This window comes from Idiotropiscis lumnitzeri, chromosome 13 (genome assembly GCF_059441095.1).
Source record: "Idiotropiscis lumnitzeri isolate Australia: NSW breed Sydney's pygmy pipehorse chromosome 13, RoL_Ilum_1.0, whole genome shotgun sequence".
NCBI lineage: Eukaryota > Metazoa > Chordata > Actinopteri > Syngnathiformes > Syngnathidae > Idiotropiscis > Idiotropiscis lumnitzeri.
Window position 1 is genome coordinate 8,111,843 of NC_142403.1, and position 288,358 is coordinate 8,400,200.

Consider the following 288,358-nt stretch of genomic DNA (forward strand, 5'->3'; position numbering starts at 1 on the left):
TACTTGAGACCATATTCTGCTTAAAAAATAATGAATCTGTCGAGACATTTTAACAGCTATTAATTATTGTGGTTGTAGTTTTCAGTTAAGTATCAGCTGGAGTGTAATGAACATCGTATGTGTGAGGATGAGGGTACAATGATATAAAAATATGCAAAGAACAACGGGAAGGACTCAAAACGTTTTTTTTGTTTGTTTTTTTTTAACCATTTTCAACTTCCTTTTGAACATGTAAACTGTGCTTAATAATGACAATTTACAGCGTATACTTTCTATACGTTTAATTAATTATTACTTCCTATGGCAGTATTTTCTGTTACTTATGTGGTCAATAAACAATAATCGGTACTTTTTTATTCGGAGTAGTTTAGTGTCTAATAGTTTGGCTCATGTAGATACTGTGTCCGAAATTGCTTTCAATATGATGATGCAGGGCAGTTCTCTGAAATCTACAATATGTCATTAATGTCGACTAAAAAATCCACTGAAACATCCCCACTATCACAATGTCCTAATTTCGACTTTAAGTCAAAGTCATCTCCTTTTAGATTCTTCTTTCCCAGCATGTCACAGTTTGAGGAAAACCATGTATGTTTTTATCAACTATTTCACAGAAAAGTATTTCTTAAAAACACATATTTCACTGATCAACAGCAAATTCTAATCAGAAATGGCTTCATGTGTCCCTAAATGTATTTTTAATGCTGATGTAAAATATGTCTTTCCTTTTTGTGACTCCCACATCAGGCTATTTTTTAGATTGTTGCTTTTTTTTTATTTGAATTTTTTTAAATGTTTGACCTATAAAAGCTTGCGCACCACGGAGTTGAACATGCATTGTAATTTCCAGTATAGCTACAACGTTCCAGAAAAAAAACTACTCTTTAACCATTAATTCATGAAGATTTCTCAATATATTACGATACTACATCGATTAATTAATAATAATATTTAATCCTATTTAATAATAATAATAACAACAATTACCATTAATAATAATAATAATAATTACCATTATTATTATGATTGTTATCATTATGAAAACTGATGTGCTAGAGAAAAGATGCAGGCAGATTTGAAATCAGCTCAAAAATATCTAGAAAAAGTTATCGGTATGTTTGATTAACAACATTTGTATAAATGTGTTGATTTGTCATTGCCTACTTAAAAAAAAAAAAAGACAAAGAAGACAAATACATTTAATTTGTAGCTATTTTATTCTAAATGGCATTATAGAACAAGTTTTTATTGGTTTACAAATTGGTACTGTGGACAAAAAAACAGAAGTTGCTCTGGGACGAGGACAAATGAGAATTTAATCCCTGTGGAAGAGTTTGTAATCTTCTTTTTAGCAAATTGTATCCTTTAAAAAGAAAGTCAAGGAATTAGGAAGAACTCTGGTAAAGTTGTTTTACTAAAACAAGAAGTCATATAAAATGTGCAGGGTGGCAGCAGGAGTTAAGTCAACAAAGAGCTTTTTTTCCAAGTAATCTTGTGTCTCTCACAGACCCGCCTTTTTAGATAAAACAGTCGCCACTATGTCATTTCCAGTAATTCTGCCAAATCATCTTTCGCTCTGATGGGAGAAATTGGGGTGACTTGGGGTTGGCGTTTGTTTGCTTGCTGTTGGCAAGATTAAAAAACTGAATTAAGACGCTTGTTTAATTCTGGCCGTTGTTCATTCCTTTTTCTGCACGGCAGAGAAAGTCACCATAATATTTGTGTGGCTCTTTGAGATCGAAGGAACTCAAGGCCATGTGTTTCTGATAAGCTTGCTAAGGTGTTTATATACGTGTAATTGTGCACACGTATGTGGTTACCCGACTACAAGTCAACGTCACTGGAGAAGAAACAAGCCCACCACAAATGGGCAAAAGATTAGAAGAAAATGAGGTGAGTGGGTGGGCGATGCTGATATCTCCTTTGTGAATCATTGGAAGGGTTTGAGGGTGTTTGCGTGACCCTCCCACATCTTCTATCACCTAACCTCATAGGCCGAAATCCCTATGAGATACATCATCGACCTCATTCACTTTCTTTCGAGCCAACACATGCTCCCGAGGCTCTCCCGCAAACTGAATCCAGATCAGTCAACCTTGTCTTCGTGACACGCTTTATCATCTGTCCGAAGCTTTACTATTTGTTTGTGTATTTTGATGTTTTCTTTCCCCCAATTTGGCAAAAATGAAAACATGTGGAGTAAGCTCAGTCGTGAACATTTTGGTCATGGTTTCTAAGTGTAGACAGAGTAGAGGAAAACATAGAAGAATATTGAAATCCCTGAGGTGAGAAAATTTGGCATACGCTAGCACGTCGTGAATGCTGTCATGCATGACCTTATAGCATTGCTCACAAAAGTACAGTTTAGGGTGGAACATTAGGAATTTGATTGCTTCGGTAGTATCAGACACATAGGTGATCTCCGCTGCATGTGAAATTATAGGATGTTGCTTTAATGCTACACTATTGACAGTACTTAACACTAACAATTTTCAAGTTGAGAAGATGCATCTTGGTTGAAAGGTATTGTGATCGTGATAGTTGGACCCTTTCTAATGAGGAAATAGTTGAAAAATCTGAAAATATCAGAGGTGAAATATCACAATTGTAGTGTGCTGTAAACTTGTTCAGCTGTAAATACAAACTAAAACAAACAAAAGCACTGAACACCGCTGCCGTTGTGTGGCCAAGAATACTTTACTCTATTCCCATTGTGTCCAGCAGGTGGCAGTAATGCCAAACAAGACAAGAAGATATGTCATTAAGAGTAAAAAAAAAAAAAACACACTCCTTTATTTGCCAAAGTATCAAAAAGGTTTCCTATGTTGCTCCCTCCTCATATTTCAGTGTCATTTGCTTTGTTTGTCTTTTAATTAAGCAGGAAACACATTCTGCCTCACGGTTCATGGATGTTGGTTTCCGGATGAGGGAGAGGAGGGGCGGGGGGGGGGGGGGGGCTGATATATATGTATGCCTCCCACTTTAAAATAAGGGGCACTACAAAAGATTTTTGACCTAACTGGACAGAGGGGGAGAAAACTATGGAGAAAGAGGTCAAAGGCGTTTTTGGGCTACATGCTGAGCTCATGAATCAGAGGCTGTAGAGCGCAATTGAGAACATGACACAGAGGCGTCGGTCAGCCTGTGGGAATCACAAGCAGGCAAACAAACTACTTAAATATATGAGTATGTTTAAAGATGTTTGTACGTTTGCGTAAGTGTGCTAAATCTTCCCTCGGGGAAAAATTAAAATCTCAGCTTGGTTTATCTTTTACATGTGTAAGGAACCCTTATTTTTGTTGTGCATGTCTGCAGACGTGCACATGTTTTATGGGTCTGTTTGTTTGAGCACATCTGGTTGGTTCAAGGGGTGTGGATTTGGATTTTTGACTTTGACGAAATTATGCAAATCTTTTTAAGCTACTACTTGCTGAGATTTAGGAGTAGACTCATACCAGTAGTCTTAGACCGGACAAAGAACAAACAGAATGATGTAATACCACATCATAGAGTCCAAAACATTTTTAGGGAAGGAAATTAAAAATGTGCTAAATGTGTGTTTGTCCATGTAATCCCTGCAGTTAGCTCAGATGACTCACAACGAGACTCATGGCTCTTTGTGCTTACATGTTCTCCTTTAACGTTGCAAATTTTTCAGGGTACTCCATCTTCCCCCATATTCTAAAAATATGTTTTCCTCTGTTGCGTCACTGCAGACAAACAGAGAGGTCATCCACTTCAATTCACTTCCACGTCTGTCGTTCCTTTAGCAAGACACCACAACTGCTACTGGTGCTCCTTGCACCCCACTTTTTGGGATAACAGCAATAAAGTTGCATGCTAATGTTAGCTTACCTCGTTGCTGTACCTTAGGTGCAGGTTCTGCAGTATTATACGTCAAATTATGGCCCCTTTGCTGCAATTTTCCGTCATTTGAACAAAATGCATTTCTTAACAATTGCCAACAGGCACATGCAGAGAACTAAATACACTAGTCTACCCTCTTTCATTGCCGTTGTCCGTGTCTCTCCTTCTATGATTCGTTCAATGTGCTTTGGATTGTGCACTTTTCCGGCGGGTTATTTTACTTGAGCCGGGACCAGAATCAATGAACTATACTGTACGTTATGCTCTATTAAGGTTTAAAGGCGCTTGCCAGTTAAGCCACTGATTCATTGCGAAATGGAGAAAAAACATTTTCTTTTGCAGACAGCACTTGTACTCGGCAGGTAAGCAGAAAGAATGCAGGTGAAAAGCTGTTATGGCTTCACTTTTGTGGTCGATCACCGTTCCGTTATACTTTACGCTTCTTGTGAAGACAACGAAACAAAAGCAAAGAATCACATCCGATGATACCAACGCGCCACTTGTGTTGGATTCTCAAGAGTGTGTTATTGTTATTCCACACTAACTTAAATTTACTTTGCGCATGACCCTGGGCCATCCGTTTGATCTTTCAGCTCCTTTAGCATGTGCTTTCAATTATGGCGAAAATAATTAAAGTGTAGAAATGTCACCATGACCACAGTCATGTCCCAGAAGGGCATGGCAAAAGATGTGACCTCAGTACAAGGGCTTTGTTGACCTCGTTCATGTTAAAGTAAGGAAATTGTAGTAGGTGTTACTTTAGAACTTAAATCAATGACTTCCAACCAAGGAGAAGCTAAATAAACGTAATTTAAGAGACAGGGAGAAAAGCGCAAATTCCTTCCAACCCCCATCATTCACATTTGACTCGTTAGAGACACTTTTTGAAATAGTACACACCATTGTACATATATGTGAACTGCAGTTGTTCAAGAAGTTGATGTTTTTGTTAGTAAAATAAGTTTGTTGTATTGCTTTTTTGTGCCGTGTTTTATTGTTTCAAATGAAAATGCTCTAAATCGACTTATCCTGGATTTGAGGCAAGTCAGGGAAAAAATTGATTCAATTTCATGTTCCACCTCAGCGGGCATCCATTTATTGTGCTAATTGTTGAAAGCTAATTGTTGAATTCTATCAATCCGCTCGCCGCGAGCACTTGGAGGGTAACAAAGTATCATGAGCTTGTTTGGTTGAAAGGCTGTTATTAACTTTTTTGTAATTATAAACTGTACATGAATTGCGTGTGCGTGTGTGTGTGGGGGTGGAGGTGTGCGTGTGTGTGTGTGTAAAAGTGATTAATGGATCAAACTTACTTCCTTGTCATTCACTTAAAGCACCCCTCGTTGTTTTCCAGTTTGAATTATTTTAAATTCTAAATAAGCATGAAATTGCTTTTTCTCGCTTATATTCCAATTATTTGTGAGATGTCTGAACGTCAAATTGATCTGTCCTTCTGCAGTGCAGAGAAAAAAGAATTTACCCTCTAAATGAAATTCTTCAATTCAATGTAAATATCAGGCAAAGATATTCCGAGTAAACATAAAAATGCAATTTAAAAAAATTATATATTGTTGTTGCACAAGTGTGCACACCCTCTTATAACTGGGGATGTCCCATTGTGTGTTTTTTTTTAACCGATTACAATCTATTTATGTTAAACGGGTACCAGCACGCATTTGCCACCATATAAAGTGCCTTGCTCCGATTAAGCCCAAATAAAATTCAGCTGTTCAAGTAGACATTTTTCCTGACATCTTTTTGCTTTCTCACAGTCGCCTGAAGGTTTTGTGCAAACATCAAGCACTATTTGGCACTGCTCATGATTCTCTCCAACTTGACTAAGGATCACATTCAAGCTGAAGAAATAACAGCAGCAGAGCATGATGCTGCAACTCTGGTACTTCAGTGTGGGGGTGGTGTTCTTTTCTTGATGAGGAGGGTTTTGTTTCTGGCAACCTTGTGGACTGAATACCATCGAGTTCAACCTCCCAGAAATGTGAAAACGATAGAAGCAGTCAGATAATAAACAGACTGTACTTGACAGAAATTCCTGCAGGTACTCCAGTGTGGATGCCTCGTCTTGTCGTTTCATCAATTTTGGAGAAAGGTCCACTTCTTGATAATGTCACTTGTTGTGCCATATTTTCTCCATGAGATGATAACTGTTTTCTGACCTTCTGACCTTTTCCTGATTGATATATTTGATCAATGAGAGTGGAACTTCTCAGTGAACCATTTTATGGTCGTGGGTATTAATCAAATTTTATTGCTGCATTTCCTTTTTTTTATGTGATTTAAACAATTTGGTCATAAAGTCTTACTTTCATAGTCAATGTTGAACAGAAAAGTAACCTCTAAGTAACAGGTGAGAGGATATATTTGTATTTCAAACATCGAGGGGAAAAGGCGATGAAAATGTTACGAGCGACATAACCCCACTAAAACACTCCACACTCCATGGATGAAAAACTTGAAACTCAAGCCTTCCTCTGAAAGCGCTTCTATCCATCTTGCATCTCTTTACCCTTCATAAATCTTCCCGTTATGACTGCCAACATTGTTGCTTGCTCAGTAAGAAACAATTTCTAACCTCCAGTTGACTAATTAGTGTCAAGTCTTGTGAGCATTTCTTGTGGGATGGGGGCGTTTCCAGTGACATTACAATCAAAAGCATTTGCCAAAAAAGAGTAGTTTTTATGAAGCTGTTGGAGTAGGATGAGGCAGGGTGTGTGTTTAGATTTGACGTGGTTTGGTTAGTGAAATGGTGGGTGGGCAAGAGAATGGGAGTGACCATGTAATGTCTCAGCAAAGGCACTGATAGTTCCAGTTTCCAGCCTCCCACGAGCACATTCGGGAACCCTCAAAGGCAGGAAGCATTGGACAAGCTTGCTTGGAGCTAACTGAAGTATGTAAATGTGCCCTTGCTGTCCAAATGCAATCCCTCTCCCACGTATGACAAGCAGTGAGGTCCAGAAGTACTTGCAGTAAAATTGATGATTCCTTCTTTTTTTGCCTTTTAAACCAGAAGAAGAGATTTCATGCAAAGCAATCAAGATGTTATTCAAGAGGTTTCACAAATAGACTGTAATATGCAGCCATTTTATGCGGCTTATTTTGATTGTTAGGGGCTCGATATTATTTAGACAACTGACCTAATTGTAAATGTAACCATCAATTTTGAAACATGAGGGAACATTTGTGGTCTGGAACCCGTGGACACAAGAGCAACTGAATTTTCTGCTGCAAAAATGCCTGAAGACACTGTAATTTGCATAATGTTCCCATAATGTGTTTATCCCCACCGTATCCAGAAGTGTATTTTTAAAGGAAGGTTTCATTAATTATACATGTGAGGCTGGATTGGTAGTAATGAATTAGTTTAGCGCGGAAAAACACATAAGAGCAGATAAATACACCTCTGTGTTGACATATTTCAATTTAATGGCATTTAAAAAAATATATATATATATATAATTATTTAATATTTAATTTTTTTAATTATTAAATACATATGTAAAATCAGGAAGTAATTAAATTAAATACAGACAAGATATTAACTTTTTATTGCTGTGAATGGTGTACATATGTGAAGTTTCCCTTTGAGACTCCCGGTTGTTTTAATTCACTTGGCGAGGTCACAGAAAACGTGTCAACTTTGTTTGTGAACCATTATGAGGCTCATCATCTCACACGCAAAGCCAGCCCCATGTTCTTCCGTTCGTGAATATATCGCATGCAGTCTTCATGAGAAACTTTCAAAAAAGCAAGACTTTTTTTTCCCCTCTCATGACATGTTTTCATCATGGTTTTATTGAAGAATTGCCTCGCGTAAACAAGTTCATCTCGGAAGATGTTTTGCCTAACCTTCACTGCAATGTCAGTTTCGGCTTGTTTGTGAATCTTACTGCTTTCAATTTGGTCTTTACTCACTGGGAATCGGGGCACTGAATCGGCCATTGAAAAATATAACATTTATTTGCCTTAAAAATGCTTTTGCATTTTTTCAATGTAAAATGTTAAAAAAAAAAACTCCTTAACTTTGTTTTCAAGTAACAACATTAATGGTGTTTAGGGTGATATTTTTATATTTTTTTTTGGAGCATGAGCGCTGCAAAAGTGTTTTTAACTTTAATGGCTTCACTGGATTTTCCCACACAATGTCATTGGTACAAATATGTAACATAATCGTTTCACCGTAAGCTCCCAAAGTATTTCTTCACTGCAAACCCTCTCGCATATGGGACGGTTGTCTGACTAAGATTCGATGGTGGTCCTCGGAAGGCCTCCAAAATTTCGACATTTCCTCCAACAGGACATTCAAGTGGAGCCTGAGTAACATAAATTTTTTTTTTACTAATGCACATCACATTGCGATTGCACACCTCGATTACTTTGGCCAAACCGTCCCCACTGATCTGGTGATGGAGAAATACTGTATCTGTGATGGATGAGATTTTAGGAATTGACAATGTTTTATGATGTGTCAACATTGCACCTTACGTCCAAGGTCTGAGTTTGGCAATAGAAACCCACTTGACTGTTGCTTGCTTGAAAAGATAACAATTTTTACATTTGCTAACATGAATGCTATGATTGCAAATGAGAATCTGGTGTTGGTTTGGAACATCAACCCCTCACACCCATCCGCCTCACTTGAAAGTTGTGAATACACAAAGGCACCAAAATCTGTTTTAGTCATTTTCTGTGCTCATTGCGGCATGTACTGCATGCAAGCAACATTTGACTTTGGCAGATGCACTGTGCACAATTGGAAAGCGTTAAGTCGGTTTATTGGCATGCACACTGAAGAGACAGAACTGTCTGGCCACCACATGGAGACGCTAACTCCAGTATTACCTTTTCTTGCAGCTGGAACATTCCCTGATGTGAACAGTATGACTCAATGACAAGTGATACTAAACAAAAAAAAAAAACAACAAAAAAAACCAAAACAATCAAACAATAAGAAAATTATCCCCGATCATCATCTTATATTCTTCTTAGTCATCGCCTTGCTGTCTCGACGTGATCATTTTAACAGCTGTACGTAGTCACTTAACAAAACAGCAAGCTAAACATAAATGTTGTGTTAACCCTGCACTTAAAAACAACTTTAGTGTTAGCATCTCACTACGTGTTATGTTGAACTACTCTGACTGCTCTGTGAATTTTCAACCTCAAACTCTGGACTCCGCTACATTCTAAACCCCTCGCCAGTATTTGAATACCCAGAATATAAACTCGTACTCCCGACATCCCTTCACTAACTCCTGAGGTTAGAATTTATTTGAAAAGTAGAGTTGACGCCTCTTGATTTATGGCTTTTAGAGAGGAAGGTTTATAGTATCCACGCCAGTTGAAGGTTTTGCAGCTTGCAGTCTCTTTACCTTGGAGGTAGTCGTCTCTCAGACAAGACCATTACTTGTAATATTTTGACATTCGGTTTCCCAGGCCGGTACTCTACCACGCGGAATATGCAACTATTTCCTCCTTTCTCAGAGACCAATGAGCAAAACATTGTTTATTTGAAATTTCCCTCAAAAGTATTCCCTCTGCTTCAATCCGAGCTGGGGTTTTCTCCAAGTCTTCTGAGATTTTACAGCAGTTTACATATCAGCGTATTTTACCTGTGATCCAAAGTATGCTTTCAAACTACACATTGAGAATCATACCGTGGCCAAAAAAAGCACTCGAGCATTCTTATTCTGACTGTCTCTTCCGCTGGCCCATACACGCCGTACATTCATACCACCTTACATACTTACTGCCCATGGCTATAATTCTTCAGGGCCAATCTTCCTCCTCCCAGCTGCAGTTAGAGCAGAATGTACCAGTAGTGTATCGCCTGTTAAAGAGCTGTGCTGGCGAGAGGAGCTCATAAATAATGCAGCTGGGAGTAGCTGAAGCCTGGGAATGGTGAAGAGGAACATCTGCCCTCAGGGCGTAGGTCTAGTCAGGCCTCAGAGGCAGAATGATTGGTTGGCGCCCTCGGGGAAGCGGGCCACTAACACCAGCATCGCTTGAGGAAGCCAAGTGAGAGGTCCTGCTGCTTGGATTAGTCCCGCTAGACTCTAGTTAACTTGGTATGTTTGCGTGTGTGTGTGTGTGTCAATGATCATGGTGCTTAAAGAAATTACAGTGGATATAAAAATTGTACACTCCCTGGTTCAAATGCCAGATTTTTATAAAATAAAAAAGACACAAGAGCGAGTTAAATCTTTTCCAAGCTTTTTTCACCAGTAACCACTATGACTCCAAAATAAATATTTTAAAAATAAACAACTGTGATGATATGGTTAGACAAGTGACACACCCTCTTTTATCTTAGCTGTGGCGGTGTTGAGTTTCAACCAATCACATTCAAATGCATGTTAAATGGGAGACAACTCACAACTGTCATCATTTCAATTGCGATTGTGAATTAGAAATAAAGTTTAGATATTCTCGTAGGCTTTTTCCATTTTTTTTTTCATTTCTTGCGGAAGCTTGAAATGTTTGGGCTAACACGGAACCAGTTCAAGATAAGAAAAAAAGCACCAAAGAATGATGCTGGTACCACCATGCTTCACTGTACGTATGGTATTTTTGGGTGATCAACTTTGTTGCCAAATGTATCTTTTGGAATTACACTTGTTGACATTTTTTTTGCAATTTTTCTTGATTAATTGACTGAATCTTCCCTATTTTTTTATCGAGTACATACCATTTCAATAATAAAAATGACAAAATAATAATACAATATAAAATTTTGTATTAATACATTTAGTCATATTTTTTAATTAAAGGTTAGGTTCAGCAGCAGGTGGAATTTTTTTCTGAAATGTCAGAGCTAAAATTACAACAGAGAGTCTGCATGTGCAAGCTTTAATAACGCAAATGTGAAATGGAAAAATTTAAATATATAAACAAATCTGATGTACTTGAAAAAAAGTACAGACATTCCATCTGTGAATAAGTGACCAGTGTTATGGCCCAAAAGTTCAACCTTGGTTTCATCAGATTATGACAAATCTTGCACATGCATTTGGAAGATTTTTGTGTTTTTTTCCCTTTGTAAGATAAGGTTCACCACACTACCCTACAGTCCAGACATGGAAATGTGATATCGTTATCACATGTACTAAACACTCAGTACTCGCCAGAAACTCCTGCAGCTCCTTCAATGTTGCATTCAGCCTCTTGCAGCCTCCCAGACCATATTTTTGCCATGTGTTGAAGACTGCCTTCACTGTGTTCCACGGGATGTTTACTGCCTTGTATGTTTTTGAACCCTTCCCGTTATTGATACCTTTGAAGAATAACACCCTTCTAATTCGTGGTAGCAGTCTGAGGACGATGACTTGTGCGGAAAGATGTGAATCGCAAAAATTTGACATTTAAACAAGAGTGGGTAGACTTTACATCCATATTACATGTATTGGCAATAGTTACATGTTCACATTAATTTTGCACATCTACGAGCCAATATTCCCTTCCATGCTCAATACCACATACTGTCAGATCCAATCTAAATATTTGATTTTTTTTAATGATCCACATCCTCTAATACATTACAACCTATTGGCTGAGCAATGTTGCACAGCTGTAATGCAGCCGTAAATGACATTGAATGATGACTCAAATGTTTTCTGCATATACTGCTCAGCTCATGAACCATCCCGACAAACAGAAACCTGATATACACTTGACATTCCCAGAATGAAAACTCCAATTGTCTTATTGCTGCAACAATGCCAGGTTATCTTCCTCAGGTTCCTCGCTAAGTGTGATTGCTGCTAGCTGTAATTATGACCAACACTAACCAGACTAGGGCTGTCCAAAAGACGGAAGAGCAACACTTATGCGGTTTGGAACCGTATTCCTCTGGTGAAGCCTTTCCGAGGAAGTAAACCCAGCAATAGTCCTTGTCTCCCCACCATGTATCCCCAAATTAGAGGAAAGCTTCAATGAAAATGATGGCATACGGAGTTTGACCCCACGACTTTCACATTCAATTCTTTCTATAACAATATTCTTTTGCACAAATTGGAGGAGTTTGTCTCAAACCTGCGGGTGGTCACAGTGGATTGTCTGTGGAACACATCACTGCTTGGGCGATCCTGTTTCAGGAACCTCAACTTTGTCCACTTCCCACCAGGGTCCTGTGCTGTGGTTTGTGACCGTGAAAACCACAGTTGCTTTTGAATGCACATTTCACCCTTCTTGTCTCAGTCGGTGGAGAACATGTGTCTGGAAAGGCCAAAAAGGGAACACAGTGCAGATTACCAACAAACTGGGTTTTTATAAATATGTGCACAAAACAAGGATCCTCCTTTTATATCTTTGTGATGTATTAATTCAAACATATTTTTGCACCATTTATTATTAAAACAGATGTATTACAATAGAGATAACATAACCCAATCATCCATTTTGTATTGCACTTGTCTGCTTTAGGATCACAAGTGAGCTGCAATTAAGGTGAACAATTACATAGATAACAGGGAAAAATCCGCTAATATTATTTTTTTTTTTTACATTTGATGAAATTGATTTGTTGTACTTTTAAATTCAACCTTATGATGAAGAAGAAGAATCACTGTACAGTTCTAACAAGAGTGCAATAGTTATGTTGGTAATCATTATTCAATTACTGTTTTGACATTGGATTTGGCCAACTTTGCTGCTTCCAGCAATTCAATACGAGGCTCCAATGCTTCTCCAGCCAGAGAGAAATAATAACCGTGAAGAAGGGACAGTCTGATGCTATCATGTCAATACAGACCAAAAGCATTCGTTTTCAACAGGAAGTTGATGCCGTGAAGCATAGCTACAGTTCAGAAGGCAAAAGACTACTGTTAACGGGGAAGGTGATATTGCTTCCAATTTAACTCATTTATGGACAATTAATAGTGCATTTAGGGGTTCCTCCGACAAAGAAATGGCCTTTAAATGAGTAAATGGTAATGAATTTTAGAGTTTGTTGTTTGAGAAAAACTGTGGATTTTATGACTGCTATAAACCAAATAAGATAATATAACGGGTATTTGAGTTCAGGGAAGGCAGGCAATTCAAAGAATGTAAGTCATGGTGAGTCTGCTGCGGTGAGTGCTTGTCATAGTTTCAATTTACCTGCGAGACTTCACACATAATTCACAGATGGTTTAATAGTTTGCCCGCCTGACTTTCGTTGAGGCAGTGTGAGCGCAGTTTCCACTCAGTGCTTGTCTGTTTTTATATATGCCTTGTGATTGACTGGCTACCAGTCCGGTGTGTCATATGCCTTTTAGTCCAAAATCAGCTGGAAGAGGCTCCAGTGACCCTGAACAGGATCGGCAGTAAAGAAAACGATTGGATGGACTTAACACCTATGAAATTCCAGATGGTTACTGATATTGAAGAGGAATGTGTGCAGGTGGTGCATTAGATGGTTGGCTTTCATTCATATTTAAGGATGTACTTCTTAAAAACAAAAACTGTGACCACACTGCCGTACATTACTTCCATAACACCCTACCAGTCACATACAAAAATTATTTTCAAATAAAAGCACACACAAACATACCAAGCGCTCCATATTCAACACCCGCACAGGACTGATAATGTCCAAAAGTGCTCCTTATTCATTTGCAAGTATTTATCTTATACTGTTTATAGTTTTCTGTGTCTAAATCATCATCAGGGAAAGTGTTCTCCAACATGTTGATATAAGAGAACATTTACATAGCTGCTCTCCTTCGTTTAACCGCTTTGTCTGGATGCTTCCCCTCCCTAACCAGAACCACATTGACCTTGCCTTTGAACACGGCGGCATTGGGAGAGATCACCATGTAGAAATGAATCAAGTGGCTCCATGAAGCCAGACAAATAATTGTACTGTACGAACAGGTCATGGAAAAGCCATGTTTTCATACGGTTAGCTAAATGCAAATAAGTCTACTTTAGCATTGCGTTTCCCTGTTAAAAGCTTCTGGGAAGTGGATTAAGTCAGCTGTTGTTTAAGATATGGAAAGCCATGTTTGGGGTTCGCGTCCTAATTTTATGTTTATTGTACAATCCTTTCAATTGCATGAGTGTCCGTGGTTTATCACAAAACGAGTTCACATGAACCAAATACAGTGGGCCCTCGCGTATTTTTAAATTTGGTAGCGACGTTACGCCTCACTTCCGTGTCCGCCAGCACAGCGCATCTCGTGATTTGGTGACAATAAGTAGACAAAATTTGAGGTCACGATCGAGAGGTGCAAGGCGGTCTCCAATTGCCCAGGTCACACAAAATAATCCAAAGGGGGAGCTTTTGAAGTACTTGCCGTGCACGAACACCTGCGAGTCTAATTTCTGTTTCCGCATGTCATGCACAGCATACTCTGGCATGCCTTCCATACCACACAGATTTTGATGCAAATTAAAGGGGTACTCACTCCGAAATCTACTTTATTTATTTATATTTGCTGATAAGCTCCATAGATGGGCGTCTTTTAATGCTCTTTTCATGTCCAGGTCATTATTTGGACATGTTAGTGCACGTTTGTTGAAATACTGAATTTGGGGCTTCAGGTTGTATGCACTCAGGTGGGTGGTCAAGGCCTTCTCTAATAGCCTAACATCATCAAGAAATCATGATCATATTCTTCACATTGATGTCATATTATATCCTAGTGTTGTGTTTTTAGGTGAGAGATTTTATCCAATCAGAATTCAGCTAGCTCGTGTTGCCAGGCAGATTTCATCATACCAGTAGCACACAGTATTCGTCTTTTAATTGATTTGCTGGTTATTTATTTATTAGCATAGCATTCGGTTCGTTTATTTAGCATAGCTAATCGTAAAATAGAAAATCGTCACCGCTGCCCAGAATGAAAACAGGGACACAAATGTTGGACACATTATGCAGTGTCAACTGAATAAAGTTCATTGTCGCTTACTTATGATTTCATTTGTTGCTTAATTTAGCTCAGACATTTTTTTTTTTTTGGGAGGAGTTAATTAGCTGTAATTTCGTCTCACAATGGTGTGTGACTCATCTTTATCAGCTGTTGTTCAATGAAAGCACAAATGGAACGGCCATCAACAATCACTGCAAAAGTGAAAAGCACATTATGGACTGGGAAAAGGCAAAAGTCATCCGCACCGAAGAAAAACATCAGGGAGGAACAGGGAGGCTATTGAGATCAGGAAACGGGTCCCGAGGACATTCACCAGGGACGATGGAGCAAACATGCTCTTAGGATCCTGGAGTGGGCGAACGCACAGCAGAGGGCGTCACTCGCCAACTGATAGAGATGAGTCACACACCATCATGTGACACTACGAAAAAGGCAAAAGACTTCCACCGATGCATGTTAGGTAAATAACAACCTAAAAAAAATGTCGGAGATAAATGAACTGACTGGCCACTTGCATATGTAATTTGGTAGCATTGCACACCATAATTGGACCCAAAACAACACCAAAAAATATTTTCCAAACAATATGTACAGTCTGCATGGTTGTAGTTGGCAATGACGTAAAAATGCCTTTTTTTTCCTGAGATGTGTTTTCTTTTTTTTTATATTTTGGTTTTTAACTCCAATGGGGCAAGCATGAGACTCATCATGAAACAATTTACTGCACCAGTGTAAAAAGATGAACTAATACAGCTGAGTGTAAATAATTTTTTTTTTTTGAATGGCTGAATGTTGTTGTGAAGCTGTATCTTAGTTTGTTGTTGTCAAAACATTTTTTCTGACGAGCTGCAGCCCTAACTTCAATTATGAATAACACAACCATGGAATAGCATACTTTGTACACCCATCTTTTGACTTAGTATGCAAAATAACCACTGGACAGAGAACGGGCCAACTCACCACTGACCCTTTAAGTTAATTTATTTCCGTTTCTAAAGACAACATGGACAGATTGGGATGTCCTTGACTGTGACCTCGGCCACATTTGTACTGCTTAAATGTGTTGAGTGATTGAAACTCAAGCATCCTCAGTGCTTCCTGAGTGCAAACACAGACCCGCACAGAGCTTTCTACTCATGTTAGGAAGTAAAGTCAACACCAGGTTGCATATTAAGAGACTGTGTGAGCCTATAATAGTGATTTCCAATTGTAGCACTAGAACATATTAACCACTAAGTAGTGCTACAGAATAAGCAACTGTAAAAAAAAAAAAAAAAAAAAAAAAATGTTTTCATGGTTAGAGCGGCTGGTCACCACTATGTTTTTGTTAAGCCATTGCAACATTTAATTATCCTTTCGGGGATTTATGGTGTTGTGTCTGCCACAATACTTCAACAGAGGTCCTTATTTGGACCAAGAATAACCAGCCTACTGGAAAATCCAGTTCACTTTTAGAGTGAATATTTGTGCAATACGTGTACATTTAATTCAAATCGTCACAACTCACTGACCTAAAACATAGTTTGTGGATTCATATTTTTGCTCATCGTGAGCAATTTTAAGAGATAGACACTTCATTAGGAACATGTGAAAATTGTAAGCTCTTTCAAAATGTTCAGCCTTTTTTAAGACAACGTTACGTGGAACCTCATGCGTCAAACCTGATTTGTGTCGCGTGTCGTATCGACCACAATCCATAGTAGTATGTGTCATCCTAAAGGTAAATACAGACATCTTGACATTTCATTGAGGCTCAAAATCTGTTAGAACAGAGGCCGCTAATTCAGGGAATATGGCAATACTCAATTTTTAGCCACAGTGTCAGCACCGATTAATTTTACAATATCTTTATGATTATAGTTGTAATAAGCGGTGGTGTAGAACTGTCTTTTCTCATACAAAATGTGCTTCTAATATATTCTCCCTTTAATATAACCCAAGTGGGCAAACAATGATGGACCGCATAATGGCACAGCATTTTGACTTCCTGATTCTTGATACGAATCCTGCAATTCTTTGATAAAACTCAAACCAGAGTCGTGCACTTGCAGGATGATTACGTATACAGTCTGCATGTATTTCATCAGCAGCTTTGCTTTTTTTTTTTTCACCCTAAAAGCAATCAATGTCAATGCATGTGTATTGCCACCTTTGACATACTGCAATCAACAGTGTGACAAAAGATTCAATGCATGTGAGCATTCCTTGTGTACAGACTTTATAGTTCCTTGGGTTCCAGCTATTTCTCGTACAAGAACTTTTTAATGAGATGGCGCACACGCATGCACAAACAATAGCTTATTGATGCCAGTGCCCTGTCACTCCTGGCCTCGCACTCCCTCTGTGCCTGTAGGTGCTGACAGACTGATAGGCAACGATTGTTCCACAGCTGAATCGGAGGAAGGCAAGCTGTGGCCTCTCCCTTGCTCTCCTGCTTCCCTTTTTTTTTTTTTTTTTTTTAGATTTGTGCTGGCTCTCCTTGTCTTCCTCTCTTAAATCTTACTCAGTCTCGCTGTCTTTCCTAAATTTTGATTTCCCTGATTTCCCTCTTTAACTCACTCGTTTATCGCTGACTTATTTCCTCTTCACGCCACTCTCACTTCCTCTCTCTTTCTCATCTCGCTAGCTCTTCCCCACGATACATCTGTCGCAGCCAGCCTCAATGCTCTTTTTATCTCGCGACTGTACATATCCGTCTATCCAGGCGGGTGGTGCCTCGAGCAACTTGGCAGGTCACATTCTTTCGCTCCTCCATCTGCTGCCTCCTTGATCTCCAATTTCACTTTATCGACAACGTCCTCTGCTTTTACTGCATTGTTCCCCCGCTGTGTCGGTCCCACTTGCTTGGCTTGTCTGTGTCATCACCTTCAATTGTTCACCAATCCAACCGCTCTTATAATCCTTTTCCAGCCAAAGGGCCCAAGGACCAGTCTGGGGTGACTTCACAGCAAAAAGCTTGCTCAAAGTTCAAAAGCAAACTATTTTCCTCAGTGTCAATTCAAATTAAGACACACACCATCTGAATGTGCTGCAATTAACGCTTCTAATTATTACCGCAGAACTTCTGAGAGCGATAATTAGGGTGTTGTGATTCGGCCACATTTTCTTTGTCTTCATCTTTAAGCTCCAGATGCTTCTTTTTTGGTGTTGTTGATTTTAGTCCATCCATCTATTTTCGATGTACTGTCACTGTTGCTGGAGCGTATTTCAGTTGACTTGGGACGAAAGCCAAACGACACCCTGGACTGGTCATCATTTGATTACGGGATACATAAAAAGGCAGAAAACCTTCCACATGCAGCTCAGCCTTTGGCTAGCGACAGACACAGCGAGCAATATGCTTTCGGTTTTTACTGTCATGCATGCATCCATTTTTTGCATTCCATCTGTCCTCTTTAACGTCCATCAATCTGTCACTGACACATGCCCATTTTGCTGGTGACTAACGAATGACGAGATACTTCACTGGCGGAAACACGCACCTGTGTCTTGCGTTTGTTCGCGAAGGTTCAATACACACCGGGGTTGCTTCGAGTAGCCTGCATTAACTGTGGGCTCGCCTCATTCCTCTCTTGCCCGTTCCTAGGTCATCGCTCCTCGCTCCCCTGTTTACATGTTTGCACCTCCCACCAGAAATTCCATCAAGGAGATGAAAAGGCGCAGAGGGGGGAGGAGGTAGAAATGTTTTGGGGTAATTTAAGTGATAAGACAATGTGAACGGTCACGTCGGCGTGGGTGGTTGTAGCTGGATGCAGCCATCGATATGTAGAAGTCTGCACCTCAAACACCAACATTATATCCCTTGACATGAAATGGAGAGCTTTGCAATTCGTTATATTTTTTATTTTGTTACTAGGGTAAGATAAAATAACCAGCAACGCAACAATAATAGTCTTTGATTGCGACATCTATTAAAGTCACTGATGCGTATCACAATTGCACCGTTTGTGTGTCAGCAATATTCATATCACCACAAATGCCCACTTTAGACAAATAACAACTGTAAGGATTCATAATTTAATTTGCAGATCTTCTGGCACTATAACACTAGATCACATTTGGTTGGTTTCCATCACTACAGATATCTACACTCTTTGGGTAATTCTAGAATTTTGCCCATGTGCATTTATTTGCATATGAACATATTATTTATGGTTATGCTTTTTTGTTAAGTCTTGGTGAAATGATTTATTCCGAGAATATTTTCTAAACTTCCAGTTTACAGTAGGTCATGAAAGCTGGAGGAAGAGACACACGACGTGACACTGCTGAAGAAGAAATACAACGGTCCCTAAAATAGTGGTGACCAACTGTAATTTAGTGAGAAAAAAAAACGATGACGGACTGACGATCACAGATTTGGTGGGCTTGAGATAAATACTGACTGACGATGATAGACGGGTGGCCCAGCCACTAGCGAGTGACGAATGATGGTACAGTAAGATTTACTGCCTTGCCCACTACTGACATTTTCTATTTTGCTCATTTTGTTGAGAGTAATCTGAAAACGGACTTTGTAGTCATGCTGTGGACAAAATGTAAAAAATATCAACTCGCTGTACATATTCAGAATATTTATAGAGAGATGCTAGGTTGCTTCCTGGATACTGCTGAGGTGGCCTTTAGCAAGGCAGTATCTCCACCCTCCACCTCACGACGTGGAGCAATGTGCAGCACCAAAGCATTGTGGAGTGCTGAAACACAACACATATGCAGTGGAGTGTAAATTAAAATCACCCTTATGAGCAATTGCCATGGGATGCATTCTGATGGTTGTCCACTAAGCGGCAGTGTTACATCATTGTTGAGGTTTAGGCACATGTCGCCCTTGGTCACATCAACGAGCACAAGTTACACAGTTCTGAACGCCCGACAAAGCAGGAAAGGAAAGAATGTTGGACAGACACACACATATGCATACACACACAATATGATTTCATATGTTAGTTGACTTAGTAAGCATGTTCCATGACACACGGCGTGTATACATTGAGTCCAGTCAGACTCCTAAAAGGCCCTGCTTGTAAATACTTTGCTGTGTTGAAGCCCAGCTGCTGTCTGTTTACAAAGTGATTCATTGCATCGATGACATTGCATTTGGTGAAAGTTTTTGTCTGAGATCTGCATACAAGGTCTTGCACAACCTGTCAGGTATGTGATGAATTTGAAAATAGCAATTGCAGCAAACAGCACTTGTCTTGACTTTCGTTTAAAATATCAGTCTGTTTCTTGTTTTTTTTTCTTTCCTTCCAATATGTATTGTATCTTTAAGTTTTTGTTTCAATTGCAAATGTAGTTTTTTTTTGATGGGTTAAGCACATTTTATTGTAACCATTGTATATTTTTGCAAAAACATCATTCACCAGAATGGCAAAATATTGTAGTTTTTAGAAATAGAAATAGAAATAGAAATCCCTTTATTGTCATTGTACTCAAGTGTGCAACGAGATTAGAGATTTTGCAATAGCAAATATGTCTTGCTTTATTTCCGAATGCTTAAAATGTAATAGTGATTCTTGTAACACAATTTCTAATATAATTACTATAAATCGCAAAACCACGGACATAGTTTGCAAAACTTGAACCACAAACCAAGCTTACTACTGCGTTTGTACATTTGTAACACACAACTAACCACTTTACACTCAATTTCCAAATGATCAACACACTCTATGCGAAACATTTCAGGATATCATTTACAATATTCTGCCAACCGACTGACCACACTGCCGCAGGATAAAACTGTTTTAAATAATTAGTTCACTTAGCAATCAGCAATCGGCTCAGAAATAATAAAGAAAATGCACGCTAACTATACTACTACTACTGCTACTTTGGCTTAGGCGTAAACGCTTTTGTACAGTAATAAGTGCTGACCTACGGATCTTAACTATTTAAAAATGTTGGCAAAGACTATATTATTTTCCAGTGATGCTCATTTTGTTGGGAAATTGCCCAGTCCGAGCAGAACTCAGCGCTTGTATTTTGTGCTATTTCCTGCTAAATTATTGCATATGGTGATGATATATAACCTGATGCTTCCATTTAATTTCTTTCCTCTGTTAAACCGGACAGTAACCTGCAAAATTTAGTGTTTGGTGACAGCCCCACAAAGCTTCGTTCATAAGCAAATGCCAGTTAAAACACATTCATTGTAGACAGATTTATTGTCGCATGAATTTAAAAAAAAGAGAGCACACTGGTAAAAGAAGTCAAAAAGGTAATTGCAGAGAAATCACTGAACAATTAAAACCTGAATACGTAGGTTAGAGAATTCAGAACAAGGCTGTGGCAAAACTGCAGAAGACAAATGATGTGGTGTGTGTGTTGGGGGGAACAGTCTTAGTTTCGCACAAGTGTGAGAGAATGTGTGTGTATATATATTTGTGCACGTGTGTGCTTGTGTGAGCGCTTATGTGCAAGCGTGCGTGTGTTCTCGTGTGTGTGCGCCCGAGTGTGTTTGTCTGGAGATGGCCGACAGGGCTAACGCTTCCAGATGTGGAATGGGCAACCTGCCTGTCGGGACCCAAACACAGGAACTTCCCCCCTTGACGGCGGAGATTAATCAAAACCAGGGGAATCTGTACAGCAAGATGGAGGCATTGGATGTGTGTCCCTTTGTGTGCATTTTTGTGTGCGTGCGTGTGTGGGCGGCCACGTGGGATGATGGGAATGGTTTTATCTCAACTGTATGCTCCCATTGCTTTATATAGCGCGATCTTAGCCTTTTCCAGGTCATTGATGGCGCTCCGTAGGATGAATGTATATGAACATAATGGAAAAACAGAGTGTCATGCTGGCATGTACACATTATTTACAATACACCCAACCTCAGAAAAGTACGATAAAGTCTCCCAAAAAGAATCTGGGTGATGATAAATCATGACATATGTATACAGTAATCATGCAATCAATACACATGTACCGCACCCCTAATGATGGTTTTTAAATTCAACATCTAGCCGTTGGAATGTCAAGAGTCCCTGTCAGAAGCGATCATAATTGCTTTTTTAAATCGTCATGGACGACTTGCAGACTTTGCCCTAAGCTCAAGGGCTAAAACTCTCTAGATTGCCCTCTACTATCAGTTGAGGGCTTTTCTAGGTTAATGGTCTTTCACTAACTTTCGCTTAATTCATATTTCTGACTTTGATTCACGCCCCAGTGCACTCTTTTGCAGCACTTCAATATTATCTGACAGGACATCACGTCCTGGCGTTTATCAATTAATTGCATTTGACTCTTGAGTGCCATTGTGAGCCAGGGAGATTTTCTTTTTCCTCCTCAGTAAATGTACATGACTCTTGTACGCTTTCTTAAATAAGTTGAGTCAGATCCAGGCAATATCTTTGGGTCATTCACCAATATGCTTTGACATCAATGCTATTGTGTCCATTATGTTATCCATGACACCCGCAAATACAGAATGCTAACAGTGTGTCGACATTATGCAATTGGCATGCCACTGTCTTCTCACTGTGCTGATAAATTATTCATCCATTCTCTATACCACTTGTCCTCATTAGGGTTGCGCGTGAGTTTATGCCTATCTGCTACATTATTTGAAAAGTGTATTTTGGTGCTTGACTAAATATTGTCCTTAAAGTAAGAAGTAATCTCTATGGTTGCTCGCATTGAGTGGAGGTGATCAAATTTTAACAAGGTGCAACTTTTGGGGTTCACAGATTAGCAACACAACAATGCTTTCATTTTCTTGGGTTTTCCAGGAGTGGACCTTTGCTTTTGCTTGTAGAAGCAAGCAGCTCGTCATTCTGGGTGTTGCTGAAGAGGAGACGCCGATTCGCCATACAGTTGAATTGTCTGATGTCTGATGAGGACTGGCTCACTGCATGACACAACCCTGGAACAACCCTTGGCACAAAATATGTTGAATTAATTCATAAATAAATAAAAATAAATAAATGATTCTTGGGATATTTTGATGACAGCAGGCCAATGACATGTTAAGTTGCTTTAAATTGATTAAAAGCATGTAAGATGTTACTCACATTTTTTTTAATCACTTGCATCACAGTATAGAATATTGAAATAATTGTAAAATGCCTGCATCGTTTAAAATGAGACAAATGGACCCCTGATTATTTTTGTTTTGCTTATTTGCCATGAGAAACAATTTATTGTAAATCCGAACAAATTGGCGGTGGACCAGTCGTCCGGAACAGATTGTGTTCAACCTCAAACATTCCACAGTAAAGCTGCTTTAAAATGCCTTTACGGTTCTGTTATGATGGTGGTCACCAGCCTTTCCAAATACCAAAGTGATTATTTGGTGCCTGATTTGAAGCTATGTTCTCCTCTCAGTCTGCAAACTGCTTGCGGCCATTAGCCATATGCTCACTGAGATCTTGCATTGGACTTGTTTGTGCCGTGGTGTAAATTCTTGGGAGGTTGTGTGGTCGCATTAAAAGTTTAATGATGCAACAATGCCGATCTGATTGCAATCACAAACTTGATCCGAAATGAATGGCCAACACAGAAAAAAACAAAAAACAAACAAAATCCAACTTGTAGAACATGTGCTTTCTGTCTGCGCTGTCTCTGTAAGTCCCCTCCTTGCTGCTTTTCTCCATGACCGATGGCATGACGCAACATCTCCATCCAACCTTGGGATGCACAAGATTATTGTAATTACACGGATGTTGCTCTCCCACAAAAATTAGGGGCATTACATTAACGGCCACTAAACTCGGAGGGTAACTATCTCCTAGCGACCAAAGACAACAATTTCAAACTCTTATTTCTGCCCACGCTATTTGCATTTTGATTTGCTGCTGGAAAGTACTTTCAGTGAAGACATCGGGCAGATGAACTATTCTGCGATTGAAGTAGATGGAAAGTTGGAAGAGGCAGAAAAAGATGGCCTTTGCCAAAGCTTTTCTGCTTCTGGCATGTTTACAAAAGAAAGGTGAAGCCATGCGTTCAGTGTATGTGAATGCAGGCTTGATTATAATAATATTAAAATCAGGATGCTCGGTACATTTCGCAATGTTTTTCAGTTTTTTTTCCAATAAATGTATGCATTTGTGTGGTTATTTGGATTTGATAAAAATAAGGCAACAGGCTAACTCTTCTTTAACGCCTAACCTTCCAATATGGTTATTCCTTTAATGCTTTTCATGTTCAAAACCAAGCACACCTCCCAGGTTCGTGAATGCCCTCAGGGATTAACTGTATACGTCTGTTTGTTAACATTTTCAGGCCCCAAACGCTGAGGCCAGGGAGTTCAAACATGTCCCAGAACCCGAGTTAGCTCCCTGAAGGATGCCTCGAGACTCTTTGGTTCTGCATTTGCTCAGCTTCCTTCACCGTGTTGGCACCCGTGACAAGCATGTCATATCGATGAAGCTCGTTCTGAGGCGAGGAGAAACAGGAGCGCAGCATCATCACAGGAGAATTGGTGCAGAGTTGGAGATGGCGTGTCTGGGATTAGTTTTGTTTTGTTGGGCTGAGGTGTTGTTTAAATGTTTGGGATCTTACAGAAACAACTCACACATTTCTTCGGCCACTTCACATGAGCATGAGGCATTTGTTTTCTCACAACAACCTGATGTGGATTATTGCTTTTGTATCTTTTGTAACACAGATGCTGGCAAGAGATAAAGACACATAAAGGAGACTCAAGTGCTAAGCTTAATTTATTTGTCAGTCGGAGATTTCACTTCTCATTCATAATCGGAACTTGAAGGATGAAGCAAAGTCCCTCGGGTCATGCATGATGTGGAAGACTCAAAAGTCTTGAACTCAACCCTGTCTAAACTTTACTGCCAAAGGGACACTCACACCATATTCTCATTCTCCCAATTTTTATTCACCATAGATGTAGGGGAACACTTCTTCTGCCTCATATATGTTGGAGGCTTTGGTGAGTGAAACAGACCTGAGAATGTAGATATTTCATTCCTTGGCTGTGTGGTTCAGCTGCCGCATATTGTTTGACCTCTTCTCACCTTATCAAATATTATGAGAAGGTTAAATGGGGTCACTTAATCAGAAAGATAACAAAGGCCCGGGTTCACAGACTGAGAGCTCGATTTTATGATGTTGTTTGTTCTCCTGAGGCTCAGGCGATCATCATTACCCAGACTTGGCCCCATTCACTCTACGGTCTTCCTTCTCCTAGCGTCTCATCCACCTTCTTTCAAACAATATAAACATATACACAATAAAAGTGAGAAATGATGAAGATGCTTTTTCGTGCTTTGGGATTAGACGAATCTGATTCATGTTTAAAAGCGATTTTATCTGCTACATTCTGAACTTCTCTCTCTTCATCTTCCTCGCTCACATTCTCATGCGTACCTCATTTAATGTCGACGTGCCTTTAAGTTTTAGTTCATCTCCCTGCTTGTTTTAGCAAATAGCTCCCCTGATGATGAGTGCCTCTTGAAACTTGAACTCAAAGATGCACGTTTTTTTTCTTTTTCACTACGTGTCAACTCTTCTTGTTCATTTTACAAGGCTTGTATTGAAGTATTAGCGAGCACCAGTGCTGTATTCCAATTACTACACATGTGTCAGTAATAAGTTCAACGTGCTTGTCCTGCCTCTGCTAGGCAGATGATCTCCTCTTATTCAGAATTCCTGTTTATAGTCTGGTACTCTCTCTAACTTTACTTATTTGGTTCTGTAAAGTATGCTGACGCCTTTAAGAGCAACGTAGTCAGTCACATGGTTAAAAATCCCGGAAGTCGTGCCGTCGTGCGAACGTTGCCTCGTTTCTTTCCGCCAGTTCTGTGGGTCATTCCAAACAACTTGCTACATCTTGTGCAGCCGTGGCATCGTCGGTATGTCTTCTTCTTTTCCTTTAAGTTTAGCAGTTTCATTATATCTCAATTTAGTAGTGAAACGTGCGTGTTATAAGACGTGAGTCGATCTGCTTAAAGTGCGCAATAGGCGTCATACTGTCTAGCAGTTAGGTTGCTTGCTTGCAGTTCATTTGTTGTTTAACATCGCCCTCTAGTGGCCATTCTGTGTCATGATTCTTGCCGTGTAAAATATAACGGTGTGTCAAGTTCAAGGATGTTTATTGTTTACAATAAATATACACTAATTTGAAGCGCAGAAATTTAGACTGATTTAGATTTCACATTTGATAACAAATGCTATAATTGTCTTTTAATTAAGTTATCCATTTGTTTCATATTGCTGATTACACAATGTATTTTGTGATTGTCAGTTTCACCCTTTCAATTGTCAATAAACCTGGAGTCGACTGGTCAAGCTGGTGTCCAGAGTCTTGATGAGCGGAAGGTGTTGAGCTTACTGCATTCGTGTTCAGGGAACTTAAGGAAGGCAGGATAGTGCTTTAAAGCAACTTGGAATCGCACCCACATATTTTCGGATGTAAATTGTAAACAACTAAACAACTGCTGAGAGGATATTGAATCGACATCGTAAATGTTCTCTATTTACAACTGTAGTGACGCACTGTACGAGGTTTCAACGTTACAAACGATGCGCAATGAACTGGTTTGGGCAGTAAGAACAGGCGCACATCCCTTGTAATTATTGTTTTTGTTTTTTCATGTTAAACATATCATATTTCCTGTAATTATGACTTTACTATTGCATTAATGGACTCTTAAGTCCAAATCAAATACAAATTTACATCACTGCTGGCAGAACAAATCTGATGTGAATCAAAGTCCACCAAGTACTCAGTCGATTGTATGCGTAATTGTGGACTATTTATTATATCCTACTAATTCGCCTGCAACATGTCATGTCTTGATTAAATTCGTTTTGATCGGTGGCATTACTTAAGTTACCTCTTTAGCCTTCCCATGCCAATAATCATGATGGATTGATGCATATTTAAATGCATTTCCTTGAACTTCCTTTTAGCAGATATTATGTGACATCGGCAGGGTGGTCAAGAACGATCGTGTCCATCTGCTAGCATCTGCTATTTGACGTAAATATTGACACTTATTTGGAGATAAAGTCGTTGATGCGGGCCTGTCTGATGGTGTGCCGTTGCACACAGTGTCTCTCACTCTGTGGGAGTCTCACTACCTCCCCACTTTTTGTGGATTAGGTTACCGGGTAACCCGAGTCGCATTGGTGTGTGACGTTCCACTTTCCCCTTGGGAACATCAGCAGCGTGGTTTGGTTTTCATCAGATTCATTTGTGCTTAGTTGGCATGAATGTGAGTGAATGTCTCTTCAGAGTGGAAGTATATACTGGACAAGGAAAGCCCATTACTTTTAAAGCCTCAGTCCTTGTGATTGACTGGTGATCTATTAGGTGGGACGCCACCTTTTGCTCAGTGTCAGCCCCGCCCTCATCACCGCACGGGACAAGTGGTTTAGCACCTGGACGGATGGCTGCATGTATAATTTGAGAAGGCAATGTTGTAAGTCAAATGCTCCGTATAAACACAGCCGCATTGTATATTCAAAACACTTAATATATGACTTCATCATTTTTATATTATCCTGCACTAACCACTAACCTTCAGTATATCACTTTCCCTCTTTTAGAATTTGGCTCGGGTTTTTGTTCGATTTAACCCATCCTCTTCTCATTATTTGATACTGTTGATGTAAAGAAAAAAAGTAAGATTGGGATCAGATCTACCCTTCACGTATAATGTCACACTGTGGAAGTTGAAGTCACTGCTAATAGAACATGAGTCGGTGATGAAACAATAAACAGAACGGCACTTTAGCCTTCGCTTTCATCTTCCTGCAAATTGAAATGGTGAGCGATTCGCATATGGGAATATTACCACTTCACCATTTATCATGCAGCTTTCACCGTGACAGTACTTCCTGTTTCATGTTTTGTCCAAACCTCAAACTGTATATCCCTCCTACAGAAGCAGCCAAATTTCATTTTTCCACATCTGTATTTAAAACACAAGGTCTTACTTATGGAATGTGAGGGGATTAAGTATAATTTGATCTGTTGGATGAAACAGCAAACGTTCCCTCACTTGGTCAGTTTGTCACCTCCGCCTGTCACACACATTGTGATAAACCAACTGCCAAACACCAGGAAGAACGTATTACCCACCACAAAGAGATAAATATGCAATAAAATGCCAATCTTTCCCTCTCTTAGTTCCCACCTTTAGACTTTTTTGTCAATGACAAAACTTTCCACCACTCTTCCTCAAATCGGATAAATTTTTAAAGCCATCAGCGCTGTCATAAAAATTTAGAAACCAAAAAAAATAAAATAAACCAGAGATGGACCAATTAGATGATAAAGGGTTCAGATAATCTTTGATGTGTTGATTGTGCTGTACAAGCTGTTGCAAATATATATCAAAACGTATAGTTCATACTCTCCGAGCAAGTGTTTGCTGTCCAAGATTGTTTTTTGCCCAAAAATTCGAAGATTGAAAAAAAAAATACATTTATTTATTTTCCGGTTTTGCTTATTTAAAGAAATTAACCTAAACACAATGCTGGCAACCTTTTCCACAAAAAAGAAATACATTTGTGCCTTAATATTGTTGACATTATTAAAAGAGCAGTTTGAGTCAGAGACATTAAAGAATATGTGCGGAAGGCCACCAACATAATTATGTGTAACATAATATTACCACTTTCATGTAATCTAGTGTTGAGTGGTTGACAATGAAACGTCTGGCAAATGTTGCTGATAAGAATCCGAGTTTTGATACCTATTTCATTATCTTAACGTATAACCATCCATGATAAAAGATAAGCATGTAGCTAAAAGTGCTGCATTTGATTTCTAATCTTTCTGAATCTTATCCCAGTAGTCGCACCTAATTGTGTAGTTGATGTTAAAATCCCAAGTCCCTGTGATCAGAGTGTCATCGGACTCACTCGGCATGTGAAAGATGACGGCAACAGCCCCTGTGGTCGTCTTTGTTGTGGTCATCGTTGACTAATCAAAGTTTCCCTGCTAAGTCGATGGTTTTTGCAAGTTCAAGGGCTTTTTCTCTCATACGTCCCGCATAATTGGTCAAAAGGGATGACGTGCTAATCCCCCCCCCCCACTGTGATCTTGTGACCATAGTTGGTGAGTTGAACAAGTTGCGGGATCCGGAATTGCTGTTGGTTAAAAGATGTTCCACCTTCCGGTCTCTTGTGCAAACCACTCCTGCCACATATGAAATGCTTTTCCTTTTTGTGGATTGTGCAACTGAGTCTTCATTAATCAGTGGTACCAGTCTAAAGCTTCACATATGCTTATGCACGTTGCAGATCAATACATCATATGTGATATATAATGTTGCAGCACAATGAGTGGTTACGTCTGGCTCAAAGTCAAGATGATCTGTTTTCCAATCTTGGTTTAGACCTTCCTGTGTGGAGTTCTGCATATTTTTTCTTGTGCTTGCTTTGGTTTTCTGCAGGTATTCCGACTTCCTCCCACATCAATATTATTTGAAATACTCGCATGTTAGGTTGATCAAAGGTTCTAAATCATGATTCATGTCAAAGCAAAAATCGCCTGGTCACTCGAATCTCATGCCACCACTGTACGGGAAGTCTCCAAGGTAAAATCAAAACGGGTACCAAAAGGCTGTTCGCAAGCTGAATTGTTTGGAAATCGGAATTTAAAAATATAGTTTTACTCAAGGTCATAAAAAATGCGGCAGCATGGTGCTAGAGAAAAGTTCACATTATAGGTATCAAAAAATGAACATCGTAAGTGACAGAGGTGGGCATTCCATCATTAATGATGGGAAATCTTTTTTACCCATCATGGATGGACGCCCGGTTTACGGGCAAATGACAAATTACAGGAAACTTCAAAAACAGACCAATTAAGCACCAATGGAATTGTGTTTTTGTCCGTCTCTGGCATTTTCATTTTCACTCTGTGTCTTGCATGTTTGTACGCGGGGGTGATGACTCAGCCAGTTTGATGCCATCCACATGATGTAAACGGGTTCCCTGACGACCACCTTATTCCTGTGTAAGAGAAGAAAATTACAGTCAGTTTGGATGAGTGCGGTGGTAATCTCATCAGGAACTGTCAGATCCTCAGGCCACGTTGAGGCAGCCGTGAATTGTCCCGCGACAACTCAGCCCGCTTCTGATTGCCTTCGTCTGGCCCACATTGAAGGGATAAATGTGTAGTTTGAGTTGAATACCTAACACATGTCAAAAAATCCAGCGCTTGTCAAATTTAAAATACTTCCTTTGACAAGAATTGCATGATTGATTTGTTCATACTTTGCATTGGTGACTAAATGTATTGCGTTCTCCTGAGTGCTGTTTCTGATATTATGATTATTTTGCTACAAGAAAGGGCGTAGATGCATCTTATTGCGAGTATAATGCACCTACTGATGTAGATGTATTGAGTGCATCAGCATGCTGCCTTTTATGGACCACTACTCTGTCTGTGCTGTTCCAAGTAGCTAAGCAGAGAGCGAAAAGGCAAGACCTCCATAAAGTGGCCGACATGTTAGTGACAATCAGTGCGAGTTGACTTATGTGCCATCTGTATACAGTACATGACTGGGAGGCAGCATACAAGCGGTGCCAGTGGAGGTCTGCGCCGATTGCATCGTCTATTGTTATATTGTCATAATTTATGAGTGACAGCTGAGATGTGATAGGAGATGTGGCGGTGGAAATCAGATGCCCAGAGGTCACTTGCAAGGTCCTGGGGAGGAGGAGTTCATTATAGTAGACTTTATCGATGTCCTTCAATTATATATATTGTGTGTGTGTGTTTGTGGAGACAGCCCCGACTGTGGGTGAGCTCGGAGGGAGGACCAGAGGAATAAAGATGAAGACTGCGATAAATGTGAGCAGTGAAGGGCCCGAGTGGTTTGTCTTTGCTGCGGCTGTTAGGATGTTTCATTGGTGGCTAAAAAACATCCACACTCGATTGTGTGCCTTTGCGTGTTCAGTTGTTGGCTCATTTATCTCCTCTTTTGCTCCTCGCGCAAGGCAAACGGCCACAACTGTGTGGTTGCGCATATTATTGTGTGTGTGTTTGCGGACTATTTTGTGTTGCGTGCAAGATGGAAAAAGGGAAGGATGTGGAACACTGATGGAGGGCAGTCTAATTCCTCTGCTGTCTCCTGGCCTTGATCCCCTTCACTCACAAGTGTGACTGCAATTTGCGCGCTGTCTTCAGGTTCATATTTATGACCTCGCCGGGCCTCGCTGAACAAAAGAGTGGATTGAAGGCAGAAGGCTCCATAGGGCCCCATCAAGACCCGTTCTTGTGAGCGCCACTTAATTGGTGCCAGATCTTCTCGGGGGCCAACCGTAAATGAAGGAGGTGGATTACTACAGAGGAACAAACTGCATGTGTTCATGATGCATTTATTTAACCATTGGCATGATAATCCTATTGCCCATCCTCTGAGGTTGCACACTGTGGGTCTGCCGCATGGAGGCAATCACAGTGGTAATGCATTATGTGTCTGTCTGTCCGTGCATGTGTGCGCGTGCGTGTGTGCCTGTATAAGGGCTTTCTCACAAGTGTCAGTGCCTCGCTGTGGCGTGAGTAAGTAGGGTGTTGACCCCATCTATCCCGGGAGACCATATGGATGCAATCATGCTCTGTGAGGGAGAGGGAGAGAAAAATTATAAGCACCAGAGTAAAGGGAAAGAAAGCAAAACAAAAGGAACACATGAAAAAAGAGCAATAATTTGGCTTGGGGAGTGTGTACTTGGAAGACAGAAAATCTTCCTAATTCCTCGTTCTTCCGTCCCTTTAAGGCTTTGCCAGGAGTCGGGATTTGGTTCTGTCGAGTCGTGATGCTTTCTTCACCCACTCCGATTATGGTCACTTTGGTCACCTTGATTCCAGGGTTAAGATATGTTCACCAGATAATTAAGAAACAAATAGCCCCATCCAAAATGTATTCCAAGATATATGTGACAAATGCCAAGTGTGGATGAATTTAGCTGTAGTCGGGCCACAACCTTGTAGCTCCAAAGTAGTCACTTTTCAGGAGACCCCAAAAACGGCATATTCATTCACCCATTTGCATTGCTTTGTAAAATGGAGATTGAGCAATAATAATAAACTTGGCTGCTTATAGTTGTAGAATGTTAAGTTGAACTTGTGTAATAATCAGAAAAAAATGTGTTGAATTTAATCAATTTGATTTCATCAAGTGGTTTCACAAAATTAAATCTGGATCCAGATTTTTTTTAAAAGATAATAAAATAATAATAAAAAACACATCTCCATTTAGATTATTTTATTTCATTGAATTCCTTGATGAAATAAAATTAAGTAAATTCAACAGTTTTTTCTCTACAGTAAATTTTTCATGCAGCATGGTGAGTGGGTGTCTGCTTGGCAGTTTTGAGGTTCAGGGTTTGACTCTTGGCTTTGGCCCTCAGGTGTGCAGTTTGCATGTTCTAAACATGCCTGTGTGGGATTTCTTTACAGAGTCCAGCTTCCTCCCACATTTTGATAACATGTTACTTTAATTGAAAACCCCAATTTGTGAATGGTTGCTCTTTGTTGCCTAATTCCTGAGGGCTCTCATGGAGAAACGATTGTGGTAGCGATTCCCTTTAGGACACGGGAAGTAGCCCGATGACAGCCAGAGCGGTTTATTTGAACGTTCTTTTGATTTATTTTCTTAATTGTCATACGACCCCGTAGCATTTGAAAATGTCTCACACAGCCTGGGAACTTGTTGGTAGTCGTATTAAAAAAAAAAAAACAGAAGGAGTTCATTCCGTGGCTTCAAGAGCTGTTTATTTTACAAGCACCCCGATGAGGAGAGAAGTTGTTGTGATAATTGTTACAGTTCCCATATCATTGGGATTGAAAATCACAATTGAAAAGACCACCTAAATATTGTATGTGCGCTTCTTTCAATTTGTGGACAAAAAGCGAAAATGCAACTTCGTGTTTGCATTACAACAAACCAGCGAAGATTCTCCAGGTGCCACTTAAAGTTTGAGAGAAGAATCACACAGAATAAGAATCAGAACCAGAATGCCCGTTATTGTCATTGTACTCACTGTACAACGAGATTGGAGAGCTCCTCTCTGCAGTGCAATATAACAAATAATTTACTTTAACATCAATTAATGTAATTAAATATCAAATAAAGAAAAATAAATATGATCAGATATGATTTGCATGTGAATAGTTGACATAATCAGTCAGGCAACAACATATATTTTTTTGTCTCTTAATAGTTGTGACGCACGGATGGACGGCTGATTTGTCATAATTATAATTTCAGCACATAAATAATAAATTGTTAAAGGATTCAATATTTTAATCTTAATCTGCATTATTATTGTTGCTTCTCTTATGTATCAGGTTTTTTTTTTTGGACCAAGGAGGTTGATATAAAATTAATGGGTTTAGCTGGTTCCTATGTCTGTTTTAAGATAAATTACTGTGCAGATACTGATGCACGTCCGAGCTTTTGAGTTTGTTCATTGCCTCACCGTCTGAATTGACAGAGTTCAGAGAGCATCAAAATTTGTCGCTGGCCACATTTTGATCTCATCTTCCGATCCTGCTACGTTAGTAGAAACAGGATTGAAATGTTATTGCTTTTAAACTGCTAGAACTAGCATTCTTACATTAAGTGCGTAACTGTCACAGAAAGTAGGCTCACACAACCAAATAGCACGTAAACAAAACACTGTTTCCAATTAGAAACTAGAAGTCGCTCCTCCAATTCGTGCAAAGGCTCATGAGGCGTAGCAATAAGATAAAAAAGTGACCCGTGATTGAAAGTCCATCCAAATTAGGCTAAACGGATAGATGGATTTTGATCGTTATAGTTTCATCAATTAGTGTTTAACCTATCTTGCTGATTGCAATTGTATCGTAAGAAAGTTTTTAAAAAATTACATTTCTTAAAATTACTCTCCACTAATAAAGGTTTCAATTTTAAACCGGGGAGCAGAGTATTTCAATGTACAATATTTTCCATGGGGAAATTAGATTGTAGGTTTCCCCGCATTTTGACTGATATCATTCCAGAGCACTTCATGGAACATTTTCTAGTATTAACCTGACATTCTGACCGATAAATTGAAATGAATTCACATGCAATTTGGTTTTGACCCAGCATGTGATGATCTTTATTAAAGTGAATGATGCAATTACGCACTAGCTGTAGCCGTTGTACTTAATAATAATAAAATCAAAACTGAAAGATTAGAGGGCTAAAATAATTAGGGTCGCAGTGTCAACATAATGTTCTTTCAGCCCGTTCTACTTTGCTATAATTTGGGCTTTAATGGCTGACTCGCATATTGATGTTTTTGATGTTTGAATGCCTTTTCAATTAATTCTATTTTATATGGTTTACGACAGTTCTTTTGATGATTACAAATCAACACCGTATGCCTCATACCAACTCTCATATTGTCACAGTTAAATATCACCACCAAATTATCAGATCATGCATGGGCAGGGACACTAACAAATATTGTATAATACTTGTCATGTTCCATTGAAAAAGTTACTTTGTTTTGAGGCTATTTGCTGTCGGAGTCTGAGGACTAAAAAAAAAAAATCATTGATGCTAATTAATGTTTCAAAGGCAGTCTTTCCTGTGCGCTGATTACTGTGAGCCAAGTGCCAAGGGATTACGGTGTATTTGCCACACACACTCAGAAGGCAGAGGAGTTATTAATTAGAGCGTATGTGTTTAATTCTCCGCACGAAAGTGTTCATGCTTGCACATGTGTGAGACTGTATTGGAGCATGTCAGCTTTTTTTTTTTTTTTTTTTAACAGACAAGTAACAATAAACAACAGTTGTGTTGGAGCAGTCTGACTCGCATTTTGCCTTTTATGCGGTGTATACTGTGACTGTGAGGATGTGTATACATTATGTATATATGTCAGCCACCAAAAAAATGTATACAAACATCAGTAAAGGAAAAATATACATAAATATAATTACATTGATAAAAAAAAAATGTTCAGACCATGAGATTAATCCAAGTGACCTTTGGCCTTTACATTTACAAGAAGGGCTCAATTTGGTAGCCATTAGTTTCCAGACAGTAAGAGTATGTGTATGGCAAACTACTGCTTAGGTAATGTTGGCCAAAGTGTCCAATGGGATTGCTGCACAGGCATTTGCAATTTCTTGTCTCAGTGCCACCAGTGCAGACAGTTTCGCATGATATACAAGTGCTCTTGAAAATCTATATTTTCTTACATGTCTTGCATTCAAATTCCAAATATCAGGGATTGTCGGAGTTGATAATATATAACTCCACACTACCGATTTGGTTGACAGTTGGACACCAGTATTGTTAAAAAAAAAATATATAGATATATATACATATTTAATGTATACTGCAGGAATGTCCGGATATCTTGTTGCAAATAATGTTGATGTAGTCTCTGTGTACGCATAGCTAACATTTTCCTGCCAGAAACATATAGGTCAAGCAGCAGGACTTCAAAAGTGCTGCTTAAGAGAGTTGTGTTTATGCACGTGATTATCGCTTTGACCTCTCACCCCGAATAGGGCCATTTGTTGCGCAAACAAAAAATAAGGCACCCCGTAGATGCCGCGCTCTTTCCTGAGACGTCTCGCTAAGTAAAGTGAGAAGTGGTTTTGAAAGCACCTTGCCATTTTGCAGGTCACCTGTTTCCCATTGAGAACAGTTTACTTGCATCAAGACATACTTCTGTTTTGATCAAAGCAGAGACAAAAGACCAACCCACATGATATGTGCACGCTCACATTTTTTGTACTCCATTGCAATGGCAGATCATTTTCGTCAAGTCGCATGAAAAAAATGATTCTTCTTTAATACTAATCGAGCCAGAAAGTATCTAGGACAAAGTAAAACAGGCATGTGTGGAGCTCGGCTTTGGTGGATGTAGGTTATTCTCGCTTGCTCAGCACTTGATTGCTTTAGAAACATGATGGGGCAATTAGCCAAGCATTGGCCCATTTTTTTGATTGCCCCAAGCACTGCAAAGTTTGACAAATTGCAACATAACTTTACATTTATAATGATGGTATAGGAGTATTCATTCAAATTCAAAACACTGAGTGGCTAAATAAACTTGGGCTGATTTCAGTGTAAAAATATCAATGTAATGATTGAATGACAGGGTGGGCTTTTGTGAAAATGTCTTTTTCATGCCCACAGTATGTCGTTTGGAGTCTGACATTTCGGTGAATACTGCATAGTTTCAAAATCTTCCTCCTAACTCATGAAGTCGTCCGTAAACTGTACCCACCTACCTGGTGAGGTCCCCTATTGGCACATATGTCACCGTCCATCTCTGTTCCCACCATTTGGAACTCATCCCCCTCAAGCCCGCACAATGGGATTCTCTATTCATTCCATTCATTTCTGATAGATATTTTCTCAAAGGCAGCAAACTCGCTATCAGCTACAAGACTTTCATTTTCTATTTAGATCAATTCATGTGTGACTTAAAAGCATTGCATGTCATCTTCTGCTTTGTTTGTTGTTTCAATGTTTAGAAGGAAACCATAAAATGATCATAGTTGTGTATGTAGAGATATTTTGGTCTTTACATTTTTCCTCCTTCTCTCATTTCATCACACTTATGACTTCAAAACCTTGTTTTCCTTTGGTTCAAAAGTATAAATTTAGACTATCAATTAGTTGGCCAACTGTTTGCACAAGGATGAGAAAAACATCCGAAATCTGGTTTTAGTAAAGTTGAAACTGTGATGCGTATGCTTGCACGCCTACACAAATAAATCAAATGAATGGAAACTGTGGCTGAGCCAAAATCTTTTAGTGTTTCTTATCTTCATGTTTTCATATTTGGATTATGGAAGGATATCAGGATTTTCTTGGATATTTTTCCAACAATTGGGAATGTAACTCCCCCAGCTTTATTTTCAAAATATGTGGATAAAAGCATTTCTTTCAGCCTTTGGTTATTTGAAATGTTCCTCATTGCAAATGTGTGTCTCAAAAAAGTGCAACTGTATGATCGAATTGATTGCAAAGAAAGTAATTTATTTCCAATATATTACTGTGATGACCAAGTGTTTGGTGTGCATTGCCTCACAGCGGTCTCCCTGTCTGGAGTTTGCACTCTCTGCTCACTTGGGCTTCATCCCATGTTCCCAAAAAAATGCATGTGAGGTTAACTAAAGACTCCAAATGTGAACATGAGTGTGAATGGTTGTTTATCCGTATGCGTCCTGTGATTGGCTGGAAACCAGTCCAGGGTGTACCCCTGTGTCATCTGGGCTACGCTTCAGCTCGCCAGCGACCCTAAGGTGGATAGTTGGATCGAAAATGGCTGGAGATAACTGTGATGAATATGCCTCCTTTACAGTTAAAAGGAGGTGCAGCACTCTTGCGAAACTCTCTCAATCTCCCTGCATACCTGGATGTGCGTCATTTGGTTCTACATGTGGTGTGCAAAACAAACTACAATAGAATGTGAGTTGAACGACAATGACGTCGTCGTGAGGGTCGCTGATCATGTCATAGCTGAAATCCAAAATAGTATGAATAGAAACAAATGGCCTTATTTGGTGAATATCTATTATTCCATTAGTAATATCCAGCCATTTTGCCAATCCCAGCTGATTTGGGGTTTGACGCGGGGAACAATAGCAGCCATTAAAAACAGTCTTGTCCAAATGGCCCCTTAGTTTCCGCACCATAAATCAACATTGTGTTGGCAAATGTCAAGTTAAACAAGTTGAGGTTCACTATTCCGTCGTGTTTGCTAATTGCTGTGAACTAAATTTGTCAAACATATTTACGACACATGTTGATTGAGCAATTTTGACATGTGATCTCAACTAACATACGCCCCCAAAAAAATGATGGACACTATTGTTTCAACTCTAAATACTATTGCTATTTCTTTTAATTGTCAAGCCAGAATGTGCAGTACTTGTATTGTATGCCATTATCTTGTACTTATGCAGGGGTGGGCAAACTTGTGGATTGGCGGGCCACAATGGGTTCTAAAATTTGACAGAGGGGCCGGACCTGAAGCAGATGGATGGAGTGTTTTGGTAACTTCACCTCATCGGAGAAAAAAAAATACATTTAATTTTAAATGAAATTGAACAAAAGCATTACAACAATATATATGTATTTGAAACGCCAAAGTATATGGAAAAAACATTAACAAGGTTTATTCATGTAATTTTTTTCAAGTTTGGCGGGCCGGATTAAAACATTTAAACGCATGTGGCCCCCGGGCCGTAGTTTGCCCACGCCTGCAGTTAGTGATCTGATCTTACAGGTGGGCACGCTTAATGTGTTGAAGATGCATCAATGGAAAATAGACCCAACAATACAATACTAGTAATGAAATATCTTTGAGGAAGAGACACACAGTTGCACGTGTAGCATCACAAAATGTATAAATATACCACTGTCACGAGTCCGCACTTACTGTCTATTACTGTACTGTTTTTATGTTTATATTATACCACAGAGCTCAATTGTGTATGGCCAAGAATGTTTGAGTTGGTCTTTGGCAGCAAGCTTGTGGTTTTGAGCCTTTCAGAAGGCGAGCTGAAGTAACAGGGAAAACTCCAGTGACTCCCACTGAGAGGGAAAGTTCCAGTGAACGCATCTGTGCCACACCAAGGCAGGGGGGTGGGAAAAAACAATAAATAGAGGTTGACTGTTTTGAAATACAATACTTCAAATTGTAATCAAGTACATCTGAACACGTCTGAAGAGTGAATAATAACATAGCCCGTCATGTGATACACAATCAAGCAGATAATCCACTGTGATTGCATTGATCGTTGTTATTTCTCTTTCGGGATAAAACATTTGGACAGCCCTTTGCACCTAGGAGTTTATATCCAATAGTACACCCATCAGTGGGAAGGAATTGGACAGAAGATTTGGGGGAGGTTTGGCGCATATTACCCATAATCAAATTACTCCTGCAATCCCTTCAGGCGTCCGCACCATTTAACCATCAGGCACGACTACTTGTGTCACTTATATGGGCCCACCTCCAGCGGACAGAGGGACGCTTATTCAATAAAAAGCTGCATTGAAGACACAGAGCTCACACACTCCTAATTGTTTTCACCCTGCTTTAATAAAATCTGTTATTAAAGAGGAAAAACTGGACTTGGCGGGTTCTCAGGAGAGGCTTGACTATGTTTGGATTTTGTCAAGATGGTGAAGATTATGTCTGAGGGTCCTTTTAAACTGAAAGCCTTGAGACAATGTTCCAATTATGGAAAACACACAGATGGAAAGACCGCCGGGGCCAAAATGTGACCATTTAGAAAGGCCAACATTACTAGGGCCACCTTGTGGCTATATGTAATTTCTTATACGACACGCTTGAATAGCAGGACTGCAAGGTCGTTCAAGATGCTTGTGGGCAAGCACAGTTCATATGAGTGGACTCAAATAAGTCCGGTGGAATTTCAAAACTTGTACATATGTCAACGCCATTTTTTTCTCCTTTCAAATATACACGTTCCCTTTGGAAATAATGTAAATTAATTTTCTCTTGGTTCAAACTTCCCCTATGGATAAACTCTTCCAATAATTCTGATCAATTAATTACAAAAGAATCAATGCATGCGCGTGTGCGTGTGCACGCATACGTGTGGCGGGGTTTTGGTTTGGCGGAGGTCATGATCGGCTTCCCACCAGGTGATGGCATGTCTCCAGTAAGAGGATGGAGGAAGGAAAAACAGGGACGCATAAAAGGAGGAGGGTAACCCGGCACACATTGGTGGAAAAATGGAGCAATAATAGTATTTTTGGATGTTTTTTTGAATGTCGCACAAAGAAGAGGAAATCTCACAAGGCTTTGGAGATGTGGTCTAATAAAATCAAGATGTAGTCAAAGCACCCCTGCTGAGTGAGGTCAGTTTACCTCAGTACCACCCGAGAACAGAAATTAGGGGATCATATTTACGTTTAGCGTTTGTGCAGTAGCTTTAATTTATGGAATAAATTGTTTGATATTAGTTCGCATTTATTATTAGTTGATATTTGGCAGTGAACTTTACAAGCAGAATACAAACCACAATTGGAAAAAAATCTAACCCAATATTACCTCTTAGTGCTTGTTTTACCCCTTAGGCCTGAGTCGTGCCTGCTCACAAGAACAAAGGACTGTCCCAATTCTCAGAGGGCTTCCTCTCACATAAGGACACTGCGAGATCTCCAAGATGGAAGCGTGAAGTGCAGCGTTATGTGGGACCAAGCCCTCTCTGATGATGTCACAATAACTAAGAGGGAAAAAGTCCCGGATATGGGCCTGTCATCTCCGGTGTTTACCGACTGTGTCAGAAAATGATCACTAAAGGTTTATTTTTGGTATCTCCTGCATGAAGCTCATGCACAGATCAGCTCAATAAATGACAAGTGCTTGAAGTGTAACATTTGAAGGGTTGCCTCCACAAGTCTTTTTACTTTCTTTACAAATGTTTCGGGGGCTCTGCTTCAGCCAGTCAATTCCACTCACGGTTGTTGTGGTAACCAAAACAGTACTGGATATTGGTCTACAATGTGGGTGCGGGTAGAGTGTGGACAGTTGCTCATTTTCATGAGATATGAATGACTCGTCTAAACAGGCCACATTTTGTGAAGCTGGATGAATGGTGTGAATTTTTTTTTTTTTTGATCAAACCATGTCAAAGGCATGGGCACCTGCGAACTGCTTATGATTCTTCTGAGGCAACTCAGTGCAATTTGGGGTAATTTATTGCAATTTCTTTTTACACTGCAAGTAGATTATCAATCTTGAAAAAAATCATATTAACAACAAAGATACTCAAATTACTATATGCTCAGCAACAAATCCACAAATTACTTTTAAGTATACTCATGCAAGCATTTAAATATGGTGGAACTGTCCTTCACAAAATGAGTCCCAACAGAGAAACATGTGAGAGGAAAAGTACCCAGTCACTTGAAATCCCACATAAGTCTGAACTGAAACACAATCTTTAAACATGTTTAATATTTTTATTTTCACAAAGTAGAACATTGGATTCGATTGTTGCCTCCGACTTTCCTATGTGGTGTTCGCATTTTCTCACTGTGTTTATGTGGATTTCCTCCAGTATCCTCCAGTATTATGCTGAGCGCACAGGTGCCTGTTCATGAAAATAAGGCCCTCTAACTTGTCTTCATGAGTGAATTTAAGTGTGAATAGTTGTCAGTTTGTCTAAATCTGTCGACCAGTCCAGTGTCTACTACCTCTCGTCCAACAACTGTTGAGATAGGATCTAGCTCACTTGTGATCCGAATTAGGTCAGAAAATGGACGGATGCCATGTTTTAACAGAGAAAAGTAATCTTGCTATGTTATGCTTTGATTCTGATTTCTTGCTTCTTATGTCTCATCAACCGCATTTTTCATTGGCAGTGGTATGAAATGCCCCTTGTGGCAAGAGCAGAAAGTACGACCTCATTAGAAAACACTTAGTAGCATTAAAAAGTTTTCTAGTTGGAGAGGTGGTCCGCGAGACGCCTGTGAAGCTAGCTTGCTGTCTCGCCACTCCTCTTTCCTCTCTCTGCAGATCATTAGCAGTTCTGCTGCTGCCTTTTGAAGTCGGCAAGGTCTGCTGTGTGTGTCATAGCTAATGCAAATCCAGGGGACTAGCCCAGCCACCTGTTCTCCCAAACATCTGTCCACAGAGCCCGGGCATGGCCCCGTTCAGCTGCCTCCTTTAACTATGATCCTCCAAGAGCTGGAGGATGGCAAAGAGGCTATTTTTAGGTGCTCCGTTGATATGCAAGTAAAGACCTTATGCTCTCTAATGAACATACCTTTCCCCAGTACTGTGGAGAACAGAAAAAAGTGTGCAGTTTTCAGACAGTCTGCTTTAAAAGAAAATGCTTTCATTCGTTTTCAAATGGCCAATTTATCTAATCTTATATACGAAGGACCTTTTGATCGATGCCACATAGTATGTCACTTCAAAGCATAGTCATTCAGCACCCATATACTTTATTGCTTTAATGAAGTCCTTTATCTGGAAGACTTCTTTTCGAATTACAGGGCTGCTGAAGACTTGTGTGTCTCGGTGGGTTGGATCAAAGTAGCCAAAGTTTCTTTGGGAGCTGCAGCAGGAGAATGATGACCACATTCATTAGGCAGAGTTGCTACCTAACCTGACACTGTGTGATATCATTGTAACTATGATCCACTTACGTGCATTATGTTCTTTGGAATTTTCTGTCTTAATCCCCAACAGATTGTTGCATGTGCCACTGTTCATACATTCAACAGCAAAATCATTATGATGTCGAGCATGTATCTCTTTCAGAGCAGCTGTTACATTTTTCAAGAAGTCAGTGCGTACCCCAGAGCATACTGCGAGGGATGCAGGAAGAGAGTTGCTTTTTGATAAGCTGCCAACAACGTTGCACGTTAGAATTCAGTCGCAATAGGTCACTTGGGAGGTTGACGAAGGGGCAGAGATATGACTGTCTTCCAGGATGAACTAAAGCAAATATGCTACAAACTGAGGTAAAATAGTGCAACATTGTGATTATTTATGGCAGGGATCACTTAAGTGTACACCGTGGACCAGATCTTTAGTAGGCCAACATCAGGAATACATTAGTGAACTAAGGCCCATGTAGGAACACAAACACCTCAATGGTAATTCCCCACATCTTTTTTTTTTTGTAGTGTATTTTCTAACATATTACTGGCAAAATTAACAAAGCCATTCCTCAGGGGTTTTCATTACGGACTCTGCAACAAGACACCTTGCATCTGTCAACAACCTACGCACAGAAATAGGATCGCCCCGAAACAACGTTCATGCTGTCACTGTACATTATACAACATGAAACGTAATGTAAAACAATACAAGGCGGATATAACACAACTCTAGACTAAAGAACCGGATCAGGGATTGCTGAAAGTGGTGAAACATGACTGGAGCTCGGTTACAGTAGCTCAGCACCGCATGATAGTATATGCAACGTCTTGGGAAAGTTAGCAGCTGGGTGGACTCCTGCCTGTGTAAGAGGACGGAGATCAGTGGGGTGTGTAAGAGTAGCTGTGCGACCTGTTGATCCAGGTGCTGAATACTGCCTGGCACTCTTACAGCTGAAGGGACCATGAGCTTTGATGCACATACATATTGTGTGGGTGCGTGCTCATGTTTCGTACTTTGAGCAGCCCGCAGAAAGGTACACATGTGAGACCCAGATACACATGAACAGTGTTGGGTCCACCGGCTGCTTCCTGACAAACATTCCTTTAGAACTAAATGAGATCTACGTTCTCGTTGGTCGCCCTGTCATGTTTTATGATTTGACAGTGAACAACTTTACTCTAAATTCTCTGAGCCACAATGATGAGCTAAATCAAAGCTCAGGCAACATGTAAGTGATCCAAACATCTTGGGAGCAGCCGACCGACACTCACATCCAATTCCAAAATTTGACTGCCCACGCTGTTCTCTGTCTGCTCTCTGTCAACTCAAAACAAAAAGTAATAAGTCTTCTGGCCCCGAGTTAGTTTGTTTGTGCCTCTGTCGCTTAAATCATTCCAGAATGTTTCTGAAAACAATATATTCAATAAATTCATTGTTTAAATACGTGTATAGGAACTTTACAATTTCACGTCAACAATAATCCTTTTTACCAACAACTCAACATAATAAACATTAATTTCTGTCAAAAAATATTAGTTATCTAGAGCGTTATTGACAATTTTTACTAAGCAAGTTGCTCTTCATTTTGGCTCATTTTCTTAAAACGATTAATCAACAACTGATTACACTGCATCAAGAAATTTCTTGATGATAAAATCAATTAATTAATTTGTTGGATTAGAAAAACAAAGAAAACTTTTCTCTGTAATTTATGTGACCCATTTTTCAACTCACGCCCAAGTCAGTGAATATGGTCCCATGCTGGATGAAGGACTGCCTGCAAAAAGCACACCAATGCTATCTTTTGTTTAAGGCCATTTTGTTAAATCAATCTCCCTCTTTTGATTTAAGTCACTAGGAATCAATGGCCATCTACTGTTTGGTGTAAACCATGCTTAAGGTTCCACTAGTGGCCAAAATGCAAACGCAGGTAAGATGTCGACAATACATGAAAAGAAATCTCTTTTACGTCATTTCCCTAATAATATTGTAACTTTTTTGCACACCACCAAAATGTACCGCATTGCGTCACCAAATAATCTCGACCAAACACATGTGAGTTCATAAACAGAACATTTCTTAGGCAATGACTCAGTTTTGCCTGATTGTGTGATGTTCCTTTCTGGCCTTGTTTGCCAGCTTTGATGAAATACAGTCCATAGAGGACCATAAATGCATTGTTCTGTTTACTAGAACATTTCACTTCCAATTAAACTCCAAGTCGCATTATGGTGCCTTCCACTTCAAGTTAGTTTCGGACTACATTTTTTTTTAACGCTGTAATGTCTCCACAGTATGACCTTAAACTCATTACAGTTTGCCTCGCTGTACATTATGAGCACACTGCAAATCAGCCTCATCAGCTAAATTTCTGCATAATACTGCCCTAAACTTAAGAGGTGGTTAAAGATTCAGTACTGATGTTGTCCTTAATAACAGAGGTTATTCTTGCAAGCAGTGTGATAAAAATTCATCCCAGACAAGGCCAACTGCAGTTTCTTGGGGACTAATTGCAGACGAACGAAAACATTTTATTTTTGAATTCTTACACATGCCTCTGCTATGCGTTTTGAAAAGCAATCAGAGGTGTGTATGCTGCTGGTAACAGTTAAGAGAAACATCAGCATTTTTCCAATCAATCCCTTAAGAAAGGGCAACAACGATTTGTCTGCAGCTATTTTACCTGTCACAGATGTTTAACTTCCTTGTGCATAATGGCTCTTGTACTCTGGGTAAACAGCCATCACTAGTCTGTTTATTTGGAAGTAGGGGCTCGCCGTGGATCTGACCCAGTTTTCACATAACAACACATACGACGGATGAGAGGAAGATGAAGTGCAAAGCCTGGAAATATCATGGAAGGTCCAATTTATTTTGAGTAATTGGCTCCACTTGAGCAAATACCTTTTTCTTGCCCAGTGGTCATCTCAATATTTGTCTGTGCCACCAGTAAAAAAATAAAACTTTTCATGTTTTCAACTACATACTATAGATTAAAGAACAAGGTATTTTGTCTGGATGGATCGCCTCCAATAAACCTATTTAGCGTGTTCAAAAATGTTTTTTGTCTATTGTGGGATACTGATTGATTAAATATGTCTGAAGGATTTGGCTCAACTAGTTTGCAGCGTGAGAATTTGAGTTATTGCCTCACGGATTACTTCACATTCAGTATCCCATTTTCATTTACCGCTCGAGCTATGTGCCTACCCTCACCTATGGTCACGAGCTGTGGGTCGTGACAGAAAGAAAAAGATCCCTGAAATGAGTTTCCTCCGCAGGGTGTCCGGACTCTCCCTTAGAGATAAGGTGAGATGCTCGGTCATCGGGGAGGGGCTCAGAGTCGAGCCGTTGGTCATCCGCATTGAGAGGAGCCAGATGAGGTGGCTCGGGCATCTTGTCACAACGCCACCTGGACGTCTCCCTGCTGAGGTGTTCCGGGGATGTCCCACTGAGAGGAGACTATGTCTCCCAGCAAGCTTGGGATCGACACGGGATCCCCCAGGAGGAGCTGCATGATGTAACTGGGGAGAGGGAAGTCTGGGCTTCCTGTCTTAAGCTGTTGCCCCCGCGACCCGACCTCGGATAAGCGGAAGAGAATGGATGGATGGATGGACTTCCATTTAAGCAAAGCCAGCAGTGTAGCGGTACATACTGTTGCCTTTCATGCAGATTTGAGTTTGATTGCTGGTCAGTGTACCCATCCCCAGCCACTGTTGGTCTGTGTGGAAATTTCTAAAAACACTTAGGATTGGTCAAACTAGCTCTCCTACTCAAAAATACTGTGAGCTTTAAAAAAAACTGGAGAGTATGTAAAGTTAGGCAACATGATTATTGCAAGCTTTTTAAAAACTTTAAAAACTGTTAATGTGACCTATAACCTATGCTTTTTATACAGAGCTTGATGATAAGATAAGATAAGATAAGATGTCGTTTATTAGTCCCACAATGGGGAAATTTGAGGTGTTACAGCAGCAAAGATATAGATCACACAGAGTCGGCGGCGTAATGTAGCCGTTAATGTATAACATTAGCAGCAGACATTCAGAAAAAGCATGCAAATATACGCAGTATAAACGTATCTAAGTGTAAGGAAACACTCCTAATGTTTGTCCATTATACGGAGGGGGAAACGCTGTAATGATAAAAACTACTGAATGATTGAAAATACTGCAATCATAAAAATATTGCAATGATAAAAGTACTGTAATGGTAAGAGTACTGAAATGATAGAAAAGTACTGCATGATAGAAAATACTGCAATGGTAAAAGTACTGTAATAGTAAAAGTACTGCAACGATAGAAAAATACTGCAATGATGAAAGTACTGCAATGGTAAAAGTACTGCAATGGTAAAAGTACTGTAATAGTAAAAGTACCGCAATGATAGAAAAATACTGCAATGATAAAAGTACTGCAATGATAAAAGTACTGTAATAGTGAACATCCTGCAGTGGTAGAAATACTACAGTGATAGAAGTATTGTAATAAGAATACTGTAATGGTAAACAAAATACATCATTGGTCAATATTTAAGTACACCCTTGGCTGAAAGTACAGTAGTAGTTAATATTGCATCCTAGGACTGCACAATTGCACTAATGCCCTCCCGTTTGTAGGCCTGACCCAATGTTCTTGTTAAAAAGTCTGACAGCAGTTGGCAGGAAGGAGCGGCGAAATCTCTCTTTGGTGATGATATATTACTTATTAAATTCACTTAAAATCACTTAACAATCCGGGATATGGTGCTTGTATGAAGATACAGGTTATTTTTTTGTCCTCATAAAGATTAAGAAATGACCCCAGATAATGCCACTGCAGCATTTTCTGCATTTGAGCGGAAAAACACGATCATTTGGAAACACTTCAGTCTGTCAAATACAATGCTTACATACCACCAAAGTGTACCTCTTTCATTCAACTTTCATTGTCCATGTGGCCCCAGGAAGTTTGGCGACCCCCAGCAGGACTGTCCTATCCAGGAAAGAGGAAACCCCCTGAAATAATAAGCCTTGCCTATTGATAAGTGAGACATCTACCTATCGTGACTGATTGCACAGGGATGGGCAGAAGTGGCCGATTGGCTATGGGATGATATTGGACATGCACTATAACACTGGAAACAAAAGTGATGAATTTACGCAATTTTATTTGGTCAAGTGGTTGCGCAAAATAAAATCAGCTGAATCAAGATATAGATTTTTTAGTAGGCACTCCATCTACTTAGATGGTTTCATTTTGTGCAATCACTTGAGAAATAAAACCAAAAACATCCAACCAACATTTCTTTTAGTGTATTGTCACTTGGGCATCTCTTTCATTTAAGTGACAATGTCTTTTGACCTCATTCTGTTTAAATAAAACCTGTTACTTCTGTAAAAGCCTCAGGTTTTCCACTATGAAATCAAGCAAGCATCAAATACAGGTTTCACTCTGTAAACAACATACAAAAGACATAATCGCCCAACAAAACATTTACAGTCTCTGCCACAATGCAGCATAATCATTGATCAAAGCAGATGTCTGCTAAAACATAGACGCATATACTGTAACTATAAATCTTGGCCATCTATTTTGTCCTTGTTGCCGATCAAAGTCAAGTCTTTAGTGGACAAAACTCCAGATTTTACTAGCCCCCTCTACACCTATTACATATATTTTGCGCTTCTCCTTTGGTCTGTTACATTAAAGTTAATAGACCCATTGCAACGTTGACTGGAGATTTTTGAAAATAGCCAATTGGAGAAAAAACATGAACAACCGGCCTCACTCTGTTATTCTTGGATGTGGACATAAATGTCAAATTTTTAGCCCGTGTAAAAAGTAGGTTTGGTAAACACATCGAACATTTGGACAATCCCTACAGGGAGTACGACTCATCAGAGTAGGTCTTATTAAATCAGGTAGAAATTGAACAAAAAGGATATAGAAGCGAAGTCATACATGATAGACATACAGCCCACACACTGCTGGTGTGGTCTAACCTGTTTATTCGTGTTGGATACTTTCCAGTTCATTTTCATGGCTTGGATTTGTTTGTGCTGCTTCTCCTTGAAACAATTAAGTCATTTACAATATGACTGAGAAGCTATTGAAAGTATTTTGGTTGGAATATAAATTATACATTATATACTGTAATAAAACCTTACCATAGATATTCTATTGTTGTTCAAGTAAAAGTAAAGTAATATTACAACTTATACATTTATGACTGTTTTGTTGCAGTTTACTGCTGGATTTACTGTCAAGAAAATCATAGAAAATGTAGTTTTGTAAAATGGCTGCCAATCTATTTATCATAAAACCTTACTGTGTATGTGTGTGAATAAACGACTTATAGTCTTTGGGCCTCATGGGCTGTAAAACACATTTGTCCAGTGACATCATGGTATTCAGGGTCCACGGCTCGCAGTTTTGTGTTTACCTTGGCTTAGTGCCAGAATACTATCAGACTTTGAAGGCACCTTATTTTCTCTTTCCTTGAGTACATCTTTTCCTTTGGCCGAAAAGATAGTGTCGCCCTTTGGACCGAACATGCCAAAAGAAATAAGGACACAAGGGAATCCTTTGTGAGACCTCTCGTACGATGGGTTCTTTTGGTACATATGAACAAGCGCCACAATTGGGTGCTTCCAATAAAAAAAAATAAATACATAGAAAAAATTTATAAAGCTTCACGTTATGGATTTTCTCCATGCTTTAAATCCAATTTGATGGTGTCGACTGAGATTTTAACCATGGAATGTTTATAGTTTTAATATTAACAATAGCTAGAGTCTTGCAGCCAAACATTTTAAAACTGTATTTGTTTTTAACCTAAAAAGTCTGAATGTTTGTAGATTTGTATCACCGTCCCTCTTGAATTCTTTTAACTATCTACTACTTCTTATGTACCATATGTGAGAAATCAGCTTTGCCTCACGCTTTTGTATGTGGCCCGTGAGACCCGATGCGGCTCAGGTCATGCCTCTTGCCTTGTCTCCGGGCTTCCTTCACAGGCAGTCTTGCAGAACTTCCTGACTTCAGATCAAAGTGGGACATAGAAATCCCACAGCTTAGGCATGCTTGTTTTTGGAGTTGCACCACCAACCTCCAGCCCCGGCTGTGATCTAATCAGGCTAACACACACAGCGCAGTCCACACTCCATCTTCTTGCTGAAATGTCTTTGCACAAGGTGTGACTCACTGGAGGAAAGGACAAGGGATTTTTGGCACCCTGTCAGGTTTTCTTTGAGGGTAAAGATACAAGTCAAGTTGTCTGGGTCTATTTTTGTTTGTCTGTGGGATGCAAGGGGAACGTGTTGGAAATATACATAACTAAGCATTCTAGAGTACACAGAGAAGTAAGAAGTATTTAAATAGAACCAGGCGGCATCAAAATCTTGCTTCAGGATGTCAGATCGGGTGAAAGGAAAAAGGGGAGGGATGGTTACAGACCGTTAGAGTTTAACCTGAGGAAAAGAAGACTTGGCAGATCGCAGAGTCAGCTACGTTTCTTAGGTATCCTCTTGTTTAAGAAATGAGTCAGCAAATTCCATAAGGTAAGGTTGGGGTCCAGCCCAAAAAGGCCTGGTTGATCCTGTTTATTCCTGGCTATAGATGAGTACTCCTGCAGGATTCTTTCTCGCCTATTCAAATCCCTTTTGATTTTGCCTTTTTGACTTTCAAGTGAAATACATTTGGCTAACCTTGAGCCTAAACAAACAGACAAAAAAAATCAGACAGCAGCAGACAAATAATTTACATTTTATGTTAAATGCTGCAGTCAATTTGAGAATAAAACCTGCCCCAAGTACTTTGACACCCCCCAATAAAACTTATGAAATACTCCATCTGGATCCAGTTGCGGTAGACGTGTCACTTTTTATTTTTATTTTCCCACCCTGATATTTGGGTCTGGTCAAAGATGAAGGAAGGTCATGCAGCATACCTTGCGCACTCATCTGTAATTATGGCGCCACTTGTTGAAGATCATCTACTATGACTTCACAGGGCATAGCATCACCTTGCTGGGCAAGTAGCTCTTATTGTGACAAATAAGCCTTTTACCAAGAGGCAACACATTCAAGGTGGAAAGATTAGAACCATTGAATACTGGTGGGTTGGGAAAACCTTTGGTTCTGTAGACACGAACCAACTTATCAACCAGGGGTTTGGCATGGAATCTGTAATTTGCCCCAAATTTTAAATCTTCACTTTACCAAGGCAGTTTGGAGACTTTGTATGAACAGTTTGGGGAATACCCTTTTCTGCCCCAGCATAGAAACAAGAGCACTTCAGAAATGGTAGAATGATATTAGTGAGGTATAACTAGATTGTGCAAGAATATGCTAACAACTTTGTTCATTAAGTGCAAGTTATACCGGCAATCACAATTGAGTACGTAAAATTGAATTGAATTGTCAAGTTTTTGTTTATAGTGTAGGAGGACCCAAACGCAGAGAAGCGAGTCAGGGGTAATTTAAATTGCATTTAATTGGAGATAAAAAGGCAAACAAGGCACTGGGAAAATCAAAAACACAAAATAACAGCGATAAAAAAACAAGGACTTGACTTCATTTTCAAAAACGACACTTGCATGGAAAACAGACATGAACAATGACAATGGACCGACAAGAACAAGGACCTAATTACAAAAGTAACGAGACAATGAGGAACACCTGGACAAGACACAAAAGTTGGATGGAGCTGATTGGTTCACACTCGGGAGTGAGACAACAAGCACAGGTGAACACGATCAGGTTTAAAATGAGACGCACACCAAACATAAGGAAAAACATGAAACTAAATACTAAACCAAAAACGATAAACACTGACCATGACAGTAATAAGTCACATGACCATTGGATTAAAGTGCTGTCATCTATGCTTTGTGATTGACTGACCTTGGACAAGATACTGTAAATAGTAAAAGGAAAAAGATGTATTCCAATCTTAGTTAATACTGTAATTATTTGCAGATGGCTTGATCAGTGTTCCGCATTGCTTATGACTGACTTGAGCAAAGTTAATTTCAGGTGAGAATATATACTGCCGGTAAAATGTAATTTTTATGACAATGGGCAAGAAGAGGACATTTTAACTCGTGGGTATTTGCAGTTTGAGGAATATTTTTAAGGAATTATTTTTGCCAGTATCAACATCGGCAACAAGCCATGTCATTATCACAATACACAGAAATAATTGCTTGAAAAGGTGGAGAAAATTCATCATGCAAAAGATGTCACACTTGTAAAAGAAACATCTTGTAGTGCCCCGGGAACAAACAGAAAATGCAGATTGGGATATTTTAAGTCAACTACCTGATTAAACAAAGCAAAAAAAAACAAACACTCATTCATGGGTGCAATATGCTTTGTATAGACTATCGTTTGTTTTATTTTGAATGTGTCATTAAATAAATACAACACTGAACTCCGAGGTCTATTATAGGTTAAAGAGCAACTTGACCAAAAAAATCATCCCGTAAAAATATTCAATAAATCTTCAGAATGTGTTCATTCATTGCAATTATAATTTAATTAATTTTATTTCGAGTAGCAAATCAGTAGCAGAGGTGTGCTCCAGTGACAAGGTTGCCTGCCAGCCTGCTAAGTCCATGATTGTTTCCAGACAAATGTAGTTGCCCTTTGGACAGCATTTCTAAGTTCTAGAGTAATAGCCAATTACCAGGAGGCAGTTTGTTGAAAGGATGCAGCCAGAAACTACATCTGCCTTCAAACAACCCTGGTGTCTAAACACACTGTAGATTCTGCCGCAAACGTCCCTTCACTCTGAAATATCTCCCTGGCTTGCCATGTCCATGTGTGATTTGGTTCTGTGTGTGATTAATTCCTGCAACATCAAAAAGAACAGCAGCACAGAGAGACTTTCCGCTCGCTGGATTAAAAAGTATAATGGAAATATTTGGAGTCGGTTTTGTGAACAATCTTAAGAGAAATGCCAGGGCCATGAAGGCCATGGGAACTTAGATGCTAATATTTTCTATAAATGTATATATTATTGTAGTGCATATCTGAAGAAAGGTTCGATGTAATCGTGTGGTGAGAAATTCCATGGGCTGAGTTGTCATCAGTTCCTCATAGTTTACTCCAGCATATCGAGGGTTAATGACACTGTAGCTGAGCAAACTTTAAGTTTCCTCTCAGAATGACACATTCGGGAGGCAGGAATGAAAGCTTTTATCGCTTTTCACTCAGCCACTGGTCGGCAACTTTGTATGAAGCCGATGTAAAAATTCCCATTGAAGTCAGTTGTCACATGATTCTCATGTGCACTGAATGGGTCCGCGCAGTCCAAAAGAAAATCTTCCAGAGACCAATTATCTTTGTTTTGTTATTGCATCAACTGTTCAAACCCACGTACACCAAATGTATTGGAAGGTGACGTCTGCAAAGGAAATAACCTTCACCTCTACATAAGTGGTCACTATTGAACGTGTCTTTCCAACTACTTGGAAAAATTATGTGGAACGTGAACAATGATTTCCAAAGATGCATTATTCCCAATCGCAACTTGTTGTGGTTTTTTTTCTTGAGTAAATGTCAGTTTAAAATGTTTTGCAAGGTGAAACAATTTTGCTCTAACGAATAATTAATCGGAATAAAACTTATAAAAGCTGTTTTTGTTGTTCATAGGAGATGCCCTCAAAATCAAATAGACAGACAGGAGCCTCCAATCATCTTTTGGTGGGGAGGCAAAGAGAATACCATAAAAATCATTTTGACTCAAACAAAAAGAAGAGAAAACAGATCCCTCAATCTGGATTCACATCAACATTCTGCTCTGACACATGGGCCACCAGTCCCCAAAGTATCAAATGGACATTAGTTATGTAGTTTGCTCAGTTCTCCCTTGCTGTGTGTCTGTCCCCACTCAAACTTTGATCTGTCAAGCAGCATTTCCAAAAATCCCCAAACAAACAGCAACAGAGGGAGAATATCAAATGCTCCTGCTGTATGGCAAAACCGTTCCAACCTGATCATGCATACAGATTCACTTTGTACAACAGGACAACGCTGACAAACAGGACGAGTGTCAGGTGCATTATTTCTCTCATTTAAAGGACTTATATGAATCATAATTAGGTGTCAGAATTTCAGAGTAACAAATGACACCAAATGAGATGTCATGTAATTATTTTTTTTTTTAGTTCATCGCCTGTTTTGTCACGGCCGAACACATCTCAATAAGTCCACTTTATCTGCCAATGCCTATCAAATGTTTTTTTTTTCAATTCAAACACTCAATAAGACCCAGAACAAAAGAAACGTATCAACCTCAAACATGTCGGCCGCTGACATGTCCAGAGATGCATGACGTCGCGGGAAAACTATCTCTATACCATAGGTCACTTTACATTGGCAAGCAAGAGACAATGCAGACCTTATTTTGTGACAGCTTTATCCTCACCATGCATCTTTTTACGTTGTCCAACTGAACAATGGCTCTTTGACCAAAAGCCTGGTTATTATCAACCTGTGTGTTAGGAAGAGGACTTGAGATGTTGCCACGTGTCTGCTCAGCCCAATGTCGTCACCACAGCTGTTTCCTCTTTTTATGCTCATACAAAGCAGGTGGAGACGTGACTGCGATCAGCTGGCGTCCACATATTGATCAGTCGATCTGCTGTATGTCTAACGGTGAAAAAGCTTTACAATTGCATGAATTGCACGACTTGTCTACGGTAATTCCCACGTTATAGACCGTTATTTACTACTTTCATAACTGCTCCAGTATCGCGTGGCATACATTTTCGAGTTTCTTTTTACGGCTGGAAATAGTGTAATTTGGCCTTTTTTTCAAATTCAATTACTTTAAAAATAATCTGATATTATTGGCACAAGTGTTTTGTAAAAGCCAATTCTAGCGAGACCATTACATCCATCTGGTGGCTGTGGTAAACCTAAAAAAAAAAAAAAAAGCCTCTCTATTACAAATGGAACTTTTCCACATTCATATTATCTGCAATTTCCTTCTAAGGCAGCCTTAGTGTCCTGTTCCCCTTTTCCACAGCGGATTGGGACGAATTAGACCTTTACTTTAATCTTATGATGAGGTGCTGTTGTGATAGTGGATATCCGTAGAGGATGAAGATTAATCGACTCCTCCTATGCACTTGTGAGAATACAAACAGTCCCATTTCCACTGGTTTTGTCCCAACCAGGAATCCAGGTGCAGGGGCCACTGAGTGCATCAGAGAGGCCCACCATAACTCAACGTGCATTTTACAGCTCGTCAACATGGCTTAGACCCGAGCCGCCAAGTACAACTCTGATCATTTTGTGTTTCTTTGCGGCATTAAGTTAAATTCCTTGAGATCATGTGTTTTGAATTCAGACAGCTCCCATTTCCATCTTCTAATTGCGCCTGCACCTTTCACCGAGGATTTTAGTTCCTCTTTTCCTAAAAATAATGAGCTATCAAGTGCTCAACATTTTTTGAAAAAGGGCAATGAATGGGGCCCGAGGCGGAACTTTAATTTCCTTGACATGCACATGTTGCCATGGCTCTTTGATGATTTTCATCACTACATCCGACAGGAAAGACCAAAACAAAAACACACAATGCCATCAATCTATCCTGATTTCTGTCCCATTGCGTCTTCTCCCCCAGAAAGTTTCAAATTTCAACAAGTCCGGATACTCCAAAACAAACTTAAAAAAAAAAAAAAAAACAAATAAAAGAAAAAATCCTTGCAAAGAAACAGAAGCAAAACAAGCCAACTATAGACTATAAATGCAACCTCAGAAAAAAATACTTTATATTTGTAATCGACAATTTATTATCTTTTAGCAAAAGTTGTCCTTAAGTAGCTATGAAATTTAATTAAGATGTTACTTCATCTTAACAGTCTTTCTGTCCCAAACCATAAATAAACTGAATTTGTTAACCTCACAGTTGGTTCAAAATTGATCTAATTGGCTCCTCTATATATGTCATAAGCTTTAGGGGGGCTTTATTACACACATTTGGACTCCCACCTTCTAATTGTAATGTCCAACTTCAATGATATATTACATTATTGTAAATTATTATAGTACTTTATTAACATTTTTTGCAGCAATGGCAGTAGTCCGTACACAGATGAAAGAGGTGGCCTTTTACCAATTTGCAGTCCTGCTTTCTACCAAACATCATTTACAGCCTGCAATCTGGTCCATGTTTCCATTTCTTACTTTATCCCTGTTCATTGTTGTCAGGGGACCTGTTTACCTGTGCCGCAGTGTAGATAGGTCTAGACATTATAAGGCTGTGCAGTGCAGAATTAAAGATGTGGGAGCAGTAGTCTTGCAAGGCTGCAGCATGTAACTATATACAACCCCGCTAGCCTGGCTCTATCAATCAAACCTCACAATGGTTGACGCTTTGATGGGATAAACGATTCGAAATCTGACTAAAGACGTTTCATGGCATTGGAGTATAAATCTCTGCCTTTAATTTAATAATGCAGCCTCGGTGGAGTCAGACACCCGCATAGCCATTGGTCGGGGCAAAGGACTCACAGAGGGGAGTCCTTGGTTACACATTTTTCATAAGCAGCCTGGGGTACTGATCCTTTCTGCTTTTGCTACTCACCCTCGTCACTCTTGGTGATAGCCATAATGAACAGTGTTTCAGTTTTCAAACAAGCCCTGCCTACGTTTTCTAACCCCATTCTGATTCCACTATTCCTCTTCTTATTCTGTTTACCACTGAAGGTTCAAGGGGTTATTTCTGTTTTACAGGGCCCTGATTCATCGCCTTTTTAATGTGTATTGTTAGTTGGGGGGAGGCAGGGCCCAATCTGGAGTATTGGCGAGAGGCCTGGTTCAGGGCTTTATTTGATTAAATCACCATAGTGGCTTCTTGCTGGCTCTGTAGGTTTCAATGTAATCATACCTAAGCAGTTTGACTGACGTTGATTGTGTGTGAAATATATTGGTAGAGAGGTAAAAGTATTGGGTTTTAGTTGCTTGGGTAAGCTTCTGCTGGTTAGTGGGATAGTGTAGGGAAGCCGTTCCACTGCACAGTGCCTCTACTCACCTTAGATTGAGGAGGTTAGTTTTCCACTTGAAAAAAAATATTGCAGTGCAGCAAAATGTTTGCCATTTCATGCAGGGAATCCGCTAATGTTACAATGTTGCAACAACGAAAATTTGGCTCGACACATGCAGTTAGTGACCAACTATGCTTTCGTAAAATTCTTTGCCCATTCATACAGCAGTGCATATGAGAGGTCAGAGGTCCATTCTCATTCACCCCAAAAGTTTATAGCGTCTTTCTCTTCAAAATGACCTCAACAAGTGGGAAAGCTTGTCCAAAGTGGCGTGGTAAAAATGGCAAATTTTCCATCTGATCTATTATTTATCTATTTGGAAATGTGTCCAAATATTTTAGCCAACATAATATACTTTCACAAGCATCCTTCCCGGTGCGGAAAAAAAAAATGCTTCAATATGTTGGTTTGCGGTAATGCTTTGGATTCGCATCTGTAACGGAAACGCATAGTTTTCTGGTAATGGTCATTTGTAGGGCAGCTGTATTTTATTCTGTAGTGTTTTACATGGATAGAAGCCTCAAATTCAAACGCAATCTAATTTTTGTGTTATCCTAGGATTTTTGCTGCACTTGTGTTATTTTAAAGAAAACCATGACAAAAACTCCTCCACTACTTTTGCATTTTGATCCTTACTCCATGTGTCCAAAAAGAACAAATGTCACTCAACCTTTTGCATTTTTTATGAGTTCGAGTCAGTGGTTTTAATATTGCAATACCTGCTTTTGGAGTGATTTTATTATTGTTTTCTGAAATGTCTCTTAGACCCATATAACCTCAGGTGGCCTTTTTTTTGGGCAGATGAAGAGACCGTTCATTTGTAAAAATAGTGAACAATGAAAACTGTCCTGTGATCACCAGTCACTTACATGTCATTTAAAAAGACTCAATCAAACAGCATGTCATCGCTCTTTCGGAAATTAACCGACCATCAAGACACACACTGGTCTTTGTGACCATGTGTGTCCTCATGTGCAGCAGACGCATCAGGGGCTGGATGAGAGGGAGTTAATGGATCATTGCTCAGCTGTTGTCCTTTGTTTAATTTGGAACTTTGGCAAGGGTGACCTCATCTCCAATGCCTTCCTCCTGGTCATGAGGCAGGAGCCCTTTCCTCTCATTTGTTTCCAATGTGCATTATTCTGAACGTTTGCAAGCGTTCAAATGCCTGCACGGTGACCCTTAACTAGTGGCCAATTAAGATGTCACACAAGACTGTTAATTTCACTGAACAAAATCATCCTTGCAAGGGATTATTATCCCTGTGGTCCCAAGTGTTCTATCAAAGATTAGGAAATAAAATGGGGACAGAGACAAACTGAAATACACCAACACAATTTATTGTACAATGTGGTTGGATTTATTTTTATTTTTTATTTTTTTGCATGACGAACACTAACTGCCCTATTTTCTCTAAGTATAGCACAGATTGGAGTCAATTGTGCCTATGGGTGGAGATTTCTCTCTTTTGGCATTTTTGAAGATGGGAGCAATTAAAAATGGGTTATTTGCGCCATTGTGGGAGTGGACACAGCTGACTTGATTCCATGCTAATCGAAGCCTACTCCTCTCATTCCCTTTAAATTCAGTGCAGTAGAGGCGCACGGTGTACAGAATGGAAGCATATACGTATACTAACAAAACCAAACAGCACATCCAGTACATCTAAGCCATGGTTATCTCTCATGCATGTTTAGTGCATGCAAAAAAACAGGACACTTGATTCCTAACAGCATAGTGCTCAAAAAGGCAGTTGAGAAATAATGACCAACTCATGTTCATATCACAATACCATCTGAACAGCTATGGAAAAAGAAAAGATATTTCAAGCTGGAAATGCAATCAATCCTTTGAGTGTAAGCAAAATAAAAAAATATTAAGGTTTTTTGCACACTCTGTGGCAGTGTTAGCTATCTTCAATAACATGCTTCAAATCATGATAATAATAATTCAAAACGTATGCATCGCAGCACTATTTGCTTTTAAACTTAAATAGAAAGCCCCACTGGATTGTGTTAATGCAGGAGGTCTGCAAATTAAATTGTTAAATTTCAAAACAATGTTACAAATATTCAACAAAACGTGAATAGTTAAATATGTCAAGTAAAAAAAAAAGATTACATTGATTTTATGTTTGACTAAATCTATAATATTTTAAAAACACCCATTTCAGTTTTGAGGGTCATAACAAAGATCTACTACTTCATCAATATAACTTTTCTTATCTGACTTTCTTGGGGAAAGTACAAGTGATCATTGTCAAGGGACGTACGTCTGAATGTTTTGTACACTAATTGAAAATAAAGAAAAAATTGTTTATGAGGGTTCGGCACCGTAAATAATGAAAAGAAAAAAAAAAACACCCAAGTTAGAGTGTTGTCTTTGAAATTGACTATTTCTCATACGATCTGGTAACTGTATTAACACGTGCTATCTAAACATTTTAGCCTCTATTTTGTTTAAAATAAAAGGCCTTCAACAAAAGTAAACAAGTGTAGGTCATGTCTGTGCCCAATGAAATAACATCAAGCATATCATGATGCTCATACAACATATTTTCATGGTATTTCAACAGAGATGAGACAACGACTCTTTAATTTTGAGCGGACTGCTATTTCTCTCCATTTTATTTCCAGTTTGACTTTATTATCTGAGGGGAGCTTAAACTAGGAAAACCAGAAGAGCTTTACATACGTATAACTAATTCTGAAATCTTTATTTGCTCTGGGCCTTGTTCATCCTCCTAAAGAAGCTTAAGAGCCGTTGTAATCCCGAAGATACATTCAATCTGACAGTCAGTACAGTCATCAAAAAAAAAACTGCATCTGTGGTCTTCTCCTCTCACATTTTTCACTGTGCAACGTTGTTGAGGGGATTTTGTCAAGCCACCTTTTCCATGTGCTATTCTACTATGACACGCCAAAAAATGTTCAACTATTCCATGCTGCATTCTCTACCATCTGTTTCAACATTATATTATTACCACACTGTACCACCTCAGGCCTTTTTATCCTTGGCTGCCCTCAAAGTTTGCAAAGCGTGACACAAGCTTGTCTTTCATTGTGATTGGGACCAGAAGCATAACGCTGGAGGTAAAAGTTAATATGTCAGCCAGCTGTAGAACAACATCCATGAAAAAATCTCTGAGTAAAAGGAATCAAATCGGCGTTGGGCTGACAAGGCGATTGAGTAGTCCAATAAATGCTTTAGGGCCACTGATAGTTTTGATTAAATTAAAGGAATGAATGATGGAAGTGTCTCTTGCTGTAATATTTTCTTACCTATAAAAGTTGTAACATTAGTAAAAATCTCTTTATAGGCCATTAAAATGATATTATATAAACAGAAAGGTGTGAGAAACACATACCCAGCTCAAAGAGTCACGCTGGGACCAGAACAAGTGTCTTGTTACCCTGATACTCATCAATCTACAGACTTGCATTTTTAAATAAAATGACATTCAGAATATGTTTAAATTATCACAGTAAGTCCTGCTGCGTTTTTAGATTGATCGAGGTCATTTATCTGTGTGCTAATCTCTCCTCGGAAACCCCAATGTATAAGCAGCAATGAGTGACAGATTAGGTAGACGTCGACATCTTAGTGAAAAAGACTCACTGCAGGCTCAGTGGGTTAATATTGAAGGATTGCACCACTGCGTTTTCTCCATGTCAGTGGCTGGAAAAGGCTGGATGTCTTTATGATATTTTTCCTGGCGACCTTGGCTGGCGACCAGTCCAAAGTGCACCACCACTCTCACGCTAAGTCAGCAAGGATAAGCTTCAGCTCACCCAGGACCCTAATGAAGACAGAAAACGGCTCGATGGATTTTTTCCAAATGTATTCATTGAAATAGTATTACATCAATATTCTTTTATTAGTCTTACTGAACATGCTAAATGCAATCATACAGACTTTGACCTGCAGTTCGGCGTAAAAAAATCGCAAATCTTGTTTTTCATGCATGCGTGTTTGGAAAATTGGCAGACTGCGTTGCACCGGGCTCGGTGTCCTGCTGGACCAAAGGCGTTTTCTTTTACACGCCAGGTCTGCCTGACGATTTAGTGAGAGGAAGGAGACTAATCTTGAGACCAAGTAAAAACAGGTTTTAGTTGCAGCGTGTGTGGTGTAATGCTATTTTGGGGGGTTTAATCGAGCTGCATGTAGACAGATTCTGAGTGCTGCAAATTTGTGTTGTGGATGTTGTCGCTTTTCATTCATAAATATGAAAACGGCATGAATGGAACCATCTGACGGATAATAAAAACCAATCAATTAATAATAATAATAATAGTTGTAATGTATTATTATCATATTTATTATATATATATATATATATATATATATATATATATATATATTTAAAAAAACTTCACAGCTCAGGTTGGGGAGGATCGTAGACGGACACAAGGGAAGATCTTTTACCTCATACCTCATAAACATTTTGCACGCATTATCTCCTGAATGAACTCCAGTGAGTATGCTTTATGCTTCAGAGATGTGCTCCTCTGCTGCGCTGAATAAAAAGGCAGTGAGATGAGCCGCTTCGACTAGCCAGAAAACAATTCGCCCGTGTTCACACCCACAACGGCGCAAATGTCAATTTCTAACTGCACGTGTCTATGAAAATATCAAAAGAAAGAAAACTCCACAAAAAAAATGTGCACAAAATAGGGCCTTGCAAGTCAATCATAATCTAAACAGTCATACAAGGCAATCTGGACGCTCAAGAATGCTTGACACCTAAAGTCAAGATTGTTTTACGAGTTTAAACACTCCATGCAACGCCAAAGGATTGCCCACTTCCTGTGGGAATGGGTGGACTTTGGTACACATGGTACACTTGTTCATGCGAGTGGCAGTTATTAATGAGGGTATGCATTAGGCCACACTAAAAAAAAGGAAAGCAGCTGCAGGTGTCTGGTTGTTGTGTTTACATTCGTGTGGAAAGTTATGACATTCACAGAAAGTATTCTTAAAAAAAAAAAAAAAAAATCTAAATCACAATATTATGACTACGTTACGAACTGAAGTCCAATCCAAACGGATTTATATAGCACTTAAAAAAACAGGGTTTTGCAAAGTGCTAAAAGGTAATAATTGGGTAATAGGCAAAAATTAAAACATAATATAATATAAACCCAATCATAAATAAAAGCAAAGCTCACAGGTCTTTATGCTTGATCAGGGAACACCTAGGCAAAAAATAGACAATAAATGAACTGTTCACTTTGCTTGACTCTTAGAGCTAATACATAATCAGTCTACGATTCATCAGTTAAGTATTTTTTTCCACAAACCTGTACTAATGTACAAATTTCTTTTTTTTTTTTTTTTTTTTACAAATTATGGACTGTGTGTTGAAAATGGCGTGCTCTCTCTTTTCCTGCGCGTGTGCGAGTGTCGTGTGTGTGTGCTTGTGTGCACGAGAAAGAGACTGTGACTTTGCCCGGAGTCAGATAATAGAATATGACTTTAAAGGTTAAAGGAGCGTTCTTAACTATTTTCCAAGTTTAATCATGCACACTAACCATTTGATGGAGTTCTCCCTTCAACTGGAAAGCTTTCCTGTTCATTACCTAAAATGGAACAGCCCACAAATCAAGTCTGGCAGATCATTTCTCCCTTCTACCAAGGGGAAGGTGCATGTGTATTAGATTGTATTTATTTAGCTGGAACCCTTTTAATTCTACAGGTGGAAATGAAAACCTTGTGGAGGAAGTTTAAGGGACACGGCAGAAGATTACAAGGTGGCTTTCTCTTTTGTTCATCTCATAGAGCTCATATCCGATGTGGTCAGGCTCCTGTGTAAAGCTGGCAAGGTGCAAATTCTACAGTATGTGTGTGTCTGTTAAATGTCTCGAGTCTGGTCCCCTCCACAACCCGTAACTGAAATATTTATTTGAATTTTTAACTCTAGGGGTCATGAACCTTTTTGAAACTGAGAGCTACATTTTTGATACGCACTCAGAAATACCAATTTGTTTTATATAATAAAATCTATAAGATGAAATTGATAATAATTTCTCACAAAACTGAACAACTATGATTTACCAAGATGCAACAATTATTTCCTATAAAAAGCTGCAAGTATTGACATTTTCAAATGATAACCTCTACAATCGCAACGTACAATCACCAGTGAGCTATTTTTAGAACAGGCCCGAAGGCTCTTCATGAGGTCATTTGGGGTCACACTAGTGACCCTTGTTGAAGAGTCAACTTAAGGAATTTGTGGCCAAATTACAAAAAGCAGGAACAAAGAATGTGCTGTTCATTGATTTGAACGGCTCTAGTGAGTCGTCACATGAAGGCCAACAACAGAAATCTCTTCCCCTTACCACTCAAATCTCTTCATGAAGTGGCTAACAAAGTGATGATAAGTCTGAATGAGACGGCTGCTCTCAGGAGAAGTATTTCTTTGCAGTCCATCACTCTTCCAGCGTACCAGGACTTAAAAGTTTTGGTCGCAAGGGAGCAACATTTAATCATATTTCAGCTTGGAGCACATTGCCAGGCATGAACAAAGTGCAGGGAGGTTAACAAATGTGATCATTATACCTAATGCTTTCACATTTCCCTTTAAACAACTAATTTCATGTGTAGAATGTAACAAGTGGTGTGTCTGAAAATGTTAACTTTGGTTTTTGGTTTCAGAATTGTCTCATGGTGAAAGATTTATATTTTAGATTCAGGTTTTAACTAAGAGCAGGTGTAGGGTGGTGTGTTTTTCTTCTCATGACCAAACACATTCTTGAGCGTAATTCATCTAGGAATTCAAAAGTATTTTTCACCAAGAACTTACAGATGTGTTTTGTGAGCATTTATCTTTGCTATATCATGTTGTACCAACAAAGGATGCTCGAGTGCATCTACTTGGGTGTTACAGTCATAACCATTTAAAATCTTCTTCAACACCAGTCAATTATCTTATGGAACTGTTTTGTCAGTGGGATGATTCTGAAATAAATTAATGAATAAATAGATAATAAATAAATCGATAGATAATTAATAAATAAATAAAATGATATAAATAAATAAATAAATACAATTATCTGTAGATCAGGGGTGCCGAAAATTTTTTTTTTACTTTTGATCTCTCTCAGAGTGCCGTTGAAAAAGTGTTGAAACACCAAAATATACCATTACATATGAACAACAAATCGATATATAACTTGTTTTGAAATCCAAAGGATAATAGTTTGTTCACCCGGTGTTCAAGTTACGACAAAAATGGGGCTGGTAACTTTTGTAACATATAACAATTTTAAATTTGGTACAGACTCATTGAAGTTGATGAACATGATTTGGATTTCCGAGGCGAGAAAAAAAAAAAAAAACAATCATGTATCGTGCGAGATCTGATTCCCGGGCGGGCCTTGAGTTTGACACCTGTGTTGTAGATGGCGTGCATGGATGCCTGAAGGATATCTTCCCCTTTGAAAAACAAACTTTGTTGAAAGTTCAACACTAGAGTGTGCATTATAAATGCCAAACCAGTTACCTAAAAACATTCTGGGCTATATTCAGTAGTGTACGATTTCTGAGAGCATCTTTAACAAGTGCCAACAAGAGGAAAAAGCTTTGATTTTTTTTATATTATTTGTAATGGGACCATCTTTAATATCATTTTATATTATTTGCCATTTGATCACTTTTATGGACATAGTACGTAAATAGTAAATTGCAGCTGGGTGCGGCATGGCTCAGTAGCAGAGTAACTCAGAGGTTTTGGGTTCGATTCCTGGCCATTGTGACCATGTCCATGCGTCCCCGAGTAAAGTGCTGAACCCCCTGTTCCTCCTGATGCTGTGTCTTCAGTAGATGAATGCAAAGTCAGTGTCAAGTGCTTTGAGTGCCTTTATACGTGGAAAGTTTCAATACAAGTGAAAGACAATTTAATGTAATGTGCATATAAGTCGTTTTAATATGACTTCTCATGAATTTGTTGAACATTATTTACAAATTATCACAACATAATTGATTCCATACGTCTACACAAGTAGCAGTTAAAAAAACAATAAAATTTATTGCTTTCTATTAAGACACTATATTGATATTGAACACATCTGAGGATGTCATATGTGGCGTCTTTAGAAAATTAATTGGCTGGCACTGGTGAACTCCATATAAAATACTTTTGAGAGTATCTAATTATTGATTTAATCAGGTTATGAAAATATTAATATCCTTGTTAAACAAACTTTATTTTCTTGAATAAATCTACCAAATAGAAGATCTGATTTAATGAAATGTTGTGTGATGTCAATTCAACAAGAAATGTTGAACAAACCAACAATGTTGCTCTTCTTTTCTCATTTTTATTCTGAATTCTCATCTAATAAAATTGAATGGAATAAAGAGAGAGAGTGCCCTGACAAAACTAAGGGTAGGACAAGGAAGGTTTTAAAGTCATCTGTGACGACTCACACCACTTGTTGGTGAATTATGACAGGTGTGTAGGAAGGTCACCCAAACTCACTCTACTGATTTATCGATTTCCATTGAGTGTCTCTTTCGCCCCTTGTTGACCTCACTTTGTCTTAAATAAGCACATACTCCAGATGCCAGACATCTTACACATTCTCTCTTTCGTTGTTGTTTCATCTCAGTCTCATGCCGCATTGTTTGTGGTGACTTCAAATATAACATTAGTTTGGCCACATTTCAAATATAGCATACAAAAATCCGCAGTCTGTCAAAGAAATAAGATGTTTCTGACATCTACGCACGGTGCTGAGTGCTGCTTTCCGGATTTTCAAATTTTGCGACACTCCCTTGAAAGCATTCAGTGAATATTTGGACAGACAGAGACTCTACTAAACTGATTATTTTTCAGTATTGCAGTAAAGGGGTACTGTATAAAAAAAAAAAAACACCAGCGAGCAAGCACCTGGTATCCATTTCAGCAACATTTTATCGTGTGTGTGTGCAATGCAGCCTAAATGACAGGTAGTGTCCATGGCCTATTGAGCAAATTGTAAGATTGAAGGAACACGGTCCTAAAGCAAAACAGTCATACCATGAGATAAATGAAATGTCTAAAAGTTAATAGAAACATGCATGTTTTTTAATTCTTCATTGCCCCTAAACTGCAAACATCACATCCGTCCTTGAATAATAAAATTGAGGCCACATCTTCTGTGAAGCTGTCTCGCTACAAATGTATCTATCTACTCGCCCTTTGTATCCAAGAAATTAGTTAATCTGATGATGACCTGCTGTGATCGTGCCTGTAAGCAGACCTGAGGCCCATAACTATGTCTAAACATCCGCACCACTGGGCGAATACTAAAAGAAAGATGATTTGCTGCAAAAATGAAGAAGACAGGAACACATTAGTTGGGTGTAGTTCAGAAAATATGAAAATGTATTCAATTAAAACAGGCCAAAAAAGTGGGAAACGTGCCAATGAACAGGTAGGGCCCGATTTATGTCACTGACGCACTCACATTCATTATTACCAAAGCCAAGGCAGAAAGCAGATGACTCCCATATATAGTAGCAAGACCACTGTTCGTTTCCTGTTTCCAACCACAAGTTTCACATTTCCAACTGTGAGTGAAGACCGTGTCTTAAAAACCGCATCCCCAAACGTCTCCTAACCGTAACCACGTGGTCATTATTGCAACCATGACGACCAACGTCACTTAAACTATGGTAAAAGTGATGCTTAAGCACTATAATCTTCCCCAAAGCCTAGGCAAGTCCTTTTTGTGCTTTAACATAACCCAACGTAACCTGACACGCCAGATGGGGTATTTCACAATAACACGGATTGTTTCACGCTTGAACATTTAGATCAGATCAAGCCGCCAGTGTCGCTTGCTGTAGCCATTTGGGGCAAGACCACAAACATCCTTCCCAACAACAAATGTGTTCAGCATCTTCTTTGCTCTTCTTTTACTGCATTGATGCAGTCCAGTTCTGATCAAACTATTGGTATGGCTGCACTTATGAAAATGTCTCTGGGGTCCATCTGGCTGTTTACAAGCTTGCTTTTCCAACACCTGCAGTCTCATGAATTCAGTCCAGAATCCAAGTTGAATTAACATCATGAATGTCACTCTTTCACATATTCGTTTTACCGACTTAAACCCTAGTCTGTTCACTAAAATCTCCCTTTATCTTTAGTTCCAATTTCCTCTCGGAATTCCCACTATAATGATGTAACATTGTGATTTTTATATAATCCATCCAATCATTGCAACCAAGTCCATTCCATTTCCTTTTACCGTAAATACGTTTGCACGAACCAATCTCCCGCAAGTCCTTCCACCTAGTCGATTGCGGGCCTCTAAATTTAAAGGGAATAAGCCGGGAGCCACTTCGATTAGCTGTGAGTTGGTTGCATTCCGTCCCACAGCAACGCACAATGGCGCAAACGCCCCTTTTCTATATGCATTAGTTTAGCAAAATACCAATGGAAAGAAAACTCCCATGCACACAGTTCAACTGCTCAACTTTGAGCTAAACTTGCGCTGGGCAAAAAAATTGGGCCCTAAAGGTCACAAAGTGCAGTTCCAATTTTCTGAATTTAAATCATTCACCAAAGATTGATTTCAAACGTGTTCTTGAAAAGCTCCACATTATCTATTATGGAGCCCATTTGGACTAAATGTGTTGAAATATATTAATCACACCTTGATATATGCATGAAATTGACTCAATCACCTTACTTGAACTCAAGAGTACCTCAGCCTTCCACCTGGACATATTTGTGATTCAATGCATACCACAGCTATTACTACCAAGAATAAACACATACTTTACTGAACAAAATGTCAGGAAATATTCCAACAGACATATACAGTATAACCACTTTAATCATGGTGGAACATCGGATGGCCAGTTGATTTCAGCATATGTGTTCATTTCCTGACCATCAATCGCACAGTTCTTCTGCCTCAGAACACATCAACGGTGCTAATCATGTAATTGGAGGAAACCAAGCATCATCTTTTTTGTGACCCAACTACCAATCAGGAGGGAATTATAAACAAAAAAGGCAGTGAGAAATATAGTTCCCGCCATTGCTAATCCCCAGAAAAAAATAATTAAACATAAATTATAATGTTATTTTGTTAAATGCAGATTTTAATGCCTTTAGTTCAAACCCCACACCAAAGAAATCCCAGTACTGGCCAATGCGATAAACATTTTAATTAACAATCAGTTAGACTACACGCTTTTGTTGTTTTGTTACATGTTATGCTCAGCTGTCATTATCAGACTTGTTAAGAGCTGCGTGCCAAATATTGAAAGAACTGTCTTTGAAGTGGTTGGTTTCATGCAGTTGCAACAGCATCCCATTTTAATGCAAATTAATTTCATTAAGATTTTCTTTAGTTTTTTTTCTGGAAACGAGAGAAAACAAAGAATCTGCATAATAACAAAAAAAACAAATGACTTAATGACACATTTTCAGAACCATTTTACCCATGAAGAAGTCCACAGTGTTCAAAGGTTTCCTCGGGGGGGAATATGACGAGAGCGACACATCAATTACTGCTTATTCGGTGCATTCATTCCGCACCCTTGAAGTGTAAATTAACGGGAAATTTGGAAGAGCGGCGCGACACATCACTTGGTGAAATCATCCATTGAGACTCACACCGGTGAGTCTCAATGGATGATTTTTGTCCATTGGTGGGACTGCACCAAACTGGGTGTGTCAATAGTTTTAAGACAAAGTCTGCATTAGTTTTAGATTAGCAATATCCATCCACAGCACGGGGGAAGACTGGTAAGCACGTCCGCCTCACATTTCAGAGATTTGATTCTGACTCCGGCCTACCTGTGTGGAATTTGCATATTATATCTCTGTGTCTATGAGGGATTTCCTCCCACATTCCAAAGACATGCATGGCAGGTTGATTGGTCACTCTAAATTGTCCCTCGCTGTGATTGTGAGCGCAGATGGTTGTTTCTCTTTGTGTGCCCTGTGATTGGCTGGCAACCAATCCAGGGTGGACCCCACCTACTGCTTGAAGTTGGCTGGGATAGGCGCCAGCACGTCCGCGACCCTTGTGAAGAAAAGCGGCTCAGATAATGGGTGGATGGCTGGATGAAATTACTATATTTACGTTGTTTTAACCTGAAGGTAAACATGATAGTACTGTCAAACGTGTGCCAATTGTGTACTTGTTTCCCTTTTCCCCCTCAATTGTCACATACAATGAATGTTGAAATCAAAGGTCAAGACCAGTCATATTTTGCCACTAAATAATGGATTTTCCCTCCTGTCCCACAAGCTCCAAATGTACCCTTGTTGCAACCCTGTGCTCTGATTATGCAGCTCCTGGCAGCAACAGCTTTGGCCTCCAGATGCTATCACCACTATGATTTCAAGGGAAGAAATGAACTAATATAATGATAAGGGCGCGTAGCTCAGAGGAAGTCAAAAAGGTGCTGAATAAAATTACCATAAGCGCTTAAATCGGCACCCTTTCAGCAGTTTGGTACACCTCTAGCAACATATTGCCAACAACTCCATGCAGTCTGTCACCTTTTCGCAAGTCTGCAGAACGTTATGTACAGACCTCCCAAAAGAATAGGAACAGCAAGGTAAATTCTTCTTTTTTTCCTGTAGAATGAAAACATTTGGGTTTTGCCACCCAAAGATGAGAATGTCCTACGAACAACTGTTCAAGTATTTTTATCTGCATGTGACGCTTCACTGAGAAGATGGCTTTTTTTTTTTTAATCCACCCTTCGTTCACGTGAGCAGTACTATTGTAACATGATTGCGATCTTATGTTTTTTGTTTTTTTTTGTCTAGGGATTTCTTAACGTTAAAATGATTATCGGAACAATAAATATTTCATGTATGGCTGCGCTCAGTTTCAGATTTGCATTTGTGCAGGTTTGAGGTAACGCAAACATGAAAAGCAGAAAGCTATATCTAGATGAATAACAAGCAATTCCGAAGTTAAGCATAAGCAAGACAACCAACTAAAACCATTGCACAAACATTGGCCAGAGCCACAATAACCAATTGGAATGTCCCGAAGAAAGAAACCGCTCATGTACTAAGCAACGGACCTCAAACTGCGAGACCAAGAAAAACAGTTGAAGAGAGAAACATTGTGAGAGTTTCTTCATAATATTACAGTGTTGAGTAAACAGATTCCTGCTGGTGCATGTCTAAGTTTTGTCGCAGGTTGGTGAATTTTGAACAGGACTCAGTGCATTGAAAAATGCATGCATCAAACCGTTTAAATCATTGTAGAATTGAATTCATTGAACACGTTATTATTACGATCTTGAGATTTTAAAATCGAGCGGAAAGTAGAAGGCAGTTCTGCAAACGTACTTTGAGTGGTTCAACCTCCGGCTTTGTCAGGGACCGTGAGTGTGCCTCTTGCTGCTTGTAAAAAGTAAATGAGAGGAGCCACTTTGATTGGCAGCGAATTAAGCCTGTTGTGCTCACGCCCACAACGGTGCAAACCATCCTTTTGTAAATGCGCCAGCTTGTGCTCGTCTGCGAAATCGCCAACATACCAATCCGATTCTTGAAAAGAATGACAAATGGAAAATCTCGAAGTTTGGCAACGTCGATGCCAAATGTTTTCCGTCTTCAGCAAAAAATAAATAAATGCTTAAGGAGGGAGTGCATCTCAAGTGTACATAACACAGTTGTGCGTGATTATCAGTTAGAAAGACATGAATAATGAATGCAATCTTTTACACTTTGCTTCAACTCCTTATTTGGTAGTTGTCTTCCACCACTGCCTCCATTTGGTCCTTTTATCTAAGCACAGACAGACCAAGTTTTATCGACTGTATTTATTTGATTTTTAGGAGGGGGGCAGTGTGCAAAGTTGTGGGGCTTTGCTAAGTCATCCAGTTCCAACTTTCAATCTAAAGAGAGGAAGTCTCTGGAAAGAGCATTAAATTGTCTTATCATGTGGGGTGCTGCATGCTGCACACAATCAAGATAAATGCTGCATCAGTGAGTTGAAGTGCATGTGTGTGAATGAATGTGTGCACGTGGAGACTAAATCTCACAGCCCCACTGATAAAAGAAGGTCATAGTAACGGCTCTTGAGTGCAGATTTTACACATACTAAAAGTGAAAAATGGCATTCTGTTCATGTTTCCAGGGCAGTGAGCAAGTGCTGCCAAGTTTGACAGAGCAAAGCAGAATCAATAAGATCCAATCGACTCACTTTGTCATTTTAACATTATCCCTTAAAACAGTCTGGTTGTTACAACTCTCATCTGAGTTTCATCAAATCTCAGCAGAATATGGAAGGATGTCACACAAAAATACTTTTATTACAAAATACAATTTGTGGGGTGATAATGAGCGGAAAATGCAATGCAATTATGTTTAGAATTATCACATGCAACTTTGTGTGCATCACAATTCATTTTTTTTCTCCAGCAAGGAAATAGGAGGAAGGAGTAGTAAGTATTAAATTTAAATCAGAGTTTTATTTCCTCTTCCCAATTTGGCCAATTTTATTTTTTATTAACATTTGCAGAGTCCAAACATCCTTCCACCTCACCTCACCCTCCAAGTGGAATTAGTTCTCGCTGCCATGTCTTGGCGAGATGCTAGCAAACAGATGTTTTTGCAAGAAGCACTGGCATCGGCTCGCGTAAATACAAGAAGACGCCTTGACACCAAGGCCACACAGGCCTATCAATACTGTTTATAGCAATCAGCTAAAGATATGATTCATGTTGAAGTCAATCGGTGGGACGGAAGGAAATTTGGCTGCAGGTGTGTCAGTGATTAATGGACAAAGGCGAGAGACATCACATATTATGATAAGTAGTGCTTGCATGCATTTGACTTACTCAGGATTCCTCAATTATTGAAATATTAGCTGAGAAAAAAAATCCGAAAATTTGAAATCAGTGTCAAGGTAACATTTTTGGTGATGTAATATTATTTTTGCAATCTAAGTATCACGTAGTTTACATTGATGATCACAGTGCTTGATATTCAAGAACTGCCAAGCTGCTCACAATGTGTCAGCAATGAATCAGAATATTAGAAAAATGGTGCGAATCCCTCACAGACAAAATCCATTTTGAGCAAATTTATCATTAGAAACAGAAACTTTTTTTTTTGTTGATGTAGTGTGTCAGTGTGTAGTATGAATATGCACTGCTGCTTCCATAAGCATAATGCTTTTTGCATTCTGGTCTCTGTTGCCACAATTAGACTTGCTGGAACGATAAGAGGCAGCCCAAAAGGCTTGTCCACTAGCACAACTCGGGTGCAAAATGTTAACAAAAGCAATACTTGCCATTGCACACCAATTTATAGGTGGGATCATGAAAACACACGTGGCTGATTTCTGCAAGATAAGAAATGGGTTGTCGAAAGTATCCTGTAATCGTTGATCCTTGGGGTATTTTGCCTTAACCGACCCACATGCATGCCATTAAGACAGCTGGAAACATTCGAGAATGTTGTGTTGTTGACCAAATATGTGCAATTTAAAGGTGATTATATGGCAGACACACCTAACATATTTAGTTCAATATATTTAATGGTCACATGTGTGAGAATCTTTTACACAAGTGTAGAAAAGTTAGTTAACCAGATGAATTACCTGCTGTTAGAAAATAAAGCTAACTGATAACAAGTGACTATGCATACTACATCCTAATCCTACTGCATATATCCAAACGACTTTGAATGTGAGTGAATATAATATTCTTCTATTCTCATGATCTCTTTTTGAGGTGGGTCAGACTTTTGAAATCGGTGGACAACTATGTTACAAAAAAAAAAAAAAAGCCAAAGAAAAATCAAAACACAGAGCGGAATTTATCTTTTGATGTCCTCTGAGCTAAGCTCTCGTGAGGTCTTGCCTGACGGCGGATTAACGGTTTTCTGCAAAGACCTCAATTTTTGAGGTTTGTCTTTATGCTTAAGCGGTCTCACTACAGTATATAAACCTGGCCGCCCCTCCACGACCGAGATTCCCACGTTGCCGTCGTGTGGAGGCTTGAGCGGCTCCCTGGAGTGCAGCTAGCACTCTGGGGGCCTGACTAAGAGGAATCTCACCCTGGTGGTCGAACCAAGCGTTAAAACTTGCTCTCGACTACACACCTCAAAAATGGCATGGCTTTCAGGGATGAGACAGGAGGTGTGAAAACCACACGAAACTACTACTACCTGGCCGCCTTTTTCCATTTTTCTGTCCAAGTGTTTGCATCTGTTGCGTGTGTCCCAAATTTCACTCACTAGCTAAATGAGTCCACCAAAAGAGCAGCGACAGATTTCAGTTTTGCGCGGATTAGTTCCACACCTCTGCAAACTATAAAAACAGTCAAATAAACATATTATAAACTACATTTAAAAACAATTCAAAATATTGAATCTGATGAGATTGAGCAGGTAATTTATGCAAATGTAAGTGTAAGATGTGTGATGCATTGTGTAATTTTCTGAATGATGTTTATAAAGTGGTGCCACTGGCCTAGTCACAGCATTTTTAATATCAAATTTTATGGTCTTCACTGAGATTCCTTGAAGACTGTGTCTATTTCATTGAAAGCTTTGTTGTTTTGAAATGTGAGGGTGAAACCTACCTGGAAAAAAACAATCACACATGCCCATCGGAATGGTCAGTCCTCAAGACACAGCGACGCCCATGCAAGGAAGGCAGGGGCGCTCTGTGAAATTTAAAACATGACAAATGTAACCTGCTTTTCTTGTGTGTCTGTGTTTTTTTTTTTTAATCTCCTTCAGAAGATCACCACAGATGGTTGTGCATCCAGTCAGTGAGACTGACATCAGCATAGCTATCTCATTACGCTCCCAAAGATGTGGGAGGTCACTGCTATCAAGTGGAGTGGTGTTATAAAATAAATTGAATGTTCCACTGAGGAAAATGTTGAAGGTGATGGACAGTAAAGGGCTGCCTCTTAGAAACACCGCTCCCTCAAACACCTCAGGGAGTTAGAGGGACCCGGGCTTGAGCTGCTGGATGATTGGCTGGGGAAAAGGTTGCAATCGGAATTAAACATGAGCGGCCCCACTAGTGTGGTATGGTCGGCCATCCGTCACCTTCTGCGGAGTGGAGCGGCTACCTGTGCATGTCCACGACCCTGTCAACTGCTGGAAAAGACACACTTGGCTGCTCGGCGGTGGAATCAGAATTACATACACCAATCGATGGAGATGGAGCCTCTGTGGTATAAAGTAGTTTACAACATTCTGATCGATTGTAGTTAAGTAATAGTTAACATTTCATGCGAAATCGCGGATTGACTGCAGTGTCATAATTTGTGCCGTAATTTGTGTCAATCCAATCATACAGTAACATTAATATCTTTCATGTAGATTATGAGAAGCCCCATAACGATCCTGATTATTTGAATCAGGTATGTTGGAAGAGAGAGACATCTAAAACAGGCAGAATTGGGGACCCTGGTGTAAAGCCGAGGATACATTTTCTACCTTGTGATCAATTTTTGATATAGTCTCGATGGTAATGGCAATGAGAATGTTACAAATCCATATTTATGAAATTAGACAATTTTAATCTACCACTTAGCCTGTCTTATTTTTCATCTCCAAGCAGAGACTTGTCAATTGTGATATTTTATTAGGGGAGACCACATGGCAATTTTCTCATTGCTTGACCACTTTTAAAGGGAGTGCAATATGCAGAAACAATTACAATTTTGTTCATAATGCAGATCACGCTGAGACTTCAAAGTGACTCCGTTTTTGTCTTGATGTGTGGGAAATCAGAGGGGACCTAAAAAATCAGAGAAGTATAAGAATCTTATGATCAATGGAAACTATTAGGTTGCAGAATGGCGTGATTTATAGAAGGTTATTATTATTATTACGAAATACTAAGTGTCGCGACGTGTATGGGGAAATATGCAAGCCTTTATTCAACTTTGGAGTTATAGACTATAACATTTCCTGTTATTTGCATGCAACTATGTAAAAATGTCAAATTTAACAAACAAGTAAATCTAATTACACTGTCATGGTCAAGCCAAAAGTCGAACAGAGCTGGATTGAGTACAGTGAAGTTGGCGATGCTGCGTAAGTGGGGGTTATTTATGTTTCAACTGCTGCCTCCATGAGTTAAAATGTTTTTTCTTCCCCCAGACCTCCAGGCTTTGCTACCACAGCAATCATGAGGATGTGAGCCAGCCCCCCAAGTGATGCGGAAGACGAGATGCTGATCCAGTCTGCCGTTACGTATTACATTCTGGTGAGATGTAGCCTCTGTGGTCGCAAAGCTCTGAGTTGGCCATGTCAACGAAAGCTGGACTGCCTTTGGCCCACCAGTAAATGGGGTGGCTCATTTGCATCAACCCCTTAAACGGGCTCGTTTTAGCAAGACAAAAATCGTGTGTGTAAAGAGTCAATTTTTATGCCTGTGATAGGTAAGTTATTAAAAAATCTGGGAACTCCTTTAAATGATGGAAAAAAAGCTAAAACAGGAATAAAGTCCTATGGGGGAAATTCTTTTAAGTTTTGTGACAGAAAAAAAACCCCAACATATTTGTATATATTGGATATATTAACGTATACGTCATTTTCTGCAGTACAGGCAATATGTGGATTGGATTGTAAAGTATCACATTTCAGTTTTAAACCCTGCGTTCTTTGAAATCACAGGCGTCACACTGATTTATATGCCCATGTTTTTCTCCGTAAAATGCCACAAGTGATTAATATCAGGCTCCACCACAAATGTTAAAAGAATGCCTTGTAGTGCTGTCTTCGGTTTGCTTCTAACAGTCGGCAGAACAGCCCTGATCGGTGGCTAACCGGCTTGGCACAGCGCTTGACATTCTGGGCTGCATTGAACATTGAAAGTATGTATTCACATCCTTATAAAAGACATGTGGTCTTCGTCATTGCCATGAAGTATTTCCAGAGCACGGATAGACATTGACGGACTATTTAAGATAAGATTTGACCACAATGACTGATGAGAGAATGAGAAAATAGCATTATGATTGAAAGTAAATTATTCCATCCTTTCACTCTTCAGTGTTTGTATGTAATGGCAACCCGGTATGAGGTGTGTCAGCAAAGTTCCAGGACTTGTGCCACAAAAGAATATTTCAAACCCTAACTACAAACTATGAGTTTTCTCCGTCAATGTAATCGCCCTGGGGTATATAAATGTGACCTCAGCTCTCTGCAGCTGGTTAATATTTTTTCCACATGCTTTTTTATGTGCTCATCTTGTGTCAGGTTGTCAAGCAATGAGCAGAATGAATGATGATTAGACCAAAAAGCCCAGACTAGCGAGGGCGAGTCATCAACGGTGATGAGTCATGGACCATCGAGTACGACCGATAGGTCAGAGCCTTCAACAGAAGTCCGCCGCCGTGTTCATTGCATTCTTTGACGTGAGGGTCATCGTCTACAGCAAACTCTTGCTAAAGAGCCAGTCAATGAACAAGTACATATACAAATACGACCTGGTTGTTTCGTTAAGTGCGTGAGACTGGTGGCAGGACAACGGCTGCTTCACCATGCCAACAAACTTGCAAACAATGCCATGAGCATCTGACAGTTCCTTGCTGACAAGAGCATCACCATGATGATTTTTTTGCTCTTTTCCAAACTCAAGGGGACCAGTTATATTGCCCCCACACACTAATCCGATGTCAGCCATCACGGCCAACTGTTGCGTCGGCCTAGAAGTTGTGACATCGGACTGGAAAACTAAGGAAGAACACACCGCAAAAGCAGACGGAGATGCCAACTACTGCGGAACTTGCTGTGCATGTGTGAGAAGTAGTACCATCGGCAGCGTTAGTCAACGCATAGCCTTTGATGGTGATGTTGAGTAACGTCTTTCTTTCGTGAACGAGAGTGATTACTTCGTTCTTTGTGCGCTTCTGTCCAGCCAGCCATTATGACCATAGAAGCGATGTGAAGATCAGCAAAGTTCATTTTGTTCTTGAGAAATAGCTTCAATTTTCACAGTTTTTCCCACTTTGTGTCCAGTACACTGATTTGCTAGCAAATAGCCAATCACAGTGATCACTTAACCTGACAGCCTGACCCGATTCTACATGTATAACACGTCTCCCCCACGCGCAGCTACAACGGCTCAGACTTTATGACTACACCAAACTAACCCCGAGCAACGACTTTCCGATGGCCGACGCCAGATTGGTGTGTTGAGGCTTTTAAAGATGTTGGCAGCATCAAGATGGCTGTGTAACGGCGCTGCATAGAATCCAGGAAGTATCCTTTCAAGAGTGCATAAAGGCATGGCAGAAAAGGCTAGAAGTTTTTACACTCCAGAGGTGTTACTTTGAAGGGCCGTTGAAATTGTATGAGAGTTTTACAACACCAGTCCCGCAATCTTTCAGACACACATTGTGTACAGCCTGTTACCTCACCTCACTATGAACGCATCCAATAAGGTCAACACTCTTTTTTTGATTGAAACCAGTAGTATGACAATTCCCACCCAACTTGCACTGACAGAAAATGCGCGCCTAGCTGGTTAGTTTTGCTTGCTTTGTAACTTTGTAATGAATGCGCATTTAAGAGCCAAACCTTTCAGAGCAGAACAATTCATTTATTGTCTTTTAATTGCTCTGTTAAAATATCCCCCACCAGTATTGAGATAATTATTCCAAGACATGAATTCTTATGCAAACACATCTTTATTCTGAGTTGTTTGAGAGTCAGACACATATACGTCATCCAACACGCTGCAGCATACTCACAACAGACTCGTTCTTATTTTTGGTGAGGTGACGGGGCTTATGATGAGTCATATGTAATTGTATTGTTTGACCTACATGAGTGTATTTTTTTTTTTAAATTCTATGAGAATTTGTTTGAAATTGAGCTTCTTCATCTTCACATTCCTCTTATCTTCCGCTTTTCTGGCTGATACCGATGTCCCTTTGTTTTCATGCTGCACGTTTAATTTTGTTTCCGTCAGTGTTTTCCTTCCACGAGGTCTAATTTAACCGCCGGCGCCTGAAAACTATTCTGGCATGATCTGGCTATTTTATCATTTAGTTGCCTCCTTCACCCCTGTTTTTTTGCTCCACTGCCGCTAATTGTTTAAATCTGCTCCAGTTTTGTTTGAAAGGACCGTGTCACCACACATGGCTAGTTAGCAGATGCCTTCAAGATAAGGACACACCTTTTACTTTGCATTTCCCAGCAAACCAAGCCCTGGTTTTAAACAATTAGACCAGCGGGTTGTGTTAGAGAATACAGCTTTGTACCACAGAAACGAGCAGTACACCATTTTATCCTTCTAGTGCCTCTTCATTTAAATTCTTCTTTTTTGAATAAGTTGCTTTCTGATTCCAATTCATTTGATACTAGCATGCAACAAAAAAAGGTTATCAAATTTAATTTTTATTGTATTTTATTAAAAATAGACATGTTAAAAGCAGCACACTAATGCTATATTTAATTGAGTTAAGCTAACAATATTGCAATTTATGTTATACAAAATATATCCATACTGTATCAATGTTTAGTATCTCACCTAAAAATGTGCACCCTGGTTCAGGGTAGCTTGTCAAAGTGTTGATCTTTGCTAATGCTGATAATCTGGTCATTAATTTTTTCCAAAAGTAGCTGTCCACATTCAAACGATGAAACCAGGTTATAAATATACACTAGGTGCTCTAAATGGCTCAGGTAATTGTTTTGTATTATAGCAGTTTTGTATTACATCACTTTTTTAATGACAATAAAACAATGAGACCTTAAAATTACTGTGCAGGACCGATCATATTTGTACAAAACACTCATGTCGCCACACCCATTGTTGTGTTTATACACTTTATAATTCACTTTGTCTCCAGTAAAGCCGCCATTATTCCAAAGCAAGGATTACAAGTATTGTCTTCCAGTTAAAAGGCCAGGTGTAAATGAAGCCCAGTCAATACAATGAGATGGATGACACCACTGATTTAGTCACTCAGGGCTTCCCTTTGTTTGGATCAATACAAAGCCCGATTCCACATGTAGCCATTGTCTTTATACATCCAAAATGGCATCGCTACATCACTTGCCATCTCTCTCTCTACTCACTCATCCAGAAGGTCATAACTCAAAGAGTGCCATTATTTTGAGTGTGACATTAATGGAATCAATATTTTGACACATTGCCCACCCTCTCCAGGTAATTGGTGTCAGAGGTATTGAGCCTAATCCAGTTGTGGAGGAAACGTGACGGGCTCTAGATGGGATGTAGAGTAAAACCTCTTATGGCATTTTAGTTTTTTCATAGAGCCCACCTTGCTGGCAAAAAAACACTATATTTATGGGGCTCGCTTGTATTTATACTTGAGGGTACTGTGTAAGTGGGCGGCACGGTGGCCGACTGGTTAGCACGATGGCCTCACATTGAGAGACAGCATCGGGCGTGGGTTCGATCCCGGCTCCGGCCATCCTGTGTGGAGTTGGCATGTTCTCCCCGTGCTTGCGTGGGTTTCCTCCGGGTACTCCGGTTTCCTCCCACATTCCATAAAACATTCATTGTAGGCCGATTGAACACTCTAAATTGCCCCTAGGTATGGTTGTTCGTCTCTGTGTGCCCTGCAATTGGCTGGCAACCAGTTCAGGGTGTCCCCCGCCTACTGCCCGAAGATAGCTGGGATAGGCTCCAGCGCGACCCTAGTGAGGCGAAGCGGTATAGAGGATGGATGAATGGATGGTACTGTGAATGTTTTGTTGCATTCTGCTCTTAAGTTGGTTCATTTCTTTTTGTGCTTTAATGATCTACTTTTCCCTGAACTGTCTCAAAGTTCACTTTCATTTATTTTCCAACACAGTAATCATTGTGAGAATGAAGAAGTAAACCATTGAACAGTGATAATTAGAAGGATTATGCTAAAAACAAACAACCCAAAGCTGATATACACAATACTTGAAAAAGTTGGTGCATGAATCAAGAAAAACATATTTTGCGGACATGGATAAGACACAAAGGGACACAGGAATTTATGTTAAAAGTTTGTGTCACTATTTTCAAAAGAACTGTTTGTTAATCACGGCTCAGCCAGCCTAACTAACAAACAGATGGGAACACTGGAAAACAAATGGGCTCAATACTTGTATATTTATTTATTTATTTATTCATAGTTTTGAGTTTAGTCTTGGTAGAGTTCTGCATTCTTCTGAGGGCTATTGCACTAAACACCATGGTAGGATTGCTAAAACAACTCATCTAATGAGTCTTCATAATTTGGCACATTTAATGCGCACAAATCAACATTATCACCACTTGTACAATCTCATGAGATCTAATACAAGAGCATTTGCGGCTCCATAAAGATAATGGTGCTCACTCAATTTTGATTGGCACTGCCAGAGAGGCAAATACTGAATTGTTTATCATTATCCTTGTATTCTGCAATGGTGTAGAACTGCTTCTTATTGAAAGATGTTTCTGATATTTCGTCACAATTTGGTTTGCTACCAAATTTAGCCACATGGCAGAAACAAAATATTAGACAACTCTTTGTTCGATACATTGCATTTCTACATTACAGCAGACTCCAATGACAAGGATAAGCATTGCTACGTTAATTATTCGCTTACGTTATGTAAAAGTAAGAGATTGAACCTTTAATACAGTGTTTGTTTTACATGTTGTGCGTGAACAGAATAGTTGCAAACTTGTCTATCAGAGTAAGTTCATAATTTTATCTTGCTCAGGGTGGTTATATAGCCATCTTAGTAACTATTGACTTACTAGTTTGACATCTAACCTAATATGATAGAGACCGTTGACCATGCAAAATTAATTGATTAAGTGCTCGGCATTTCTTGCACGAGTATCTAAAAGAGATGGTGTTGCTTTGTCAACATTGCACGCAGGCAAAGTATCAGCTAGTAAACTGCTGCCCTCATAATTTCTGGACTGAAAAAAAAAACAAAGTGCTGTCAGAGAGATATAAGGAAGTCTTGATGTCTCAAATGAGAATACAGAGAAGTGCTGTGATGTTTCATATCACATGTGACAATATTCATCTGTACTGCAAATTGGCCAGTGTTATAAATTCAGGGTCATTTTTAAAAACAGAATACACGGTGTTGTATTAACACCAGCTAGTAATAAAATAGCTTGTGTCGTCTAAGATGTAGCACTGAGACTGAAACTGCGATGTCAGATGAATTCGACCCTGATTGGTGTCTCTTTGAAATTACAGCCACACCCTTACATAATGATTGAAGTTCACTAATTAGTCGAGACAATTTTCTTCAGCATCATTTTCCCACGAGCTAGATAGACGGAATAAGACTTCCCTACGGTTGGCAGGGTATTTGATGAAAACGTTTTTTTTTTGCGTCATAACTTGATTTCAACTTTGGTTTTCTGGTTTATTGTTTAAACAGATAACTTTAATTAGCCAATAATTAAGAATTTATGTCTGTATTCTTTGCATCATTACATCTTTCTTTGAAGTATAGAAATGAGTAAAGTAGTGTGCCAAAACACCGATTGTTAAATTAATTGTGATGCCACATGTTCAAAAACCATTAAATGAGTAAGTGCTATAGCTGACTCTATTCAGTCTAATGAGCATCATTTGTCAGTTGCTCGACAAAAAAAATCTGCCTATTCTCCAAAATGTAAATGACATGACATGAAAAGCCAAGTGTCCATGAAGGAATTTGATTGGGTTGAAGTATGCCTGAAAACGATTACTTTCATAACCCGTCCCCAGAGTGTGTAGAGCTCTAAACGCTGCCCATTGTGTTCTCATGTGTACGTGGAATGATGCAAAAATAAAAAAAAGAAATAAATAAAAGGGTAGGTGTCACAATTTGATGATTCATTGTCATTTCACATGAAAATGGTGAAAGAACATCAGAATCATCCGTATTGGCCAAGTATGTAAAACAAACATGGAATTTGTCTCCGGCCGTATGAGCTCCACTAATATTCCAGTAACGGGCAACCATGATAAACAAAGACATGACTTATAAGTATAGAAAGTCTTTCTCTAATGTTGGGGTGTAATTGTGTATTAATACCAACCCAGTGACAGCTGCGCAACAATATCATACATTGTGACCTACTGCTGTTTTATTATGAGCTGTGCGAAATGGATTTAATAAAATACAATTGAAATATTGTAATGCTTTATTTAAATTATCAAAACTCTATTTTGTTGCTGTAACACTATTGAATGTTGAATATTTAACACATTAGTAAACGTTATTTCAACACTGTGTGGTGTGGATGCCTATAGACACTTTACTGTTGTTAAAATTAAATTCACAGGCGCCTCAGCTCTCTAGCACAGGTTGTGTCTTGAGGCAGTTCCATATTCAATTATGACATGGAAGCACCAGCTTCTCAACAGGTAGCATGGTAACGTGCTACATCACCTAATACAAATAATTGGGTGTTTTGAGTGCTTGACCACTGACAATGTGATATTAAAGCAGGTAAATAATTTAATTGCTGCCCATTTCTGCAAATTAGTGTGAGAGTGAGCTGTTCTCAATTTGAAGGGGTTGTAACATCATCATTTATACACATAGCACCAGCCCCACACCAAGTTTATCCACCCATGCTTTGGCAGCAAGAGCAATGAGCAAGCATTTTTGAACCATGGCCGGACTTTGGAGGGACTATCAAGCCAAAGCCAAAAGCTTAAGAGATGCTAATTGCTTTATCAGCATTAACCTTGATAACTGGCACATACTTGAATATTTGTTGAGGTTGTCTACTTGGATGCAGGGCCATTTGTTTTGGCAATGTTTCTGGTGCGTGTGCCACTTGCAGAGATCCGCCACATAAATTGACATGCTTGTAGGGCGTCTGATGATGAAGTGCTGCATCCATGAATGAAAATACAATTGATCTTCAAAAGGAGGTGACAGATGATTGAAACTCAATTGGAACATTATTATCATCAACATCAATGTCAATCATCCATAACATAAGGAATAATTTTTACACCTAGGTTTTGAGGACAAAAGTCTGAATAGTGCAACCTTTTTTCTTTGCTCTATTCTTACTTTTCCATAGATCAAATGAGAGTCCTATTTTTAACATGAAAGTTCAAGGTCATTATGATTTCCATTCAAACTTGATCAGCTACCTTAACTTTCTACCCTTGCAAGAAATGCGCAGTTCATTCATCAACCCTAAAAAATGCTGAATTATTCTGAATCATATTTGTTTTTGCTTTTGAGATGCTTTTAAGTCACTACTGCGCCTTACTTGGTCTTCAAATTGCCCGAGCTTGTTTCACCAGATCCCTCTTGGCCCAAGATTACATCTTGTTCGAGTCTCTAAATGGGGAACTTATTACAGACTGACTGGAACAACCAAGGACTCACAAAACACACATTTTATTGTATTAAAAAAACAAACCAAAACTGAAGATAGTCTTGTGGTGGCCTTGACCGGCCTCATTCTGGCATCAAAACTCTTTTATGTGCAGGGCAAATACCAAGTGTTGCCATCAATTCGCACCATAGCAACATCACACATACACACACACAGAAAGCATGAAGTGTTTATAACCCCTATGTTTCAGAGGTCACGCTTGGACTTTTATTCGTTACTCTGTCATGTCAAATTCCCCTATCAGCTTTCCCCATCCCATACATTTATCCGACTGAGGTGGTTAAACAAAAATGCTGCGAGAGGTGATGGCCCTGAACTTTGACCCCATAGAAGGGTACATACAAATGTCAACCCAATAACTAGCTTCCTTCTCAAAGCAACAAATTGTCTAAACAGCAGCAGTCACTGGCGAGCAAATTCACTCGGATCAGGAAAGAGAGGAAGGTGGGGAAGAGTGACACAAAACAAATGGGCCACATCTGTAGCTCGCAATACGTCATGCGCAGATCATCATCCTCCATTCGTTGCACACTGGCATTACGAGTCAGGGGATGTCTGTTCGATCAATCAAAACAGTGGCAGCATGACATACGTAAAACAATTTATTTTTTATTAGAACTCAAATCATCTGAGTACAGCATCTTGAAACATCAAAGATTGAACACCTCTGAAGTCGTTCTCGTCCAAATTTCTACCAACATTTTATAGAAAAAAATACCCCTAAAAAACTGGACAAAAATACAGCGGTTGGATTGCATCATACTCTGCGACTTAATTGTGCATTCTGTCACTTCTTTCAACTGAAAATGACATCACAGCTGTTCAAGTCCCAGCTAACGACCAATTATTTTTATTTCATTTTGAGTGTAGCTTTTTATATTTGTTCAGTTTTAATTCATTTTCAGATTGGGTTTGTCACTTTTTATTAATTTTAGTTTAATCAAAGCATTTAATTGTAGCTTAGGTTTCATATAAGTTTTTGTTTTTTTTAAAGTTTTGCTTTAAGTACAAAATGAAAAGTGCCAATTATTTAAGCAAAGCATGGTGCATTTATCAGTAATCAGCATTAGAAATATTTTCTTCATATGTCCATTTGCGTTTTCTGTAAAATTCCATTGTCCATGGTTAAACGGTTGTTGTAAAATACGTGTTTCTGACTGCAGGCATCTTAACTTGCCTCAACCATAGTGATTTACCTGATTTCACATTCACACTTTTACTTTCTCTGCATCTGTGATGACAGAATTTCCTTCTTTAACAAAATGTAGAGTCTAGTGAAAGGCCACATGATGGAGAGAGACATGCTGCATCATGAAGTCATTATGCTGAACTAATTACTAAGTGCTCTTGGTCCCATTCCTGAGCGGAACAGGGACCATGCAAGATAGGATTTAGCACAACCACAATGCTACCTAAAGCACCCTCAGTCAGTAAAAAAAAAATACCATACATATGCATTGGCAGAGAGTGCGCTGTGTGGGCCTTTCAATATGTAATGCAGCCAAATTAAACTCTTCACAATACGGCCTGGATGTTGGCCAAAGCAGCAGTTTCAATCTGGTTCTTTATTTTCTCAATACCTACAAGAATTGCAGTATAGTATTTTTAGGAATAATGTTCTTTTCTTTTTTTTTTTTTTTTTAAATTCTTCTTCATATTGCCGCGCCACTGAGTAAATTTAATCTTTGTCTGTTTACAACTTGGAATTGGTGCACCTTAGCAGAACACATTGTACTATGACACATTCAATTATTTCTGGTTCCAACACAGAGGTATGATAACTGCATAGTGATAATGAGGATGAGTTAAGATCATTTAAATAAGAAGAACACAATTCAAACAGTTTCAACTCAATGATGATTTCCTTGTTTTTAGACATTTATGGGAGTTGTTGAATATTATAAAGTGTGATACATGAAGACTCCCTCTCCTTTCTCATCTGCATTCATACTGAGCAATATTGTCAGCTGGCGAATAGTTATTACATGCAAATGTAATAAAACTATGGATGGATAGCAGATCCAGCATGCTTATGGTTGATGGCAGATGAAATTGATTTTTTTTTTGTCCAACTGTACCACCTGCAACTATGCTAGTCAGCAGTTGTGTTGTTACAGTACATAATCCTGAATTCAGCAGTTGGTTCTAGATTGTAGTTCTTATAAAATATTCAACGTATTGTGGTGCCAAAGCATTTTGAGACAGTCAATCAGGAAAAACTGAATGTTTAGAATATAATCTATTTTTAATAATCTATATGTATATAATCTATATATCTAATCTGGCATTGCATCTCATCTTATTGTGCAGAAAGTGCCCAATGAGTTGCATTTTATGTGCCTTCCAGATGTGAATGTATTTAACTAACCTTATGTACGGCCAAATATGAGCAGCTGAGCACATATGCTCGATTAATTAAGTATTTCAAATACGTGGCCTGCACAAGGAGCAGAAATGGAACTCTCAAGGCGACACTTCATCTTTTATCAACTACTTGGGGCTTTTTTTTTTTTTTTTACCTCACTCATGGTTGTTTTGATTTAAGGTATGTTATTGACTCCAGTCATTCAAATTTTTCCCATTGGAACTCGCTTTTGCTTCCAACTAAACACAGCCACCACCAATGCATTTTGTAAACAACTGCCTTGAGACAAAATGATATGAATAGTTTTGTGAGGACACTTTCCTGCTGTACATATCACAGGCCCTCCCGCATCTTCCTAGTGAGCAGATGGAAGCATTTTCTGCAGCTGCAAATTGGGTAATGTTTTAATCCATTTAATTATCACTCCGGTATGTGAGCCTTTTTTGAGACAAATCCAGAACATTTGTGTACATCCAGATTCTTCCTAAAACACCCGCAAGCACTCAGGCTGCAGTGACACTCTCGTCGCCACGCTTTCATGTGGCCAAGCGTCTCTATTATGCGAGCCTCAAGCACATTCCCTCCAAATGGCCCTTGTGCTTTTATGTTAAATAATGAGAAGAGAGGCTCAACTTGGCCCGCTATCAGTTGTCTTAGCCATTATCATACTTCTATGTTTGGAGCGATGTGCTTTATGTCGGGGTTGAGCTCTTCTATTGTTTTGGCATCAGTAACCACTTGCGGTGTTTGCTAATGAGCACTAATCCTCGCACCCTCGTCACTCCTATAATTGGCTAAAGTTTGAATGCACTCTGAAAGCCAAACTAGCTGCACTATTGAGAGGAATAACTGCTTTGGTGATTGCTTTAATCCCAGAGTGCTCCAAAACCGCTTGAAGTTAAAGAAGTTTTTTTATTATAATTTTATAACAAGAGTGAAGTCAATTTCAAGCAGCCCAGTTATTGGAACTTGCAGCTACATTTTATTCTCCTAACCAAAGGCAACAGAAAATAGTCTCTGCATTTAATTGCACTTTAAACGTTGTGGCAATATTACAAAACCTTTTCATTTCTTGAATCGGGGTGGTCATGTTTTTAATCACAGTCAGTTGTTTTGATTAGTCACCTGGAATACACAAAGCAAAAAAAAAAAAAAAAGTATTTTCCACACTTTGGCAAGATGAGTGAAAGGGAGAAGAGATAATGGCCTTATTTTCATGCCGACACAAGTCTAGCTTACCGTATTCGGGAATTTTCCTGACCACGTTGTACCTTTCCAGAATTTCCTGGCGGACCGAGCACATTTCCTTTTACAAGCCTATGGCACACCAATTTCACCAATTTGGTGACAGAAAGTTGACGGGTCTAAGTTGTGGCGCAGGTGCGTTAACGTGACTTTGGTGAATTTAATGGAGAAGCAGGCAAACAGCAACAATATCTCTGTAATTTGGCCAACGTATACTTGGTAACCAGGTATATGTGTCGCCGGTGGTTAATATATATATTTTTTGTACCTTGCTTTTGAACATCGATCTGAACACAGCAAGTGCAAGTGATTCAAACATTTTCAAATCAGTTCCAAAGGAATGAGGGGGGCTGCTTCCACGAGATGGCAAACAAGTCGGCTGTGTACCTCGCAGCTAGCGCAAATACCTCGTTCTAACTTCAGAAAGAAAGAAAATGCCACCCATGTGCTCAGCTGAACTTTTGCTGGCCACGAAAATAGGGCCTAACATGTTATTTATTCTTTTGTTAAGATTTCTTCAGTCTGCACTCTGGAAAAAAAATAAATAAGCAAATACTTTTGGTCACTTTAATTATCTTCATCATTGGTTGCAATTTTACCCCACGCTGACATTTAACACTTAACTGCTGAGCCGAGCGTAACTTTGTTGCTCAATCTGTTGCCAAACAAAACAGCTGCATAACTGAGACACGTGTGAAGTCGCTCATTTGAATTATGTGGAGCGTTTCAGTCACCTCAGTGCTCTATGGGAGCTACTGTATGTGTGAGATGTAATATCGTTTCCATATATTTTCCAGTCAATCATCAATCTTGATACAAAAATCCTATCTGTAATGTCACACTGAAACAGAACACGCGCACTTGGTAAACAGTCCTTTCAATTAATAGAACAGATTTCTACTTGACGTTTAAATCTTGATATCAGCCACATTTTCCCCCCTCTAAATATCTCCAATGGCTTCCCACTGCGGAGGTTCAATTATGAGGAGAATTCATCAGCAGTGAGACAATTATGCAGAGCCTGAAGCAAAAATGATAACTGACAGTTATGAAATAGCTGAAAACGTACCAGCATGCAGAGATGATGGACAGCGGCAAATGATAGCATGGTCACATTATATTTTAAATTAAAGTTAGAAATCTTCTCATCTGAAGAGCTTAAGCTTCATAGTAGATTCAATTTCCGGTTTGTTAATAGATGGATTCGCTAAAAAAAAAAAAAAAGCTAAAATATTGGTTTCAAGCTCTCACAGCTGGGCCATTAATCCTGCTTTAAAAAGAACACTGCTAATTATGACTTTGGAAAAGATGTGGGTGGGATGTATGCACGCAAATACTTGTTTAAAATGGCAAAGTCGCGCAATTTATATCTATCGGCACACAATGTCTCCATGTTTTTAGATATACAATTGATAGCGGTTTGGTGCGTTGTTGAGGTTTTTCGACCATGTTTCTAAATTGTGAGAAAATATTGATTGCGCGGCAATTACATTTTTTTTGTCTTTGCTTATCTCAGCAGTTACAAACCAGCAGTCTCTCTTTGACTCTCTAACATCCCCTCACTTGTTTTTTTTTTTTTTCTGCACCGCTGCCAGAATGCTGATAATTAACTCTCTCATTGGCTATGGAAGCTCATTAATAACTCGTCACCCTGCGGAGAGACAGCATGTCATCGATTCGATTCTCACCCAGGGTATAACCACCGAGACCTCCAGTCACTCTTTGCTTGCCTCAGCCTCCCTGGCTGGATGTTAATGAGATGGCTCAAGGCAGAAGGATTTTGCTGACTCATATCTTGTTTAGAAATAGGAGTCTTTTAATGGTTAATTCAACCCATGTGTCTCATATGCTGTTGAGATGCATGATGAGGACGCCTAGACAGGACAAGACAAAAGTAAAACAGGGGAACCGTGATATTTGATATTATATGATATCTTTTTCAGCCATTAACTCCCATAACACATTTTCTTCTCCAAATACTTCAAATGGTAAACTAAAGAACCACTTTGCTGGAATTATCACATTTTACAACCAGACAAACATTTCTCAACTATGAAATCATATTCAAGAATCAAAACGAGAACGGAACTTAATTCCCCAAGGTGGTTGTTGTGCTCGTCACTAAGGATTCTTGAATTGATAAATGACAAATGTTTTTGTTCATATTTTGTTAACGCATTATAAAAATAAAGATTTAAAGTTATCTGGTCTCTAGGGAGGGTATGAAAACGTGTCACACATGTCCCAAAACAGCACAAATGAGGGTTGTGACCACAATTATTTTTTGTATCATAGAATTTGATTAATAGATATATTTTTTCCTTTTATGAAAACACTTTTCACACCACTGTCTTCTCTTTTTTGCACTTTGGACTTTGTCATGGGAAACATCACAATGCTCAATTACGAACAGGGGCCAATGTCCCTTTAGGTGTCATGCAGATTGCCTCGCTAACAGGTGGCAACGTGAATATGCATGACAGCTCGCTTTATAAATAAAATAAGGAGGAAAGGAAACAGGCTTGATGTTGAATCTTTCTGCATTTATGGTGTGTGAAAGCGGCAGACGTTTACATGCTAACATATGCTCGTCAAAAGCGAAAATGCAGTGAATCGTACCCATTTAAATGTGTGCATGTTTACTCTCAAGACAATTTGCATACATGTCTGCTTACAGATTCAAACATGCTTATGTGTGAAAATGAATGCAAATGATATGAAATGACTGGCACCAACACTTATTTGGCCGAGGATGGCAGGCCGACTGAATCCTCACTGGGCGTATCTCATTACCTATCGCAAGCCCAAAAGCCTTGGCCTGGACAGATGTTGGACAAGCACTCTACCATCAAGCTAAACGAAGAATGTGCATTTCATTAGGAAAGAAATGCTGATGTGAGGAGGTAGATGAAACCTTGTCTATTGCAAATACAGAAACTCGTTTAGACATTGAGGAAAACAAACAAGCACTCTGTCTTCATAACGTGCACACACAAAAGCACAAAATTGGGAGGTGACCTCGAGTTAAAGGTCATCAGACCAGAGGTCATCGCTGCTTGAAAATGTGAGCCTCACAATTCGTTGTTTGATGTCCCGTCAGACACCATCAGTCTCGTGTGTCAAATCCTGTGCTGCCAAATAGATTTTATTTTCATCAGTTTCTACATATATTAAAAAAATAGAGTTTTAGCTTCTCATTAAAACACAAGCATGAGTAAACAAGCGGCACAGTTTTAATTTTGTCAGGGTTACCAAGGGGCAAACTCTCTATCTGTGACCTCTTGAGAAAGGTCAGAGCATATCCTACTCAAAATAACAGAAGCGAATAAGCGTTTCGTTCCCCAAAGGGGACATTACTGTTTTACAGCAGCAGAGTAGAGAGTAGCAACACACAAGAGTTTTTAAGCACTCTATTGTATGTGCATATTTACCACAGGCAATGAGAGCAGAAGAGTTTGAGGCAGCTCTACATGAATAAATAAACAATACTCGTGTCTCGATACAGTGAAGAGAAGCCAGAATAGCAATCAATAACCACAAGCAATTTGAAGCACTTTATGATCCAAGTATGCTCACTATGTGATGGGATCTCCTTTCACTTTATTCATTTACGATTTATCCAACGCTGGATCTCCGAGCGAATCTGGCATTTGAAGTTGTCAATCACAGTTCTAATGAGAGGGCCACCAAAAGGTTAATATATGACAAACAAGCAAGAAAGAAGGAGGCCCTGTGTTCTGCCATGATACCTGCCTGCTCATGGGAATCAGGCCCAGATGTGTTATGGGTAACTCCCGGTGTTAGCGGCCAGCTTGAGGGTCATGCTGGGGCGGCTTAGTGCACCCCTCATTGCACACAGCTGTGCTCGCCATCCAGAAACACCTCACCTTTGACCTTGTGCCCCCTCGGTACACCTTTGGCAGGAATGCCGGATGATTGGCTACTTTGCGCTCCTTTTCATTTCCTCTTGCTACAGTCTTCACGTAACAGCTGCCTGAGCATCCTGGTATTGTATGGGTGAGGAAGACGATTGTTTGTTTGTTTACTGAACATTTAAACTGATGATTGTAATAAAATGTAAAAAAAACATTTAAAAGAAGAGTAAACATATATTGGTCATAATTGAGCACAGTTTAAGTTCAAAGGGGTATAGGAAGAAAAAAAAACGTATCTAGTCCTACCCCTTTGCATATTTTCGTGTTTCATATTAATGCAATGCTAGTTTGTCATGCCTCAAGTAGCCAATGTCTCCTCCATCACGCGCTGCTTTCAACTTCAGAATTGATTCTTTTCTTCTTTCCTCGACAGCATCGGTGAAATCCTCATTTACAGTATGAAGATGTTAGAGCCTTTCATATATTTTGCTTTTTGCAAGATACTTGTTTTGTCCTTGTGTATTTTGAATTTCACCAGGACTGGCCCTCCCATGTTCAGGTCTCCCAGAGCAGTGAGCTCTCTCCAACTCAATATTGCTCTTTAACTGAAGTTTCACCCGGACAATTATTTGCACTTTATCTTCGATGTCAGCCCACGTTTCTCCGGGCATTTCAGCTCAGACATTAATTACGGATGGATATTTGACTAATAGTAAATCAATAGTGTGTGCTCGGGGAAAAAATGTAGGTGTGTAACTAATTATCCATTCAGTCATGATTGCACCGTGATCCTTTATTCATAATTTCATATCTATATGAATTCGAACACCGTTAACCACCCGCAGCCGTTTGGTTTCAAACTGAAAGGTCATTTATGGTTGAATACCACAGGGACAGAATACAATTACATTGAAGGCCTTTCAGTGTGACAATCTGAGTCATTATCTTGGAATTGTTGAGTCCAAGTACCGTAGAACAAGTGTTGTTTTGAAGCGAGACTGAAATTACACCATGTTGTGTCCCTCTGCACAGTTTGGTTCATTAGTCATTGCAGTTCTGGCAAATTTACAACACACACTGGAACTTCAGTGCAGGGATCAGTGCTTGTAAATCGCCATCGTAACAGAAGTCTATTCCGTGTAATTTAACATCTTTCTCTGGATGAATGCTCTCATTCACATATTCCCGTACTGTACCGGCGGTGGGCATAGTCTCCTTCTGAATATTACATTAAAAACCCTCATTAATTTAAAATTGGAACAAAACGCAACAGCAGGGCCTTCGATGCGGTGTGAAGCTGGTGTTAGGACTCAGTAGTGGACATTGACATCAAAGTATGAAATAAACTATTAAATAAAGAAACAAAGTCACAGACAAACAGAAGACTAGGCGTCGCAGCGGCTGAGCTCTCAAAATGGTGTGGCAGAAAAAAGAATAAAAAGGAGGGAGGTGCTCAAATGTAAAGCGCTGTGAGAACCTGGGAATAAGTTCTCACAAATAGCAAAGTAATGGACTAAAGGTAACTGGAAGAAAGTAGGAGCAATATCAAAGCTCAACAAAGGATGTTATCAAAAACCTGGAATGAGAAGCAAGGTTAAAAAAACAAAAAAAACAATCGTAAGCATGGAGGTATGTATTACTGGTACAGAGGATGTAACAAGTCGTTTCGGCGAGGAGCGGAAGTCAGACCGGAACGCGGATACTGAGGGTGACAAATGATAGCGAACAGGTCAGCGAAAAGCTTGTCACACCTGACCACTCGAACTCTTAAGTTGAAGCACCTGTGGCTAAAGCCAAACTGCGGCAGGATGTTTACTTTCGGGATCTGAATTTGACTCCTGAGTTTTGATACAATTAGGGCTGTCACAAACAAATCTTTCCAGAATCGATTATACTATCGATTATGCTGTCAATTACTTGCATAATCAAAAAAATAATATTTGTGTCTACATTTGTTGGTGTGAACTCGTTTGTCTAAAGAAGGGACTTGAATTTCGCAACCCAAAGTGAAATCAGCCATTGAGCGTCAATGAAGGACAACACACCAGAGAGTGACTGCTTGTCACGATAGCCCTGAAGATATAAGCATGAATATTATACAATACAACAAATTGAAAATGGCCTTTTTACAAACAGTATCAAATGGTTTCTTTCTCAGACAATTTTGTCATTATCATTATCTTCCCTTTATTAATTTTTCTAATTCCTATCCCGGTCATATTGTACAGTACATACCAGAAATCTTGTGTTGAAGGCAGACAACAACCTGTACAAATCTGGTGTATGACAGTACATTGATTGGGAATTGATTCCTTGCCAGCTGCATGAATGTGGCTGACATTCAGCAGCGGTACGGCACCATTTCATAGAAATAAATGTAGAATCCAATAAGGCACCCAAGCCTGACTTCTTTCAAACTCATGACCCTGAACGGGAACATGACTTGAATCTGAGCATTTAGTCAGTGTATATATTAACACCCCTCTTTTAACAAATCTCAACACCATGCCAGACTTGGAGCCAAAGGGAAATGATTGAGCATGGGAATGTGACATAAAAAGCTGTTCAATTTATATTTTTTAAGAACAACATTGATAAATAAAATGGAAAGTCAAAGCTTTTTTTTTTATCATTGACAATATGAAAACGTTTTTCCCCACTATATAAAGCTCAGCTTGTTACCAACTCTCCTACTTTATGGAAATGAGAAGATGGGAATTTAGCCTGCCATAGATGATGGATTGAGGCAGTGGTGTAGATGAGGTGAGATGTGAGACGCTCGATTGCTGCTGTGTCCAAATGAAGATGAAAGAGAGGCGTTTAAACTATTTGCCTTTGTGTTTCATCTCCTTCGAGGCTGGGCTCTGTTGTCTCTCACATGGCTGGGACAAATCCATTAGCTGCGCTGTATCTCGGCTACTGCAGGCGTCACCTTAGCTGCTGTCACTCTGGTGGCGAGTGAAAGAGACAGCGACAGATAACAGCAGGGAGACAGACATGAGGCAACTTATAACAAGTGAATGCTAAGCGTCCCTAAAATTGGCTACTAAAATTAGAACTCATTAACTATCGTTAATAAATCATTATTAATGTGGGATACTTTAGTGTTCTTGCTAAAAGCCAGCTGGGCAATTACAGCCCTAGTTAGAAGATAAGGGGATGGATTCGTAAAATACCATTGAAAATATGAAAATAATAAAAGAGCTTTGAAAGGCTTGTTTGTTATTTTGAGTGAACTTTACTGTCACCATTACGCTTCCCGTTTATGAAAAAAAAATCACATTAAATTGCAACCTTGGTTTTCATGACTAATGTATTCCAAAGCATCTGACCCCCCCCCCAAAAAAGCAAGTAAACAATATTAATCCAATTAATTAATTAATTCTATTCACAAAACATTTTGAGCAGAAAATAAATTTTATAGATCATAAAATGCATACATGGACATCAAGCATAATTTTTAACTTCATTTTTATTTCATGCACTATGCAAAATGGCAAGGAGCGAAACTGGAAGAGGAAAGTTTATTGCTGGGAAGGGAGAGTCGCAATTTTTGTACTTTGAGTTCTTGAATTATCGTGGTTCTAATCATTATCAAAACAGCTTGAACGTAACTGGACCCCTTTTCCGCAAAACCGACAATGTAGAATTTCCACACATCCTGGTGAGCTCGGCCATGCGTACCCCATTTTTGTAATTTGCTATGCATTTCACGTCATCTTTATCAAACTCTTATTTATGGACTTACTTTGGCCTCATAGTAGTTTGTTAAACAGTCACACTCAATAAATAAGCCTCCCCGAAAACCTAAATGCTTCCAAAGAACACGCAGGGTGACGTTCAGTGTCACTCACTCGTGTGAAGAGGTGCACAGGAAGGCCAGATCTCGGATTTGAAACCCCACCCTCAGAACTGTGATGTCAATGGGGCTAAGGGCTAACATAACGACCAATCATGCCAAAGCTTCAGGTGAGCCATGATTACCTGAGTAACTGTGATCTCATGTGCAGTCCACAGAACTGACAAAATGGCCGCCCCTTTAAATGGCAATGAAAAGGGTGCATTTTGCTACTCTAATATTAGTCTAAAAAAAACTATTTTAAATTCACCTGACATGCTGTCCTTTCTTTCAATTTACTAATTTGTTCAGTCTGTAAATCACTTCTAAAAAAAAAATAATAAAAAAAATTACATTTTAAAAGATAGCATTAATTCACATCATCTTTGTGCTTCCTTTTTGACCGACTTTGCACCCTCAACCTTTGCATGATTCATCGTGTCGGAGTCAGACAAGATGCACTTTACAGTATTATGTTTCCACACCTCCGGTATTCATCCAGTTAAATGTGGCAAGAAAGCCCTGATGGCACAAGGTGCTATTGACGGAAGATGTTTAGATGGTGGGAGGAAAACAATGTAACAAAGCAAGAGGCTACAAACGTGTAAATGTCCAAGTACATTTTATGTCTTGGCTAGAGTTTTGTAAAGAGAGAGGCTGCCAGACAGACGCCGTATTTTGTTTCGTTCTGTTGAAGCAATACATAATATTAGCTAGTGTGCTATGTCTTGTAAGTCACATCGAATAAATCTACCTCTTGAATGGTTGCAGAGTAAAGTAGTATTTTATTGAATTAATCCCTCGCTAATAGAGAGTTTACAGCATCCCCAGACGATAAGACGCTTTTCTGTAATATTTTATTTATTTTTTATTACAACCCATTGGACGAGATTTGAGTGAGTACTTTTAGTGCTATCACTTTAATGGAAGTAGTAAGACCGTGTTAGCAGATTTAACACAATCAGGAAAAAATATTTAATTAGATCAGCAAAACATTACTTTCACTGGGCACTTTGTAACATCAAATTGATGGCATGATGTTAAACAAAAGATCACTTCATCCAATTGTTTAGCACACAATGTTGTAATAGCTTCAATAAATGCATTACATCATTGATACTATGATTTGTAACAGCGCAATCATTTACTAACCTTATAGATTACTTGTCATTCACAATATGAGAGAAAAGCCTCACTCATTTCCAGTATCAGTACTGTAAAAATAGCGTACAAAATAACTCAACTTTTGCTTCCCTTCCTTTGGGGAGCCAACTGTTAAGTTAAAGTACCTAAAGGGTGGAGTTACACACAATGCAGTCGGTTTATCGGTCGACAATGTCTTTCCTGTGCGACAATGAGAACACTCGGTCAGAGTGTGGCCTGAAATGGATCATCAGGCCAGGATGGTCCATTTTCACTAACAAGCTCAATTTATGTTTTTTTTTTGTTTTTTTATTACAATACATATTACAATGCTTGACTCCCAGCTATGACGTAGACAGGGCGAGATGGGAAAAAAAAACAAGCTACACGTGCCAGTCTGTGAATTTAGTCATCACACACACGCAAAAAAAAATGCCCTTAAATTCCTCCAGATCTTTTAGGGATGGTGAATTTTAGTGCTGATATAATTTTTACATGCAGACCTATCATATGAGTTCCAATGTTCAACCTGTTCAACGTCCCTTTAAAGTGAAGCAGAAGCCACAGCGCTGTAGAGGATTTATATAAACTCGCTGATGAAATCATTGCTTATTTAAAAATAAATTTTCCAAATAAAGAACTGACTTTAAAAAAAGCAAACTAAATCACAGAATGATATGTACTCCCATTCCTTTCCTGCTTTTTCTACTCCCTAAAAGATAGACTTTTTTGAAAAAAGTTGAAAGGACAACAATGGATATTTTAGACCATCAGAGTCGTGTTCGCTTTCTCTGTCAAAATCATGACTTACATTGAGTCGCCAACACTCCAATTTTGGAAACACAAGTCTGGTCAAGGTTATTGCGAGGTGGTAACTATAACACTTGGTGATGTCATTACTGTGATGTTCAGTAGGTATACACAGGTTAGTACTATAACAGTACAATTCCTTGCACCAAACCAGCCTCTCCAACTGTCCCAACAGCTGAAACTGATACTGTTTTCCAACATGTTTCCCCAGACAAAAAGTCTCATATTTCATACAGAAATACCATATCTGCCGACACGTTACCCATGCCCTTCAGTCTACAACTGCATACTCGTTATGGCGAATTTACTGTGGCTGAACAAATGTTTATGCTCTCTCGCCTGTCTGAGATACATCTTTTATGATCTGAGGTTGCAACACAGCTAGTTATCGCTGTTGCCATAACTCTGGTGTCCGGTGTTTTCCTTTTAGAGCGCTTGTCTGATACGATGCATCAAGGAGATCACAATAGAACCATTCCAGTGATTGATATTTGCCGCAAATCCTTCTGGGATGCTTTGTTTTCACATATAGAGAAGGGGAACAATTTTGTTTCTACAAATGAAAACAAATGGAGTCAGATGGAAAATTGGAAGGGATGGAAAAGGATCACAACTTTTGTGGTTCCATGTCAGCCGCAAGGTCACATACCAGAAATCAGGATCCCCCACAGCGGGGCGAGCTTTTTTTGTTTCGACGGCGGCACATTTTTACTGCTCTCACGGCTGCAACAATCATGGAAATTGGCCAGCTGAAAATGGCCCAGTGGTTCTCACTGGCAGGCGCCACCCTTGACATTCACTGCGGCAGAAACTCAGTTGTGTCTGACATTTACATTTCATTCATAGAAAAAGCACAAGAAGCCAGAATCCATGAAATTGAGCAGTGCCTTAGTGTTTAGGTCACAAACACAATAGCTTGCCTGACTGGGCTGACTGCCTCACTGTACCTTGCCGGGATTAGGCCAATTATCTACTTAAGTAGTGCGTTTACTTATCTGATTGGCCTGTTTTGGATGGGCATGTAGAGAGACTGGGGGAGTGGCTAAAACACTGGGAGATTATGAAGGCATGTATGTTTTGCTGTATAAAGAGTCAGTTTAAGGCTCTTCGTCAAAGCATCGAAAACAATCTTCAAAAACTACCAGATGGTTGGGGGGGAACATAGGGTCGGAACTTGATTACATCTTATGAGTTTTTCTTAATTTTACTGAAGCTGTGATGTTCTTAACAACACAGGAGCCACAATCCATCACAACATATTATCAAGCATGGGACTGAAAATAATTAATTGTGTGGTTCAAGTGGGCAAAGTGACTTCATGAAAAAATATATACACCCCCTCCAGTAAAGTTGACCAAGTAATATTTTTTCAATAAAACACTATCAATATCACTATTGATCTATAACTAATTCTGCTCATATTTTGATAACCACACAATGTTGGCACAAAAGGTGACTCAGTGATGAAAGTTAAAAATTAAGTACAAATTCCATATTTATCCTGTCATTATGGTGAGTAATGGAACTGAGTGTTTGTGTTGAAGCACTGACAGTACAGTGAAGTAATTTCCCTTTCCTTTTCCAGTTTTCTCAGGCAGCTGTGGTTGATGTCTGTGTGAGCCAGTGACCAATGGCCAGAGCAGTGAGAAGGTCACAAGTCAGAAAAGGCTGAAAGGACATTTAGATGTACCCTACACATATATTGTAGAGAATGTCATGTAATACACTTAGCTGATGGATGACCCCTTTGGGTATCAAGTTTCTATAAAGGGGAAGTCAACCTCCAAAGTTTCTGAGCAATAAAATGTTCTATGTGACTTCACTCGTCTAAACATGGCATTCAGATTTGTGGAATATAAATTAAGCAGCAAAATACACCCGTTTTTAGCCATCTCATGCGGCAGCCATTTTATCAGTTCTGCCGACGGAAAATGACATCAGAGTAGCTCAATGACCAATCACTGCTCACTTGCTTTCTGAAAATGAGCTATGATTGGTCGTTAGCTGAGCCCTAAGCAACTTTTTTCAGTTGACAAAAGTGACAAAATGGCCGACCCCGAAGATTGCTAAAAATTGGTGGATTTTACTGCTTAACTCATGTTACGCAAACATAATATTAATCAGAATGCCATGTATTGACTATTGGGCCTGCATCGAACTTATTCTTGAAAGAAGATTTGGGGGTTGACTTCCCCTTTAAAGCAAGTGCCTACAACTAGCATACCACCTCGCCCTACTGACAGCCAAGCCTGATTCTAAACATGTTGGTATGATGTTTTTTTTTCTTCTATGACTACTGTATTAAAGTTTAAAACTCACAAGCGCCATTTAAATTAGCTAAATAGAAACAATAAAATTACATTTCTGCAAAAATACTGTATAAAAGCCGATATTGCACAGATGGGATGCCGTTACAGGAGCTGTATCAAAAAACATGATATTGCACCAGTCAAAGGCTGGACTATGCTGACTGAAAAGGTTATGTTGGATGTGCATATGAGTGAAGGAGAAGTCAGCATAGGTTTGCAGAAGTCAGTGTGGATGAGGCTTCCACCCGTTCCTGATCAGGGCGAGAAAATTAAAGATACATGACAAACGACGTGTCCTGTGGAAGGGTTAAGGTTATCAGCAAAATGCCAAGCTAGCTGCACATTAATTTGGATATTTTTGGGAGGGTAGAGGTTATCAGCTACATGCTAAGCTAACTACACATTACAAAATGCCTTACCGTTTTTTATTTTCATCCCCACACAAGAGACTTCCATTTTCCTCGCCATTGGCCCAACAGTATATGGGCAGTGGTTTACTGTCCGTCATTTTCACGTGACAGGGTCACTCCCTCAAAAGAGGCAGCATGACAAGGTGTGTGAAGTTTAATATAATTCCTGATCCATGCAGTATTTTGACATATGCATGTCCTTTTTGGGCACGGTGTGTTTGTTGTGATGGTGTAAAGGCAAAGAACAGGAGAGTACAGGGAAATTTCAAGAGGATTTCCTTGCAAAATTTGCAGCATCAAAAACTAGACTCAGCACGAAAAAAGAAAGATAATTAGTGTTTGGTAGATCATTTCGTTGTTACTAAAAATTCAGCTTGGCAATAAATTTTACACTGGTGGAAAGCTTGTTTATTACCCCTTTTATATGGCGCCACATCCACTTGTGGGTTGCGCCCATGAAATATGTGCCAAATCTCTACTGCTGCCAAACATCTTATTTTGTGCTGTTGTTTTTGACTCTTGTTTGGTTTTGCATTATTCAAGTTGAAAGAAACAAGACATATTGGCAATATAACCATTATGCATTTATCAATAAGAAGCATCAGTAGCATGTGGAAGGATCATACGCAGCTACAACAACTTGGCAGCGCCTAACGATGCTGGTCCCCAGCTTGGTCATACACTGCAGTAGGATAGCATCACTTTCTTCAAGCAACATTTGTCACAGGTGAGCCAACATGGTTGGGGTACAAACAGCACAACCAAGCTGATCCCACAAGCGTTGATTGGGGTTAAAGTCAGGACATTCCATTCACTCCACACCCAAATTGTGGCGGTTGCCTCTGCCAAGTGTTGTCATCTTGAAAGAGAGAGTTCGGTCTCAAACAGTGGAGATATGCGATAGCCCCTGATTGCAGAATCTCGTCTCTATCTCTGCTTTTAAATTGCCTCCCCGAAGACAAGCCCTGTTTTTCCACTGAGTGATGTCGCCCCACACCATCACAATGCCTCCAGACAAAACCTGTTACTCTTACTTTTCCGTGTCTATGATACAGCTGCCAGACTCATTGCTGAACATAATGTTCTTCCGTATGTCCAAGGTCCCGGGCACATGTCAGTGAAGAGCAGTCCTGGCAGGCCAGAGCGTCAAATCTGTACAAGATAGCGTTTGTTAGCAAAGCTGACAGGGTGAGCAGAAAGTCTTTTAAGTAGGGCACCAGCCGTCTTTGAAAGCTCCATATATGGAACACTGCTTTCAATTTGGAGACTGTTCTTCACACCAAACACTGCAGGAACGTATATTTATGGAGCAACAACTTGAAGTTGAAGTTGCCCCATAGCACTGGCCCTATCCATATCATTCTGATTCTTGGAGCAGACATCTACTGATCACTATAGCAGGGCAAATACTCATGTTGGGGGGGAATATCTGGCAATTTTTCATGGGCAATACCCACAGCTCTGCTGATCATCTCCAAAAAGCATGCTCCTTACATGATGACGCCACGCAGGACACGGAATGTAGGACAATGAACAGTGAGTGACTGAAAGAAACCACAGAACTACAAACTGCAATTACAAACACGCAGACAAGACAACGAGGCACACTTTGGCATGACAGAAGTGGCTGTAGGTGTTGATTGATTGACACAAGCGGCAGGGCTGATGAGGATTAGTGCCAACAGGGACAACGTGAAGACTTGGAAGGCATGAACAAATGACACAGGAAAACAAGACAACTTGAGAAAAAAGTCAATCCAAACAAAGCACAATGGAAAAATAGAGACCATGACAGTCAGATATAACATGAAGACACCTGACAACTTTTGGGGGCAAAAATGCTCAATATGTCTCCTTAAACAGGATATGTTTTGTTATTGATGACCTTTGACATATTTTATGTGAAACTAATGCTAAAAACAGGCAGCTTTTGGAAACATTGAGTTTATTTGTTTGTTAGTGGTCTGTAAAGTATGATGCGTATTCATTCAGGGATTCAGACGTTTTACACGTTATTTTCCATCTCAGTTTCTTTATCACACTGTCATACCTTATTTAGAAGCGCAAGTGGGTTCGACTGTAAAAATCTGCGGTTTATGTCTTGCGTGCCAGAGTTCGAGATTATGAATAAAGACCCATTTTCACACAGCTACGACTGATTTCATCAGACACATGTGTTAAATTACCCAGGGTGCTCGCCTGGTCTCGTCATGGCGACTGCGATGTGGCCATCTAATTACTCCTGGCTGCCGGCTTGGCATTGTCATGGCGCCTGACTTCTACCTTGTGTTTCATGTGCCAGTCTATTACCACAATTAATCTGCTAAATAAAAAATAAAAAAACACTGGAGATGGCTTTGGATGAGTCCAAATGTACATTTTCTGTAGCATTTAAAGCCTAACCGTTAATGACTCCAAGCTGCTGCCTTTCTGATAAATGCTGTTTTTTTTTTGTTTTGTTTTTTTTGCCAATGGAGATCATGATTACGTGTTGGCAAGCCGTGTACAACTTGTTTGGACTCTCCGCTGGTTGCTCTCTTGACAATATTAACTCCAGCCAAAGCGAAGATTTGAAGACACTCTCAGAATAACGTGGCTGCAGATGTAGAGAATCATATCTTCAAAGCCACAATCCAAGTCAGATTTTTTATTTTATTTTTTATGAGAAGTGCATGCTTGAAATCAACATTCACAAAAGACGTATGCTTCACAAAACATCCAGAATAGTGAGCTGTAAAATGACAAGAGGTGGCTGATTGAGCTTATATAGCAATTACGAGGTATTTCATTGAATGCATTTCCACTTTACGATGCCACTTGAACCAATAATACCTTCAAGGCATTTGGACTTCTGTCTCCATGTGTAAATCTGCAAGATAACCAGCTGCTGGGTTATTAGCCAGGACGCTCTTTTGACTACTCTTGTGAAACCCCCACACCTTTCTTTTTGTCTGTCAATGATAAAGCCAATTTTGCTGATGGGTTAGTGTCTAGAGAAACTGACCACATGTGGGCCAGAAAGGCGGATCAAAGCATTTTGCGGTGAGCTCTGTTGCTTCTTAGCTTTCACAAATGCCTTTTTTAATGCTATTTTGAGCAAATGCAGTCGAACATTGACATTGATCAAATATTTGTTTTACAGTATTGCTTTTTCAAAGCATTTGTTGTCGCTATGAACTAATTTATTTTTTGACCCAAGTGAAGACATTTGTAAGTCAGCTGAAATCAGAATTGCCCATCCCATCCCATACCTTATCTGTGAGGTAATTTTGAGGGGAAATACAACATTTTCTTCATCATTTTAATTTCTTACCAGCTAGACGTGGCTATCTGTAAAACACACCTCAAACAAAAAAGTGTCCCTCGTTGATTTACCTTAATGACTTGTATCTCTCCATCGTCAGTTATTCCAGTTGTCTCACACCCTCTGACTTCTGTAGATTGGCCTGATTTTTTTGAGGGCCTCTGATCAAGAGATATGTGAAATAAAACTCCACTTCATGACCTTCCACTCTCTTTACTCTTTTGACATCTGAGAGAGTTTCTGCTAGTTTCCTCAGCTGTTCCTCGGTTTCTGGCCTTGCGATAAGCTGATCCAGCAGCCTCATTCGCTTTACTCTCTGACCTCTCGGCTCCCAGTGTAATTACCTTTAGTTTAATGTACCGCTGTCTCTCAAGGAGATGATGTCTCACTGCAGCTTGGGAAAGACAGCCTCCTCCCTAAGACCATCACTAAAAAAAAAAGCTTTTCAAGAATATATTTACATTGGCGGTAAAAGAAAGTTAGCCATCTGGGAAGGAAATAAAATCTGTATAACTCAACGCCAAAAAAGAAACTCTGGTTTTCATTTTCACTTGGGGGATACAGTAACTTCATGCTTTCCATTATGCATCTTTTCATAACACTTATGGTGCTGCTAAACAGATTTCTGCTTAATACAGATGTCAGAATTATTGTCCATATTGTTGTGATCAAAAACGTCACCAATAGTTTTCATTTTCTGTTGATAGAACCTTTGCCAAGCCTCAGTATATCCGTTCCAAATATCCCCTACTTCAATCTGAAAACAAAAGGAAGAGACAATATTAGGTAGGATTACGTGTTTCTTTTTTCGTTTTTTGATTTGTTTGAATAGGGATACCTTATAAAAGGTCTATGAAGTATTTTAAAAAATGACATTGTGACATAAAACATTTCATGAACTGCACTATGTCTGTAAGATATAAAGCTTCAAATTTGCTTCATGAAGCTTTTGTTTCGTGTATTTTTTTAATCCTCTAGATGGCATTGTTGGGTTAAATGAAGGGGTTCAAGAATTGACAAGCTAGGCTGCTTTCAGCCCAATTTTGAACAGAGAGTGCTGCATTGAACGCTTAAAGGTGAAGTCAAGTCAGAAATGTTTCTTTACAATAATATGTTCTATCTGGCCCCACTAGTCTAAATACGGTATTCTGATTCATATTGTTTTTGTACAATATGAATTAGGCAGTGGGATGGTGGCTCTACTGGTTAGCACGATGGTTTCTTTCACCATGTCGTCTTTTCAAATATTTGCACTACCCATCTCCAAAATACCAGACACTAAAACAACGGGTTTTTTTCTAGTTGCAAGAGGTATTGTGTAAATCCATTCTGATTGTCACTGGTCCTGTGGTAATCCACAAGGGGTAAATGATTTACAATATTTTTTTCTTGCTACTCTTTCGTATTAAACACACTTATGGTACTGTGGCACAAGCTGCTTTTCACACAGATAGCACATTTTTAATTTGCTTTCATTGTCATTTCACTCCAATTCACAGCTACTGACGGGCCCGAGCTCGGATAATATTAGGTGGGTTGCATCATGAAGGGTATCCTGCGTAAAAAAATGTGCAAAACAAATCATGAGTGGCTCAATGCATTGAGCCCTGATGGGATAATCCGAAAGTCATAACATCTGCCCTTTAGAAATTGTAGCATACATATTCTGTCAAATCTTATTCATTTTAGCAACAACAATTGACAAAGTAGAACAGTTGGGCCCATAGTTCATAGCCCAATGCCATTGACGTTGAGACATTGAGTTAAATGTACATACTTGGGGAAAAAAACTGAATATTGTGAACTTTTATATTGATAGTCATTTGAATACTCTACAAATACAATATATTCAATGTTCAAACTGATAGCCAGGTTTAGCATGGAGGAGGACCCAAATGCAGGAAAGCCAGGCAGGAGTAACTCAAAAATGTATTTCATTGTAAAGAAAAATGCAAACAAGACACTGGGAAAAACTAAAACAACAAAGTACAAACCAACATGGAGGAACAAAACTAACAAAGTTGCAAAATAACTAAGACTACTGTAACACGCTGAGGACCGGAGGACAGACACTTGGCAGGAGACATTCACAACTGACATGAACAATGCACAGACAACAACGGAAACCAAACAAGGAACTAAATACAAACAAATTACAGAGAGTAACACCTGTACAAGAGACAAAGTGTTGGTTAAAGGGAGATGATTGGCTAACACGAGCCAGGTCTGCACTTTTGTGCGTACTTGCACTCTTTTATTACGAATCCACACAGTTGAAAGACATGCAGAATGTGACTTGGCCTTGTCCTACTGAAATAAGCAGGGATGTCCCTGAAAAAGAGATTGCTTACGTGGCACTATATGTTGCTCCAATACCTTTCAGCACTTTGCTGTTTTAAATTCATGGTGCCTTGATAGATGTGCAAGTTAGCCATTCATAAGTAAAGACTGTCCCTACTTTGAAGTGACACTTGTACTTTTTGAGACAAAGCACGCCAGAAGCAATACCAGAAATGTGCTCTAAGGCAGAAGCAAAGTGACAGAAAGCTGGTGCAGATTCAAATAAGTTACTTCACCATTCCCACTCCCCCTCTCCTTCTTATTTAAAAAATATCATCTGCATCCAAGTCATTAAGAGCAAATAGATCATATGTGGAGAACACGTTTCTTTTAAAAGAGCAGTGACCATAGCTAGACAGATTGATGGATGCATAAGCAGTCCATCATGAGGTGCCCACGAAAAAACGAAATAAAATAAAAAAGTTGATCCTGTTTGGCTCCTTGACTTGCCCCTGAGTCAAGGTGGTGACGGGAAGGAGCGTGAATGATAGATGAAGATGCATGACTGCAGACAGACCATCAGATTAGTGGTTTGTTGTATCTCAAGTTGTAGTGTAATCAATCCCGTTCATCCTCTGCTTGTCGGTTTGATCAGCTATCTCACAATGTCTCGTCCCAGTGATGGCCAGACACTCATGCCAAAACTATAAGAGTCTGCAATCTTAAAGCCGCACAATTATATAATTGCTTTTCATCTAAGCCGTACAGAAACTATTTTCACCATTGTGGTAATAGAAGCCAGCCTTCAAGTTCTGCTGGTTTATCAAGCATCTTTTACTGATTATTCTCTTTTGCTTGTAAATGGGATGTGATACCTCAAGGGTCCTCTATAATCTTGCCAGTGGGCAATGTTTCACCATTTTTGTGAGTCGCACATAGAAGTACACGTTATTTTAAAAAGGAAAAAAATGTCATGTGTCTGTTAAAAGAATTTTGTAGCTGTTGAAAAAAAGTGGGAAACAGCCCCTGCCAACAACTTTATATAAACACATCCACAATTCAGTATTGCAGTAATGACTCAGCACAGCAATCACACAGATAAACACAAATTAATTAAAAGCTGAGAGAGAGAGGCTTAAGTCACTTTCTCTTCCTTTTCCATGCAAGAGAAATAAACAAACCAATCCAAAAATGTCCCAATCACATTTTCCCATATAAACTTTGTCACGGGCGCAAAAGTCCACCACTAGAATTTTTTTTTTCTTGAGGGGGGTTAAATTGGACCACATGTATCAAGAGAACACTTAATGAAAGTGAAAAACAGTTGTGAAGCGTTAAATCCGCTACACTGTAGGATTTTTTTGGCAGTCTAATAAAATGAAAGCAAGCCATATTGGATTATGTAGCCCATAAGTTTTGTGGCAACGTCTGGGATGCTCGCCACATGTTATGCAGTGCGGACGTCGTACATGGTCTGTTTTTTTTACTCATTTTGCTAGGTGGTGGATTTAATATTAGCAGAATGTGACAGAGAAAATTACCATCATGCCATGCGTCAAGAGTCATACGTATCGGAGAGAAGCCAGTTACTTTTCGAGACAAAATATTTTTCAGCCACGAATTATAAATTAACCGGAAGCACTGCAAGGTTTTGTTTTTTTTTTTTTTAGCATTCGCGAGACCCGCTGCGGCCTAGTCCAAAGTGGCTTGTTTGCAAAATTTAATCTAATTTTAAAGTGCAATACTATACTTTTTAAATTACTAGTGCCTTAAACATTTATGTCTTTATAAGCAATTATTTTCACTAGTTTTGATGCAAATATCTAAATGAAGCAATTTTTTTCTCAGGAAATCTGAATTTGTCCTTAATGTTTTGATTTTTAAATGATAGCTCTTTAAATGTAAACATTTCCTTGTTGTGCCTGTATTATGTTATATTAAGACAACAATTTCGTACCGGTCCAAGTACAGTTAACCTGCCGTGTTTCGTCTTTGCCCCCGACTTTAAATTTGGTCTCAAAATGAATATTAGATTTTAGACTCACAAAAAGCAGGTCTAACTCAAAAAGTAGATGGTGTAACGCGATTTTGTTGTATTTGATCGCCGCCCAGGCAGACAAATCGGGCGCTCTGTCTCAAACTTGTTGTTTGTTGCGTTTATAAAATGCTTCCAAATGCAAGAGAGAGTATTTGTAATGTAACTCGATTTCTGCATAAAGTGATCAATCATCGAAGTCCAAACAATAAACAAACACAGTTTTCTTACACAAATACGACACAGGGACATGTTTCCATATTTTTATCCGAACACAACATTGAAACATCACACTGGATTTATTAACTGTTTGAGCGTAATTTTCAGCAATAATATTCAACCGAATGTTGCCTGTATAGTTGCAGATCACATCTGCACAATGGTCAGGAAAAACATTCCCGTTACAAAACTCTTTGACTTAATCAAGTTTCTTGAGTTTTCTGGTGGCAATTTAGCGTGTTCAATCAACCCACCATGCATGTTTTTGGGATGTGGGAAGAAACCGGATTACCCGGAGGAAACACATGCAGGCACGGGGAGAACGTTCAAACTCCACACAGGAAGGTTGGAGCCGGAATCGAACGCTGCACTTCTGTGCTGTGAGGCGGACGTGTTAACCGCCCCTCAGTCGTGCTAGAGGCAATCCCAGCTTTAATTTGATCATTCATTTTTTTTAACTCATCCTCACTGGTCACCGGTATCCTCTCATAACATCCATTATTGTTCATTGTTTTGCTTTATTAAATGAGTTATGGTCATAGATTTGTTAGTGCGTGGCGGAGATTTCTGTAAATCTTTATCCGAAACTATTGGATTTTACTTCACCTTACTGAGCAACTCTCACAGTCATTTGGTGGCTGGGCTTCTTTCTATTTACACTATCGACATTATTTGTTATAATTAAATAACAATTTCTTTTAACCAGACAATACAATTCTGAACAGTTTTTTAGTTACAGTGCTGACCTGGAGGAAATTTAGGGTTCGGTGTATTGCCGAAGGACATTACAATACTGGAGAGTCCGAGCCGGGAATCAAATGTTTGAGCCTCTGTTCAGTGGGCGACCTGCTCCACGCACTCAGCAACAATTTCTTAAACTCAAAATTGGTTTAGGGAAAAACAGATTTAACCAAAGGTGATGAGACTCTATGTTGGCTGGCTCTTCACTTTGATTATCTCTTGGAGGAAGGGTGATCCCATCCTTTTTTTTTTATTTCTAACTGTAGCTATATAAAGTTTGTAGTACTTGTGAAAAGAATAGTAATTGAAAAAACACATTTGGCATCAGGCAGTGCCGTCTCGCCGGTCTTTGTTGTGTTCATGGTGTGATTAAGTCTAAGCAAAGTCTGGGATAGTTTCTCTATATAAACTCTGCATGACTGACATAACAAAATAAACATTGCAAAAAGTGAAGTTTCCAAAAAAGATGCTGTCTTAAAGATGTTAGGAATGCACCTGAAATTAGCAGCTGTTTTTTCAGACTTGGGGCGGTGCCGCTGAGTTAATTGTCAGACCTGTAGTGTAGTGACTTCTACAGATGTACATCTGGCAGCTATGGCGTGCGAAAGAAAAAAAAATATGAAAGAAGAAGGCATCATTGGGCTTTAATGGGAATAAATGGCTTACCTGAGCAACAGCAAACCACATCCTGTTCAGCTCGCCCGAAGGTCCCCCGTCAATCTCGGCCCCTAAATGGGCCTTTCAGTGAGGAAAAGAATGTGTCAAGGTAAAGTGAAATGTTTATGTTATGGTTATGTTAAGGTGTGCAGAATTGGGAACACAAATGTTGGGAATTTTAGCGTCTGAGCTGCATCACACGTGGCTACATTATGAGCTATTATTTCCTGGCAGGACTTTCAGAGTGTTTGGGCAACAAGTTTCGCTTAATATGCCACGTAGCCAAAGTTTATTATTAGCATAAGTAACAATGTTAATTAATGCCATGTGTAAAGGAAGCTTAGTCATTGTGGTTTGGGAGTGCCATCCTAAGGTAGAACATATTGCAGTAGTTTGTGGTGTGTGGGGGTGTGTGTGTGTGTGTGTACATACACACACATACTGTGTGCGCGTGTACGTGTGTGACTGGGCGGAAAGGTGGATCTGTTAAACACTTTGTGGGGGTAATGTGGAATGACCTAAGCCTCAGGATTTGTTTCTCACACTTTCAAAAAGAGGCAGAAATCCCAAAAATAGAACTCCCCCTATGTTGCCGGTTCCATTTGCTGCTCCCCATTTCTCTGCTGAAGCTGTAAAAGTTTCACCTCAGGTCAAAATTAATCTATGATTCTAAAGTCTGTCTGCAGAATATTTCAAAAGGCTCTGCCCATGACTCCAAGTACTAGTTAATTGTTTTACGGATGATATGATCTTTAAAGGAATAAGTATGGGGTATTGAAGTCACAGGCACACGATTACACCTGTTCCAAACCTGATAACTTTCAATTACAATGGAAAACCCACGTCATTAAAATTGCAGAGATGTGCCTGTCTGGCTCAGAATTCTGTTGTCATTATAAATTTTCCAATTCATCGCAAGTGATATTCTCAAGTGGTAAAAGTCTGTTGATATGAGCATGAGGGCCCAAATGATGGACATTATCTATTATATTTATGTATTTTGTTTCCTGTCAGATAACAATTCAAGATTCAGAAGTCGTTAATTCTCATTTCTGATTTATTCCAGCTTGTATTGGCTCCCCATGTTATTAAAATGTTCAACTTCAGTAACTTTAAATTAAACTCAGATAATTTGATTCATGCCAAAAGAGAGAGACTTAACGTTCGTCAATTTCTTTTCCATCTTCAAAATTATTCAACAAAACTGTCGAAAAACATAATAGCATCTCCACCTAAATTGAAGTGCTATGCTAAAGTCTGAACTACCATAAGATTGTTATTTTAGCAATTCTATAATAACCATGTTTAAATAGAATGCAATTCAGCAGAGCGCTGACCTCTGCAAAGAATGAAATGAAATAAGGGAAACATTTTTGTGGAGCACCATATTTTTTCAAATTCCAAATCAACCTATACACAGTCTCACAAAAGAAGCAATGCCAAATTAACATTTGTGAGTGGTAAAGAACTAACTAACTTGAAAAAAAAAACAAGAACGAGAAGAATAACAGTTCAAACATGTTTGAATATGTCTTATCAGGTAGAAGAGTAAAGTGTACACAAAAAAAAGGCCAAAAGAAGTGTTAAGTATTTGGACAAAAGAGATTAAATGGGCATGTAACAGCTGTTGGCTGTCAGGCATCGCGCTTGAAAAAGGGATGTGTGAGTGAGTGAGCTTGCTAGGAGAGAGGGGGAGCTGGAGGACTGTGAAGGAGGTCAGGCTGTCAGTTCCTCTTCCCAAGCTGAGATAACCTGCCTTGGCCTTGGACGGTGACTTCCCAGTTTGATATAATGGAAGACAATCACCTTTCAGCAACACAATCACCTGCATAGTGACATCACAACATTGTGTTACAATGTCTTTTTCAGTCATAGAATATGTTGGTGCGTTTATTTATTCAATTTAATATAGTATCGCTCATGTTGTGAATTTTATTTTTGTAATTTGGGGTTCCTAAGTGTTGTTTAATACAGTCAATATCTTTAAAATCTTGATTCCCACCAGGTTTTAATTGTCTACACCAGAGGTATTCAATTTAAAGTCACAGAGGTCCACAACTAAAATTTCTTCCAAATAAAAGGTCTGAACCAAAGTCCAACTTCCCTTAATGTCTAGCCTATGTTTAAATTTTTAGTTTCAATATTTAGTCATTTTCAACAGAGCGCACTTATATACTAAATATTTAGCAATGTTCCCATTAAACACCTTTGCCAGTCAAACAAACATAAGGCGTTTTCACATTCAAGAAAATGTGGCTACAGGAATTTAAACTTCCAGAAAAAAAACAATAAAATATCTCCTGCAGAAATATATCAAGTGCTAAGCATTGAGTTAACATCTTTTACCTTTTTTTTTAGTTATCAGCCTAGAAAAAAACGGAAAGCCTAATTATCCAAGTAAAACAGGTCAACATGTTCAGTACAAAATCAATAAAAATGGCTGTCCTCATGAAAAACTAATTCAAAATTAGCTTTGACACCACTTTTTCTTTTGAATATTTTTTTTAACATCTCTTAATGAGAAAAATGAGTTTGTGACTGCCCTGCCAGTGACTTAAATCTGGGTTGGAACGGAGTCAGGGCCATTGGGATTTATGTCACACATCTGGCCTTTGTGTTTTCCTTTAAATAATGTTTGTGCAACCGCATTTAAGCACTCCTTCACAACTTCCCCATCACTGAATGGTTGGTTTCCCCAAAATCCATGATACTTTTAGTGAACATTCATTTGCATGCCGCTGGGCAGTAAACGAAAATGTAAAAATCTATTATACTGCACTCGAAGTTCGATGTTTTTGCGTGCGCTCACCTCAAACTTCAGCGGATAACTTTGCAAAAAAGGGCGGTGCTTTGTTTCGTACTGGCGCTTCGCAATGTTGCGACGGTTTCGGAGCATATGATGCACACTGGTTTTGAATCGGCTGCAGCCAGAACGAAACTAAATTTCTCCGTCCATTGATTTAAAACAAGACGCATCGACCTTGCTAACTTTTTAGCAAGGCATACTGTCAGCAGCACTTTCTTCCGGTCTGCTGCGCAATTGGCAGTGGATCGTAAACAAAAGATTTGATTGGCTCAAATCAGTGATGCCTTTTCCGTATTAACTAGAATTGCAGCGCCAACCTTTGTGAATGCGCCCTGAAAAAAATTCATCGTAGATCGGTCATGGGTCCGGATCGGACCACGGTCCGCCATTTGGTGATGCCTGTTCTACACTAACTGTATATAAATCAGTGTTGGATGCTCGTTACATGATACAATAAGTGATTTTGGGTCCATGACAGGATTTCATGCATTCAGGCTGTGCAGTAACAAGAGCACTGTGTGGACAAAACATCCTGCTGCAATCCATTTGTGACGAATGGTTTGGATTAACTTTTCAAACACAGGCCAGCATTTTCTTCAGATTAGTAATATAGGTTTTGTTTTTTAGTTTTTTTTTTTTACATTCAAGATACTCATGTGTCCCGATAAAACCTTTATAAGAGGTGAACTTGAATCAGCACATGCTTCTTATATCTAAAAAAAAAAAAAAGTGCTATGGCATATGAATTTCATTTCTGAGCCGTATTCCATTTACAACAAATGGGATTAAGTTAAAGCCAAAGACATAAATGCAAACTCTCTTATCAAAAAACGGCTTTATGTTTTTATCATTGTGACATTAATTGCAACATTCTGTGCTTCTCAATTGGATGAAAAAAAAATGTACATAGCTAATCAATGACATAATAACAACATAAAACATGCAGTATAACTCATTTCTTGATTGGAAGCAAGAATTTTGCCTTGGTGCGACACATTTGCAGAGGTTTCTTGCTACCAAGAGGTGCAAAAACAATATTATGACCAAGCAAGTATCATATTTGCCAGTATGTTCAAGGTAGCTGAGGTCAAAGTGTTCCTCCTCACCACTTATCTTAATTGTCAAGCCCTCTGAAATATTACATTAAAGTGAAAATTGCATTTATTCTTGTAGTAGCTCTGGTATTCGTTGATATGTAACAGAAAAGTATATCGTAGTGATATCGTAATATGGTCATTTTTTTTTCACACATCTCTTCCCCACTTTGTCTGTTATTTTCATCGAATTTTAGCCAATTTAAAAGCTGTGAAAATAGCAAGTAAAAATACTTGACCACTCTTAAATGCAACGTATGTTTGAGAAGGGTTGCAAAATGTGTCAAAGCTGCTTTAGCTTCCTGATCCTGCGGAAGCTGTGTGGCAGAATTGCCGCCTCTATTTAATGTCTGGCAGCTGTTTTTTAGACAATAACACGTGAAGTTGGCTTTTTTGTAAAAATGTGATGCCTGCGATGTTTCGTTGCAGAAGGACCAGAAGGTCTCTGTTTCATTTTAATGTCAGGGTTAGTTGGCTTATTGTTTTATTTATTGCAACACTTCTGGATTCAGGGCAGATGTTTGCTTTTGTGACACAAGGCTATTTGCACGGTGGGTGCTTCACATGATTGCATACTTTGAAGTACACGGCTGCCGCCGGCTTAATGTTCTTAATCAATGTCAGCGTTAAATTAGTGATTATATTTGTGAATGTATTTTTCAGGTAATATGTTGATGTTAGTGTGAGATAGCAATATATTGTATAATAAAACTTACAAACAAACAAACTAAAATGCAAATGTTTTTTTTTATTTTTTTTTTTTAAACTTTCTGTAAAGTTATTTTGACTGTACGAGGATTCCGCCCGGCAGCAATGATATACTGTTTTAAAAATCCGGATTTGTTCCGAAAAAAAGATCTGCTTTTGAAGACTTTTAGTAACGGTAGGCTTAGAGAAGTGGCCACAGCGTCCAAGTGCAATAACTTATCATAGCTAATGTCCACGACAGACCACAGTGGTTTTGACCACTATGAAAGTGATCCCAGGCTGCAATGAAATGTTTAGCCATCATGCTAAACTTTTTGAACAATACAAATGAGAATGGTGTTTTGTTTTTGATAGGCCGTCTCCTCCTTATCATGTTCTTTTCCTGGAAGTCTGAGATATACATTGAGATGATGGATTGTCCTTCATTTAAGTTTAAGTGTGTTAAGCCACCCAGCTCCACTTTCACCTCCTCAAGATAAACAGCCCCTTTCCCACCTTGGTGTGTGGACTCACATTTGTCAAAAATGTAAAGCTCACACCACTGTGACGGTGTTATCTGAGGAAGCTGGAGCAATCAACCTCACATGTATGTGCCACAATTTGCAGTGATAGGGCTCCTCTAAAACTCAAATCTAATTTAGTAGACATAACACAACAAATTTTGGTTTTGCCCATTTCAGCTACGTTTGGGATGACGCAAGAAACGAATGAAAGTCTTCAAGCAGCGATGTGCCATAAAGAGGATCTCTTATGTGTGATTGTTTGGGAGCATCTGGGTCACTTGGTGCTAATCCATCTAAGAGTCATCTGTGCTTTTCTCCCACTCACCTTTGACCTTGTTCAAGCTCTCTGGTCCCAAATTCATCGCTATTAAGGAGACCAGATGATGGTGGTTGGGAATTGGTGGAAAGAGCGGGAAGGGTTTCCTTTGAGTATTTCCTGTAGTTCGGAGTGTTCGTAAATGTTTCCAAGTATTGTGATCTGATCCTGCTGGGCTTTTTCCCCCCTGCAAACACTGGAGGGTGAGCACATTATTTGTTTTTGACTGACCACTAACAGTACAGGGGGTGATTCTTCCAAACTAATAGCTTCCAGAGGGGGCTGTCAAAAACTGTGAGAACACAAATCAGTTTAGGCAATGTGAGAAACAATGTGGCACCTAGATGAGACCCTCCCTCAAATGTTCTCAAATTCTTCTCTCTTGTAATAGGTTGAAGTTTGGTCTTGAAGGACGTTGGCACTGGGAATATGAAACCCTGTCAACCTCCCAAAAGGTGTACTAAAATGTTTTCACTCAGGGATTTAGGGACAGGAAAATAATTGAGTGGAATGTATGGTTAGAAAAACACCCAGGGGCTTTTAAATGAAGTCCCATTTTAAGACTGAGCTGCAGGATGGCTGTTCATATGAGATCCTGTCAAGGACTACGTCAGGCAGTATTTTGGTCTGAGAAAGATGGAGGTCACAGAGTGGCTTATGATGGCTTTGGTTCAAATGGCTGACAACTCCAACCTACTGCCACCATTCTGTTTTACAAGGGAGGGGTAGCACAGGAAGCAGGATTTGGGACCTATTGGTAAGGACTTGGGCGGAGAAGGGGGGGTTATGAGTCCGAGCCAGAGCACAACGTCTCCATTTAGCGAAGCCAAAAACAGCTGCTTCTAAATATTCCTCCCGGGAAGCCTTTGGGACTTTGCCCTACTTCAGTCCCTGCTGTTTTCCCCACCTTCATCTTTGTGAATATTCAGACCCATTTCTTGATGAGTTCAGAAACCTTTTCCCGTTATAACATGTTATAACAAGCCTTTCCTTGCAAACTCAGTGCAATCAAGAAATCTTCCACATGGTCGTAGTCATACACTCTCGGGCTTGTTCATTTCCTATAAGCGCCAACCTTTCTGTCACCGCGCGGAAACTAAAATCCAAAGATCAGCCGCGAGTGAGCAAATAGACTACAGACCACCCCGGTTCTCCTCAACTTGCCTCCCAAGCTCCAGTATCTTACACAAATAAACCAACACAGATTTAATGACGACAAGCTCCGGGATATTTTTTGCTCTCTTTATCAAAGGATCAAAACACTTTAAAGAGGGCTTATGAAAGTGGTGTGGTTTATTAGGAGATAAAACTGCAGAGATGCGCCGATATACATGCTAGGATTTTCGTCTTCATTAGGATAACAAAATCTTGCTTGAGTCTGCCTATATGATTTAGACACTCTCTGAAAAGAAACACGAAACAGACCTTAATAAATAATTCCTGACAACAACCACAAATTCGTATTTGAAGATTTAATGGGTTCATTTGAATGACAGCCACCCATGCAGCAAAGATATATGGACATTTTTATGATTAATTTCTTTTTGCTCCCATGCACCAGCTGTCTATTGTCGAGACCAGTTTACAGCCCGGGGAGGATTGAGGTCCTCTAACATAAACCATGGTCTCTAATAAAGATGGATGCTTGTTTTTTTAAAGCTCAACGCTGATGATTTTCTTGTTGATTTTTACCTTTCCGCTGGGAATACATACAGCATATATTTCAGCAGATCTTTGAGAGGGAACACTCGCGGCGCAGCAAAGCGGAATCATGGACCCTCTCCAAACTGTTTACATAACTTAATCATCACCCTTGCTGATGGGACATGCAAAGTTTGCACTGTTTAAGCCTGAGCTATGCTATTACTACAGGGTTGAACAGATGAAGGAAAATGTCCATCTTAGTGAGAGAATTTACTTTCAGGGTAATAGCGATTACAGGAGTACGACAAAAAATGCATTATTCAGCATGGATTGCATTTACGAATCTCATTCACTGGGAATAGAAAATGCAATCACTATCTTCACTTGCTGACTGTTGCGACAAATTTATTAAGGTTAAAGTTGAAATTACAAATAAACTCTAGGTGTGTATTTCTCAATGTTAAACAGATGTTGTTGAGGGAGCTTCTGCATATTCATAAAGCCAGTGGTTTCCCTCAGTATTACTTGTGGATTACAGATAAAATAGCACTCGTGCCAAAGCAGATGTGGGGGTAATGTTTTGAGTAACTCACATGCATTCATATGCATTTAGGGTATTTCCTTTCCCTGGTCCCACCCGCTACATCTCCTCATCTCAGGATGAGGGATCCTTGTGGATAACTGAGCTGCCCAAACCACATATCAATGTGGTAACTGCATATTGATGTCAGATGAAATTAGCTTTGAAATTCTGTATATGTGTGCGTGCGCGTGTGTGGAAGCTGGTGACAGACGCGGAGCGTGTAATCGAAGCAAATGGAAGAGTGATTTACGCTGGTCAAGACTGCCTCAACCTATACAGGAAGTGGATACTGTTTTGAGGTCAGCAAGCCACAAGTCACCGACTAGACTTCCTTATGAAAGCCATGTGAGTGGCTGGTGTGAAGTGTGTGCGTGTGCGTGCGTGTTATGTTTCCAAGCGCGGGTCAATTAAATCTAATCACGGCACACCACAATGGTGGCACTTAACGATGGTGTGAGCACAGATGCACTTTACAGAGCTTAGCTGGTGGTCCGCAGTAGCAAATGAGCGGATGAGTATGAGCTCTCATTGCATTTGTGTCGAAAAAGACGGATTATCTTCGATTGAACGGCTCAAGCACTCTTGAGTGTAATTATTAATGTAAAATGGCATTTACTATTTTATTTAATATTTGATACATGCCTTTCCAACTATTGGATACTGTCAGTAATACTGAAATGCCAAAATAACTCAACTCATCCGTATTTATGGAGCGCTTTAAGCACCGCTATATACAATGTGTGGTAAATGGCGCGAAAGTAAGTCATACTACTACGAACAATCAAACAGATTAATTATGACAGTAAAAAGCAAAACAGTAAAAACACATAAAACAAATCTCGAGTCAGTCAAAAGCTAAAGAAAAAAGTTTTAAGACAAGTTTTAAAGATGGGAAGTGAGAGGTCGTGCCGAAGTTCCAAAGAGAGGGACCGGCAACGGAAAAGTCTCGATCCCCTCTGAGCCTTCGCTTAGTCTTAACAGCATCTTGTCCGCCGACCTGAGGCACCGGGCAGGTGCGTAAATTTGGAGTAGCTCAAAGCGGTAAAATGCGGCCATTGAAATATTTAAAAAAAATAATAATCTTAAAAAGAACTTTAAAACATACAGCGAGCCAGTGCAGGGACGCCTGAGCGGGGGTTATGCGTTCCCTCTTACGAGTACTTGTTAAGAGGCAAGCAACAGCATTTTGGATCAACTGGAGTCGATCGATGGAGGATTGGCTGACTCCAAAATAAAGTGTATTACAGTAATCTAGCCGAGATGTGAGTATGTAAAACAATAGTTAAGGATTACAGTGCTGGTTAATGATCATAATATAATCATAATAATAACAATAATAATTTAGATTTGGAAGCACCTTTCATAGTATAATGATAATAATAACAATAACAATAAAATATTATTAAAATCTAAAAATATGCACATGCCCCTATTCCTGAATCGCAAGGTTATACTCTCAACCCGGAAGCAGTAGTCATTGCTCACTCCCCCCTTCAAGGCACAGCCCCTTGGTGAATGTCTGCCTATTGCAGGTCACCACAATGTTACATAATTCTATCAGTAAATGTTTGTGACTTCTCAGAGCTGGTTTCACTGGGATAAAATGCTACAGAAAGAAATGAATTAAGGGCTATATTGCTGTTTCACATCGCAGCAGTCCCCCAGATACCATCTTCCCACACACACCAAATCTATCTGATTGGATGGATACTGCCACCGCTTCATTTCTTCCCTTAATTGTACATTTAATCCTCTTCTTGCATCTGCATCAGAACTGATGGCTGAGTTCCGAAAATAAATGATTTCCTCTTTAAATGAACCATGAGTTAAATTGTTAATGTGTTTAAAATATTGTTGACCAATAGGACTCCTTTAATATTTTAATTTAAAAAAGTTCGTTGAGAAATGATGATGAGTACAATTGGGAGAATGCTACAATAAATAAATGAATTGAGGACAATGGTGTTTAATACATATTATAGCAGTTCTCAGATACCAGGTCTGCTCAAGGCAGCAAGCAGAATCCGGATGACACATTATTAGTATTGAGTGATCACTTAGAGGTGCTGCATGCTTTTCTTTATTTTTAATATTGTCTTTAATATTCAATAATAGGGAAAAAAATAAATGTTTTGGGTGGGCTCAGAAAAGTTATAGCTCACTTATACGAAACAAAATGTTCGTTGATTGACTCCATATATCTGGCATACAATAAAATTAGAAATGAATGCTTTAATCTCAGCATTCACAGAATACCAACCCTACGGCGTGGTTCTTGAAGTTGATTTTATGGAAGAACAAGTGTGGTGAAGTGATCAAGACACACAGTCATGTGATGGAATTTCTCCTGAAGGAATTATAGTTAGTAAAATACATGATGTCAGGACGTTTGATTTTGATGTTTTATTACAGTGAAGTCTCTGCTGTCTGAGACCATTTCAGAGCTCATGCTGGTGTTTGGGCGCACACATCGTCAACAGCAGTGGTGAGTTGTGATACTTTCCAGATTCTGACACACTGCTCCGCACACACACGCACACACACACACTCAGGGAGAACCACAAACCCTTTTTTTGTCGCACATGTACGCTAATTTTTACAGCCCACACAGGCACACACCCATGTCCAATTGTGCCAGTGGCAGTTGAATGTGGAGCAAATTTTCAAAGTGACACTTTCAAAACTCGATTTGTGCTCATACCGTCAGAGGCGAGGAAGAGTCTTGTTTATCATTGAGGGTTATTGAGATGAATTAGATTCTCACGCAAAAGGAAGTCTTGGGCTTTTTGTGCCAAAATTAATTCTCATTATTGCCGAGATGAGATAGCAACCGCATTTTACTTTGGTCATTTAATCCACGGTAGAAACCAATTGGATTTCAACAAAAGCATTTGAAGCAAAGCATATATCAAAAAATTTGGACATTTGAACTACATAGCAATACTTTTCAATGAGAGCAACATTTTATTTACAACATAAAGTCATAAAATAAATTAAATCAATCCTGGAATATTTGGTAGAAGATGCAATGGGAGCTGGGCTTCACTAATAAGTGTGTCTGCGAATAGCCAGGGGTTTAATCCCGACACAGGCATTTGCAGAGACGTGTGTGGGCCACAGGCACACTTTAGACGGGCACACGCACACACAGAGAAAGAGTTAGCCTGTAGCCACCAAGGCACCTTCCCACAGTAACTGCACAACATATGTCACTGGATTCATGACTGGTAGCTCAATCAAGAAGCTGTTGGATTTTTTTTTTCTTTTTTTAAGCTCTGTCAAGTCCCCCAACAAGCGTGACTGGCTTGTGAGCTGCATTTGTTGTAGTCATCATAGCATTCGCAGTTGCTGAGTGAGTGTGAGCCTCACTACTGCTAAGGGCATTCTCCTGCACTCTAAACCCTTGTCAGACATCATAGAACTGATACGTATTCATTTCATTGCCCTTTTAGTTGACTATGGTTTATTGTCACTTTGCGTTTAACTGCATAATTATCAATAAGAAACACATTTCCTGTGTATCTTAAATAATTCAAAACCCAACATTAAGACAAAAGGATGATCTTGAAATGTGTTTCATTAGAATGTAGAATGAGCGAATACAATATTAAATAAATTCCTCCAAGTAGGCCTACATCCTGATTTTAATTATAAGGACTATCCCTGCAGTTCCAGCTTTCAACCATTTGTGGCAGTGCTGAGCACATATTGCATATGCAATTTTTATGAAATGGTGAAATAAATGTGTTATACTATATCAATAGTAAGTTGTAATATGTCATTAATTTTGCACGGTTTAGTACAGCTCTTATTTTTATCATACAGGACTGCATACCTCATGGTCTTGAATCAAGTTTGATGCTGTTGAAGTATAAAAACAAGCACACCTTGCAAGATAATAACCAGTATTGCCCACAGCATAATTAGTCAATAATTACACATAGTTTCACCTGTAGGTTAACCAAGTCTCTTCCCAAAGATCCTTACTTTGCTGTTTGAAACACACCATTTTGTCAGAGTAGGACTTATTGAAAAAGAATGAAATACAGATGGTGCTAATAATCAACTGAGCAACTGTACATCTGGCTGGAAATTAAGCAAGGATATCCGATATGAACAACCAGGTTTATCTGTAATCTAATCCAGAACTATAACAGCGGAAAATAGACTTTTTATAAGCATTTCCATTCACTCTGCGACAAACCAGTGGGCTTTTAGAGGTTATCTGAGACTTGAGATTGTTTGCGAGGGAGGTAGGGAAGACACATGTTGGTAGTAAATGTGCCTTTTTATCTTAATGTATGTTGTTACTCGTGGAGGATCTGCTGGATCAGACGGATACTCATTCGCATCCAGGAATGATAACAAAGGAACTATTCCCACATCAAAGAGGTGGTGTCGGGTTTATTGAATCTACCACAAAGCTAAGTCTCGTCGTTTTATCTCAATATCTAACACAGTAAAGCAAAAGTAAGACGGACAATAAGCTGTGTCCTCATTTGAATGTCCATTTATAGTTCCGGGTCATCATGTCACAATTAATGCACAGGAAGGCATCTCAATGATCCAAAACAATGAGTCAAGGACGTGGTTGTATGACCGCAACTATTTGGCATCATTTCCATTCTAGTTGCTGCATGGACAAACATACCAAGCTGGGGTTTCATGAGAGGGGCACAACAACCAATCTCAAAGGAGCTCGAGGCACCTGTTGCTTACTCTTGACATCATCAAGGTTGTGCCGGGGAGCTGTCAGGTGGCTTCTCTGGGGTACTGAAGGCTATGGTCCACTAAGTGTGACTAGCTAAAGATGTGGGCTTGTCTCGGCCTGCACTCCTGCCCATCTTTCATCTGCAAGCTGAGGGGGGAAAATAATGTAAATTTCCTCAGTCCACAAGTCTCCATATGGACATGCTGCCTGATCCTTCATGTTGCGATTTGACAGTTGTCACGGCCCAGCCTCATCTTGCCAGCCCTTTGCACCTGTGACTGACCACACTGGACAGTTCCCTCTGCGCTGTGCGCTCAATAAAATAACTAAACTAAGCATTGTGGTCTATGGCTGCTGGCCTGCATTTTATTATTGCCTGACTTTTTGATTCATGCCCAACACATTCTTCCAACTTCGGACCTTGTGACATTGATTAAAGTCAACAACGGGCTAATGATGAATGCTCATGGAAGGTACCTGACAGGTACTTGGCAGGCAGCCTGCCAAAAACTTGATTTGCAAATAATATATAGTAATTCGCATGCCTTTGACTGTCTTGATACAAACATTTGAAAGTGTGAGACTGACAAGTGCTCAAAGTTGGAAAAGGGCAATTACTTTCAAAAATAGCTTCTCATTTGGAAGATCAACACACTAAATTACTCTACTGTCATTCACAGCTCAAAGATGTTAAAAAGAAAGAAAACTTCAGTACTCTGACTTATTTCTCTTTAAAGGAAAGAGAAGTGAATTCGATGGGCGAATGGTCAGCACATCCGTCTCAAAGTTCAGAGGTCATGGTTCAAACCCTGACTCCAGGCTTCTTGTGCGGAGTTTGCATGTTCTCTTGAGCCTGCCCCGGTTTTCTCTGGTTACTCTGTTGAATGGATGGCAGTGCAGTAGCATGAAATGGATGGTAGGTTAATTGAAGATGCTAATTTGACTGTGAATGTGAGTGGGAATAGTAATTGTCCATACCCCGCCTTACACCGAAAACCAATCAATTAATTCAAATTTCATGAATGTCACATAAATTATTGGTGTTTATTAAAACATTTTTAACTGAAATAAAACCAAAACACAGCAGTGCCGATGAATAGAATGCAAATCAATTCATCCGAATTAATTGATTAATTAATTGATGGAGAACTAAAAGCCCCACAATGTCTATCATCTATTTTTTTTCATTGTCACAGGACATGGCACGGGCACTATAGGCATAATTTGTAGACTAAGCAGACTAATTGGGGGAAAAAGTAGTAATGCCCACTATTGGTTTGAATGACAACTTCACCAGAACAATGACTGATCGCGTAAGATTAGAGCATTAACCACGTCTATCCGAAACATAAGGTTTCCCTTTCTTTCCTTCATGTCACCCAACAGGTTTTCAACCCACTTCACTACAATTCACTGTCTGCTTGTCTATGCTGTTTCACTGCCAAAGCTTTATGTAGTCTCAAGAGAATACCAGTGACATTTGCAGTCTCATTTTACTTCCACCCATTGAGCATCTTTCACTTTCCAGCTGTGTGTACTTGTCTGTTGAGTGGGGGACTCCCAAAACCTATTTGAGTCCTGGGAAAGGCTTTTGGGGTTGTTTGTGCCACATTTATGAGGCTAAGTGCACTGTGCACCCATAGAACACCTTTACGTTTCTGTAAGGAGCAGTCAAGGCTTTCTATTGAGACAAATCTATTTTGTAGGATATAAAAAGAGGTTCTGCTAGATAAACTAAAAATACTGCAATTTCTTTGTCGCTCTGTAAAAAAAAAAAAAAATACAGTATCAAACTTGTCTGGATTGAAATGCAGAGAAAGTTGACTGGAAGTAAGCAGCAACTGCCCCAAATACTTTTAAAACGATAAGAACAAAGAAAAAAGGGAAGAGAGCCTTTCCAACCACAGTGAAGGCCTCTTTTCTTGTTTCACTCCAGACAGTCACAGTATGAGCAGGTACATATATTCACACACATCAACTATTTCATTTTCTTTCTCTTTCTTCTCATCTGCATTCCTCTACTCAACAACCTTTTCCACTCCCGCATCAAACAGAAGTGAGGAGGACACAAAAAAAGGCAGCAGACAATAGAAAAATCCATTGAAACAGGAAGCAATTATGATTATATTCTCAAAAGCACAATGGAAAACAACGAAAACAGCAGGGTGCATGACAGGTTTTTAAGGATATATATATATATATATATATATATATATATATATAATTGCAAATGCCCACCAAAACATTGTGTTTGTTTGTGTTCTCTAATGACCAATTATGAAATTCACTGTGAAAATTGTATATACAATATTTAATGTATTGTAATAGTGTATTGTAAATATGATACGTGGTCCTCAGATATCAATTCCCTATAAGGGCCATGTCAAGTAAAGGTACTACTGTACTCCAACTCTGTCTTTCATAAAATCCAGTACTGTTTAAACTTCAGCCAATTGCTCTAAAGCAGTCGTCCCCAACCTCCATGCCATGGCTCGATATCGGTCAGCAGGCCACAAGAAAAAAAAATTAAAGAAAATACAATATTTCTAGTTTATTTATTATTTGAGGTTGACAAATATTTTGTTTTGAATGGTTCTCTCTGTTCCATTGGAGTCTTTACCCATGTCAAGATAATTGTAAATTGTCTCGGTCGCATTACGCTTATATGAAACCCACAAGCTAGAAAAATGAGTAAAAAAACAGACCACATACGAAGCTCCTCTGCACAATATGTGGCGAACACGTCCCAACTCCAACAATCGATTGCCGGTCCACAAAAGTTATGGCTTGGATGAAGCGGTCCACGGCAGAAAAAAGGTTGGGGACCACTGCAATAAGAGACCTAATGAAGCCTAAATTTATTTCAGAATATAATCTGCTAAAATGCCACATCATGTGTTTTCAAATATAATATAATACACTTGCATGCTGTAACACAGAAAACTAAAAAAAAACCATAACCTGAGAGTAATGCAGGCATGACATAAACCTAATTATTTATTTGACTTTAGCTGGCAGTCACTGCCCTATTTGGCACCAATGCATGGACTCTGTAAATTATTCTGACACTCACCTAAATTTAAAAGCTTTTTTTTTACTCAGCACACTCCACCCTTCCACTGAAATTCAAGGAAATTGGTTGTGTAGTTTTTGTGTAATCCCGCTAACAAATTCATCCACCCATTCATTTTCTATCGCGCATGTCCTCATTTGGGTCATGGATGAGCTGGAGCTTTACCCCCAACTGACTTTGGGCAAAAGACCTCCAGCCAATCGCAGGGCATATACTGTATAAACATCCAGGCCTATGGACAATTTAGAGTCTTTAATGCAACTAACATGCATGTTTTTGGAATGTGAGAGGGGGCCCGAAGGCAGTCATGGAGAGAACAGGCCTGAAACAAGATGTTAATCCAGTGTGAACCACGACCTCACTGTGCTGCCCTGAAAAAAAAAAAATACAACAAACAAATAAAAAAATGGGAACTATTTCTTGCCTTCAAGCTTTTATGTTAGGAAGGCATTACATTAAACACACATGTACCAGGAATGTGTGGAAAAGTCTGAACACACAAATAATTTTGGTTTTCCCAGAAACATTTTCTTGTTCTTTTTACATAAATCCATAATTCGCTAAAATACTGTTTAGATATATAAAATATCTAGTGGTGGGCGGATCAATCCAAATATCAATAATATTGAAGTGAGTATTAATATCAGGTTGACACTGTTGCGGTGAGATTGATTCAGGTTGCCAAATTCGCCTCTTCTGACTTTCCAGACATTGACAATAAATGGGTAAAAAGTAGTATTTTCTATTGTCCTAATTATAAACTTAAACATCGCAGTCATGAAAATTAATTGCAATTTAGCAACTCTATGGCAACATTTACGTGGACATATTTATTACGATGAAAAGCCTCATCGAAAAAAAAAATTAATCATGTACAAACCCCATTCGGAATAGTCTTTGAGTCCATTCCGATCAAGATTTTATTTTAAACAAGAGGGGTTGTCTATATCGATTTATAATCTGATCAGCATACATGAAAACACTTCCTTTGAAATTTTGGAATAAACCATCTTTACCGCGCATGTCTGAGACATAAACTATATGTTGTTCTGTAAATCTGTGCATGTGAAAATAATTTGTTCTGATCAAAAGAATGATGCAAGAACGCGCAAATCCTACTTGGATCAATAGTTTAATGTTGATTAAAACAGTGCATCCTGTCACAGTTTTAATCCGAACCAATCGGATAAAAGAAATATTGTTCATGCAAACTGAGCAACTGATGCATTACCTTAATTAATACAAACATATTGGAATCCTTATTTGGCAATATTTGCATTGCATTTATTTGGCATCGCATTAATACCAAAACATGCAATATCACCCACCCCAAAAATCTGCGTCTTGACGCATGAAGATGCAATGGCGAGACGTCTTGATATTTAAAATCTAAGTTTAAATTTAGACTCCTTATGAACATTTTCAATGCAAACAAAGTATCTCCCAATATCTCATTAAAAAATTACCAAATAAAAGAAGGGACATTTGGTGGCGCAACAAAAATCCCTCTCAGGTTTCAGCGAGCTGCTGGTGGCCTTCAGCAGTGCTGCGGCGTGAACGTGAGGAGATGGTGAAAATGTTAGCCACCCTCACACAAACAGTCCACATGAGACGAAGGGTTAATCCTGTTTCAAACAAGTTGGGTTTGACCCTCGTCAACCTTACCACCAAGGCTGCAAACACTACCACACAAAACGATTTAAGGCCTCCTCTTACACACGTGCACACATACACGCGAGTATTCATGATCACCCTATAAACACAACCATGTTTAACGCACACAAATATTTGGTAAGACCAAAAATCCATCATCTGTTTTGTGTTCCCAACATTTTAAGCAGCTGTGTCTGTGGCGGGGCAACAGTGTTGACAGCTGAAGGCCTGTTGCGCCATAAAGCTCTACCTCTAGACTTTCACAGTTTAATGATATCTATAACTAATTTGCTTGAGAATACACACAAACACACACACACCCAGCAGGTGACTTGCAGAGCACCTCACAGGGTCAAAAGACACTTATACACGTTAATGTGGTCACCTGGCCTTTCTCATATAGCCAACACTCCTCGTTTTAATCCCACATGCTCATAACCTCTGAATGGCGGGCGTGGCTACTCCAAATAAAAACAGGCTTTGTTGAGCTGTGTCGGTGAGGGAACCATAATTCTCCAACTCTTTTATTCTCGCACATATTTCTGCCTAAATTTCAAGCATGTCAAGCGGTGTTCTCTTCTAACATTGTGGAATATCGAGTTTCACAATTCCATTGGTCCCGCTGAATCCAGCACATGAATGAAAAGCGATGTTGAATGTGCTGACCTTGCATAGTTTTGAGCAAATGCTGGAATGGCAAGAGCTCATTAAAAAAAAAAAATAAGAAGAAGTGGGATTCTGTAAATCGAATGACATCTTCATGTTTTCCACACATGCTGGAATAAATCCCTTCCATTAAGCTCTTAAAATGTCTCTCAGTTAACCTTGTAGGAGTCAAAAGAAGAATTTGTGTTGGGTGCTTAATGAATCAAACACAGACATGAAGCGTTTACTTTCGAGCATAATCTATGAAAAAATGTTGCGTATTTCCAACAGTTGTCGGTATAAAAACGGGAAATGTAACTTTTTTTATCCACAGAAAATATTCTAATCATTAAAACGTGTGTTTTCCAATAAGAAAAATTCAAACATCTGCTTTGTGTCTCTTCCACATCTATCTCATACTTAACAAAACTACAGGATGCTCCAAACCGGTGTTTAAAGTTTGATTTATTCTACTGTTTCATACCACGTGTTAAAAATGAGACATCAATGTTAGTATTTAAAATTTTACATTCGTTTTAGTTGTGGGTGTTCTGAGTGATGATGTAAAATCTCATTATAAAGTACAAATTAGTTAATAGCCCCTTAAAGACATCTAATTTAAAAGCCCCCCCCCCCTAAAAAAAAACCTTCAACTCAGCAGCGTGCTCCCAGGTGGCCTGACTGCATACATAGATAATTTAAAAACTGTGCCATATTAGCTTGAATGGGAACCTTTCTATCATCGAGTCATTGTTTGCAAACCATTGTTGCACAATGACAAAAGTCCTATTTTTTTTTCTCTCCTCTTTTCTTTGTGCGCCAGACTCTTTCAGCTGCGCCAAAGTAATAGAACGTTATTTTAAAGCGTACATTCATCAGTCTTTAATGTCTCTGTGCAAAACATTGGAGATATTCAAATAGCTTAGACCAGACTCATTTCAGTTTATCTCATCGGTGTGGAAAAACTGGAGCTGGAAAGTTTCTTCCTTCTTCTTCTCTCTTTCCAGTGTTTGTAACTACTGTAACTATATAAGGTGAGTCAGGAAAGTTCCGTGACTCGTTTCACATATAATTCAAATCTAAATTTCAAGACAAGTTTCTCTGTAGTTTTTCAGCCTTCTCAGCCAGACATTCAGTCACTTTTGAAAGGACACTTCCGGGATACGCGGCAGCTCCGTTGTAACGGCTATCTTGATGTTGTCCACAATTTCAAAACGGGCCCCTTGATGACCCCCTCGAGCATAGGAAAGAGGGAAAATTTACTTCTCAAATATGAAATGCCGAAGGCTCTGGACATTGTGATCAAGATCATGTTGAAGCAGCCGTGAGATGTCCAGGGACAACTATGGAAAAAAAACAAAAATGGGTCAGGATCCCTTTGTAGATGGGATGGTTGATTATCTGGCACACACTGAAGGGGAAACGCCATTTATTTATTTTACCAGCTATGGTCATTGGAGAGGGAAATTAGATGATCATTACAACCCTTAAAAGAGTCCCAATAATGTACTAATCTGATCTCAGTTACCCCAAGCCTCTAGGGTCAGATATCCTGCAAAATACGGTTTAAATGACTTTGCCCCATTAGAGCAGACTGACTGCGGGCAAAACAATAAAAAAAACAAAAAACATTTCAAAACATTTCGGGTTGTGAGCGCATCTCCTTAACGTAGCCCTCTTCAGATCACCCCACAGATGTTGAATGGAACGGTTCATAAATCCTTCCACTTTGACTAAAGCCCCTGAGCTTCTAAGAAAAACAGTCTCAAAGCAGTCATTGGTATGATTCACTGTTGGTGTGGTGTTCTTTTGGTGAGGACTTGTAGTGCTGTGTTTGAGCCAAACATACTGTTTATGGACAAAAGATTCTACCGTGGTTTCATTGGACCACATGCATTCGTTTTCTCCGCATGCATCTGGAATATTCCACTAGTGCTTTTGCAAAATGTAGCCGGGCTTGTATGCTTTTCTTTTTAAGCCAGCTACCCAATAACATAGTCATATGAACAGGAAACAGGAGATTGTTGTCACATGTAATAAACAGCCAGTACTGTTTTGTTATAAACAGTGTAATACATAATGACAAAACATAACACAAAATATAAATATAAACAAACATCAAAAACACAAATACACAGATCCCATTACACAACCGGTCCCTTGGACCTTAACAATTCAAGTTTTGTCAACATGAATGGATGGAGAATAACTTTATTCAAGCTTCAAAGTTTGACAGTCGTCAATTATGACACAGAGATGTGAATAATGTAGGCCAGTAACATGCAGTCTCTCTGGCAGCATCGTAAAGCCTTGGTGAAATATTTCTTGCATCAAAGATTTCTGTTTTATTCCTGGTTTTCTGGCTATTTCATTGCTAATTCAGAAATATTTCCCTTCGTTGTTGCACAACTCCAGAGGTGTGTGAGCCAAATTGGCTCATCAAAAGTGAAGCACTAAGACAGAAAAATCAAGAAACATGGCTCGGAAGACTGGAAAGCCTCCATGAGTTTTGGCCATTTTAAGACAACTCAGGAAGACACTTTTTTTCTTAATATAGTTATCTGAAAATAATTAACCCATGATTGGTGAAACTTAGTTGAACAAACTTATTAGAACGTATTGCCGCGAAGTGTGAAGGATTTCCCATTCGGGTTACAGATCGGTCGGCTGTGCGCACATTCAGAATGCTCATTTGTGGTGAGCCATGACAGCGTGAGAGCAGAGTGTGAGCGGAAGAGGATGAGCACATGGGGATGGGAGCAGAAGTGCAACTTAAAAAGCAGGGAGTGAAATTGAAAAGTGGCAATAATCAAAGCAGGCAAGAGAATCCAGAATAGGAAAGTAAGACGAGAGAGCTCGTTCTGGCTTTTGAATGCAGGAACATTAATCTCACATCTTTTCACAGGTGTGTCTGTCATGTGGTTTGATTTCTACAAATAAACCTCTAAAATTCTGCTGCAGGCAAATAACTGTCGGAAGCATCTGCCAAAGTGTCACTTTACGCAGCAAATTAAACACTACCAATAAAGCGGCAAAAAGTAATTACAAGCTAACGTTTCAGCATGATAATGAATGGGGATTCGTCTATTTGTGGTTCTGTTATGATCACATGTATCATTCATTCATTATCAGTAATCAGCAACAGCGTGTGAAACAGATTGCGCCACACCCCGCTGGATGCTGCGGTCGATGCTGTGATACTTAATGAAAAGAGACAGTTGCCTTAAATGACAAATAACCACGCTCAAAGCATAAAACCGCTTTATGCAACATGTTTCATCACCCCTTAAGAGGAAAATTACAGCAGCAAACATATAAATATGTCATCATTTAATGGATAGCTCGATTTACAATCTATGTCTTCATGGCAAATGGCTGCGGTTTACAGCGGGGAAGGAAGTTCAAATGATATTTTCTAATAAACTTATGTCATATCTTTATTAATTAAGTTTAACAACGTGAAATAACCATATTTTCCAAAGCTTTCTCCTCTTGTTAAGGTACAGACGGTGAAATATTCACAAAAATGGAACAGCTGGAGAAGATTTACAAAGATTGTACAAAATGCTAGTGCTAACATAACAAGTCCTCTGATATTATAGAGTAGGCTGTGTGAAAAGATAATATTGTCTCATGACAAACCAGTGCATGATTTTAAGGATTTTCTTGTTAATTACTGTGTGAATCATTTTACAGTAATTATTCAATATAACCGTAGCATAAAGCAGCTTCTATAATTGTTGGACCTACTTCAGGTTGGAGCTGTTGAATGATTCGATATCTATGTGAAAGGTAATGATATGATTATTGGAGGGAAAAAAAAGCTAAGGATGAAAATCAGTTTTTTTTTTTTTTTTCAGAGTTTGGAGCCACATCCTGCTAAATCTGCAGTTTAGTTGAAAACAGATCCTGTATGCTTTGGGCAATTTAATCAGCACTCATTATGTTGAGTCATGTATTTGTTATATTTGTGGGACTGTAGTCAAGAACATGTAGTCATCGTTAGACAGTCTTTGTTAAATTCAGTCTGTCTCTGTACCTTGTAGCACATAACATTTTTATTTTTTTTTTAAATGGACAGAATTAGAAGTTTTTGGTTGGTCATGCTGTGCTTGGCTTTCATTATGGGAAGCCAGGTGGAGGGAAATTATGAGCAACTTTCCTTTGGTTTAGTGTTTTTACTTCCATTAAGTGTACATGAAGTATGTCACTGTGACTGTGTGACTGATTTGGGCATCATAAAGCGGTCAACTGTTTCACTCCTATTACAGTTGCCTTTTCTCCTTACTTGTGTTTAGTGTGTTTTCTTTTCAAGCGCAGCATGGGCCATAAAAGCAGAGCAATTTCCTTCTTCAAATAAAAGATTGAATGAATAAATGAATGACACAAAGCATAATTTCCAGCCTTGACTCATGGCCGATTCTGCACGAGTGATCATTTTCAAATTAAACAAATGAGAATAATCAAATTGCACATGCACCTGTATAATCAGGGACAGATAGACAGATAGATATGTTTTTGTTGCCTTTTTGGATTTTTAAAAATAGGAGACCCTGTAAGAAATTAAAACAAAAACAACACTGGTCCTTTTATGTTATTTTGACTATTTTTGGCAAATAAATGCTTGAAAAGACCACATTTATATCGTATTTGAAATTTAGGAACTACGATTAACTGGCAGCCAGTCCTAGGTATACCCCGTCGACTGCCCGAAGAGGGCTGGGATAGGCTCTGGCACACCCGCCTGTGAGGAAAAGCAGCTCGGATAATGGATGGATGGATTGAAAAAGTTGTCAATAGTTTATTGAAAAGAACAAACATCAAACACATTCCTGTAAGTAAAAGAATCATCGAAACCGCCAATTTTGGAGGACTTTTACTTTTTTTAAAGAGTGATGTATTTTTTAAAGTAAAATTGTTTATATCACAACCAGATTAAAAATAAGAATGTTTATGAAAAGAAAACATTTTCTGTAAAAATCACAAATAAACAATTTCAGTATATTTTTAATGAGATAAGTTATTTGGCCTTTTAAACAAATCATTATATTTCTTCAAATTATTTGTTTCATATATTTATTTGCAGAACTGCGAAAACTACTTGTGACTCATGACAAGCCTGAATATTATCATTGTACCATCAATGCTACTGACCGCAGCTCTGACTCCGTAGCCAAGTGAAACAATGTCGGAAATTTCCAAGGATGTGATTGAGCAGAGATGATTGTTGGTGTATATTGCAGCCCTTTTACTTCTGGGTGGAACCTGCATTCATGAGAACAATTTTAAAAATCAGAAATTTGCAGGTAGAAGCAACACATACAATTGACAAAGATTGCCGGGCCCAAAAATAACCTTCATATGAATAATGGGTTGTTTGAGCAAAACAAATGCAACATGACCACTGTTGTTAAAAGTTCTTCCCGGACTATTTCAGGGATGGGCTTTCCAACGGTGCAACACAAGATTTATTATATCAACCTAATTTGAATTTCGGGATTTGGGTGCGCATATTTATGAAATAATCTTGAAATAATCTCGAAAATCACATCACACCATGTCGTTTGGGAATCATTTGAAAGATACAAGTCATAAAGTACAGTGTAAAGTGCGTGGTGCCCCAAAACATTTCTCAATTATAATATCAGTCGTGACTGTTTTCCCTTGCACTGTATGAGCTAGGGCCAATCGCAGAGAGTTTGAGTTTGAGAATTGTTTTGAATGATTATTGAGTTCATTTTGCAACGTACGGGATTTGCCTAAATTTGCTTGCTTCAAGCTGTATGTTGTCACACCCAGTTAAAGTTGAAACTGTGAACATAAAACAAAGAATAACAAGTTGTGTAATAAACCAAGGCAAATTACTTTACCTTGGTAAAATCCGCTAGCTAAATGCTTACACATGATGCAAAGCACCATAAATGGGCAAACAGAACTAGCTCGGATGTTGTGGTTCTTATAAACCTTTAAACAACGGAAATTCGAACATAAACAGCACATGCAGACAGGCATAATACTCACATGCATATATTCTTTAAATCTTTGAAGTTCTGAAAAAAAAAAACATTATTGCTGCAGCTCACTGGACAATTTTTGCGTATGTATTATAATATAAATAAATATAATTGTATTTAGCTATCTCATTTCTTTATGCTTTTAATCCAGTACCATACTGGAGAGTGCTATTTATTTTTGGAAAATATTAATGAAATTTTCATTGCAAAGTGGAAAGATGATTTGACATAACAATATTTTTTATTGTGTGGTCACAGAGTGAATTAAACTTGCAAGTCAAGGTACCACTGAAATTTCTTGCCTACACCAAAGTGTCATACACTGTCCAGCTCCTAATAGCATCGCATTCATAATAATCATATCTTGTTAATTTTAACTGAAATATAGAATTAAGCACAACTAATAAAAAAAAACATACAAATGACATTCTACAAAGCATAATTTTCACAAATTGAGACTGATACCCAATTCTTCCCCTTTATTTTACAAAACAATATCAATTTAATGTACAGTAGGTGAAAAATCAAATCAATCAAAGTTTATTGGTGTGTTCTTGTAACAATACAGATTTACATTTTTTTCTCTGAAGATAATGAATTGATTCTTTTAACCTTTTAATTTAATCTCTGTGTGGACCAAATCATCCTTCTTAATGTTCAGATGTGAGCCGGGTTTAATTTCTATTTTTGGAAATGCCAAGAGATATATAAAAAAAAGGAGCTGTGATGGACTTGAAAGAGAAAACCATCCTACAAGTAATGTGAATGAAATAAATCACTTTACACTTGCGATATATTATTTTCTGTCATTGCTGCAGAGTGAAAGTGTGTACTGTAAGTTGCCCCCTCCCCTCACAAAGGACTTTTTGTTCCAGCAGCTGGGGGGTCTGTGCACCTCTGAACCCCCCTTCATAACTTCCCCTGCCAATATAACCTCACTCATTTCTATTAAGTCCGAACTCCCCATACGAATTGCCCCCACTGTTATTAATCCCACTCACCCTGAACACATCGACCACAGCGCGCCACAAAACACATGTGCCCACCACCTCATCCCCCAAGCTTGGCGAACTGATTCTAATTAATTAATTACATCCCAGGTGACTCTAGCCCGAGATCGAGGGAAGAAAAATAGAAGCGTTGCATCCCAAAGGCATCGCCAAATTGGCAACAAAGAGCTCCGAAGCAAAGAAAAAAAAGGTCCAGTTTATTACTTCAGGGAGAGTTGGTTTCTTGTGGCTGCTTTCTAACAACCAGTCAGTCGCCCAAGACTAAAATAGCCGCTTCCCCTCCCGTTTTTAGCCACCCATAATACATTTTAGATATAAAAACAAACTCGCCCACATCAAAAATCAATTGGAAGCTTTTAATTGGAATGAGCAAAGAAAATTTGGTTTGAGCAAAAAAGACTATTTGTGAAAGCAACTCCCTTTAACAAAGCAAGGGATGCATATTTTGATAGTTGAAAGACTGACAAATTCTTTTATCTACTTCCAGATTGTGTCCTTCATATTCAGGATGCTGAGGAGAAACTTTTCTCCCTCTGTGGGAATTTCAGTAATCTCCTGATGCAAAAAAGGATTGACTCGGCACTTCTGTTGAGCAGGATATATAAATAATATCTATCAACCATCTCAAACTGATGTTTATCTACAGTGTTCATTTGGAGCTCAATTTGACTTTGCACTTGCTTGCAAAATGTTTTGCAGAGTCAATTTGTACCAAGGTTTTGTTCCAAAATGAGTTCTGCTGGAAAATACCTCATAAGTAATCATCAACCGTTGCTTGTTGATTACAAATTACTGCCAGAAGTTCTTTTTGTCGATTGTTCAAATCATTACACTTTGCTTGACTGTGACTGATTTTTTTTCCCCTATACATACATTTTGTGTCTGATCTTATCTTCATTAAGGTCGCAGGTGAGCTCTGGACCATCCAATCTGACTTTCAACAACAAGCAGGATACACCCTCAACAACTCACAGTGAGGTTTAGTGCGTTTGCTGCTTCGTGCACTTGCACACCCAGAGTTGAACAAGGCCCCAACACGCTAGACTAGACTTGCGCTGGCAAGTTAGGTCTGTTTCTACGTCGAGCACATGTGCGCCAGTCTACCAAAATAGGGCAATTTCAAAAAGGTTGGTGAACCCTGATTTAATTCTTTGCTTACATTTCTGTTTAATGTTACAAACTCTGATTATAATGTGATTTCCATTAGAAATCCCAGCCGCACATTAACTTACTCATCCATCATTTCTCAGTCACCTTTGCCCTACTACTGTATTTTTTCTGCAGAAGCCCATTGCTAGATATGAGGACATGCAGCCTTCAAGAGCAAGTGGCAGGTTAGAAGCAGAAAAGACGCATTCATTATGGCGTGAGTCTGAACTCAACATTTTGAAAGCACCAAGTTTGATGTGTGCACACTCTGTGTGTGCATGTGTGTGTTTTGCAAAACGCAGTGTTCGAGATGGTGACTACTCCACTTCAGTGAGTGCCTGTAGGGACACAGAGGTAAAGAGAGGAAACAGATGTTTCTGTGCCCAATGGGATAGAGTAGACTATGGTATACACAACTTTGAGGTAGTGAAGGGTGAATGTAAAGAGTAATGCCATTTAAATCCACTGGCGAGTGAATGACTTGGCTGGGGGTACTGCGTTTAAGTGATCATTTCTATTATTCCGCGCTGGACACACAGCGTCAAGTCATCAAAAGGTTAATGTAGAAGCCCACAAGACCACAGGCGGAAATAAAGTGTCCATTGAGAATGTGATGTAAAACATTAACCAGCCACTTTCAGAATTGAGTTGGTGTGCTCTGAGTATTTGCAAGTGGCCAAAACTCCATCTGTGGAAGTGGGAGCACCATTTAATTAGCGGTGAATGGAAACATTTTGACATTTGAAATTAAATACGGTTATAGAAAAAGGAGATTTTATTAAATGTGTTCAAGGCCAAGGCTAACGATGATCACGCTTCTTACATATGAGCTATCACTTTCACTTTTTCTACAGAGGTAAACAGTGTTCATGCGTGTGTATGTGTGTGCGTGAGAGTAGGTGTGCAAGCGTGTGTGTCTGCGGTGAAAGCCTGCATAAACTTAAGCTAAGGTTTACGTTTCATTAAGGTTTTGGTTTTGTCGTTTGATTGGAGTGAGTTTTGTTTAGAAAGTTGGAAACCAAGCTGGTTTATTATTCCAGATAACTCCTAGGAGTGTGTTTTTTTTGACAGTTGATCTTGGTAATGACTTTTAATCCACGGGTGTCAAACTCTTTTTGGTCACGGACCACATCATAGTTATGGTTTCCTTCACAGGGCCCTTATGGCTGCGAACGCAACTAAATGTTGGTTGTATAATTGCAAAATAATCCATATACTTGAACAATAATGGTTGTAATTTAGTGTCAGCATCTTAAAATACCGCAACCTCCTCAAAAAAAAAAAGCCCTATATGCGTTGCTAGATGCAGGATTTACTCTAGATCAGAGGTGTCAAACTCATTTTTGTGGACGGGCCACATCGTAGATGTGGTTTCCCTCAGAGGGCCGGTATGACTGTGAACCCATATAAATTGATTGGAAAGCCAGTTTTGAAATCAGAAGCTAGTAAGTAATTGTTCAACAATTTTTCAATTTATTTTAAAAGGGGAGGATTGGTAACAAATAAATGGCAATATCTCATATCTCAGTGTTGTTAAAAGTGAAGAAAATATGCTAGAAACAGGAAGTTGATGCAGATGATTTGCCCTTTGCGGGCCACCTAAAATGAGGTTGCGGGCCAGATCTGGCCCCCGGGCCTTGAGTTTGACACATGTGCTCTAGATACAGTATCTAGGATATTACGCTACTGCATTTCAACTATTAGGATTGACGTTTTCTCGGTGCCATACCATTAAATTAAATGGCCAAAGAAAAATAAATCATATCAATGATGTGACTATGTTAGAGCATGGTTAGAAAATACTGTAAACATGACCCTCAAAATATGTTTGTATGCAAATACTGCTGTGCAAAATAGTCATTGCTTTATTGTGCTATGTTTGAAAGCGATTGTTAATAGAACGAAATGAGGTGGTGTCCTATAGCCCAATTCTGCACAGTGTGGAGCGCGGGAACATGAAGCACTCTTCTGTGGGAGAGGCAACAAGATTTGTAAGTCAATTTGCTCTTAAGGACTAAAATGCAAAGCATCTTTCTTTGAATATTTAAAGCCTCTTACATCCCAGCATGAGAACTACATAACATCTTTCAACACTGTTATGTTTAGTTCTTTTTTTAATCTTTATACATCTTGGCCAACATTTAGGAAAAACAGACACCAAATGAAAGTCTTTGATATTATGTGTCACTTTCTGTAACTTGAAAGGTTTGCTCAAGCAGGATCTCGATAAATGTTTTTTTTTTTTCTTTAATGATGCAAATTGCTTTAATTCTCCATCAGACCATCTGTAGCTTAGACACTCGGCAGCTTCTCTATCAACAGAAGTCAGCCAGCTGCTGCTATCAGTGATAAAGGGTTTCTTCCTAGGAAGGAATCACATGCTCTTGGGGTTGAGTCCACGTTGTCAACATGCACGGGCACTCAGGAGATAGATCAAGCAAAATAAGTCATTTTCATTTTTTTGTCAGTTTCACTATCGCTCAGCCTTGCAGAAACTATGACTGGACGCAAACTTTTCCCAGGATTGGGTGGGCTTGTTTGAAGATTGCATGATGAGAGAGCATCATCAAATATTCCACAGACTCTTAAACTGGAGTCTTTGAACTTATATTTTCTCTACTTTATGTTGTCATATTTGAGTTTAATGAGAACTAAAAGGGCAAAAAGAGAACAGTTAATGATGGATAATGAAAAGGTGCAAGAAACCTTCAACTCGTCCTTGTTATAAACATCCAGTATTCTTTTGATGAGTTCCTATTAAATAAAACTACACAATTTAAATAAAAGCGATGAGTAATCTTTCAAATCACTTTATAGAATACTTGAAAATTAAAGTGCGCATGTTCGTCTAAAAAGGTTTACATAAAACTGTTTATATAATCGTCGCTAACCGGGTCAAGTTCCCTACAGGTGCCCATTTCAGTGACATAAACACACCCAGCTTGTCTTGCATGTGTAATCCACCAATACATTACATACAGACTGGTGAAAAATAAGGAAGGGCGCGCTTTTAAAGGATGAAGACGGACGGGGATGGAGAATGAGTATTTTTATGAATAAGGGCAGAGGGATAAGGACGGAAGGGTGGCCAGGTCGCGGACGGACCAGCAAAATAGGGTAAAGAGCCCATCTCTGCCAACAAGACGAACAAAACGCGGTGCCCAAATCCCAGGTGTACACTCTCTCTCTTTCTCCCTCTCAATTTCTGCAGAGATGGGCCTATTGTTCTAACTGTTGAAAAAGTGTTCCAGACCTTACAAAAGTTCGTAGAACCCAACACGTTGGATTGTTGGAGAAGTCAACTGGCCTCACAGCCATGAATTAGGTTGGCAAACAGGTGCCTACTGGTTAAATGGACCTGGTCCCTGTGTCCCAGCATCCAAGGGAATTGGTCTTTAAAAGGAAGGGCCACTGGCACGGTACAGGATGTGCTTAATCGCTGAATCTGACCTGGTAAAAATGGGAGCTATGTTGCTGTCACTCCAGGGTCCCTCCCCAGGGATGCAGTGTAATTATAAGAGTGACGGCCCTAGGGCCCCATCGCACAAAGATCCACCCACTAATCACAAATCGCACAACCCTGGCACAGGAGGAGGCTTCCCTCAGAAACTGAACCAAAAACCTTTCAGTGGATAAAGGTCAGACTCAAAGGTAATTTGAGAGCCAGGTTATTGTGCGTGTATGTGTGTGTGTTTAAGAGAGCGGTATAAAGTAAAGTGCCGTCCTATGACATACTTATAGTCCTCTGATATATTCCTAATTTGTGTGTGACCTGTAAAACATTACAAAGCACTTCCAAAATCTGTTGCTGTGCTGGCGTTTTTCCTCTGGGAAGACTTAATTGAGACTATTAAGTCATGCAACTACACATTTTATTCAGCGCTTATATTCCATTATTTAAAATGGAAATATTCAACTCTGAGCATTGAATGTTATATTTACCAGTCTAAGGTGTGTTTGTGTAGACTCAAAATGTTTGCACTTTTCTTTGATAATTGGCCAAAAATGACTTTTACAACATCACATGTTGGACTTACTAACGGTGCAACATATACAGTAGAAGTCAACTTTGACCACATTTTTCTCCACGTCATTGTTTTCTGCCAAATATTAGTCCTTGCTCTCATTTTCTTCTCCTTGTGCTCTCACTCGTGTCACGGCACTATTTAATCTTGCTTTTTATCAGCCTTTATCATCCCTTCAATCTAGCACTCTCTGAGTCTTCCAATCCCTCTTCCACTCAAACCAAGAGGACTTTCAAGGTCTACTCTGATAACGTCACTGCGGCTGTGCATCTGGTTCCAATCCTGCGCAATTAACCAGCCCAGTTTGGGAATGTTCTCTTCTTTTTCATCCTTCCACATTTATCTCTTTCCATGCTTCTTTTTCCATTTTTGTTCAACTCTTTTTTTCTTATCCATCCAGTTCAGTGGGAGAAGGTCATTTTGGGAGTCACTCAAACCAAAACAATGTAAATGTTTCCCTTTCTGGGTGGGCCAACACTGGTCCTGTCTTGACGTTCACAATTGACCTTTAATCACATTAATATTCATCTATTAGGAGGGAAATGAAAACAAATTTGAAGCAATAATTTCCTGAACAAAAGCAGTACAGGGAAGAGATATTTCAGATATCTTTACACATCAAATGTATTTATGTGGTCTAGTCTGGAATGCAAGCTGGTAAAATGTGTTCTATTTTTCTTGGTTATATTACAAAAATCTCCCGAAAAGTGCTTTTATTGCTCACAGAGACGAGTGCTCTCCCAGTCCCCACGCTCCACTAAGCCATAAATCCTTGCCCAGCGTAGAGTACTTCAATCCCGGATGCTAATAGATGAAGTTGAAGGCTCGAAGGAGAAAGTGGGAGAGAGGTGGAAGTTTCTAATGTTTCAGGATTTTGGAATGAGCCAGTGAACAAAACTCAGCTCAGCATTCAGATGCTTTTGTCTTTAAAGTTGGCAGATACAACATCAACAGTGACACGATTGCTTTGCAGAGAACTTGAAACCTTTGTAAATTTTAGTGTAGGTAAAAAAAAAAACTCAAAATGAGTGAGAGTTGAGATTTTGGAAACATGTTTTTTGCTCTGTAGGCAGACCAGATATATTTGTTTGAAGCTGTAATCGTCATATAGGCTGATGCTGCTAAGACATCACCACATTACTGCGAAAGGCCCAGTCTGGTGGTGATAGTGGGAATGAGGAGAGTAAGGCAGGAGTTTTTTAACATCTCAAAAAAAGTGTTAAAGAAAGGTGCAGTGGAGCACAGATAAAATCATAAGAATTGTAATAATAAGAATAATAAAAAGTAAACGACAGGACATGCACACATTGATCAGAGACCGGCTGATGAACAGACTTAAAGCAAATGCACACATGAACATGACGTGTGACTGGAGCTGCACTGACGAAAACAGGTGCACATAAGCAGACAGGGAAGAGGCAGGAAAACAAACCAAACTAAATCACGCCAAAAGAAACTGAAATGATCTGAACCAATGTTGTTATTATCAAAAAAAAATCACTGCACAACAGCAAAATGTGTTACTGCTTCCCTGACTGAGAGAACAGAATGATATCTGTATTTTCCCACAGGGGCAGTTAGGAAGTACAAACATGTCTCCAACATGCCTTGTAAGGACTACAAAGGCACACAAATGGCAAGCAAATCATCGAGAATGACAGTGAAAATATTGCGCACTACAAGCCTAGAAACACTTAGAGCATATGACAATTGCTTCATTTTTCTTGAAATTTTTGAAACGCCCTGACTCAAGTATCTCTTGTTTTTGCCCACTCGAAAATAAATCAACAAACCTGTCAGGACTTTTGATTATTTTCAAGTTGACACTAGTATGATGATGACATTTGCGAAAGATGTCTTTTTTCAGTAAAGTACTGTCCTACACAATGAAAAAAAGATCACAGGAGCAAATATTTTGCAATAATCTATATTAACCATCAATGGACAGCTCAAAGAACGAATGTAAGCCATCCTCAAATATGTGAAATGCATCTGTCTCTTCTTTAATGTTACATTGCATTTTTGTAAATTATTTTGTGACGTGATGGCGATATTAAGAGCTGGATTAGGTCACGTTAATACTAACTGAAGGTCTAGGTCCCAAACTCACCGCCTGTCGCTGTGGTTATGGTGTATTGTACATTTACACAGGTGTTACCAAGCTGATTTAGGGAACTTGGCAGAGCAAATGCATACAATTACAATTACGTTTAATGGCTGCTCTGCAGAAGCCAGTGCCCACGCTCGTATAATGTGTTTGGCCTATTGCCTATTCTACCAGAACTAGAGTTTCAATGGCTAACCTTTGTCACTGACTCGGTTTAAAATATACAATAAGTACCACGTGCCTTCATCTTGATCACTTTATGATTGGAATATAACAGAGTTTGTTTGGTTTGGATACTCACATTCCAAAGAACCTAAGCATTGAGTCATATACATCGCCAAGGGTTCGCACTCTTCCTTTCAACTCAAGTGGCTGGTAATTCAGTATGGAGTTTGTATATTTGTCTAACACCGGTAGCTCTGGGCTTTAAACATAAATTATGCATAACCAATGTATTTGATTTAAAATTAATTAGCCAGACTCAGCTGTGGATTGCGTGCCAATGGAAACAGTGGAACAGGGGGAAAGAAGGGTGTTATAGAATGTAGCTGTGTAATGGCAGCTGTGATTTCATGGTTCCCACTGCTCTCCAGGAGAAGATTAATAGTTAATGGAACCCCTTAAGGCTGTGGAAATACCCCCAGCGGTCCTCAACCCTGCTCTGGGACTGGTAAGCATTATTGTTGAGAGGTATTGGCGCTTGAAGTAAACTCACCCCATATAATTGTGTGTTATTTTCACAACACTAACTACATAATTGTTTGTGTATATTGGTTCAGAGAAAATGCATGAACAAACCCTTTTATTTTTACACCCCTTTTTAGTATTGCTCACTCGAAAAGGTTAGATGCATTTTTGAAAAGTGGCCCAGTTTATCATCCATGGCACGGCAAGTTGAATCAGCCTTGCAATTAACTCGCAACAGAAATTATCATGCTCATCCAGGGTTGGGTGAGTCCCTCTCTCTAGGCAATTAGCCTTCTACATTAATTAAAGATTCTAATGAGAATGTTGGATCAATAGTGTAAATCACATGTGACTTGCATCTTATTTCAAGGCCTTCATGGACGTAAAAATAACATTCTCGAGTGATGTGATGGATGGATTATGAGAATAATCAGAATTATGATGCAATCAAATTAACAGATTCTTGTGCTGTATTTGTTTGTAGACATTTCTGAGTTAATGCCTTTTGCTACCCTTGCTTGTTCTTTAAGTAATTCAATAGGGAGCATGCTGTTCAGACAAGATTGTCACTCCGTGAAATGCAGGACTCCACTGAAGTGGAAGTCATATTTGCATCTTGTTTAACTGTTTTTTTCTGGGTACTTCAGATTATTCCCGTATTCCAAAAGCATGCACATTAGAGACCGTGAAGACTCTGAATTGTTACACACACTTAGTTGTGTAAGTGAGTGTTAATAGTTGCTTGACTGAATGTCCCCTGTGAAGTTTTGGACAAGCTATGTGGAAAAAGCCGTGAGTGAAACAAGTTATTCTGCAAACCCCAATTCCAATGACGTTAGGACAGAAAACAATGATTTTACAATCCCTTGCAATCCAAACTCAATTGAATACGCTGCAAAGATATTTAATATTCAAACTGAGAAACATTGTTTTGCCTCCCTTCAAATATTCACTTATTTTGAATGTAATACCTGCAACAAGTTTCAAACAAGCTGAGACAGGCGCATGTTTACCACTGTGTTACATAACATTTCCTGTTAACAAAATTCAAGAAGTGTTTTATTGAAGCTTTGTAGGTGGAATTATTTCCAATTCTTGATTGATGTACAACTTCAGTGGCTTAATTGTCCTAGGTCTGCATTGCCGTCTTTGCACTTTGATCCAGATCCAAATGTTGCATTTTATTATTTTTAGCTTGTCCACACAACACTTCTCTGCATGCCGCCAACTATTTATGTCCAACTTACTTGCGGTGTTTTTTGTGTTGTCAGACTTATGCACAGTGCTGTACATATCACACGTAGGCCAACTATACCTATGACGGCTATAATATCTGCTATTAGTTTGCACAGCATTAACAAGGACTGACTCCCCAGGTCTTTGTTTTCATGCCCCTCTGGTCTTTTTTTTTTTTTCATTTTTCCACTTTTACACTTTATTGTTACACTAAAAATTGACAAATAATTACAAGAATCTGTGATTAGTGTGTCTCCGTGCTTTTCATCAGTAGTAGGGTTGTTAGCGATGATTGATGATATTGAGTTTTTGAAAATTTCCGTCAAATGAAAAAAAAAAGAGCCACTTATGTTTTTATTCTGCATTCTTGGCTCTGAATGGGAGCCTCATAATGACTGTAGGTACCAATTATATTCTGTCGGAAAGAAAGTACTTTTTTCCATAGGTATTTTTTTTTTAGCGTATGTGTCATGTACATAATTGTGCTGGCTCAAACACACAGTCCTGCATGTGTATTCATGCCATGTCACAGTGAAGTGTGTCTGCTGCTTTCCAAAAACATTCGGGGTCATTTGTGGTCTTACAGTTGCGGTTTGACTGATGTCCTCAGTAAATTTGACTGTTTTTCTTAGGTCAGTTTTGGAGGAAAATGAAGTCACTTTTGATCCCACTAGGAATCAACATTGACCCCGTATTTCCTTTTCATTACAAATGAATAGGACTCACTTTTAGTGTTGATTGATTCCCACTAAAGCCAATGGTTGCAACTATTTTCCCTAAGAAAGTACTATATAACCTGAATCAAAATCTTGTTACTGCTGTGTGGCTTGTGCTTAAATGTGAAGCCATACAGTATGTGCCTTAGAGAAAATCTGTTGATGTGTACAGGTTTGGCCAGAGGGGATATGTTCCGCATACAAATATGAAGGAGAATTAAATCCTTTGCAACCTTAACGCTGCAAGGTCTGTCATTGATTGACAGAGAAGTAAACTTCCTTCCTGAAAGGTCATTGGTGGCTTTGCTCTCCCACACCAGCCGCTAATCCTCTTTGTGTCGTGCTCTCATCATCAGCAGGCTTGTTTGTCACAAGAGTTCACCCCTTGACTTTTGAAGAACCAAACTTGTCGAACCACTCAACTCTGCCAATTAGACAGCGATACAAATTATTTACGGGCATTGCATGTGAGAAAGAGACGATGACAAATAAACTGATATAAACAATAAATACATACTCATCTCATTTAAGACACAGGGAAGTGCTGTATAATGGTGGTCTATACCAAGCGTGGGCAAACTACGGCCTGGGGGTCACATGCGGCTCGTTAAACGTTTTAATGCGGCCCGCCAAACTTAAAAAAAATTAAATGAATAAACCTTGTTAATGTTTTCTTTCTAAAACTGTGGTTTTTCAAGGACATATATATTGTTGTTTATGTTTTTGTTCACTTTCATTTAAAATTAAATGTATTTTTTTTTTTCTGTGATGAGGTGAGGTTACCAAAAGACTCTCCTGGTCCGGCCCCTTTGTCAAATTTTAGAACCCATTGTGGCCCGCCAATCAAAAAGTTTGCCCACCCCTGGTCTATACAGTACTGAATAGCCTACAGCATCAGCCACTTTGTGATTTGGATTTTGGAACAAGATTATCCATGTTTCCCTGTATGTGGTGTGAAGGTATGCTTATCTCCATTTGTTACCAAAATGGCTCTTGCAAACATCCTTGTACTTTAGACCTCATCTCCTCTTTACTTTGTATAGGAGACAAAAGTAAAGGAAAAGCTGCATGCCTTCCAGGGTGTATGTGGGTGTTTCAACACCAGACTTACACTGCTGTTATTTTTGTCTTATAACTACCACCAAGGGATAGCGTATACAATCGATATCATCATATTGCTCCTAGCACCTATGCAAAGACTTCATTAATTACTATCCAAAATAAAAATGCCCAATTTTGATTAACAGAGATGTATTGATTCCTTATTGCTGTATTTATATTGTCATTGTGACTTTCAGTTGATTGCATTGTATTATACTGAGCGTTTTTTCTAATACAATATATTGTCGTGTCAAGTTGCAGAAAGTTCCTTGCTTGTGAACAACTGAGCCTTTCAGGGATGCTCCCTCTATACCCATCATGACACTCACCTGTTTCATATTAACCTGTTCCTCAGAGGAATTATCCAAACAGGTGTTATTTTTTTTTTTTTTGAGAATTCCTAAACGTTCCCTGTCTTTTGTTGCTCCTATCCCAGTTTGTTTGGAACACGTTGTTCAAAGTGACGAAGAAAAAAAACACACACCTTTTGCCCGTGTGTACATTAAATAGATGGTCTTTGCAGTGTTTTCAGTTGATTACAGTTTTAAAAGAATTTTCAAATCATTCTATTTTATATTTATTTAAATTTTACACGGCATTGGAATTGAAGTTTGTATTTTTTAACCCCAGCTCAATTTTTTTTTTCTGGTAAACATATTCCTACTTATCATCTGCCCTAAAAAATCTGTTATCGTGATAGCAGGAAATGGAGCTTGACAACACCCAAACATTGTAAGTAGAATATTTAAGACACTCTTGCAAGATGAAGGACGAATTGCTTGATCATCAGGAATTTTTAATCTGTAGTTCACAAATCCCCTGACCCGAATCAAAGTGGTTTTTAGTTCACTATAGCAAATAGTCAAGTCAAGTCAAGTCAAGTCAATTTTATTTGTATAGCCCTTAATCACAGACAGTCTATAGTCTAATAGGCTATTCTGGATGACATTATAATGTACAAATCAGATAGTTCAAAGAGCAGAGAAGAGTATTCATCTTGGCAAAAAGGGTAGACTGTTTGATGTTAAAACTACAGAGACACAAGTATAATATATACATTTGTTATTTCAAAGAAAATGGCCCTCCACTTTTGAGAGTGGGCAACTTGACTCTTCATTCTGACCAGTCTTGCGTGTAATTGCTTGCAGTTTGGACAACGTGACTGTGACGGAGCACAGAAGTGTTGCTGTGCCGACGCCATAGTTCCTCACCAGGACTTAACAAATTTTAACAAAGGTGAAAAACCAACGCTTGGCTTTGTTTCTACGGGCAGCCTCTACAGCTGTTTCCAATCCTTGCTTGGAATCTGAAGTGAAGTGATGTTTACATAACTTGCAGCATATATCAGCGACACAAGGAAAAGTTGTTTTGCAAAAAATAAGAAAGAGAAAGAAAAGCCAGAGAGGAGAAAAAGGAGGTAAAATGATATTTTGCTTTGGCACATTCTGTATAGAAATGGCTTGTGATGTTGCCAAAGAAATTCCGCCAGTCATAACAAGGTTTTATGACAAGGCCTCAGAAGCCTTCCTCACTTGATCATTTCCAGTGTGAGTATTACTTTGGAGGGCAAGTTTTGGTTTGTGTTTGTGTCAGATCAGAGTTCACAAACACACTGATTGTAATCTTTTGAGTAAGAGTTACTCCAGTCCTCATTTACACTAACAAAGTTATCAAAAATGAGGCCGCCAGCCAAATAGTCTAAGCCCAAAGTGATGATCATAAATAGGCCAATTGTTTTGCTCGGCTTTCTGGATGAGTTTTGACTGACTTTCAAAGGCCTCGATCGATTCACTTATGTGAAGAAAATGAGTCACAAGTGCAGGTCACAACCACCCTATCAAGACAGAGCTAAAAAAAAAATAAAGTCTGATCGGATTTGTGGGAGCTAGACATATGTCTGATTAATCTGATTGGCTTTTGTAAGATCGAGGAACCTGTCTCTATCTTCTGTGTGCTGACAATTCGAGTGGCTATCATTTCTTTGGACGATTATAGATTGTTGGTTCTACTTATTCTATGAATGCATAAATGACGGTGGCATAAGCAGAATTTGGAACCAGAAGCAGACAGAATACGGAAGTGGCAAAGTAAAAGTCTTTATCTACAAAATGCTCTGAAGATATGTGCAAATTCCACACGTGAAGGGCGGAGCCGGAATCGAACCCACAACCGTTGCACTGTGGGACCATCATGCTAACCAGTCGTCCACCATGCCACCCAAACATCGTCACTTCAATGAAAAATTGAGTTCATGCAAAGAAAAATGAACCTTAATATTTTCACAAGATTTCATTTTGTGGTGTACAAATCTCTCTGGAGTATAAGTCGCACCAGTCATAAAATATGTCATGAAGAAAAAAAAACAAACAAACAAGTCTTTCTGGAGTATAAGTAGCGTTCTTTCAGGAAATTTCACGAAACCAAGACCAATAACGTTAGAAATCGGACTGGCACCGAAATTTGTCACGCCCATACCCACAGAACAATATCAAAGGGCTTCACAAACCCATAGTCAAATAATAGTAACATTGTTTAATTGAACCTCCTCCAAAAGGGAAAACAAAAAAAGATAAATATGAAGATGCAGTCAATTAAGTGAAATCTACAATTTGAATTCAGCGCATGCTACTGTTTAGAAGGTTCAGCGACGCTACTGTCTTAGAGCTCACAACCTCCATCTCAATCAAATTCACCAAAATCAGCTGGTTCCTGCGCTAAGCGAGCTAAGCAAGCCTTGCAAATGCACAAAAACGAAGATGCGCCAGTTTTAACGCATGACAGCACCTACGCTGTCTACCAATAAGACTTACAGGAGTGTGCACTTGGTGCTTGCCAAGCTGAAATATGTATAAGTGGAATAAATCACAGTAAACAACAGAAGAGGAAATGGGTGAAAATGTAGAGGGCAGGGGTCGAACTGTAATGAGCTATGTTTCATCGCTGTTCATGTTCTCATAGTATTGAAAAAGTTGCATAATCAAACTTGACGTGGATTATTTATCTAAAAAAATGTTTACGCTGCTCTTTTTCAGCAATATTATTTCCTAACCTTCACCAATGATGAACACCGCTGAGGTGCAGTATTGTGGCTGTCTGTACCACTTGACAAATACCTTCCCTGTTTGGTTCATCATTTTCAGTGTTTAAGCTGTTGTCACCACTTCTTGTCACTCAACTCTCAGCTAATGCATAAATTGGGGCTTGAAAAGTATGAGGCCATTCTGTCTCCTCTCTCTTACTGTCTAGTCCAATTTCACACACATGCAACAACATTAATGGTTTATTTTCTTTTAAACCCTCTTCTCTTGTTTATCCAAATGCAAGTGCAGACATTTTCACCTGTGCTAAAAAGTCCTCCATAAATATATTAGTTTGTCTTTTGTCTCGTTCAACAAAAAGCTAAAAACTATTTCTAATAATTTGGGGTGTGCGATTTCATTATACAAAAAGCAAAGTGAATTTCAGCCGATAAATGCAATGTCATGCATTCATCACTGTGTGTCCAGATCATCCAAAAATTGCACTAGACCTTTCGGCCTCCATGTTGTGTGTTCTTGGTCTTGTGGTATTCACATCATTCCGTGGTTATTTTCTTTTCGCTGTCAGCCATTCGAGCTTCATCGAGAGAAAGTCATGCTTTGTGAAGAGATGTCTCAACTTTTGACACTGCTTGATTTCTAATCGAGCCCCTTTTTCCTCATAAGACTGATTGTGTCGTCCATTTTTTGTTCTTGTCTCACTGTGAGATGTCCAAGCAACATTTTTATCTTAGGGTGGATGATCTCGGTCTATGCGATGTATACCCAACTTCAGAACGTTAAGGTTTAGTGTGCCAATTGAATACAATGACATGTTTAGTAGCGGCAGGCTTAGTAGTGTTACATTGCAGCACAGTCTAGAAATGTGTTTCAATTTTCAAAAGTAAAACAAAACACTACAAACAGGGAAATATTAGACATTTGACTGACTGCTGATGTGCAATGCCATCCATTTGTAGAGATTCTTGTCAGTCTACGTCTATGCTGTGAAGACTAGCAGAATGACCACTCCGTTGCAGAACCAGCCCATGGATAGAACTATCACTGTGATTAACTGTAATGATTAGGGCTGGAAATGGATGTTTAGAGCCTTGTAGAGAGGATGGGGACCACATCAGCCCAATCTGGAGGGGCGACTGGACGTATACGGGCCTTGGGTAATCGTCCCCATGTGTAGTGTGCTGGGCCATGTCCCATGGGGCACTGCACACACAGGAGGCCACTTGAAAGCCTATCTGGATGTAGCAGCAATCAGAGTCAGAACAAGCACACGGGAGTAATCTGTTCCAGCTTTTAGAGTGTGCCAGGGTTTGGGAAGAACATGGATAGTATGTGTTGGGGTGGACGGGAGGAGTGGTTTTAGGGCTTCATTTGGACAAGGTCATGGTTAGTCGGACGGGAAAAGCACAAATGCCCTCACAAGCACAAACACATTCCTGTAGGATGTTTAGGTGCAGGCTGTCTATGGTGTAGATATTAAAATCTCTTCGGCATCTGAGCTATTTTTTTGCATGGGTTGTATAAAAATAGATTTTTTCCAATGCTTTTAAAGTTGTGGTTTAAAAGCATTGGTACTGACAAGAATGTGAATTCTAAAGGAATTCAACATTTTAATAACGTGCACGGCAAGCAAGCGGTGAGTGCGCTCTCATTTTTTTTTCTTTTAATCATCAAAAATGCATGCATTAGTACATGCAAATCATAAGCAGGAGGATGGTTTGACTAAATCCTGGAAATAGGTGTGTGCAGCGGACTTCCTTGCTGCATCGCTGTCAGCCAATCAGATAACAGTGACGACACGGTCCCGCTCGACCCTAGACGGCACTTTAGAACCACCGCCAAGACGCTTCTAAAAAGTGTTTCCATCGGAACTCGTTGTGGAGTGGGGCGAATGGAAAAGTGTGTCAACGTCAATGTGTAATGTTTGCCTCTTCATTTGCCCTGTGATTTGTTATTGGTGTTATGATATTCCTTCCTTCTTGACAAGACGCCCTACCAATGGCCGGTGCGCTCATAATGATTGTTGAGGTGGGTTACGGTAAGGGTTGGAGTTTGGCAGTCAGTTAGCTCGTCAGGCCTCAGACTGCAGAGGTCCAGGCTTCGAATCCGGGCTCCCTACTTCCTGTGTGAAGTTTGCATGTTTTCTCCGGACCTGCGTGGGTTTTCTCCGGGTACTCAGACTTCCTCCCACATTCCAAAAACATGCTTGGTCAGTTGATTGGACACCCTGAATTTCCCCTATGTGTGTTTGTGAGTGTGAATGGTTGTTTTTCTATGTGAGCCGCGCGATTGGCTGGCAACAAATTCAGGGTGTACCCGGCCTACTTCCCTAAAATGGCTGGAATGGGCTCCAGCACGCCTGTGACCCTTGCGAGGATAAAAGGCTTGGATAATGGATTTAATTGTATTAATATTATTATTATTTTAACTAATCCTGCCTTTGAAAGTGTACCACAGGTGCGACATTAGTTTGCATATGTTCAATGATTTGAAGAGTGTTGTAAGATATTCTGTTGATTGCTAAAGAAGGAGCAAATTCATGATTTGTCTTTTGAGCTGAAACTATTTGGAAAATACTGCTGTAGTCTACATCAATTTTCTATTAATATAAAAAAATAAAATAAAAATAGCGAATAAAAGTCTAACAATATGGTGACCCATCAACCTCCGAAGCAACATTGGATACTCCACATCAGTGTCATGACATCTCCACTTGCACAAGTTGATGGAGACAAGGGAAAATGGTGCGAGTGGGTGGTGGAGGGGAATAATCAGTAGGCGATGACCCAGAGGAGGTCATGCTGAGCCTTAGGGAGTTGACTAATGAAAAGTCCAATCAGCACAGCAGAGGAGGAGTACAAGGAGTCCCAGGCTGCAATGGAGAGATACAGTTCTGATGGCAGCAAGTGAAAGATAGCAAACGCGCGAATGAGACAATTTAGTTCATGCTACAAATCAATAAATATAAAATAGTATGATGAATAAAGGTTTCTTTTTCACCCTTGATTCGGTCTGCTTACTGGTGCTCAAACCGATGATGGCAACCACGTGTAAATTCTTTTGGCAGTGTAATTGAGTGATGTTTAATGTATTACAGATTAGTAACTGGTCCAGCAACATAAGACTTAAAATATAATAATAAGTAATTAAAATTTAACAGGTGATATAATTTTATTACATTTTTTAAAGACAGGCTCCACTACGTTTTGGGATCCCTTACCGAGAAAATATCAAGTCGATTCATGGTTCCAAAAAGCCTTAGAATGTTTGCTTCTTTTTTCAGTGATGTGCACACTTTAATTGTCGCCAACAAGTATTGCATTTTGACCACAAATGAGCAGAACCTCTGGCTTTGCAATGCGCTGATTCATCGACCATAAAAAAAAATTGGGGGTGGGGGAAACCCTGAGCAATTGTTACTTTATGACCAAAAAATGTTAAAATGTTGCTAGCATGCTGCAACTTTACTAGGTATGAAAGTGTACAAGGTGTGCATGCGTAATGCAGACCCCTACAGCTACACCGTAAACCACAAGGCCATGTGTATGTGCAGCAATGAAAACCGAGAAGTCAATTTGTAAAAAAGTGTGAATAACAGAAGGGCGCATTAATGTTTTAAATATTATATAATAAAAATAAGGCCCTTCACACACTCTAATACACAACTACAGAGACGCGATTTATTGATTTGGAACTTCGATTCGTAAAAGAACTGAAAAAAAATTATATTCTTTAATTTTTATGCACGAGCCTAACTGCATCCTTTTACTGTTTTCAAGTTAGAATACCTCTTCACACTTTAATCGTTAACGTTCTCTTTTGGCAGTTGCCATGAAACTTCCCAGTGAAACAAATGTATCAATGTAAATCCATGATTTCTAATTTCAATTTAAAAACAAATGTCCACCAACAAATGAGCAGTTAGATGCCTACTATCAGACTTTTGTTTCTGTGAAAACATGCCATTTGAATTCCACTTTTAACTGATTCTCCTCATGCTTAGATTTCTGGTCCAGTCTGTGGAATCAAAGTAGCTTTCTTCCATTCATGGAGCTGCTTCTAAATATCACTGGGCTACTTACTGCCTCATAAATCTGTCTGCATCACAGCAGCTGGAAAACGTATCATGTTCGAGAAGAACAGTCACCCTCCTTCAAACCCAGAACGATCCTACTGTATATAGTATGTATAATAAATTATAACTACCAATTTTACATATTTTTCATGTAGCTGTGGTTTGACCGTCATTCAAGAACACAGACTTATAATATTAATGGCTGAATTATTGCAAAAGTCTTCTTGTAAGAATCACAAGTGGATCGCAAGCAACCTTGGAAGGCTACCCTCCAGTCACACAATGCAAACTGTTTTTTTTTTTCCCTCTAGATAGCTAATAGATGGACAGATTATAGCAATGAAATTCTGTCAATGAGAAAAGAAAATGCCCCCCCCCCAGAAAAAGTGGCCTTGGATGGTTCTGATTTTCATTCAGAACCACACTGCATTCTTTAATGGTTTCACTTTTCAGACAGTCATCTTCACAATTGTGTTAATAAGCCACAATTTTATACACCAGACTGTGTCATGCTCCGTTCTGGTTCTTTTCATTCTATTTGCGATACATGCATGTTTGCCATCTTGATGCCTTTGTAGAGCCATTGGGTTTCTGAGGAATGCACTGCTCAAGGCAACCGCTCCTCAACTGTGAGCTCCATCTTTCACTCGGCTGCTCTTTGTCGAATGCCTCGTGTTGGTATTGATTAGAGCAGCGTCTTTTTGTCTCCTGCCAGCATTTTCCACAGCTCCTTGTGAGTGCAGAGGAAGCGGCAACGCTGGGAGAAACGGCTGTATGTGCCGAATGAATGCAGACGACAGATCAAGCAAGGTCCGGGATGCACTGCCAAACGGCCTGGCAGCCAGGAAGACGTGCAACTTCCCTCTCAAAGCCACATGACTGGCACAGAGTCCAGCATATTGCCTACTTCCCTTTCAGTCATTACTACTCCTGGCTACTGGTTCTGTTGGCTACAACCTGCAGTGGCATTTGACTTGTGCCTGTGAGGTCGGTCTGATTGGTGCCCAAGAGTAGATGAGGTGTGTAAGCAGTGGTACCACATCTGTATCAATAAAGCCAGGTTAATATGGGCATCTTGTGCCTGGTAACATCTGGAGAGACATTTGGAACTGTCAGTATTCGCTTCCCCAGTCATTTTTCATCCTCAATTATTCTCCCAATTTCCTCGCTATTTCTGATTGTAATTATCTCCATTTTTAACCACCCAAGTGTCAAAGCCTTGTGTACTGCTTTTTTTAATGTACAATTTCCTTCTTTTGCTTCATTTCTCAATTTTATAACCATCTGTTCCTCTCCCTTGCATTTTTGTTTTTTTCCCACCCATTAAAACACATCTCTTTTTCTTACTAACCACTTTTTGGCAAACTGTGTTCACAGACTTTTGCAGAATTTGGGAGGCAAATTGCAAACAAGTGTCTTCAACACATTGTCCAGGCATAGATAGATTGCTACAGATGTCTGAAAAGGACAGGCTTCCATCCGGGAAAACAAGACAGTGAACAATATAAGACATATTGTTATTAAATTGTCTCATGAAGCTATGAATTCAAATCAGACGAGCCGTATGTTTTTAAATTAGATGTCAGCACACACACAAAAAGGCCCCGTTAAATTTACCACTGCTGACCAGTAGGTATGATTTACATGGAAACACATCAACCAACCTTGCTGTCCAAGGTGATGAACACACACTGGTGCCGTTTGCTGCTGTTTTCACTCCTAAAACCATTTTCATTGCAAGTTTGAACTGGCTTACCAGGATTCCACTCCAAATTTTGGCCATTTGAATCCAAACTCCAGTCCATATAGCGCCACCTACTGTAAACCGTTTCCATATACTGTATAATGAAAGCACTCAACTCAAGCTACCCTGCGGTATTCATCCCGGCAAACAAACAAACAGGATTAGTGGCGTGTGTTACCGTCAGTCGTCAGCAAAACGGGCGTCCGTCAGTGACGGACTGATAGGTTCGTCCCTACTTGATCCGTTTAGTCATTTTTTTAAGTTTCTTGTCATTCGTAGGCAAAATGAACGTCCGTAAGTAATGGATTGATTGACCTTCCATCAGTACTGACGGAAAGACCACCACTGGGAAGAACATAATTGCAAATAATAATAATTCGAATTAGAATGAGAATTACACATCAGATTTGTACAGTATTTTTCTTAATACTGTAAAAAATAATAGCTAATAAGCACAGGTCTTTACTGCAATCTTTTCTCAGTAACACAGTCCTGTAAGGCGTTCCTAAAAACATTTTGGTAATATGACACCGTGGCATGGTGGACGACTGTTCAGCACAACCATCTCAGTTTATTTTTGTGTGGTTGTTTATCTTTAATGTGAAATGGGTTTAGCTGGCCACCATTTCAGGGTGTACGCCGCCCCTCGCTCATAGTCATCTGGGAATGGCTGGAGCATTTTTACATTAGGATATACGATCACAGATTGTTCAGTTTCCTTTTAATTCTAATGTTGAGCAACAAAATTGCTTGTATACGCTCCATAAATTAATACAAACTGTCGAGTTAAGTTTCATTTATTGTTCAGTCAGTCACTTGATTGGTTTTGTACCAAGTTAAGACCAACATCTAAAGAAAAACTGTTTTTCCAGTATGCCTCACGACACTGTTTGCAACACATTTACAGCTTTGATGTTTTAGGATAGCGCAGAACAGTAGAACCAGTGTTGAAAAGTGGAAAATCAAAACTGTCTATCAGTCATATTTAAATGCCAGGGAGGAAACAAAAATAGTCATGTGAACATAAGGAACCATATTGTTCTGTGAACATGGTTCAGGGATATGGTCAGCTGAAAAATACCATCAAGTCTTTGATGACAAATGCGGAATGACTGCAGTATATTCCGCTTTTGAAATACTGCCTAAGGCAAGGGTAAGACTTTTATACTCAAAGTTTATTCTCAAACCGCAAATACAGAATAAACAATATTTAAAGCAACTTGTTGAGAGGACTCAATGAATAACTGTCTATTTGACATAGTGGTGCTTTTAGTCTTGCCTTTTTCCACCAGTGCTGGTTTGTTTGTCTGTCAACATACCCCAAAAGACATAAGTTCTGTCCAAGGAAGACTTGGTTGGGATTTGGAAATAAATTTGGTACAAAAAGTAACATACTGTAATTTGTGTGAAACTGACTATATTGTTATTGTTTTGATGAGTTGTAGAAAAAATACACAGTTTTCTTGTGAAAATAATATGCCAAACCTCTTTGAAATCACAGTATAAAAACTGTTTGTGTTTTCATGAGAATTCCTTCAGTACTGCAAATCCTCAGCAAGGCTCCCAGTTCTTAGGATTTAAGATTTTTCTTTGTTGTTATGTTTTTGTGACCACAGCGAGTGCTTACCACAGCAAGTCACTTGCATGATTTGTTTGGCCCAGTTTTATATGGCGGACGCCCTTCCTGATGCAACCCACTAATTTCTTATTTAGGCTTGTGACCGCCTGTAGCTGGATGTTGAGGTTCAGGCCTGGAAATTAACTCAGGCTGTTTGCATGAAAGACAGCAATAATTTTGTACTTATTTTGATCCTTTGAAATTGTATGGGAAACTCAATTTACACTCTGCTGTATAATTGTTGCACACCATGCACACATACAGTACATGCAAGGAGAGATGTCAGTGTGAAGTAGGGCGCAAAGACAAAGACACCTCGAGAGTCGTCAGGACGCAGACAAGCAATCATCCAATAACTATTTGCAGTTTTTTCCACGGAGGGACACAGATCATGACCCTCCAGTTTTAAAGTATATACTATGCTTTTAAAAAAAAAAAAAAACATTGAACATGTCTTCAACCCAAGATGAACATGTACTGTAACTAGTAATTTGTATAAATGCTAATAATAATTTTCACGGTTATAGTCACTTTATCTTGCTCTTCTATGGGGATCTGAAGTCATTCCGAGGCCAACTGAGAGATATATTCTTTCCAAATCTGGCAGGCCGTGCATTTCACACCTAGGCCTTCAGTGAAGTCCTTCTTAGACCGACTTGAATAAAAAACCCTAATTTATGACTCCACGGTTGGACAGATAATATACAGACACATGCTTAGGCACTAATGAGTGTTGGCATTGTAAGTATACCTGCAATCAAATCCACACTTTTCCCTCCGTCGACCATTGTGGGTTAAAAACGCAAGAATATATTTTTGCTAGAGCTTATCCCAGCGGTCTCCGGGCAGTAGGTGGGGTACACCCTGAACTGGGTGCCAGCCAATCGCAGGGCACTTGTGTAACAACCCTCACCTTAAAAAATGTTTAAAGACTATATATATATATATATATATAATGAAATAACTTATCATAAATATGATCGTGATTTCTTGATTACGTTTGACCAGGAGAGAAGACTGACCGCCCACCACTGCTTTCCAACAATGTGCCGGGTTGTCCCTTGGGTCTCTTCTGATGTCATGCTTGTACGAACCAGATGCTCAAGCCACCTAATTTGATTCCTCTTGATGCAGATGAGCAACAGTTATATTCAGACGACACACAGCTTGTGACCTTAGGTGAGGGCGGGAACGTAGATTGACCGTTAAATTGAGAAAAAACAACTGATGCATAGTCCACATCACTGTAGACGCTGCACAAATCTGCCTGTTGAGCACACACTCCATTTTTCGGTCACTTGTTAACAAGAGACCATATGCTTAAACTCCCTTACTTGATTTCCTCCCTGACCCTACCCTTTTCTGACTGAGGACCATGGTCTCAGATTTGGAGGTGCTGATTCTCATCCCAACTGCTTCACACTGCTGCAAACTGCTCCAACAAGGGTTGACGAACATGGCTTGATGAAGCAAACAGAGCCCCTCAATGCTTTGTCTGTGGCCAGAAAGTCTGTCCATAATGGTTCTAAACAAAACAAACTGTAGACGATTGTTCTGTAAACATAGCCAGCTCCATGTGACCTTGAACGGAAGATGCTGTATAGACAAAGGACGAATGAAAACATTTGATTAGCCACTTGTCATGTCAAGAAAGTCTCCACTAGAGTCTTTGTACTTTCTTTGAGATCAAGCATTTCCAAAGCCAGAATACTTGAAAGCTTCACTTTAAAGGGGAAACAACTTCCATTCTTGAGGTCAGAGATATGGTCCATGTCCTAGAGAAATGTAGAAAACTGACTCAGTCATGAAGTACGATTACTGTGGATGACCATGTTGAGCACAAGCCTTTAAAGCAAAGTCGGCCCGTTTGTTTGTGCATACATTTGCAATGTGTCCGCAGTGCTCATCTGTGGTCTTCCACGATGATAATCATTGAGTCAATGGCCAGGAAAAGACAAGATTCGATTAAAAGTTACTGAAGTGAAGGGAACTGCAAGCTATTAACCTAACCCAGCCAAATGGGCTGGATTGTATCTACAGAGCTCATCTGAGCCGGTGACAAATTCACATGGAGTTAGTGATAAGGGTATTCTGTCATTTGCACTCAGCTCAGAAAGGAGAGTTCAAATTGACTTGAAAAAAATGGGAGATTTGTGAATGCAAAGTGGAGCGTAACACTCGATTGGATTTAATTGCGCTATTTGAGGCCTAGTCATTAGCAGAAGAGATCTTATTCCACAGGACCCCACTTAATTAGTCATTTCAATTAAAGTCACTTGTAATATACACATTTATCAGCTACAAATGACTCTCGCTGTTATGACATGATTAATAGACTCTTTTCAGGATTAATTAAAAAACATGTTTACTTCCCCGTGTAAATACAATTTCATAAAACTATTGCAGTCAATTATTGTATTTTTTCATAGCATTGACAAATATACACACAACCCAAAATGATAAAAATAGCAGTGTGACATGGGCAGACTTCAAGTAGTCGTCTATGACTTACACGAGTTTTAACAAAATGAACATCAGGAGAATGAAAAATGGCCAAACTTCTGACTGAAGCTGTTATGTTCCGGAGGTATTTCTGAAAGCTATCCTGCTGAGAAGAACATCCGGTGAAAAGGGAACACATGCCATCACATCTTTTGTGAGTATATTTTCTATTTCTGTCATTGGGGAGGGATAAAACTAAAATAGAGATAGAAAGAGAGAGGGGGGAAAAAAAAGAAATTTTTCACACGATGACAGGCAAGCTGTCTGTTTTAATTAAAAGTGGGAAATAATCATTTAAGCATCTACAGTATATGTGTGTATATTATCATCACAGAGATCGTGTTGAAGCTTTGTTTTTATGGCTCATATTTATACCATGTCATGGCAGGACCTTGCTCATTCCAAAACACACCCGTGTGCAGTAAAATGATCCTATCAATAACATGAGTAATTAACCATGTAAGGACACAGACGGAATGAGAACCAGCCGTTTTGGTGACCCTGCTTTGACCTTCTCCATACTTCAACATGGCATCATGCTTCAAATGCCCTTAGGCGAGTCGAATAGACCTGCTCGGCTCTCCACAGGCTAACAAGCGTAAGTTAAAATCCCATCGTGGCATGTGCTTGATTACGCCTTTGTAGCAACATGAGGTGATCTGACACTGAGTTGTTTGACATAATAGCGAAAGGAGAGACTATGAGAAAGAGAGAGAGGATCAGTGGAAAAATGACGAAAAAATATACCAAATAAGACATCGTTTTGGCCTCGAAAGATTACATCACAGATACTTTCAGCCGCCAAATTGTCAGGTGTGCCAGGACGTGTTAATGAAAACTCCCTGCAGCGTGGTCTGCCTAATTCCCAAACACACTAAAGGAGGCTTGCACCTGCACGGAAATCAAGGTATGCCAGTATTTGCTGTCTATGAAATTAGAGTTCAAGATCTCGTCAGGGGCCCAAAAACATTTTTTCTCAAAGAGTCAATCCATAGAAAGATGCCTAGTGGGACACATTACCATGGTTAATTGATGAAGATACGTTCCTTAATAGGGCAGAACTGTGGCCTAGTGGTTGAAGAACTCAATGTTTTATTTGTCTAGGACCTTTTATACTTAAAAAGCAACACAAAGTGCGTCATTGAACAAGTTGTGGGGAAAAAAATTCTCCAAATGTTACAAAGATGACTGAATAAATACACACATATATATATATATATATATATATATATATATGTATATATATATATATATATATATATATATACTGTCCTAAACTAAATGGAATAAGAGTTTTATTGAAAAAAAAGATACACATGAATAAGAAATTCCCAAATAATTTCAAAGACTATAAAATCTAAAGAAATGCGTTGTAAACAATAAGTATAAATAAACATGTATTAATAGTAACAATAATAGTAATTACTTAATCATTTGAAAACAGAATAAATTACAAGTACCAATTACTAAAAATAATTGTACTCTAAATAATTGAAATACATTTCGGAATAGGTTAAATAAAGACAAATTTGAACCAGTTACCAGCTAAACTCAAAAGTCTGATCTTAAATAGAAACCCTTTGTGCTGTCAAGGAGGCTATTCCACAGGCATGGAGCACATCTGCCTCGCAGTCAAAAGGACCTGGGTTGGAATCTTGGCTCTGGCACTCTTGCAGAGTTTGTACATTCTTCTTGTGGGTTTTCTCCAAGTACTCCGACTTCCTCCCACATTCTAAAATCATGCATATTAGATTCATTGAAGACTCTATAATTGGCAGTAGGTGTGAATGGAATTGATTGGCAGGCGACCAGCCCCTGATATACCCAACATACCTCAGCTAGGATCCAGTTACTTGCAACCCTAATAAGGACCAGAAGTATAGAAACTTGATGTTGACAATACGTTTGTCTTCAATAAAAAGCATTTACATACAGCATATCCAAACTAGGTGACATTAAAACCATGAAGAGGTTGATTGTTAAAAACTTTAGAAGCTACATACAGCAAGTTATTGGGAAACAATTATTCAGAGATAAACGTTCAATCAATGTGAGCTAAAGTAAGATGAACTCTGTCTCCTGTCGTCCCAAGTCCAAAGCCTCATCAAGCTTAAGAGCAGCACTGAAGAGAAGTGTGTGTACGGGCGTGTGTGCGGGCGCATGTTTGTGTGTGACATAGCCGTAGGTGTAATTTTCGATGCTATTTATAGACAAGATTACTCTACTCATGAAATTTCCCTGGTCGTGCTCTCCCAAATCACATTCTTTATTCAGCTGACTTTCCTCTGAACTTCCTCCATCTTTTCAAGAGGACGAGAGTGAAGCAGAGTCAATGGATGAGTGCCTCAGTTGGATTTACACAATATTAGAGAGATTGAGAGTGTTCGTGGGGGCTAAAGTGGGTTTTGGTGAGATGGGTAATGCTCGGCATCCTCCGATTAGCCAAATCCGGGAGAAACCCGAGAGAAGACTTTAATGGAGCATTCACATCACAAGGCTTCAGAAAGCGTATTGATTATCTAGCAAACAACTTTGCATCTATGGTAGATAATTTGGAAGACATGGCCGAGAATGTTAACTCACGTCATAAATAAGTTAAAATGTGTCCATCAATAGACTTTTCTAATTGACACAGATTGTCTTTAAAGGGGAAATCAACCCCAAAATTGTCTTTAAAATATTTTTTTCTGTGCAGGCCAACTCGTCAGAGTATACTAATACTAATACTAATACTAATATTCCCTTTATTAGTCCCACAATGGGGAAATTCGAGATTCGAACCCAGGCCTCCTGGGGAGACTGGGTCCTGAACGCGGCGCCTTAGACCACTCGGCCATCCTGGCAGCCAATGTATGCCATTCTGATTAATATTGTGTATGTGGAATATGAGTTAAGCAGTAGAATCGACCCATTTTTATCCATGTCAGGCAGCCATTTTGTCAGTTGTCAACTAAAAATGACAGTACAGATGCTCAGAGCACAGCACAGCCTCAGGAAACAGGTGAGGTCGTGATTGGTCCTTACCTGAGTAACTTTGATGTCACTTTCAGTCGAGAGAGAAGTGACAAAATAGCCGATATTGCTGCTTAACTCATATTCCACAAACGCATTATTAATCAGAATGCCGTGTTTAGACTAGTGAAGGCTCATACATCATTTTAGGGAAGAAAAAAAAATAAAATTTACCCGAATATAACTCCAGGTGAGTCTAATTGCCATTCAACTTTAGAAAGTTGCTCTTGTGTTCACTGAGAAATGGATTCAAAACCTTGAAAAAATTTAACACAGAAAGTCTGCTCAAGGTCCCTTTTAATTTGAATTTATCTGATTCAAGGAAGGTGTGGTTAAATGGTACTGCATTACTTTTTTGGATGCTCATCCTCACTGCTAAAAAGTGGATTTCTGCATATTTGTAGTTCCCTCCAGAAAAAAAGCCACACTAACCACGCTGAAGACACTATTTGAATTTTAAGATTAACACATTATTGTCTACACACATGGTTCCCCTCACTGACTGCAGCCTGATTTACAGTGTGAATCAAAGTTCATCCTTAGATGATCTGTCAAGAACATAGACGATGGGAATATTTACGTTAAGTCCCTCTAGGCATGAACTGGAGAAAGGAGGTGAGATTTTTTGGGGGATTTGTCTGTGGTACATTTCCCAAACTGTCGACACATTCTTCCTTTGGCCCCTCCTCCTGCATCACCTCCCTTTTCCCTCTTACAAAGTCGATGTGTTATGCGAAAATGGAGTCACTGCGATGTGTCACATCTGCATGGGGGAGACTGAGCGCACGAGGATGTGGGAGTGGGGGTTTTGGGGAGTATGAAGATCGGTAATTTAATCAGAAACTCTGGAGAGGACTGCTATGCTCTCTCCCTGAGATGGGGCAGAATTCTGATTTAATTCAAAGTAGGGGGCAGGGGGGAAACACAGAAGGGAAATGATAGAATGATAGTACTGCCGCCACACAAATGTGACTGGTATTCGGATCTTAAAAAAAAAACACTGTACCTCGGGGTCTGAGTTGTAATGCAATCACATATACTGTTCAAGGTGTGACCTCAACTCTCTTCAGCCATTGTACTTTTTTTCCACCGGCTGTTTTACACATTTTCTCTGTGTTTCGTCAAAAAGCAATGAACAGAATCAACGATGATGAGCCCAATGAGACCAGACTTGCTAGGAAGAGTCCTCACAGGTGATGCGGCCATGCATCAGAGTCTTCCGTGGAAGAATCTGATGTTACCAAGGCGACAGTCGGAGTGCAAAGTCAAAAGTCATGCTGATCGCATTCTTCAGTCTGAGTTCCACTGCGAGTTCTTGACACAGGGCCAGATGATCACCCAACATGTGTACAAAGAGAACCTGCTGAATTTGCTTCATTCAGTGTGAAGAGGCGAGAGTTGTAGCCAGGCAAATTGTGGCTGGGCCTGCTCACAATGCCCTGAGCATCCTACAGTTCCTGGCCAAAAAGAGATATATATTATGTTGTCAGTCAATCCTGGAAGCTTTCCGACACACCAACTTTGTATTGCAGATGCCTCCAAATCTAAAGTAAAATATATTTAAAAAAAATTTATTCAAGTGTAGCAATATTTATCCAAATATTTTTACTATTAAATAGCGCTCCTGAAGTCTGACTGAACTGAGCACACATTTATTAGGTTTTTAATTTATGTAGATCATTATCAACATAAGTACCTAAAGATTTTTTGTATATAGACAATCCCACTGTCCACTCAGTTTATTTTAGAAAATCAAGACCTCATTGGGAGGGTTTTTACCTCTTCTATCGTATAGTCGGACAGTATAAGGCCAATTTAAGTACAACTTCAACTTAAATGATTTTATTATTAGTGTTATACTTTGTGGTCATTCTATAAACCTGCCGTTACCCCAGTCACCTAATTTCTCTGAGTGTTTTTTACTTTCTGATTTTTATTTTCTTTATTGAAATGGTGAGAGTTTTCCGTCATAAAACTGCAAGCAATTTGGGAAGGTTTGCAAGTCTTGAAGTGAGCGTAGCGAATGTTGTTGTTGTGATCTTTTTTTTGTCAGTGTTTATTCATTACTGCAAATAGTTGCAAATGTGTTCACAGCATTTTCAAACAGTTTTCTTTTTTTTTTTTTTTGTCGTCATAAAATTTTGAAAATTCACACCCAGTCGCACAGTTGCGAGATATTATGGTTTACGTGCCAATGTCATGCATGAACTCCATTTCGGTTTCCGCATGTCAAGCACGGTGTAGTCAGGCGTGCGCTCCGTATTACTCAGATTTTTACGCGAATTCGGGACATAGTGAGGATTGCTCAGCAAAATTCCATTCCAGCCCACAAGGGCGCACAAAGGTGCAAACGCCCTGTTACAACGAATTCTACAGGCGCAAAGTCTGGCAAAATACCAAGACAAAGAAAAGTTAAAACTTGCTCTGGACTTGTGCCCTGAAAGAAAATAGGGCCCTTTGTTTCTTCTAGTGTATTGTACTGAGAAGCCAGGGAAAAATTGTGTGTCACCATTTCCCCTTATATCATGTGATGCCCTAATAGGTGGCATCACACACCAAAAAAAAGAATAATCGTGCATGTGTGCGTGAGTGTGTGCATGCGCACGTGTGTGACTAAATTCATGTTGTGTGAAAACTTTGGTGATATCTACTTTGGTGGATAATAGCAACCTGGGGCTATTGGCTCAGTTTTTGCAAGAAAGGAAGGCTATGCCAAAGGATGTAATTGTGAGGGTCCTCTGGTTTTGTGCATTGCAATTAAATCTGGTTCCACTTCTTGCACATGTGCAAAACACATTTCCCTAAACAAGGCCAAGGGATGAAAGAAAGTAAGGCGAATGTCACTAATTTTGCTGAAGATTTAAAGCTGCAAGTAGAACATTAGGACAATGAACATCACTGGAAACTCACTCTCTTTCAGACACAATCGCTGTAATCTTAATATATTGTTTTAATCACCATAGACATTTGACGACAATGCAGAGTTTTAATTACACTGACAGTTCAGTTCTACAGTGCAGTTACAACTACATCATACTCAAGTAATTTGTTGTTAAACTTATTGATCTTATATTGGATCTCAATGGATTTTGTCAATGTTCTGTCTGTGCGTGTATATATGTGATACGTAATATTGTGTTGCTTATATACATACATGCATACATACATTTTGTAGCTCAGTGATTCCCAACCAGTGAGCTGTGTCACAACAGTTTGCTGTGAGGGATCATCAGGTGTGCCGCGGGAAATTATCCAATGACTATTATTTGGACGAAAAAATATTTTTCAGTCTCGTTAAGTGATCTATGTCAGCCATGCATAGTAACACAAAGAACAATCAAATTTTCCTTCACTAGATGATATTTTGTAAATTGTTTTGCTTCGTGCTGTGCTGTCAATTTGTTCTTGATATGAAATATCAACCTTGGTTTAATCAAGGTTGGGAACACTGTTCATGCTCTTATCCGGTCACATTTGAGCTGGAGTCTATCCCATCAGACTTTAGGTGAGAGGTGGGTTATACTGGATTGGTCATGGGTCAGTTAAAGTTCAACTATACTCAGCTGAGATTCAAACCCACAACTTTTGAGTGTGGGGTAGACGTGATAACCATCTCACTGTGGTCTGGCCTCCCAAGGCCCAAAATCTTCAATGTGATAAGGTCTTTAAGTGGGTTGCTGTGTGTTTTATACCTGACTGTAATTATAAGTTAAGCTAGTAGCTGTAGTAGCAGGAGAACATGTCTTTCTACTGAAAAAGAAATGATTAAAACTGCATCAATTCAGTTCTCACTTCTTTGTCACAAGTGACGTGCAATGCTTCTGCATGTTTAATTAAATTATTCACACTTAAGTACATAAAATAGAGACGGTCCATGTTTTTCCAACTACAGCCTGTAAAATGCAAAACAGTTTCACAATGTGCCCTATTTTATGAACTCATACACATATGTTGTAACTGTAGTTGCAAAATGAATTGAGTAATGTTTTATTTTGCAGTCTCTCCCCTTCTCGCTCACTGACTCTAGGGCATTGATAATGTGCTGGAAAAGTGACTGCACCTCCCAAAAAGAGTCCTGTGCATATTGGTCTTGTTGGAAATGATTAAAAGGGGATTTGTGCTGGAGGAGATTTTGGGTCTGTTATCACTATGTTTGATTTATCACCTCAAGCTTGTGGGGTGGGGGCCCTGTTGCTGCTGTGAGACAATCATAAATCCCATGTGGACGAGCACCCACCAAGGTAAAAAGCAAAGTACACTTACATATCCTAGAAAGGCAGTGTTATATTACAAAGTGATGGCACACCCTCAAGCACGCAGGAGCGTAATTAAGTGCAGCACATTGTGAGTGGAGAAGGATAATAACACCGAAACCTGGTACGGTAGAAGGTACACCGTAGAAAGCCAAAAGTGAAACGCATTTTCCGCAACTTCCTAATTTTTCAATGTTTAAATCTGATTGCTTGGTGCAGTGCTTAACTTGACTGTGTCGGACGTTTGTGCAACAAACACATGCTTGCATGGATTCATTTTGGCATCATTTTTGGAAGCCTTACATAGAGTGATCACATCGGTGAGATGTACTGTAACCCAACCCTAAACTTTGACCCCAACATTGGATTGTTTATATATTTATTTTCCCAATTTGAAGTTAATGGCCAAATTGATGTCACAATGTCTTTACAAAGTTAGTTTCAAGAACATTATTACCAGAGGTGGGAATCGTCAGTCCCTAAGTTCCCGCCAGTATTTCAGGGCGACCCACGTGGGTCCAGTCCATCCCTCTTCGGCGACAGCCAATCGGCATCGAGATCATACTTTTTACATCATACGCCCGCACCACACAAGAATACGTGCAGAAAAATTTTGAATGAAAATAATTATAAACATTTGATTTCAGTTATTGTAGCAGTTATTGTCTCAGTGTGATATTAAAATTGGTTTGATGAAATGAAACTGTTGCAAATACAAAATATGCAAAATACAAAAAAAATTTGCAAGAGGGAAATATTTTTTCACAGCACTGTATTTTTTATAAAATTATTTTCAAAACATTTTTTCCCTAAAGGCACTCAATTGAGGAGACCTAGTATGTGGGATTGGAATCGTAAAAATCATAACAATTCCCATCCCTGCAAATCATTCAGTAATTCTTTAAAACACATCGGTGGAGGAAGTGATGAAGTTTTAAAAATACAGATGAATAGAGAATGGACAGATATCATGTGTTGCCCCTTTTGATTGGAGTCCATAAAGATAATGAAACAGTGATATGGAAGATCAAATGCTACAGAGAAAACCCAAAAACCATAAGAGCTTTATTTTAGACCAAAATGAGAGATGTGCGTTATGTTGCATCAACATTGAATAAGTAAAGAATGCTTTGGTGAAGCAAGAAATGTCTTTCCTTGGAGACCTTTATTGTCCTCCCTCATGCAATCTCCTTAAAGGATTTAAATATCTTCTTCCTCACTGATGGGATACTGGGACAATGTTAACACTCTTATGGATAAGATTTGATTTATATGACAAGAAAAGAAACAATGGCTTTCCTGGCACAGCAGTTTTTTTATGGTTAAACTCAATTATTAAAATTGAACTAACCATCAATGCAGCAACAAGGAGTTATGTTGTAATACAGGATATTTATTGAAGTATTTGGGGTCATTTACCATCATATATCTAGAATGAAGGAGTATGGCCGTTTAATTTAATGCACGGCCAATTACACATTTAGGAAATGAAAACAGCTTTCAGAGAAAAAGGCCCTCAGCTAATTCTATCTGGAGTATGGCTCATTTTTCATGTCTGTTCCCTTTATTCTGGGATAAGAGTGAGAGAGAAGGGTCTGTAAAGTTTTAATGTTCTTTGTGTGTATGCAGGTTTGTAGACAAGCATCAAGGCTAAGCCTCTCGAACCACACAATGACAGCACCCGATGAAGTCTCAGTAAACAGAGAAGCAGGCCTCATTATCACTCATGTGTACTTTTGGATTTTCCTTCACTTGCTCGCTAAGCCCTCTGCTGTTCCTCTGTCAATATTCATGTGACACATCACGGTGTGAATGTTCATTTACATTCTCAGTCCAGAAGCTCTGAATACAAAGCCTTATATTTGTTAAACGACCTTGTTTGACGTCCCAAATTGCTCATTGCTTACCAGAAGTAGAAGATATTATACAATGTAGTCATATTTCCAACACTGAAGCCTTCTTGTCTAAATAAAAATAAATAAATGAAAATCCATACAAATTACAAAGCCCAATTCCAATGAAGTTGAGAAGTCTTGTAAACTGTAAATAAAAGCAGAATGCAATAATTTGCAAATCCCTGAAAGGCTGAGTTATTCACAACCAAGGACCACTTTGTGAACAACTGTCTGAGCAAACACTTCCACAGTTAACAAACAATGTTTTTCAAAGTACAATTGCAAGGAATTCAGGGATTTCGTCATCTACGTCATTAAAAGATTCAGCAGTTACATTACGTTACAGTCTTTGGGCCATACTGCTACTTACTGGACATGAACTGCAAAATGTTTCCGTATATGATGTAGTCAATGCAGTTTGCTCAAAGCAATCCAGCTGTCACCCTCACGAACAAACACCTGCGTTAGGTAGCGAATGTTTCCATCAGCAAAGCGGGAATTCGTTAGTGACGGACTGAGACGGTACATCGCGACTAACCCGTTTAGTGATGACTACATTGATGAACGAAACACATTTCCGTCGGAGCTTAGTACTTCATATTTTCTCGTCATTTCTCAGAAAAATGAGCATCCGTCAGTGATGGATTGATGCACCTGCCACCAGTGCTGAGGTAATTCCCACCTCTAATAAATATGATGAATTATCATCACATTGCAATTGTTACTTTCTTTAGGTCAGATTTACATGTGCGTTAGAATGTGGATGAACTGTACGAGAAGGTACAAGGATTTTTTTTTTTTGACGCATATTCTTATCTGATTTGCTCACTGCCGACTGCCAATTTTCAGTTTTATTAAAAGTCAGGTGCAAGTGTAGTTAGGTCAGATGCATTTTCCACACAAATAACACACACTGAACACACACACACTGACTCTCTCTCACTATCCTTTTTACGGCATATATATAAGATACAAACTCATTTTATCACCACCTCCAATGACTTAAGCAACAGTCGCCGTCCTTCTCATTAGCCACCACTGAGATATGTGCAGAGAGTAAACACTCCCAGTCATTAGACACTGCAAACAGCACACATGAAACAGCAAATGAGCACAGTAAAAGATTTTGAAGAGTGCCAGTGAAGCTATTTAATTACCGCAGCTGCCTGTATGGACGTCTCCAACAAATCATCTAGGTTGGAAGTCTAATTTGTACAAAGACAACAACTAAAGTCATATATCGAGCGAGTGAATTGTCAGCTAAACGAGGGCAATTACACTCCATTGTGATTTAAGTGGCTCAGAGATAATGTTTGTCAGATTATCAATTCCTCTCTCTTTTGTTGTTAACCCACCAAACCCACCAACCAAAAATGTTTGTAAAATTGGGTAGATTATTTCTTCATGCTTGCTGATAAGTACCGTTGGTGTATTGCACTCATGAAAAATGGCTCAAATTGTCACTGAATATACTTAACAGATTAATCTTGTTCTTTTTTTTGGCCTCCAATTTGAATGGTTATCTTCCAATTGTTTCACAAAATATCATTGTAAACTCAAAACACATACATAAATGTAAAAAGATGTAACATGATGATGTTGTGCTACGGCTGAAATAACCAGAAAGGGGAGAAGATGACTGTAAACTCTAAACATAAAAAAAAAAAGACAAAAGTAAAGGAAAATATAGATGAGCAGGTATATGGAGGACTTTTGGAACATATATAATAGAAGGACCATATGCTCGACTGTACAGTGAGTGAATCCTCAGTTTACAAACTAAATTTCTTTGTTAGCAAACCAAAGCGATGCTTTCCACTCAAATGTATTACAATAAAATTAATCAGTTCCAACTGCCAAAACGTTATTATGCATATATTTTTTTTATTGCCTTTGGGGTGTATGCTTAAAGCAGTACAATATATGAATAAGTGAAATCATGTTATTGTGAAGAAATAAAATTGTGAGCTAGCATGGTATTAGCTCACATAGAGTATGATAGCCTCACCAACATTCTTCATTCACCCACACAGACATGAGTTGAGAATGGCACCCGGGTAGGCCTTCACTTTTCTCTGTATAGTTAGACCTTGCTGCCTCCTTCTTGAGCCTGCTAATTTGCTTTGCTCAGGGGCACAGCCAGGGATATTTGGACCTATTTCAATAAAACTTGCTGCCCCCCCCCACCCAACCAAACACATGCACACACACAGTGGGCCATAAGGCTGACGGGAAATGCTGATCCGGTTTTACATAAAACTATGCATTTTAATGTTTTGGACTATTCCAATATTTCTGAAAAGAACAACGCTACATGCACACGCAAAAAATATCCCATGTTCCTACTGAAAAAATATAAAAGTGTTACATACACAAATAGCTGATGCTTTTCTAAAATAATATCATTCTCAAATGAATTCAGACTATAGGATTTTTATTTAGGAACATTCTATTATTATTCGATAATAATTCATTTAAATATTACTGTTACCACCAATTGTATTGCATTATAAATCGTGTTTATGTCCTGAGTGTACATTACACTTTCTAAGTTTATTAGGGGCCGCTCTGGGCCCCTGTCAACCATGGGCCCCTACGATCCTTCTCATTATTCTCCCCTTTTTGGTGCTCCTGCCAAGCTAGCCAACTACCTATCATCAGCTTGGAAGCTGATGGGCTAAGGCGTACTCGTCTATCCATCCGCCATGCTGTTAGATTTGTTCTGGCTTGTGCCCTTGAATCTGTTTTGTAGTCGAAAACAGTTCGCATACTACAAATGGCCTAATTTTTGCTTGACAATTGCAATTTGATGACATACATGCCTGCAGACTTCCGGTGCATATTTTCAAAATCAAATGATCTTAAAGCCCTTTATTCTTAAAGAACATGAGTTTGAAAATATTTGACAATAAAGTGCTTGGTTTGTGGTTTCATTAAGGTTTAAACTATTAAATAAAGGCAATTAACAACATTTTTCATTTCTTTTTGCAGATATCGACAATACATTAACTCATCTTGTTGTGACAAAGACTACATGTGGTTAAAAAGACTATAACAATATTTGTACAAAGAAAAGTCAAATGAAGAATGGCTCTGAGAAGTATTGAGCAAAAAAAATAAATTCTTTGTGTGAACATTATATTAACGTAATTTGATCATTGACGGCACACAGGAAGCTCAACCAGACTATTTAACTTGGAATGGGCAGACACTGCAAAATTGCCAGAGTACTCTGGGAAACAGATCTCAGCTTGACCCGGGATCTAATAAATTCTCACCCTTTACCCATAAAATTTTTTCCATATTCAGTGAAGATTACATTGCCAGCACAGAATTGTAATTGGACAGTTTTGCAGGTGTAATGCCAAAGTCTAGCATAAAATACAAAAAATTGGCCGCTGTATTGGAACTAGGACATCTGCCTCCAAAATGGCTGTATGTCCCCTTCTGCATTGTCAACTACATCATTTATACATTTCAAGTTATTTTTGCTCTACAGTTGTAATTTCAACAAGGGTACAGTAAAACATCAGCACTTTCTTACCATTCAAAAGTCTCTTTAAAAGGCGGATTATTTAAATCACTGGCGGTATGCTGGAAAAACAGGACACCCCATAAAACCCTGAAAAAAGGCCTTCTGTTTTAACATACTCACGGTAACTGAATCAAACACTTGGTGAAAAGAGCACTTGCGTCAGCCTGAAAGACAATTAAATGTGACAAGCAGAAAGTTCAGGGACAAGTTGTCCTTTTCTGTCTTTTGTCAATTGAGAAGCTCAGTTGAAAGTCGACCCACGGGGGTATTTATGGTAAATGTTGTGCTGAGGCTGAAGACAAACAATCACCTCCTTCTGAAATATTGCTGCAGTGCTGAAGATAAAATGTGAAAGCATATGGTGCAACATGGGGTTATTAAAAGCTTAGACAATCTCTGAGTCAAACTGCAATTTGTTGATTGACAGATGGCCATTGTGTGACCTTTTGATCTTGTTACCAGTGATGGGAAGCCACAAAGAGGGTGAAAAGGTGAATTAGAAAAAAAAAATAGAAGAAAATTAGGATGGACAAAATGACATCATGCAAAGGTTGAAGGACATATCTTTCGTCACAAAATCTCAGAGAGTGCTTTTGAAATTTCTCAGTTCTTTGCTTTTTGTTGGATGCTCTTGTGTGACTCTCGCCTCCTGGGATGTGAAGATTAGACTATAAAGCAGGTGATTTTTTTTTTAAATACAGAGAAAGTGTCCAAGGACACAGACATATGTTTCTAGCCTCCATAAACAGAATAAATACTGCATAATATGCAGATCCCACTCTTTGATTCTGACTTTTTGGTCTCCCAGATGGTAATATGATTCATGCACTTAAGCAGACTCCCTTGACTAACATTTTCTCAAACTTGTTTGATTTGAGTTAAAAAGCGTCTGAAGAAGAAACCACATAATTGTTTTATAGATTTGTAGTGATGGATGAACTCGTGCTCTCACCATATTGCATTTTGGTTCATTGAACCACTTTAACAAGCAGTGCAGTTCCACTACAATATTGCACAGAAGTGTAAACCCATTAATTTCCACAACAAAGAGGAACATTACACAATGAACAAAGGACCACAGTGAAGGACAGCCAGCATTTTTGTGTGTATCCCCCTCTTTCCATTGAGGCTAGTTGTTTATTAGACTAACTTAAGCCTGCCTTGTGATTGATGAGGCTCCAGTCCAGGGTGTACGCCACCTCTCGGCCAAAGTCGGCTTGGATAAACTTCATCTCATCCGGGACCCAGATGAGGATAATTGCTATAGACAATGGACGGATGGCTGTACTAATACACAGTGAGGAGAAGCGGTACAGATAATAGATGGAGGGATGCATGCATACCTTGAAATATCGGCATCAAACTTGCACTGGAAGGGCCTGCATTGAATTGCCATTGTTCCAGAACGCCACAGAAAGTCATAATATTGCCACAACGACACATGGTGAGGCTGGACTCGAACAAGCAGAAGCACAATGACTCACTGCCAACGTCGGGTGTGTGACATGAAGAATATTTTGACATTGCTTCAATTTAAACAGACATCAAAGACTCACAAAGGTGGATTACTGGTTGAACAACTTTTGTAGGCCCTTCCCTTTATTCAGAATCCAGACACAAAGTAAGCAGATACATAGTAGACAGCAGTAAATGTTTGTTTATTTTTTATTTCTTGAAAAACATAGTACTTTAGTTATCTTGTCAAAAAAAGACAAAATATTGTCAAAATAGTATATTAATATTTACAACCAATTAAAATAAAATCTGAATATTATCAGATTTTGAAGAAGTGAAAGTTGCTTGTAGAGCATTGGTAATATGTACGGAGAAACGCTATCAGAGTGCACGACAGTTCACGCTCCAGAACCACGAAAACTGAGTCCAATGAAAAAAAGAATGCACAAGACAATGTGAACAAGACTTCCCAAGCAATGTTTTTCAAATGATTCCAAACCATTGCACTCCCTTTGTTCTAGGCGGGACTTTGTTCAGCTGTAAGGAGCGGCACCAGACCTGCTGACAGAGACCAAGTGCACGTCGCGATTGGGGATTCTGGCTTCATGTGGTATCTATAAAACTTGTGCTAAGTACCATAAACTATTTTGCACTAAGTCTCACCCGCAGTATTTCCTGTGAAATGCTTCGCAAGGGACAATTACAAACTTGTTATGGCTGTGTGCAGAAGGGGAGTCGTTAGAAGTCAACTCGCATGATAGTGATGTATTGTGATTATTCGAGACAGCAGTGGGACGCAACGCAAACTGAGGAAAGCTGTGATGTCTGTCAAGAGTACAGTATGACATGATTTAAAGATACAAAGCTTGGCATACAAACATGAAGAAATCGAGTGCATTGAAAGTAGCGCTGTGTTCAAAGTCTTCTCTCCTCACTTGAGCTTCAATGCAACGCTCTGAGTCTACAACAAGGTCACACAGGATAATCTAATCACTCTCTTATCATATTTCCTGGCCAGAGGTTCATGCACTGATTATTGATTCCTGTGTGAAAAGCAGAAAATCAATGTTTGTAGTGCCTGTTGACATTATCCTAAGTGCATTAAAGAACCAAAGAACCCCTCGTAAGGATAATTGTACATGTTACAGAGAGGATTCCATAGACCTAGACGTTTCCTGGCAGTGGTCTGCTGGTCCCAAACTCGGTAATGCTCATTAAATTATCAGCCAGCTCTTTATCTAATGCTTCATTTACACAATGCGTGAGTGTGTGTGTGGTCGAACATCTGTTGTTTTGATGATTTCCGTTTGGACGTACGTCAAATGAAAGATGCCTGGAATTGATTATAAATTTGTTTCGAAACACCACACATGCGCACTAACCCATTGTTGTCTTTTGGACTGACTTTACCTGCATAAACAGACAAGCTCGAAATTATTCATAATAATTTGACTTTGTGGATTAACAATTGTATTGTATTGATGCAACTTAATACAACTCAAGAGAAGCGTTCTAAGGTTCAACAGTATGAAGGTTCTCCATTTTTGCTTTAACCCTTATGGACTAGGACCATTTTCGGCATTTACATGAAAATAACAATACAGCCATTTTCAACGGTTTCCATTTTGCGACTAGTTTTCAAATTCTTGATCAACGTTGCAGGCTCCAATATGGCATTGTCTTGTAGGGTTGAAATTTTATTTCACTTTTTGAAGCTTGGCCAGGTGTTTGATTATCTGCTAACTCCTTTCTCTGTCTTTCCATTTCCATCTCATCGTAATGCCACACGATCAAGTGTTTTTTTTTTTTAAAAAAACAAAACTGAAAACACGTTTTTAACTGTAGGATGTATATGAAATCTCGGAGTCTATGAACTTTCACATAGTGCAAAGGTCAAATTGTTATCTGCCAACCTTTTTTATCTGAACCACATTTTCGAAACTTATTCTAATATATCAGACCATGCAACTTGTTCATTTTAAACAATATCTGACGCAATATACAAGAGGAAGCTTAAGTCAAAATAAAATTGATACATTCGTTGCTAGCTTCAGTCTTACAAACACTCACACACACGCACACACATGTTTTTATTAGGCGTCAGGAGATCATGAATAGTCGGGCAGGCCAATTGTTCACAAAAACAAAGTGATCCCACAAATAAAGGTAATGTCAAGTTTTACGCTTCCCCAAGACTGACTGATGGGAGCACACGCACACACACACCCACACACACGCAAGCACACACACTGGCTATTTCCATGATGCAGCAGATACCCAGACTGTGGGAGAGTGCAGAGCCAGGGAGCTACAGAGGCAGCTATGTCACTTCTCTTTATTTTTTCCAGCTTGGTCAGTCCTGTTGTGGCCTGTGAAGCCGGGTCCCAAGGGCCTGGCGGTGAAATAGTAATACGGACCATCTGACACCTGTCAAAACAGCCCTGTTAGTTGAGCGTCAAGCCCTGTCAGTTTGGAGAAGAAATTGCTATGCAGCCTCTCAATTCCCCCTCTTTTCTCAACTTCCCTCACTCTTCCTCACTCCTCTTCCTCCAACCCACACTGGCTCCATCTGCATCAATTTCTTTTCACAATGTGATGTCACATTTTCTCTCCCCATTTCTGCCCATCTATCTCTATTTCCCATTTCTTCACACTCTGACAACCATTTATCTTCATCTTTTTTCATCCTTTGAATGAAGTCAAAATAAATTGTGACTCTCACACATTTCACCTATTCATCTTCATCTTTTTTTTACCCCATCCTTTTTTTTGCCCAAGTCAAAATTAATGCCTTTCATGCTAAACTGTGAATTTCAGCTCATATCATTGTCATCTCATATCATTTGCCAACTGAGGCATGAAGCAATTTAAAAGCATTGGCCTTCTTAACCACCCTCAGCTTGTCTGTATTAAAAAAAAAAAAAAAAGCCACTTTTAAAGAACTCATTTCCATCACGCTTTAAACTATTATTCAACGTTTGGACCAAATCGGAATTTTTGTAGTGGGTCTAATCCAACCTTGGCTGTCTGAAAAGGGAAATATTACAAATAGTTTCTTCAATTTAAAACAGTTCCCAGGTGTGTTAATCAAGCTGAATTTATGCTTTCGGCATCCCTGTGTCTGCAGGGTGCAAGTTGATCTATGTGATGTAACTATTGTCATCTACCCCTGTGCGTGAGGGTCCACAGAGATCGTGTGCAACCCAATTTTTGAGACCACTGTCTCATGAAAATTAGTGACAACTGACTGAAACGTAGAGTTTGTTACCGAAACCAAGGGTGGAGCAAGGAGTTTGAATGAGACAAGGGTCTTCTACTTCTGGAGGCAAATCCCAGAGTTTCATACACTTGTCAATTAATGCACCGATCTGTGCATTTGGCGCATGGTGCAGACACATCGCTAAACAAAAATATGCCCCACACACGCATATGCTAGTTATAAAAAGCGCGCACTCTTAGTTAACGTAAATGTGAGCATCCAACAAAAGTCAATGCATCTTTGCTTACGTTTCGATTTTAACAGTCTGACAACGTAGTCTGGCTGTGGCTTGAAAGTGGCAACCCCTCACCCCGCCTAGCAGCCAAGTCATGGTTGTAGTGATTCAGTGTTGAGGTGTTTATTATCTCAATTAGAAAACGGCTCACCCAGAGACTCCTTTTCAGAGATAGAGAGACACTGAAAGATTTGATTGGTGGGCAAATTAATATTCAATAATATTGAAAAACGCAGCTTTTAATACCCCAACACACACATTGTCCCACTGCATTTGGTACGGGCAACAATTATATGTGGATTTTTGCTAAATATGGCCTGGCAATATTTTGTCCATATTTAGAATGGCATTTCTGTCATACATCTGGTTAGAAAGTGTATGCTTTCACTCTACGTGGCCCCCAAAACGCAGATAAAATTGTGGGCCCTCTCCATCATTTAATTTGTCAATTCTCTAGGACAGAAAATTTGTTGCATGAGTGAAGGCTTTTGAAGTTATGATTATTATTATTATTATTATTATTGTGGATCGAAATAAATCAAAGGAAGATCATGCTCGTATGTATTTAGGGCTGACCACACAACTATCTAGATCACAAATTTTCCAACTGTCAACTGTGTGGTGAAGGTATATGTCAGTAACACATTTGACACAGTTGGCAACCTGACACAATTCTTTTTATTTATCACACTAGGCAAAACTGGTGCCAATGCGGACAAATACTTATCCTGCTTTCAGTCAGTATGTCTTCAAAAAGACATGTTTTTGAAGACCTACTGGCTCGAGGATCATATTTCATATCCCTACTGTTTCCACTGAAGTGGCACAGTGGGATTGCCAATAGAGAAACTGAAGGAACATACTTCCAGTGTAGAATCATTAGTATATGCAATAAATCTTAGTTGGCTGAATCAAATGTGCTTTGTCCATTTTCAAGCAGTCCTTCCAGGTCTGTGGTGATCAGACCCAGCAGTACAAAGAAGAGCTTCTGGACATGAAGTGAAGCAAATTCAGTATTTCCATCAATTCCATCCAGGAAAAGTGCTAGTATTATTGACTATCTTGTTTGACTTTGAGAAGAATGTTATGGATTTCACTACTGATCATTACTCACATGAGGCATGCTTATTGGAGGTCTTCTACCACAAATTGAAATGCTGCCTCGAGGAACAACGGAAGAATGTGGATTGCTTCGCTCCTCTTCTCTTTTTTAGACAGCATCTAATCTATTAGTGACTATTTATACTACAACTACTGTATATAAATTTGGATGGGTTACTGGGAGGAATGATGGTGTAAAAATAAATAAAAAAATAAAAAAAATGGCAACAACACTTGATGCATAAGTGTTGTACAATAAGACATCCATATTTATGTAAACATGTTAACACAAGAAGTAACTGAGTACTAAGTTAACAATTGCTGCTTTTTTGAGGAAGTATTCTATTACATTATTATTTCTCTAATCTGTCTGATTGAAGTTACTATTCAAAGACTTATGTGTTACTTTGCGACAAAACAAATAACTAAGTCCATCACTGTTATGACTGCGTGTGAGCAAAATGGACCCAACAAAAAATGTCAGATTAAATAAAAAAGAAATGTATTTAACCACGGGAGCATGTCAGACGTGAGTAAGAAAAAAATGCAAAAAAAGCACACTAAACGAAATGTACCAAGTAATGCAGATAATCTAAGATGAATGGGTGAAAGAAGAGAGGAGCTAATCGCCAAAAACTAATGTTCATTATTTTGTTTTCAATTTTAGCACATCGTTCACTTTAAGCATAATTAATTAAATCGCAATATAATCCATGTGTGTCAAACTATAGCAGAATAACCGAGTGCGCCGTCTGTTGCACTACTGAAATCATAAGGAAAGTGGTAATGGTGTGATGTCCTGTTTGTAGATTGTGGAAATGAAGGAATGGGTTTATGTGAAATATAAGGTGTGTAATAAAATTTCAGTGTAAAACCGGTCACCCCACCTGTGAAAACTACAAAGCTCCTCAAAAAATGCCAACTCTATACATATTATCTTCTGAACCTCATTCAAGCAAATTATCAGCAAAGTATTCTCATTTGCATTTTTTTATATGCGGCCAGTAAAAGGAAAGAAACACGTATTACTTTGCCAACTTTGGAAAGAAGGTTCCTTCATTATAAGTTGTTGAAGCAGAACACAATAAAGGAGAAGGATTTCTGCTCTGGAGACCTCCAAACTACAGTTGCCAACCATCATTGCTAATTAAGGGTCTGGAAACCTTTGGTCTCACTCTCAACACCAGCGCTGTGCTCCTTCTCAGCATCACAACTCCTGCAGGCTCTAAAGCCCCGGGTGTGTGGGAGTGGGCGGCATTGGAGAACTAAGGGAGCATCCAGTGGCATATAGAGCTTCACTGTTTGGAAGCCACCAAGCTTTAGCTTTTTATCTGTCCCGACAAAAGGGTCTGTTGGTCACACAAATTAGGGGCCAATTAAGGCATTTAAAAGACAGTGAGCTCCAAGATCAAGCCTGAAAGTGCAACAATCTGGAGAATTAAATCATTTCAAAAAGATGCATTACATTGACTGACTGTGTTGTTCTACAATTTTCTGCATGAAATATACACTTAATTGGTTTAGGCATTCCTCCACAATCTCTCCATACAAGGCAATACATTTTTGTATTGGTGGGTCAATTCAATACGGTTTAGTGTACTCCAATCATCAAACCTGTAATTTGTCTTCCTTAAGAAAATATGTGAACGTGGAATTGGATTTCATCCATGCTAATTTTCATCAGATGATGAGAAAAAAAACAAGAAAGGTTGTTCTACTTAAATTATTTCTTACTTGCATTTCTGCCAATCAGAGGCCAGTTGAGCAATTTATAGCATCAGGCTGCATAGATGAAAATGTAATTTGCCATGGGTAATAAAAATACACTTTGTCGAAAACACGAGTAGTGCGCCTTATAAACAATCAGAACAAACAATTCTCATTGTTTAAATTATTTAGGCTGTCAGATGTTTAGGGATGAGTATTGGCAAATATAATTTGTGAGCCACTAACTTGCCGACTTAGTGAGTCAAGTTTACCATGAATGAAGCAATGCATTCCAAGAAGGCAGCCAGGTCTATGTGCATACATTCACACCAATGCAATTCTATGCACATGTAAAACAGCTAATATTCCATGTCTCTGCTCTATTACCAGCAGTGCACCCACCTGTTCTCACTATATATATATATATATATATATATATATATATATAATTTTTTTTTTTTTTTTTTTTTTTCACTTGGCTCCAGACATTAATTTGCATGGTTATGTTGGAGTAGCACAACAGGGTAGAGGTTAGATTTGATGCAGTGTGAGAGTTTGCTGAGAATGCCGTTGCCTTTGTGTGTGCGAATCTGTCGAGTGAAAACACGTTTTGCATGCTACTCACACACTTTCCATACTAAACCTCTGAACTCAACTTGAATTATGGCTTTAAAAGGAATAAATGAGAGACAATTATTGTGATTTGTAGGTTAAAATGTAAATAATTCAAAGGCTGCAATGAAAAATAGCAAAGAGGCTTCCTCAAACAGGTAACCTCTAACCCCCTGGTAATATTTTATTGATTGGAATTTCACCATGACTTCTCACCCGAACATAAATTAGCGCCAGTTGATGTGCAAGCCTGATCCTGTTTTGGGATGAAAACGACACATGCTAAGTAACAACAGGACCACAGGAGCCGTCTGGAGATGGGACCGTCATCAAAACACTAATATTCAAGTGGCAATAGGGAGGGCGCAAGGCCTCTAAGCGTTTCCACTTTGGTATTTGTATTGACTTACGACATGCCTCACCCTCCTCTCAGTGCTTTCCTGCATCGGTGTGAAGAGAAGATCTGATAAGTTGACCCACTCAGGAGAAGAAACACAATCCTCTGTTTAACACATTCATCAACATTTCAGCAGGTCAATCAATGCAGAAAGTGATTATTTCCAAATATACATTGAAACGTTGCCATAATTTGAAGACATTGTCATTGGTAGTAAGAAGTTGAGAATGTAGGGCATATAATAAAAATGTTAATGAGGAGGAAGGGGATACTTCCTGTACGCTCACCAAACATTCGGCAGACTTTCTCAGCAACAGTCCAACCAACGACAGTATAATGTGCAGGTGTACCTAATGAAGTGTTTGGTCATTCTGTTAAATCAGAATCAGAAATCAGAAATCCCTTTACTGTCATTGTACTCAAGTGTGCAACGAGATTAGACCCCATTAAACACCAAATGTAGTAATTTGCTGCGGCGTCAAAGGTAGCAAGTGGATCCTCTAGTATGCCCCCCACTCGCCTTAATGTCTGCATCAGATGCATATCCGTCTCATTGACAGCTCAGTGGCGTCAAGAGCTGGGGGGTGTGACATTGCTGACACAGAAGTGTGCTCTACACACATACACGCATTTGGCATTTCTGAAGTTCCAAGATGGCTCAGATGCACATCTGGAGGAGGGGGTTGGGTGTGAGGGGACTTTGAGGGCGAAACTCGATCTGTGTCCACAGCTTGGGGGGTCGTAACGGGAAGGAGCCAGAGGGCGGGGGGTACTTTCACTGCAGTGGATCCCTTCCATGTATTGTGACGCTGTGGCACTTCTATTAGTTTGAGAGGCTACGTTGCTTTGGTTGCACTGGCTATGCAATGTCACTGATTGCATGTTGGTGTGAAGTCCACACCAAGTTGTGGTGTGTCAATATGTTTGTTTGTGTTTACGCCATGATTTAACTTCCGTGTTTCCTGTCTCAGGATGTTTATTTACTCAATCGCAGTGAAGCATTCTGCAATTTGGGGCATGCTTTGTAAAATAATGAAGTGATATTTGCGTATTTTTATTTTTACTCTTAATGATATGAATTAAAATATAATTAGTGCAAATTTTTAGGCTTCTGAATAATTTCTGACAAATAACAAAACCGGCAATTCATTTAAGTGGTGTGCAAAAGTTGAGGAAATTCATTCTCAGTTTCACCGTTTTTGTAGTTAAGTACAGTGTTGCCTTGACTTACGAGTTTAATTCGTTCTGTGACAAAGCTTGTAACTCAATTTACTCATACGTCAAATCAATTTTAATATCAAAATGTAATGACATGTAATGAATCCTTTCCAGCATACCAGCACACATTTTTTATGTTACAGGTTATATGAAACATGACAAAAGTACACTGGTTTTATAAAGTATGATAGCTGTACATTGCGACAAGCTGAAAATTGCTTGTGTCTCTTTAAGGGGTGTGGCCGGCAGGAGCTGGAGTCAAGTTAGCCGAATTTGGCTTGTAACTCGAGAAATTCAAAAATTGGTAACGCAAGGCACCACGATGAATACAAACAGCCTTTTTCCCTTCGCAAAATACATTTATCGATGGGACAGTTGATGTAAATATTCATGCGTGTGGGTGGTGGTGGAACCAGGAGGAGACATTGTCAAGCCTCATCTATCCACGTCATGGGGATGCTGCTGCAACATGTGCGCTTCTTTGGCTTGACCCGATGATGAAAATTGCAGATGGAGCTCAGCAGACATGGTCGATGTTGGCTTTTCATTCTGCTCATCCTGCACTGAAAGGCCACTCACACAAATGCAAAGCCCTTGGAGAAAAGAAATGACAAATGTTTGCCCCTCACCCCTTCCTCTCAGGAGATGTAGTGACAGGCTGAAGTGTTTAAGCTCGCACTTCTCTCAAACAATGGAAACTTTTCATAGCACGTCTCTCTAAGCCATTAAAAGTCACCAGAATGCTATCCAGCTATTGTTCCCCGGGATGTGAAGTCACGCCACTTTGGACAAAGCATTCCTTCAGGCTCATTAAAACAACTTTTAAAGAAATGCATTGCTTTGTATGAAAAATATTTTAGAAATGTTCAACTATGACTGGTGATAAGAATAATAAATGTTCCATGACTCATTGCTGACTTTAATATCCAACGCAACAAAAGAATACTCAGAACTTTCATTGAACAAACTCTTTCAGTTATAATGTTACATACCATTCTGACGATCAACATTTTAGGATCTGCCTTACTTGGCAGTTTCCTTGGCAGTACTTTTTTTTTCCTCCTCTCGTTCTCTGGCACGTTATGCTGCCGGCAGTGGATGGCGATGACGGAATGGCATAGATCTTTAATAGATTTGTCTGGTACGGCACAATGGAGGGGGGGATCGGTGTTAACATTCTAACATATCGATCGCTTTCCATGGGACCTGTCAGACTCGAGCCATTATTCACAGCAGTCACGACACACAAAACACACACACGCACACAAACACACACACACTGTGACAGTTTCTGACAACACTTTTCATTTTTGTGTTCTCATTTCATCTAAATAGCCCCTTGGTAACGTGTGCCTCCACAATTTGCTAGCCGTTACTTTGCTTCACCTGCTTCAACAGGTGCTACTTGTGTACAGCATTTGATGGATTCCTCCTTTAAGCTGACTTCATGTATAAGCTTCTAGCCTGAATGCCAGAAGTGGTTGGGGCTTTACTGGTGTAGATATTTAGAGAGGTGTGTAATAGTGAATCACCGGGGCCCAGCGTATTGGTCATCCTTTGTATGTTTACGAGGAAAAGATCGCAAAGAATAATGATGCAACCAACAGCATTGGACACACATCCAAGTTTATAGTTTGATTCATCTGAAGCTCTTGGAGATTATTGGTGAAAGTTATCACCATACAGTGTATGTATTCTTAGGTTGATATGACATTTATTTCACACAAAAGTCTCGCTGAAAGCTATGCAATAGGCAATAAAACAAAGCAGTTGGTGTTTAAAGTCACATTTTGAACTCAAAACGCAGTAAGTGAAACCACCTGTCCCTCACAATGAAAGTATTTTTCCTGAAGGTTGGCAATCCATCCTGGGTGTGTCTAGAGTCCCACCCAAGTCTCAAGATCTTACAAATTGTAAATGCTATAGAAAATGGATGGAATCCATGTAAAATATTTTACAATTTATACAACTGCTTTTGAAATAACCCAAAGAATGGTTGCTGGGTGATACTGGGGAAATATTGTGATTTGGGTGTTATAGATACAAGAATAGTTTAAATGATTTGTTGCATCCTCCCAGTGTTTTGATCAAAATGGTATGTGTGTCTTGAAGTTGTAAAAAGAGTACCTAGATAGGAATCCCAGTCTTGCCGCAAAGGTGTGCATTATCCATGAGCTAGGTTGTCTTTAGCTGTAAGTTTAGATGACGTTTAACATGCAATCCACATTTTGTCTTTACTGTCTGAATCTGTACAAGTGGAACCCTGACAATAAAGAGGAAGAAACGGAACATTCCCCTTAATGATCCCTTGGAGGGAAATTAAATATTCAGCATCCGGATTTAGGCTACATAGTTTGGTCTATAGCAGGTCTTTAAACATCTACAGTGAGTTCCTCTACTCACCACTATACAGATTGGTCTACGGCCATAATTACTAACTAGTTTTGCAAGGCATAACACCTGGTTAGGGTACCATTAGGTGGGCCATGACTGACCCCGACTTTATTTTTTAATTTCCTTTGGTGGATAAGTGTTTAGCATTTGGCACGCTTAATGGCGCAGTCTGGGTTTGATTCACACAGCTATTTGGGGATGGTCTTAGGTCATTTGTAACAAAAGGGCTCTAGTACCAAGGTTTCATGGAAATTAACTATCATGAATGTGATCATGATTTCTTGATTATATTAGGCAAGCAGAGAAGGCCTTGATGGCCTTGACCGTCCACCACTGTAAGATTGCTACCAAAGTGATGAGTTCATCGCAGCAGGTAACACACCTGCTACGCGTCATTTCAAGTCACTGACAAGCTAATAAAGCCATGAAACCGTCAGCATTGCTTTGGCACATTCATACTGTGCTAACCACAAACATTTAAAAGACAAGTTGTTGGAATGTTTTCAAAAGAAAAACATGTGAAAATGAAGGACAAAAGTAGTTACTGAAGGTCACCACTTTAACAAATATGTATGTCCTTTAGTACAGAAGGCATCATTCTTACTTGTAGACCACAATGATGCGGCGAAAAAGACCTTTGCTACTTTTGGGAAATAATTGACTGCCTGCCATCAAGGACACTGTGAACATTTTGAACTTTTTGGAGAGGCCGCGGGAGAAAAGGTAGCAAAAGTCACTTTTTCTGTTCACATCATAACAAGAAGAACATTTACAGAGTCACCAAACTACATATTTTGGTGGAAGAATGTACTGATGATAACAATGATATATCGCTTGTTTTTATGTGCTAGACTGACGTGCACGAGGATTTGTTATGTATGCTATTTTTGCCAACCAACACTTACCGCTGCCAAACTGTTTAAGTCTTGGAACTTGTGTCGTGATGCACAGATGGAGCATCAGCAATGACTAGACAGATTATATGTGTGTCAGCCGGGATCAAAGAGGTTACTTTTGAACATGAATCTACATATCCATAGGGAAACACTGAAAAGCTGAAAACTGTCACCTGAGCGTAACCGTTTTCCAAGATTTGGTTCGAATTATTAACCATATCAAAGGAAATGCCCTTAAGTCACACCAATTTCAGTAGCTCAGTGAAGAGATGGATGCTGAACATAGACGCCTCTCCTGTACACAGACGTTAGATGGCTTTCAAGTGGTAAACTGCTGGCCAGAGTTATGAGAGTCCCTCCAGAGATATCTTCTTGAAAAACTGGCCACTGCGGCAGTCTTTCAGCTACACTGATCGCGCCTTGATCTTTGTGTACTTATGTGACATTTTTAACCTACTGAAAGAGAAAATGACAACTGCTTCCAAGATGTCAGATGAGATTGCTGCTTTCAAAGCCAAACTAGAATTATGGAGACGGAAAGTGACAGGAATTTTTGACTCAGTATGTGTCACACAGTTGCAGGAATTATGAAACAGACTGGACTTCATTCTGCAAGATGGTCCGTGACCACCTGTCAAAGCTTTCAAATCAGTTGTGAGCATTAACGTATTTTCCAATCACAAGACCTGAAAGATGGGAAAGATCCATAACTCAATTTTTAACAAGCCTGGTGAATCCACTCTGTCTCTACTTGAAAAGATTGCTTGAGGTACCAAATGATGGTGACCTATGATCCATTTCCTCCCTCATCTTTGCGAAGCAGAGTTTTCTGCAGTGACAGCAACCAAGACAAGACACACACAACACAATTGGAGTAGCACTGTCATCACCTCAATATGTGACCATCTAGTTGAAGGGATACATTTGCATTTTATTGAGTTTATATAATGTATATATATAATATTGTAATCGCTTGACATAAAGTGGAATGTTTCAGATTAGATGCACTTAACTGACAAAATATTTTGTTTTTGGAACCTGCACTGAAAATTGACATCGATGGAAAATAGACTTTGCATGATCAGGAATTTTGGGGCCAATCATCGATCAGAGAGTTTAAAAATCCAAAATATACAATATATTAGATGAATGGAAAGTCTAATGGAATGCATGGTCCCTGAAAAAATTGGTTGGGGACCGCTGACATACAGCACTGAAAATATGGCCATTTTTGTGGATATCCAACTCAAAGTCATACGCTGAGTCCTATTTTTTTTTACTGCCTCGAGCAAAAAGCAGTTTATCCATCATGTCTGGTGAACCCTATTGACTTGACCTTTTTTGTCTCAGCCCATTTGGTGACCTGCTGATGACTAGTGAGCAGAGAAATCCAGGGTCAGGGAAGACACTGTCTCTTCCCCGCCACCATGACAGTGAAAGGATGTCTATAATCTTCCAACTGAAACCTGTCTTCTTTTCTACTGATTCCCCATGTTGGAAAATTGATGAGGCCAGATACTGTAATATCCATTTTCCAGATGGTCACGCATCATTTGCAGGTTATCCATCTTCTGTTCTTCTCAAGAAAATGTTTACATTTAAGCCCTACAACTAACTCACTGTTGGCTAGGACTTTTTATTCTTCTTCTTTAATTAAAACAATATGTTGTTGTCAAAAAAAAAACTTGCAACAAGATTAAATTGCATTGTTTATTGTGACCTGCAGCATTTACTATAATAGTTAAAATAATAGTATCCCAGGCTGCGCACCTACATATAATTCTAGCCTTGATTATTTATTTATTGATGTTTAGCTCCACCCACCACTCATGAATTTAACTGTATGTACAACTTTGACCGGTACACCACCAAAAAATTGTAAACACCCAACATGTCTACTGTGACAAGCTGAACCAAAACATACTGCCTCATTGTAATGGAATTGTATTGTACACTACCTTTCCAATCTATCACCTTCGCTGCTCTTCCAGAGGAGGCTGCTATTGTCCTTGAACTTGGGGGGGGGATGGGGGGGGGTGGGTGTCTCAGGAAATTAATTTGTTGTCTGATTTCCAAGCGGCCCAGACCAGTCAGTAACCTTGACCCTGCACGATCTGTGGTGAATTTTAATCAGAGGTAAAGCTGGCATTAAATAATGGTGTGGGTTTGTATGTGAGTGTGTGGCATAAACGTCTGCCAAGACACGAAGGACAGTTTGTGACTGCCCTCAATCCTGATGCTGCCAGCTCTGACTGTATCTTCAGGAATATGCGTGTGCATCTCTTTGATGTTTGCGATATGTTAGAAGGGAGAGTGAAATCCTTTTTTATTGATTAGAATGTGCTACAGTGTGAAATCCCCCAAGAGGAAGGAAATCATAAAGCAACTTCTATGTAGTATGTTTTCAGAATTGCGTGAGTTCTTGTATGACATCCTTAAGACAGATGGTGTGTGAGTGTCTTTATGGACTCATTGCCCATCAAAGCACTTTATTGTGAATATAGTAAATAAAACCTAAAATAAAAATGTTTATTACTTAGTGTCCACTAAAACGATTTCATGGCTTGAAAATAATTTTCATTTATAAATATATATATATATATATATATATATATATATATATATATATATATATATATATACATATACTTGAATCCCTTTGATCTTTTTGTCCACCGTGGTTTTGGCAACCAGCAAACTTGCAGTTCTCCAGTGAGATATTGCATATGAATGTGAAAAATGTTGTTCACTATTTTATAAAATATTTACATGTTACACAACACATCAAGAAACTATATTTGGAATAGCATATTTTGTAATTTGTCACGGCATGCATGAATACTGGAAGTCCAGATAAACAGGAGTCATCAGGATTTCAGTCCAAACGGTTGCATCCCCATTTAATCATGATCAGTTTAACACATTTGTACTCGTCATTTTACTTCGGTCATGCCATGTAAATCTGAGGCTGAAGGTGCCTTCAAATTGACGTCATTGACAGCAGCTCGCAGACAAGAAATGCCTTTGTAATACTGTATTTATTTGTTTCCCTCGGTGTCCCCAGTTGATTTTATCATCCCTTGTCTACTTTACACCAAGCACCATTGTTTATTGACTTCTAATATTTCCCAGCTTTTAATCTTTCACCAAATAGGGGCTGTTAACAGAGCACAGATTGTTTTGTTTGCTGTCGCGTTACTTTAAATGACAACAGCACGTTGAAAACAAACTCGTGGAAAAATGATGTATTTTTAAATAGGCTATTATCATTTTATAAACAACCATGTGAAATTGACATACATGTGTATATGAAGCGTTTACTCGTGGCATGCATGTATACATCACAACCAAAACCATAAGGGTGGACCACCTGGTTGCTTTACTGTTTAGAATAAGACACTGGAGAAGCAACAGTTGATGTACTGAGTGTGATGTCTGTTTGACATTAAATAGCCTGTAAAATGTTCATGATTTATTTCTAAATACGTTGAATATCTTTGAAGATAAGAGCTGAAAATGTGCAAAGACTGAACAATTTAGTACTAAAATATTGTACTAAAATGAAATTATACATTAAACTCAGTCAGGGTATTTTTGATTTATCAAGATATTTGTGGGTGTGGCTATAATGGGGCCCACTGACAGACTTGGGCACCTGGCATGAGTCAGCCCTCCCCCAGTCTGTAAGGACTAAGTACTGTCATTTAAGCTATGGCTATCCGTCACCATTGCGTGTTACTTCGTAAAAAAATGAAAAAAATAAATAAATAATCAATTTGCCCAGAATGATAATACTGATAATAAAAGTTTATAATAAAAGTAATTGTTCATTAAACACAACGGCACATACTGAAAATCGTCGTTCACACTACAGAAATACTTTATACGACTGCAGACATTTGAGCTCATACGGTGAGAATGTACTATTTGAGTGACAGGTAAGAATTGAGCGGCGCGTTTCCAGCCTATTCAGCGGACACGCCCACAGCATCTGACAGCGGAGAGAATGTCTCAGTTTTCCATCATTTTGAAGCCTGATTTCATATAGGCTTGGCAATTTCTTTCATTCAAGTTTGGCAGGCTTCTCTTCTCTGCGGTGTGTCAAATTTATAAAACTTTTTTCCCACTTTACAGGGTCTTTAAACGGCTATTACTTTCAGAGCCCATTTGTTTGGCCTTAATGTCACAAATTGTACTTCCCTTGAGAAGGTATTGTCGGTAGGTATGGGAATGAAAATGTGAGTTTGTTAATTGGGCAAATTAACAAATTAAGACTGCAAAAAATATGGAAACACCTGATAAATTATCCCTTTTAGTCTTCTATTTAGTTCCAATGTACACCACACTTTTTCCATCCATTCAGTTAAGCCTCCACCCCCTAAACGCTACATCGGGGTTGTGCTTGAGTGAAGCATTATAATAGCTCAAGGAAATGGCCCTTCTTGAGAAACTTTCAGGGAGCTGTCGAAGGCAGAAGATTAATGCCTGCCTCGGCTCTCTCCAGGGGACTGCGACCCCCCTTTCTTCCCTCTCTTACACTTTTCCGTTACCCCCCAACTCAACAGTCCCCAGCACCTCCACCCAAAACTTGCACCATCCCCACTGAGCCAACAATGATATGTCTCATGTAAACGCAAGATCCAGTAACAGAATGGCTCTAAATGCCAAGCATTTCGTTTATTCTCACTTTAGTCAAAGAACATTGTTATTTGGCTATTTTCTCCAGGGACAAGAAATTGATTTGAGGACAAAGGGGCTTTGATCGGCTCATTATCATCTACTTAATGTCCTAATATTAGTCAGGTTGACATGATGATGTGCACAAAGTTTCACTGGGTGTCATTTAAAACAACAACCTCCCTTTAATTGCTTAAAAGACAGGTATTATGATTTGGAGTCTTACATGCTTATCTCTACAGGGATAATCAATCTAATGCTCTTTCTCCTACTTAAGTTTGACAAAGCCACACTGTACACCCATTAATGACATTTATCACAACTTTACTTCCTGCTTTTGGTAATGTTGACTTGGAGGCCTCTTCTCATTGTCTTGAATTGACTTGCCCTTTATTCAACCCTCATAGTACCCCCATTTGTCTCCATTCATCCATCCATCCCCAAACTGTCTGTCTCTTGTCAGTTCTACCTGTATACCCATTGTACTTGCCACTTGATCTGTTTCTTGGCTCTACGTCCTCTTCCACTCCAAACCTCTCTAGCCATTTTAAACATAAAACAGGAAAGAAAAAAAGTGGGTTATTATTTTTGCATGGCATGGAAACACAAACAAAATATGTTTCAAAGTGTACACTTTTCTCAAAATATCAACCTGTGATGAAGAGGTTGATGTGAATATGTGTGCAGTATATGTAGTGGCATACTTTGGATTGTCAGTCAAGTATTCTGCCCCTTAATTTATGGAACTGTAACTTTCCCTGTCTGTAGACATGTATAGGCATCGCAACTCTAAAAATGTGAATCAAAAAAAGCTAGAATATCTGTTAAGCTATTTAAATTGCATTTATTTGGTGCATTACACATTAATTATAAACAGATACACCTCATATATTAGTATAAGAGGGGGGGGAAACACTTGTAGTCACAATAACAGACGTTTTGGTATGTAAAAAAAATTACAACAACCATTTATTTTACAATCAGTTCATCATTTAGGAAAATAGGCAAGCTCTTTTAAAATGCACCCGTAGGTTACACATTTGTTGCCATATTATTACTACCTTTCTCCAGCTTGCTGTCCCGTGTGTAAGGTACCGATACAAAATGGGGGAGGGGGGAGTTTGTGGAGAAGGGGGGGGTTAAAATCGAGATGCAGTTTTTGCCATGTTCCAAGGTAGTGTCACAGACATAACTGAGGTGAGGTCTGTCCTGCTGCACAGCTGTTGAGAAGATGGGGAAAATGATCGACTACTCTAGCATTCCTTTCCACTCCTTTTGTCACAAGTTCGACCTCCTACGCCCCCCTTTTTTTCAATGGTTTTCGGATCCACATGGAAAGCCTTGGTTGTGGTTCTGTTGAGGAATCCGCCATATTCCTCTGGGAGTGCTGGTTCGAGCTCTCTCAATGGGAATTTGCAATGATTCAGAAAAAAAATGCCCAAGATGCGGCCATGTGAGAACTGCATGAATCAGACCACCACGGGGATGGTTGGGATCACACATACGGCAAAGAAAGTCATGATGTCTCATCCACCAAATTGTGGCTGCATGTGTGATGCACTTTTGCCCCTTCAGACCAGCATTTACATAACTAAAGAAGTATAAACCTGCACGTTATTTGTGTGGCATTACCCCGTTCACCCACCGACCCCTTCCATTGACTACACTAAGAAAATTGGACCCTTGGGTCGCTTGAAGTTTTTCAGCTATACACCCTTTCAATAAAGAAAGCAGACTGTTCCACTAGGATTTTACAAGCCAATATTTTTTTTTTTACTCTAATTTTCCTCTGAACATTTCTGTTGGTGCAGCTGCGGTGGCTGTGCAGCAGAGATGACAAGGCTAATTACACGACTTGGAAAATGTACATGAAGAAACAAAAACCGTCATGTTTTTGTGAACACAGCGATGAAACAGACAACCGGTGGCACTGACCCCAATATCACACCATATTTATTCGTCTGAGAGAAACCAGCGCCTCTGAGCTGAGTTTATGCCACGGGGGCTCGTCTGCATTTTTGAAATCCTGCTGTTCTGAAGCTCTGCCAATACAAACTTGAAACAAACAGCGTACTCCTATTTAAAGAATAGACTTGGCCATTTGATGGGATGCAGGTGAAACTATGACAGTTCAGCTTCTTAGGGAAATAAAATAAATTATTCTGCAGTCTTTAGTTGAATCCAGTTTACTAAGAAGGAAAATCTTTTGATGGCACCTACAGTACATTTAAGATTTGTTATATGATGTGAGAAAAATATTTCAGAGTTAATTTTTTGTGAGTTGATTTTAACATTTTCAATTGGTCTCTGTAGTAGGTGTTATTTCACTGAGTTTATCACACAGTGTTAGATTAACTCTGTAGATGTTAGATTAACTCAGCCTTCACTACCTCACCCTTTTCATCGTCTTTTGTTTTAACACACTAAGTGAAAATCAGTTCAAATTGAGCACGTAAGAATAAACTGATGCTGTGGACTGCAGTATGTACAATGAGAAGAATTTGTCACAAAGCCTTGTTTGTTACCAGGAAAGAACAGTAAATTTGTCCAGTGTGTAGATAGCAGTTATGGTAAAATTTGCCTTGTTAGCTGTTAGTTAAAAAATAGCATTAGTATTATTTTCTGAAGACATATGTATATATATATATATGTATATATATATATATATATATATATATATATATATATATATATATATATATATATATATATATATATATAAGAGAGAGAGAGAGAGAGAGAGAGAGAGAAACTGAAGGATGCTCTGATTTACTGCACTGTACATTCCATTAGTTTTACATTGTGCAAGTGTCTATCTACTACACAGTGGTTCCCACACTGCTGTGATGCCAACTCACTGTACGCTTTGGTCGGTACTATTCCAATAAAAGCGTGTTTGTGGCCACAATGTAGCCTGTTTATGATTCATCAAACAAATTGAAGAAGAAGGCTCAGCAGCTGCCTGTGGCCGCTATGCTAAGACTACAACCACACTGGCACCCCTCTTTTATAATTTATGATCTCATATTTGTGAAAAATCCAAAACAGATATGTTGGTGCATACTGTATAAAGGCAGCGTAGCAAACCTTTCATGTGCAGTGGCTTTGTTGTTTGTGATGTTTACAGAGCCGACTTGCTCTGTATTATTTTTTCTTACTTTTGTAAACAGCAGAAGATACATGTGTTACTTTTGCAGCCTTACCTATACCTTCCTACCTCCAACCCCCCAAACAATCCCCAACCCCCTCTTTGAGAACCTCTGGTTTAATGGGATATGTGCGTTTTGCATGAATACTGTGCCCTTATCTGTCCTACGATGCTAAAGTCTGGCACTCATTCTAACAAGCGGACACTATAATCTTGAAGACAAATAAGCCTCATAGACTGTTTTCATGCACTTAAAGGTTTGGTTCTATTTAAAGAATGATGGCTTCAATGTGAACAAACAACCGTTTCTCACTGCAATGTCTTAAAAAAAATCCACCAAGCAGAGTGGGGTCGGTCTAATATAAGATCTCACTCCTACATTTCCATTTTGAAGTGTTCTAAAAAATCACACTCCCTTAGTGGATCAAGCAATTAAGCATGCTGTGCTTTACCTAGCAGTTACAAATGTTACATGTGTGTGAATTGTTATCCACAGTAGCCCAGGCTGATCTCCCCGACACAGCTGTGCCACCTTTAACAAACAGGGTCACAGCTTACCTCGCCTTGTGACCAGTAGGGGTCACAGGGAGAGGTTAAAAGATCAAGTCCACTTCCAGAGAGGCCGATGTGTTGGGAATGGCGTGATTAATGCAGTTATTGGATTATGGCACAAATGATCAAGCTGCTGTGCTGCTCTAAAACAGAAAGTGGCAGTTTTACACCAGGATTTTTTTCAGTGTATTCCTAAGAGGTCCGCATTTAAACTTTTTTCATTCTAACAAATAGATCAATATAGGGCTCTATAATTGTGGACACCGCAGGTGCACTTTAGTATCAAAATCTGTCGCATCTTGAGTTTGGTGCAGGTGAAAGAGTCATTTAGCATGTTTGGGAATTTGGAAGATGACTCTGCGCATTGCTGGGCGTTCTGGCAGACTGAGGGCGTTTCCCTTGCCATACCACCGGCATACCTGACATGATAGCTGAAAGTAGGCAAAACTTTATGCCTGCTGGAACCATGGCAACATATTGTTGCAGGGAGCGTAATGCGATTTTGGTTAGATCGAGGCGCAGACAGAGAGATTGTGTGCTCCACGGATATGTGTGATGGATATCATTGCATATCATTTATTGACAACGTGTTGAACCCTCCAAATGACTGTAGAAATCAATTCATTAAATGCATTATTTTCATTTTGATACATTTTTAAAATCACTCCACCTGGCCACAACAGAGCTATTGGCTGACAGGGGTGAAAACCGCCAGTTTAACTGCGTCAAGCTGTGTGTGTCTGCAAAAATCCCAACACTTGCTCAATGTTAGACCACGTTTGGCTTCAGTCTTGCACTGGGCATGAATATAGAGCCCAGAGACTTAAATCCAAGTTTGTATTTTTTTTTTCTTACCTCAAAGATGGTTGCAGGTAAACCTAATATCCTTCAACATTCACATTTGGTTTGTGCATTTTGCTGTATGGAATCCAAAGTGTTTGAGTTACAGCTGAGAAAATTGGTGTCAAAAAGGACACTTTGAACGACAATTGCTTGAGCGAAAATCCTGGTGTAAACATTATTTTCGTCGGCCAGGTGCGATCGGGTTCAAATACTCACATACACAAGGAAATTAATGTCGAAGAAAAGGGTCATTCGAGTGTTATCGTTCACTTTATGGGAACTTTATTTATTTATTTACTTTTAGAGGCAGTTCTTTATTTCTTTACATAACAATGGCATAATGGAGCCTATATATGAATGCAAATATTCAAAGAGGAGAGGAAGAGAAGCTACCGTAAAATACCACTATAATACCACACACAAATAGGCTACGTCAAATAGCCAAGAGCTGGCAGAAAATGTTAAGCAAGATCTTGTTAAAGGAGTCCACTGTTCAGACCTATTGACAGTTAATATGAAGTGCATGATGTGTTATTGAAATTGGTGTCTTTGCATGAGACCACAGATCTCTAATATTGTCCATAACATCCCGACAGAATACACTCATTCATGTCCAGTATAGACAGCCAACACAATCGTGGAACACAGCCCTTCAGTTAAACAGCATGAATGAAACGGAAAAAACTATATTTTCGAGAAAAGAAAAAAAAGGAATTCATCCATGTACATATTATCTTACCGTTCGTTCCTGTCTTTGTGTCTTAAATTGATTGGCAATTATAATTAAAATATCTAAACTAGTATAATTTGTCAAGAGTGTCATTGCTTTCAGGATGCAGCCTAAGAAGAAGTGGACCAATTCTGAACCACATGATGGCAAAATGAACTACGCTTGTACTTGGCTGACACTCCGGAAAATTCTAGATTTCTTCTTCATTCTTTTGTTTTGCAACAGTATTCTTATGATAGGAGTCATTAAAGGAATCTCAGACTCCAGTTTTTGGTGAGAGCATTTATCTCACTTTACATAAAAGTGGAGCAGTGACTAACTGCGGATGTCCTCAGGGCGGATGATAATGTATAGGTAATAATGAGGTGAGTTTATGAAAAATGCATTGAGGTTAAGTAAAGTGGGATCAGACACATGGGTTGTAACTGTCACCTCTGGCTGAACAATTACTGCAGCTGAGCAAACACACACACACGCACACATGACTCCCAAACCTCTTGCCATTCTGTCACCTCCTGACTTCCAATCTCCGAGGATAAATTATCCCCCCTGTCCACCTAACCCAAACACACACTCGCTAATCTCCTTGCCTCACTGATGATCACTTGGTGCGACTTCTCACAAAAAAGGAAGCTCCCCACCACCTGTCCCCCACTCCAGCTACCAACGGGCCACTGGGTCCATCTATTCCGTCCAAGCCCCCTACTGAGCAACCAGGATGTAACTCACAAAAGGGCATATTCTCCCGTGTGCTTATATCAGAAATGACGTGCTGCTGCACACTTTTTGGCTGCATAGATTCTCATGTACGCAACTTTTGTTTTCCATGCTCAGGAAGGCGCACTAAGGTCTGACGCCCCTCAAAGGTGAAACATCATATTGCACCTTTTGACACAATGAACTGCTTCTGCGCTCCATTGGTGACAGGGCAGCGACTGACTAGTGCTGTCGTCTTGGAGTTGGAGTCACAACAACAGCAGTCATTGTAATTGTAGCAATTGTGTTAGATTTCGAATCCTTTTTTAAAATTTGACGTGCTGGTCGTGAAAGCCACAGAGTGCTGCTCCCCCGTGTGCGGCGAGACATACTGCTCACGACGCTTAAACAATGGCTGAGTCATTCGCTTTTCTCTGAATTCAGTAATGAGCGCAGTCCTCTATTACTTTCATTGTATTTTGTAAATACATATTGCTTCTTCAAAGTAGCCTGTTAGTTTATCCATAGATGTCACTGGGTACGATCAGGAACTTCCAAATCCACTGCACAATTACACATTTCAAGTGTGACATATTTTCCAAATGGATCTCTATGGAAACTCCACAATGCAGAAATTTGAGCCATCTTCAGATTTAACCGAATTACATGGAGGGTGTGTCACAAGCCTACAGGGGAGAATTGCCGCACCTTGAAAGTGTACTAGAAAGGTGCGTAAAAAATTGACTTGAATGCGAACCAAAGAATATGCCCCATACGTGGCAATGAGCTTCATCTCGTCAGTATTAAAAGTGTAAACAAGGTGGTGACAACTCAGGGATTCTGATCCTTTGAAATGCAAAGTGAGCATATGTTATATGGCAGTTTTTTTTTTTTTAACTTTTGCATGTAAATGTTGATGTGAAATTTGTCAAGGATTACTCTCGTAGCGCCAGTCATGGGATTGTTCTTAGTCTTGACTGCCTGAAGGAATGGTATGACTTTGAAGTAAGCATGTACAGAATTTCAGAAACACTTTGGGAAATAATGAAAGAAAATCTAAGTACAAATATATGACTGAAATGACAGTTAATTTTATATAGCAAGTCATGGTATAAAAATGTGGCAGCATCCTGCAGTGCAAAAATCCCCTGCTGTAGACTTTCAAAGAATTTTTACACCCACAAAATGTGTCTGGAATGTGTCGTCTTGCTATGACAAATAAGCACAAATGGTCAGGGGTTGGAGGTTTTACAATAGCAGACATCCTTTGCTCTGCAAACCAGACAGAGAGAGAGTGTGTGGGCCTTTTAAAACTGAGGCGACAGATGACCCAGGAAGTGTGAAGGCATCCTGTGTGAGTCATTGTCAAAGGGACATTGGCCAAAGGTGTTTCTGGATGGTCACGCCAGAGAAAAAATGCTTCACTGCTTCAGGGATTTAGTGGTTTCAGTCTGGCGAGTTGCACGGGAAACTAATTAACCACCTAAGTATTATGACACAAGCGAATAAAATAATAGATTTAATCGCTTTCCACAAGCAGCAGTCGCTCAGATGACTACATTAGCAGTAAAGGTGTTACTTACACTTTGAGTTCACCTCCAGTCTGCAGCTAAAAAAAGGATTTCACCCAAAATGGAGCTGCCCTTATGGTTATAAATTATTCAGTTTAACACTTATCCCACAAAACATTAATCAGAGTACTAGTTACCAGCGCTGGCACATACAATGTATTCTTGCATTAAAACACGGGGACTTCAGTTCCCCTTTAACGCCTGTTCTTGCAAAGCATTTTGTGATTGCTGCTTTTCAATGTCTCCCCAGATACACTTACAGGTGCATTGATTACCACCAAGTCACCGAAATTCAAGGATGTAATCTGTATGGCAACGACAGACGCCTCACCAGAATTGAAACCCGGCTCTGAATAAAACAGTCATGAGGCACATGCACATAAACATGAATAATGAATGACTGCATAGTAAATAAGTACATCTCCAATCCTGGCACGTCTGCTGCAAAAGCATTGGTTTTATTCGTTGGAAATCAAAATGTATGTTAATTTTTATCCCTTGGTATAGAATGCTGTAAGGGAAATGGTTTGCATGTCAATGACAAAGCCACACTGAGCCTCCACTTGGAATTTTCAATCTGTAGTTTGCATTTCATTTGGTGTCTTCATCTACTCTACCTGGATTTCTCCATTTGACTGATATCCATTCTTAATGGAAGTGTTTTCATCGCTGGGATGGGTGGACATTTCAGATAAAACCACTCCATGGTATTGACTTCCGACAAGCCCAAATGTATGATAAAATATTACAGTGGACCCCGGCATCATCATGGTCTGGCAGCAAGCGTTTCACCTATTTATGTTTTTTTTTTTGGTTTGTTTAGTTTTTAAAATAATTGATGAAATAAATAGTTTTCAAAATAAATTGAGTATTGAGTATTTTTTAACATATTAGTTTGGATATATATATATATATATATATATATATATATATGACCTATATTTTTGTGATTTTCTTTATTTTTTATGTTGATTGGGTGCTTATGTCATTGAACATGTCAGTGCCATCAGAACGACCATGCCGGACAGATAAGAGTCACATTTTTTAGTCATGTTGTCAATATGACAATGTACTCTGGAGAGCCATCAGATGGAAACTACGAATAACGTTTTGATGACAATTATTCTAAACTGTAGGTTACACCTTAGTGCACATGAACGATTAATTGCAAGAGACTGGACAAGATTTCACTTTCACTGTTTGCACTGAAATTTATTGACAAACTTTGTCAGCAAAAGCAAAAGACAACACTGCATGATGATATTTTATGATATATTATATGATACAGTCTAAAAAAAATGTGCATGTAGTATGACATGTACAGTATATCAGTTTGGTGAGTGGTATATGATTCCATCTGAATCTTACATAAATAAACACTCCACTGCATTGCAGTCAAATCAGCCACCCAACAATAATTAAATGCATGCACATTCTGATCTGGGAGATAAAGGATGTCGGGAAAGTAAGTGACTTGAAAGCAGAAATAGTGCAATCTGAGAAGAGCCTCTCCAAACACTCTACTGGCCTGCTGCCATTGTACCCAATGTGTGCTAGGTATTTTGTTAATAAGAATGGGATGGCTCTAGCCATTTATTTCGAGCTTTGGCACACTCATACAAGTTGCATTATGAACAGCTTCAGTCTGATCTAGAAGATATATTTGCTTCGTTGGACAAACTGTAAGAGCACTACTATTCTAAATTGAATAAACTTTCTTTTACATTTTTGGGGTCAACAACAAAAAGCTAAGTTTACTTTTATCCCACAGTATTAGCTGTTGAAATTGTAAATTTGATCAGGCATTGATTTTGATACAGTACTTGCATTTTTCTGGTAGAATCACTCCAATTTTTTGGAAGCTGATGAGGGGAGACCCATAGAGATGGAGTGAGTCAAATAAGCCAAAGGTAAGGAATGAGGTCATTAAAGTACTGCTGATGTCTGCGATTAGATTTTGGCAGTCGGTTCTCTGTCGTGTTTGTAAGGAAACTACAGGCAACACTTGCTGCATTTGTCAACAAACGATGTCATGGAATTTCCCAGAGACCGAGACAACATGGAATGAAGATCTCCCAATGAAGGATGTTTCAAACGTCATCAAAGTAATTGTATGGAAAACATGTGCTTTTGCATCACGTTATGCAAGTGTCATATAGGTGTTTGTAATCATGATGAATGGTGAGGGGGAAAAAGAAAAAAAACATGGAAAATTCTCAAATTTATACATGGCTATTTTGTGTTTTAATGAATAAGCAAATGTGCATTCCCCTTAGACAACACAACAAATTATGCCAAAAAAGACTTAGGAAGGATTATCTTTAGATAGATAGATGGAAAGATAGAGAGAGAGAGAGAAAGAGAGAGAGATTTTCAGGATGAGGGTTACCAGGTAAAAATGAATTTTGTCCCTTCATCACATACAAGGCGTGCATGCACATTACAGCTTTAATCAAGGGGTGGAAGAAAGGGGATTGAATCAGAGGAGCCACGAATTAATTTATTTTTCCACATTTGATGCATCAAAAGCCACATGCCACACCTGTACCCCCACAGCACTGTGAGAGTACCTTTCAATTTGCCAGATTACCTCCCCCGCAGTACCTCTGGCATGTTCTGGAGATGTGCAAAGGGACTATAACCCAATAAAATTTTTTTTTTTTTTTCCAAACACTCCCCGTCTCCCAAGTCTTATTAAACTAATTAACTCGTCCTCCCTTCACCAATTTAATTCCATCCAATTTAGTTCCATCGACAATTCCATTCTTACTCATTTCTAAGGTACTCACTGTAGGTCTACGAGAAACAGGAGCAAAAGAGAGGACTTAATCCGAAACAATGGCCTGCAAAAAGGCAAATAATATAATATTATAGCTGGTTTAGGCTCCAGCTCACCCATGACCTCAATGAGGACAATTTAGAAAATGGATGGGAAATGTAGCATATCTTATTTCTCATTGCACATGAATGTTTTTGAAGGATAATCATCATAAACATGTCATACTTTTAGAACAGTTATATTTTTGTTGCACGACTGATTTTATAATTGTTTTAGAAATCTTCTTTATTTATATCCTGCCTAATGCCTATCCTCCTATCCATTATATTCTGCTTATCCCCATTGTGGACAGAGTCTTCTATGGACTCTATGTGAGGTGTGACGTATTTTCATGTAAAATCTCATAAGGCACCACCCCTATTTTGAAGTTTGAAGTGGTTTTACAGAGAATTTTAATGTTTTGGGATATTTTTCATCATTGTTTGTACATGTGTGATTGTGTGTATTTGTCATGACATCAAAGAGCAGAAAAAGAACTGTGTGCTTACAGGTTCTTAAGGGTGTAAGCCTGCTTTGATTTTTTTCTATTATGCTGAGCAGGCGAGGCAGTGGGTTGTTAACATTCGCAGAGCTAATTTTTGTATTTACAGATTGCACCAAAGTCTGTTCTCCGCCTTTTGCTCCTGCTGATTTGATCCAGCCGTCAACCCAAGAAAGCTGCCATTTGTTACCCCTAAAACTCCCAGAGCCGTCATTTTGACAATTTTCAAGCTTTGATGTGTTGTTACTCTGTTTACTCTGTTACTCTCCTCTCTCTGTATGTATATTATTCTTATGTTGCCATTTTCTTGTATTAAAAAAACATAAAAAAAGATTTTGTAGTCATTATTCGTGCCACTGAGGTGGCCCTTGTGGGTTTTCATAGCAACCAGTTTTTATTGGTGGCTGACCTTTGAGAAAAGTCTCCATGGTCTATAAAAAAAAAGTTATAATGTAGAAGCATTACATATGCTTCAAAATATTGACGAGTCTGAGTCTGAGGATGTTCAAGACAGTGAGTTGGGTCATGACATATTTGGAAGTGGAGGCCAGAGCAACAAGAGGCTGTGTCTGAAGCTCCACAACCTAACCCACAACCGTCTCCTCAACTCTGTCTTTATGGACAACTTCCAGGTCCACATCTTCAGAAATGGGTCCCCTTGATACCACCGCGAACTTGGGAAAGGGAACAAAAATCACACGGAGATTGATCGGGATTATCCCGTACGGTGATGTTCTTTTCGGACAGGAATGGCAGGCGACGACAGACTGTTACACTAAAGGCCCTGATAAGTCTTTGAGTCATATTCGAAGATAGTAAGTCTTGTCTCATTGGTTTCATCAATCACTCTACTCAATGCTTGATGACCTGACAGAGAGGCTATGCAAAGCATGGGAAAAAAGAAAAAGCTCAATGGCTGCTGAGATCTGAGGTCATGGCTATATACTCAAGGGAGATTTCATTGAAGGGGAACAACTCAAGAGTTTGTAGTTTGGGTTTGAAACGTATCTTTTGTGACAGCTGCAACTTTTCTGGCACACCTCATATGTCTAATTATTTCTCCTGTCTACGGGAACGCTTACTATTTTTCAACAAACCGCCTGAGAAACAAGAACCTGACCTAATCTGATTTACAATCACTTATTATAAAACATATTATGGACTACAGCGTGACTTCAAAAACAATACAAGCATGAGGTATCTTTAATCTTGTCTGTCTAGGCTCGTATATTGACACATGAGCACACCGGGAAGAGATATCTGAAAACACTCACCTTCGCAGCACGTGTCTGGCTACAGGAAAGGATGTGGCCTTCCCTTTTCAGGAAGGAACACATATCTGTGATGAGAGATGTTTATGACAGTGTTAGTCAAGGGAATCCACATGCCCTACTTTTGTACAATTGAGATTTTGGGTTATTTACTGTAGCTTTGCTGTGTTTTACATTGGATTAACAAACGAATACAAGAAGCTTCCATTTGTTGCCCTTAACAGAAAACACCATTAGTTTCCTCTGAAGTAGTCAAATGCAGGCATGTGCAGGTACGTCAACATTGAATTTGGAATCAAACAATTTAACATTTAGACCTCTTATCCTGACCAGATCACAGGCTTCTGGAGCGTATCCGGGCTAACTTTTGGCAAGCTCGGTGTAGAAAACACACTGCAGTGATCTCCAGTCAATCTCTGAGTAGCAACAATATTTCATATAGCATCCAGATTTAATATTTTGACGATACCTGCTACTTTAGTATCAATCAAGATAGCTGTGTGCAACTAATGTAATAGAATATAAACCAAATTCGGAAAAATATAGATTCAGAAGAAGTTTGCAATGAAACCTAGGTGCAGTTAAAAAGAGATTGTTTTGATTTTTTCTGGTATCTTTGTGCTTTTGAAAACTTTCCCGTAGACACATGACATAGTCAAAAAGATTGCACTTCAAGCAGAGATGCAAAAATGCACATGGTATTGTAAGTTGCATACTGTTTGTTAAGTTTAAGTTATGGGGGTAATTCATCTCCACTAGCAATAAATGTACAAATTTTACGAAGCTTATCTTCAGTGGCACACACCGATAACAAACTTATATCTACGTGAAAAATATGGGCAGAATGTGGCAATAAAAAAACATAGGGAGGTTTCCTGAATTTTACCTTCTTCCTCAAACTGCAAACTGTGGTCATCTTCCTTACATGAGTAGATACGCTTGACCTTTGACCACGCTATGTTTTCAACATCAAGCGAAAGAACAATGTCGTCTCAGAACTAAACCAACAGACCACCTCAAAACACCAGGATCCACCCTTGGCACACATCCCTTGACTCATAACCAGTCATCCGGACCTCTGACTTTTCTTTTAACAACGTAAAAAAGGTCCCAGTGATGAATTAAGAAGAGGCTGGAAAGAGACGGAAGGAAGGATGTTAAAGGCTCCCTGAGCGGCAGCTGACAGAAGCCACATTGTCAGTAGGGTGTGAAATTCCTGCTGGGATGAGACCTCTATCTGGTAAATGGCTTGTAGCACAACAAGACAGAGGAAACACGTCAGCCTGTCTGCCCACACTTGCCCCATGAGTCTTCCTATCCTGCCCTGGGAGAGTTTTTACCCTTCCCATTGACCTCTTATGGCAATCAACGGTTATAAAGACCGACAAAAAAACTGCAAGAGTACCGAATATCAAACGTCAAAAAGCTGATATTTCATGCGAATATAAAAATGTCATTAACTGCCTCGGTATTTCACTCGAAATTTAAGTTGACACAATGTTATGATCAGTTGTTGATAAAAAGAACAAGATACATAATTGTGAATGCCTCCACAATATGGAAATACAATATAAAAACAATCGCAATTTAAATTTGGATTATGCAATTGATGGATATATGATGCATAATAATAATAAAAATTAAATAAAATACAATATAAAGCAGGTGTGGGCAAACTACGGCCCAGGGTCCACATGCGGCCCGTTAAAGATTTTAATCCGGCCCGCCGAACTTCAAAAAAATTAAATGAATAAACCTTGTTTTATTTTCTAAATGCTTTGGCGTGTCACAGACAGATATTTTGTTGTAAAGCTTTTGTTCATTTTCATTTGAAATTAAATGTATTTTTTTTTCCTCCGATGAGGTGAGGTTACCAAAACACTCCATCCCTCTGCTCCTGGTCCCCTCTGTCAAATTTTAGAATCCATTGTGGCCCGTCAATCAAAAAGTTTGCCCACCCCTGATATAGAGCATTCTTCACCTAATTCATCCCGAGCTATTAGCAAGAACTCTGACCTTTTTGGACCAGGGTCGCACTACTCTATATGACCTCGCCTCAAACTCGATGACACATTTCTCCAATTACAGCCCAGTAATTAGTTTAGTACATTACACAGTTCAGAGGTAGGACAGTTCTGTGCCTGGAGCTGGTCACCCCCACCTCAGATGGATAGGTTCATGCAAATCTGTTTGTTTCATCAAGTGTGAATTCAATTTGCAATTTTCTTTTTAATCTAGAGCATCTTGGCCCCCGGCACTAAGGAGGACACCACAGAGCTCCAAATTTGCCAAAGTTTTTAAAGAACAACAGAAGAGGAAAGGGCAAAAGGGTCAAATCATTCTAATAGGAGTCAAACTTGCTATGTGCTTTCGGGGTGGTGATTGGGAAGGCCCTACAACCTTGAGGAGTCCGTTAAATTTGAAATGTTGCTAAGATTTAAATGGAGAAAATCTAGACTAAATAATAATCTACAATGAAATTCTGTTCAGCACAAACCTCTACCAAGGGTGAACAGTTAGCAAAAGTGGGATAAAAATATTAAGGTCCATAAGACATTAGTAACTTAAAAAAAATGCAGTAGTAAGAAAATGCTGCACTTAATAAATAGCGAACAGAAAACACGATAAAAACAAAAAAAAAAGAAAACAACTAAATATTTTCCAGATAAAATATACGTCTCAGTCACAGCCCTTATATGTTATCTGACAAAACAACACAACTAGCCCACCTCAGTAACGCAAATCAGGTGACAAGATGACATTTTTAATACATATGAATGAGCGCAATTTGTTACATGGCAAAGGACCAACTTGTTACCAAAAGAAAAAAAACACGGACCTAACCAATACCAATTGACTAATGCCAACCAATAAAAGCGAATGAGGTAAATGTCTGTGATTTCTCTATGATAACATTCTGCCATTCACGCAGGCTTCTAAAATAACACTAACACTTGTTCTGTGCACACAGTAACCACAACATAACATTCCCAGTGAAGTGAACCTATCATTATAGTGTCTTGCGAGTTTACAGAACTCATCAACGGCAGCATGTGGATAAATAGAGAATACGTTACTGATGTCATGGCATTTTGCAACTGAGGTGTTTCAACATGTTCATTGTTTTGAGTGATTTGCTCAGATATTCCGGCTGTCCCTTTTATGCTTACATCAACACAGCTTTGTTACTATCTTCCTAGCCAGCTAATAGGCAGGACATTTCCATGGAACAGTCAGATGCATTTTTGCCAAATATTTGTGTGGAAGTTACTTCAGACTCCAAAACCAAAATAGTAAGTAATTTTGCAGTCAGTCATGTGTGGTGTCAAACCACAAATGCACATGCACTAATTATACCCAAAACGTACTTACTTCTTCAGACAGTGGATTTGGATGATTGTGTATCATGGAATGTGTTTTAGGAATCCAAAGGAGCTCCTTGACTTTCAAGCAATGAGGCCACACTCCGATTTTGAGAGGGTGTGGGCCAGGAAGTGTCAGTGTGTGCTGATGACAGACAGCCAGTATTCTCCGTTCACTGTTAAAGATGAGGCATGCAGTAGCATGACAGACTGTTATCACATGAATGTGAATCAGCCCCAAAAGAAACAGACCACAAATCACAACACTGCCTGCCGTCATGAGCACATTTTCCATTTTAGGTGAGACGTCAGGATGATGAGTAAAAGGATCCCTGGGCCAAGTGGTGATGTTCTCTCTGGGATATTTTCTTATCTGCAGTTCTGTGACAACAGTGATTATATTTATGAGTATCCTTATAATAGCTGAGTTAGACATCCTAAATGGTGATTTTGGACAATACCATGCCTCAATTTTGTGGGAAGAAGGAGAAGCTCCTCTATTGTTCCAGTATGACTGCCTTAGTGCAAGTACAACTTGATTAACCCCCACGGAACCGCTCCCCGAAGCGTGGAAGCAGTTCTAATTCCGAAAACTTACTGGATTTTATCCCACTTTAATTCCGTTTTTATAGGTTTAATAGTGAGGTGTCCCAATAGTCTAGATTTTTCTCTCATACACCACCAAATAGCCGGGCCACACTTCATAAGTACACAAAATATGTCCTATTTCTGTCTTGGCACATAACTGCCAAAACACGATCAGCAATTACACCAGCGGACATTCTCCGTTGTGGTACAGAAAACCTTTTGAAGCCTGGTATAAAAACAAAATGGTTGTTAGCCAGTTCCAATAAAAAGCAAGCATGTAAAACGGTTTAACTTCATCAAAAGGAGAGGACTAAGTGGGTAAGGGAGTCATTTTTTCCTCCAATAAACTATAATTTCCTTCACAGCACAAGGGCTCTGTCATGTTCAGTGAAGAAAATAAAATGAACAATAAGTGAGGACAATGACAAATTATTCAGATATTGGATGATAGTCCACATGAAACGTAGGAGTGAAAAAGATGACAGAAAATTATTGAGTTGTTAATTATAATTCATAGGCTGGTTGACGTAACTGACTCCATACAATTCAGGACACAATGTTTATTAATTAGATTCAATTAAACAATAATATCATTATTGTAAGAATCCAGTGAAATGATAAATCTTTACAACCTTAATAGTATTTTAGTAAAAGATTCATATTTAAAGTCACCTCATATTATAAATGCTTAAAATAATTTAACCAAGAAAAACTCTTTTACATCGCCATATACTTTTTTCAGTTGTACTTTTTAGTTTAACAATGGATACGACCGATAATATAATGTGTGACCGCCGTTTATTTCTCACATAACGAAGTGGTAGGTTCGGGATCTGGCTTATCTCTGACTAAATGTTCTAATGGCAAAGCCCAAGCAGTCCACTGGGACAAGGACAGAAAGTCTTGACACATACCCACTGTAATGTAGTGCAGATGAATCACAGTAATCCTCCCATATACAATTACATTGCATATAGACTAAACACAAGGCCAGGTGAGAGAATGACAAAGTATTTGCTGAGTGTGTGCGCATGTGTGACTATACCAACGACTACATTTTGATGGCGGGGTGTTCAAGTGCTTGTGTGAATGTGCGACATGTGCATGCGCTGGCCTGCTGGCCTCTCTCACCCGTGTGCCTCCTCCCCCCCCTCCCGTGATATGTTTGGTGGTGAAAAACAGCGAGTGTGCAACAGCCTGTTTGTGTGGAAGTCTACATAATGCTGAACAGCTTTGCCCCCACCCCGACATGAAAAAAGGGCCACTTTGAAATACCAGGTGCTCATTTGGCAAATACAGGCAACTGGGGTGTTTACATTTCAGCAACTGAGAGGGGAAAAAGACCAGATGCCCCCCTTGTGCACCTCAGCAGCGTCCATACAGAGATCACTCACATCGCCATGGGTGACAGACCTGTGTGCGTGTGTGTGGGTGTGCATGTGTGTGTCAGTCTGGAGGGATGTAGGCAACACTGGGTAAAGTCACTAAACACCCAATGATTACTTTCAGCAGGGAAACATGAAATAATGCGACAGTAGTGAAAATTTGTGAGTGGTGATGTTTGTTGAGTTGCACAGTGCCAATGTGTTGTACGACTGAAAAAAATTGTTTCAAATAAAATATTTGCACTTGTCACAATGACTATATTGGTTTGAGCAAAAATAAATAAATAAATAATAACTAAGTTTTGTTGTTGTGTATGATTAATAATAGGTTGATCAACGTGAGCATTTACTGCAACTACACCGAAACACGGCACTCCCACTATTGACATTCTCAACTTGAAAATATGCAGACTAAAGTATAAAAATGTTTTTTGAGGGGGATAGTTCTGGTCGGATAAGCAATTGGTGGTCAGGCAGCAACAGTGCAGCCGTGCGAGTATGTCATTCAAATGACAGTCTAACAGGCAGCTGTTGAAAATGGGGATGATTTTGGCAATGTTGTGGTCTGGCAGACTTTTTCCTCAAATGTGGCCTAAGTCTCCATGTCTTTTATTTTCCCTTTTTGATGTTCTCCTCTGTTTATGAATAGCACTATTGTCTTCACAGATGTTGACACACACTTCAATTGCTTTATTCGTCAGTAAAAAAAATATATAACAATCTGGTTGGCACATCACACAGATACAAACTCAAATGAATGAAACAATTGTTCAGGGTGGCAGTGCAGGCATTTTTATTGTTAGCAGCACCAAAGGGGCTATGTTTGATTTGTCGTTTGTTTGTTTCGACGAATTTGCAAAAATGACTCAACTGACTTGTACAAGACATAGTGGAGAGGTGAGGTATGGGCCAAGGAAGAGCCCATTAAATTTTGAAGCCGAAGCGGATGCAGGAATACATGAATGTTAATGACAAAATCCAGGAGATAGGGAACGTACAGTACATAGGTGATCATTTCATTGGAATTATTCAGGCTTGGCTGCAAGTCTGAGTGGCATCCTCGTTTCATTAGGGCTGCTACCACCTTAACAATTGTAATGTACTATGCCTGATCAAATCTTTCCCATGTCATTGTCATAGAATACCATTAGAATAAATATGTCTTCCCCTCTGAGTGGATCGTGGCAAATTACTTGACACTGATCATTTGTAACACTGCTGATGTCATTTGGAAAGTACGGCAATTCTTGTTACCTCGTGAGTGTTGCCCTCGGTCATATTCTTGCTGTGCACTGTCACTAGTGAATGCACGCACAACAGGATGCAGTCATTCCAACTGCCGTGTGAACACCACATAAACTTGTTCGGACATGAACGAGTGTTCTGAAATGATGTCACTCTCTGCCTGTTAATGTTAGGTTAACACAGTTTGCGAGATTACAGAAATTGAGATAGATCGAGACAAAAAAAAAAAAGGAAAACGTGTCATACTGAATATCAGCTTTTGGTCAGGTCTGGGGTTTACATGTTCTCCACGTGCTTGGATGGTTTATTTGGGGTGCTCTGTGTCATTCTCACATTCCAAAAAAATGTGTGATAACTTAATTGAAGACTCAAATATATCCATACTGTAATGTAATAATTAATAATTGTGAGTCGATAAGTTCCCTGTGATTGCCTATGATGAGTTCAGGGTGGACGACACCTATCGCCCAAAGTCAGGTGGGAAGGGATCCAGCTCACCTGTGACCCTAAATAGGATGAGTGCTAGACAGTAAAGAAATGAATGAAGTTAAATTACTAAAATGAAGTTTGTGGTACATTTGGAAAAAAACAGATGAATGTAATCACACATGAATGTGTTTTTTATTATTTGTAGTGGCTACTCTGACTCATATGGTAAAGCCATAATGCTTGAATAAGAAACCGTCCATCATCACTAGCTGAGTTTCATCTTAACACATGTTCCACTTGTTTCTTCAAACGCGGATGATGTCATAATCATAATTTGTAATGCACAGACATGTCAGAGCCCTTCAGCAAAATAATGACAAAGTCCTTTCTATTTCCCTGTGGTAAGGCTGAGGCTGTGAAACTGCAACTCAATTGTATGTAGTAGACTTATTTATTTGTTGGGCTGATAATTGCAATAAAAGTATTTTGACATTAAGCTATATGGCAATTTGCACTTAAAAATCGGTATATTCTGGTAGTTTAATATTGATATCCAGCCATATAAAATTATTGTAACTTTTTTGTTTACAATTTTATGAACTTCCTTCACTTACTTGTACTTTCTATTTGTTTATATTTTTTGAAAGGTAAAGCAGAAGTAAATAGGACAGCTATATTTTGCACTTGACTGCAACATCAGGACCTCAACAGAAGGTAAACAAAGACAAAATTACCCTCAATACCTCTAGGTGGGGATGGTCTGTATTCGTCATTCAGAAAAACCAGACTGAATGTTACCTTTGGCCAACACACAAGCAAGCAAATATTACCCTGCATTTTTACACTACATATGTTCAGTGTCTTGAATCTTGATACAGGCACAGTCCAATTTTGTTCCTCAAGGTAAAATCAATGCACAACCCATCGGGCTGATTATCAGACTTCAATGAAACTGCTTGTATCTTATATCTGACAATCCAATTGAGAAAATATAGGAACCGGACAGCGGAAAGTCAACATTCTTGAAATCTAACCAGAATAACATTTCAATCTGATTTAATATGTATCACCAGTTTTTTTTATCTTAAGACAAAATGAATTTTTTTCATTTTTTTCTAGGAACAAGATACTCATGTTTTTTATATTGTTATTGTGTTTTGTTTAATTGCTTTAGACAACATTGCAGTGGCTTCTGAAACTAAATAAATACATCAGGAATTACCCCAACATACAGTGTACATTAATTACAAATCAACTACCAAAGGCATTAAAGTACTCGGGTCGGCACAGCGGATGACTGGTTAGCACTTCCGTCTCACAGTTCAGAAGTGCAGGGTTCAATCCTGTGCTCCGGCCTTCCTGTGTGGTGTTCTCCCCATGTCTGTGTGGGTTTTCTCCGGTTTCCTCCCGCATTCCAATAACATGCATGGTAGGTAAATTGAACACTCCAAATTGTCCCTAGGTGTGATTGAGAATGTGCATGGTTGTTCATCTTTGTGTGCCCTGCGACGGGCTGGCAACCAGTTCATGGTATACCCCTCCTGAAGATAGCTGGGATCTGCTCCAGTACCCTCGCAAGCCTCGTAAGTAGAAGCAGCTTGGATATTTGATGGAGAGATAGATGGATTAATGTACTACCCACAAACCGAAATAGAAAATCCCTTTGCTAAGAAATTGTGTGCCGGCTTGATGACAAATAAAAAAAAGCTGACAGAACTTAGCTGTAACAATTAAAATTTACTGACAACTCTATCCCAAGAGAACAATGAAGAGCATTTAACAGTACAATTAACAGTTAATAATATTATTCTATAAAGTCAACATTGTAATTATAGGTAGTCATCTATATAAACAATCATTCCACCAGAGGAATAAAGTACATTGTAAAGTTATAGAAACATTCACATCAATGCAGAGCCATAAAGTACATTCTTAAGTTAGTTGGTCGCAATTTCAATCGTTTTAACATTTCTTTTTGAATTTTATGGACTTGACTAACGAACGACGTCTGGGTAAATGCTGCTTCTCCCAAATGTTTGTAACAGTCTTGATCTGGTTCCACTATGTTCCATTCCTTACATGCAAGCTTGTGTTCACAGAGAGTCATCTGGTATCGAGGAAGAAGCTAATAAGGACAATACACTCACGCACACCCACACCCACACACACATGCACACAACATGATGCCAAGGTAATAATAAGCTCTTTGGTGCATTACACATACTCTTGGTAATAAAGACTTTGCATGCAAGCACGCAGGGTACACTACACAGACCACCGCACACATTCACACAGGTAATAAGGGCTTGGCACACACATATAAACACACACACACACACACGCACGCACGTTGAATGACATCTTGCCAAGTGTGTATGCGCTCACACTGTGTTCACTTGCTGAATCATGTACTGTAACTATCTCATTTGGATGCCTTTGTTTTGGCTTTCACATCAGCAGTTAGGCATTCATTCAGGGATATGCGAGACATTTCCATATTCTTGTGCATAGATTTGGGGTTGAATTACTCTGTTTCCTATTACACAGCATTTGGTTTATGGTATGTTGCACCAGAAAGAGAATGGGCAGATGGGAGCCATGTTGAATGGTAGCCAGTGCACAATTTGAACCCATTTGATTTTAAGGTTAGCGGGTTTGCTACAAATAACCATCTCTGGGAGAATTGGTGGTGGTTGGGGACTTGAACTCATTTTAACCTGACTAACAAAATGGACAGAGGTCGTTTGTTGCTGCAAGTGTATCATCATAAGAAGGGGACAGCAAAGCTTTGACCTGCACATCATTGTGTGTCCTAAAATAAGTCGCCAATATGAGACTGGAGATTACCAATACAATAGTCTCACAGTGGTTGATCGTTGTTCGAACTGCAGTAGGTTCCTGCACTTTTGTTTCATCAGTTAATATGTTTGTTTTTTTGAAGGGATACTGACATAGAACCTCACTGACCTACAGTAAGCAGCATGTGCCACCATTTGCCACTGTTGCTTGCCCTTGAGGTTATGCAGACCGCAGGGAGCGTTGTATTTTGCAGCTGAACATGCTGAATGGTCAAAGGCCAACATACGATTTCTGGGTGCAGAGCGCGAACAGGGGCCCCACGAGGGAGACACTATGTTGACATGGTGTTTGAACCCTTTGAGCAATGTTATCTCAGACAGTGCGGGGCTGGGGAACAATCAATCATTATGTTATTGGACTAGCGCCGGTGATTATTCATCCTGAACCTTTAATTCTGGACGACGGCTTAAGGCATATTGTATGAACCTTTTTCCTTCACACTGGACTTCATCCGTCCAGCCATTTTCTCTACCGATAATCCTTTTCAGCGCCACAGGGAGAGATGGACCTCATCCCATCTGAACCAGAACAAGAGGCAGACACGGACCAATCCTCGATCAATCACAAGGAGATGGATGGCTGTTGCAAATTGAGACAGCTGTTGTTGTTCCATGTTTCTTAAAAACGTTTTCAATTGAATGCATTTAAGGCATTGTGGAAGAAAGACATCATTGAACTTCAAGCATAAAAGTAACGACAATGGGCCCTATTTTTCTTACGAAGTCTAACGCAAAGCGGGGTCTAACTGTGCAAAAGGAGGAAGTTTTCTTCCTTTTTGTATTTTGCTAGAATTTGTGCTGGTAGAATTGGGCGTAATGGGACGTTGGCGCCACTGTGCCATCTTGTAAGATGGAAATATTATTTCATTGCCCCGGCATGAAAGTTATGAAGTGCCTGTTTTCACAATGAGTGCAGACTACTTTCTGTTAGCAAATCAGATGACTCAGGGGTGAGGCAACTCCGTGCTTCAAAACACCGAAATGAGTACAACACTGCCCGAAGACTTTCAACTAGACTTGTGCTGGCTCAAAAATAAAGTAATGCCAGTTTTTACGCTGAGCGCATGGGCGCCAGTCCACCAAAATACGGCCCAAAGTGTTTACCCCTCAAAAAAATGCAATGATGAAAAAAAAACCTGATTTAGCTTGCATTTCCTCCACGGTAAAATCAGCTCGTTCAGCATGGTGACAAAATGAATGATTATTAGTACTTCACAATAAATAAAGGAATGTCTGTGCATTTTTATTCAGAATTATTCCTAGCTGTGTAATTGAAAGACTCCATGGTGTCTAGAGCAACCCTTTTTGTAATATATCATTGCTGTTAGTAGTGTAGTGCCATAACTGCATGCTGGATGTGAGAGCAATTTATAATGGCATTGGTAGTGAAGTATTTTTTTTTAAAACATGGACCTAGAATGTTTCAAAAATCCTTCTGTAGTTTAAACGGAATGGCTTTGAATGTGTTCCATAGTATTGTATTGTGCAGATAGTTCTGGCGTGTATGTACTGTATCTGAACTTCAACCCACCCGATTTTGCCACAGCCAAGAAAGTCATGTTTCAAATATTATCTCCAATTAACGAACCCCTGTTCACCAAAGTCCTCCACTTTCCATATCACACTTGTTTAAACAGAACATTGGACCGTGTTTGACATCTAAATTAGTTTGGATGTCACAAATCTACTTTATACTTTCCATCGGTTTTAAGGCTGCATTTTATTGTGCCAAAGTCTGCAAATACATCATCGGCAGAGTGAAGGTTTTTCACAAAGAGGGACTTCAAATGTTCACCTTCTTGTTTGTCTTGTTCTGAAGTTACCGTAACTGCAGCCGACCCTATACACAGGTTAGTCTTTTCTGGAGTAATTCCCCTATAAACACATTATTTTTAATGGCATCAAAAATGGCTTGTTGACAAAGTAAAGAACGTATTTTCAGTCTTCCAAAACCCTCCCTGGGAACACTTCTTAGGAGGGAAATAACTACATGCCATTTGAGTTTGGAGCGAATGTAATCACTTGTCTGCCACCTCATCCGCAACACCCCCATTTCCCATCCAAGTAGCGTGCAGACAACTGCCTGTTTTCTTCCAATGTGCCGAACATAATCCTGTGGTAGTGATGAAAGATTGATTCTTTCATTGCTGGCCGCCAGTATAGGTAATTACTTGGTGCACACACTCCTCTTTATGCATACAATATATGACTGACTATGAGTGTGTGTCTGTCAGTCAGAGTGTCATTGTGACTGGGTGATGAGTCATAAAGTCACATTCCGTTTAGAAAATGAATTTGTGGAGAAGTTGCTCTTAGGATAGAAGGATTATGGTGTAAAAGTGGGCATACACTTCGCAATAGGTTACAATACACACCCAGAAGTACATTGTCAAGTCAAAGCAACTCATTGAAGTGTTCACTATCCACCATAGACTGACACTGACACTGTCACATACTGCGACCTGCATACAGTTTTTTTCTGAACTAAGATATTAGTCTTTTATTATAAATATATATTATTTTTTTTCTTTTGTATTTCATTGCTACTTTATTTTTAATATTTTAGATGGGACAGTCTGAAATTCTTAAACACAGGTGTAAGAAATCTTAAAAATGTCAACATAAATTTTGGTTTTTGGATATGCTTACACTGTCTCTGGCCTATTCACAGTAAAGCAATTGGTACGGGACATATTAATTTGGGGTCGTCAACTAAAGAGCCATTTCATGAGAGTCTCCAACCCATTGAACATCTAAAATGAAGATTGATGTTATTTTCCTTTTTCTTTTTATTTTTGGGTCAGACGCTATCTTGAGCCGGGAGGCCCATTAGGTACAGTATATGTCAGCACGTCGAACATATAAAATATGCCCATTGTATTCGCCATAAAATCTGCAAATTCTGTATTTGTAAAATAGAGTTCCAATGACATAATACAATCGAAATAATTGATTCGGTATGAAGGCATTGAGTTCTTGCTTTATAATACATCTTCAAGGGACATACTGACGCAAATGTCATTGCCCACACCACATGCATACATTATCCACAAGGGGAGATCTTGCAGTTTACGTGCCAATGTCATGCACATGGCAAATAGTACGTTTGCAAGTTAATTTTGAGTAGATTAAAAATGACATGTTGAAACTCAAGGCACAACCTTTTCACGTAGTTATACATTCCAAATCTAGTGGGACCACAAAGAATCAGCAACACAAATTGCCATGGTGCATGTTTGTGCCTTTTGTTTGGCTCACGATTTGATTATTAATGAGTTACACTATGTTGTGTTGGTATTTACTTCGCTGACACAACTATCCGCATATCGCATGTAGTAGTAGTATTATATAGTCTTGTGTATTTTAGATTGTATTGTGGTGAACAAAATAGAACTGTACCACATGTTGGAAACATGGTTTTAGTCAACAGTGTTAGACAGTAGCTGCTGGCTGTAGACTTTGGGGTGTTGGAGAGGAAGAGGAACATTGAGCAGTTAGCACAAAGGTGAAGATTTGCAATTTGGTGACTGGAACAAGAGGTGAGACCTCAAAAGTGCACGCGGTGTTCGGTGTTGTTTGTTTGCATGGGTGTTTGCGGTGCTGTGTTAGGAGGGGGCTGGTTGGTGGCAGTCCTCAAGGGGGTTCAGTTCGAACTGCATTTGTGATCCTGTGTTAAGTGCTCGGTCAGTGGTGAAGGCCCGAAGGATTAGTCGAACCCCAACCCTACCCCCACTCAGCTACAAAACTTCTGTGAACCGCCCTCCCGCCCCCGACACATGCTCATATTGAGATTCTCCAGAGCCACCCACCACCCATTCCTACGCCACCAGCACGACTACCAGCAGCACTCAACGCCTGTTCACATACACACACGCGCGCGCACGCACACACACGTCAAAAGACACTCGAACATAACCAGCAGTACCATTCCCTTAATATTGCTGGAGTAAAGCGATCCGCTCACACTCACATCACATTAGTACTGCTATTAGACCAAACCCAGACATGAGAGCTGCAGCGTGTGTGTCTGCCTACAAAAGTTTTATACATGCAATAGAGGGGAGGTTAAAGTGTAATGTTTGTGTATAAGCCCGGACATGTGATTTGTAAGGCCGGAAGAGAAGTAAAAGTTTGCTGTGTGTCAGAAAAGTTCCACGATCTGTTTGTGTGAGTGCGTGTGAAATGGAGAACGTACAGAGACACTGATATCCTGGCACAAGATGAGTGGGAGGAAGAACGGCCGAGGTTTGTGAGTGTCTGCTGAGGGCCCAGTAGGTGTAAGCATGAAAAATTTCCATATGGCAGTAAAATGTCGACCACTTTGCAAAGTGTGTTTCGAATATGTGCCAGGTGCCAAGAGACATTCCCTGGATCACATTGTGAATTCTGATCTGTCCATGTGTGTCGATACAATATATTGCTATTTACATAAGGTCGCACTACAGAAACCAGATCAGTACAAATTTGATTTGTTATGGGGCTAATGCATTATTAAGTAAGTTGTTGTTATTGTGGTTAGAAAGGATAAAGGGTACTGCATAATATAATATACTGTAATAATTTGCTTTTGCGCCCAAGGTAACAATCAATTTTTGATATGTTATGGCCATTAACTTAGGGAAATGTAGAAAGTTTTACTATCGCAATTTATATTAGGAACAGCCTCAAACAGGCCCAGAATGATACACTCCATAAACGGAAAAATAAACCTGCACCAAATGTAGGCTCGTAAAGCTCGGAAACATCAATTTAGCAATTCGGATGTTCTCTGTGCTGGAAAATGAGGACATATCTTACGTGGTTTAATATTACTTTCCTTTGCACAAGGCGATTGTGTTTGACGTCATAAAATATAACAGTGTGTTAGCGTCATATAATTGAAACAAATACCCAAGGAAATCTCAGATAAGGCTTAAAATTTAAAGCTGCATTTTTGGAACGTTATCTTAAGTTATTTTGTTACGAGTCAGTGCAGTCCGACGCTTGTCGAAATGACAGGGGTGGCACTTGTAATCCTGGCCTCTAATGGCGACCAGGCAGCCGAGACCGGGCTTCGGTGTCTTTAGATGGTGTGCTTTGAAGCGGCCACAGATCCTCTGACCAATAACAAACATTATGAACGCTATTTTTTTTTTCGCCCTCATCTAATCATAACATAGGAAAAGCCTTTCAAATGTATTTGCTCTTAATAGTATTTTTTAACTCAAAATGAGTTAAAATGCATTTTTATAAATTTAACTATTAATAATAATTATAATTGTTTTTGTTAATGTATTATTGGTAGTAGTAGCAGTTGAAAATAAATGAAGGTAATATATTAATAATTGAAAACTACATTTAACATTTAACAAACAACTCTGGTCATAATATTGAGATCAAAGCAGAGGAAAAACACCTCATTAGCAATTATGCTTAGTATTAACATTACAACTTGAAAAAAAATCCCTTATCTTGTCATTTTCTTGTTGCATGAGAAAGTACTAATGTAAATTTTCAACTTTCAAAGGCGTTTCCATAGTAGTCAAAGTTTAATCACCCAACTATTTATTGTTTTATTTATTGACACTTTGAATACAGGCCGAAAATAAAACACACAAATGTTGGTTATCCCTTAAAAATATTTTCCAGCAGTCCGTGTTAAGGCGTCCGAGTAAGAGACACACAACAGACCACATGGTTACGTCTGTCTGCTTGCACCTCCCAGGAAATGACATCCAATCGCCTTTCAACTTTACACTAACAGACCAGTCGTTTGGCTTCACTGCAACATTTCACAGGTCTACTTTCCTCGCAAATGCCTGAACTCTTTAGATTTATTTCCTGAAATATGTCCAGCCAATGCATTCCCTTGAATTGACATCAATGCTGGTTTATGTAAACAGAATAAAGTTAAAAAGTAAAGGTGGCCTGCATACTGCAGTTTGCTTGAATTAACATTGACATATATTTATGAGCAGAGTATTAGTCGACTTTCAACTTCACTTTTATATTCACACAAAGCATAGAACACATTAATATTAAACATAATTACTTATGATGGAAGCTTGTGCAGTTTGGTCGCTCATTATTATTACGACTATGCCAAGTTCAGTCCAGCTCTGAGACGGCAAGATCCTTCCAACTATGTCAATATTGATGAAATAGCCTCTAAAAATGGGAACTTTAGTCATTCCGTGTAGGTTTTTGTTTTATCTGCAATTCCATCTGCTAAAGTGTATGAAAAATGGAAGCAAATGCCTCTTCAAGCATTTTAAACATGATCATATCTCCTAATGACTGGAGAAAGAAAATAGAAGATAAATGCCCTGGAATATGGTTCAGCATACTTTTGAGAAGGGACCCCAAGCACTTAGTGATACAACCAAATAACTGTAGAGGCGAAAGGGAATGAGGAGAACGGCTGTAAAGTTCAGGCCGTGGCAGATACCCTCTCACCTCCTGCCGTCAGCTTTAGCAGAAAAGAAAAACACTTTGCCGCTCTATGGGCCGAGGAAGGAAAAATAAAGATTTTGTTATGCCTATTGAGCTAAATCACTCGCTGCATGCTTCTGAGTGCCGTGGTGAATGTTGATTTTAATAAAGCAGAACAAAATCTGAAAGTAAACGAAATGTGTCTATTTTGTCATTGTATTGATTATACAATGAGGATCAAGTTTGATTTATTTAGTGATGTCACTATCACACTCAGAAGAACCCAAAACGCAACTTTTGCTTCACAATGTTTTCATAATGTTGGATTTTTTTCTTAAACAGAAACTCTCCCTTCCCTTCTGCCTCTCTCGCTTTCTCTCCCTATCTCTCACTGAGGCGATCCGCAGGGGGCGCTGTGTGTCCATGCCTGTAGACACGCGCGTGAGTGAGTGACTGAATCTCATACAGTAAGGAAAAGGCAGAGCCACGCTGCAAAACGTTAACAAAGGAGAACAACTACGTTACACGACATTAACATAAAATCCCGTATCGACACTGCTTTGTTGTTGTTCTAAAACGTTAATGAATTGGATTTTATCCCTTTGTTTTATCTAAAGAAAAAACTGACCGATGCAGTTCTAATTTTACATGCACATTGCTTGCTGGGATCTCATGAGATGAAGTCAACTTTTGTTTCATTTTCACAATAAACGACGGCGAGTTTGACATTTGTCAGTGTCGCCGGACCCCTCCCATTTCTCTCTCTCTCTCTCTCTCTCGCTCTCTCTCACGCTCTCTCTCTCTCTCTCTCTCCCTCTCTCTCCTTATTCCTCCACGACTGTATGCCTCATTCCAGTGCACAGAGCCAGGCAGACGGTCCGCAGCAGTAGCCAGCGCTCATCAATCCGCTCAGGGAATAAATACTGTACCATTTAAAACCCAGCTCCTGGAGTATCCCTTGTTCGTGGACGCAGGCGGGCTCACACATTTTTTTTAATTTCTTGATGTGGACTACACGCGCTATGGTGGTGTCACAAGTGCGTCTTTCTTCTCTGTTGTGACCAAACAGAAAGTGGTTTTAGGATATTCCTCGCAGAAGTGTTCGTTGTATGATTTTTGAGGGGAGATTCTCAGTGACTGTTCAGAAGGGAAATCCTGATTGTGGAACTACGTACTGTGCCAATGGTGTGGTCCCGGACAGGACTCACTACTCGCAGTTGACCCGCTCGGTGCGCGGAGAAGGAGGACACCGGTGGAGTTCTGGTACCAGTTCCTTTGGTTCTATTAAAAGACGCATTGGAGATTTAAAAAAGAGAGAAAGAGCGAGAGACAACAAGAAGGGCTGCTGTGTTTTTCACCACCCGATGGTGTCATTTCTTCCAATAAGCGCGCACCTTTTGGTGTTTTGGTGAATGGTTCCGTGGGTATAACAAGGTTGGGACTGGAAGGAGCGGACTGTGCGTGGAGTGTGACCAGTCCGGGATTGTACACTGTCCCTCTCGTGGGTCTGTTTACATGAGCGCGTTATGACAATGGATTACATTCTGCTCTTGTGCAGCTTCTTGCTGCCCGTAGCTACTGCGGTTGAAGGTAAGAAATTCATCAATCACTTATGTGAACTGCTCAAATTCAAGTTAAATGCAGATTTTTTTTTAACTCGTTTTCAAATGGGTCAAACCAACACCCCCCACTGAATCAGCCATGCATTCAGATGTCAGTCTGCAATTAAACACAAGGTTGAATTTAAAAGAATGGGCATTTGTTTTTAATAAAGAAGGAGGTGCAACTTTTAATGCGCAATTGTTATGCACCACAATGGGAGTTGTGTATTCTCTCTCTCTCCCCTTTTTTGACACATTAGCCATTGCCTGCTGCTGCTTTCTTGCTCTTTTAGAGGAAATTAGCGCCACACCGTATCTCACCGGGGAGCCGAGGTGCTGCCGGTGCTGGTCGTGAGGAAGACCACCCCCGCCTCCCTTCCCACTTTAAAACCACTTGGTTAACAGTGTGTCTTTTAGAGTTATGTGGCCTTTTGACATGTAGAACGTAACACATGCAAAATAGGTCAGTCGTTTAACTACAATAAACATCTGAATTAAAAAAAACTTTAAAGATTATTATAAACGTGTAATTACGTTTGGTTTCCAAAGATTTGTTTTAGCAGATTATCATTTAGTTTTTAGAGTAAAAAGTAATAACTGAGCAACACAAGACAACATCACTTTTACTGCATTATACCACATGTTTTTATTTTTATTTTATTGTATTGTCTATGGGGGGCGATTATTCCTTTAACCCCCACCCCGCAACCCTACTCTATGGGAACGACAAAAAGCCTTTTAAAAAAGACAATAGTAAGTAAAACATGAATCATGAATGACATAAATGCTGGATTTTAGTGTATTTTGGTGCTGTATGAAGTGGGACAGTGGACTAAGCGCAATGCATGCATGCTTGTGTACCGTCCAATCGGCATTTGCCTTTTATAGGAAATAAATGCAACTTTAAATTTAATTGACCTATAGTTTACCCCGTTAGTTTTACTTGAAAGAAATAAAACGAATAAATCACATGCATAAAAAAACAACATGCAATGTATTGGGCGATAGTTGCGAGATGTAGTTAATTGACTGTCCCACCACATATTGCATTTTCCTCAAATAAATGCCTTTTTTATGCTGTGGAAAGGGAAAAAAAGCGTGGTTGCACTTTTTTTTGCTCTGAAGTTCTGAGGGTGAAAGGTGTAACTCTTATCTGATAGTTGCATTTATTGGTCTATTGATAAGAACGTTGTGCTGTAGAAGTTTCATGAACTATAAAATTCTTCAGAACCCCCCTCCCCCTTCCAAATACTCTTATCTGTTATTTTAAATAAAATTGTATTTAAGACGATGAATGAAGCTACCACAACGTATACATTTTTAAAATAATCGGGGATTATTTGCAATATTCCAGGACCTGAGCGATCTAGAAAAGGTCAGCGGACACCGGAGCTTTACAACACATGGTTTGAATGGATGAATTGGAGCTTGCTGTGCTCAAGTTAGCTCCAGATGTAGACAGAATCAGGTTGAAAACGGCTACAATAGTATTTTTTACCTGACACCAGAAACGAGTGGGTTGCGACTCTGCTTTGCAAACGGATGGATTTCACTGAACAATATATTTCGCTACAAAAGTGTTGTCATAAATTGTGTCCCGCCGACCGGGCGTGGAGTTTACCTAGAAGCTTTTAATACAGCACAGTGATTTATGGTGAACACTCTGACTGTGTTTTGTTGTACTTTGTGGAGAAAAAAAAAGACTGAGCCTTGCAGGGGAAGTTCAACCAGCCCCACTGCGAGACTCCCCGGGTCCCGAGGTCACACAGCGCGGGGAGTAATTAATGGATTCATCTCTCCCTCTTTCGCTCACCCTCTCTTACGTTCTCCCAGTCTTCTCAGGCCGACTTCCATTTAAGGTTTTGAGTTTCAAGTTGTCTTGAGGGATTCACAGCTAAACAATAATTTACATCCACATTAGGTTCTGGCTTGTTCGGGGTGGCTAATTTTTAGTGACCCGTGTCCCCGAAAGAGAAGTGGGTTTGACATTTTATGCAAATACGAAGAACAATATATTCACGAATTTAGTTGAATGAGGGACGCATGAAGTCGCATTCAACGTATTCCACGAGAAATGTTTAGCAGAACAGTGATTAATTATTATTATTTTTAAATTGATGAATGCTATTTGTAAATGCGGGGTCTGAATAATAAGTGTTAAATGTTTTACTCCGAAGGGTGGTGGTATAAATCACATAGTTCTTTTTTAGTTACTAAATAAGTAAGTAAATAATCTCACGGTGCAGACAAGGTAAAAGTAAATCCAGATGATGTTTAGTGTCTCGTGTGCGTATAGACTCTAGAGTTTGCGGAGGGAAGATGCCGTACAACCTTTCAAGTCCCTCTAATTTACAGTAGCAGTCGAATTCTTTTTCATGTTTATTGTACGTGCATTTATTGGATCATAATCATCCATATAGTGGGATGCATCTCTTCTCCCAGGAAGCATTTGACAAGATGGCAGCAATTATTCATCTTTGAAATCATATCTCCTCCGCAAATAAATAAGACGCATGGGCGTTTCATCGTCCTTTGTAACAATGAAGCTGTATTTATGGCGCAATATGGAGTGATCGCGCACAAATGGGCAGCTTTGATAGGCACGTTTATGTGTTTACGTGGGTGAGATCACACCTCCACGGGAGCCTTCCTGGGCCCGTTTACACTTGGCGAATGATTTATACTGTGTGTCAGTGTGTGTGTGACAGCGGGGGGTCCTTGTCAGTGTCATCATTTTTATGTTATTACAATTATCACGGTTTGTGCCAAGCGTGAGCAGTGGTTCTCAATCATATTTGCGACCAGTGGGATTAAATAGAAAATTGATGCAGAGCGATGGATCGCACGGAGTAAAATAAATAAATAATTAAATAAATACATAAACAAACAAATAAAAACGCTTAAAAACGAATCAATAAATAAATAACGGCAGATGCTAACTGTCCGAGTGCTTTTCTTATTTTAAGAGCGATTCAAAGTTAATTTCGGAGCGCTCCCTCATAACAACAGAAGACGAGTTACGAAACAAAATGTGTTTTGAATCGCAATTTAAATTACAAAGCGATGTATTAGTGATTCTTTGTGATTCGATGCAAGGACAAAAGGTTGGTAATATTCAATAAAAATATCAATCTATCTATCGATCTATCTATCTGTCTGTCTGTCTGTCTTTCTGTCGGCCTGCCTGTCTGTCTGTCTGTCTATGTGTCTGTCTCGTGTTATGAAAGAGCATAAAAGCGTTGGCACGGGTGTAATTGTCACATGGAGGCTGCAACAAAGTGTCAATTGATGTGCTCCGCATCGATTGAGTGGATCGATGCTGCTCAGCCTTTTAAAAATGTAGAATTAGATGCAGGGAGGGAGACTTTCTTGCAGTGCTCTTGCAAGGAGCAATTACCAATTCATAAGGCTATTTATCACTGGTCCTAAATCAATTGGAGGGAAGGTTTGGCCTCATTGTTCAGCTGCTCTCCCAAATATATATATATATATATATATATATATATATATATATATATATATATATACATATATATGTATATGTTATTACGAATCAAAACCATTAAACACCAGCAAAATAAAAAACTTCATCTTCTTTTACTAGTTTAAGTTATTTAGTTTGATAATAATAATAATAATAATAATAATAATAATAATTATTATTATAATAATAATTATAATAATAAAATAGTTTGTGACTGCAGTATAATATGATTTTTGTTTGCAATGGAGTTTACTGTGTTTGCATGGCAATGGGCACAAGCTCAGGACTTGTCCTCAAATTTGGGCCATTACTGTTTTTATTGTTCTATTGTTCATCTGCATTTGTTTCAATGATCCTCTCAAATACAAGCCGGTAGATGTGAGCACTATAGAGCTCAACCATGAGAGTGTGGGCCCTTAGTATTCAGATTCTTTCGTCCGATCTGTCGCTCATTTGTCTGACAGCAGCTCTATTGAACAGATGTACAGTGATTTAGAATGAGATGAGCTTAAGACGCTCAGGAAGAAGGGCGGGAGTCAGACAGCAACGTGTCAGGATGGGATGATGATATTGTGTGGTTGTGGTATGGCGACGCGGGGCAGAATTGAACCAGAAAGCAGGACAGTTGACATGCTTTATGCTATCTGGGTCCGCAGGAGTGCTCATGTGCACAGAGCTGTACTTCATGACTCAAATGGTGGCGTGGAAAGATTTACCGAGCTGGAATTTCACATGGAGGCAGGCAACGGCCATCTTTGGCCAGCTGGTGCCTTCACACACCATGCTGGAGGGATAGACAGAGCACACTTTATTTTTTAACTCTACTTTATTCATGAGAACAAAACCTCAAATCAGGTCATGCAAATTGGAATATTTACTTTGGTTGTCGATTAATCCGATTTTAATGATAGTTTAGCCGCTTATAAAATATAATTGTAGCAATATGGTATAGAATATTATTAAAACCCTGCGTCAACTCTCACCACCACATGTAAAGTAGTATTTTGACATGAATTTAGAGATATAAATGCCAGTGACTGCCCTGAATAGAAATAAATCATCTCATTATCTGCTGAATGAGTTAAAAAATTAAGTTTCAGCTGTTTTTAGTTCATTGTAAATGTATACAAATGTTGTCTCTGAGGCGTTATTATAAGATGAATATCAACGTTGGCTACTAAAAAAAAAAAAAATCCATCAATCCATCTCTTTTCTATTGTGCTTGCCAGATTAGGGCCATGAGTAAACTAGAGCGTATCACATCTGATTTTGATTGAGAGGCAAGGTACACTATAGACTGATCACCAGCCAATCACAGGGGACAAACAACATGTAAATGAACTGTTATTAAAACATAAAATAACATAAAATTGTAGTTAGATAATGAAAGTGGTAGTGATACGGTAGCTATGTAAGGATAGTTAAAAATGGAACATGATATTTTTCCACGTTTTTTTGAGCATTGTGCATAATGTGATGAGTCCATTGTGATCTATTTAGTCCATTATGAGAGGGAGGGAGAGAGAGCGCATGAGAGAGAGAAAGAGAGAGAGAAAAACAACTATAATGGAGTGTTTTTGTAATTTATTTAAAAATCTGAGTGCGGGTCTAACGCCACAGTCATGGTTGAGAGCAATTGGAACATGGTTGCAGACAGATATGAACTGTTCAAAAAAAAAAAAAAAGCAAAAAATTGGCTGAGATATTAGTCTGATACTGTCTGATGAATACAATCCTAATCTTTGTTGATGGTATTTAAAAATCCATCTCCCGACTTCCTTAATTATTGTATCGCATGTCAAGTTTGTGTCTCCATGTCACATGACCGCTGTTTGAAGTCAAAAAGGAGATCAGAACCGATTCCCGAGGGTATTGACAGGAAAAGTTAGCTGCGGATGCTCATTTTCAAAGCACCCTCTGCTGTTTGTGTGCGTTTGTGTGTTGGCGCTGGCACCACATGGAGCCCAGGGGCCTTGCGGGATGGCACGTCTTTGACACCCACTGTTGAGCCCAAGCTGGGGAGGCCAAATGTGTCTGAGCCTGCCCACCACTGCTGCTGTCTCGAGTCAGCAGTGCAGAACGAGACACATGCATACGCATTTCAAGCGGGTGAAAAAGAGTGAGCACGAGCAAGCTGGGTGGCACATAGTGTGTGTGGGTGGCTTAAAAGTTGCGGGGGGAGTTTGAGAGTGCAAATTAGTTGAGTTAGGTAGTCAGCCTGTTAAAGTGGAAACCTAAAAAAATATATATACATTTCTCATGAGGTCCGAGAGCACAAGATGAAAGTTCAATTGCGAGCCTGTGTCCATAATTGTTTCATTTAGTCTACCTCACTGAGAGAGCGAAATTCCCCTTTTTGACTGTTCAATAGGAGCGACTTTAACAATATTGATGACACTTTTGACGTGTTAAGTGGAGCTGATGTTCTGTGCTCAGAAAATACATTCTAGATGACCACGTGTCAAAACAACAATCCAATATAGTAATGGGTCCTGTGACACTCAAACGGAAGTCATGAAAAGTGCCTATTTGGACCACTGCGAGAGGGGCGTCTAAATCCCCAAGGCTAGGTTAGTTTCTTTTTAAACATACTTTTCAGCTCCCGGGGCTATCATCTTCCAGCCATGAATAAAAATACAGTGAACAAGGATGTGTATATTTAAGTAGGCCAACTGTGCAACTTCCTGCGGCTAGATGATGCATACCATATACATACAAGCAACACAGATGATTGTCAGACACGGGACTCTCTCTGTCTTCCTAAAGCGATGTTGTCACCGACAGTTTTTGATTAAATGTCAATTTGCCGTGGGATTGTTTGGAATGCTGAAATAATATTGATGGTGTGTTTCCACAATGGATGTGATAGTGATGGAAATCAAGAATAAAGTGATCTTAGGAGCATGGCATAGTTTGACTTGCCGGTCACTTCAACAAAAAAAGAAGAATGCTGTTCAATGTTTGTCAGAAGGGAATACAAATGTCACTTGTCCTTCAGTAGAGAAGACTGTCTATGTCAGTCTATCAGAAATGTACTGTGGAGTTATTGTCAGCCTCAAAAACTTTTGACACTGGCAGCAACAGAAAGTTTATGAAAACACAATAGCTTTCCGTGATAGCTGTGTCTTTACACACAATGTAGTCTTTGTGTGTTTGCACTTACCGTACTATTTGAAATTGGACCAGAACCTTTTATCCACATGTGATGTCCATTATGTTTCTTCTAACTTCATGGACAGTTGAAGCAATGCAGGAGGGTGGCGGGGTGGAGTCAGACAGGAGGAAATTCACCTCCTGGCTCACTTCCACAGTTTCATTGCCATCCTCAGACTTTTCTAACAAATTTAACCAACGACGCAGGGAAAAAAGGGTCTTTGATATATTGCATGGCTTTGAAACATTGACAGTTACAGCTGTCTGGAGAGTGGCCGTAGACATGTTGCTGAGTGCCTTCAAGCGGACAAAAAGCCACTTTACCTGGTTTTAGTTTAGCAGGGCTTGTTAAAATATATTGTTGGGGTCGGGCTGTAATGTTAAATGTCACAATTTGGTTTAATATTTTTTTCCACAAATCTATACTATAGGTCAGTCAGCACCAATGATATAAGAGTTTAATTAGAGTTCGCTTTTTATTTTGTTTTGTGTTTTGTTTTTAAAATGTAGTTAGTTTCAATTTGTTTTTTTCCAAAAAGCTTGTGTCTTTCTGTTTTAGTTCATTTTAGTATTTATTGTCTTTTTAAAGAAAGTGGTGTTTTACTTGCTTGCAAAATTAGAAAAACATCATGATAAGTGCTGTGTAGTAAAACTTTAAAAAATATATTATTTTAAAGCATCCATGCACATTAATTAAATAAAGCTACAATGCCTTGCTTGCCAATTTGCCAACTTTTAAAGTTTTTGTGGAATAAATTCTTGTTGATAAGTATTAAACCCAGGTGTACAGTGAACTATTTTTTATATAATGTTTAAATTTTTTGGGAGATATGAAATAAAAAAAAACGAAAGCACTTTTTACAGAGCATTGCGTTTCGGGCTGATTTAAATGACAAAAGCAGGCGAGTGGTTCCAGCCAAAGCCACAGGCAACAAACTTGTCCCCTCGGAGTGATGTCCTCTGCTGACTATTTTTTTATTGGCTGCTGCTTGATGACGTTGCTTCGGTGGGACACACATTAAGAGGACTACAACTACAACTCCCAGACGACTTTTTGACTGTTCGTCCGGCTAACGGCCGTGCAGTAATATCATAATGAATATATTTAAAATCAACCCCAAAGGCTGGTATATTAGATTAAATGCCAATGACAACAACAAATGAAATTTTTGATATAATTATTATTAGTTTACTTTGTTTTAATCAGTTTTAATTTTTTAAAAAGCATTTTCATTTTATTTCATTAACGTCATTTTGTCAGTTTTCGTTAACGAAAATAACCTTGGTAATGCGTGTCGGTGATATTTATCTACTTTGTTTCTTTTAAAAATTCCAGAGTTCTATAAATAATAAAAAAAAAAAACAATCAAAGATCCAAATAAATAGTTTTAAATGAATCATTATATTCAGAATGTGCTCTAGCTCTAGGTTTACATAATAATAATGATCATATAAATCGTAATATAGTGATATATTTCATAATATTTATGAATTAAGGGTTTGCTTGCGCACCAGGTGGAATTTTTTGGTAAATGACATCCCAATAAATTAAAACACATGGAAAAATGTGTATGGCGAAAGCTTTTATAGGACAAACTTAAAAAAAAAAAGGATATTTTGAACACCTGATGTGCTAGAAAACAGTATAAACTTTTTTGAAACCGCAATATGGGGTGCATGTAAACGGGGTTGAGAGGGATTTTTGAAGACAGTTCAAGATGCGCAAAAACAAGTTTGCTTATTCCCAAAAAAAAAAAAAGTGTTGCTGTCAATGTAATTGTATGAACAACTTCTAGGAATAATGTGCGGTCAGTATTAATTTGGTCATATGGTTCCTATTAAATTCATTTCACTTCTCATGCTTGCTCTCAAAAACATTCCTCACCTGTATTTTAAAAAGGCTCACAGACTCAATATGAGCTCACCTTCCATTATATATTTATCCTTTCAATATGGAGGACAAAAACAGCTGCAGTTTCACGTTTTCGGCAGTGCAATGTGTTTACGAGCACATCTTTACCGCTCACTCCAGCACATTTCAGTTGAAGCGGTACCAATCACACGTGACCTTTTGTCGTGATATTTACATAATCCCCACGGTCCCGTGGAGCTGCCTCCTGCAGACACTGCCAGCTGCGGCAGCATTTATTTAACCTTACTTCAAGTCAGACCAAGTCTCCCTGACACGCTGACTTTAATGTTTAAGGGTGTGCAATAGTAAAGAGACCAAATGCCCGGTTACATCACACACCTATCTTATAGTGCAATAGAGCAAATGTGGAAGTGTGACTTTTTTTTTCCTTTTGAGTGTTTAATGGCTCTGACAGTGATGACACCAATCCATTTGGTAAGAGCAGGACAGTTGTTAAATGGAAGGTGTTACATGAGTTGTTTGGACATAAGCATCATTTTTAAACGTCTAGAATCCATATCTTGAATTTAATGCTAGAAAAATATAGAAAAAACGTATATAATAAAATATTACGTCACTGTTGCATTTTTTTAGTGTATTACATGGTCATTGAGAGTCAGAATGAACATTTTAATTATAGCACTCAATTTGATTTGTGCAATTTGAAATAATATGCTCTTGATTCATTTGGGATGCAAATTACAGCCAAATGAGACATTTTAAGAGCGTGTTTGTGATAACCGGGACCATAAATGAGGACAAGTATATTTACTATTATTGTTATATTTATGTCATCAGCCACATGGCCACTTTCCATTTACTCAAATTGTATGCTACTGAAGCATATTTCAGTTGTTCACGTCAATTCTCGCGACATGGGAATTGTTCGCACCATTTTTAACAGGCTTTCAACAATGAGCGCTGTGAAGCCTAATTGCAGTGCACCAGATAAAAGTGCTGCACAATACAGTCTGACCCCTGCCTCTGTGCCAAGTCAGGCCACAAACAGCTTCCCTTTCTCCTCTCACACCCCACTGAAATCCCTTCCAACCTCTCATTTCTCCCTCATACACTCACACACAAGAAGTGGCCGTTGCTTAATAAGATGGCCAGCCACATGTGCACATTACCTTCACTCAATGCACATGCAGCAATCACTGTCCAAATTCACACCCACCTGCTTCTTTGGGTCACACTCTGCATCCACCTCCACCCAGTCCACCACTAATGAATCAATCAGCTGGTACCATTCGTTTCATTGCTGTCAGACCCCATCGATCAGCCCATTTCTCACAGTCTCAACAGAGCAGCAGGGGAGCTCAGAGCTCGAGAGTGAAGAAGGGGTTTGAAATATACAGACAGTTCAAAGACTCAGAGGTTCTTATCTGCTGTACTCCTCCTGAATTATGGCATTTGGATGTTGGGTAGCAATGTGTGTGCGTGTTTGAAATTGACAGGAGAGACGAAGGTTCATGGTATCTGACCTTGTGTTTTTACCTCAGTAAAAGTTGGGTTTTCAAACTTTGGACTTAATGGGAGGCAAGAGAGAGCAGGATGAACATTTGAGACAAAGCTTCACAGCAAGGCACACTTCATAGTTTGCCGTCAAATGTCCGTTTTTTTTCATTGCATTTTTACTTTATGCTTGAATAAAAATAAGAATAGAATTTTATGACAATGATTGCTGGTGTATTCAATTTTTTTTTCTTTAATATACAAAGTTGTTGAAAGTGACACATCTTGCAAGGATTAGACGTTTTGACAGGTGCGTCTATTTCATTTCAGTTGTGTATGATGTAGATTCACTTAAAACAGAGTGTAATGTGTCATGGTTTTATTGTTTCCAATTTTGATGATGGCTAAAAGCTAATGAAAACTCACAATTAAACATCATAAAAAAACGTTATTATTAAGTTACAAATCCTAAAGGAAATATATATATATATATATATATATATATATAATTAGGTAGGAATTACTGATATTCTGATGCACCTGCATATACTAACTGAAGATGTAATTGATTATCGTACACAGACTAAAAATCTTTTACTAAATAAAACTTACATAACCTCTTTAGAAATCATTCTACTGTTTATAGAATGAAGAGGTAATGAGGATTCTCCCCTGTCGTGCCAAGCCAGGCATGCACCACTGCACACTTATACCTGTCTGACTCATTAACTGCCAGCCTCTGCCTCTTTCTGGCATATACTGTACTCACATCATCCCCGGATGAAAGTTCTGGCTGGCTTCGGTACCGTCTGTCTGATTTTTCTTTTTTAATGACTCTGACAGCACAAGCTAGTGCTAATCAATGGCAACATTGTGTGACGGTTTCAAAACGCAATCTCTGTGTGAGAATTTGAGGGGGAAAATAATTAAAGTTGAACAAAAGGCAGGGAGGATGAGAGTAAACAGCAATCTCATTTGTGCAGTTTAATATGCAAAATGCTCTATTTTCCTAATATGAAAGATGTGTTCAGCAAAAGGTGAAGAACATAATTTTGTTCAATGTGTGATTACTTTTAATCGAGAGGCGGTGTTGCCATTTGGGTGACATGAGTACAATCCTAAAGATGGGCACCAGTAATATCCAGAAAAAAAGCTTCCTTTTATTTGCTTCACCTTTCATTGATTTTATTTTGAGTCTTGCCTCAAGCTTATAATGTCTCCTCTTGAAATGTCAGTATCCTTTTTTTCCCCCTCACCACTCTTCTGCTGCAACCACTCGTCATTTCTGGCTCATCTTATCACAAATGCAGTGGGCCCTAATTAAAGTATTATTGTCGTCTCCCTGTTATCTCATGCCTGTTTGATATAAAAATATTAGTAGCCACATGAGACAGATGCTACAGTATTTACTGTTCACTGGTGCCTACTTCTGATAAGGAGATTATGACTATAACCTCCCCTATTGTGGAGAAACTGTGATTAAAATGTAAAATTGAATTAATTCTCCACAACTCCATTGAAATTGTTGCTTGTGTACATGCAACTCAAATCAATTTACATGCACTCACACAGAGATGTAATGCAAAAAAAAAATGCACCTTACCAAAGCAAAATGCATTGAACTAGGGTGTCAACGAGTGAATGGTATGAAGTGTCTAATTTATAAATAGCTAAGAGAAAATGCGGGAAAACAAGCAAAAGAAAGTTGTACATATGACTGGGGGCACAAACCCACAGGAGTCAGATAACCCCAAGACGGATGAAGGGAGGGTTTGGGGGTCAAGTGTCTAGGGTGCGGTTCGCTGAGAGTTGTGAGGAATTATAATGTCAAAGCCTCCGGTGTCAAGAAAGGGATACAAAAGCATTACCTCCATTGCCACTTTTGGCCTCTCACAATCCCCCGGGGGGGGCGGGGACTAAGAGGGTGGTGATGATTAGCGATTCGATTTGGCTTACCATCAATCAATGCCAAGAAGATAGACAGAATTGCTGCCGATATTCCATCCGTGCAAGCAGATTGGGTCAGCCCCTCTTGAGATTCATGCACTTTTCTTTTTTCCACACTTTGTTAATTAAGCGGCTACGCTGCCCTTGCATTTAGTTATTTATGAATCTCTGCTTCGACCGACACTGGAAATCTTTTGGTCTCCCCCTAATTAGTCCATTACTTATGGTGCTTCTTTCAGACAATCCATACAGTCTCAGCAATGGCTGCTGACCCTTTTTCTTTCTGTATAAAGACCTTGGATTTACTTTCTGGCGTAATACTAAGTGCCCCACAAAAGGAAACACTTTAAACATAAAAATCTATCCAAACAACTCCTCACCTATTCATTAACCTAAGAATAGAGCGGCTCATGTTTGACTTGACAGTCATTAAAAATGGATGAAAACCTGGCAGACTTGGTGTTTGTGAAATATTAACACTTTCCCAGAGTAGCAAGAACGTTGAAAAAGTAATACTATGCCATTTTCTCATTAGATCTTTGTCATCTCTGACAAAAACGGAACTTTGAATCTACCATTATCAACATCCTGACCAAAAATAATTTTCCTTTGTTTTCAATGCTAATGTCAACGCCCGGGGGTCATTTGGTCCAATCTGTTGTGGCCTTCGTGTCGCAAAAGGAGAATCCCATTAACAGTAGTCTCAAGTCAAATTTACCAAGCAGTATCCCTGGGGAGCCATTTTTAACCTCACTACTTTGAATGGTTCAGTGTCAGGGCCAATGACTAATCAGGTCAAAGCTGATCCACACACAGGAGTTGGTGCGTTGCAAATTCCACCAAAATTATCTAGAACCCCAAGTGGTGAGGATTGTGCTGTCATATGGGATTTATATAGAAGAGAACTGAGAAATGCAAACTCATATTTTTTCCTGTTCTACAAAGAAAGAAGAAAATAAAGCAGCGGGTCATTATCATTGGATTGTCCCATTGAACACTTGTGCTAATGGGCCAGTTTAGGTATAAACAGGGAGAGTGTTATATTTTAACTTACTCAATGTGTGCTTCAAGGATCACACTTGAAGTGGTGAGGAGGTGAGGTAAACATCTTGGTGACTAATAAAGTTAGTAAAGTTAATTATTTTCTCTTAAAACTTTTCTTTTCATGCAAGACTTTGAACTTGTTGCCCTTCATATCATATTTAGGCTAATAAGAATATTTTAGGGGATGATCCAGTTAAGCATGTGAGTAAAACATTTAAAGGAATAAAAAAATTAAAATGTTTTAAAAGCTTATTAAAACACAAATGGAAAAAATAGGAGGGAGCACTGCACTATATTAGTACAACCGTATAGATATTGCTGAAGTTTGCTTTTTCACTGAATGAGAGCAGGGGTGGGTAAACATTTTGATTGGCGGGCCACAATGGGATAAAAAATTTGACATAGGGAGTAGATGGGTGGAGTGTTTTGGTAACCTCACCTCATCGGAGAAAGAATATACATTTAATTTTAAATGAAAGTGAACAAAAGCATCACAACATGTGTCTTTGAAAAAGCACAGGATTTAGAAAATAAAACATTAGCAAAGTTTATTCATTTATTTTTTTTTCAAGTTCAGCGGGCCAGATTAAAACGTTTAACGGGCCGCATGTGGCCCCCGGGCCGTAGTTTGCCCACGCCTGGTCTAGAGCTATGCAAAAATTCAAGGAAATCTGTATTTCAACTACACGTGAAAACATCTGGGAACGACTTGTGCATGCGCACAAACATGCATTTTGTGCTCCATAAATCGATCAGTCAATACCTGTTGGCCAAGTGTGCGTGTGGAGATAGATGACGTGTGGTGGTGATGGGTGACATCCGTCTCCTTCCAAGTTGGCAGCTGTAGTAACACGTCATTGGAGAGTGAATAATACATTAGCCTGCAGCATAGTCCACATAGCACTCTTGCCATACCCAAACACGGATGGTGGGATACAGTAGATAGATGACTCAGTAAAAAAAAAAATCATGATGTGTTTTCAGGGCAAACTGGTTCGAAGAGTCACCTCAAAAAGGTTAATAATTTGATCATCCCAAAAGTCCCATGTGAAAGCAGGAAGTGAAGGATGTTTCAAGTTTCACTGTTTGAGATTTTTCATTCAAGGTGTGAAACTTAAACCTCACTCCCTGTTTAGTATGTCCCTCATATTTTCACAATGATGTCCAACCATCTTTTTCTTCTGAGATTTATGCTACCTCAAGGGAGCTTTGAGGACAACGGGACACCTCCAGATGAAAGTGCCATAAAGCAGGCAAACTCCTGGCCGCTTGGCTGGTTTAAGTCTAATCGAGTGGCCATACACTGAGAGGGTCCTTGTGCATGGGTCACTGATGCAAGCGTTTCTGTAATCATGATGCGATGATTTAGGCATCTATCTTGCTTGGATGATGACATTGTGAGTTTGTTTTTTCTTGTGGCTGAGAAAGATAGATCACCCAGCTTATAGGTGTGGAGCATGCAAAGCCGGTCTGTTTTTGGGCATGTGAATACACACATACTGCGTACGTGTGTGGTTATCTGTGATTTATTGCATTTTTCTTCTGTTGCCGCGCCTTTTCTGTCCCATGCCAATGCACAGAGGTCTTTATGTAATTGAAACGGGCCTCTGAAAGCCCTCTTGCCATATGGACCCCAGAAGAATTGGATCTCTGTCCATCCGTCAATTTCTTTTAATTGCCCAGAACATGTGCCCAGGCTATCTATCCAGTGGTTTCTCCAAAGGCTTAAATACATTAATATCTAATAGGTCTTGGGACCACACTACTCCCTGACCACCAGACTGACCAGATAATGCGGTCAAACTCAAGATGCTACATGTTGCACTTTCCTCCATTTACTATTACTCCAGTTAAATTTTACAGAGAAGGTATTGGAGTATGTATTAGAATTTGGGGATATGTATTTAATTGCAAGTTGTTCATTCAAAACAAAGATTGCTGTTGGGAAGAACGAGATCCGGTAACAATTCGATTTACTGTAGAGGTACATTTACAGGTTCAACATCACCTTCCGGAGGGCAAAAGTTCATATTCCATAAACTGAATATGTGATGAAATCTAAGATTTGTGTGCCTTCTTTGTCCTGTTGCTCATATTTTAACAGGCTACGTTTACACTCTGTTCTTGGTGTCAAACCGTAACGGTTGTTGGGAGAACGCAGGGGGACTGGAAAGGCAAACGAGACAGGCTGTGGATGCCTCGAGACTTTTTTAAGATGTCAAAAAATTTGCCATGGCAAGTCACAGTGCAGATGAAAAACCTCATAGTAAAACAAGGTGAACACAACTAAACTTGACAGTACATAATATGAAGTATTGAAACTTGGAGGCAGTCTGTAATGGGACAGGAACCATATGGTCTGTATTCTCCTGCATCTCTAATCCCTAATCGCCGCCTACAACTTTTCTAAACCCAAACCATGTGTTTAATTTACCCACAATGCCCACCATGAAATACTTTGTAATGTTTAATGTAGAATGTGTGTGCGTCTGCACGAGAGAGAAAGTGTGAGTGTATGGGAATAACACACTCTTATGCCTGTTTTGGCTCAAGCAATGGATTAGCACATTTGTCGTTGACAAAAAACTACAATCGTCAAACATGTATTGAGCATGACTATGGGCTGATGCCAACCCAAATGCTTCATTCGACTCTGCCTGGGCCAACAACATGCTTCGAAGTTGCCCAGTGCCCACTCTTCATCCGTAGAAAGCCTTGACAGAACATGAGAAACGTGATGGGCCAGGAGGGAACATACTAGCATCTGTGGTAGACCGCGGGATGAATCGTAGTATGCCTCTGAGACTCAAAGCCTTTTCTACACCTCCCCCATGGCTATCAGAGATACCCTGATAGATAGAAATAAGGAGAAAAAAATGGCCCAAATCCCTCAGCGCTCGACCTTAATGAAGTCAATGAGTCCCATTGACTTGATGATCGTGAATATAATATAAACTTAGTCTTAGCCTGAGTGTTTTGTGGATGTTATGTCAATCACAAGAACAGTGATTCAGTTAATTGTGTGGTAAAATCTTAAGCGACAACTTTTGAGATCCTATACATCTTGGCTCAATTTAGAATTATTTGCCACAATATTCTTTAATTGTATATGAAAGGCCAAACCATGACCATGTTTTTTGTTGTTTATTACTGCTCTCTCTCTCTCGCTCTTCCTTTTTCTCCCACTCTGTTTCTATCCACACTGGTTCATTAGCGGGTGTTTTAGCTGCTCAAGAGGCCATTTCCATTCACACAGTAGAGGTCTAACAAGTCAAGTTATTACAGCAGCCAAGTGTGAGATTAATTAACTTGCTGGCGATTAAGAATCAGGGGCCAATAAGATCTTGCAGTTGGAGGAGAGTACAAAGTCGGGGGGAGAGACACAAAGTGTCAGCAACTCTTATTTACTCAAACAGTTAAAAGGGTAGGTTGAATCGAAAAACAAATGAGTCATAATGATAATCTCTGCCATATGTCACTTAGCCAAAGTCATTTATTTCAAACAATGGACAATTATTTTCAAGAAAGACAATCCAATCCCAAGATAAATATAATAACCTCTTTTAGTTACTACTTCTTTGTCATAATGGGGCTTTATCCATTTTCTAAGAGTTGGTAATGCTGCTGCCAAGGTTTCGTTGCAAAGGTACTCCTTTACTCCAAATCTTAAAAGCAGAAGCATATTCCCAGTTTGAAAAGAAAAGAATGGATTTTTTGGGTTTAAAAATAAAGGACAAACACAGATTACCTGCCCAGTGTTTCCCATAAGTGGGCGCTGTAAAGGTGCATGCGTGCAGTTATTCCTGTTTGCATCTGCGGTATTTGACATAAGGGATTTTTTGATGGTGTAAGTGCCTCACCCTTGGTTCTTTGTACGTGGGAGTAAAAAGAAAGAGATATCTGAACTTTAATATGATCGTGGCGGATGTGAATTTGCGTGCCTTTCATAGAAAAGGGTTTTGTGTGACGCTGCTTGTCAGTCACGCACGCCTTCAGAGCTCTGACCCGCCAGGTTACATTCCACACTTCAACTGCCCTAACCTCCCTATTGTTCTTGCAATTTTTGACCCGACTGCCTAATGACTGGGCACGCAGGTAAGCTGTAACAAGACATCCTCCTTTTTTTTAACCAGCCTCACATAGGATTTCCACATCTCCTTAGCCTCTGTTTTCTCTCTTAGTTTGGTCTGTAGGCGTGATGATAGTGAAGGTGGAGTGTAATTAATCATCTGCTAAAATTCCCCACCTGCAAATTTTCCCTCATTTTAATTTCCCCAAGTTTTCTTCCTTACAGGCAACAAGGGCATACCTGGAAAATTAATGAGACATTAATAATGGACTTGATAATTACCGTTCAGTATCTCAGTATCTCACCACGTAATTAGTCAAGAGTCAAGTCAGCACGAATCGGTCCAATTTTAATTCTGTTCTTTGTTTATCCTGTCTATACATTTCCAATGAGAAGCAGAAAAGAAACAAGCAAACCTCAAAGACCTTTGGTTTTTACCACCGCAGTGTTTTTCAAACTGTGTTAAAGTAATTGGAAGCCACTGGTATGTGGAACATGCAGACCGCATTTGGGTTTTGTCCCTTATGCAGACTCGCAGGCAGCTGTTCCGGGTGTAACAGGAAGTGGAAATCTTTAATTAGATTTAACATGATCATTACTTGATGTTCTGGAAGTGTATTGGAAAGTGATCTGATACCATGGCAGATGACGGTATGGTGAAAAAAATTGCACAAAGGCGACTACATGAAAAAGAAAGACACTGAGTAACTATTGAGACAAAGAGACGAAGCCCGGTGCTCTTGTGGTGTTCAGCCATTCAAAAAGCTGTGGCTTTCATTCAATAGACCTGGTCGAGCTCTTTCTGGAGTTCAGCCTAATGAATAAACGGGATTTGTGTGTGTGCGTGAGAGAGAAAGAGAGAGAGAGAGAGAACCACACATGCTACTTTCTCTCTCTTTCTCTCTTTCTACTTGTAATGGTTCAAATAATGTTTACATAAATTTACGCACTGTGCATGGCGTATGTGCATTAGCACATTATGAGCTCCCGTGCTCGTCATACCTTTCTCTTTTTTGGTCGGGACACTGCTGACACACATTTTCTGAAATCGGCTATTGGATCTGCGAGGCAACCACTCGCACACAATCTTCTTGAACAGGCCACCCCAGTTTCAAAAAGTATGTGAGTGTTTATACCACAGTGAGACAGTCCAATAACCATAGACTTGGGCTAAAGAACACACTAATTTATTCACAGACATTCTTGTGACTGGATTCACACAAACAATGCAGCAAAATGGTTAGATTAAAATTCCTGCAAGAACATGTTGCTTATAGCTCATTGCCCCTTTGGTTGCTGGATGTGTTTTTTTTTTCTGATTGTGGATACCGAGGTTCGCACAGGACTGGAGAGTCAAAAAAAAAAAGGCAACCACAGGGAGGATGGGAGCGAAGTAGATGATAGCTCCCTGGGCTACAGTAATGCAATGAGAAAAAAAAAACAGGCACCATCAGGCTGCATGTGAGACACAGACACTTGAGGGAACACACAAGTCATTGTAGCTGTCTGAGTGCAAACACACAGCATCTCTCTAAAGGGCGATGTATGTCAGTATGCCAAAACGACTGTGGCAATGAAAGCAGAGTTGGTGCGTTTTTTTTTTTGTTTGTTTTTAATGAGAGAGCTCTTTCCGCTTTTTGTCTTGTCTCCTTTGTTACCTTTAGACCCCCCCCCCCCACCTTCAATGTCAATTTTTTTTTTTTTTGCATTGCATGGCCATCTGTCTTTCTTCCTTTTTCTCTTGCTTGGAATGTTTCTTTTCTCCCACACTTCCAAAATTTTGTTGGATTTGTGTTCTGGAAATGTCAACTCTCTAATGTACCAATCAGTGGACGACATGGACCCTTAAAATATTTTTAATGGTGGTGTATGATAGGATGTTGTATGAAGTGGGATGGTACAATTGAGTTATTTTGGAAACTTTTAGCACAGGAATCACAAAAAACAAGCGTCCACTATATAACTCTTCTCCTTGGTGGAATCAGGGCAGAGGTGGCAGGTATTTTTTTTATTTCTTGTCTCTCTAAGACATACACAAAACAGATCCATTTTACAGTATGCCTTTTAAATAGGAATGGTTGAATGTTGGTAATGATAAAGTTGGAAATTGGATGAGTGTTGCCTGCTTGTTATTTTGGTTTGTTTCAAGTCTTTTAATAGAAGTTTGAGATGCGCTCTGCTTGCGCGTGCTGTGTGTTTGCCTCTCATCTCCGTGACAGTCTCATAAATCAATCAGTGCTTGCTGAGGTTGCACTTACTCCACATTGGGGTAAAAATATGAGTCTTATACCAGGTAATACCGCCTCTCTAGGGGGGCTGAGGTAAAATAGAGTGAAATCAACAACTGTAGATTTACAAACCAGAACACACAAAGGAACACACACAGTCTAGATTACACGGTCTCGCTTGCTTTCTCACGCTGACTAATACAAACGCACACACGCGAACGCCGGCAGAATTTGACAAGGAGATCGCTATTTCCATATGCAGATCCGCAGGGTGAAGGCGAGCGTGCTCCCCGCCCGCCCGCTTATTTGTATTTTTTTTTTCAGTCGCAGACGACTGAGTCATTCACCAGAAAATCAGATGATGGCATCAAGGCATCGCACGCAGAGGCAAACACTGTTCAAGTCACCCGGTGTTTGTTCACAGCAATCCAATTTCAGACTGAAACAGTACTTCCTGTCGTCTCTATGATGAATGTAAAACATCAAAAATAGGAGTGGAGAAATTACTTCAAGGGTAAAGACTGCTTCATTTTTGGAAGTGGTTCCATGTAATGTCATGTAAACATCACATGCCCGCTGAGAAATCTGGCCCTGTGCCGATATCCCGGATGGGGTTAAATACAAACCTGATACCCTTAGCTTTTACAAATTGATGTTAACTCTCTCGAGCAACCTTTGCTTCCGCTAACAAAAAAAAACACTGTATAAAATTGGTATGGTCTAATTTATTGTTCAGCATTTATTGCCCTTATTGTTGAGAGAAATCCAAACAGAAAAGTATATGTTTGTTCTGACGAAAGCTGTACTTATGATGTCAGCATCAGACATGTGACACTGTGATTAGCGGCATGTGAAAAATCCTAATTTTACGTAACAAGCTGACTATGTCAGACAACATCTCATGAATCAGCACAGCGGTGATGACTCATCCTGACACAGTTTTACAGGAAAGCCTCAAAGCTTTATGCACCCTATGAGGCAGAATTGTGTTAAAATGCAAAACATTATCAGCCAGTAAGCAGTCTTGTGAGAGCAGCACATGTATGAAGATAACAGCACACATGTTCGATGAAGAGGCATGCTGAGACAGGAAGATAAATGTGGAATGTTAAGGTTGGAAAGGCAACCCTTTTACATTACCTTATCAGATCTTAAATGTTACACACTGTTCTATGCAACAACTAGAAAGCTAACAGTTCAAATCAATCAAATCCATTGGGCAAGTGTAACAATATTTCATTTTCACTTGGACAATAATAAAACACTCCCATATGGGACGATGCAGAAACAGATCACATGGACCCTATCTAGAGATGGATTTTGGAGACAATAGATTGTCTTGGATCAATGAAAGAAGGCGAGTGCAGAGGCCATTAAAACAAGTGGTAATGCTTCACGTACAGCTGTGCCTTCTGTGTTTGCGTATACATTACTTAATCTGTCAATGGTGTTAATGAGTGATGCTGTGATTTATTCAATCACATTCAAACATGGTAGAACCGCTGGGAGTATATAAAAACAACAACGCGATTGTTGGTTGACCAAATCATATCACACTAATATTCCCATTGACATTAATTTTATTTTTTGATTATTAAATCATATTATCCGAATATTCCTGTTACCATCAACAAACACACACTAAACTGGCCTAGTCTTGTCATACCTGATTCAATATATATATATACCCTACAAAAGGAAAGCTTCTAATGAGTTAAACTAAGGGCATAGTCTTGCGTATGGCACATCCTGGCGCGCATGTACTCACACGGAGAGGCACACCTGGTTTACAGACAGCTGGCCCGGGGGCTACCTGTTCGTCAGATCCTCTTTGCTTTGTAATTAGGGGAGTTAGTGAGAGAAGGGGATGGGGAGGGCGACTAGCGGCAGGGTTAGGGGAACGAGATGAAAGATGGGGGAGGCAAAGACAAAGAGGCCCATTCCATCAGCAATGCAGGAACTAGGCTAGACTTCATTAGCCCTTGAAAAAGGCAAAAGCATGATTGGTAGCAATAACACAAACACGCACTTATTAATGCAATTTGCATTGCGCGGTTCGTCACCAATTACCTCTGTTGACTCAAACTTTTAAATTCAAAATGAGAGGGATGCTGTCGCAACTCGAGCAGCAATGAGCTTGATGAGGGAGGAAATAATTGAGGGCAAACGCCTTGTGACGAATGCAAAGGGCAAAGACAGTTCATCCTACTTCTCCACTGAGAGCGATGATGCACGAGGAAGACAGAGACAGCAAGGTAAGCAGAGCGCTTATTTGCTTGGCTTCAGTAGTGTAACCCTGTTAGCGCAAACACACCGCAAACGTCTTGTGTGTCAGCCATTGTGCCATGACTGACACAAAGTGCTAGTGGGGTGAAGTATGTGTGTGAGTGCGTGTGTAGGGGTGTGTGTGTAGACAGACGAAGGAGAGCATTTGTCATGGGAGGCAAGTCTGTTCAGGAATTCCACAGAGGAATCACCTCCTTGGCCCGTCTATGTCACAGCAACCAATTACCGTCCCAGTGTGTGTGTGGGTGTGCGCGTGAGTGCATGTGTGGCGTGTTAAAGGGGAGGTTTTGCCCAAAAAAAAAGGGGGGGGGTGGACTTCTCCTAATCACGGCTCTCTGGCCCCATACAAAGGCAAAAAGACTGCTTGAACAATTTAAATTTCAATAGCACCTCTTCTCATGCTCTCTTTTTGTCCCTCCTCTTCCTCTTTCTGTGCCACAACGCCTCTGTGGATGACAAAAGGCGTGCCAACAAAGATAGCGCACAAAGCAATCAAGCTAATAGCGCTAATAAGTTGAGCGTGGGGTCCTCACACTCCATGTTGACACATTTCTCTGTTTCTGTGGCTAAACAGAGGCTCAAGTGTTTGGCAACCAGGCGCCGCAGTATTTTAATGGAGTGGCCAACCCATGCCAGGTTACTGTGTGCTTGTCGTGTTTGACTGCGCAGCAACGCAACAAAAGCAATCCAGGGGAAAAAAAAGATAAGAAGAAGATAATTAAGCTATGGAGGAGGAGGCCCAAAGGGAAGGATTTCAGGGAGTCATTATACATTTAAAGCCTTTAATATGACATTTTTTTAAACTCATCTTGCAACATTCATGTTTCAATAATATGACAGCTGATATTAGAATGCGCCATATTTTTATACACCCCAGAAAACAAGCCAATGTCTAACATTTAAGGTTTACAAGGATTATCTATTTCTAGAAGATCACTCAGTAGAGCACATGCTTCCAGCTAGTCCAAATATTTTGGAGGATCATATTTGTGTTTATCTACCTGTTTGCTTGTCCGCATGCTACTTCCTGGTTCACGGAGGGCAATGCTATTCTGATTCTGAGAGTGGAGTCTTCCATTGATGCCTTCGTGACTTGACAAATTTGCTTTCCTTTTTCCATACAGAGAGACGTTCAAGCTAGCACCCTCACCTGTCCCCTCAATTAGTCTTTCTATTATTTACTTCTACTATTTACTTGTCTTGTATGAACAAAGACATATTTTAAGAGGCGTCATAACTCCTAGTGCTGTGTTTGTCTGTGTGTTGAGTTTATGTGTGTGCGTGTGTTTAGATGCGGCCATAGGGATGAATGCTTCAGTGCCCTCCCCTGTTATTAGCCTAGCCCTGTCATTACATGATTAAAGGGAGGGTGCAGGGGTGCTTTGCATACACCTTACCTTTGTGTGTGTGCGTGTGTGTGTGTGTGTGTACACCACCTTTATGATCATTCATTTGTATTCCTACGTTTCCCCACACACAATCAGTCCATGCAGCGAAGACAAATGTCGCTGCTATGTTTGTTATGCTAATCCCAGGTGCATTTGACCTCAATCATGAATACTTTACTAAAGCGTTCCCCAGACTACTGAAACACATACATGCTAATTGAATAGAATCTGTGAGCAACAAAAGTTAAAAAACATTCCCCGGTATCCTGCAAGTTTTACATATCACTCAAAAACCTTTGAAAATATTTCACGTCAGAGAAAGTAAACATCAGGTGATAAGAAGTTTAGGCCATCCTGTGTGTGTGTCTGTGTGTTTTACAGCCAACATTTTGCATGATCATTCACCTGATTTACTTTGTTTGCCTTTCCACGTCCTCTTAGCTACAATCCCAACACGTCTCAGTTCACACATCTCAGAATTGTAGCAGGGTAATGAAATAATGTTAATTTAGGGAAGCTAAAAGGTAAATCGAAGCATGTTGTTGATACTGGGGATGGTCTCTTATTGACATTAGGCTCCCCCCCCCCCCCCAACCTGTCCTACTGGTTTTCTTAACTCACCCACTAAAGGCACACTGATAGCTTGGGTTGAGAAGATTTCAAACAAAAAAAGTCAAACAAAACAACACCTCTGTAACAGTGCCAGGTGCCTTTAGTTTAAATGTAAAGTCATGAATATTAAAATTATATATGCATGAACTTCTTTTGTCTGATTTGTCATTCGAACCAACACAGAAAAATGATGTACCCACTGACTGGTTGGGATTGACCAGGTTAGAGTGTGGTCATCTGGGGTTTTTGCTCTGTCCCATTGACTCCGAATTGGTGCTCCACTTTTGACACAATACAGGGCTTTGCACCAAACACACACAAGCACGTATGAATGCACACACACACACACCTACACACTCTCAAACTCAAGCTCGGGCATGGTGAGCTCCAACAATGCAGATGCATCGGGAACGAGGGGTTGGTGCGTGTGTTAGTGCATACTCCTGAATGATCCAAACCATAGTCAAACTGCACAGGTGTGTGCTTTGCATAACTCCCTTTTATTTCCACACCACTCGTTCTTTCTACCTCGTTGTTACTTCCTTTCTGTACCATACTGTTCCACTGTGCGTGTCATTCTCAGCAAGGTCAGCTATAATGATAAGCCTGGCGCAACCTACAAACGGCTCAGTCATAATAATAATAAAACACAACAGTCAGCGGAGGTGTATCATTTCCACCACTCAGCTTACTTACTACCTGCATAGTTATCAGTAACAGTCCTCAAGTAACCCATTTGTCATTTTTATGAGTCATGGGAAATTCTACCGCGCTATCCATTGACACACTTTGTGAGATGAAAACACAAGTTTGCGCTTCTTTGAGACAAATGGTGCGGTCATACAAAGAGAGAGCATTAACAAAAGCAAACTGCTTTTGTAATTTTTTTTTTTTTTCTAAAGCATTTTCAGCATCAGCACAGAGGCACAGAATGGTTGACAAAGCATGCAGGCTTTGACTTTGTACAGCTGCGCGTACATTCTATTCACTTCAGCTCCCGGAGCCACTCCCATAGAGACAGTTGTCAGTGGCTTCATCGTTCCGAGCCTGAGGGGGGGGCAAGCTTTAGCATACACAATCAGATTTTATGTTTCTTTTTGTCGTAAACTTTGTTAACTCTTGTGCTCTGCAGTATAACAGACACAAATCCATGTCCGAAACTTTAACCCGAAGCACTCAGGTGCTGTAATTCACGAGAAATTCTCAGCTGCACGCACATGCTAAATCTCCAGTCGTAATTCACAAAAAAGTCTTTGACTTGAGTTATGTTAGTCACTTTCCTTGCTCTTCAATGCAGCGGCAGGCCAAGAAGTAATTGGAAGGTATGTTGACAGTCACAGAACATGCCTTTTCAGTCTGCTGGACTTACTGGTTTCCGAAGGAAAATACATTACATGCATTAAAAACCTTAAAACACACCACTTAATCAATCTTTGATATTATCCTGATTTGCATTTAATAGGTTTTTACTTGGCCTAATCACCACAAATTCATAGAAATGGTCTAATTAGTGTTTGGGTAATCCTACTGAGTATGACCTTTACTGGTATTAATTGCATCAAAGGGAGATAAAGGGAAGGAATTTTATACATCTGTCAATAACCAGAAGTAGCTCAAGCCCAATAACCAGCAGCGCATTTGATGCTATCTTGTAGCACAGCACAGTGGTAGAAATAATAACAGTGGCTTTGTGCCGTGCTTTGAGCTCCAGGTAATAAAATACTTCATATTTATTTTCCTCCTTCCCTGCTGGCACAATGCTGGCAGCATGGAAGAAGAAAAAGCAGAAGAACTTAGCATAACACCGGGAAATGGAGTTTGAGAGTAGAAAAGAGGATTTGCAGGAATTTGCATTGCCCACCATATTGTGCTTGAAAAGCGTAGTGTTTATTTGTAAGTCAAGAGTGAAAGTGTTTCGTTTTGTGAGAATGCAAAACCAATTGAAGCGTGTTGACCTTTGTTCCAGTCTAGAGCTGTTCCTTTGTGTCACCCAACTTTATCACCCCTTTTTCAAGCCTTCTGTCGGCTTATATATCATGTCAAGTTTTACAACCCGTTACTGTAAGTGTGTTTGTGTGACAGTGGGAAGCGGGAACCTTTTCTTCTTAGTGCTACCCAATCTTTTTCTTTTCTTTTTTTAAATCCCTCTCCTGTCTGTGTACAAGCACACGTCTAATTAAAGCTAATTAGTTTAACAAGAAGGTGCAATAACATGGTCCACATCACTTCACTGATCTACCAATGGGATCTCTGTCTGGAGATCTTCCGCTCAAGCTCACAAACACATACAGTGCTTCTTTTGTGTAACCCATCCCCCTATTCCAAATCGGCACTTTGGATCATTTAGACATGAGCGTTATCTCCAACAGTTTTTCGCTCTTTCAGTTTTATGACAATGGTTGTAAATCGAGTGAAATTTATATTGCTCTAATCTGTCATTGTTGTTTTTTTTTTTAAATTTTTTTATCTGACCTGGATATTCTGCTTCCGTTTCCAGAGACACTGATGGACACCAAGTGGGCAACTACAGAATTAGCCTGGACTTCGCACCCTGAGACTGGGGTGAGTTTATTGAAAAGTTGTAAGACTCGAATCCTTTGACTTTACTCGTGTCCGACTTTAGTTGCTATTTTTAGGACTTGCGACTTGCTTGCCAAATACTTGGGAACGTCTTGACTTGGGACTTGGTATCTAAGTGACTCGACTTAACTTGGACTGGACTTGGCAAGTCCCCTTGTTTGAAATTTGAAACCTGCATTTTAACACAGTTTACCCTTAGGAAAGAAAGCAAGAACGAAAGAAAAAATGAGGGCTTTGGTTTGATTCACACTAACCTATCCCGGTCAGCATCACTAGCTCTATAGCAAGACTTGTAGTACGACCAGATTATTATGACAGGACTCATCTACAGCTACGTGGTAACTTGTTTGTGCAGTCACAATTGAGACAGTGCTGTGAGAGGTGTGTGCAGCTCCCAATAGCTCAGTACTATCAATATCTACAAACAGAAAGATAGCATCGTAGGAATTAAGAATAGTGCTTGCTTTTGCCTTAACCTTTTAACCCTGTTCATACCATTGTAAATTCTTTTTATACTGGATTTTTTTTTGTTTCTCTTCAAAGCCTGTAACAACTTCATCTCAGTGTCTTATTCACAGGCATAGTCATTTCTTTTTATTTCATTTATTTATTTTTTTTTTAAGAAAAAGGGGGTCCTATAGCTCAAAATTTGACATGATAGAGAAAAACTGATATCAGTTTTGGATTCCACACCGCTTCCCAAAATTCTGTTAAAAACAGCTGCCAGAACTATCGCAACCAAAATTGGGTTCTCCAGTGCCATAAGGTGACTGTGAACTGAACACTGAGCTGGATTTAGCTTTGTCCAGCAAATTCAAACGGATATGCATTATATGCAGAAGGTGTTATGCTCAATGTGCCTAAATACACTTAAAATATAAAAATACATTAGTCTGTTAAGTTTATACTGTCTCCTGGCCTTGGTAGTCTATACTGGAATCCCACACACACAAAGTACCAGTGACAGTTTCATTTTGTTTTCCCATGTGGTTTTGACGATGGTTTAAGGAGGAGGCCAAAAAAGAGTCTTGACCTTTCCTCAACCATACTTCAAAGCCTACCAGCACTCCTCCCAATGCCTTTGTGTGGCACTCTCACTGTGGCCCTTGTGCTCTGAAAGGTGGGGCCCCTGTTTTTATATTTTGTTTACACCCCAAATCACTGACAGGGAAATTCCACCCCAGCTGTTCCAAGTCATCCACCCTTCTTTTTATGCTTTTCCCTTTACTTTTACAATACGTAACTGAATCTTAATGGGGCCAGATTACTGCAACAATCTGCAACACTCAAATGGCCAAACCCCCACCATAGTCTTTCACACCTCACAGCCGTCCATCTTCTTCTCCCGTTCTCTGACAACCCCCATGCTTCAATGTGGCAGCAAAGAACCAACGAGACATAGCATACAAATTCAAAAACACTTCCCTGAGCAACAGATGCTCCCTTTTAAAATGATGGAGAGTCTCTAGAGAGCCTCCAGATTCACCAACTCACCATTACTAGAGCCTAGGAAATGTTTATTACATGCTGGTCATCACCAAATTTGCATCTTGCTCTTATTGACATAACATGTGCTTTTTTACAAATGCTTATTTTTATCATCGACTTGTGTTGTAGAGTTGCCAGTAAAGTGGCAGAGAAAGCATAGCGAAATGGAGAGACCAGCAAGAAACACAGAGAAACGTTGAATCCGGAACTCGAAAAAAGCCCCAATATAGACTCACTCACAGACTACACAACACTATCCCGAGAGGCTCTCCTGGCTTGTCTGAGTCACGATGTCTCTATCTTGTTTTATAGTGTTGCACAAAACAACAACAAAAGGCTAGACTAAATTTTCCCTGCTCACTTTTGGCATTACAAATCCAATAAAAGCAGACATATATAAGTATTTAGGGAGTCCTTGCTTTATGATGGAGTTCTGTTCCAACAGTGGCTATGTTTCCTACATTTTTCTGTAAGTTCAATCAGAAGATATTTGTAAAGGCAGAATTTCCCATTCACCACTTATTGGATTTCATTAAATTGTCAGATGTAGAAGCAAGTGGGTGTTTATTAGTAAAATGACTAATAAATGTCATTTAGCCCAAATGTGGGGTTTCCTGCTTCCTCCAGACGTGTTGCACCTTATATGATGAAGAAAAATATGGTTATTGCCTTCTAAAATGTAAAAAAAAATAATAATAAAAATGTTCAATTGGGAAGAAGTAAATCATTTAATGATTCATGTGAGTGTAACTATGGTTACTGATTAACAATGTACCAGATGGGGCAACATCAAATCAACACCAAATGCGCTTGGTGCGTTTATCTGTGATGTTAAAGTCAGCAATCTTGTGATAGTACTGATAGCGAGTATTAATATCCCGCTTCATCTCAACCTTTATTCACCCTAGCTTCTTAATTCAGACTTTGAAAGTGATCATGTGAATATTTTCTCCCACTATGACCTTTCTGTAAGCACACATATTGAGCATACATTAAATTGTGCTGGAGAGTATGCACCCATAGTAACATAATATACACACAAATACTTTGCTCTTTATGGTGAGTGATGTATTACACTTAATTAAATCTCCATTAGCACTTGCTGCTTTTGGCCATCCGATGCACCGGGCTGGTGATTATGGCTGTTCTTCCATAGTACTTGCTTTTTGCCCGACGATCGTTTTTATCCCAGGGCTTAGCTACGTCCATCTAATGCCTCTCCCTCAGAGTTCCTCGGGTCTTAAATGAATAACCCTGTACTCCTCACATCCATATTTTAGCCTTAATTAACATGCTATGCACTTCAAAGGAATTAACTGGTGCATGGTGGTGTCTAAGTTATAAATGTTCCTATGTGAACGTCATTGCTAAGTGCTTTTCATTCAGTTGTATATAAGACATTTCTTTATTTACTTTTATCAAGCTTGAACAGATAAAAAAATCCTTCCGTAAACAGAAGGTCAAAGGTTGAATCTGATGCTTGAGATAAGGTAAAATGAGGGGAACATTCTTCATCTGTATGGATTAACGACTAAACCATAACATTAACACATAAAACATTTGGAGTTGCCTTTGTGGTTTAAATGCACAGTGCAAATAAACGGTGGCTAAGCTTACTAAATGAACACACGCTGTTGTGCGGAAAGCAGAGCGGGTCCCCCAGCACATACACCCAAAAAGACACACTATACTCACAGGAATCGGCGTTTGAAGTGAGACCATTTAATTGTGGTGTCCTCATTCGCGACTGAAAATTGCATTAGATTACAGTGTCTCACACTAAAGCTTTTTACAGCCTGGTTTGCGTTCATTCGTTTAATGAAGCTGGTAATCAAAGTTAAGAAAATTTGAATCCAGTTTTGTCCTTAGTAATTCACCCCTTGGGTTCTGTAGCAGCACTGAAAGATGTTGCGAAATGAACCAAACGGAAGACGTATTAAGATTAAGCAGCACTCTCTTTCGATCATGTCGGAGGATGTCAAAATAATTGCAGTTTAGTTAAAGAGTAATTGTTTTTGAATCAATGTCCTCCAAATATGCAAATGTTTGTCATGCAGTGGTGACTGTGGGTTAAGAAGGCATCAGGCTGAACTGCAGGTAGGATATTCATTCGTCATTCGCCAATGGCCGGCCCACCATTCGTCCATTATTTCCGTCAGTTCGTCATTAGCTCAAACCGGCCCAGTCCGTCATCGTTATTTTAACTGCACTTATATCATTGATAAATTAGTTGGTCACTGCTATAGTACAACTGTCAGTTACAAAAAAAGTGTTTTACTCACATTCCGAAGATAGTTGTAATTTTTCAATGACGGAAGTGTGGTTAAATTAACAATGATGGACTGACGACTTATGCCTGATGGACTGGGCCAGCCTGAAATAGTGAAAGACTGACAGAAATAATGGCCAACTGCTGCCTGACGGATCGACGGGCCAGCCACTGGCGAGTGCTGAAATTGTCCACCACAGACAATGTCATGTTTTGATTGGTAATTGGTATTGATGGGCAAAATTAAGACCTTATCTTTATTATTTTACGAGCGCCCTGTTTCAGTATTTCAAATATTTATCCCCTTTCCATTTGTTCGATATTACGACGTATAACAATAACCTTGTCTAAGATCTTTGTATTTCTTTTTTCTAGTGGGAAGAAGTGAGTGGCTATGATGATGCCATGAATCCCATCCGGACTTACCAAGTATGTAACGTAAGAGAAGTCAACCAGAATAACTGGTTACGCAGTGACTTTATCCCAAGAAAGGATGTGCTGCGTGTATATGTGGAGATGAAATTCACAGTACGTGATTGCAACAGCATCCCAAACATCCCAGGCTCCTGCAAAGAGACCTTCAACCTCTTCTACTATGAGTCTGACTCTGACTCAGCCACAGCAACCAGTCCGTTCTGGATGGAAAACCCATATGTGAAAGTGGACACCATTGCCCCAGATACAAGCTTTTCCAAGCTTGATTCCGGACTGGTTAACACTAAAGTCAGAAGTTTTGGGCCTTTGTCCAAAGCTGGGTTCTACTTGGCCTTCCAGGACCTTGGGGCTTGCATGTCACTCATCTCAGTGAGGGTGTTTTATAAGAAGTGCTCCACCACCATTGCAAACTTTGCAGTTTTTCCAGAAACAGCAACAGGAGCAGAAGCAACTTCTTTGGTGATTGCACCTGGAACTTGTGTGCCCAATGCTTTGGAGGTGTCTGTGCCACTAAAACTGTACTGCAATGGAGATGGGGAATGGATGGTCCCCGTCGGCGCCTGCACTTGCTCGGCTGGTTTTGAACCAGCCATGAAGGATACGCAATGCCAAGGTCAGTATTTACATCTGACATGAAGCAATACATCAGGCCAAACCTTACAAACTTGAACCTATTGACCCAACATTCATTGGCAAAACAATGAAATCGACATTTCAGTTCATAGTTGGGTTTAACATAAGTCGTTACTAAACAAAATTTCAAAATGTAATTCTTATCTGTCTGTTAACGAGCAACCTGTATCAATGGGGGCATTTCATATTTTATATATATATATATATATATATATATATATATATATATATATATATATATAATCCTGGTCACAAAGGACTGTATATGAATGATGCAACATTAATTCAATGTCTGCAAGTCAGAAGAATCCACTTTAGATGATACTGTCAGCAGGCGTTTGCCCTTCTGACCTTGGTTTAGCCAAGGCACCTGGTTGCTAAATAAATGGAAATGCGGGAGAGTGCTGCCTATTTATGAAAGCAGGGAGGTCCCTGATGATAGTTTCAAGGCTGATGGAGAACACAGCGAGTTCACAGAGGTTGAGAGCAAGGTGAATTTAGCCAAGCAAGGTCTCGTCTGAAATGGAGTGCAGGTGACAGCAGGAGAGGGAAGGATAAATGGAAAGTGTGTGTTGAGGGGTACGGGGGCGTAAAATTAGGCTCAGGTTGTGTAGGACAAATAGAGACAGCGGGATGAGATAAGAGGGGAGCTGGCGAAGTTATTGATGAGCAGAGGTGAGGGAGACTTGCCTGTGTATGCACACTTTGTGCATTTTCAGCACAACCACCTTGCTATCGGGATTCAGAAGACTCCTTTTTGTGAACAGTGAACAAGCGCATTTCTTCTGCCACATTGAACAATCACTAGTCAGCACATTAGGGACACTTGTACAATCTATTGAAATCAAATACAAGGGCTCTATCATAAATTCTGCTTTTTAAACTGCACATATATACACGGCATCGTTTTTATAGAAAGTTAGAGAGGTATACATTTAAAAATATGTTACTGTTGCAGTTTTCAGCGTTCCACTAAAATGTGGCTCATTGAGCATCTGAAGGCAAAAATCGATTGATTCGGTCTAAAAATATCTGAAAGGCTCATAAACACTAAATAGCTCCCCAAATCAAACAGGGCTTTCTATACAGAGTCTTTAAATCTACCAATGCTGCACTTGTGAATGAACTCTTGTATTGGATCTCATCCACATAAAGAACTGACCAGTTATGTTGCATCGTAATGGTTCGAAACCAATTTATTCCTGTTTTAAAATGATTTAGGCTCACATGACTGGACTCTATTTATTCCGATCTTTTTTGTGTGCTCAGTTTTTTTTATATGACTCTATAATACGCTCTCCCCTCATCATTTTTTCCCTGTTTCTCATCTAAAGGACAGTATCTCCTTTCGCTCCCCAATTTTTCTCCTACTCACTCTCTTCCATCCCCCTCCAAACCTAATTTCATTCTAATCTGAAGGCCATTTCTCTCATTAATACACCATCCGATTTACAGTAAGGACATGTGCATTGCTGTTAATCGATGAGCCTCTCCTTTCCCTTCCACTCATTTGCTTTGCTATTTCTTTTTCTCTTTGCGCCACACTTTCCAATTTCACCATTCATTTTAATCAGCTTCTTAAGCTCTATGTTCTGCATGAGAGGATAAGACACAGGAGAGTGAGGGAAGGGGGGGAACGCTTGCGGGATTAACATTTTCACTGCCTCCACATCTTTTCCCTGTCCCTCCCTTTTTTTTCTACCCCCTGTCTCTTTTTTCTCTCATTCTTTAGTTGGTTCCTTAGGGGAAAATGGATAAAAGGCAGAGGATGACCTCTTTACTCGCAAGAAGTGATTGATCAGCACTTTAAAACACGGGGAAAAAGCTTAATTTAATGGGGATGCTTCCTCAACCTCTTTGATTTGGCAAAAATGTGAAAAAATCCCATACTTCTAACTCCCAGGAGTTTGGAAATTGCTTAGGGTTTTCTTTATATTGGACTGAACTAAAATGAACCTTCATGGGCTAAACCAACTGGTGGCCGTGCAAAAAGCTGCCGGCTATATGTCAAGGTCATTTTTATGTGTTTATCCAGCGCTACTTCCTTTTAGCCAGTGGTGTGGATAACTTTGATTAATGGTTGAAGAACAAACACGCGCACGACTAATGTACACGACTCAGCCAACTGGCGGCCGAGTGCTAATATTGAGTTTTGGAGAAAAGGAACGCGGCAACAGGAGCAATAAGTGGTTCGCTGCTGCGACCTCCAACCTTTTAACAGGAAGCCTAAACCAAAATAAATCAAACTTAGAAGCCATGGTGAGAGACAATCTCATGCAGCTGGATCCATGTCAGTCATGAGTTAGAATAAGCTGCATTCATTACATTGTAATAATAATACATATTATTTGGGATGTTGGTGAAAAATGTATAGTTTGAAGTCAGGCTGTGGTACATTTTCATATAATTATATAAAAAAATGCAAACATCAAATTAGTTCTCATGTTTTGGTTCAAATAGCTTTGTGCTAAGTGTTGTTGTCTTAATTTGAAACAACTGTCTCCTTCCATGCATAATTTTTTATAATGTGAGAGTTGCTGAACCTACAGTTGTGTGAATGTCCACCAATGCACGTTAGCAAATTCAAGCTTAACCAATTACTGTTGATAAGATCGGAGTCATGCAATTTCAGACAGTATTTCAAATGTAGGTCACATGATTTCAAAAGCATATGTGTGTTGCTCATCCTTTCAAAATGTTGCTTTCATTGAAGGAAGATAGTGAAACATATTTGGAAAATGTGTCCAAATATGATTGGACTTAATCTTGTAATATTTAAATTCTTTTTGGAATCAGTAAATCAAGATTAGTCACACTTTTGGTTTCCCGTCTTTCTACCTTTCCACATTAGCTTGCAGCCCTGGCACCTTCAAGTACAAGCAAGGGGAAGGCTTCTGCTTGCCTTGTCCCGCAAACAGCCGTGCCAGTGCTGGAGCGGCAAGCGTTTGCTCCTGTCGAAACGGTTACTACCGCTCAGACACAGACACTCCGGACTCCCCATGCACAAGTAAGTGATGATTGCTTTTACTTTCATATATATCCGTCTGTCCTTTTCCCCATGGCCCATGAACGAGCCTGTCAAAGGTGATCCTGAGGTGACAAGTGGCTGGACAGCTCACTTAATTTTAAAGTCATGGCCATAAGGTCTAAACTTCCCTCATGGATTTTGGGCCATCAGTAATCCTTATCACCACTCGGAACAGGAGTTTGTTCCCACCAGAGCACACAGAAGGCAAACACTTCTGCTTGTTTTCCCACTGTTATCTGAAACGTTATCATCCTGGCCCAGCTGCCTTCAAAGAGAAGTGTATCTTTCCTCAGTGTTTTTTACAGACTAACCACGCTTTTATTAAACACATACATGCACGCATAGGCAATGATGCTCTCACTGGAGACCTGGGAAGAATCTACATTTTCTGTCTGTTGCTGGTGTGAGGTGGTTAGTGGGTTGGTGTATGGGGATGAGTGTCCCGCAGTAAAATGAGTGATAAGGTGCTGGTAATTGGATAAGAATTGTCAATAGATTCTCTCACTCGCTCTCCATCCCAAATTACACACAAACATGCACACGCACGCAGGGAGTGGAAGTCAGCATGTATCTCAAATTGGATTTTTTTATTTTTTTTTTTCGGAACTAGTGGAACAGACTCATTAGGAGGAAGAAAAATATTTTCCAATTAATGTGTGAAAACAATGCCAGAGCAAAAGTGAACGTTGGTGGGTCACACGTTTTTGATTGCAACTATGATTGAATACATTTTAAATGAAAATGTGAATTTTTATTGTCTCATACATGACTGCACTGTCAAATAGACAAATTTGGATACACCTATTATGCACGGAGATTTAATTCAGACTCATTCCCAACCTATTTTCCTCATTCCATCACGTCTTTCGCAGCTGTTCCCTCCGCCCCACGCAATGTCATCTCCAGTGTGAACGAAACCTCGCTTGTCTTGGAATGGAGTGAACCACGGGATCTGGGCGGCCGCGATGACACCTTCTACAACATCATCTGTAAGAAGTGCCTGCCTGAACGGGGGATGTGTTCCCGCTGCGATGACAACGTGGATATCTCGCCGCGTCACCTGGGTTTGACCCAGCGCAGAGTGGCGGTGCGCAACCTACAAGCCCATACCCAGTACAGCTTTGAGATCCAGGCTGTCAATGGAGTTTCCAACAAAAGCCCTTACACACCCCAGTTTTCTGCTGTGAACATCACCACAAATCAGGCTGGTAGGTGCAACTGTGCAGTTCTGACACAAAAATATCTGCGTAGCTCATAGAGCTGTGCGACATTGACAGAATTTTACATCCCAATATATTTTAGATACCGATAACAATATGTGTCCCAATATTAGTATGTTTTCCCTTTAAAATTACATAAAGGATATAAAAATAATAACAAAGTTTCAAGTAACAATCAAGTATGTCTACCATTTAACCAGCAAAAGTACTAATAAACAAATCTTTTCAGCGGTTGACTTCGGAACATCTGTTCAGTTGTCTCTACGTCGTCCGTGGTGGCCCCAATCCGCTCAACATATACATATTACTAAAGAAAAAAAAAATTGAGGATAACAAAAGAAAATATAGGTTTCCGTTAATAGAAATGTTAAAATTGCCATAAAGATGAAGGGTTATATTGAACTGCATTTTTTTAACTATACTGCCGTAAGATATATATTGTTATATTGCACAGCACTACGACCTAGTCTAATCTGATCTGTGGAGAAAATGTGGCCTTTGCTCACAATATACTTAGTAAAGGACAACCAGAGCCTGCTTTGTTCGACCGCAACTCCAAGTAGCAATAGAGAGTGTATTCATATTCAACATGTTGAATCTCAATATTCTAGCAACCAACTGTTCCTAACCCACTGTTCCACCAGCCTACAGCAACACCAATAACTAGGTCAACATAATCAGCCATGCTTTTGTTTTGTTTGCGTTTGCAAAGAAGATTGCAGGATTATAATATACATTTGATGATAGTTATGTTGAATATATGATATTATCACTTGTTATAATTCTTATTTTTTATTATTGTTATTATTAGATAGACAAATGTGGCTTGATATGTTTGAAGGTGAGAGTCTGGAGACAGGGCTTTTGTTAATGTGTTCTCTGACCTCTTAAAAGCTATATCTTTGGATATATTTGGACGCTTTGTTAAATTTGCCTCTTTCAGTAGGCATAGAAAACATAAAGGATTGTTTGTTGTCCCATCCCCCCCATCATCTTCAATCTGTGGTCTTGTCCTTTACCCTTGAGCCTCGACTCTTCTCAAAGATGCTATGGGAATTCCTTCTCTTTTTGGGTCTGGGACCCGGGGGTTCCATAGCTTCTTATGATAGACCCACGTTGTTTTATGAGGGGTGCTGCACTACAAGGACAGAACTCAGTGTCTATTCATGGTAGCCTAGGTCAGATCAGAGCAAGAGAAGTGGAAAAGAGGGGCAAGTGTGCATCATCTGTGATTAGATTATTACCGGTGTAGACCCAAGACCTTCCCCGCATGTGCATTCAACTTAAGAACCAAAATAAATACAAGGGTGGTGATAAGCCACGGAGGCCACCTCCATGGTTACTTCTACATCTGCTCCTACAGGACAGAGCTTAATCCTCTGGCAGGACTAAGCAGGGGATCTACCCTCGAAGCATTGTCTTTTGAGAAAGAAAGAGTTGTGGTGGAGGTCTGGGATAGGGTGGGCTTGCAGGGGTGGGAGGCAGAAAGACAGAAAAAAAGGCTTTGGGGAGCAGAGGAGGGGAGAGGAGGAACAGAAGGATTCCTGGCCCCAGACACAAGCTGGATTTGGAGTAGAAAAATGCAAGGGGTGGGGCATCAAAGAACAAAAAGTGGGGTTTGCATCCCCTGTTTTAACAAGAATGGGGAGCCTGCAGGGTTTGTGTGTTGGTGAGGAAGGGGAGAGAGTCTGAGACAAAGGAGTGATACAACGCTGCAATGGTGATAAAAAGTTAAGACTGACAGACTGCAAAATGTCAGAGGAAGGTTTTAAGTGCGGAAAAGGGGAGAGGTTTTAAGACTCAGAGTGAGAAAGTTCAAGTTAAGAAACAAAGGTGTAAATGTAGGAGAGAGTGAGTCAGATGTACAGATCAGACCTGAACTGAGAGGAGTGGGAAGGGAGACTGAGATAGAGATCACATCACTGGAAAAGGCAAATAAAGCCTGAAAACTGTGGTGGGTGGTACACCTCCCTGTCATATTAATTCTCTGTGTTGATCTGACTATGTATAGTTCATGTATGATTCTGTTCAGATCATAGTTCATGGAGTGTCCACATTTATGTGTGGTTTTAGATTTTGTATTCAGCACCCACTTCTTACCTCTACAAGGCTTCTAGTTTCATCGATGTCTGTGATTGATATTTACTAAATTCAACACTATGCTTCTGTGAGTACGCAATAGCCTAGGACTTGAATTCTCCAAATGAAAAACACATCTGAAATAGTGTGCTTCGCCTTGTTCATTTTTCCCTTTGTAGCTCCGTCTGCAGTACCAACAGTTCACCTGATGGCAGCCACAGCGAGTACCATGAGTTTGTCCTGGCTCCCTCCAGAAAAACCCAATGGAATCATTTTGGATTATGAGATTAAGTACCATGAGAAGGTAAGCACAAATGTAAGTCCTCTAATTCAATCCAATTTCACTGACACTCATGGTCACCGTGTCATCTGTGCATTTATAAATGAGGAAAACAATGCCACCGCTGATAAACACATGGTTGCAACAAAGCAAGTCGCCATTCCAATCTTTGTTTGCGTAATCCTTCCCGAATTATTCCCCTCTTTGATTCTCTCGCTGCCTAAGCATTTACTATATCGCCATTCTGCTCTGGCTTTCTTTGCAACCCTTATTCTTCATCTGCCTCTTTGCCTTCCATATTACCCTTCTTCTCTCTTACTATCTTCTCCCCATCCTTCCATTAGAAATTATTTTTCAGGGGTGCACAGAACTGTGACTGGAAGTGCCTCAGGGAGTAAACAAAGGCATTCAGTGTATATCTGCTGTTTGTTGTCTTGCCCTCGTCCCAATGGATTAGCAAACCAGCTATAACGTGTCTCACTATTCCAGCTTCTTACTTTTTCATTCCCCTTTCACCAGTTAACAAAGTGAAATTGGTCACCCGTGCTAGAAACAGTAGCTCATCCACGTGGGATGAGGATTAATGAGACAACCCAGGGATCTTGTATGACATTTCTTATATGTTTTTCACTACTTTTCATCCTTGGCCATGTCTCTCTGCAGGATCAAGGTGAAGCCATTGCTCATACAATGACGGCCCAACGGAGTAATGCCCGCATCGAAGGTCTCAAGGCTGGCACGCCTTATGTGGTGCAGGTCCGTGCACGAACAGTGGCTGGTTATGGCCGTTATAGCAGCCCAGCTGACTTCAGTACCAACCTGCAAAGTACGTCACTTTCATACCCGTTTTGTTATTCTGGGGTATATGCAGCAAAACCTCCATGATCATGATGAGGCTTTAAGGCTTATAAAGCTTGTTGATACTACACGAGTGGTCCCCCACCACCACTCCACGAGACAGTAACACAGAAAAAAACTGAAAAAAAATAATAAAATAAAACACACGTATACACACACATACATACCCCCAAGATTCGTCCCTCACACTCACTTGTGTGGCAGTATCCACAATTGCGACACAGAATAAAGCAAGTCATTGCCCAAAGTAAGTCCTCAAAAACAGGATACACAACAATCCTGTTGAATGATTTGAACAAATTGCACACAAGTGATGATATGGAAAGCATGATAATGAGAGAGGAGTTTGTGATGGCTGCTGACGTATCATGAGCAATATACTCGCTCCAAATTTGCACTGCCCTGACACCACCCCTCAACCAGCAAATTATTGCCAGTCCATAAAAAGCACGTTTCTTTTTTTAACTGGGCCGTGGCGCTGTACAACTGATACATATATGCAAAAATGAATCATCATAGGTGCGAGAGGCTAAATTTGACCCAATTGTGCTTCCAACTTTTCTTTTTCTTTGCCCCATAGGTGACCCACCAAAATTGTGGCAGGAGCAACTACACCTTATCGTAGGATCAGCCACTGCTGTTTTCGTCTTCATCATTGCCGTTGTGGTCATCGCCATTGTCTGCCTCAGGTATATATCTGATTTACATACAGTATGATGAAAAAATTACTATATATGTTAACCAAGACACAAAGACACATTATAGAAGTGGTAGAATTGATTGTTGAGCTGCAACATTTTTTGAGGGGCATGATGGTGTAGTGGTACACTCACCTGACTTGCGTGCAACATAGAATCAGTTCCCACTCGATGGTGATGTCTGTAGTTGTTCGTCTCTATATGTGTGCCCTGTGACTGGATGGTCACCAATTCAGGGTGTAGTCCACTGTTCGCCTAAAGTCAGCTGAGATAGGCTTTAGCAACCCCCCTGACTCTGTACAGCATAGGTGTGAAACTCCAGTCTTGGAGGGCCGCTTTCCTGCATAATTTCAATTCTCCTGGCTGCTGAAGAAGCCTGGTAAGTAACCTGCTTATTTGAATCAGGTGTATTGCAGCTAGGCGAGATGGAACATATGCAGGAAAGCGGCCGTCCAGGCCGGTGTTTGACACCTGTGCGGTCCAGGATATCCAGTGTTGAAAATGACATGACAGAGAAAAATGACTTTTTTCATACCTTACAGTCCTCCAAAACATGTTGAAATAGCGGGATATTTTGGAGAGGGTATTTTCAGTTCAGCTTAAATGAACCATGATAGCTTCAAATGTCAACTTTGTTTACATGTCCTCCAATCCATCCCAGGACATCCTTTGTGGATTGTTTGTTGTATGGCACCTATAAAGCCACTGAATATCAGTTAGTCTTGTGAGTCTGTGAATAGTAAACATTTGATTATAGCATCACTTTACTCACATGACACAGCATGATGGAGCAGATGTTTGACCAGGTAGGCCTGAGCTCCAATCTCAGCACCAAATATTCAGTTTTGTGTCCACAAAGAACCCAGGTGTGCCGGTGTCTGAAGGATCTGGAGGATAAATGCTGCCCTTCACACCTTTCACAAAGTGTAACATCACTTTGGTTTAAACATATTTGTTTGTCCTTACACAACTTATTTGTCAAGCAGACTGCCACATGTGCGCGAATATCCGTGTGAAAGGTTGGCACCAACCACCGACAGGCGCCCACTCAGTTCCCTTCTCAAGAATGCTCAGGCAGTGGCTGACAAGCGTGGGCATCGGTCACGCTACAATGAATAATAATCTCCCCGGCTCCCCCTCCGCTCACCCCTCCTGCCGCACCACTCTCCTCTATTTTCACACCGTTTCATTGTGTCTCTCGCAGGGTCTCGGCTTAACTACTGCTTAGACTGCTATAAAAGAACACAGAGAAAATAATAACAAAAAAATGCTGCGCTTCGGCATATTCCGGACCCAAATTAGAATTTGAAATAAGATGCAAATCACCACCGGGTATTATTGCACTGGTTACTGGTTACATAACAAAGGGCGTACATAAAGTAATTGAAAAAGCCCTGCCTCCTCGCTACACCATTGTAATTTAAGCCACCACCCAACCTCCCCAAGTACAGATGGGGTAAAATGGAAAATAGTAGCAAACAGAAGGAGAGAAAAGTGAAGGGTGAAAAAGAAAACTGAGGAGCAAGAATCACGAGTAACTTCGGCAAAGGGAATTATATAGTTTGGTGAAAGAGAAAGGGAGGCAAACAGTTTGAGTCTGTATCTCTAATTTGCTCATGTTGACGGTACAAAGACTGAAGTTTTACTTGCCGTTTCAATCCGATATAATCTGTGTCAACTGTTTTCTGTTTCCAAAGCAGTGTGTGGTTATGCAGTTCCAGACACCCAAAGTGATCTGTAGCCACACTGTCGGCATATTTTCCCCTTGTTGTTACCCTCATGATTAATTATTTTTATTATCATTATTTTATGTTTTTTTTTTTCTTTTTGTTTATTTTTACAGAAAGCAAAGGAATGGTTCAGAGTCAGAATACACAGAGAAACTACAGCAATACAGTAAGTATCTTTGCTGGCATATTTATGACTAAGCATCTCTAAAAATATGTCGTTTGAAAAAAGCAAACCAAATCCACACCCCAGATCAGTTCTGTACTGTTTACTAAAGTTGTGTGGATTTCCAAAATAACTGACTCATATCATGCCATTGGACCAGTGCTGCTAGGTGTCGACATGCACAGCTATTAAACCGTATTTGGCAACATAGATTCACTCTCCTGTTCTTGCCACTGAATCCCCTATAGTCACTCCGGGAATGAAGGTCTACATTGACCCGTTCACCTACGAGGACCCCAACGAAGCCGTGAGGGAGTTTGCCAAAGAGATTGATGTCTCCTGCGTGAAGATCGAGGAGGTCATCGGCGCAGGTAACCCACCAAAGCTCCTGAGCTACAGGGGGAAGACTGCTAGTCACCTCCAGGCCATACCGTTAGAGGACTTCACACCAAGCGGTACTTTCACTCAATTCATCGGTATGCCCTTCCCCCCTTCCCCATCTGATTTGTCACCTCTTAGAAATTCCTCTCTAGTCTCGTAGATTTCTCCATATGAATCTGATTTTTTAATTAGATGTGATTCTCAGAGGCACTCCAATTCACAGCCCCCCCCCCCCTAGTGCAGATGAACAACCTTTGTGTTAGATGATTGTTCAACTTGTGTTGGGAAAGTTGAGCCCAGTCCTTGGACAGGTTTCACAAAGTGCTTTCATATACACTCACAAAACAGTTGGTCAATCTCTGTCAAGTTGACTGTTCAGACTACTATGCAGTAAAAACAGTGTTTCAATTATATGAAATATGTCCACAAACACTGCACACAAAGGCGTTATTCTGAAGAAAATTTTATTGTTGTTTTGTTGTGGAAAAGGCAAAACAGACAGACACTACATAGAACGACCCTGAAAACATTTAAAGTCACATGAACATTGGACAGTGACCATTCTAACTGGTTATCTTGTCATAATTATTTTCTATTGTTAGCTGTAAAAAATGTGAAAGATTAAAGATCATACAAAATTTTCACATTTATTTTCTCTGTGATACAGTTGTAAATTATATTTGATCTAATTTGAAGTCAATTAAAATAGCCGTTGAGTTTTATGGAATCCAGATCTATTATCTCATCTAAAGTTAATCTTTGTGAAACCATTCCAGGGAACCAGAGAGTAGCTGTGCAAGGACAAGAATGTTCTTCTTTGGTCGAGGAGTATTGCTCGACAAAATATTTCAACAGTCTCTTGACTCAAAGGAAATCAGAAGTGAAGCTGTATGTGACTGTAATATCACACTACTTTCAGTTTTGACTTTCCTTTTAAATTATTTAAATTGAGGGGTAAAAAGTTAAAAACCATTGGCAGTCAGATGCTACTAGTTGTGTAAAATATTTTTAGTTTTTCAGTGGAGCATCCCCTGGGGCGAATGTGGGCTTTAATACAATTACTAAAACTTGTTTAGTTACAGAGTAGCATTGACTTACATTACCCCACATTCCCCTGGAGTAGAAGATATTTCGGAAAGGGGCAGGATATAATAGTGACCCCATTGCCAAAATTGGTTTGAGAATACATTAAGCCTTGCTAGTTTTGACTTTGACACACAATCCTTGCACGCAATACTTCCTCTGGCAAGCTCCCTTCTTGAAGAGCCTTCCCTGACATGTTATGTTGTTGTTGTTTAAATGGTCAACATTTTCAATGTATTTGATATATTTTAGTTATATCCTTGCTGAGAATACTGCAGGATTGTGCCGAGCGAGCTTAATTTTTCTTATCATTGTATCTGAGCCAAAATAGAGGGCGTTGTGATGGCAGAGAAGGGATTTCCTACTACTGCTTCTGCTACTACCATTACTACTGCTACTACTGCTCCGACAGTTCTCCTGCTGCTGAGGCTACTACTTGCAACCTGTTGCTTCCCAGCATTCGCAGTGACAACCCCGTCTTCCGTCCCCCCCCCCACTTCTTTATTCCCCTCCTCCATCCTGACATTCCTGCCATCGTTGCCCGCATTTTCCTTAATTGACTGCTGTTGACACGCATTACTGTGGCCATCATGCTTGGTGCAGAATCGAAACGTAAACCATCCACCGCCCCCAGAACCCCCAAACTTCTATCTCCACCTATCTCCTCCTCATGTGCCTACTTCTCCGACCCTTCCAAAGCTTAGCTCCACTCCCCCTTGTAAATGACACCCTTCCTAATCACTCCCCGATCCACTCCTATCGCCATCACATGCCGTTATTTATGTTTCTGCATCAGCTCACATTTTGCATCAAACGCTTTAGTTTACTGGCATATAATCACTATATGCTCCTCCATCCTCACCGTCCTTTGACTATGGCCTAGAGTCCTGGCTTTCTTGTGCAGTTAAACCTGTCCCACACCTGCTGCCCTTCCCTGGCTCCTTGGTTCTAACCAGTTAATTGTCCCCTCTCCCTCTTCTCCCCCACTCTCCTCCACTTTTCCATCATACATCTCTCCCCACCCTTTGTATCTCTCTCTCTCTCTCTTTCCATCATTCCTCTCCTTCCTTCCTATTTCTTCCTGGCTGTCACCACCTGGGCTCTCGCAGGAGAGTTTGGTGAGGTATGCCGCGGTCGGCTCAAGCTTCCCGGCCGCCGTGAGATCATTGTTGCCATCAAGACACTCAAAGTGGGCTACACTGACCGACAGAGGAGAGACTTCCTCTCAGAGGCATCCATCATGGGCCAGTTTGACCACCCCAATATCATCCGCTTGGAAGGGGTGGTCACCAAGAGTCGACCAGTGATGATTGTGACTGAGTTCATGGAAAATGGAGCACTGGATTCATTCCTAAGGGTGAGGACACATGTCACGTATTCAGGTTTTGTTTTTGGATTAATCAGATATTCGGGTTAAGTACTGCTTAGACTCTGCTCTGCAAATGTTTGCGCCAAAATCAGCTATTTTATTAATATGCTTCCATTGCTGATACAAGGTCTGCAACTTTTAGTCTTGATTGTACATCGTGATTCATCTAAAGACAGAGACAGCGACTGAAAATTGTGAAAGAAAGATGAAAGACGCAGTAAAGCGAATGATGAGATGTAAATAAAATAGGTCCACATAACTGACAAGGGAATGATAAACGAAGGAAAGACAAATATATATTCACCTTGTTCTGCAATCCAGTTGAACCATGATATCTTCTCTTTTCCTTTGCCAGCTCAATGATGGGCAGTTCACGGTGATTCAGCTCGTTGGCATGCTGCGTGGCATCGCAGCAGGCATGAAGTACCTGTCAGACATGAATTACGTGCACAGAGACTTGGCTGCCCGCAACATCCTGGTCAACAGTAATCTGGTGTGCAAGGTGTCTGACTTTGGCCTATCTCGTTTCCTTGAGGATGACCCTACCGACCCTACCTACACAAGCTCACTGGTAAGCTTCTATAATGTGTGTATATGTGTGTGTCTACGTGTACTGCATCTAACATTTTTACGTCAATAAATCATGTATTCATAAATAAATTATACATCTGAGCCCAACTCACAAAAGCAATCTATGAGACTGAAGCAGCTACTTGACACCACCAATGTGTTTTCTACTAAGGGACACGGGGAATGGTCTTTGATCTTAATTTGGACAGCAGAACCACGAGATAACTTGGGCTTCAATATGTTATCTCAGAAGTTTCAGGGGAAATCATACTCGTACTTACTCATACGCAATCTATTTTTACATGTGCTATTCCCTTTGCAATGCACTCTAATTAATTATTGCTAACAATTGCTGAAAATATATTTTGTGAGAGTGGTCTCATTACAGGGGCACCTTATTTTTGTCTGTCTCTAACATAATTTCAAACCTGTCTGATGACAGTAAGCAACATCAACCCTAATTGACTTGAGGGTAGGCTATGGCTCATTTAGTAAAACGGGCGGTTAAGTGACTGAAGGGTCAGTAGTTTAAATCCCACCTGAATGCTGTCAGAGTGTCATTGGGCAAGACACAGAAACAAATGACTGGTTGCCATTGTAAATGAGAATCAGTTCTCAATTACCTGGTTCAACAAAGAATAAATAAATTAATTATGAGACCTTGCCTTGATTGAGATTTGTTCTTTACATTGAATAAAAAAAATAAAATAAAATATGCCATAATTACAATAATAGCAATAAAGACAGAAGCATGTTCAGATAATCATTAAACATGATTTGCCATACATACTATTTGACATATGTGTACATATTGTTGTTATCCAAACGTCATATGTTCCTATATGTCATTGTTTTGTTGCCATGCTACTAACATTGTGTGTTGCCCCCGAGTGTCTGTGCATAAATGTTTCCTCGGATTGCATTTATCTCACACTCTCTTTTCCTCTTGTATGTGTGTGACTCTGTGTTTGTGCTCCATCCCTCCAGTATTTCATGCTCACCTACTCATTCGCATATCCACAGGGAGGGAAGATTCCTATTCGATGGACGGCACCGGAGGCAATTGCCTACAGGAAGTTCACCTCAGCAAGTGATGTGTGGAGTTACGGCATTGTCATGTGGGAAGTCATGTCATATGGAGAGCGGCCGTATTGGGACATGAGCAATCAAGATGTAAGCTGATGACATTCATAGATGTGTTTAAGACTTGCAAAGGTTTCTGTTCGAATATATTGTCTTTAAGCATTGCGTAGGTTGAATACCTTTTCTTCCTGTCTCACTATTCTGGCTTTTGTGCCATTTTTTCTATATCAACCTCTCCCGGCCTTTTAAGCAGAAACTTTTCCCTGATTATCTTTTCTTTTGTTTTACCCATTTAATTTCGCTTCCCATTCTGTCAAGTGGAGGTCACCGTTGTTTCTTTATGATCTCCTCACAGGTGATAAATGCAGTGGAGCAGGACTATCGACTGCCCCCGCCCATGGACTGCCCCACGGCACTACATCAGCTCATGTTAGACTGCTGGGTGAAAGAACGCAACCTTCGGCCAAAATTCACCCAGATAGTTGCCACCCTGGATAAACTAATCCGCAATGCCGCCAGCCTCAAAGTGGTCACTAACAGCACACAATCTACCGGGTAAGTAGGAGGATTGTTTGGAAGATAACAGGAATGAATGCTTGCTTTGATTGGTCACTTATAAATTTGAGCTATTTTCTGTATCAGATTTAGCTGACATCATAGCTTCAGTCAAGCAACTACTTAATTTGTTCAGTACTACTTCTCGCGCATAACTGAGGGGTCACCGTTTTCCTGTGTCTGGGCCACTAGTATCTTCAATTATGCTCTGTACAGTCAGTAGCACTGCCATCATCCACAAGCAGTTTCTTGGAAAGAGTTTGAAGGGTATATGGTGGCAGAGTTTGAGTGATTGGGATTAGGGTGGGGGTGACCTACCTATCTGTCCCTGCATCAGGGTCTTTACGTCCTGAGGGGGGCCTGCAGACAATCCTGGGTTGTGCTCATGGGGGAAACTAGGGTCTCGGTTGGCCACTGTAATGCCGTTCTTAGAAGATTAAGCTTGCGGTTAATTAGCTCGATTAAGGCGATGCAAAAAGAAGATGGGAGCGCCTTTTAATTAGCCACTAACAAGATTTAAAACGGGCCAGCAGAGAGGTGGCCTCCTGCCGACAAATCTGCAATAGGGAGAGACTATCGTCCTGTTTGGCATTGAAGGCTAGCTGGGGGCTACCTAACATAGTTTGGCAAAAACCTCTTTGTATCATGTCAAATTGTCACGTTTGACATCATTACAGACTGCACCATAGGGTGTCATAGTAATGAGCAATAATATTTGTAATACTATTATTATGGCTCGCATTGCATTGGCCATTTATGTATTTTTCTTTCAACCGTTGCAACTCTCTTAAGATTTAAAAACAAAAATTCCACACAGCCACTACTTTGCAGTCTTGAAAAAAAATAATGACCAAAGTTTGGAGAAACTGTCACAGTTCTAAGCATTTTAGTTGTGGCCAGTATCATCACCATTAGTGAAACTCGGACATTACCCTGCGTTCCTACTGTGCTCCTACTAGTTGATTACTTGTGGCCAGCAACATACTGGATCTTTTTGAAGCTAACTTTAGAGTAGGAGCACCAACAATACCCCATTAAAGAAGAGCCGTGGTCTGGCTTTAATGACAGCCTGAGGCCTTGAGCAGCGAAGCATAGCTCTTATTAAAAATCACTCAATCTACACCACTCAATGGAGCCTCTGTATCACAGTTATTAACTACAGTTCTTTGCCTGTTCTCTTTTTTCCACCGTTCTTCATTCCTCTTTTAATTGTTAATGAATCTAATGCCATCAAAAAGGATGACAGGAATCAACAGAGCAGAGAGAAGGGGAGACAGTAGCTCTCTTTCTCTCTCCTGGTGCTCCCAGTTCTTTCGCCCTGCAAACTACTTGCCTCAACACACCTCCCTCTACCTCTTGTCTCCCGCCTTTTCTTCATCCGCTCCACTTTTCCATGAGTCGTTACAGTTTTATTAAACTTCCAAGGTGGGCCGTCTATCTGGCGCACTCATCAGCAAAGGGGCATGAGTTTTTCTTTAAAAAGGGACCTCCTTCGGCCCGCTGTGGTATACTGTATCAAGAATTATGCAAACAATTGTTTTTTTTTTTAATTCATCAACATGAATTTATTCAATGGTCACACACAATTATTTAGCAGCAATCAGCAAATGCATACTAACCTATATAATGCTAAATCTTATTTCATCAATTTTCACGAGCAATCTTCAAAACCCTGCAACACGTTTTTACAGTTCATTGTCAATTGTTAGAGCAATTGTTGTTTTGCATTTTCATTCATAGATGTTTTTTGTGGACTTAATTGTTGTAAAGGCCAAGTGCCAGATCTACTCTCCTGACTTTTTTTTTTTAATTCTGCAGCATGGGCATCATTTATTTAAGAGTTCATTTATGAACATACACCTTCCCTCACCAGCTGCAGCGCCAGCATCCACCAACCAAACCTCCAGCCAGTCTCTCCACTCATTAAAGTGACACCCACCTAGCTCCACCCATTCCCCCACACACATGCACAACTCATGACATGTGGCGGAGAGGAGAGGAGAGAGGAGGAGGAGGAGAGGTGGTGAGGTGGCGCTCAGCTAGGGGGGTATTTTGGGGGTGTTAGGTTGGCCGATAGAGGCAATGGAGTAACCACCTTAACCCTCTCTCTCTCTTTCTCTCTCCTCCTTACCTGCCTTCCACCACGCAGGGTATCCCAACCCTTGCTTGACCGCTGTGTGCCCGACTATACAACTTTCACCACTGTGGGAGACTGGCTGGACGCCATCAAGATGAGCCGCTACCATGACAATTTCATCAATGCCGGATTTGCTTCCTTTGACCTGGTTGCCCAGATGACAGCAGAGTGAGTGGAGTTACTTCAGATAATCAGGCCTGAAGTGATTGATCTGAGGTTGAGAACAAAATGGGTGGAATGCGGTTTGACCTTGCCAGAATTTTAAAAGGCTCTTGGCTAAATTCAAAATGATGAGGTGGTGATGATAGTGAAGGAGCAGTCATGGTGTGTGTTTAGCACAAGAATAGAAACCAAAACAAATGATGGCAATATAACACAACTTACCCAGGAACAAAGTAGGAATTGCTTTACTGTGCTCCATTTTCAAATCTACAGTATAATTTAAGTCAGACTTATATTGTCCGCTCCCCCCCCCCCCCCCCAGCAACTAATTGTTGACCTTGAAAATTCACCTGCCTCCTGCTGCTGTTTACAAAGCGGAAATTATGTATTGGAACTCATGAAACTAGGAGGCCGATGATGATCAAGTAAATGAATTAGGATTGTAATGATAAATAAATCCTTCTCATTAGCCACGTAATAGGCACTCGAGGTGGGGGTAATTTGTTTCAATTTGGTCAGGCTGACAGGTGTGGTGTACTGTGGCTCTCTGTTGCCCCAAATGGCCAGTAATTCCTCTAATGGCACCCATTTATTTTCATTTCATCCTCTGTCACTGTGCTGATGGGGATGACAAACTATGAAAAAAACAAAAACCTTACTGTATTTGTGCGTAAGTGAAGTGATACGCCCTCGTTGAAGTTTGGAGAGGATGCACAAGGGGTGTGAATATGCGTTTGCTCAGGAACACACTCTATTTGCATCTTCGGGCTCCAGGTTGGGCTCAAATAGATGAAGCCAAAAGTCACTGAGTTAAGCACGGTGTTAGGTATCTGTGTATAATATTAGATTATCCTCTCTTTGTGTGTGATTGAACGGAGAGGACACAGACTGTGGCAGACCCCAACAGTAAACTAATCGTTGCCCCGGAGGGATTGGATTAGACCCTCTTAAGTAATGACGATGATGCACTCTCCCAGGCCTTTAAATGAGTGTATTTACCTGCATGGAAACATACATACGTTACATCAAACAAACAAACAAAATAAATGTTCACGAAAGCCATGCCTCCATCAAGCGGTAAAGTGGATTTTGCTTGATGTCGAGTTGAAACTGAGGTTTGTGCAGGCAGAATCTTGATGTTGTCGTTTCAACAATGGGACGTGCAAAGACATTTTCGGGAGCATGAACTCAAATTAGAAAAATAGCACTTTTGTAATTTATTCATAAAAAATAAAAGCACTTACTTTCTGTCTTTTCAGATTTACTTACCTATTTACATTATTCATTATCCTTAAACTCTCATCATTGTTGAATCGTCATCTGATTTCTAGAAAATAACCTGGAAAAATATGCAAAACAATCATATGGACTGCACAAAGACATTTGTTCCTCTAATATTCACTGGGTTTGTCACAAGAGTTAGAGAGAGCTAAAGAAGCTGTGAGATAACCTCGAGGTAATATTTTCAATAACTGACTACACTCAAGTGTTGGTGAAGTAAGACTTTTCAAATATAGCGTAAAAAAAATCCGACCTTTTCTGGATATGCGTATGTTATTTTTTTTTTTTTTTGTCATTGTGCTGCAGACCGAATTGATATTAATTGCTTTAGTACTCAACTTCTATCACTATGTGATAAAAAACTGTATCCTGAATATATTAATCTATTATTAAAAGTAATATTGTGTCAAATTGTATTTTGTGCACGTATATTAATTTTAATTTAGTTTTTTTTTTTTTATTTCAGCAGAAAAATAGCAGAGGGGCTCAAGTCTCCTTTCATCTCTTTAAGTGCATGTACCTGTTTCTACAGAAATATTCTGCATCATCTCTATTTTTCATCCCTTTTACACATTTTCCCTTAAGAATAAACAAACCAAAAAAAAAACACTTGTTAGAAAGTGAAGCTTTTGGGCATGTGTGACTGCTCTTCAGTTCAGCTGCCTAACAGTAGCTTCATTTGCGATTTAATCATTGTCTGTAACTTTCTGGCAGTTTAACTAATGCCCTTTCGCTCACCTGCCGAGCAACAGTAGCATGTTCCCGCATTCCCCGTTTTGTTGACTTAAACTGAAGGAGGCATTTTATGGGTGATGACCAAGACGGTGAATCATTCAGCCCGTGTTTACTTGTGGCTGAAATTAGATTTACAGTTGAATGATTGTCTGATTTTATTTTTTTATGACCAAACCACCTGCACTCACTTTCCCTTCTTCCTCTTTTGTTCTTTTCCACCATTCAGGGACTTGCTGCGGATAGGCGTTACATTGGCTGGCCACCAGAAGAAGATTCTAGGTAGCATTCAGGACATGAGATTACAGATGAACCAAACACTTCCTGTTCAGGTGTGAGGAAAGAGACATCCAAGGTGGTGCAGTCACAATACGACCAGTTTGAGGAAGAATAGCGGGGGAGGAACCGTGCCAGATCGAGCCATTGGAAAATTCCAAGCTGCCTGACCCATCTCTCCCAACTAGACACTACAAAACTGACTTGCAGTGCCTCAAACTTGTTTACTTTTAGTTTTTCACCACTACCACTTCCCGTTTTATGTTATTCATCATGTACTTGTTTCTATTCAATCACAATTTATGTGTGTTCTGAAAGACGGGTCAGTTTACCCATCCAGTTGGAGCCGCACCAGCCTTGGTGTAGCCTGACTTTGCATGATCGTGTGTTTTAGGGAGCTTGGATTTGGTAACTGAAATGTTACAGTGATACTGATGTGAGAGCCCACTTCCCTCTGCCCGGCAACCCAGCTTTGATGGACATAAAACCAATCGGAAAGAACGAACGTGCTGGAAGACAAACACTAAAAGGAGACAGAGGACAATTCTTTCCCTGAAGTTGTTTCACTGTGCATGTGTTGTTCTCCATCTTCATATTGAAGGTGTGTTATCTAAAAGGGCACTTGCTGAAGAAGGTTGAGGTACTACGATGGACTGAAGTAAGACATCAGGTTAACCGTGGAGGTCCGTCAAATGCGTGTGTAAGGACAGTTGGACTCTTGTTGACCTGATGAAGGGTTTTGACAAGATCAGGATCACTTGCTCATCAATTGCTTCATTTTTTTTTTTAGTCCACATCAAACTTTTTGCTTTCTTTTTGACTTTCTTACATTTTGGGAGATTTGTGGTTTCAAAATGGCTGGTCAAACTGAAATACCCCAAGTGGACTCTTTCTGTGAGACGTGGACACAAGGACTGTGGCAACACAATAGACAGACCACTAGGCCTTTTTAGCGTGTGCGTGTGTGCGTGCGCGCGTGTGTGTGCGTATGTGTAATTAAGTGTGCTTGGATGTGCAGGTGTGTCACGTTGCACACAAGTATACTGTACAATACAGCTTCCGCTATTTGCCACTGTGGAGAATTAACGCATGAACTGAACCATGACAAGGAGCAATTATATCTGGAACAATTATGCTATATTCTGTGGACAACTGTTAAAAAACATCCTTTTTTTATGGAATCACAAGGTCATCTTTGGAGAAATATATATATATGCATATAAGGTATGCAGAGAAACCCAGTGTGGACAACTTTCTACTTACTAGTACCTGGATTCAGAAGTAATCAAAATTATTGGTTTAATTTGTTGACATCCTTCCCTATGTATTTATTTGTGCCCCATTCCCTCTTCTACACTTCCCTACCACCACTTACCAGATGGATCTCAAGACCATTTGGGAAAGTGGACTTGAAACAATCAGATGGAAACGCGAAGAGGATTCAGCTGATGAATTGATGATGATTAAACAAAATAAATGACATATACAGTACATTGCATGTTGTATTCTTGTTGTCGTTCCAAAACAGCCACTCCATGTTTTGTAAGAATCATAGGATAAATAAAAATAAAATAATTGATTTTTTGGCAATGTGGAATGAGCTAAAGGCATAGGGTTAAAGACAAAGAAGAGATGTGCAGATCTAAATAAATAAAATGGTGTGCTTTTTTTAAAAGGAAATAATTGATCGTTGGAGAAAGATTCATAAAGTTAAAGATGTCCTTTATTGGTCCCACAATGGGGAAATTTGTAGCAAAGATAAGATTCATCTTCTTCCTTTATTTATTGATTTTTTTTAAACTTGTTTTTAATCAACTTATTTTAGCGTTGATGCTTAGCATACTGTAAGAGGTTTATCCACTACACATGAGAAGAGTTGCATGCGAGGATCTTCAATAAACCTCAGAGACAATCTTAATCAAAGAATCTGGAGCTGTCAGAAAACAAACCCATTGGTCTTGTCTGTCCGGTCCATTAATGCTTCTAACCAGTCTGACTTTGCTGGGACGCAGTGAACACAGACATATGGCAGGCTGACCTATCATTATCTCTCTTCATTTCCTGTCTGGCCTGCAATCATCCTGTCTCGGCTCAACCTTCTGCAGATCAACAGCCCTGGCGTGAACACTACCAAAACTTGCAGGCTTCATCGTACTAAATAATTGCATCAATCTCACACAGATATTCAGGGAGTCCTGGTTGTCTACTTCCAGACAGTGTGTTGATTAAGTTTCAAAGGTGAATGCATTTATACGTGAATGTTACATTTGGTGAGTATTAGCGTGATGCTGTGGCGTTAGTGGCCGTGCAGGTGTCTCTCCCGTATAGATTCTTGTTAAGCCATTGGGGAAATTATGCAAACTTTACTTTACATTACTGCTCCATATCATGCCACTCGTTGGCATCATCATACTCAGTGTAGTGGGGAAGTGCCCGAAGGAGGCTGGACAAATACAATCCATCGATTGGGTGACAGAGATTTTACACTCTCAAGTGACGATGGGAATAAAATGAGATACCAAATTGTGCCTTTTGTTTTCAAACAGCCACATACCATGGCGAAAGAATACGTAATGCTGGATATCCTCTGTACGGTAAATTGTCCTTAATTTTACTTTTTGTGTATCTCATTGTTGCACTAAAAAAGATATCCTGCACACACCTCATTTATAACAAAAGAAATGCCAGGATTAAAAATTCAAACTTTTTCTGTTGGAAGATGAACAGTACTGTGGTGGAAACTTGACTACTTAACTGTATGTGTAACCTAACTAGACAAAGTGGGCAATAATTAAGGGAGGCAAAAACATGTGTATATATACACAGCAGCAGACAGGCCCACTAAAAGAAAAACAGAGCTTTGGAGTTTGCATGAACATTAAATGGCCTCCACTTCCACCACAGACCATTTGGAGTCGTCGATTCCCATGGGCAGTGCATGTTAAGATTTAACATTTAAACAACAGAAAATAAGTTTTGAATGTTTGTTTGTCTATTTAGTCATCTTGGCTGCTGAAAAAAGGTTGGGCTTCTTATGCCTGGGTGTAATTTAATATCTCAAAATGATTCAACATTTTGAGCTTAGCCTCCGTTCAGATTCTGATGACTACATTCCGTTTCTTTTTTTTTTTTTTTTGTATTTTATTTAATACATACTAATAATGCGTCCCAAACCTTTCCACAGTCCACTAATGGTCAGTTTTAACACAGTATATGATTAGATTTTGTTCTTTTTTAAACATAATTTCACATGTATTTAATTTTCAACTGCAATATAAATGTTTGGTGCCGACAATTATAAAATTGTTGGAGATAATATTATTCTTTGAACAGTATTGTCCTGATTAGATGTTGCAACATCAACAAATGGAAAAAAAGGACACATTCTTGTCGAAATACTTTTTTTGTAATCAAATTATTTAAAAAAAAACATGACCAGCTCACCGGACTATACTTGTAAAACGGATACAACTTTGACAGATGCATGCATTTTATCTGTAATGCTACAGGCGTCTTGTTAGTGGATATTGATTATTGGCAAAAGAAGAAGATGGTTGGATATATGTATGGATGGACTTGCAAAAGTCCAGTTACTTTGTAACTCTAAAACATGCCTTTTCAGCTGTTGCAATAAAGTAAAAAAAGTTTGAAATCCACAGTGTGCCAATAAGGTGCAACACAGGCTTTCCTTGTATTGTATTTCCTCCCCACCAATTAATATGAGTTAGTCTCTGAGGGCACTGAGCCAACGGTTTTGTTTCTCAGCTAATAAGAGAAAGACGCTCAGATCATAGATTCTTCCTCATCCAACCCTCGCCTTGTCCCCGGGCTCCTCTCTTCTTCCTCTCCCTGTCCAATTACAGAAAATATAGAGAATTGCATCTGTGGCCTCAGTGTCTGGATTGCTGCAGATATTTGCAACACATTCTACCCCTTGATGTAAAACATAAAGCTGCAACATAGATATTTTTTGTGTTGCATTTGGCAGATGGAAAATGATCGTATATTTGAGAGTGTTTCAGTTTCGCAACGCCAATGTGCTGAATTGTACAACTTAAGAAGAATTAAGATTTTTTTTTAGATGGCATTATTTTGGCAATGACTATATTGTATTCTGACAGACAGACCATATCCTGCACATTGAGCCGTTTGTGAAGTACTCCATCCATGCTTTCTAATATGTCACTTTCCAGTAAACTTATATTGCAAGATGAACTGGTGCACTGTAAACATTCCTTCATCTATTGACATCATGTCAGAGCACCCCGAAGATGGAAATTATTGATTGGGTGCAGACCTGTTTCGTCAAAATATGTCATATACTGTAATGCAGGATAAAATGATTGGGATGTCAATACGGATTAATTTCTAATCCTCACTCGGTCAGCAGGACAGTATTATCATAAATATCAGTGTGCATTAACATGCTTTAGCCACATGTCGGTCAGGATGACGATCAATGCCAAACGCAGACACACTGGAGAAATGCACAACAATACACACTCTTAATCATCTCTCAACTGACTTTGCCTCATCCTCCCCCTTACAAGCTTCACACAACAAGCTACTTTTTCTTCCCCTCTTTGCGCTTTTGCAGTAATCCCTCTCTTTTATTCGAGTTAGGCACTGCTAATTGGTCACGTCTGTACGGTGACACAGGGACCCGCCGTAATTGCTGGACAAATAGCAAGGTGTTTAGCGTCGGACCTCTCTCAGCTGAGCTGTGTACAGACTCCAGTCGACTGGAAAACCCAATTACTGCTCCAACTGCACAATTTGCTAATTGGGAGGAAGTCCCAGCAAATATTTACTGCATATCTTTGTTTTCATCCATTATTAAAGCACTCCAGCACTGCAAAAAAGAAAATGTAAATGAATTTATTACCAGAAAAAAACAATGCTAAATATATGCATCTTGGCCCGATAACTCATGCCAATATGCTTTCAAACGTGAGCAATGGAATAAATAATAATTTAATAACTCGCGCACAAATATACAGCACTATATTTGAAAACATCACAGACATTTTATATATTTTTTTAAATACTCAATCCTCTTTCTTAGCCTTAATTTTTAGCCATAAAAAGCATATTAAAATGACTAGAACTGCTTACTAATTTGATTTCGATTGATTTGATTTTGGGGTTGAAAGCATTTGGATTTAATATTCAAAAACCCCAGTGAAGAATGTTGAATATTTGTAAGGGAAAAAAACAAACATTAACCCCCACCTAAAAATAACCCAAACACTTTTTAGCCTTCAGTCACCACAACTTTCCGCCAACGCACTTAAATAGTTTGTTTTGTTCTCACCAACTTTACTGCATACATTATTTTACACAAAGCAACTATTTGGAAATAAATGTAAGATTCGTGAAAAATAAAAAGCACCACATATAGCAAGAATTAATGGATGAAAATTACTTCATGTTAAAGGGAAAACTATCGGACAAACATCTTAAATACCCTTTTCTTTTATGCTTCGCCTCCACCTTCCAAAAGGCCTTCCTTTGCTGGCCCACATAAACCTCCTATTGTTGATTGTTTGGGTGCAGCTGCATGTTCTTATTGTGAGATGGTTGATCATGTCTGCCAAGGCAGGGGGACAACAGTCAACACGGTCTCAAGCACATACCAAGCAGGTGACCTGAAGTTCACGGTCAAAGCTTGACAGCTGGTGAGAATGAGTCACATGCAAGCAGTACGGTAGCCTCCAGGTATAACGGGGCCATTCAACAAGCGCATTAAAATGCTGCTGTGTGGAGATAAGACATCCTTGGGGCCCATTATTAAGATTACAGTCTTAATTTACAGTAAACGGGGCGTTAAAAAAAATAAAAATACCAAGCATGACTAATAAATCACATGGCCTAACAGGAAAACTCATTTACAAAGGACAATTACCACACATAATACTTGCTGAGCTAATGCTTTGTTGTATTTTCAAAGGATTTAATAAATAATTACATAATTACTGTGTCATTTATCTGAGTGAAATAGGAAATATGTTATCCAGGTGGACATGTAAGTCTGTTTCTACTGAAGATAATTAATTTAAGACTACGTTCCAAGAGAATAAAGCAAAGGGGAGGCATTTGATATTCAACCACAAGTTAACATGACCCTTGTAGGTACTTAGGCGAGGAATGGAATTTGGCTGCGTATTGGGGATTGACTGACACTGTGATGCATGTGTTTTCTCACAGCCAATACAGACTGAAAAAAGAATGATGAAATAAAACTAAATTATATATGCATGTTCAAAACTATTATGAGGACACAAATACTAAAACAGTATAAAAAGTACTGCACTGATTATATTTATGTTTGTGAAAATTGTTATTATTACTGTGAGTGCCCTGAGAAGGGTCAAACAATTTGTTTAATATTTTAAAAGAAATCTGTTTTAGGGAGAGAGAGAGAGACTAAAAATTTGATTTCAATATTGAAGTCCCAATCTTTCAATCTTAAATATTAAAAAAGAAAATGGCCCAAGCTGCTCACACATGGAAAAGACAGCAGGGACATTGCCATCTCAAGGTCAGTTTTCCTCTCCATTGGTGCCATCGGTAGGCATGAAGGTAAGGGCCTTGTTCCTGCTTGACATCTCATTAACTGCTCGTCGATATTTATCAGTCTTAATCAGAGCTGTGGCAGCTCCACTGTGATTACTTCCTGGGTGGGAAAGCAATCATACCTCGTCCTCCCTGCTGTCCTTGATTTGTGGTCTGTTAAACAGTCAAGCATGGTTGAAATTGTTTGTGAGCCCCATGCAAAAAGAGAGTGGCTTTGAAAAGACAGTATTATGAGGAATTTATTATCTGAAACGTCTGGGATAGATAGATAGATAGATACATACATACAAGTAGCCTTTAAAAAAAAATGTTGAGCGGATGTTCACACATAAACTAGCAATGCGTGTCTTTCGACAGGGGTCCAGTTTTACCCCTTGACCTCATTAAAGACCTCTAATAAGCCCAAAGAAAAGCAGCCTAATATCAATTGGCAGCCAAACAAAGGTGCGTCTATGGGGGGCATTGGCTAATGTGCGAACATTCTTCTGGGTTTCACAGCTGTGAGGGCTCTGAGGCCAGAGTGGTGTTTTGTTTTTTTGGAACCAGGTGTCAGCTCATTATAGTCTCAAGCTCACTTTCGTTGACCTGCAAACAGTAGTCGCCTGAAGCTGTCATGAAACGAAAGCAGAGGCTAAACCGAGTATGAGGCAAACACGGTGGGAAAACCAATTATTTCTTTAGGAAAAGAAGATACATTGCGAAAAGCAAGGCATTGTTCGATATCTTCAGTATTCGCCCCCCCGTTTTTATACTTTTTGCACTGGCTCTCATGCCCTCAGTCCAATCAGATCATTGGGTTCAGATGCTGGACCACTCAGAGCGTATGGTCATAGCAGAGGCTTCGGATTGGATAAAACTGTGACCCCGCCTGCGGCCAGACACTGACATCATGGTGGATGGGGTCATCCACAGGCCATATCGTGATGCATCTTGGGTAAAGTCCTCTATTTCCACGAAGGATGAGTGCAGTTGTGAAATAAAAAAAAAAAGTAGGACAGCTGGTCAACAGAGACGACATCCTTCTGTTGAAACGAGGCACAAATTTGAATAATCTAATTAGACGTTCACACTTTAATGATAGTTGTTGGCCTCATGTTACACCAGTGAGTTTTGTATTTGATCGCTATAGCGAGACAAGCCTAAACACACAGAGCTCACATCGAGCACATTAGCAAAGATTTGCATCAAGCCTAATTTAGCAGAGTGCACTATCAGGATGTTAATGGTGTCCAATAAAGAACAATAAAGGCTTTCGATAGTTGTGGAGTTAGAGCCAACAATTACCACTCATTACATTCTACATCGTTAGAGCCATCATATTTAACACATGGGAAAAGCAGGATAAAAGATATGCACCACACATCTATAAGTAGATATACATGTTTTATTGGTCATTCTTGACAGTAACAACTATGCCGAGATGGGCTCTTCGCTCTTCACCCTATTTTGCTGGTCCGTTCTCCGTCCTCCATCCGCGACCTGTGCACCCCTCCGTCATCATCCCTCCATCCTTATTCCTAAAAATATTCGTCCTCCGTCCCCGCCCGACCTCATCCTTTGAAAGCGCTCCCATCCTTATTTTTTCCTCCCAACAAAAAAGAAAAAAATTGTGAAGGAGGCTAACAACAGAGGTTTCTTTATTCCTACTTGGGCTTCCAGTCTTGGAGGCATACAACAACACAGCTTTCTTGACTGACTGTGAGTATCTTGTGAGTGCTTTGAAATGTTTGCGACTGTTTAAGTGTGCACCAGGGGACGGAATGTCCATATCTGCTTCATCTCTTGATACAAGATGAAGAACTGATTGGACATTTAAAGATCATTTTCATTAATATATTTAATTTAGCTATCTTGGAGTGATCGGCATAGTTTAATTGAAAATTACGTTCACAGATCATTTAATTCAGATAATTTAAGCATTAGAAAGTAAACATGTTTTTTTTTTTTAATTCTTTCAAAAATCATTTTGCATGGGTGTGTGTGTATATATAAAATATATATATATATATATATATATATATATATATATATATATATATATATATGTAAACAATCAAAATAGTTATTTTTCAAAGAACTATAATATGCTTTTATTTTTTTGTAAATTTTAAAATTCCTTCTACTAATGCATTCACAATAAGTCCCATAAACTCTGGAAAGAGCAGTTTACTCTCCTCCTACAGCAGAGTACCACACCAGCAGATCCCACCATCTTGCTGCAATTGCTGCAGCCTCTAACGATGCCTGCAGTACAGACCCGTCACACCCAGGAAGTTAGAGTCACTCTGAAAAACTCAACAGGAAGGCCCCTGACATCTGAGGAAGAACAGCTAAAATGCTAAAATCTGAAAGTGATAGCAACTTTGAGTGACTCACCCACATATTCAACCAGGCATGGGAGACAGAGAGGCTTCTCAGCGGCCGGACCCGGGGAGTCATCCTACCCTTCTGGAAACGACCACAGCTACCACATGACAGACCTGGAGTACACTGACGACACCATCCTCCTCAGCCCATCATACAGCCAGCTGAGAGACACTGTGCGCATATACAATGAAGAGACAGAGAAATTCGGCCTCCAAGTGAACAGGACCAAAACTAACTTCATGTATGTCGGTGATGGACCGGATCCACCTTGCCTGCAGCTTGGCAACAACTTCGTAGAGCCTCTCAAGAACTTGGTGTATCTGGCGTCCATTGTGACAGACAATGGGGACATAAAACCCGAGACTATTCACAGAAGAGCCCTGGCAACATCAACTCTGCAGTCTCGCTGGAAACCACTCTGGCGGCACCAGACCATCTCATGCAAGAAAAAGTTGCAGATTTACATGTCTGCCATCCTGCTCTATGGCTCTGAAACATGGCCTTAAAAATTAGACTCGGGCCGCCAGAATAGATGGTTTTGATAGGAGGGCTCTCCAAACTAACATAAACATCAGGTGGCCCCAGGTTTCCAACGACGTGCTTAGAATCCACACGCTCCAGCCTAGAGCATCGTTCCCGGTAATGCGATGTCGCACTCATTGGTTTAGTTATGTTCTCCACCTTCCTTCTGAACACCTGACGAGAGCCATTTTCCTGTTTGACCCGAAGTCAGGAGAAAAACGACCACAATTCAACAAAATGGTTTGGTAACAAATGTTAGTTTCGCGTAACTGTGTTGAAAAACTTACATTGGTTGGTGGTCTACGCTCAGACTATACAATGCTACATTGCCTGTGATAAAGAGCAATCATGCAATATATGCTAAACGGTAGCCCCGGATCAAAATGGGGCCTGATGCAAGAATGTGTTTGGATGACCCACTAACCTCCAACCCATCATATGCCATTTGACTTTATTAAGAGTGATCTGTAAAGAGTGGTAATCAAATAAAACTAATTCAACTTGAATTTAATGACTCAATATTAAATAAAAATAACTTCAAACTAAAATGACTAAATAGACAAACAAATAATTTTACAGAGAAATGTCCTCATTGTCTGCCTTCAAAGTAATCAATAAGGTCAACTTCAGTGCAATTTTATAGGTGATGCTTACGATCACCAAACCAATTAAGTGCTCTTATGCCATTGATAAATGGAGCTAAGTCTTAATGAGCTTCATTATGGAAGGACTTTCAACGAGAATTAATGCAATGTGGAGTGCAATCTAGAGAGTTGGCTAATGGATGGTGAAACCTTGGGTTATGAACGACAAACAATTTGGGTTACGCAGAAAAAGGTATCGAAAAACTGTTTTTCGGTAGACAAATGATCATGACATGGACGAGTAAATGGCTCTATGATGTGCTTCTTTTTATGCTGTGCAACCATCATTGCATTGCAGCCCAGCTCACGAGCGTGGCGGCCATGTTGGGAGTGTGTGTGTTTGTGTGTTATTGTGTGGGTGTCTTTTGTCTAGACACAGATTCATATCTAGTTTGTGGCTTGTTTGTGCCACAAAAATTTATTTCAACATCAACCTTCAATGAAAGCACATGCTTCCTCTCGTTTTGCCTTTTTTTTCCCCTCTGGCACAAAAGAACGTGTCCGATTCTGGCCGATGAATCCCTATGCGCATTGCGTATTCTGCGTTCAGGGATTGCGGCATGCTGAGAGGCACAGTGGAAGCGCTGTCTCTTCTTCCAGTGCACTTTTAATTGCTGTGCTGATGGTGATTTTGACACTGATTGTTTTGTTTAGTTTTTTTTTTATTCTAGAGCTAGTGGTCAAATGTAGGGATAGGTAGGATTTCTTTTGGTGTCCATGTACTGTAAATGAAGAAATAAATTGCATGTATTGTTAGTTTCTAGTTATTTTACTCCCATAACTATAATCTTACCTGTTGTCCATAGAGGAGGAACTGTGAATAAGAACGGTCAACAAATCCTCACTAAATATTTTAATCAGAGCCTTTATAGGTCAAACAAAAACAACAACAAAAAAATAAAATATTAAAAACCTAATGTGTTAGAAAAAAAACAAGCAAAGACATTTTTGAAGACACCTTAAAAATATTTTTAGGGACATATAAAGCCATCTCAAATTTTTTGCTGCATTTCATTTTTCGAATGACCACGTATTTATTTTCAAAACATTCCTGTTTTATCTAGTGTTTGTCTGCCTAAATCTAGACTACATTGTACCGATGGTAAACTTTTGAAACCGGTTGAAAAGGTGGTGGAGATTTTTAGAAGCGGTTGCCTTATCCCGGACATGCTCTGTGTTACATTCAGCCATTCGTAAGTAATAAAAACTCAAATTTTACGCTATCTTAAGTTTGCCCTTATTTTGAAAAAAAAAGAAAACAATTCAACACACACATTTAATGCATGCTGTGCCCTTTTGTGTTAAAGTACACCCATCTCCCACTTAAAGGGTCACATCTCATACCTCAAGGGCAGATGAATAGTATTGACATGGCAAGTTTATAGAGAGAAACAGACATCTGACATACCTTCCTGTTTAGACCTTTTAAATTGGTTTGAACTGCCGACCCTCTGGTCAACAGCTCAATTCTATCAGTCTTAACTTGCCACTATGTGGAGTTGCCATCATGTGGTTGTATTTACTGGCCGGGGTGCTTTTCTTTCCCCAGGACATACATCCTCTCGGTGGGCTGGTGATTATCTTCAGACTTTATTGACTTTGCCGGGAACATGGTTGTCTTTCTCTCTCTCTTTACAACGTCCCTTAACATAAGATGTGCACAAAAATGTGTATGCTAGTGCATGATTCATCCTGAGCACACTGATTCTTCCAAGGGACTTTGAGACGGATAGAAGGGAATTGAATCGATGGTAGTGGAGACAAGCTGTGGTTATAACGATACCTGTGCTTAGGCTCATGCATGAGAAAGCCACAGATGATGGCAATTTTTTTTACATGTCTTTTGTAGTTTCATTTCTATGCCTCCACCTTACCAATTTCCTAATCTATCTCCATTTGATTCTCGTCTCTACTCTGAGGGTCAAAGAGAGGTCATGTTCAGCCTGATGGGATCTGGTTGGGTCATTTTTATTCCCTTGTTTGAGTTCCTACAGATACACAGTCTCTCTCTGTCTGCTCATCCTGGCTGCACATGCCTGAATTTAAGACCGAGTAAATCAAGAGTGCATGCTATTAAGATGGCAAATAAACAGCTTGCTTGTCCGTGTTTGTTGTCCTAATCTGCTACTGTATGTTTCTTTGAATTCACAATGTATTCACAGTGAGTCGTTTGTTGATTGAATTGTAAAGAATCTATATAAAACTTCTCGCGCAAACTTTAAATCTACATTTCCTTTACTTGGCAGACTGATGAAAATTAATGATGGTCTTAAAATAGCGGTGACCAACTGCAATTTAGCCAAGATAAAAGTGCAGTTAAAAAAGATGACGGAGTGAAAACATCAGTTTTGGTTTTGTTGGAAATAATGCCAGACTTACGTGACTGGTGTTCCGTTGCCTCTGGTGAATGACGAATGATGCAAAATTTACTGACGCGCCCATCTCTGTAAATTACCACTGTGTTCTTTTACTACCCATATGTGTCCTAGAAAGTGTAGAGGAACATACCAACAAGTAATGCAAATAATGATTCGTAAAATATGGATGATGTAAGGTCGTATATGTATTTATTCATATTTATTCATATTCGCAATAGACTAACGCTCTTCCCACGTTGACTTAGATGTAGCACCAAAGGGAGGAGAATGCTGACTGTGATGAATAGCTTTCAATCAAGCTGCAAAATGGGTTCACACACCTCTTGGAGGGGGCTTAGTCAGATAATTGCCATTAGCAAGAATGAGTACTCGGATTTCTTTGTAAGGAAATAATTTCAATCTAATAGGATTTGTCGGTCCTACACATAAAAAAAACATTTAACCTTGGAAAAGATTAAATGTCTCTTAGAACATATTTAAAGATGATTTATGTTCACTGGAGACTTTAGAGGAAGCTCTGCTTAATTTGCGTAAGATACCAAAGTTGTTGAGGTTACTGAGTGTTGCTGACTAAGAATTTGGCAACAAGGACATTTGACATCAATCTATGGAATTTAATCAAAGTAAAATGGTATAACTGGACAGTGTATTTTATGACACCATTGTATCAAGAATCAATAACATTTACGAGTCATTGGTGTCATTTGGAACAGCGTTGTCTGGATTTACAGAAACACAACAAATCAGTGAACAGCAATTTGTGAGCAATATTCCAGTGCAAGCATGCAATATGCCGTCCATCACTCTCTCTCAATGAATTCACAAGAGGAATCATCTGCTTTGTTTAAAGTGCCTACTATGCACTTACATTATCTTGTCACAAGGTGTTTCCAATTAGCACAAGTGTTTAAAAGGTACAACTAGCATGGAACACAAAGCTGTTCAGAACGGCAACGTTCCCTGGAAATTATCTAGCATATGTTTGCTTACAGTCAATGCGTCAGCAAGCATGTGTTCACCTGAGTTGAACATGGTACACGATCGAGCTGATAGGTGGGGTATTTCATACTATGCTAAAAGGGAATCGTGTTTACATGGACCATGTCCTGAGGCAACTTACTTGTTGTGCATGTTCTTTTCCTGCCTCTTAGCAGTAATCAAACAAAACTAAACCAATGAAATGTTTTTTATCGCCAGGAGTTCTTCATGAAACCCAGGTATTTAAAACAGTTTTGTCAGAAATAAGCGACAACGTCAGTAATGTTGCAGTGTCAGTCGTTGTCTCATATCACAACATGAGGAGATGCAAAGGTGGGGCAAAGGTCATGGTATGTGATGAGATCAGAATATTATTATGCTCTTAGTTTGCTTTGTTTCATTAAATAGCTACAAATAATGGCTCAGTTTCTTAGCATATCATGTCAAACTAAATTGGGATAATATGCAAATAGGGTGACACAAATTCAGCATCGACTTAATGGATTAAAAAGAATAAAACAATATGTATACATCACATATTAAAATATACGTATGTCTTTCAAGGTGTCTGGATCCGGAAAAAGAGTCAATTTAACTGATTAATAAATGGTTTTACTATAATTGCTATTCCACCTTCGAAACTCAATAGTGCATGGAACTCAATTTTGCGTCATTCGCTTTGCACAAACACTGGAGCACAATCCATACAAGACTCCTTGCAATTGAAGCTTACTTTGCCCCAAAGTGGAATAAAACACGATTAATGATTTCAATTACTCTGACCCAGCATGCCATTTATAGTGCGTGGAGTCTGGGCAGAAGGAGACTTCCAGCGTAAAAAAAAGGCAGTGGTGAAGGATATTTCCTGGGAGAATGATACAGAGCGGAAGGCTGGCCATTTGTGCTGGCTCATCAATGGGGGAACAGACCTTCTCTTTGTATTTGGGCTTTCCCATTAAGCTTGGGAAACACATTCCACATTTGAGCTATTGATGCTGCTGCCTGCCATGCTCTCTTGGAGGTCTCAGGTAATAGCAGCTTGACTTTAAATGTAAATAATGTGCCTTGAGCATTTAAAGCAAGAATTTCTCACACATAGACCTTTCCCCTAAAAGTATAAATACATTTTGTACGCAGTATTTGGTTTGAACATTGAAACATTTTTTCACTTTTTGTTACTTTTATTATTATTGGAAAGGAGGAAAAAAATCTGAATATATCTTGGAACTCACAGGTGCCTGAGTCCGGTCCTCAAGAGCACCTATCCAGCCGGTTTTGGATAGCTCCCTCTTCCAACATACCTCATTCAAACGATCAGCTCATCCGAATGCTCTGAGAAGCTTGATAACAATCCTGAAGTCGTGTAATTTTTTCAGGAAACATACTATATAGGGACACATTGTGAAAGGAATATACAATTAATTACCTGAATATCAATGCAAAATTTCATCCCAAATGTACAATGCGGGAATTTCTTCTTTTTTTTTTGCTATACTTGCACAGTAGAAAAGTCTGAATTATAGAAAACATGTATGAAAAACACTTCTAGGCCAAATGATACAATGAAAAAAAAAAAGAATTATTCCCGTCCTTTGCACGGTGTACTGAGGGTGTAAACTAGTGCACTGTGAAGTGCCACAAATTGTGACAGTTTGAGAACATTGTAACCCAAGGACCAACTCAATTGGACTTCAAATAATTGTTATATATGCAATATCAAAAGAGTAAATTATTTGCTATTCTTTATTCCCTGAAGGTCTGGTGCATTGCATATTGGTGACAAAAAAAAAAAATCTGGGATATACTGATATACTTGGACATTAAAGCCCCATTGGGTGTATTTAGTCAGATAACCTCACAACACATGGTGTGACACTAAGCAAACGCTGAATGTTTGGAAAATTCGCTTCACAGGAACTATAATTGCATTAACCCTTTCTCACACGGCTTAGGAAAGCTAATTATAAATGCGTATTGGCAACACAGATGTGTTGAGATAACTGATCTGATTTAAACAATGTTTATAGATCACCAAATCCCCAATTAAGAAACATGCAAATATTGCGCAGTCACATTTACATACTAAAACATTTTCTGACCAGGTTGCTGATGGTACTCGCCTGACTTCTTAGAAGACAGCCTGGATTCAATTCCAACTTTTTAAATGTGTAACGGTGTGTGTTTGAGTGTTTGTCTGTCTCCATGTGACCTGTGATTGTCCGGTGACTGTTTGAGGGTGTAATCCACCTTTTGCCCAAAGTCAGATGGGATAGGCTCCAGCCCCCTGTGACCCTGAACAGGATAAGCGGTATAGAAAAAGGATGGATGGATTTTGTGACCAACACAAATCCCAGATTGTAAGCTTGGCTCAGGCACAGGTGTGGAGTGTAAGCGTGACGGACGTTTTTTAACGACGAGAACGACACAGGTGTTGCTCGTCACGCTAAACTTCAAAGCACTCCTGCAGCCTTTGATGTCAAGGCGTGCCGATACCTGGGCGCAACACACAGGCACAAATCCCATTTGCCAATAATTCCTCCTTTTCATACATCCAACATCAAGCAAATAGGAGGAGAAGAAAAGATAGATACACCAAACAAAATGTGTTAAGTGGATTCTTTCGTCGCCTGTAATCTCCCCCCCTGCGCCTGTGAAAATCAGCAGTGAGGTCGGACAGTAACAATGTCCTTTTCAGCAGCCGATGAAAGCGTTTCAAGTCATTCCCTATTCTGTTGGGGGCCTTTGTGCTACTTATCCACTTAGTCAAATCTGTATAAATGGCAACGTGTCCTATTAGCAAGCTGAGAAAAGGAACTGAAAATGCTTTGATATGTATGGTAAGAAAAGTAAAAAGATGTGCAGTGAAGGCATGGTGAACACAAAGAGCCAGTCTCCCTGATCTGATATTCTTTGAGGCTATCCATGTCAGCGTCTCGATTAGCATCGATTGACACTTTACCTTATTTTACCGGTTTGTCCTCCGTCCACGACTTGGGCACCCTTCCATCAGTGTCCCTCCATCCTTACTCATAAAATGATCATCCTGCAACCCCAGTCGTCCTTAGCCTATTAAAGCACTTCCTTCCTTGCATTTCACCAGTCCAAAAAAAGGGATAAAGCAGGACAAGAGGCTAATGGCAGAGGTTACGTAATTCATAAACATTATTTAACGCTCATTAGCTGGATAATTACTTCTACACATCCACTTTATATTACACGCAAGATACAATGCTTATTTTGGCTCTCAATTGCTTCTTCACACAGCCGTGAATATCGCTTCAGTATTTTTGCAGACTTTTGCAGACAGTATTTTGACTTCATTACTTGGCTCCTCTGGGTTTAACGGTCAAGAACACGTAATTCCTCGAAAAGGCGAACAATTAATATTTGAAATAAGAAATTGGATTTAAGTAATTCTGTTTTATTAAACTGTGAAGTGCAAATGAGAAGGGAAATTGCAGTGGGACGCCACTAAAAGTTGGAAATCATATTTGCAAAACTGAACTAAATTGATGTACCCCTGGAATCACAGAAGAAAAAAATTCCACCAGCCATCGTCTTTCTGCCACATTCCAAAAACATTTTAGGTTGATTCAATGCTCTAAATTGTCCTGATTTAAGAATATGAAAGGTTGATCTTCTAAAATGTGTCATTAGATTGGTTGTTCTTAACCCTCGCACAAAGTCAGCTGGAAAAGGCTGCCGCTCGCTCGTGACACCATGTGGACAAGGTACAGAAAATGGATGGATATTATTGTCTTCTATTTATTTTTATTCATTGGTTAAGATACTCTATATCAGCAGTTTTCACCATCCACTCTAAATGGAAATTGCCATGTGGGTGTGTTATTCACTATATGATCCCTGCATGAAGTAAATTGTAAAGTGTTAAAAAAAAATAGAGCAAAGCTTATACATATCTGAGCGTGACTCACAATATCAACTATGATGGGGTTCGAATGCCACACTACATGCTTGTTGAGGTTTACTTTTGACTGAAACACTTTGAGGCTCACAAGCTCACACTCTCATGCTACTGAAAATATCACACACCAAAAAAGAAAGAAACCACACTACATAAATCTCAGAAAATCTGAAATTTAGATAAAAAAGGCCAAACTGCATTGAAGAAAATCATTAGCATCTCTACATGGACTTGGCACGATGCCACCTGTCAAAAACAGACACCTTCCTCCAGACAAAAGGGAAGGAATTCTCGCAATATCAGCGAGTAAGTCAGTAGCTGGATTCGACATGGTGGATGTAGAGTGACAGATGATATGAGAAGAGAGCAAAGCTGACCCGCCCGGTGGGAGGGCAGCATCAGGAGTCTGAGCATGTCAGCACCATATCTATCATCCCCCACATATTAGTGAATGCAAAAACTATGAAGTATAATTGCTAATTAGGCGAGGGCATGAACTCGCCTTGAAAGAAACTCTGAACATTCCTCGGTCCTCCCGATGGTGCCCTTCCACCCACGCCATCGGGCACAATCTCTCCTTTGACAACGCTGAAGATAACTGCCTTCACCCACAGCCATGCTGTTTTGTCATTTGAAAAAAAAAAAAAAAACGGAGAGGGAATGAGGGAGGGGCATGTTTGAATGGCGAGATGGGGATAAGCCATTCAGAGATCTTCGAATGTTGCGAAACAAGATTAGAATTGGTCGGAATAGGGGTAAAAAGTAGCATGCTACATGGGGGGCATTGGGATGGAGTTGGCTTGGAGGGACTCGGAAAGCAAGACAATAGTTAGATTAGCCATCTGTGGGGCTTCTGGTGCCTGCTATCATTAACTGGCTTAGGGCACCGCAGTAACACCAGACGCCCCCCTCGCCTCCCATACTTTCAGCTTTGTGAAACTTGTGCGCGGATGCTTGTGTGACATGTTGTGGCAGGGTGACGTCTGATGGAATTGAAGATAGCCAATCGAAACATCCAGACATAAGTACCCATGCTTAAAAACATTTGGATTTTATGAGCATCCCTTGTATAGTTGCCAGCCAACACGCAGCAGTTTTGCATAACATAACATGACACCAATATCCCCCCAGCCACCTCCGGCATCACTAGCCCCAATTCAGGGACACACAGTTTGACGTGTTCTTTGTCTGCCTTTTTTTGTTGAGAAGATCAGGAATTTTGCATATCACTGGACGCCAGTTGGAGGAGACACATGGCCAACACTGGGATCTAATTCAAGTATTTTAGCAGTTCTCTGTGCTAGGAGAGGGGAGGTAGGAGAACAAAGAGGGCAATGTATTCCGTTCACATGGGGCACTAATGCTGTTTTGATTTTTCATGGGGCTATATGATGAGGAACCAAACTGTACATTATCACGGTCAAGTAGCTACCACGCTGGCTTTATTAATTATTCAGTATGAGACCACAATTTCTCAAGTCTTGGTTTGGACTACACAAAAATGTATTCATGATATTTGTGTAAAATAGCAAATCATTTTCCAAAACAGTTAATTGTTTCTGACATGTGTAACAGCTCTCCATGCTTACTCATTACAGCTAGCCCCTGTCAAGTGTTTTTAATATGAATGTGAAATAAATGTCATCAAAAATAAATCCAGTACAATTTGTACCATTACATTGTTGAGTAATTTTAAAAAAGCTAATGATTAATGGTACTATTTTGTTACATCGAGCTATATCTGATTTCAGACATTTGCTTTTGAGCGTATGAAGAAGCTTTCGGACAATATTTCATGCTTCATTTGTTTTTCAAGAAAAAAAGTCATATTCTTGGAATTTCTTTAACATGATTGTAACTGAGATTATTATTTTTTTTGTACATTCATCCATAGGTCAAAGGTCATTGATGTTTGATGCTTGCTGCAATTCTACATAGCTGACCTGGAACTGGTCTTCTGCAGCTTAAAAAAAATTGCATTTATGATGACTATGGCTCTGCTGAAATGTTTCTATTAATTGACTATCCGGAATCCATATCTGGCACTGAATGCATAACGCCTAATGCATGATTCAATTATGTGGGTTGGAAACATAAAAATGTAGTCCTTAAAAAAATGTTTTATGACAAATTAAAAGGGTCCTATTATTGGACCTTATGTGTTATGGATATTATTCTTGAGCAAGAACAGGACTGCATGGATGACATTATACATCTTTATTAAATGATTTGGGCGGCAAAGCAGGGTTTTCAAATGTTTTAAAACAACAAGCTTATTTCCACTGCGGACGGGTTCAAAGTTCATAACTTTCACGCGCACCAAGGGTGGGGACTTTCTCATAAAACATAGACAAGAACTAAAACAAATTCATCGCGTCTTTTTACGTATCTTAATATAGTCACTATGGAAACACATCAGACGGCAAATATAAAGTGCATGAACCAGCGGCACATTTTTATGTAACCATTGCAGTCTTCCTGAAATGTGCGAACATAAGGAACAACATAAACTTAAGCCACCATAACGCATCATCAACTTTGTCAACATATTGTGCAATGCGGGCTTCTCGTTCTCATTTTTCTCCGTTGTGGGTTTAATATTAGAGCGAGACAATTAGCACCATGATATGCGTCAAGAGTGCATCATAGATGGATGTAACGAAGATAATTTGGTCACTATTAAAAATGATAAAATATTTTTCCTCAATTAATAAATAAATCGGACGTCTTTGTTGGTATTTCTACTTGTATTTGCGCTGCCCGCCACAGTTCGGTCATTAGTCGACCACTGTTCTAAAAGATATACTAAAACCGTTTGTCATTGTCTCTGACACCTGAGTGAATAACACATTTTCAAGATAAGACTATCCATGGCACTGAGAGGTATTAAAATATTTAATTCTGTCACTTAATTGGTTATGACTTAAAAGATTGTCTACTGGTGAATTCACACTCGCTTTTGCCTGATTAATGCCATTGTCTCATTAAAACTTCTGATGGCGCCACAGAGATTCAAGCGGCACTTTGTGATGGCGGCCGTGTGCAAACTAGCGCCAGATTAATGGATCATAGAATTGTTTATTAGCACTTCAACCGTCTGAGTGGTGCTTCAAAAATGCTAATTGCTTGTTGTTCCCCCACCCCACCCCACCATCACCTTTTGAGTGCTATTTGAAGTGCAGCCGTGCTATTCCAGCGCGAACATTTGGGCACGAGTAACTGCATTTGAGGTGGAGATGCAGCTCAGATCCACTTCCACAGAAAGGTCCTTGTTCCAATAAAAACAGACTCCCCACTCCGCCTTTGACCAGTCACTTTAACAGATGTTTAAACCAAAGGAATGTGTTTTGATGTCCTTCAGAAGAAGCCAATTGAGTTATTATACGTCTGTCCTTGCCCAACATATCTGATTCAGTATTGGAGGCTTGACTAAACAAGCTTCATATTCAGAAGAATGTATTATTTATTGTTAGACTACCTCCACACCCTCTGCAGCCCACATCCTTACGTAAAAGACAAGGTTATGGGTCAAGGGCACAC

General features: G+C 39.5%; 1 protein-coding gene and 1 long non-coding RNA gene across 17 annotated transcripts; both read left to right on the plus strand.

The window, feature by feature from the left end:
- The first annotated feature begins 25,434 nt into the window (after positions 1-25,434).
- LOC148324211 (uncharacterized) lies at positions 25,435-171,220 on the plus strand. Of its 3 annotated transcripts, none has more exons than XR_015846340.1 (3): positions 25,435-25,537; positions 73,907-74,012; positions 170,776-171,220. It is a non-coding gene; the product is annotated as an uncharacterized LOC148324211 (long non-coding RNA). The 3 variants fall into 3 exon arrangements; XR_015846338.1 differs by lacking the exon at positions 170,776-171,220 and adding an exon at positions 96,977-97,232; XR_015846339.1 differs by lacking the exon at positions 170,776-171,220 and adding an exon at positions 75,008-77,360.
- A 44,790-nt stretch (positions 171,221-216,010) lies between these two features.
- On the plus strand, positions 216,011-268,919 carry ephb3b (eph receptor B3b). Of its 14 annotated transcripts, none has more exons than XM_088312345.1 (16): positions 216,011-216,749; positions 242,836-242,900; positions 247,051-247,723; positions 250,595-250,750; positions 251,644-251,979; positions 254,250-254,386; positions 255,014-255,176; positions 255,789-255,897; positions 257,750-257,802; positions 258,036-258,275; positions 260,373-260,620; positions 260,988-261,203; positions 262,190-262,375; positions 262,641-262,840; positions 264,990-265,145; positions 267,382-268,919. In XM_088312345.1, exons 1-16 carry the CDS (start codon positions 216,686-216,688, stop codon positions 267,488-267,490), a joined length of 3,111 nt encoding a protein of 1,036 aa, XP_088168471.1. In that variant the 5' UTR covers positions 216,011-216,685; the 3' UTR covers positions 267,491-268,919. The 14 variants fall into 14 exon arrangements, with proteins under 14 accessions (XP_088168471.1, XP_088168475.1, XP_088168474.1 ...); XM_088312349.1 differs by having other exon boundaries at positions 262,226-262,375; XM_088312348.1 differs by having other exon boundaries at positions 258,036-258,254.
- The last annotated feature ends 19,439 nt before the right edge of the window (positions 268,920-288,358 follow it).

Coding starts and splice junctions, on each gene's coding strand:
- ephb3b (XM_088312345.1), top strand. CDS start 216,686: ATGACAATGGATTACATTCTGCTCTTGTGCAGCTTCTTGCTGCCCGTA. Junction 251,980..254,249: donor CATCACCACAAATCAGGCTG/GTAGGTGCAACT, acceptor TTCCCTTTGTAG/CTCCGTCTGCAGTACCAACA. Junction 260,621..260,987: donor CACTGGATTCATTCCTAAGG/GTGAGGACACAT, acceptor TTCCTTTGCCAG/CTCAATGATGGGCAGTTCAC.